Source organism: Giraffa tippelskirchi, chromosome 3 (assembly GCF_054371585.1).
Source record: "Giraffa tippelskirchi isolate mGirTip1 chromosome 3, T2T-mGirTip1v1.2.pri, whole genome shotgun sequence".
In the NCBI taxonomy this organism is placed as follows: Eukaryota; Metazoa; Chordata; class Mammalia; order Artiodactyla; family Giraffidae; genus Giraffa; species Giraffa tippelskirchi.
The window spans coordinates 43,644,216-43,932,573 of NC_137277.1; the positions used below are offsets into that span (position 1 = coordinate 43,644,216).

Consider the following 288,358-nt stretch of genomic DNA (forward strand, 5'->3'; position numbering starts at 1 on the left):
AGTGCCTGTGGAAACGACAATAGAAGGTTTTTTCTGTAACCTCGGGCTTATTGATTATTGACTGTTTGGAATGTAACCTCGGGCTTATTGATTATTGATTGTTTGAACACATAACACATGAATGATAGGGTTATTGTGATTGTATTTACCTTTCCTTTGTTTATGTAAGTCACAAGGAAATTGGGTGGTGGGTTCAGACACGTACACATGGGGTATAAAAGATTTTCACAAATGCTGGTCGGGGTCCTTGGCTAAGAGGAGACTCTGCCTTGGGCCCGCCAGTGTAATAAACTGCACTTCACTATCTGCATCGTCCTTCTGAGTGAGCTTGTTTCCCGGAATGCGTGGCTATAACAAAACCAGTTCCCAACTCAGGCAAATAAATTTACCCTACAAACAAATCAACCAATTTCAACAAGGGTAGGATTATCCCCACAAGAACTAGTTCCCCAGTGAACTGGTTCCAACTCAAGTAGAGTCCAACAATTCCTCTCTCCACAAATTGAGGGGGAATACATTGACTCACAACACGAAAGGACACACAGACTTACCAACAAAATTGAGTCCGTCGACTCAGTTTGTCGGTTCCTTGCTTCAGCTTCCAAGTGCTGGGGCAGCTGGTGCCACTTCAGGGAATCTTGAATGAAATATCTTCAGGACAAATGGTCCCAGCAGCTGCTAGAGCCCTGCTCCAATATTCCCTGACTGGGGCCAGCTAACCATGAGCAGCAAGGCTCCTGGCTGGCTAAGCCAAATTTCTTACCAAGACCAAGCTTGCCGTGCCTGCTGCACAACTGGCCAATGAATCTGAGAGACAGGTGTTGAGGCAAAGAATACTGTTGCAGGGAAAAGCCAATTCTGACTCCATGTTGAAACTGTTTCTTTAACTTGTTTTGCATAGCTTTTGTCTTAATCTTATAGCCTGCCTTGGAGAACCCTGCACCTCTGCCTGACTGTTAAACTAAAGAGCCTTTGTTCAGAACCCTGTCTACCAGTAGAAGATGGCAGGAAGGAAGAAATTAACACATTCCCTGCCTGAGGCTTGCCATTCTAGGAGATATTTGCAAGATTAATGGTCTTTTTACTTTGTTTCCTCACCTCCCCCCACCCCTGATCTATAAAAGAACCTAGCATCCAGACCCCAATAAGATGGTTATTTTGAGACATTAACCTGCCATCTTCTTCAGTCAGCCAGCTCTCCAAACAAAGTTGTATTCCTTGAGTCAATACCTCATCTCCAATTCATTGGTCTGTCAAGTGCAAACAGAACAAACGTGGACTTGGTAACAACAGGACTTAATTCAGGAAGCTAGCTGACTGAGAAGATGGTTGACTAACGTCTCAAAATGACCATCTTGTAGGGGTCTGGATGCCAGGTTCTTTTAAAAATCAGAGAGAAAAGCAGTGAGGATCTAGAGTCAAAAGGCAGAATAGAAAGGAAGTAAATAAAGGAGTAAATAAAGTAAATAAAGCACCAAGGAAGTAAATAAAAAGGGCCATTAGCCTTGCAAAATATCTCTGGGAAGGGCCAGCCTTTGGAAAAGGTGTGTAAATCTCTTCTTTTCTTTGCAGCCATTCACAGGTGGGCAGGGTCAGATTATCCCTCTATGAGCTGAACAAAGGCACTTTGGTGTACAGTCAGGCAGAAGGGCAGTGTCCTTTGAGGAGGGCTATTCAGTTCAGTTCAGTTGCTCAGTCAGATCGACTCTTTGTGACCCCATGAACTGCAGCACACCAGGCCTAGTTGTCCATCAACAACTCCCTGAGCCTACCCAAACTCATGTCCATTGAGTTGGTGATGCCATCCAACCATCTCATCCTTTGTCGTCCCCTTCTCCTCCTTCCCTCAGTCTTTCCCAGCATCAGGGTCTTTTCAAATGAGCCAGCTCTTCGCATCAGGTGACTAAGTATTGGAGTTTCAGCTTCAATATCAGTTCTTCCAATGTACATCCAGGACTGATCTTAGGATGGACTAGTTGGATCTCCTTACAATCCAAGGGACTCTCAAGAGTCTTCTCCAACACCACAGTTCAAAAGCATCAATTCTTCGGCGCTCAGCTTTCTTTATAGTTCAACTCTCACATCCATACATGACTACTGGAAACATTATAGCCTTGACTAGACTGACCTTTGTCAGCAAAGTAATGTCTCCGCTTTTTAATATGCTACCTAGGTTGGTCATAACTTTCCTTCCAAGGAGTAAGCATCTTTTTATTTTATGGCTGCAATCACTATCTGCAGTGATTTTGGAGCCCCCAAAAATAAAGTCAGCCACTGTTTCCACTGTTTCCCCATCTATTTGCCATGAAGTGATGGGACCAGATGCCATGATCTTAGTTTTCTGAATGTTGAGCTTTAAGCCAACTTTTTCACTCTCCACTTTCACTTTCATCAAGAGGCTCTTTAGTTCTTCTCACTTTCTGCCATAAGGGTGGTGTCATCTGCATATCTGAAGTTATTGATATTTCTCCTGGCAATCCTGATTCCACTTTGTGCTTCATCCAGCCCAGCATTTCTCATGATGTACTCTGCATATTATAAGTTAAATAAGTAGGGTGACGATATACAGCCTTGTTGTACTCCTTTTCCTATTTGGAACCAGTCTGTTGTTCCATGTCCAGTTCTAACTGTTGCTTCCTGACCTGCATACAGGTTTCTCAAGAGACAGGTCAGGTGGTCTGGTATTCCCATCTCTTTCAGAATTTTCCACAGTTTATTGTGATCCACACAGTCAACGGCTTTGGCATAGTCAATAAAGCAGAAATAGATGTTTTTCTGGAACTCTCTTGCTTTTTTGTTGATCCAGTGGATGTTGGCAATTTGATCTCTGGTTTCTCGGCCTTTTCTAAAACCAGGTTGAACATCTGGAAGTTCACGGTTCACATATTGTTGAGGTCTCGCTTGGAGAATTTTGAGCATTACTAGCGTGTGAGATGAGTGCAATTGTGCAGTAGTTTGAGCATTCTTTGGCATTGCCTTTCTTTGGGATTGGAATGAAAACTGACCTTTTCCAGTCCTCTGGCCACTGCTGAGTTTTCCAAATTTGCTGGCATATTGAGTGCAGCACTTTCACAGCGTCATCTTTTAAGATTTGAAATAGCTCAACTGGAATTCCATCACCTCCACTAGCTTTGTTCGTACTGATGCTTTCTAAGGCCCACTGGACTTCACATTCCAGGATGTCTGGCTCTAGGTGAGTGATCACACCATCATGATTAACTGGGTCGTGAAGATCTTTTTTGTACAGTTCTTCTGTGTATTCTTGCCACCTCTTCTTAATATCTTCTGCTTCTGTTAGGTCCATACCATTTCTGTCCTTTATTGAGCCCATCTTTGCATGAAATGTTCCCTTGGTACCTCTAATTTTCTTGAAGAGATCTCTAGTCTTTCCCATTCTGTTGTTTTCCTCTATTTCTTTGCATTGATCACTGAGGAAGTCTTTCTTATCTCTCCTCGCTATTCTTTGGAACTCTGCATTCAAATGGGAATATCTTTCCTTTCCTCCTTTGCTTTTCGCTTCCCGTCTTTTCACAGCTAGTTGTAAGGCCTCCTCAGACAGCCGTTTTGCTTTTTTGCATTTCTTTTCCATGGGGATGGTCTTGATCCCTGTCTCCTGTACAGTGTTACGAACCTCTGTCCATAGTTCATCAGGCACTCTATCTATCAGATCTAGTCCCTTAAATCTATTTCTCACTTCCACTGTATAATCATAAGGGATTTGATTTAGGTCATATCGAAATGCTTTAGTGGTTTTCCCTACTTTCTTCAATTTCAATCTGAATTTGGCAATAAGGAGTTCACGATCTGAGCCACAGTCCGCTCCCGGTCTTGTTTTTTGCTGACTGTATAGAGCTTCTCCATCTCTGGGTGCAAAGAATATAATCAACCTGATTTCGGTGTTGGCCATCTGGTGATGTTCGTGTGTAGAGTCTTCTCTTGTGCACGGGGATCTTAATTCCAAAACCAAGGACTAAACCCATGCCCCTTGCAGTGAAAGCTGGGACCTCTGGACCACCAGGGAACTCCCTGTAGGAATGTAGTCTTAATCAGCCAGGCTGGAATTTTCTGGTCTGCACTCTGGTGGTAATCTGTCTCCTGGGCCCTCTCCATCCTTGGGAAGAAGAAGCAATCTACAAGAGTGATAGTTGCCCTGCTTCCAAAAGAAGGTGATTGGGTGTGAAACAGTCCTTTGTTAGCTTTTGTTAATAGCTCCTATTCCCCACCCTCCTACTACCTCTAAAAACCTTTCTTTTTTCTTTTTTTACAAACTTTCAGTTTCTATTTACAACATCAGTTGCTGCCTGATTCATGAATCACTGAATAATAAAGCCAATTAGATCTTCAGATTTACTCAGTGGAATTTTGTTTTTATCAGCTGTCATCTTCATCTTGGCAGCTGGTGGTTCTGTGTCTCCCTTCTTCTCCATGGACCAGCCAAAGCACCTGCCAGCACCATACCCACTCGCCAATATATTCCAGGGAAGTCTTCTCTCCAGTGCCCAAATCTGGAACCATCTACTCCTGCAGAGGACACGCACTTGTGATGCCAAAAGCTCAGTTTCTCTGTACACCGGTGCCAGATCAAATCTCAGAGACAGAGTTTTGAGTGAAGTAGAAAACAGTAGTTTTTTTTCTGTGCCAAGCAAAGGGGGCCACAGTGGGCTAAACGCCCTCAAAACTATGTGTCCCAACTTGGGGAAAATAGTGAGTAATAAAAAAACTTTTATTTTTTTATTACTATAAAAAATTTTATAGTAATAGTTCAAAGAGGGCGTGTTCAGTCCATGGACATTCTTCTGATGGGTTGGTGGTGAGGTGAGTAGACTTCAGGTCCAACTGGTCTGGGGTCTACATGCTTGTGGTCAGCATACCATCATTAATTGTTAACTTCTCCCACCTGGAAGGGGTTTCAGTATCTGCAAAACAGCTCAAAGATATTGTGGTATGTATCCGTTGACGGGGAAACAGGACCTTGTCCCAAGGCTGCTCTTGACTGTTTCTCCTTGGCCTCCAATCCTTTCCCTTCCCTAATTAACAACTGCTTGAATCTGCCTCTTGTGTGGGAAATAAAGCCCACCAGCCCCAACCCAAGGAATAGACTTGGAGACACAAAGTGCAACGAGAAGTAAAGCTTTAATGACAGTCTTGCAAGATCCGGTGTCTGGTGGGAAGGTGTCTGACCCAGAGTCAATGGGGTTTTTATCCTCTCAGCAGGCAAGTCCCTCCCCTGGTTCCTCATTGGCTAAGTACTACAGGGTTAACAATCTTCCCAAGAAAGTCACTTGGATTTATTACTCTCCCTTTGCCTGGATTTTCCTATGCAAGTATCCTAAGGGCTATTACATCAGCAGGCTGTCACTCTAGGCTAGTTGTCCCTGAAAATGGACCATTTTGAGTTTTTATTTCTTACGGTTGGAACTCGGAAGGTCATGGAGGCCAAATGAAGGCTGTTTCCTATAATCAAAGAAACGGGAGACATAGGAAGGCCTTGTGCCTGGGAGCCCATCATCAGGCCCTACATGTATCACCTGCTTGAATAGAATAGCATTTAAAGATGGGTTTCAGGGCATAGAGGTAGCTAGGAGATTTTAGATGTGAAACAGTGGACTGAAGACAGAGCCCTGTTTGCCAAAAGCTCCTTCCCCCTACTGTTTTCGAGTCAGTCTGGAAGCTTCGATGAGCAGAAGGACAGAGGAACTCCCACCAGGACCTCAGTTTGCCCTGGTTAATTGTCAACCTCCCCACCTACACTCAGGCCCTGGGTAAAGAGGTTTCCATTGCGACTGATTAGTGCTTCCTCAAAAGATAAAAATAACCTATTGAGAAAGGGAAAAAGTCCAAAGGCCAGTCAGTTGGTTTAGTCACTAACTCATGTCTGACTCTTTGCAGCCCCATGGACTGTAGCCTTCCAGGCTTCTCTGCCCATGGAATTTTCCAGGCAAGAACACTGGGGTTGGGTGCCATTTCCTCCTCCAGGGGATCTTCTCGACCCAGGGATTGAACCTGCATCTCTTGTGTCTTCTGCAGTGGCAGGTGGATTCTTTACCACTAGCGCCAGTGGGGAAGCCCACCCTCCATGGCAGCTTAAGGGAAAACATATAAATCTTTGCAAACACCTCCTCTGTCCACAGTAACCCCTAAACATTTTAAGTCTCACAAAATGGTTAGATTCAGCAACACATTTTCTTCTCTGAGAATCATTCAAATCATCCTTCATCCAAATGGAGGAATGTGTCCTGTGAAAGCGGAATCGATGCATTTCCAGTGTTGATGATTCAGTTTCCTAGTTCCCACCCTTGCTCATTCATTTCTACAGCCAATACGTCTTGAAGGTTTGCAGCCGGCCAGTGTTTACAAACTCATTAGCCTCTGGCACGCAGATAATCCTGGCATGTGCACTCGGAGCCCCTCTTCACCCCCAGCTTCACAGCTGAACAATCCAGCTCTGCTTGGGGGCAGGGACGCACACTCTCTTCCGCGTGTTTGTTCCTCACAGTCAGTTTCTTCTCCACCTGCCTGGGTGGTGACGACTGCCTCCCTGGCCTGAGTTTCCCCTCCTACCTGGCAAGCAAGAAATGAGGCAGACACATCCAGATAAGCCTCCTGTTCTCTGTGAGATACGCTAAATCTTACAGGGGGAAACCATGAAAAAATTCAAAAGATAAATTGATAACTGGAGTCTTTTCCATCTTTGTTACAGGTGAAAACTTTGGAAGCCTGCATTCTGGCTCAACCTGGGGGCACCTTCTCATGGCAGGTGTCACCTGAGCCTGCTGCACCTCTGCTGAAACTGAGCAAGACCCTGCGAGGCCCTCCCAGGCACAAAAGCCCCTCTGTGTCCCCCATTTCTTTTTTTTTTTAATTTTCTAAACAACCACTTGATTTTATTTCCATCATAAAAAAATGATCCCTTTGGGGGAAACTATAAATTAAGTTCTTGTTCGTTTTAATTTTCTTAACAACCACTTGATTTTATTTATATCACAAAAAGTGATCCCCCATTTCTTGTTTGTAAAAAAAGACTTTAGTCTCCTAGAACTCCCTTTAGTTCCAAAAGGAGACTTAAGCAGTTCCTAACTAGGGAAGTGAAGGAATGCAGAAACAAAGGAGAAGCAGTCAAGAAACAGTAGTTCAGGGACTTCCGTGGTGGTCCAGTGGTTAGGGCTCTATGCTTCCACTGCAGGAGGCCCAGGTTCAATCCATGGATCCCAGGGGTGTCACGTTAAAGCCTAAACTCCTAGCTTGGCACCTACAGAATCCTCTCCAGGTTCCTTCTACTCCCCGGGTTCCATTTCACAATGAAAAGCTGAACGACTTCTGATATCCCAAGCACACTCTGTATTCCTTCCCAGACCTCTAAACCTCTGCTCAAAGTAAAATGGTCTCCTCTTATTTACATGTTGTTGTTTAGTCGATAAGCTATGTCTGACTCTTTGTGATCCCACAGACTGTGGCCCACCAGGCTCCTCGGTCCATGGAATTCTCCAGGCAAGCATACTGGAGTGGGTTGCCATCTCCTCCAAGGGATCTTCCTGACCCAGGGATCAAACTCACATCTCCTGCACTGGCAGGTGGATTCTTTACCATTGAACCACCTGGGAAGCCCTCTTACTTACATGCAACAGGCATATTACTCACCCTTCAAGTTAGCTCCAAGGCCACCTCCTCCATGAAGCCTGCTAGACAGACTGAGGGACTCCTTCCTTGGGTCAGCCACCAGCTGAGGCCAAAGGTTCTACCTCTTTCCTGTGTCCCAGCACTTTGCACCATCTTTTGAACACAGAGGTGCTCAATAAATGTCTGGCCAATAAATTCCCCAGTTTCTGATGAGAGGGAGGTTCTGGAGTCAACCTGTGGCCCAAGTCCTGGACTAGCCACTGACCAGCTGTGTTATCTTGGATAGATATCTTAACTTCTCTGTGCCTCAGGTGAAACATCGCAACAGTTCCTACCCTGGGGGTGCTGCTGTGAGGACTAGATTAAGGTAAGATGATGTGTAGAAAGCACTTCCTTGGCTCAGAGGATGTTGGTTCCCCTTGGCCCCCATCTGTTTTGCTTACCCCAACCTCCTGCTTACCTCTCTCTCTCTTTTCTAAAAAAAATTTTTTAAGATTTTTTTAAAAAACTGGACCATTTTTAGTCTTTTTTAAAATTTATTTTTAATTGGAGGATAATTTCTTTAGATATATTGTGTTGGTTTCTGGCATACATCAACATGAATCAGCCATAGGTATACATATGTCTGCCTGGAAAATCCCATGGACAGAGAAGCCTGGCAGGCTACAGTCCATAGGGTTTCAAAGAGCTGAACACAGCTGAGAATGCTCCCATACATATGTTCCCTCCCTCTGGAACCCCCCTCCCACCTCCCCAGGTTGTCACAGAGCACTGGGCTTGAACTCCCTGCATCATACAACGAATTCCCACTGGCTCTCTGTTTTACATACCGTTAAGGTATATGTTTCTCTGCTACTCTTTCAATTCGTCCCACCCTCTCCTTCCCCTACTGTGTCCACAAGTCCATTCTCTACATCTGCATCTCCATTGCTGCCCTGAAAATAGGTTCATCAGTACCATCTTTCTAGATTTCATATATATGCATTAGTATACAATAATTATTTTTCTCTTTCTTACTTCACTCTGTATAATAGGCTCTAGGTTCATCCACCTCTTTAGAACTGACTCAAATGTGTTCCTTTTTATGGTTGAGTAATATCCCTTTGTATATATGATTCTATACATAGAAAACCCTAAAGATGCCACCAGAAAATTTATAGAGCTAATCGATGAATATAGTAAAGTCTTGACAATATTGTCTCTGTTTTCTGTCTTGGTTTTTTGGCTGCGAGGCACATGGAATCTTAGTTCCCTGACCAGGGGTTGAACCCACACCCCTTACATTGGAAGGTGTAGTCCTAACCACTGAACCACCAGGGAAGTCCCACATTTCTTTATAACTGGCAAGGAGAGGCTCCTAAAAATAATATTTAGATGAATCTTATTTAGACTCCCTCCCCTCAAGGCTTTCATAAGTCAAAGACCCCTCCAGCAGAGGAGACAGTGACAGGTCTGAGTATGTTCCCAGCGTGTCACTGTTGGGGGTAGGATGACCTTCTTCTGTGCATCATGGGCTTTGATGCTCTTATCTCCATTCCTTCATCTTTTTAGAAATATCTGCCTCCAAGGTCCAGGCAAAATTTCTTTTCCTGGAGAGAGCTCCCAGATGGGGGCCAAACACCCTGCCCCCTCCCTTCCTGCTCTCCTATGTGACCCATCCGAGAGCCCCCCACCTCCGCGCCACTCATCTGGAATGGACCCAAGCAGACACAAGCCCCAGACACCTTGGTACAATTTTATTCACAGATTCTAGACACCCAGGCTGGGCCTGGCACAGTGTTCTTGCCAATGGCAAAAAAGCCCCACAAAAACTGATAGCGCACGTCCGTTAATACTAACCATTTTAATTTAAATTAATAGCATTTCTGGAAGACAAATGCAGTTGATAGAAAATATAAAAACTTTTAATATACAAATTTTACATCACATTCAAAAAAGCAAGTGTGTGCCTCATAGCCACAGAAGATGCTGGGTTTGCACACACAGATGAAATCCTGGCTGACACTGCAGCATCGCACAAGCTCCCTAACCAGCTTCACATTTATGTCTCCACCCGGCCCCCAACGCAACACAGACAACCCCCCCCACCCCCACCAGGGGCTTACAGATCACACCACGCCCCTCAGTGATCACAGGAAGAAATGCTGTGAGAGGGCAGAGGGATTCCAGGCTCTGTATGTGTCTTTGATTTGGTGGTTGGTATGAGATGTCATCTTGGCTACATGCCACTCACAACTGGTGGGGAACTCAGGACTCAAGACCTCGGGTTGGATGGGGACCAAGGGTTGTGGCTCTGGTGTTTAAAGGCATCAGGAACAGATCCCAGGGGTTTGGAGGTGAGGCTGGGAAGGGGGGGAGGGGGCTGAAGGTTGAAACTTGGGCTCCATTCTCAGACCCCAGGGAACCTCTGCAGCCCCCGAGATCTTGTCCAGGAGGCCTCCCAGCTTCTCCATCCCTTTCACAGTTGGCTGTGAGGGCTGAATTCACAGTATCTGCCGTCCTTCATGTGTTTCCAAGGCAGACGGGGAGCACACAGAAGGGCAGGCGTGTCTTCCTAACCTCAATTCACAGTCACTAGAGACAGGGTGATGGGGACCACCTGGGGAGCTCCTCAGCTGCTTCTCTTACATGACAGGCAGGGCAGAGGCTCAGGCTGAGGGCAAGAAGGCATCCCGGGGCCTGGGAGAGGAAGGGGGTGGCCCCTAGTCCCACTTGCCAGGTTGCTGGCACATCATCAGTTTCCTAAATGTGGGCGCTGTGACTGCTCCCCTCCTGGGCCCCCAGCACTCAACGAAAGCTTTCTGAACTCCATGAAAGCATCCCCAAGAGTGTGACACCCTCCAAGGGAAAAAATACCCAGACTGACTGTCCGTGGGCCATGAGGTGAGTCCCATTTACTCAGCTGCCATCCCACCCCTCAGGCCGCCTGCTCGACCAAGGGTTCAGAGGGGAAACGTGAGAAGCATGAACAGTGACCTTTGGGAAGGAGTCAATGTGGGGGGAGGAGCCTGATGACCAGAGGAGGCGGAGTCACATACCACGGGGAGTGGGGAGATCAGGGGAGAGGCTGACCTGGAGGTCCAAGGGATGATGGGGAGAAGCCAAGAGTCCCACAGAGGACAAAACACCCCCTAGAGCTGAGTCTAGCTGGTTTACAGCTTCTCCAACTTCCTCCCCACACCCCTAGCAGGCAGGGTTGAGGTGTTGTTGGCCCGGAGGCCCGCGTACCCAGTACAGCTGTTCGGCTGTGTCCTCCCAGCAGGACTGCCAAGGGATGCTCAGCCCAGAGCCAGGAAGGTCGCCCCGCAGTCTCCAGGCCAAGCGGCCCGTTTCATGTGACGATTTGGCCAGACTCCAGTTTCGGAGCCTGGTTAGACAGGTGTACATAAAGCCGGTGGGAGGGCCACGTGCCTTCTCGTCTTGGCTCCGAATGTGGATGTGGGTTCTGGGTCTGAAGACCATCTCCTCTCCACTTTCATCACCCTGGGTCATTTCTGGCTTTGGAGCCCGATACGCCCTAAACTTCACTGAAGGGCTTCTCTGCCATTTGGAACTTTCCTGTTTAGGAGTCAGCTTCTAATGAGGACAGACAGGACCCTCTCATATTCTGGACTTTCCCAAACCTGGTTCAAAGGGACACAAGTAGGAGGCCTGCCTTGGTGCTTGGGAAGACTCTGAAGATGAGGGGCTTGCTAGCTGGGTCTAAACGAAAGGCGGGGCACACACCTCCCACCTTATCTAAGAGCTCTGAACATGGGCAGCGGAGGAGTCAGGAGCAGGCTAACGGGTTTCAACAGGACTCAGGGGTGGGCAGTTACAGAACCTTGGCAAGATCGATGATGGGCTTCTAAAGACCCAGGGCACCCTGTGACTGGGAGAGTGGGCTAGGGGCCCTGCCTGCCTCTTCCCCCGCCTTCTACCTTCCCTGTTTTCATGGATCAAGTTTTCACGGTGTATGCAGCTGCTCAGCTGGGCCTTAGCGCTGGGGTCAAATGTTAGTTAAGGACTGGGATGTATCTAAACAGCTAAAGCCTTTCATCCCATCTCCCAGGTGCCCCCCTGGGGGCTTCATGAAAGAAACACCTCCATAGGCAGTGGAGACCCTGGCTGGGAACCACTGGATCAATCCAGATGTTATCTGTCTCTGCTTTTCCAGCAGGTATGGACTGGATTACAGGGGTCAAAGGTGAACCCAAGCTCTCTGCAAACTCCTGACCCTCTTAATCCAGCTCAGCTCCCGGTCAGGGTCTCTTTGATAGGATGAGGGGTGATGGGATTTAGGGCCAAAGTAGAAGCCTGGTCAAACCCTGTGGTTGCTGCTCCCCTCCAACCTCCACCCGTCCTGCCAGGAGACCAGCCACAATCACGATGCTTTTCTTCCTCTGGCCCAGTGTGGGCGCCTCCAGAGGGGAGGGCCACTTCTGCCATCCCAGCCCATGGTGCCAGCAACCTCTGCACAGACCGGTTTTTTTTTTATTATTACCTATTGTACAACCTTGAGTCCAACTCCGCACGAACATACATGTAAACATTTGCCGCCTGTCAGGACAGATCTGGTTATTGATGATGTCATTTTAAGAAACAGCAGGTGCAGCTCCATCTCTGGACCCAAGTGTTTTTGCAGATGAACGGTCTAAACCGAGGCTTCGTGCTCCTGATTTGCGGCACTTAGGAGGGTGGCTGGCATTTTGAAGAGCATTTTTTTTTTTTGTCCTGGTGGTGGTTCAGATGTTTTAGAGACACATTTAAGAAAGAAATACGTCGTCAGAAAAACTGCACAACTGGCTACATCTTTGGATTACTGGACTCCAGGATGCCCAAGCCAAACCTTTCAAACCGGGGTACAACTTTGCTGCTGTTAATGCTGAAAAGAGGAACAAAAACAAGAGTTATAGCCCTGCAGGTTTTGATCAGAATTTCGGCAACGTTAGCTAATGAGCGGGCCAGTTCCAGAAGCTCCGTAGAGGACCCGGCCGCACCAAGAAGTGGGATTGATGATAAGGCCAGTGGCCTTGGCAGAGCTGCTCCTGGTCACACCTGGCTAGGGGTGGGGGTAAGGGTAGAGGTGCTAAGCCTCAGCTCCCTCCTGGAGGGCAGTGGCCTGTTTGTCTCGAAAGCCCCAGCGCCCTGCATGCCCAGTAACTGCTGCGGGCTCCTTCTCATTGGCAGCTCGTTCTCAAAGCTCTTGCTCCGAGTGGAACTGGGAGGGAAGAGAAACTCAGCCCCTGCCCTGAGAGTGATATTTGCATGCTCCTTCTAGAAATGGTCCTCAAACGTGGGGGTGCATCAGGGCCATCTGGGAAGCGGGTTGAAATACAGGTTCTCAGCTTCTGCCTCCAGACACCCAGATTCAGGTCTTGGTGGGTCAGGAACTTGCGTTTGGTAAGCCATGGAGGACCTGTGCGTGACCTGTCAGCCACAGTCTTGCCAAAGGCCGGCTTGGGGTCTGGTACTTTCTGTTTGCACAGGGCAGGTGGAAGGGGAGTGATGCTGTGGGGGCGGGGGGATGGACCGGAAGTTTTTTCACAGTTGTTTGGAGACAGGCCCCACCCCCTTGCTTCAGGACGACTTTCCCAGGTGTCTGTGCGGACGAGGACACACCCCTTCCAGCTGGTGTCTTTCATGGCAATAGAACTTGTGATGTCACACCAGCAGCCCGCCAGAGGGGACCGCAGGCAGCTCTGAAATCATTCCACTCCTTGTTGGACAAGATCCTCGTGGGTTAAGAGCCAAGCAAAACCCTGCCCCCTGTCCCGGGGACACGCCCTGTGAAGGGCCGGTATGTTGCGGGGTGCGGGAGAAGGGGGATCTCTCTCATTGAGCTGTTAGTAGGGAGACGGGACCGCCCCACAGAAGTGCTAGAGAGAGATGAAGTCGTGTCCAGGGAGGTGGTTCTGGGTGGGGGGTTTGCTGTTAGGAGGACCCTCCGTGGAAAGCTGTTACTCAGGCACACACGGGGCCTCAGGGCGGGGCGAGGGCCAGTTTTAACAAACAAAGCAGAAAGAAGTCTCAGCAGAGAGGCTGGGGCGGCAGGATCGCATCCCCTGGGTTAGTGCCCGCAGCGCTGTTTGAGCTGGAGTAGAATTCGCAGTGCTGAGCGTGGATTAGGAGGAAGAAAGCCCCGAACATGCAAGGCAGCCAGGCCTACAACCTACAGGAGAGACAAGAGGGGAGAGAGCAGAGTCAGAGCCTGAGACTGCGGGGAGGGGGGGGCGAGGAGGGGGTGGCGCACGGCTGAGGCCTGGCCAGGGCACAGGGCAGGGGCCCCTCTTTCCCTGTGGACAGAGGAAAGGACATCCCCACTCTAGTCCAGGCTTGGCAACAAAGCAAGCTTGGAAGGGAGCCTAGCATAGAGAACCTCCCCCAAGCTCTCCCCTGGGACACGGCCACAGAATGCTAAACAGAGGTTGACCAGCAGGCCCACGGCTCCTCATCGAAACTGACATCTTGGAGTTTACTATTTCTGTTCCCTGCATTCTCTTCTTTAAGATCCGGCCAGAGGGGCTCCTGAGGACCCAGGCGAACAATCTGAGTTCTCGCCCACCCTAGAACAAGCCATCATCTGCCACGGTGTGTGGACAAAGGCCCTGCCACATGATGTGGGTCTGCTCTCAGCCCAGGGGAGAAACAGCCTGCAGGGCCCCCGCCCGTGGCCATGTGAGCTGCCAGAGCATCACTGTTGTTTATGGGAATACCACACGCCAAGAAGGGGAAGCTGGATGCAGAGACAGTAGGAAGCAGGATGTGCAAAGTGTTAAACACAAACAGGCAAAGGATCAGGGAAATGGCAGAAGACACACTATTCCTCCAGGACTGGACAGTTGTTCCTAAAGTCAGGATGACCGGAACGTCCTTTCCCGTAGTAGCGGCTCCGCCAGCGCCTGGGAGCACCCGCAACCATTTTGCCAGGCGTGGGAGGAATGCAGTCCAGCAGGTGATGGAGATGGACACCCAGCATAGGTGGGTGGAGGGGGGCCCACAGGAATCAGGATGGCAGGAGAGGGGGGAGATGACAGGATGGGCCAGCACATCCACCACCCCCCAAAAATAAAAATAAGCAACAAGATCAATGGAAAAGAAAAGAGAAAATGAGAATTAGAGGCTTGAGTGTGTGGAAGTAAAAATCATGAACATAAAGCTTTGATGCAAATTTGTTGAGGTACACTGGCATTCTTTCCCTGTAGGGGCTAAAACTGATCACTTTGGGCAGGAAACATCCCTATTTGTAACTCTGTCCCACGTGTGGAAAGAGAAGGTGGGGCTCCATGGCCTTTCGGAAATCTGGAATCATATCCTGAATGTCAGCACCTGCTCAGTGCAGCCTTCGCTTTTGTGGAGGAGAATACCAAGGCCTGGTTTGCTAAACAAGTCACTCAAGGTCTTATAAACCAGATCCTTAAACTTCTTGTGAGTCCAGGAGAGCCCCAAGCTCCCACCCACACCCAGCTCCCATGACTCCTCTCTTCTGGATACCCTTCCTCAAGCTCCCCAGGGTGGGTGCAGCGTGCCCACAGAGGCTGGGTTTTTGCCTGGCACTCAGCATGTTGTCATCATTCCCTCCTTCATCCCCTTACCCACCGAATATTTATTGAGTGATTACTACACCCCCGGGACTGTGCTAGGAGCTGAGAATACAGAGGTGACATGACAGCATCCTGCTTGGAGGGCTTACAGCGCATGTCTGCTTGTCTTTATCCTAATTAGACCATCAGCTCTGTGCTGGTGGAGGCCCAGCCCTGGCATGTGACCTCAGGTGTGGTGCAGCTGCCAGCAATTGCTGGGAAAAACCCACGCCTCTGACGGCAACATCCTGTCACCTGCTATTTGTATTGGACTCTGATCCATCTTAAGTGCAAAATACTGAATCGAATCTTCATTATAAGGTACAGTATTCCCTCACCACATATCATCATTCCTCAGAACGTCCCTACAACGGGCTTCAGTTGCCACATTTCTTCAACAAGTTCTCCTCACAGCTGCTGCTGGGCTGACCCAACCTGGGCCTCTCCTCCCCTTCAACTCAAAGCTTGGTTTGGTTTATTTTCAAAACGACCTGGCAAACTAAGTGTCTGTCAAATCAGGCCACAAAAAGTGATCATTTTAGAGTCGTTAAAAAACAAAGAAGTGTGAAAGAGACCATATCTGGTTCATTCTGGAAGAAGGAGGTACTGACACTACCACATATGTGGGCAGGTGTGAGATCTGGGTACAGTTTCTCCGGGGGCTATGCTCTTGCCCCTGCCCCTACTCCCATCAAGAGAGGCACCACTTGGGACTTCCCTGGTGGTCCATGGCTAAGACACCCAGCTCCCAGTGAAGGGGGTCTGGGTTTGATCAGGAAACTAGATCCCACATGGCACAGCTAAGACCCACTGTTGTTCAGCGGCACAGTCATGTCTGACTCCTTGTGACATGCCAGGCTTCCCCTGTCCTTCACTATCTCCTCGAGTTTGCTCAAACTCATGTCCATTGAACCAGTGATGCCACTGCAGCCAAATAAATAAATATTTTAAAAAGAGAGAGAGGAGAGAAGCCCCACTGTATGTGTTCTATGTCCATGTGCTGGGGCTGTGGGAGATTTCACTTCTAGAAAGCGCCTTTCACCTTAAAAGAAAGTTTAAAGCCATGAATCTGTCCAAGAGTCCAGCCACATGTGACCTGCCACTTGCTTTTGTACAATCCACAAACCAAGAATTTTTTTTCCACCCTCCTAAATGGTTGGGGGGTAAAAATCAAAAGAAGACTATTTCATGGCCTGAAATAACGGGAAATTCAAGTTTCAGCATCCATAAGTAATGTTTTACTAGAAACAGTCAGCCCATGAGTTTATTGGTCTGTGACTGCCCCCACACCAAACAGCTGAGCTGAGTTGCTGTGACACAGATTATATGCAGTTGTGTCACTGCTTTGCACACTTCTGGGCGCACCACAAACCCCACTGACAAGAGCTGTCACTCGAGTTTCCTTCTCGGCCTGCAAAGCTGAACTATTTCCCATGTTTAGGCCATGTCTGCCCACCCCTCCATTCTGTCCAGCTGTGGAGCTGAGGCCAGAACAAGGAAGGACTTCCCCAGATTCTCGCAGAGGCAGGGCAGATGGCTGTTTATGAGGGATCTGGCAGAGAGCCGGGGGATGAAGAAAAAAGGGAAGGAGGCAGAACTCAGAAGAAAGGAGAGGAGACCACCCTGGCACTGAGGGCTGCTGAGGACCATGATTACACAGACAGGAGGATGGGCCTCCAGTGTCTAAGTGGCACTTAAACCCCAGTGATGCAGCTCCAGTAACAGGTGGCTGTTCAGGGGGCTGAAAGCTCTGTCGGGAGACTGCCATTTTAAGCAACAGCAGCTCTGCTGGTCTTGGTGAAGCTCTGTTTGGCCCTTTCCTGGGCAGAAACTTCTTGTTGGGGCCTTAGCCTGGGCCCAGCTTTAGCACTGAGCTGATAACAGTGATATGGAGGTTTTCACAGAGGAGGATGGGAGACACCAGCCTGTGGAAGAGTCTCCAAAATAAATGTGGTGAAGAGCAGACTTAGAGAACGAATTTATGGTTGCTGGGGGGAGGATGGTGGAGGGGGATTTAGGGAGTTTGGGATGGATGTATATACAATGCTATATTTAAAATGGATAACTGATAAGGACCTACTGTATAGCACAGGGAATTCAGCTCAATGTTATGTGGCAGCCTGGATGGGAGGGGTGTTTGGGGGGAGAATGGATACATGTATATGCATGGCTGAGTCGCTCTACTGTGCACCTGAAACTATCACATTGTTTACTGGCTATACTCTAACATAAAATAAAGTTTTTAAAAATGTGGTGAACAGAATCCCAGTACCCCTTGGGCGAGGGAATGAGTCCCCTCTGGCTAACCAGCTCTAGGGGTCCCCTTGGTAGAAGTCTCAGGCAGACAGAGCAGATGGTGCCCCTTCCCCAAGACACCTGGCTGCAGGTCTGGCTCTGAGGGGTACTTACTCAGCAGACTTCCAGAAGTGCCCAGGGTGCGAGAGCCGCCGGTTCAGCTTGGGCAGCTTCTCCAACATGTCCATCAGCAGGGGGAAGCTGGGCCGCTCCTGCAGGTCAAAGGCCCAGCAGGCGGACAGGATCTCCTGCAAGGCGAGACACCATAGGAGGGCATGAGAGCTGGCAGGGAGCAAGAGGGGCGCAGCTGAGGCCTTCTGCCCAGGATCCCTTTGATGCTCCCGGGCACCCCGCCCCTCCACCAAGCTGGTGGTCCCCAGACCCTCCTGCCGACACTAAGGTGGCCAGCCATGGCTGGAATACAGCTGAGAAATAACTAAATTTCAGAAGCACTCTCAGGCTTCCAGTTAAAATGAAAAGCATGGGCCTGCCTCTCCTCCTTCCTTCCTTGACCTCCCTGGAATAACAGTCACAAAGCCAAAAGACAGGTCAGAGGAAAGAGATCACAGACATTTAGAATGGAAAGTAGAAGGTAGCGTGTTGACAGGTGAGACGCAAGATGTTCAGAAGGTGTACAAGGCGGGGCTGCAACAGAGGCAGGAGCCTGGGCATTGCAGGAATGGAGGCTGGGAGTGACAAGACGGACTGGGCATAGGGCAGCAGTGAGTCGGCAGAACAGCTGTCTTGACCACTCCAAGTGAAGGTAAAGCCCTTCTCCTGCCGCCTACTCTCCAGATCCATTCATCCACACTGCACCCCCATCGGCCTTCCAATTCAGGAGAACTTCCTATGAGAAGACAGGCCTGCACACACAGCCAGGCAGAAGGTGCTCACACGACCCAGCGAGGACACTCCCAGCCTACTTAGCACTTCACCTGGACGAGTGCCGGGTGGTCTCCCCAGAGGCTTCCATTGCCATGCTGCCCAGGTACCCCTGCAGCCCCTTATCAACACCCCGCTGGCATCTGTCTGCTCCAGGCCCACCTGACTCACGAGTGCATAGCTAACACTGAAAACCCCGCCCCTGGACTCCTTCACGTATTACGGTGCCAGGCGGGGTGAACTTACATAGTGCGATACAGAGAAACCATTGACAGTATTCAGTCACATGAGGGCAGCAAACCTGTTATGATTTGGCCTCTTGAAAACAAATTTGCTGTGGAAATCTTGACTAGTTCTCGAATAGTCGAGAAAGACATGAAGGGCAAAGATCTGATACTACCAAAACCCCACTGTTTGTACTTTAGGTAGTGAAATTTGTTATTATCTTCTTTCTAGTAAGTAACATACAGGCTTTATTATCTTTCTCATAATTCAACAAAACCATGAGCTTTATTTCCTTTCTATTTCTTTTTTTAAGATAATTGTTTTTTAAAGGTTAGCAGTGGGGTAGTGAAAGATAGAGGCTTCGTGTGTGTGTTTGTACTCAGTCATGTCCGATTCTTTGCAACCCCATGGACTGTATCGTGCCAGGCTCCTCTGTCCATGGGATTTTCCAGGCAAGAATACTTGACTGGGTTGCCATTTCCTACTCCAGGGGATCTTCCCAACCTAGAGATAGAACCCATATCTCCTGCGTCTCATGCATTGGCAGGCAGATTCTTTACGACCGCGCCATCTGGGAAGCTCACAGGCCTCCTAGCCAGCAGCACGGAGGCCAGCCTGACACGCATCCCCCTTGCAGTTCCGCTTCTCAGGTGGGTGAAGGAAGGGCAGCCAGGTACCGGCCCTCTAGCCCCACCGCCCTCTCCCAGCGCAAGGCGGCTGGCTACTCACGGTGACTTCCTTCCCCAGGCTGACGGAAGCCAGGACTCTCTTCATTCCTTCTCCGCTTCCAATCTGCCAGATCAGGGCCTCTGCAGCTTGGTTCTTCAAGGGCCAGTCTCTGGCTTGCAGCTCATACCAAACAGTCCTGCGGAGACCACCCACCCACACGGCGTGAGCTCCTAGACGGCTCCGCTCAGCTCACACTGGGGCGGGGGCGGGGGCCGCCTGATGCCCTGATGCCCGGAGCCCAGCCTGAAGACCCGGGACCCTCGGCCCACCCTCCTCACCCGCCAGGCTTTTGGGACTACCCTGAGTCCACCCGGGGCCCTGTGCTCCCACTGCGGTGAGAAGTCTGAGACACCGCCAGCTCTGGGCAGAGATCCTGGTACAACCATTCAACCTCAGTGGGGTGGGCGCCCACGGCCAAGGTCCTCTGAGGAGTGACAGGAATGCCCAGCCCTGGGCCTGGCACACACAGGTGCTCAGGAAATGACAGTGACAGGTCAGGGCAGGAAGAGACCAGCCATGAGGAAAGGATCCCCCAAGAGATGATGGAATGAGGCCGTCACTCTGACGCTCCAAGTCCCCTAGCCTTTCTTGACTTATCTGCATGGGACCATCTCCATTACACCCACCCTGACCAACACAGCGGGGGTGGGGTGGGGTGGGGGTGGTGGTGTGTGTGAGGATACCGAGTGACTCAAACGTGGGGAGGGGAACTGAGGTGTAAAACACACCAAATTTTTGAAAGCTCTGTGGCATAAAATATCTCCTGAATTTTTTATTTTGATTTCATGCTGAAATGACCATATTTTGGCTATACTGAGTTAAATATCTATTGAAACTGATTTCACCTGTTTCTTTTTTCATGTGGCTCAGAGAAGGTTTTATGCGTCTGGATCATGTTTTATTTCTACATTTCTGTGTGTCTATCTGTCAGCATGCCAGCTCTTCTCAGGGTACAGCTGGAAACTGCCCCCTTCTCCCAGAAAGACAGCTCTTGGTTAGCTCTGGAGACTGTCTTTGGGAAGCAACAGGTGAGAAGGCCACCCAGAGTTAAGCATTTTATGCCTGTGTGCTCAGTTGCTTTGGTTGTGTTTGACTCTTTGTGCTGTAGACCCATGGGCTGTAGCCCGACAGGCTCCTCTGTCCATAGGGATTCTCCAGGCAAGGATACTGGAGTGGGTTGCCATTTCCTCCTCCAGGGGAGCTTCCTGACCCAGGGATTGAACCCACCTCTCATTAGGTTTCCTCCATTGGCAGACAGGTTCTTTACCACTAGTGCCACCCAGGAAGCCCATTAAGTATTTTATACAATTACCTAATTTAGTCCTCATGAAACAGCTCTACCAGGGAGGAGCTCTATTCGTCCCATTTTATGGGTGGAGGAAACAGAAGGTCAAGGACATGGTCACTGGCGCAAACAAGCAGCTGAACCAGCCTCAAAGCACAACCCCCCCTGCACCCCAATAGCCAGCAGGACCCTCTGTTTCAGCCACAGTCGGCCTCAGAGCCCCAGGAAGAGGGACGCCAGGCGCCTCCTCACCCGAATGCATAGACGTCGGCAGCTTTGGAGAAGGGCAGCTGGTCCTCGTCCTTCCCGGGGGTCATCTCCCGCACGATCTCGGGGGCCAGGTAGCACAGCCAGTCATGTGACAGCTTCAGCTGGTTCTCACGCCTGGAGGCCAGAAGCCAGGGCAAGGACAGGGCCTTTAGTGGGCAGCAGTGAGGCCTGCAGGGCACGTGTCTGCCCCAGGGCTGGCACACCACCACGTGTGTGTGTGCTCAGTCGCTCAGTCGTGTCTGACTCTTCGCTACCCCATGCACGACACAGAAAAGCAGCACACCGATGGTGCACTTGCCAAGGCACCCGCGCTTTGGGGGAATGTTACAGAGGAGTGATAAGCGGGTTCGTCTAGAAAAGCAGGCCAAGGACAGTATTGGCTGGGAGCTGCTCCTGAGGGTGCCGATTCTCTACCCTGGGGTAGCAGAGGGAATCTCCGTGCAGGAGACGGGAACTGCCTGTGGGGCTCACAACCTGGCCTGGGGCTGGCTCTCCCTCCTGGGGTCCTGAGGCTGGCGGAGCGGCCTTTCTCCTTCAGGATTCGTGGAACTAGAACCTGACGCTCTTCCGCACGGTGGGGACAGGAACTCTGGTCCCCTGCCTAAGTCAGTGAGCATACAGGGAAAATGGGAGTGAGGGGACCCAGCCTCCTGGGCGGTCAGCCTGAGAATTAAGTGCTAAGAGGGCCCTCAAGGTCACCCAAATCTGATTCTGAACCGGAACCACAAGAGCAGGAGCGGAGCAGACCTGGCCTTTCCTATAGAGAGGGCCGGCCCTCGGCCACCAACAGCAAGAGTGCCCAGGCCTCAGGCCCACCAGCCCTGCCCCAGTCTCTCTGGACGTCCAAGGCCAACTGACCGTCCCTCTCGCACGACGCCCGAGATCCCGAACAGCCCGAAGTCTGTGATGACCACTTTGCCGTTGTCGTAGAAGATGTTCTTGGATTTGAGATCTTTGTGCACGATGCCCTTGGCGTGGAGGTACCCCATGCCCTGGAAGACAGAGAGCCTCACGTCAGGGGCGAAGGGAAGATGGACGATGATGGCTTAGCTTCTACCCTGGGCCAGGCCCTGAGCCAGATGCCTTACCCCAGTCTCCTCATTTAACCTTCACAACCCTATGCAAAGTGACTGTCTCCTTTTACAGAGGAGGAAACCCAGCCTCAGAGACAGGAAGTCCCCTGCCCCGGGTCACACAGCGGTTAAGCAGCACTGCTGAGATCTGGTTCCAGGCCAGTCCCCGCGCTGCCCAACATCCACCCTATACTCAGATAAAGTGCAGAAAGCGGGAATGGGGGTCCTGGGGGAGGGGTGGTCAGGAAGTATATAAAGGTTCACTGTGATGCTACCCTCCGTTTTGTTTTGTTTCTTTTTTAATTTTTTGGCCACGTCGTGAGGCATGTGGGATCTTAGTTCCCCAAAGAGGGATCGATCCCGTGCCCTCTGCATTGGAAGCATGGAGTCTTAACCCCTGGACCTCCAGGGAAGTCTCTACCCTCTGTGTTAAGTCACAAGAGACCCAAGGATTTAAGGTCTCATCAGGCTTTGCACAGCTAGCCTCACCTCTCAGGCTGGGCAAAGGCTTGGGGTGGAGGTGGGGAACAGGGTGGAATTTCCACAGAGGGAGTCCCCGAGCTCAGGTCGTCCACTGCCTGTGCTGCCGTAGAAGTCCTGGACCAAGACTGAAATCCAGCCCAGATTCTAACTCACTGTGTAGCTTTGGACTCCACTTCTGAGCCTCAGTTTCCTCTTCTGCCAAGTGCCAGGTCAGGGCTGGGGGATTTCTAACCAATGCCCTATTTGCACTGAATGCTGACTGGCCAGGCACATGGGATGTGGGTGACCTGACGTAGGCATGATCTCATTCAAGGCCAAACCCAGGACTCCTGGGTACCCTGATGTGCTTGAGAACAGGGAGAGGGGTACAAGATGCCACAATTGAAGTGGGCATCCTTGCCAGGTCAGAAAGAGGCACATGCAAACCTACCTCCCTACCTCCCACATCAAGGGTGCGTCACATGTGAAAAACCTCCCTGCCTTCAAAGGTATCTCGGGATGAGGAGGGGAGAGGTCAACAACAAGCCCCATTGAGGAAAGAGAAGGAATGAGCTGCGAGGCAGAAGCAGACAACTCAGCCGAGCCCAGAGCTTGGACCAAGTGGGGCCAGAGCTCATCAGAAAAGAATGTACACAGGCAGATGCTCTTCTGTAAGAGATGGGAGGCCGTGGGGTTCACTGTGGCCACTTCCCTCAGGCCTACTGAGAGCTATCCCACCACGGAAGCGGGGAGTTTTCAAAAACAGTGCCTTACTCTCTTCCCAAACTCCATCCTGAATGCAAGACAATCCCCCTTAAAATATCTGCCCACTTCCCAAACCAAACCAAGGCACAAGCCTTCCCCAGTGACCGAAGAGAGCCAAAGACCACACCTTGGGTTGAACAGGGACCAGCTGTGTGACTGAGGATAAGTGGCTGCACCTCTCTGAGCCTTGTTAATAAAACAGATGCCACAGCCTCAAACAGCCAGAGACAAGAGAGAAAGTGCCCGGGTCTGGAACACAAACTCTCCTCCCCCTAAACCCTCTAACCAAAGGTCTGCTGTTGCTGCTGCTAAGTCGCTTCAGTCGTGTCCGACTCTGTGCGACCCCATAGACGGCAGCCCACCAGGCTCCGCCGTCCCTGGGATTCTCCAGGCAAGAGCACTGGAGTGGGTTGCCATTGCCTTCTCCAGTGCATGAAAGGGAAAAGTGAAAGTGAAGTCGCTCAGTCGTGTCCGACTCTTAGCGACCCCATGAACCGCAGCTCACCAGGCTCCTCCGTCCATGGGATTTTCCAGGCAAGAGTACTGGTGGTCAAGACCTCATAATTATATTTTGAGCCTTAAAATATCAGAGATGTGTACAAAAGGAAGTGGTTTAGAAGTTCCCAGAAGAAGGGGGATGGTGGAAATAAAGGAGCCAGCAGAGAGCTTGCTTCTGGCTCTGCAGCTCCAAAACTTTTGAGCAACTTCTACCCTGGAATCTTCCAGATGACTCATTCAGCGGAACTCAGCCAAACTCAGCACCCAGACTCCCCCAGAGTCCTGACAATAAGAAGACACAACAGTTTGGGGGAGCCGGGCCCAGCAGGTTTGGGGATATCACAGAGTAGGTATAACACTGCAGCTCCCCCCAATTACTCTGTGATGAGATAGACTACAAGTGAAGGCGTATGTGTGATATTTTGCTTTGGAGGGGCTGCAAAAGTTTAATGTGTTCATTTGTGGTTGTTTAGTCGCTAAGTTGTGTCCAAGTCTTTTTTTGACCCCACGGACTGTAGCCCACCAGGCTTCTCCGTCCATGGGATTTCCCAGGCAAGAATACTGGAGTGGGCTGCCATTTCCTTCTCCAGGGGATCCTCCCGATTCAGGGATTGAACCTGCATTTTTTTCCTGCATTGGCAGGCAGATTCTTTACCACTGAGCTATCAGGGAAGCCCATGCGTTCGTTTTGCTATATGGAAATGTCACGGAGAAATCTTGGTGTTCCTAAATGTCACTGAGATTTTTATCTTTTCCAATGATGCGCACACATGATGGATGGAAGGAGGGAGGGAGAAAAAAAGAAAAAAGCAAAACTGAAGACAGGACAGGGACAAAAACGTGGTGGGAGCTGGTAAGAGAAAGCTTTTCTGCAAAGACAAGAACCAGGAAGAGGAAGCCCATCCAGCCCTGATGGAGTTTTTCTCAGACCCTGTCTGCTGCTAAATAAAGAAACAAATTAGCGTTTCTTTCACTTTTGTTTAATTACTTGGAAAAGATGGAAGCAAAAAAAGAAAAGGCTGCCTGAGTTGAGCCTGAGGGCCTGTCTGCATGAAACTTAGATTCAGAAACTTTAAGGTAGAACAGCTGCCCCAAACCTTAATCAATTCTAACAGACTCTCACCAAGCACTGGTGGCCCTGGGCTCCACGCTCTCTCCACGGATTATCCCAGTTTACCTTTGCACCAATCCAATGCACCTCCCTGTGCACCAGGGAGGTGACACAGGCGGCCCCTTTTACAGGGGAGGAGGCCAGGGCTCAGAGAGGCTAATCGACCTGCCCGAAGTCACACAGCTGTATCACCAAGATTCAAACTCAGGCCATCTGTCTTTAAAGCCCACTGCGTTTCTCCAGCAGGTTTAGCTCCCAGCAGACAAGACAAAGAAAGAAGGAAGGAGATGGGGGTCCCACCCATGAGGCACCCCAGCTAAAGGGAGAGACAGAACAGCCACCCCACCAGCCTGACACCAGCAGACAGGTTGGGGGACAGCTAGGAGCTCTGGAACCTTTACCTTAATGATCTCCTGGGCGATCTGCCTGGTCTTGTTGATGTCCAGGGATGTCTTGGGGTCCCTCACAAACGAGTGCAACGTCCGTCCCTTGCAGAAGCTGTGAAGTGCAGAGAGTCAGGCAGAGATCTGGGGCCCGTGCAGCCTGACCTCAGCCCTTGTGGAGCTGGGGAGAGCTGTGCCCACCAGCTCCATCCCCTGGACCCTGGGTGTCAGAATCCTTCTTGACCAACCTGATGCCATTCCTTCTTTGTTTTATTTTGGTCACACTTCATGGCACATGGGGACCAGGGATTGAACCCTGCCCTGTCATGGAAGCACTGCGTCTTAACCACTGGACCACCAGGGAAGTCCCCTTGATGCTCATTGCTGCTGGGCCCAGCCTGAATGAGCAAGAACACATCCCCTGAGACCTCTAGCCCACCCACCATAGAACAGGAAATAGTTCATTAAGTTTAAGGATTGCTCAGTTGGGTCCAACTCTTTAAGATATACAGTCCATGGAATTCTCCAAGCCAGAATACTGGAGTGGATAGCCTTTCCCTTCTCCAGGGGATCTTCCCAACCCAGGGATCGAACCCAGGTCTCCCACATTGTGGGCAGATTCTTTACCAGCTGAGCCACACATTGAGAGCAGTCCACCAGCTCTCATGGTTCGAGGCAGGAACACACACACTCAAAGTCAACCAGCGAAAAACCTGGCCTTTTCAGGCTATAACCAGGCAGTATCAGGACTCTGGGATCCCATAATGATTTTCACGATTGTGCTGTTTTCTGATCACAGGGTTTTTTATGACAAGGCAGAATGTGCAGTGGAGCAGGGGCAGGGGCGGCTATCAGGGGTGTCAGAGCGATTATTAGATAAGGGGCTTGTCCCTACCTGTAATGACTCTTAAAACCTGGGGCGAGGGAATTCAGTGGTTAAGAATCCGCCTTGCAATGCAGGGGACTCAGGTTCGATCCCTGATCGGGGAACTAATATCCCACATGCCATGAAGCAACTAAGCCGACACACTACAATGAAAGATCCCGAGAGCTGCAACTAAGCCCCGACATAGCCAAATAAATAAATAAATATTTAAAACAAAACCTGGAGTGAGGAAGGACATAGAGAGAATGGGTGGCTTCATTGCTGCTCCAGGGAGAAGTTGACTTAAGCCATCTGAGGAAGGGGCTAGATTTTAGGAACCATCTTTAATGAGATAAGATTCCTTGACCCTCAGGGTCTGGAGTATCAGTTGATGGTTACTTTTCCATGTTCCAGCCCCCTTCAGCATAATCTAAAACACGTTAAATGTTTTGTTAATGTTCTTTTATTCTTTTACTATATGTGCTAAGTAGCTTCACTCGTGTCTGACTCTTTGTGACCCCATGGACTGCAGTCCATCAGGCTCCTCTGTCCATGGGATTCTCCAGGCAAGAATACTGGAGTGGGATGCCATTTCCTCCTCCAGGGGATCTTCCCGACCCAGGAACTGAACCCACGTCTCGTGTCTCCTGCATTGGCAGGCAGGATCTTTACCACTAGTGCCACATTCCCTTTAAGCAGACTCAGATCTCTCATGGGACTGGGTGGATGAGAGAGAGACGGAAGGAGGAATGGTGGACAGTGCTGAGGCTGGGGTCTGAGGGATGCTGAGCATGTCCTGCATTGGCAGGTGAACTCTTTACAACTAGCGCCACCTGAGAAGCCCTTAAAAACATGAGTGTATACAAATTCCTTGATTTGAATGGAAGGTATGATATAAGGAACTGTTTACAGTACCCACCTTTGTTTATAGAAGCACCCAGGTAGGGTGGGAGGAGACTGGTTTTCACTTTACTTTTCCGGAACATTTGAATTTTCTCTGTCTTTAGGTATCCTTTCGTTTATTTATTTATTTAATGTCAATGGGGTTATATGATGGGGAAATTATACTCCATTTCTTGCTTTTCTTCTTTTTTTAAGATTTTTTAAAAATGTGGACCATTTTTAAAGCCTTTATTGGATATGTTACAATGTTGCTTCAGTATTTTAAAATTTATTTTTAATTGGAGGGTCACTGCTTTACAATGTTGTGTTGGTTTCTGCCATAAAACAATGTGCATCAGCTATCAGTATACATATGTCCTCTCCTTCTTGAGCCTCCCTCCTGCCCCCACTCCATCTCATCCCTCTAGGTTGTCACAGAGCACCCGGTTGAGCTCCCCGTGTTGTACAGCGACTTCCCATCAGCTATCTATTTTACATATGGTGATTTATATATGTCAGTGCTGATCCCTCAATTTGTCCCACCCTCTCCTTCCCCGCTGTGTCCACAAGTCTCTTTCCTATGTGTCTCCATTCCTGCCCTGCAAATAGGTTCATCAGAACCATTTTTCTAGTTCCCACATACATGCATTAATATACAATACTTGGTTTTCTCTTTCTGACTTAATTCACTCTGTGTAACAGGCTTTGTCTTTTTGGCCCTGAGGCACGTGGGATCTTAGCTGCCCGACCAGGTATCCACCTGCTGTGCTGGAAGGCAAAGTGCTAACCCCTGGACAGCCAGGGAAGTCCCAGGTTTTTTGTTTGTACCTCTCTACATGAAAACGCCCTCCAGGGGCCTACAAATAACCAGGCCCCCAGGGAGGGGGGGGGCAGGGCCGGGTTACCTGGTGATGATGGCCAGGTGGGGCGGGTTCATGCAGGCCCCCATGAAGAGCACCACGTTCTCGTGCCGTGTCTGCCGGTAGTTCATCACCTCCTTCTTGAACAGCTTCAGGTGGTCCTGATTGTGGCCGTCCATCTCCAGCAGGCGGATGGCCACCTCGCCGTGCCAGCGGCCGCGGTGCACCCGGCCCCAGCGGCCCTGCCCGATGGGCTCGCCCAGCTCCACCTGCTCGAAGGGGATGTCCCACTCCTGCAGGTACACGCTGGTCTGGCTGGCCTTGCGCGAGATGGGGCCCCGCCAGGGCCGGCGGGAGGTCGGCAGGTCGTCCACCTCGTCCTCGTCGTCTTCGGCCTCTGACTTGCCGGCCTCAGCCTCCTCGGCCTGGAAGGAGAGGAGGAGGGAATAGAAGGGGCGGCAGACCTGGGGGCAGGTGACGTCCCTCCCCCAAGACCCCCACCAGGTCGGGGAGCAGAGGGATCTGGGGTCAGGAGGCCTGGGCTCTAGTCACAGCTGTGTGCAGACTTCATGTGTGAAGTGGATGGGTCACTCAGCACCACACAGTCTCAATGTCCTAATCCACAAACTACGGAGCGTGGCCTTCTTCCTGCCAATGTTCCAAGACGCACCTAGGAGCAATACCTAAGCGCTGGGGAAGAATACTAACATTCACCCTTTCTGGATATGCTTTTATTTTTAAAAAAATATTTATTCACTTTATTTGCCTGCACCAGGTCTTAGTTGCAGCATGTGGGATCTTTTTTTCTGTTTTTAGTTACAGCATGCAGGAGTTTTAGTTGTAGCATGTGAACTCTTAGTTGCAGCAAGTGGGATCTAGCCCCCTGATCAGAGATCGAACCCGGGCCCCCTGAGTTGGGAGTGCAGGGTCTTAGCCACTGGACCAGCAGGGAAGTCCTATGCTTTTGTTTAAACACAGAGTTTGAGACTCTTCTCTGTGTGCTGTGTTGTGCTTAGTCGCTCAGTCTTGTCCAACTCTTTGGGACCCCATGGGCTGGGGCCCGCTAGGCTCCTCTGCCCATGGAATTTTCCAGGCATTTCCTACTCCATAAGATCTTCCCGAACCAGGATCAAACCCATGTCTCTTGCATCTCCTGCTTTGGCAGGTGGCGTCTTTACCACTAGTACCACCTGGGAAGCCAGTGACTCCTCTGGGCAAGAGTAAATCAGTCTGCTGAGGCTCCATAAGCCACCACACTTGCCAGGCTCGGGTGACACTGGTTCAAGGGTCAAGGCAGCAGTCCTTGGTCCCAGCTACAATCAAAATCACCCAGGAATCTTTGATAACATCCAAATGCCTGGCCCCACCCCAGAATGACTGAGGGAGAGTCTCCTGGGCTAGGGCCCAGGCCTCTCGGCTGGAGATGGAAACAGCAGGAAGGAAGAGCTTACTTTAGCCTCAAAAAACAGAAAAGCAAAAGGAACCTTGCTTCGTGGCACTCCTCACTGCTCTCGCTGCCTTGCACACTGCCCGCGTCTGCTGCAGCAGGTGGGTACCTGGGATGGCCCCTGCCACAGCCAGGTGCCCACACGCTCCCAGACGCCTCCACCAACTGAGCCAGAGAGGAAAGAGATGCTCCGTCTACGGCTCATGTGTCGCCATCACTCACCTCCACTTCATGATCTTCCGACACATCTGCTTTTGGCTGGTCATCAAGCCTAAGAGGAAAGCAGGGTTTGTCAAGGGATACCCGGAATATGTATGGCTGAGTCCCATTGCTGTCCACCTGAAACTATCGCAACACTATTCATTGCCCATACTCCAATATAAAATAAAATGTTAAAAAAATATTAATAAAGGTAGATGAAGGAGGTGGTCAGGGATGTGGGTCCAGCTTTAACAAGTCCCCGAGGAGAAGAAAGTGCACGATGCCTACCGAGAACTGTCCGCTCCATCGGTGAATGGCGCTGCCTGTGGAAATGCCGAAATGTCTGGAGGAAACGGAAAAAAAAATACGAGGCATGAGACCCGTTCCCACTCCCCCTGGAGACACAGGGCAGAGGTGCTTCCCCAGCGGCCCCTCCCTGGGCTGCACGCGAGCTCTTGGGGCCACTTCCATGTGCTTTTCCTAAAACAGAACGCAGACGAAGCTTCCGCGGCACTTGGTTTTTCCCACATGGCTCTGCCCTGGGCAGGGACTCCAGGCGGGGTGGAGGCTGAGACTTCTCAGTTGCCACCATCACCCTGAGGCCCCTACAAGCAAGTGGTAAAAGCAACTGGGGCCCTATTGACGTGTGGGCTGGACCCTCCTCCTGGCCTCTGAGGCAGGGGCTGCTGGTTGCAACAACCCTTGAAGGTGGAGAGACCCTCTGGCCAGCAGAGGCCAAAGGCCAGACTCGCAGGTGGCACATTAGCGACACCAAGTGCCTGGCACAGATGCCGGGCACTTCGGGTAGGAGTCAGAGGCCCCATCCCCTCCGCTTCCAGCTTTGGTGGCTGGTGGAGCAGCCCTCTGGGGAGACAGAAATGCACAGTCCACACATCAGGGACCCCGGGATCGGGCAGCTGGCACTGACCCTGAGCCAGTGGCTTTCCCAGCTTCAGCACCAGAAGCCCCCCATCCGGGGACACTGGACAGATGGTCACCACAGTGTGGGGCCAGTGTGTCACAGGCCAACTCTGCCCTCCTCCCCATGGCTGCTCCTGCTGCTGGCTTCTTTTGTTCTCTCTGGTTCCTTCTCATCGCACTCGGAGAGGCTGGCAGCCTCAGAGCTGGGTGGGCCCCTCACCCCCTTTTGCAGCAAAAGAAGAGATTGGAGGTGGCGGTGGTTGGAGCTAATCAGGGCATCTCCCTGTCTGCTGTCCCATCAGCCAGCAAACCTCCCTCACCTCCCTCTGGGCTCTCCGCAAGGCTATCCCTGAAGCTTTCTCAACATCTCTGCCTTCGTGTTCAGTCGTGTCTGACTCTTTGCGACCTCATGGACTGAAGCCCACCAGCTCTTCTGTCCATGGGATTTCCCAGGCAAGAATAGTGGAGTGGATTGCTATTTCCTCCTCCAGAGGATCTTCTCGACCCAGGGATCAAACCAGCGTCTCCTGCCTTGGCAGGCAGATTCTTTACCACTAGTACCACCTGGGAAGCCCTCTCAACATTTCGGGAACCTCACAGCCTTGGGAGAGTCTGACAGAGGCTGTGGACCTTCTTATCAGAGAAATGCACACATGCACCCAACATCCTGTGTGCAATTTCTGGGGAATCCTAGACCCCGGAAGTCTCTGCCAAGGTTCCCCCAGACACCACTACATTGTGTCTGCAGACTGTCAAAGGCAGCCTGATATTTCTACCCCCCCAACGCTGCTCAAATGTTTCCATAGAAGAAAAATACATGCACAGAGACAGGTTGACATAGGGTAGATGGGAGTCTGGGGAGAAACAGCACCCCAGGTTGGGGGGAGGTAAAATGCCTCTGAAGCATCACACTTTTCCTTAAGTATTAAGAGTGTCATTTGTATTCTGCTCCAAATGTGTCCATATCTGTTTTAATGGAACTATATTTCCTTCCTCTCCCCCTGACATCTTCAGAGCAAGATGGACCCTTCTAGAAGAAAAGCCACGTTCTCCCAATGCTTTCAAGGGTACTTCCCTGTACGTCACCCTAGAGCAGTAACCAGGCAGGCTCTTGGAGGGGAAACACAGAAAAAAATGAGTGTGAAACCACAGAGGCAGCTCAGGGAGCCTGGCTCTGACCCCAGCCAGCCTGCACAGCCTGAGAAACCACCTATAAGAGCTAATAAATGCTCTTAGTCACTTCCCTAATGGAGCTGGGATGGGGACTAGAAAGGCCTGGAATTACTAAAATACTATGACTTCAAGACAGACCTGTTTAATCCAGGGGAAAACAATTAACTACAGTCTTCATCTAAAACACAGAGAACCTTCATTATGACTAAACTCAGAATTAAAGTCACAGATTACTTATAATATTGCTTGTCACCTCCAATTAGAGAAATAAGTACTAAGGAGTATAAACTCCTTAGGGGCAGGCATATGGTCAAATGCAAGAGCTGGCACATAGTAGGTGTGCAAAACAATTTCTGTGGAAGGAAATTCATGAGAACGTCTGACTAAAAGTTTTCTGTTAACTTTCTGCACGGCAGGCATTTCCAACAATGGCCAGCAGATGGCGATGTGCAGCAAGGCTCTGGAGGGAGAGACCCGCCAAATAAATGAAGTTTCCAGACCTTCCCAAACTGTCATCCCCTTCTTTAAGAAAGGGTAGTAATTTCCTTGCTATTATGTAGAAGATGATATCTTGTCAAGTGCTCATAAGGCATCAGCAAAAGGTCCTCTCCCCTTATTCTGCAAAGTGGGTTTCCGCCACCTCCTGGCTGTGACCCTGGACGAGCTGCCTGCATGCAGCCTCTGTGCAGAGAGGCCGGGGAGGGTGGATGCCAAGGGTTGTCGCGGTAAGGCACTGCCCCTGTGAAGGGCTGGCTTCAAAGCTACTTACTCTGCCCCCTTGCTCAGCCTCAACAGACAGTCAGCTCTCAAAGTAGATGGGTATGAAACATAGGTCCTCAGGGAAAGGGCTGGACAGAGGGGGTCACAGCAAGGGACAGTTAGTGGAACCATGCAAAGGACTCACCTGGGAAGATAAACTGCTGTCTATGATGAATGAAGTAGGCAGCTTTAAACAGAAGAGGAGGTGAGTCACACACAGAATAGCAAATGCAGCATCGGGAGAGGGGCTGGTTATAGGGCTGGGGCACCCCTGCCCACCTGCCCTGTCCCAGGTGGGCCTGGCCAGGATGGGGCACTCCATGCAGGAAGGAGGAAAAGAGCTGGGAGAAAGTGGGTGCCGGCAGGAGCCCCCGGGAGTAAGGGGACTTGCACTGGAGGACTGGGGTTTGGAGACCCAGTCTTGGGGGCCACTCTGCTGCAGAGCCCCGGCCGATTCCGTTCACCTCCCCGGCCCCCTTCTCCTCTGTGAACTGCGCGTGAGCCCAGGAGGGCACAATATAATGGGGAGAAAAACCGAGATTCTGAAAACACTGAACAGTACTGTGTGCAGGAGAAGGGACAATCCACCAGCCCACGTTCACACCTGGAGGTACTGAGGCTTCCGCCACTCAGTATCATCATCCAAAAAAACAACCTTTCTCCAGGGTTAGCCTCAGATATACACAGAAATGCTCCTGCACAGTATGGAGCCGGTGGCCTATAGGAGGAGGTCCCATCCCAGGTTAACTGCCAGCCCAGCCCAGCCCATGACCAGAGAGAGAGGGCTCCGTGCAGGGTACAATGCGGGCCCAGCCCAGGACATCAGGGAAGCTAAGAAGCTCTGGCTGATGTCACACAAAGGACTTTTTCAGTGACTCTTGTTTTTCAAACAGGCCCCTCCTTTCAGAAAAAGCCTTTTCTTTCCTTTCAGACTAGGAGGTTCAGCAAAAGGCCTGGTTTCAGAGCATCACAATGACAGAGCAGAACAGAGGCGTGTAATCACGTGGCCACCGCCGGGTCGCAGGAGGGAGGAGCGGGCTTGGGACGACGCATTAGTGTGGGGAGATAGCTAGCCACACGCATGTTAAGGCAAAAAAGAAGAAAGATTCCTAAAAAATCTCACCATCACCCCCAAAAGAAGTCCCTAGGACCCTGGGGAGATGAGGCTAGAGAGGTTGCCCAGCCGGGGGTCCCTTGGCACAGGAAAAGCCATGCCTCTGTCCTCCTCGGCCTGGAGCCCTGGGGACCGGTGACAGGTGGGGCCAGGCCTGGAGTCCACAAGCTGAAGCTGGCAGCCAGCCTGGCTGAGCCTGGAGCAAACTGGGGCAGCCCAGCTGCCATCCTTCCCTGAGCTTGAAACACGCTGAGGGCCGAGACCGGTTTCGAGGGGCTGCCTGGGAGGCCAGGGCTGGGGCTCAGTCCTGAAGGGGGCCGGTAGGCTTTGTTCTGCTCCTTGGGGAGGTAAGACACGCCAGGCCTGGCCAAGCGGCAGGAACCCTGTCCCTATAGATCCAGGGCAGCCGGGACTGTGGTCAGAGATCAGCTCGGCTCTGGCACACACCCCTGGGTGGAGGCCTGTGTGGGTGGCCTCACCCACACAGTGGAGATAACCTAACTCCAGCTTCACATGGTCTCTTGTTTTATAGAAAAGGGAACAGAAGTGCCCCCTTAAGCAGCTTGTCCAGACCCAGAGCAGGTAAGCCACAGAGCCCCGGATTCCTTCGCCCCGGCCTTCTGGGCTTGCCCCAGGTCTCACTGCCACCTGCCCTGCCTCTCAGGAGCCCAGAAGCCCCGAGTGAGTGAACAATGCCCACAAGAAGCCACCCCACACACAGGAGGGCAGCCTGGGAACTAGGTCAAGAACCCAGGCTTTGCATTAGACAGACTTGGCTTTGATCCCAGCTCTGCTGCTTACATGCTGTACAGCTTGGGGCAAGCCACTTACTCCCTCTGAACCTCAGTGTCCCCATCTGTAAAATGGGTACAATCACAGCAGGTTTAAATATGGTGATACACTCAGTGCCCAGCTACTGCTCTTAGCGGTGGAGACGGTTTGGTCCTGAGTCAGCCAGGATGGGCAGAGAAGGGACATGCAACCCCATCCCTGAGGCCCGAGAAAGCCCCAAAGTGTGGTACCTGGGAAGTTGAATCTGCCATCCCGCTGGCCAGGTGAGGGGTTGGGGGGCGTGGTGGCACTGGATGGGTTGGACGACGTTGGGAAGGGCGCGGGCGAGGAGGGCGTGGAGGACGTAGTAGAGGACGGGTTGCTGCTGGAGTCCAGGTGGTTCATGGCTGGAGGATGCTCCTGCAGGACCAGAGACACAAAGAGTGGCAGGGACCACCCAGCCCAGCCTGTCCACCCACCCTTCCCCACCTAAAAAGGAGGAGGTCAGCCAGGGTGTCCTGGCGTTTTACGGGTGTAATGTTAGAGGGAAGGACGGCACAGGGAGATCTGCACCTCAACACCTGACCCCGAAGGACTCCTCTCATCTTTCTGATTTCAGCTCAAACCTCCTTTCCTCCCAAAAGTCCTCCCCCAGCCCTGGTGGGAGCCAGGCTCCCCCAACCCCACTCAGGGCCCTGAGAACTTTTCATCAGGGCACTTGAACTACGGTTTGCCAGCTGCAGGGGTCTCAGGTGGTTTTCTGAAGACTCTCTCCACCACACTGTGTGTGTCCCAGGAAAGCAAGAGCCACATCTTGTCACACACCCAGGGCCTAGCTCTGGGCTGGCCACAGAGTGGGGTCCTTTAATGAATTAAATTCAGCCTCTGACAAGTATTTATTTAGTGGATGGTTCACAGTGGGTGGGGCTTCCAGATGACTCAGTGGTAAAAGAATCTGCCTGCCAATGTAGGAGATACATTTCGATCCCTGGGTCTGGAAGATCCCCTGGAGTAGGAAATGGCAAGCCACTCCAGTATTCTTGCTTGGAAAATCCCATGGACAGAGGAGCCTTGTGAGCTATATAGTCCATGGGGTTTGCAAAGACATGACTGAGTGACTGGGTGCACACACACAGTGGGTGCCTAATAAGTGCTCCCGCCACTCAGCAGGTGGATCTGCCAGCCGGGCCACTAAGTGGTGTGGACCCTAGCAAGGCCAGAGGATCCCCTGAGGGAGGGTCACGGGGGAACCAAGTCCATGCCTGGGGGACCATGGGCCTGACCAGTGTCTTCCAGACCAAACACCAGTTCCTCAGGGGGTGGGGCAGGCAGTTCTGTTCAAAAACATCGGGGCTAACCTGGGTTAAAAACTAATCTCAACCGGTTTCTCTCTGGCAGGCCCTCAAGGCTCTGGATGCGGGAGGGATTCTGGAAACCACCAAAGCCACGCAGTGGGTCTCTCTGTCCAGTGACGGCCAACACCGCCTCCTGCCAAGCTAAAGGAGGAGGGGGCTGCACCCACTGAGCCTTCACTCTGCCCCCTCACACACCATGTCCCAGACCCCCATCCCGATCAGGCCAGGCCAACAAGGGCAGGGGGTTTGTTTGAGGCAGGTTGAACCCAGCCCAGACTCAGTGGCTGTGTGACCGTGGATGAATCGGCCCACGCTTCTCAGCCACATGGTGTGTTGTCTACATAAGCGGGGCATCAGCTGCTGCTTCAGGGGGTTGCTCAGCATTGAATAGAAACATTTCCCCGCTGCCAAGGCAGGTGTCAGGTGCCCGGCTGGAGCACGACCCCACAGCCCTGCCCTCCACAGCACCCAAGCGCTCCAGGCCTGCCTCTCACCCGCAAGGAACCTCACACAGTTTCTTCATCTCTAAAATGGAAGTGATATAAAATCCCTGGTGGTCCAGTGCTTGGGACTCTGTGCTTTCACTGTCGAGGGCACAGGTTCAATCCCTGGTTGGGGAACAAAGATCCCACAAGTCACACTGTAGCCAAAAAAAATAAACTATTGAAAAAAAAAAGGGCGGTGACATCAGCATGTGACTTTTAGAACCATTGTGGGGATCAGATGAGTTATCAATGGAGAAAGTTCCACTCATGACGCTGAAGTGCTCAGGAAATAGTGGCTCAAAATAGGGGATGGTGCCACAACAACTGAAGCCCCCGAGTCCTAGAGCCCATGCTCTGAAACAAGAGAAGCCACCGCAAGGAGAAGCCGGAGCACGCTCCACGACAGAGTGGCCCTGGCTCGCCGCAACTTGAGATAGTCTTCGCATAGCAACGAAGACCCAGTGCAGCCAAAAATCAATTATTAAAAAACTGGGGGGTGGGGGCGCGGGTATTGTCACATAACTATGATTTGGACACAAATGTGAAACCTATGCAATCGCTAAACATGAGATCTCTGCAGGCTACCCTCTGGTCACGCAACCGGGTTGCAGCATCACACTTCCCTACTGGACCGCCACCCTGGGCGTGTGTCACAGAAAGGAACCCTGGGCGAGGGCTCTCCTGACATGGTACCTTCTTTGTCAGTGCTTTGGGGAGGGTTCCGAAATGGGGTTCAGCGGCTCTGTCCACCGGATTGTTGATGTCCGAGGGCACGGATTCTGTCCTCCGAAGCTTGGGTACTGTTTAAAAAGAGGGAGGGTTGTAACCATCAGCAGGGAACAGGATCAAGAAAGATGCACCCCAAATCCCGAAGGTAGAGGGGAGAAGGGCAGGACACTCACGTGGAAGGAAGGATATTCTACAGGCAGGGGCTTCTTTTGTACACTTGTTATGACACTTCAACCTGGTGGAAAAGGCAGGGTCAGTGGACAGAGGGGCCACATGGGGCCCCAGGATACACACAGGGGCTCGGAAGCACTGCCTGGCAGTTCTGTACAACACTCAACACTGACTGCTGCAATTCCCACAAATGTCTCAAAAAACATTAGCTTTAGAGAGGAGAGCATCTTGTGTTAATAGTACTAGCCGCTAGTATCCATTGAGCATGGCCATGTTCTCACTGTCATCTGCCTCATCGTCACAGCAAAGCAGGGTTTTTCTTTTTTAATTTATTTTTAAATTGGAGGATAATTGCTTTACAATGGTGCATTGGTTTCTGCCATGCATGAACATAAATCAACCATAGGTATACGTATGTTCCCCTCCCTCTTGAATCTCCTTCCTACATCCCACCCCATACCACCCATCTAGGTGCAAACAGGTTTGATTTCACCCATTTTAACTTGCTGCAGGTCATACATCTATTTCTCTTTTCTAAACAAAAGGAGACCCTCTACCCACGTTCGGAAAGCTTGAGACAAATCTGAACTTAAAAGAGATGAATTAGAAGGAAAATATTTCCCTGATCCAAGGATCCCAGGGAGGCCCCTCCTGCTACCTTCCTGCATAGGCCACGTTGTCTGAGGATCAGAGCGAAGGGAATGGAAAGAGCTGGATTGGGATTCTTGGTTTGGTTCTGCCTGCTGAACCCTCTCTCAGGGTTCTCATTGATCAAATGGGTGGACAGTAGGGGTCCTCCAACTTCACACTGCAACTACAGGAGAGCCTGGGGTTCAGAGGTTATCCTGTGCTCTCTGCGTGAAAGGCATTACTTGAACAGGAGCTGGAAGCCCCTGATTTAAAGCCAAATGGCCGGGAGCCACCAAACACCTAGACTGGTGAGAAAGGTCTGACATCCCCTTTGCGTTTTCCTGAGGTTCTCTCCTAACCACAATTTATCCAGCAGACACACATGAGACCTATTTCCTACAGTCTGGCGGGAGCCCAAATGCTTTTACTACACACTCTAGCTCAGATTTTTGGAGTAATCCTGATTGCAGAGAGAGACCTGGAAGACAAAAATAAGGCCCAGAAAGGGCAAGCACCTTGCTCCAAGTCACACAGCAATGCAAGGGCAAAGTGGACTGGCAGTAGGCTTCAGGTCCATCCTCTGTAAAGTGGAAGGAGCTCAATAGCAGGGAACAGACTCTGCTCACCCTACTGTTCACTATCCTTGCCCTTCTTTCCTACCAGAAACCTCAACAGTAGGAAAAAGATTGAATTTATATAGAATCTACTTTCTTCCCTCATTCTCTTCTCTAAATACCACAAGCCATTTCTCTGTATTTACCATTCCCTGGCCCCATTTCCCGATTCCTTGTGTGCTAACCTTAAACTTCAGAACTCCTTACAGTTTCCAGAAAAGTCTTGCCATTCTGCTCTGCCTTTATACAATGTGCTTTCTTGACCCGGAATTCTCTTTCCTCCTTAGTCCACCTGGTAAACTTCTATTCATCCTTCAAAGCCCACCTCAAATAGTCCCTTCTTCTAACAATGCTTTGCCTGATGCTTCCTTATTCTTCCAAGAGAGGGCTGATCACTCCCTGATGTGCTGAGATTACGAATAGGTTTAGGAACTCTCAAATGAGTTCCTATGAACTCTGATTTGACCTGAGGCCAAGAACCAAGTAGCAAGACTTACTAAACTGAAAGTATGGAGTTTGTGCCCCCTCTCCCACCTCTGCCACCCTCCACCCATCACCTGCAATGCTTGCACTTCACTCCAAACATCATGCTCTTCTGGCACACGTGGCAGACCTGTGACAGCCAGGACTTGGTGGAGAACCTGCAGGCGGGGGTGGGGGACACACGAAAATGCTCAGAGAGCCCAGGATGGAGAAGGGTCCCCATAGAGCCACAGGGAAACCAGAAAAATTGGTTCCACCTCAGACCCCCGGGCCCCCTCTCAAGTGGAGGGCAGGGACACCCAGGGCCACTGCTTTCCCTAGGCATTCAGATTTCTCGGCCACAAAGTCTTCATTGCCAAAGCTGGTGTGTTCACCAACGCCAGCTCTCTGGCAGGCAAACTGGCAGAAGCAATCAAAATTACAAGTTCACCCGTGGAGCAATTCCAGTCCCAGGAATTCATCCAACAGATACTCCCACGGGTGTCAAATGATGTACTGACAAGGTTACTCACTGCAGCATGTTTGTAGCAGAAGAGACTAGAAACAAGCTATGTTGTTTAGGTGTATAGGTGACCGACTGTATAATGTATGGTCCATGCACACAACTGAGCACCAAACAGTCAGAAAATGAAGTAAGGAAGCTCTTTTTATGCAAATGGGGAATGACCACTAAATTACAATGTCAGTGAAAAAAGGAAGGTACAATGCTACATGACTCCATTTATTTGAAGTTCAAGTACAGGAAAATCTAATCTATGATGATAGAAGGGAAGAGCATCTCTGGATGGTAGCACTATGGACTAAGAAGAGCCAAAGAGAACTTTCTAGGGTGGAGACGTTCTGAATCTTAGTATGGGTGGTATACGTGGGTGTGTACATATGTTAGGAATTTGTGTACTTAGCTCCATATAAATTATGCCTCAATTTTAAAAAGAAAAAAGCAAAGTATAGAACAGTGTGTATAATATATGCAATATTTTTGTGAAAATAAAAAAGAAGGCGGAAGAATTTACATATGTATGTGATTGCACAAAAATATCTCCAGGGGGACACATAGAAGACTGCCAAGATCTGCGTATGGGGGGGTGGGAGGCTGATGACAGCAGCAGGAGGGGACTTTTCTCATATATATACATCCTCTGGAGGTTTGAATTATAAATGCATTTCAATCCAAACTAAAATTTTAAACAATCCACAAAAGATACACTGAAAAGAAGGATCGGGATGGAGTGGGTGGTTGTCTCCCAGAGAAAAAGTCCAAGGTTTGTCCACAGGATGGGAAGCCTAAGGGCAGAAAGAACTCAGTTTTGGAGGACTAGATTTTTAAAAGCATAGTATATCATAGTAACGACAGAATAAATAGCAACAGGACTTGGGGAACAGTTTGTAATGCATCCATAAACATTAGCTCACTCCTGGGAGTGACCACCCCAGGGAGTTAGGCAGGTCAGGGATTCTTAGGACACAGGCAAGCAAACCAGCTCAGAGAGGTTAGGTAACTTTCCCAAGGTCACACAGTTGGGCTGCTGTGCAGTGGGGGCAGACCCCAGGTCTCTGAACTCAGAGCACAGTCCTGTAAGAGAGACCACTGGGATGGAAAACGAGGGAAAGAGCCTGGGCTTTGGGGTCAGACCACACCAGGTTTGAATCCTCCCAACTGCTGGCTGTGGGATGGGTCCAAGTCTTTGCGAATGAGGCCAACACTCTGCCCTCACAGGGCATGAGGAGAATCACGTGTGCCGTGAAACGTGCAGAGTCTGGACTATGGGTATAAACGTCACTGCTTCTACTAGCCAAGATGGGAGCCTCCAGGCCTAGGAGAAAGGCACCCACTCCCTTGGAATAACTTTTTTTTTTTTTTAATATTTATTCATTTATTTGGCTGTATCATATCAGGTCTTCGTTGCATCATTTGGGTCTTTCATTGCAGCACACAGACTCTCTAGAGTGGCTTTAGTAGTTTCAGGCTTAGTTGCCCCACAGAATGTGGGGTCTGAGTTCTCCAACCAGGGATCGAACTCATGACCACTGCATTGCAAGGTAGATTCTTAACCACTGGACCACCAGGGAAGTCCCTGGAATGCCTTTTAAGGAGCTCTGATCCGGCCTCTCTGGGATCCACACAGTCTCTCCGGCCTTTAATCTCCTGTCAACACGGGGGTTAGGGGAGCAGCTCAGTGGTACTTGAGATGGCCTCCACTAGAAAATCCTGAACACAGGTTGAAATGAGAGTTGGGGGCTCGGCCAGAGAAGGGGCAGGCTCTAGGGAGGTTTGAGGGTGTGGAGTAAGCATCATAAAATATTTTTTCCCCTATGATTAGACCAAAATGCTTCAGAACTTCTTGCTGAGAGAGGCTCGGATCATGAATTTAAAAATCCAAGAGAGTGTGATCATGATGTCCCATACCCAAGCCCAGAGCCTGGGTGGGCAGGGCCATCTGGCGATGCCAGACAGGATGGATACTGGTGCCCAGAGTCCAGCCAGCACGGCCTCAAATCCTCCATGAGATGAGGTGCAGCCAAGACAAAAATGAAACACAGCAACCTGCTGATCCTGGTGCCCCTTACCTAAGTCAGCCTGTCTCGGGCCAGAGCCAGGGGTTAAATACCAAGTGCTTCCCAGTGCTGGATGCACGAGGTTCACACACATGTCACCCCCTTTTATCCTTCTGACGGGACTGGCAGCAACTCCCAATCACAGGGAGGGAAACTGAGCCTGGCAGGGGTTACTGGAAGGGAGGATGGCACTGGGTGTGGTTGAGGGAGGCACTCAAGACCTTCACCCAGACGGCTTCTCCTGGTACCAGGGATTCTCCTCCCCAAGGCTCTTGGGGACGGGCATCCAGGCCCTGCCAAGGCTTGGGACAGAAGTGCCTGGGCGCCAGCCAGCGGTTTCAAGAGTGTCTCAGTGGCCGTGAGACCTCAGGCAAACTATTCAACCCCTCAGAGCCAAGTCTGCCTCTCGGGGCGAGGATTCAGGGCTGGTCTTCCGCACAGGCCAGAGCGCAGCACACACTCCGGGGGAAACCAAAGGCCCGGGCAAGTTTCAAGGCTCTCAATGAACATGCCCGGCCATGTTCACGACTTGTTTAATGGGGTGGCCAGAGGACGGGGATCCCAAAGGACCATTCTGCTGGCCGTCAGTAGGGGAACAAGATGCTGCTCAGACCTGCTGTTGGCAGCACGCGCCAGCCTCACGAGTGTTGAGGCTAAGACCTCTGGGTGGTCCATGTCATGGGACCTCATTGGCCACACCAGCTGCGTGAGCATCAGTCTCCGGAAGTTGCTAGAATCCTGACTGGCAAGCCAAGAACCTTATAGATGGAGCCTGGCATTTCATCAAGCTCCACGGAGCTCTGACGTGTGGCCAGTTATGTCCATGTCAGTGATGTTATGCCAGACCCAGGGGGATGCTCTCTGCTCCTTGTTTCTCCTGGGACCTGTGTTTTCCCTCAGCAGATGGAGAAGGAGACTCGGGGAGGGGCAGGGGAAGGCCAGTGAGTCCAAAAGGGCTGCTGGTGACAGGCAGGGGCTCCAGGTGGGTGCCATGTCCACAGAGGAATGGACAGACAGACCCGTCTGTCTGTGAGACAGAATGGACTGACAGACACACAAAGAGCCCTGAGAGACAGGGTCAGGACAGAGCTCTGGCGATGCAGAGTGACCCCCCCAGCGGGGCTCAGCTTATACAGGTCCCAGCCCAGCTCTGTGCCCCCTCCCCACCCCAGCCCGGCCAGGCCTACCTGTGTGTCACGGAGAGCCCGATGTCCCTTCGTACCATCTGCGGGGATCCATGTGGGAGATCTGTGGGGAAAGAGGCCAGGTCGGCAGCCTGAGGGGGTCCTTCCTGCCTGGACAGTGTGTGCCTGGGACCTGCTGTCTCAGATCACAGGCTGGGGGGTGGGGGTGGGGGTAGAGACCAACCACATGGTTGAGGGGGCGGGCAAGGCAGAGACCAACCACATGGCAGAGGACCATTTTCCTGAATCTGCCTCTAATCAAGACAGGGATGGCCAGGTGAGACCAAAGCCGGGCCAGTGTGGTTACCCCCACCCCCCAACAAATGCTACCGCCTAACTGAACTGAACTGAACTGAGCCTCTGCAGACAGTTCAGTAACAGCCCCTGGGAGATTTCTAGCTTTAGAGGAAGACAGGCTTGTGAGGCAGAAGGCAATGCCAAGGTGAGGACAGCAGCTCAACTCCCCCCATCTCTTGCACTTCCTCGTGGAGGCACCCACAGGGCACCAATTCTTCTTGTTACGCAGGTAGAAGTTGTCTGACCCTTGGTGGAGGGGGTGAGGCTGGCGGCCATGCAGCACACGCAGCTATCCAGGCAGAAGCACCTTGGGCATTTTGCTTTGAGAGCCACCACTTCCGGATCCCAGCAGGTAGAGAGAAGACGAGGTGAAGCTTCACCCGTTCCCGTGTGGTCCAGCCCCAGCCAGGCACTCAGTCTGAGCCTCAGGGGAAGTCTCAGGCCATGAGCTTTGCATGACTTCCAAGAGGGCACCCTGGCCTCTCTCTCCAACCCTGGCTTCCTTATTTGAATGGGCATCCCTGGGGTTGGTGGTATATTAGGTTGGGCAGTAGAGGAGCAGCTGGAAGCAATCTGTCATCCACTAGCAGCCCATACATTTAACTCCCTCTCCCCTCCTTCACCAGAGAGACCCCCACTCCTCCCCACCCTACCTTCTGCCCATACTCAATACTGCCTATCTCCTCCTCTTAGAGCAGGGTTTCTCAAAGGAGCCCATGGATGTGCTGCAGAGGGTCTGGGGCTCCTCTGGACTGGTAAGCAGATGATGTAGGGCAGGGGTCCCCAATCCCTGGGCTGTGGACTGGTACTGGTCCGTGGCCTGTTAGGAACTGGGCCACACAGCAGAAGGTGAGTGACAGATGAGACAGCAAAGCTTCATCTGCCGCTCCCCACTGTTTGCATTATCACTGCTTGACCCATTCCGCCACCCACCCCCACGCCACCACCGTCCATGGAAAAATTGTCTTCCAGGAAACCGGTCCCTGTGCCAAAAAGGTTGGAGATGGTTGATATAGGATTTTCCTTAGAAAGAAGGTCTAGATTTTTATCCAATTATCAAAGAGATCTGTGACTCAGAAAGTTCGGGAACACAGTGCTCTAGGGATCTGTGGCCATCTCACATCCTCTGAGTCAGCCCTCCACCCCATGCTGGCCTGGCACACAGCTGGTGCTCAATAAGTGGTGGTTCACTTAGAGCCATGTACCAGATACCCAACCACAGGAGAAGGGCATGATGGACGTACTGACTTTCCTCCTACAACAAGGGGAGTTTGATGGGGACCTCTGCCACCTGCTGATGGTTGAACTCACAATCTCGCCAGCACATCTGCCATGGGGTTGACTCCTCCCAACTCCCTTGTGGCAGAGGGGGGGTGGCACCCCACCCCAGTCAGTAGCCAAGGCCACGAAAGCACATGGATCTAAAACGGCTTAGGCTGCCATACTAGGAGAAACAGACAATGGGAAAATGAGATTTTAACCATCTATTTCTGAAGACAATCTGTGATTGATTAGTAATGTCTGCCACAGGCCTAGGCTAGGACAGGTGAGATGAGGCGGTCCCCGATTGTGAAAACAACGTACAGTTGATTAGTAATGTCTGCCACAGGCCTGGGATAGGACAGAGGTGAGATAAAGCTGACTCTGATCCTCAAGACAACCTACAATTGATTACTAATGTCTGCCACAGGCCTGGGATAGGAAGGATATGAGATGATGCTATCCCTGATGGAGGTGAAACACTGGTCCTAAAGGCCTCATCCCACCTTCCGGGCAAACTGGGGAAGCAGCCTCACAGTTGTGGTTCCTGTGTCACTATAGCAACCGGGAAGATGGATGTCCTAGGGATGCAGATGCTGGATTCTCCTCCAAGGCTCTGTGAGGGGTCCTGGGAGTTTCCACCTGTGCCCTGGAGACAGGGAAGGGCAGTCTCCCTCCTTCCTTGCCCTTTACCTCCCTGGTGGTCCTGCAGTCAGACCCATTTTGGCAAAGTCACTGCCTGTTACCCCACTCCGCATCTCTCAAACCCTGCTGACAGCCTCATCACCCTATTTAGCCAGTATAGGATAGTACAAAAACAAGCTGCTGTTCTGCTCAGGCAAAAACCAGATGCCTCTGCATCTCCACAGAGACAATTAAAAGCAGACCCCAGAGGCTGTTTCCCTCTGCTTTGACTCTGGAGAGAGATGCCCTGCAGCACAGCCATGTACAAGAATCAGCTCTCAACCCAGATGTAGAAAAGGGACTCAGAGCTTGCCTGGGCATCTTTACCAACCCTCTCCAAGGGGACATCCACACCCTCTGATCTCTCAGGCCTCATTCAGAGCTGACCACATTCCTGCCTCCAGGGATGTCCCTCTCCTGAACAGGGTGGAGGGTCCCAAGATGTCAGCTGGACTTTGCAGATGGCTACTGTCCACCTACACTGGACATAAGGAACTTCTCTCCCAGGAGCATGGCATCACCACAGCAGCCCAGCAGGTAAACAACTCCCTGCCAGAGGTCACCTGTGGGGGTGGCAAGGTGCAAGCTGCCCACCAACTGTGACATTCTCATAGTGCCTGCTTCTCAGGGTAGCTGCAGGCTGCACTGAACCACCTTGTCATCTAAAGGTTCCCTGTCCTAAGAGCTACTTCCTGAGGCGGAGCCCGGCATCTCTGCTTCTGGACCACAGAAAGGCCAGCAGACTAAGAGAGAGAGGGTCGAAGAAATCCACCGCCGAGGGGGACAGCAACAGAAACAGGACTCCTGGGTGGCAGAGGGGATGAAATGAATCACTCTTACCAAACCTGGAGGAGACAAAAAAGAGAGAAAGCGGGATTATGTCACTGTGCTGGCCTGGTGTCCCCTGGAACATCACTTCTTGGGCAAGAGTGGATACAGTGCTTGGATAAGGACTTTGAGCCCCTGTGTGGGGCCAGGCTGGCTGAGTGACTGGGGACTTTCCTCAGTGACAAGAGCAAGAGGTGGCCCCCTCCCAACTCCCCACTGGACAATGGAGCCATACACTGTGCTTTAATACATTAGATTTCCTAGTCCTCTCCAGCTACCTGCGTGGGAATTAGAGTTCATTCTTTTTCACAGCTGAGGAAACAGGCGCACAGTCTCCCAAGATCACATGCCTGTAGGTGAAGGAGCCCTGCCCAAATCTCTGGGAAAAGAGGGCAGGAGGGCATCTCAGGGAGCCAGAGAAGAAGTGGCTGGGGCAGGAGGCGAGGAGGACAGTTGTAAGAGCAGAGAGGCAGCCCCCAAGCAGGGCCTGAGCGACATCTCCTGGGTGTGCTGCTGTCCCAGGGACGAAGACAGCTGGGAGCCCAGGGCACTCAGTCTAGCCTCAGGGCTCATCGAGAGCGGCAGGGTGGCCTGAGTACTCATGTCGGTGCCAGCTTTGGTCTTTGTGGAGACCTGACGCAGAATCCCAGGGTGCAAGGCCCAGCTCACCAGCAGTGGGATCCAAGGAAGTGGTGTCATCTGCCTGAGATTCTGTTCTCCACCCAGAGCCCCCCTAACACTCTTTTCAGGGAAAAAAAATGAGGAAGAGAGGCACAGGGTTTTGCCCACTGAGACGCCCTCTTAATGACCCATGTCCATGTTGTCGACATGGTTGTTATCACTGTGCTTCAGAGAGAAGATCTTGGAGGGGATGGAAGGCTCAGCCCCTTTTGGGGGTTGGGGAGGAGAGAGGCCCCAGGTCCCAGCAGGACAGTCTGATCGGGAGTGGCAGGTAGATCACAGCTAGATTTCTCTCCTTGGGTGACATACACTCAGAACCATCAGTTGTCCAAGGTCCATCCCACAAGGGACCCAAGAGAGCCTGCCCTGGGATGGGGGAACAAGCCCACTTGAGGCCCAGAACCACCATGTCAGGAGAGAGGCACGTTCCCAACCCTCAGAAGCTCAAGAAGGTAAGAGGCACCCAAGGAAAACTACCCCTTCCCTTCTACAAGGGTATATAGACAAGGGCGATTTTTATAATAGAGAAGGACAAAGACCTAAATATCCACCAAGAGGGGAGGAATTAAACTATGCACTGGAAAGAGGCTTTTAAAAGTTTAAAAGATGAAATAGCTTGAATAATTATAGATATATACAAAACTGATAACCTGGTTGGTTCCTGAAAGGAAAAGGAAAAATGGTAGGGGACAGCTTTAACCTCTACAAAGTTCTATGTGAGCGGTACTGGACCACACGACTGTCACTATTTAAAATACATAGATCAAGGGACTTCCCTAGTGGCCCAGTGGTTAAGACACTGCGCTTTCAATGCAAGAGGCATGGATGGGTCTGATCCCTGGTCGGGGAACTAAGATCCCACATGCTGCGGCCATAAAATAAAATAAAATACACAGATAAATTTTTTTATAAATAAGAGAGTAAGGTAGTTCAAGATGAACTGATATTTACTTCTCAGAAATAAAAGTAAGTTGAAAAAACAGGTTATAGCATAGAGTACATAGTATTTCATAATCATTAGCAATTTCAGCAAGATATTCTAGTTCCCCCTTCTGGGCATATAGAAGGATGACATTTCTTGGTTCTTTTGTTTGGGTAGGGCCATAAATGGTGTGTAGAACTTTTGGGAAAGAGCATTTAATCGCTCAGTTGTAACACGTAAAGTTGTTTTTTTTTTCCTCCCCCTCTGCCACAGTGGGATGTTCTAGACAATGTTCTAGCCTTGAATCTGGAATGAGGCTGACCTGTGATGGACAGGTAGCATGAGCAAGAAATAAATCTCTGGTTATTTGAAGACCCAGAGACCTGGGGGTATTTGTTATTGCACCATAACCCAGTCTATTCTGACGTGTCTGTGTGTGTGTACGCAAAAAGAAATCTAATAGAATTCAGCCCAAACAGTTCAGGTAGTCTGGGTAGTGGACTGAGAGATGGGGGCATCTTTCACTTTTTACATTGTGGTTTCTGTGTTGGCCAGTTTTGTCCTTTAAAAGTCGAGCCTGTATTACCTTTACAGAGAGAAAACCGTAGTCAGAACTTTCAGTAGGTGGCAAACGCAGCACCTGCCCGGCAGGAACACTTACCTCATCGGGGAGACCTCGTCAATGCGGTTCCCCAGCTGAGACTCGTGGGACTTGCTCCGGGTAAGCGTGGGGAAGCTGGGCAGCAGTTGGAAGACCTTGCGGCTGGGCGGGGGTGGCGTCCTGGGCGGCTTCAGCTTGGTGTGCCGTCGGAGCTGGGGCGTGGTTGGCGGGGTGATGAAGCTGGGCAGGGCGCGGGGGGTCAACCGGCCACTGGCGTGCAAGGAGATAAAGGGGTCCGACAGGCCCTCACCAGGGCCGGGGTTTGGGGAGTCCGAGGCGGGCAGAGTGGACACGGAGACGGAGCGTGGGCCCTGGGCACTGCTGCCCAGTCTGCCCAGCTGGGAGCTCCCCGGAGGCCAGGGCAGGCTGGCTGGCGAGAGGGTGTCTGCTGGAGGCCCGGAGCCACTTTCCCGCCGCGTGTCAGACGAACTCCAGCCTGAGTCCTCTTTGTGCTCCCCGCCTGTGGGCCAAAGAGTCGAGTCACAGATGAGGTGGCCAGGGCCCGCCCAAGAAGCACCGTCCCTCAACAGAGGCTCCAGCTGCCAGCCATCACCTATTTTATAAAGGCCACTCGAGCACACACACTACCCAGCTGACTGTCAGGACACCAGTGCAGACACTACTATCCTCAACATATAGAGAAGAAAATGGGACCCAGAGAGGAACAGGGCAGGGCTCCTGCTGGCAGGTATGTGGAAACCCGCCCCCAAAGTGAGTGATCTCAGAGAGGGAAGTGGTGAGTGATCTCTATGAGTTAGGCTGTGTAGGGACTTCCCTGGTGGTCCAGAGGTTAGGACTCCGTGCTTCCAATGCAGGGGGTATGGCTTTGATCCCTGGTTGGGGAACTAAGATCCCATATGCCACTAAGCATGGCCAAAAGTAAACAAATAAATATAAAATAAAGGTGCATATTTTAAAAAAAAAGAAGAGTTAGGCTGTAAAGGGTTAACTCTCCTCTGAGAAAATTCAACTGTCAAGAAAAGGGGCTGCACGGACCTTCTGAAAGCAAACTGCCCTGGGAATTTGCTAGAAGAGAGACTCAGCTAGAAAGAAATCAACAGCCACTTCCTTTTGAGAGAAGCCTATGAGTGAGTTTGGGCTGCTCCCATGGTGACACTGTGTCTGAGGCTCCCGAGGTCTTGGGGCTCTGAGGGCTCCAAGTAAATGACATATCTGTCCATTCATGAGAGCACTCACTGGATGCCAGATGTCAGGGCATAAAAAGGCATGTCTGGGGTGCATGACGAGTCCAGTGAGAGTGATGGGCACTCAGTTCGGTGTGCTGTGTGCTGACACAGAGACACATGGAGACTGAGGGGGTACAGAGGAGGAGGACCCTAAATAGCTTGAGGGTCAGGGGCCTTTCTAGAGGAGGTGGCACCTGGGCTGGGCCAGCTAAGGAAGAACTGGAGAAGGTGTACCAGGCAGAGGGAACAGCACACGCAGGGAGCACAGGGCATCTTGCGGCCACTACATAGAGTCTCTTGTGCCTTGAAAAGTCAGGACAAGCCAGGGAGAGGTGAGAGATGAAGCTGGAGGGTCAGTCCACTGGGAATCAGCTCCAGAGGGGCCTTGGATGTCTTGCCAAGGGCTTGAGGCTTGACCTTACAGGAGACGGGGAGATACTGACAGGGTGGAGGCATGGAGAAAGGATGCCAGTCTACAGAGACCCTGTCTGGGAAGAGGACACCTCCCTCATATTTATCAATGAGTAGAAAGCACAGGAGGGGAGATTTTGACTCAAGACAAAATGAACTTCCACCCTATAATTCTACTTTGCCTGTCGAATCCTGTCTCCCTCAATCAACCCAGCATGGCGAGGTTGATGAGATTCAGAGAGGCCATGTATACTGCCCAGTTCACACAGCAAAGTAGGCAGGGGGATGGGAACTGAGCCCTTGATCTCAACCACAGCTCTGGACCTCCTCCCACAAAGCTACCAATTCTGAATAACCTGTAACAACACAGCCTTGGGAGTTGATGAGCTCTCTATCATCAAATATGACCAAGTCTAGCCCACAGAGCCATCTATTAGGGATGGTGGAGTGATATTAACCTCAATTCTTAGAGTTTGTCTATTCCATCCTCTCCTCAAATGCCCTTCCTTCTACCTCACTACACGGTGACTTTCTATTCATGAATCAACTTGGATGAATTAGTCTGTGTATTCCATATGATTGCTCCTTTAGAACTGTGGCCAAGACCTACGCATGCATGGGTGTTCAGTTGTGCCCAACTCTTTGCAACCCTATAGACTAAAGCCTGCCAGGCTCCTCTGTCTATGGGATTTCCCAGGCAAGAATAATGGAGTGGGTTGCCATTTCCTCCTCCAGGAGAACTTCCTGACCCAGGGCTTGAACTCAGGTCTGCATAGGCAGGCAGATTCTTTACCATTGAGCGACCTGGGAAGCCATGGCCAAGACCTACACTTGAACTTAAATATTTCTCTTGTTGAGGGGATGAATGAATGAGTTCCATGGATCTATGGGCAAGTCTGCCACCAAAGGAAACAAGCCCCCAGTTCTTCAAATTGTCTATTTAATCACCATTGCTTTAGCCAGCTCAGGGATGGCAAATGGCTCTGGTTTTGCATGCGGATACTAGTCAATTGGCAGTGGCTGCTTGAGAATGACTCTGGAGTCACTAAGTAGGAAGAGCTCAGGGATTGACTAGTGATGTCTGCTATGGATAAAGGCTGGGGAGAATCAGCAAGCATGATCCTCCCCTGTTCACCAGCCACAGGCATAAAGATACATCCTTCATCACCTTTCTTAAGACCAGAGATATCAACATTTGCCATCACCCCACAGGCCTAATACTGAAAAGAGCACCTAATATGTGCCAGGCTCTAGACTAAGTAGATTAACTTAACTCATTTAATCCTCCAACAATTCCATGAGAGGAAGTCTTGTTAGTACGTCCATTTTACACATAAGGAAACTCAGGCACACTGAGGTTAAGTAACTAGCCTGCCAGGTGCCATGAAGACTCTGACTGCAGGACCTGAGAGACAGGGCGATCACAGGTACCACCCAGTCCCCAGCAGGTACATTTGAAGTGCGACCACTGCTGGGCACGCCCATCTGCCTGCCTACATCCTGGACTTGGGTGTGGTAGGTCCCTCTTGGAGATGTAGGGCACCACAAGCTAAGATGGAATGAGACAGGAGCACCTGGAAAGGACCCTCTGCCCAGGACCTGCTCTGGGGCACTATGGGAAAAGCATCTTCTAAGGAAGAAACCTGAGTGCAAAGTCCAGCTCGACTGAGTATCAGGTGTGGGATCTCAGACAACTCATCTAGAGCCTCTGATGCTTCAGCTACAAAGGGAACATACAACAAATGCTTTGTAAATTAGTGATCTTCCAATCCTGGCATTCAGGATGAACAGACAGCAGCCTTAACACACAGAGGTCACCACCACCCAATGGCAAGAGCCTCCTCAACTCCTTACAACACAAGCATAAGGAAGGAGGACTGACAAGGTCCCCCAGATTCCCAGCTTGGGAGGCAAGTACTTTTTTTTGACGGGTGTCTGAAGGAGACTGACAGCAATGGCTAAATTAATCATGCTGCTAATTTACCTCCAGGGGTTTATTTAGCACATCAGAAGTATCTTTTCTCTTGATATAAAGAAAAAGACAATGAAATGTGCTTGGGTGGCAAGGGCTGAGGTTCGTTCTGCCACCCATTGCTGTGTGTCCTTGGGTAAGCCCCTTCCCCTCTCTGGGCTCAGTCTCCTTCTCTGTAAAATGCAGAGATAAGAATGCTAACTATGTCCCTGTCCTGTTTACTTCCTGGCACTTGCCAGAGGCCTGATGTGTTGAGGTTTTCCAAATCAAGTAAAACTCTGGACTCTGTGCTCAGAGGAAGACTTGATACAATGGGGCCAGGGAAGAAATTAAGCACCATCTTCTCTGGGGAAAAAAAAAATCAAGCTGAATATAAACCTCAGAGCCTTCCTTAAGCTTCAGGCAGCTGGAGATAAGACAAGAGGCTCAGCTAATTAAAACATGGAGCTAATTCCATTCATTAGGTTCATTTTAAAGGCTCATCTGTGTGGTCATGGGAGCGGTAAGTCTGGGCATTTGAAGCTATTTCCAGGGTAAGATTGAGAAAGCCTGCAAATAAGTTCCTGAGGAACACTATTCATAATGTTAGGATTACACACTTCGCCTGAGGCAGCCATGTCCATACTCACAGCTGAAACGTGTACAGTTTCTCTCCGCATGCTTGGCTCAGGCTGAGCCCACACCAGCGCGTGCCTTCTGAGCACACAGCCCAGATGGGGATGGAGAGACAGGGAGCGGGTGGGGAGCAAGCAGGGGGCGGGTGGGGAGCAAGCAGGGGGCGGGTGGGGAGAGGCAGGGAGAGGGTGGGGAGAGGGCTGGGCGGGGAGGGGGCTGGAGACAAGGAAGCTAGGGAAGGGTCACAGAGCCCTACCTACAGAAGTGTTCCACAGAGGGGAAGTCATGCAGCCCCGCCCAGCCTGGGGTTGGTAACAATGGCTAAAGCTTCACACTGGCCAGACCAGTGGGACCTGGGAGCTTTCTGTCTCAGGGAGAGCCTCTACCTCGAGTCAGGTCCATCACGCACTTTCTGAGCGTAGACTCCAGCCATTCCAAGCCGCCCCAGAGACCCTGGTCACACCGGCCCCACCCAGCCCCTCATCCATCCCAGCAAAAGCCCTGGTGCCCCGGGAACCAGGCCAGGCCTGGGAGAGAAATGCAGAGTCCGGGCCAGGGGGGAGGGCGAGGGGGCCGGCGGGACTGGCCCTACCTACCCAGGCCTGTCACCTTCCGCAGGCAGGTGAGGGCGTACTGCAGGCGGCCACACTCCTCGGTGCTGGCCCCGCAGCGCCGAAGCGTCTCCTTCACCTTGGCCTCGTTCATGTCCAGCAGGGCATCTAGCGTGAGCTCACGGAGGATCTCCTGGGGAGGCACAAAACAGGCAGAGAACCGGGTGAGCAGTCATCCTCCTCGCAGCCAGGCCCAGCCTCCCTCTGAGTGGCAGGGGCCAGCTGCTGGGGCCGGCCTCCGACCCAGAGCCACCACTTGTCTGAGGACACCAGCAGCCAACCCCGGCCCCCACTCCCAGCATCCCAGGGACAGCAGCTGAAGCCGAGACGCCAGAACTTGGGGATGGGGGCAGGGGAGAAAAGAAGGAAAAAACCAGAAACGTTCTGATGAGGGCATGTTGCCCCTCTGGTCTCTTTTTATTTATTCCACTGGATGGGAAAATGATGAATCATGACAGCTTTGGAGAATGACAAGTACTTCAGACAAACACGGTTCTTTACAATTTTGCTATATCTGAATCAGACCAGATAGGATTCGAATAAAATTAGCTTCCAAGAAAAGGATTACAAAGAATTAACCCTCACCAAGATCTGTGTTTGGAGAAGGAAATCCAACCCACTCCTGTATTCTTGCCTGGGAAATTCCATGCACCAAGGAGCCTGGTGGGCTACAGTCCATAGGGTCGCAAAGAGTCAGGCAGGACTGAGCGACCGAACAAGAGCAACAAAGATCTGTGTATGTCTTGACTACCGGGCATTATCTGATCCTCAGTTGGACTCTTCCAAGGTTTCAAGGTAGCGAAGAGAAGCAAGATGCTCGAAGCATATAAAGGACTCATTCAAACTCTGAGGATGGAGGGGGCCACACAGAAGGAACAAGATGACCTCGAGGGGACAGAGTGGCCCCCCGCTGTCCAGCAAGAAGGGAACCTTAGGTCTGAGGCTACAAGGAAGTGGATTCTGCTAACGAATGACCTGAAAACACTTGGATGTGATTTCTTCCCAAAGCTTCCTGGTAAGAGGCCCGCCTGGCTGACACCCCGACTTCAGCTGGGCAAGACGCTAAGGAGGGAAACTGGCTGAGTCCTCGGGGACTCTTCCATAAAGTCTTCCTTCTGCAGGACTGTGAGCTAACACATGCAGGATGGTGTAAGCAGCTAAGTTCATGGTAATTCGTTACACAGCAAAGAAAACGAACACAGGGACTTCCCTGGTGGTCCAGCGGTTAAGAATCCTCCTTGCAATGCAGGGGAACATGGGTTCGATCCCTGGTTGGGGAACTCAGATCCCACATGCCACAATTAAGCCTGCATGCCACAACTAGAGAGTCCGTGCACCACAAGGAAAGATCCTGGGTGCCACAATGAGACACGGCGTGGCCAAACAAATAAATAAAAAATAAAATGATTACAGACAGCAAGTATTTAAATCAAGGCCTAACTGACTCCAAAATTTGTGCTCTTTCCTCTTATCGAGGAGAGGGGAAATCCCTCCAGCTCTGAGTACTCTGAGCCACATGGAGCCCGAAGCAGACACACAGAACAATGGGACATGTCCCTGGCCTCAAGTGGCTTATGGAGTGACTGACATGAAAATAAGTCATTACTGGAAATTCCCTAAAGGTCCTGTGGTTAGGACTCTGTGCTTTCATTGCTGAGCCCGGAGTTCGAGCTTTGGTTGGAAAACTACGATCCCACAAGCCACAAAGAGTGGCCCCCCAAAAAAGAGGGAAAGAAGTTATTGCAATGCAATAAGATATGGACCAGCAGAGAAAGCTCAGAGAGTTATGGGAACAGTGGAGATGTGGGGCGGGGGAGAGGAGGGGGGAGAAGTTGTCCCCTTTCTGTTGTTTCTGGATTTTCTATAACGGGGAAAGCCAGACAACCCACATCAAGTGATTCATATAAACTTGCAGTTCTTGAGAATCGACGTTGATTTTCATTGATTTTTATTAGCAAACTGTGTCTAATTTAACACAAGCAATGTTGTGGTCAGTCAATCCATAAATCTTAGACTCAAGTGTCAAAACAGAACCTGATGAAGATACCAACTATGAGTCATTAGGGCAATGGTTTGGGGACTCTGTGATGCCTGGGGGCTGGGGCCACATCTGAAGCCTGGCATGTGGCCTCTGGTGTCTGGTCTTGTCCCCTCTCCCTGTCTTTGGTCTTGTGTGAATATTCTTCCATCTCCAGGGTTGTGGAAAAGAAATCTCATGGCTCTTTAGAATGACTCTAAAAATTAGAAATAAACAGATACCCCCAGAGCACCAAGAAGCTCATCAGTGGTTTGGACAAACCCTTGGTGGTGAGAAATCCTTCCAGATGATAAAATGAGAACGTCACAGGAAACCCTTGATAAGAACAACGCAGAGAGCAGGATGCTTAAATAATAGTCCCAGGACAGAAGCTTTTATTTAATCCATGTGTCTTCTATTGCCTTCAACAATGCTCTTCATCAAAATGCAGTTTTGACATGTTTGCCCCTCATTTCACTGAGAGAAGCCATTTGGCAACATTGTCAGGGAAGACCAAACGGAAGTGGCCTTGCCCTTCACAACACAACCCTCCACCTCTCCCTGGGGTGGCCTCTGTTCTCACCCACGCATTTTCCCAAGGCTGTGATGACTCAGCAGTTCTCCTGAAAGTGGAGATTCCAGTATCTGCTTGATTTGGGGGTGGAGGTGGTGGTGATGATGACAAAGACAAACCTAGGAACCCAATCCCCAATCTGACTACAATGCAAAGGCGGACTTTTTTTTTCTTCTTTTATATACCTTTCCTCCCCACCCACTTCAAGTTTCAGTTTCTCCGGCAGAATAACTACATTTATTATTACAAACTATTTGCTAGTGCTTTACAAGATGTCCAGGGCTTTGTGTACTGACTCCACTCAAAACAATTCAGCAAACAGATGCCGCTAAGCCTATTTTATTGAGGCTCAGTGACCTCACGCTATGCTACTGCTACTGCTAAGTCGCTTCATGTCCGACTCTGTGCGACCCCATAGACGGCAGCCCACCAGGCTCCTTCGTCTCTGGGATTCTCCAGGCAAGCATACTGGAGTGGGTTGCCATTTCCTTCTCCAGTGCATGAAAGTGAAAAGTGAAAGTGAAGTCGCTCAGTCGTGTCTGACTCTTCGCGACCCCATGGGCTGCAGCCTACCAGGCTCCTCCGTCCATGGGATCCTCCAGGCAAGAGTACTGGAGTGGGGTGCCATTGCCTTCACCTCACGCTATGCAGCTTAATAAATGGCAGCGCCACAACCCAAACCCAGGTGTGTTGAGTCCCAAAGAGCCTTCAGTTACCCTCCACTGTCACTCGTGAACTTGGGCAAAGCAGTTACCCAGGGGAAAATGGGTTTTTTTCAAAGTAAATTAAAGGAACTAATTTCTACCTGATTTCTGAAAACAAACAAACAAACCCTATATTGTAAAATGGAAGTCCTTTGTCATTAGCAAGTGAAGTAACCCCCTAAATAAGAGAAATAATAGGCTCAAACTCATGGTCTTATAAAAAAAAGAATGAAAAGAAAAGGCATTCCTTATAGCTTTGAATGAGCTGGAAAGTTTGTCTCATTCCCCTGAAGCTGCAGGGATCAGTTCATCCCGTGGGAATAAGGGAACAAGGTCTGCTTTCCCTTCCCTCCTGTGTGCTCTCTTCATGCTCCAATTCAACCCAGGGGTTGCCTAGACAAATTGAAGAACCCTTTCCTGGGATAGAAGAGTCAACCCCGGGTCCTGCTTATCCAGGAGCTGCCCAGTATCTCCCAGGACAAGCATCACCTTCTGAGGAGTGAACTACGTATGTCTTCAGTGAAACAGGAGTGCTCCGCATACCAGCATTGCTAGGATTTCTAACTGTTTCTTCTGCCTTCTAATTCCTCCTCCCTGCAAAGTTGGATCACTGAAGTGGGGAGGGGGAACCACCCTGTTCTGCCTAAAAGCTGCAGTCAGTGACACTGTTGACCAGTTAGCAGGTTACCTGGTAGAGTTAGGGTCTCAAACACACAAGCCTCAGGACCAGGTTTCAGAAAAAAAATGAGGTATGTGGGCATGTTGCCCCTTGATCTATCTTTCGACGGAGATAAAAGTACTAGAAGGGGCTTCCCAGGTGGTGCTAGGGGCTAAGAAACTGGCTGCCAATGCAGGAGACACAAGAGACATGGGTTTGACCCCTGGGTCACGAAGATTCCCTGGAGGAGGGCATGGCAATACATGCAATACATGGCAATACACTCCAGTATTCTTGCCTGGAGAACTCCAAGGACAGAGGAGCCTGGTGGGCTACATTCCATGGGGTCACACAGACTGAAGCAACTTAGCACACATGCACAAGTACTAGAAATGCTTCTCTTGCCTCTTTACTAGACAACAAGAATCTCAAGGACAGTGCTTATCAGAAACCCACTCTCTGCTCTCTCTCAGTGTCAGGGGGTGAGGAGAGGCTACGAGAGGGGTGCCATATCATCTTATAAGGAAATCGGAATTTTTATTTTAAAACAGTTGATTTTTACATGGTGGCAACTCATGCAAATCTGTGCAGACCAAACAATCATGTCAGAGCCCCCAGATGACAGCACAGGGAGCCCAGCAGCAAGGGGCTTGGGCAACACATCATCAGGTGGCCAGGCCTTCTCAGCCAGGTGCTGCCCTGGCTCTGGGAAAGTGAGCCCTGGCCTTCCAACTCCTACGAGCAATTTCAGAAAGTAGTATTAGTCACTCAGTCATGTCTCTTTGCAACCCCATAGACTGCAATCCACCAGGCTTTTCTGTCCGTGGGATTCTCCAGGCAAGGATACCGGAGTGGGCTGCCATCCCCTTCTCCAGGGGACCTTCCCGACCCAGGGATCGAGCCTCGGTCTCCCACGTTGCAGGCAGATTCTTTACTATCTGAGCAACCAGGGACCCAAAGTTAATCCAATCGAGAAGGGATAGTGCATGAGGCAGGTGTGCTGGAACCAGGCGAGCCAGGATACAAAGAAGATGCATTCCCTGGCCTCTGCTGCACCTCTGGCCAGACAACGGTCAGGCTGGGCTAGTGGCTGTGCCCGCCCCAGGAGGGGCTCTGACATCTCCTCCCATCAAGACTCAGGCAACACTCCCAACAGCAAGCCTTACACATGAAAGTGATCCCCCTGCTCAGACACAAGCACAGCCAAGTCTGGGTTAGGAGGTTATTTCAGACCAGGGTCATTTGTGTACAATCCCTAAACCAAAAGCAAATTAGGGAATGAGTGTTACCACCTGCTGAAGGTGAACTCATAGGCTCACAGACAACCCAGCAGGCGAAGCCGCCTGGAAATGCTCTCCAGTCTCAGAGGCCCCAAGACTGTGGGAGGGTCTCTCACCCACCTGGAGGCATGTGAAGATGCCAAGTTCTCTCAAGCCACGCATCCAGACCCTGGAGTTCTGGAGAAGGGATGAAAGGCTGAGCATCCACACTGCTTCGGGAATTACTGTCCATCCCACCCCAGCTTGTGTGTAAAGAAGAAAATAGGGGAGGGACTTCCTGGTGGTCCAGTGGCTAAGACTCTGTGCTCCCAATGCAGAGGGCCTGGGCTCGATCCCTGGTCAGGGAACTAGATCCCACGTGCCACAACTAAGACCTGGAGCAGCCAAATAATTAAATAAATATTTTGAAGAAAAAAATATGAACTAGAAACCAGGAAGGGAAGACGTGTTGTCCGACCCATTGTTGGAGATGCCCTGGTTCCACCCAGCCCCGGGTCAGCACATGAGCGTGGAGGTGGGCAGCGGGGCCGTGGGACAGGGCACACTGGCTCCCTGCCTCAGCCTGTCCCCTCGAGCCACAACTTACTTCTCCCGTGGGTGACATTAAGTTATGCTTTCTGATAATAATTAGAGGGCAGGGCCAGTGGAGTAGGGAGGTGACTCCCAGTCTGTGATCGTGAAACTGCTGGCTGTGTTCTCTGCAGCAGAAGGCGGGGTCGGGCTGGCCCAAGCACGCTGCCCCTCCCCTCAGCAGCTGGCAGCGACTGGTGTCACAGGCCCGGCTGGGTATCAAATGGTGTCCCAGGACTTACCAGCAGCCACGGGGCTGCCTGGGGTCTATACTTAGCAAACGGTGCCGGCTGACACGGAGAGCTGTCCCCCTGGCCGCGGCCAGTCAGGCGGGCTGTGGAAACGCCAGGGACTTCACAGACTGTGTGTGGACCATGTGCCACAAGAATCTGTGCGGCTCAGGGCCGAACTGGGATGAAGACCTGGCCTGAGGGAAGGCCAAGAGGCAAGCCTACACTTGGGGTCTCCTTCTGGCATTGTGTCTAGCCCTGGAGCATAGCACGGATTGGCCACAGTGGTAACTGCCTCAACCAGTGTGCCCAGCACGCATGATCCATCGACCGAAACTGGATTCCTGGTGGGTGGGCAGAGGAGTCAACTGGCCTGGCTGGGGCTTAATTCACGAGCTGGGATCCTTCATCTCAGATGCTCTCCCAGGAGCTGGTCACAGCAGAGAGGCCACAGGTGGACTCTCAGGGCCCTGTACATCCCTCTGTGGCCGGGGCAGCAGAAACAGGAGCAGGGGGGTCCTCTGGCAGCCCAGGCGGGGAGCCCACATCTCTCCAGTTGGCAAGGGGGCACCTGACAGATGTTCCTTCCTGCCTTCTCACCACCGCTGGTGCCGAGGGAGAAGGGGTGAGACTTGGATAATAATAGCTGGATATTCTGGGAAGCACAGGAGGGGCTGAGGCAGTGAAGGGTCTGGGTCAGGAAGCCTCCTGGGGTTTCCATGGAGATCAGCAAAATAGCTTAGGGATACTGGCTTTGTCTCTGGACAAGGTCTGGACCTAGTCACTGTCTCAGTTCTGAGAAATGAGAAAAAGCCCCTCCTGGGAGAAGTCACCCCTTCCTGGAGGGCTTCTCTCTATTACTTCTCAGTGAAGGAAGGGTCAGATTTGGTCAAAACTCTGCCAACCTTGGGCCAGCCCCTGCCCTTCTCTGGGCTTCAGTTTCATCATTTATAAAATGAGTAGGTTTGGCTAGATCAGGTCAGTGTCTCTCAATCCTGGCAGCAACCTGGAATAACCTAGGAGGCTTTCAAAATGATCCTGGGACTTCCTTGGCAGTGCAGTGGTTAAAACACTTCATTTCCACTATGGGGGGGTGGGCATGAGTTCAATTCCTGGTTAGGGAACTAAGATCCCACATGCCAAGCAGCACGGCCAAAAAAAAAAGGATCCTGATAACCGGGCCCCACCTTATATCAATTGAATCAGAACTTCTGGGGGTGAGAACCATGAGGGCAGACAAGCTGTGGGGCCTTAAGTCTGGCCAAAGTAGTCCAGGGCAGAAAGGTCTAAGAAAGTGGGGCTGGCCAGGGCAGGGCAGCACCCTGGGGGCTTGACCTCTCACGAGGCCCCTGATCCTTCAACTCAACCCCAGCCCAGCCCAAGCTCACAAACATCCCAGGAGATGCTCTCTCCTGTATCCTGGTGCCTCCCTCCTTCCCACAAGGCAGGGTGGGGGCTCGCAGAGCGGGGAGCCTGGCAGACTCTTCAGGGAGTGGCCATCTCTGGCCTACACATCAGTACATCTGGGCCTGAAAGCCTGAGAAAGAGGGTGCAATGGTGGGACAGGGTGTGGAGGTAGAGGGTGCTGGTAAAAGGGGAGGAGGTGAGAAGGGGGTCAAAACAGGGTGAGCAACGAGCAGTTATTACTCAGCTCTTGGGTGCCAGGCACTCTGTTAGATCAACCATAGAGGTAAGCACAGGCGATCCTCATAAAAGCCTGAGATGGGTGACAAGGCTCAGAGAGGCTAGGCAACTGGCTCAAGGTCACACAGCCTGTTTGGTGAGGCTGAGACACGGCCATCTCTACCTCTTCACAGTCAGCTGGCTCTGCCTGCACTGGTGCCCACTTCTTTGCTCTATAAAATGGGGTCCTTTTCCCAGGGCAGGGCCTTCTTGGCATCACAGGTCACATCTGGTTTCCAGGTTCCACACCATGCCCTCCTCCCATGCCAGCTGGGGTGCACTCTGGCTGTGGGCTTAAAAGCAGCTTCAGGAGGCCTCCTGGGGAAGGGGGGTGGTTCTTCTCTCTACATGACTTTTGGACCCTCTTAGCAGTCCTGCCAGGGGCCCTCAGTCCCCCTCCTGCCCTCTAGAGGAGGCGGGTGCTCTCCGAATCTGCCTGAGACCAAATCTCTAGCTTCCGGCAGCATTTGCTCTCACCACGGCCACCACCATCACCCCAGGGGGCTGGCTTCACCCTCCTGGAAGGCGTGTCTTGGGGCTGCCTCCCAAGTCCCATTCTTCCTCCCATAAATCCTAGGTACCTAGTGCAGGAATTGGTACACTTTTTCTGAACAGGCCATAGAGTATTTTCATCTTTACAGGCCATATGACCTCTGTCACAACTAGTCAACTCGGCTATCAGAGCTCCCAAGCAGCCACAGACAATATGGAAACACGTGGGTGTGGCTGTATGCCAGTAAAACTTTAACTATGCACACGGAAACTTGAATTTCATATAATTTTCACACATCACAAAATAGTCTTATTTTGCTTTGTTTTGTTTTTCCTACCAGTTAAAAATGTGAAAACCATACACACTGAGGAAACCAGAATTGGAAGAGACACGTGTACCCCAATGTTCATTGCAGCACTGTTTATAATAGCCAGGACATGGAAGCAGCCTAGATGCCCATCAGCAGATGAATGGATAAGGAAGCTGTGGTACATATACACAATGGAATATTACTCAGCCATTAAAAAGAATACATTCGAATCAGTTCTAACGAGGTGGATGAAACTGGAGCCTATTATACAGAGAGAAGTAAGCCAGAAAGAAAAACACCAATACAGTATACTAACACATATGAAAAGGAGTACGTCAAGGCTGTATATTGTCACCCTGCTTATTTAACTTATATGCAGAGTACATCATGAGAAACGCTGGGCTGGAAGAAACACAAGCTGGAATCAAGATTGCCGGGAGAAATATCAATAACCTCAGATATGCGGATGACACCACCCTTATGGCAGAAAGTGAAGAAGAACTAAAGAGCCTCTTGATGAAGGAAGGTGAAGGAGGAGAGTGAAAAAGTTGGCTTAAAGCTCAACGTTCAGAAAACTAAGATCATGGCATCTGGTCCCATCACTCCATGGGAAATAGATGGGGAAACAGTGGAAACAGTGTCAGACTTTACTTTTTTGGGCTCCAGAATCACTGCTGATGGTGACTGCAGCCATGAAATTAAAAGACGCTTACTCCTTGGAAGGAAGGTTATGGCCAACCTAGATAGCATGTTTAAAAGCAGAGACATTACTTTGCCAACAAAAGTCCGTCTAGTCAAGGCTATGGTTTTTCCAGTGGTCATGTATGGATGTGAGAGTTGGACGGTGAAGAAAGCTGAGCGCCGCAGAATTGATGCTTTTGAACTGTGGTGTTGGAGAAGACTCTTGAGAGTCCCTTGGACTGCAAGGAGATCCAATCAATCCATCCTAAAAGAGATCAGTCCTGGGTGTTCATTGGAAGGTCTGATGTTGAAGCTGAAGCTCCAATACTTTGGCCACCTCATGCGAAGGGTTGACTCATTGGAAAAGACCCTAATGCTGGGTAGGATTGGGGGCAGGAGGAGAAGGGGACGACAGAGGATGAGATGGTTGGATGGCATCACCAACTCGATGAACATGGGTTTGGGTAGACTCCGGGAGTTGGTGATGGACAGGGAGGCCTGGCGTGCTGCGGTTCATGGGGTCGCGGAGAGTCGGACACGACTGAGCGACTGAACTGAACTGAACACATATATATGGAATTTAGTAAACCGGTAAAGATAATGCTGTATGCGAGACAGCAAAAGAGACACAGATATATAGAACAGTATTATGGACTCTATGGGAGAGGGCGAGGGCGGGATGATATGGGAGAATGGCACTGAAGCATGTAAATTATCATATGTGAAACAAATTGCCAGTCCAGGTTTGATGCATGATACAGGGTGCTCGGGGCTAGTGCACCGGGATGACCCGGAGGGATGGGATGGGGAGGGAGACGGGAGGGGGGTTCTGGAACGGGAACACATGTATACCTATACACCCATGGTGGATTCATGTCAACGTATGGCAAAACAAATACAATACTGTAAAGTTAAAAAATAGATAAATAAACTAATTTAAAATAAAATTTAAAAAAAAAATGTGAAAACCATTCACAGCTCAAAAGGCTGTAGAGAAACCAGTAGCAGGATTGGGTCCACAGGCTAAAGTGGGTCATTCAGCCACTCAACAAACACACACCAGCTATGCTGGGCCCAGAGGAGAGACAAGGCAGGCCCACATTTTGTCACCTTTCTCTGTATCTTCCAACACACATTTCCAAAACCAATTCTCCTGGGTGCTGTTTGAAAACGGCCGGATACTTCCAGCATTAGAGAAACACATATACACCCCATAGGTTTGGGGCTGTGTGCTTTCCCCCATACATACTACTCCCAAAATGGAGAGAGGAGATGGGTGGGCTTCTATAGCAGGGGGTTCTCTTCCCCCAGGATGCTCGCTGACTGTCAGGAAGAACAGACTATTGTCCACTAGACTCCACAGTAAAATGCAAGTCAAAAATGGAATACTCTAAAACAAACAAGAAAAAGAACATTCCAAAGTAAGATTGGGGTCAGGGTAGGACAGGGGTAGGGTGTAACAGCAGCCAAAAGACTACACGAGCCCCCTTGGGTAGGGTTTCCCCAGTGGCTCAGTGGTAAAGAATCTACCTGCAATGCAGGAGCTGCAGGGAGATGCAGGTTCGATCCCTGGGTCAGGAAGATGTCCTAGAGAGGGGCAAGGGCATGGCAACCCACTCCAGTATTCTTGCCTGGAAAATCCCATGGACAGAGGAGCCTGGAGGGCTACAGTCCATGGGGTCGAAAAGAATCGGACAACTGAGTGACTAACACTTCCTTAACCCTTGGGTGATGCTTAGGGAACCAGCAGATGGGGGCGAGGGGAGGTCCTCCTGGCACAAGCAGGGCAGTGTGGAGGGGCCACAGCTGGGGCAGCTGAAGGTCAGAGGTCTGTCACCACTGAGCCCCACTCCAGAGCGGCAGCTTCCCCAAGCCTGTAGGCCCTCATGGCACCCCTTGTTGACACAGCAGGTGGACGAGCAGGGTGGCAGTGGAGACAGAGGCCAAGCCAGCAGCTGAGTGAAGAAGAGGGCTTCCAGGGAGAGGGTAGGCATGGGACGGACCATCTCAACAGGGACACTTCTGAGGTGGGAAGGGGGAGATGTGAGACTGCCCAGGACGACAGCTCTGGCAAACTGAGATGCTCCGCGATCCTCAGTAGAGGGTGCAGGGAGCAGAGTCTGGTTAAAAATGCACCTCCCTGTGGGGAGCCCCAGCTCTCCAGGGCATAAAGGCACCAGCAGAAATACAGAGGAGTCAGGCGTGGCCATTGTTTGCGGCCAGCTTATCCTCAATATCTCCCACTTCCAGTTCTATGTGCAAACATACCAGTCAAGAGAGGGTTCCCAGACAAGTCTACTCCATCTCCTCCATACCCGCACTGTGACAGCTCTGAGTGCAGCCAGTGAGCCCCTTACCCAGCCCCATGCCAGACTGGCCAGCAGGCAAACTCAGGACCCAGCGAATTTGCTCAGGGCTCTGGCACATGCCTGGCCCCAGCCGTGGAATCTCACACCCCTCCCTCCACCACAGGGGCACATCCCAGTGTTCAGCATATCCTGTAAGGGCTGGGGTGGGGTAATGGGAGGGAGCAGGGATAAGCCATGCTGCAGGAAGTGAGCACAGAGCTGGAGACCTGAGAGGCAGGCTGCTCCACTGACGACAGAGGCCCATTGTTTCTGAGCTGCCCCACGAGGTCCAAGCAGGAGACTGAGATCTCTTGGGAGACCCTGGAAGGAGGCAGCCCCCTCTCTGTAGTTTTCCAGTAACTCTGTAAACAACTCCTGGCCCATGGCAGTCACAGAGGACTCAAGCCAAGGAGGCCATCACCAGAGCCATCAGGGGCTGAGGGCACGAAGTGGCCAATGTGTATTCATGAGGCTGGGAAGACAGGAGAGAAAGTCTTCTTCTGCCAAGATCAAAGGCAGAGTTCAAAGGATACTTGCAGGCATGCTAAGTCACTTCAGTCTGACTGCTCAGTGTCTGACTCTTGGCGGCACTACGGGCTGTATAGCCCACAAGGCTCCTCTGTCCATGGGATTCTCCAGGCAAGAATACTGGAGTGAGTTGCCATTGCCCTCCTCCAGGGGATCTTCCGGACCCAGGGATCAAACCAGCGTCCCTTTTGTCTTCTGCATCAGCAGGTGGGTTCTTTACCACTAGCACCACCCAGGAACCCCTCAAAGGACCCTTAGAGACATTCTAGTCCAATACTCATTTTACAGAGGAGGAAATCGAGGCCCAGAGAGGGGAGGGGACCTGTCTGGGTCACCCAGAACAACAGGATCAAGGCATTGCCAGTGACTAACACCAGGATGTACCAACCCCTGGTGGGCATTCCTTACCCAGATATAAAGGTTTCATTCCTGCCAACTTTTCTGAGCTGCTTTAAGAAGGTGAGCCAAGAGGAAGACTTCCCTGAGGTCTGCCCTGAGAATCTTTGCCAAAGGTGCTGACCTAAGGGACACCATGCCACGTGCTCACCTCATGGGTCCAAAGCCCCATGGAATCGGAATCGGAAGCAGAGGGGTACTTGGCTCATGGCCTCACCCTGGCAAGTCCCTAAAGTCTTGGTGGCTCAGAAGATGGTGGGTGGGCAGAAATCCTCGACTCCCTGCTCTTGCCAACTCCGATCCATGCCCACTTTGGTGACACACATTTTTCTCCTTTTTGTATAGAAGAAGCAAACCCCACATCACCAGCTACAGCCAAACACCCAGGTTCTGAGCTGAGCTCTAAGACCCACCCAGAGCTGTGGCATGTTGATTCTCACCCAGCTTTTTGACATGCTGCCTCTTTTCACAACCCATCCAATCATCAAATGACAACTCCTTGTACTACAGCCACTAGTGAAGTGGCGTGGACATGATTGCTTCATTGTGAAGGAAAGTGGTGTTCAGAGAGATTAGGTTACTCACCTAAGACACAGCAAGCGAGCTGGAGCCTGGGTTGGACCCTGGTCCATGTACCTCCAAATCTAGCACACATAGTCTCTATATGGCTTGGCCTCCTCTTATCAGGTTGACCAGAAGCACTGAGGCAGGGCTGGGCCTGCCCATACAACCCTGGTTTCCTAAGCTCCCAGAGGAAGAAGCTGACTCAAAACAAATGTGTGCCCTGTTCAAACCAAAAGCACAAATGGGCCCCAAACTGTTCCCTAGGAGAATGGGGAAAAATCTATTTCAGTAAGTGCCCGATGGGTCCCCACCAGCCACTTCACTGAAAAAAAGAAAGTGAATGAAATACTATGAAATGGAAGGCACATTCTACCCCGATATACTCATTTTTTCTGATGTGTTCTATAAGACAGCAAAGAGAGGATCCGGAGCCCAGTCAAACACACTCCCTTCCAGGCTCTCATGGAAAGGCCACTTGATCCCAGACCCCAGTGCCTACCTTGCAACCCTCCGGCCCAGGCTGGTCCAGGCTCCGTGCCTCGCGCAGCACCACGGGTGGTGGGGTCGCTGAGCCCCTCGTAGCCTTGGCCGGCACCCAGCTCCACAGACAATGCATGACGAGGGGCCTGAGCCCAGGGTCCCCGGCAGCCCCGGCCCCTGGTGTGGTGTCCCAGGGAAGGACAAGGTAGGGAGAAGAGTTTCTGTTTTCATGACTGTAGTGAACAGTCACTGCAGCCAAAAATAGTCTGTGCCCGGGCGCTGGGGAGTCAGCACATAGCTCCCGGAGCAGGTGCTGGGTGTAAGACACGCAGGTTCCAGCCAGCCTCACTGCAGGGGGCCGGGTGGCGGGCAGGGGGCCAGGCACCCAGGGTACCTAGGATACCAGGCCGCAGACAGAGAGGTGTTCCCTGCCTCCCAGCCCTCCTCCAAAGAGTCAACAAGGAGCATGATCATCCCCCCTCTTCCAGTGAATCATCTGGGGAACCCCCACCCCTGCGTGAACTCCAACTGCTCCCACTGCCTCTGCAGTTCTCACAGATCTGGGGCTGGGTGGTTTAGATACCAGTGGGAAGAGCTACCAGCTATCAAAACTCAGAACGTATGCCAAAAAGGATGCACTTGACTATGAGTAGATGGGGGAAAAAAAGATCTAAAGTTATATGGCTAGCTAACAGTGGCTGGTGGGGTTGTGGGGGGATTTTTTTTTCTTTTTTGGGTTTCTCTATATCTCCAAATTTTCTTACGATAAACGTGTGTCATTAGATTTAGAAAATGTTACTTTTAAAATGAAATTTTTAAAAAGAAAAGATGTTCAGGATCACAGAGGGAATATACAACATGGGCCTATCCATGAGAATATAAAGTGTGTGTGTGTGTGTGTGTGTGTGTGTGTGTGTTGTGTGTCTGTGTGTGTGTGTTGTGACCTTGGCTTTGGAGCCAGACTTCCCGGATATGAATCCTGGCTCCTCCACTTACCATCTAAGTGACCTGGGATAAGTGACACTGTCCGTTTCTCTATCTCTATCCTATGAATGTGTTAGTCGCTCAGTTCTGTCCAACTCTTTGCAACCCCATGGACTGTAGCCCATCAGGCTCCTCTGTCCATGGGATTTCCCAGCCAAGAATACTGGAGTGGGTTGCCATTCCCTTCTCCAGGGGATCTCTCCGACCCAGGGATCGAACCAGGTCTCCCGCACTGCAGGCAGATTCTTTACCATCTGAGCCACCAGGGAAGCCTATCTCTATCATATTTGGGGGATAAAAGCACTGCCTCTTGCTACAGACTAAGCATGTGTTCTCCTCGAAATTCCTATGTGGAAACTTAATCCCAGTGTGACGGTATTAGTAGGGTCTTTGGGACCTCATGAGTGTAGAGCCCTCAGTTTGGGATTAGTGCCCTTATAAAAAACATCATGTGAAGACACAGCAGAAAATGGTCATCTATGAACCAGGAAGTGGATCCTCACCAGACACCTTATCTACTGGCACCTTGATCTTGGACTTCCTGGTCACCTGAATGGTGAGAAATAAATTTCTGTTGTTTATAAGCTGCCCAGCCCACTCTATGTTATTTTTGTTACAGCAGCCAGAATGCAATATAAGACATCTCCCCAGAAGGTTACTGGGAGGACTGAAAGAGACCCTCCACGTAAAGCTCACAGCTCAGTGCAGGCACATTGGCAACACTTGCTAAACAATCACAGTACAAATTCACAAATAGATGACATTAAAAAAAGAAGAAAAAGAAAAGAAACATCAACCAACAAAGAAGGCCAACTGGAAGGAAATGTACCAAAATGTTTCCAGCATTTCCTCTTGGTTGTAAGATATGATGTAAACCATCAATAAACAGTAGTATTGTTTTCTTTAATTTCTACACTTTTCATACTTTGAAAAGGAATATTTGTGTAAATTATTGGATATTAAGAAAAAACAAAAAACACCCGGAAGAGCCAAGAAGCAATCATTACCTCTGTGTAGGGTTACAGAGGACCTATTTTCTTTGCTTTTGTATACTTCCTAAAATAAGTATTTTTTATTTTCACAGTGAAGAAAATGAGGTGTTATTAAAAACAAAAACTGGGACTTCCCTGGTGATGGAGTAACTAAGCATGTTTGCCACAACTACTGAAGCCCGCATGCCTGGAGCCATACTCCACAATAAGAGAGGCCACTGCAATGAGAAGCTCTCACACACCAGTGAGGAGTAGCCCCCACTGACTGCAACTAGAGAAAGCCCACATAAAGGGATGAAGACCCAGCACAGCCAAAAATAAATATTAATTTTTAAAAAACTGAGGAATAAGCTCACCTATTATATCCTAGATATAAGATGTCTGAGGACCCCCTGCCAGAGTCTAGGCCTTTGATGACCCATCTCTGAGCCTGAGGCCCTTCACCTCCTATACCAACAAAGGAGTTCTACTCACTGTTGGGAAAAGCAGGCACAATGGCACCCTGAGATCTCCCCAGGGGAAAGTCAGGTGACCCAGCCCCATGGAGAACCCTGGTGAGGGTGAGGGTGGGGAGCTGCAGTAGCAACAGTTATTGTTATCTAAGGGAGTGAGCGTGTGCTTGTGCATGTTTCTTCTGTCAGCAGGGTAGTCTTTCCTCCAAGATACATTTCCCAAGTGCAGATGGTGTTGATCCTTCAAGCTCACCATCTATCTGCCAAAGGGCTGAACCTATGACCTAATTTTGGCCAGTGGGAGTGCTCTGCCTTATTAGCTCCGTGATTGGTTCTCATGTGAGCATGTGACTAAAGCCAAGCCAATCAGAGCCTTCCCTGGGGTTTTTTTTACCCACAATTCTAGGGTAAGAAGCTCTTAATAGGCAATACTGCTACTCTGCTGAAAAAAAGTAAGGCTTAGCTCCTGGTGCCCTTCAAGCCTGCCATGTGGAGTGAGCTTATCTGAGAAGTGTGCTCTAATGGCATCATCTGGGCTCCTGCATCCAGACTTCCCTGGACTTTTATTACCTAAGCGGATAAAAGACTGTTTTCTTTAAGCCAACTTGTATTGGAACTTGCTACAGAAAAGTTTTAACTAGTTGTAGGAGAATATAATAGCTTTTACTTAGTAAGGGCTTACTATGTGCTCTGGTATCATGTCATCCTCCACCTATTTATCCATCCATCCATCCACCCATAATCAATAGACAGCTACTGAATAGCAAGGGTGGGCCAGGCACCTTACTCAGCACAGAGGATACAGCAGCAAACAAAATATATAGTCTCTTTCTTTAAGGAGCTTATATTCTATCAGGAAACAATAAAAAAACAAATTCAAAAATAACTAAAATACGTAATCATGATTCGTGAATAAGTGCTAAAAGGAAATAGCATACTGAGACAAAGTGGTGGTTATGGGGGTGGGGGGGTGGGGTGTGCATCTAATTTTAGACAGGATAGCTTCTCTGAAGAGCTGACCTCTAATCTCCCATCAGAGGATGAGAAGGTGCTAGCCACGTCAGTATAGAAATTTCCAGACAGAGGAAGTAAAATACACAGAGGCCCCAGGCTATAACAGGAAAACAACCTGACCTGTCCTAACATGGGGGCTGTCCTCAGCAGCCCCCAAAGACCTCCCCAGAAGCCCCTGCAATTCAACTTTCACTAGCTCAGATCAGAGAGTTCTTGAGACCTAAGAGACCAAAACTCTTGGATAATCTCATGGAAGAGTGAGAAGGGGCAGGAGGAGACACAGCAGGAGGCAGATGTGAATATTCCAGAGTCTTGAACGTCATGGTGAGGGGTCTGGATTGTATGCTGAGTGCAACAAGACACCAGTGAAGCATGGTACTCAGAAAAGTGAGGGGGTCAGATTGAGGCTTTAAGAAGAATCACTCAGGAATTCCCTGGTGGTCCAGTGGTTAAGAATCTGCCTTCCAATGCAAAAGACACAGGTTTGATCCCTGGTTGGGGAACTAAGATCCCATATGCCACAGGGAACCTAAGCCCTCAAGTTGCAACACAACTGAAGGTGGTGAGCCCACACACCACAACTAGAGAGAAGCCTGAGTGCAGCAGTGAAGAGCCTGCATGTTGCAGACCCAACACAGCCGAATAATAAATAAATAAATATTTTAAAAAGAAGACAAAGGTCCATATAGTCAAAGCTATGGTTTTTCCAGTAGTCGTGTATGGATATGAGAGTTGGATCATAAAGAAGGCTGAGCATCAGAGAAGTGATGCTTTCGAATTGTGGTCCTGGAGAAGACTCTTGAGAGTCCCTTGGACAGCAAAGAGATCAAACCAGTCAGTCCTAAAGGAAATCAACCCTGAATATTTATGGGAAGGACTGATGCTAAAGCTGAAGCTCTAATACTTTGGCCAACTGATGCAAAGAGTCTACTCACTGAAAAAAGACCTTGATGCTGGGAAAGATTGAAGGCAAAAGTAGAAGGAGGTGAGATGGTTAAATAGCATCATCGACTCAATGGACATGAATTTGAGCAAACTCTGGGAGATAGTGAAGGACAGAGGAGCCTGGCATGCTGCAGTCCACGGGGTCACAAAGAATCAGACATGACTTAGTGACTGAACAACAACAAAAAAAGACGATGAAGAAGAAAAATCACTCTTGACTCATGAACAATGAAACGGAGGGAAGGGCAAGACTGATTCAAAGAGCAATGTAGGTGCTAATGCACAAGTCCATGAAGTAGCTAGGACTAGGGAGGTGGCAGTGGTGAAAAAGAGACATAGATGGATTGGGGATATATATTTGGAAATAGAGCTAGTGGGATTTGCTAGTCAACTGAATATCAAGGTGGAGGAAGCAGAAGGAATCAGAAATGACTCCTCAGTTTCTAGTTAGAGCAGCTGACAGACTAGTAACAGGCTCAGAAAGGTAAGGGACTTATCCAAGATCACACCATTGGCAAGTGGCAAAGTGAAGCTTATGTCTGCCTCCCAGCACCAGGGGCTAAGCTGTCTAATTCCAGGGGTCATGCCCTTAAGCAATCTTGCTTTCTAATCTTGCTGCCTTAGCAGGAGCCACTGAAACTTATATGCTGATTTTTTTTTTTTTTTTAAGGAAGAGCAATGAGAGAACAGACTTTTTCTTTAAGATAATTAAAACAGTGTGGTGTTGACACAAGAATTTCCCAATATCTAGCTGGGCAGATCTGTTCTAGAGCAATCTTGCCTTTGAGGTAATCCCCAGAGAAGGAAGGCCGACAGCTCAGGAGCCAGTGGCCCTGGAGGAAGCGACGGGCACACGGTCTTGCTCAAGTCTGCCTGTTGCGAACGGAAACCAAGGCAGCTCAGGAAACCCAGGTCTCAGCAGCCCCCAAAGACCTCCCCAGAAGCCCCTGCAATTCAACTTTCACTAGCTCAGATCAGAGAGTTCTTGAGACCTAAGAGACCAAAACTCTTGGATAATCTCATTTTCAGTCATTCATCGAGAACACTTCCCACATGCCAGGCACTGGAGATAGAGCAATGAACAAGAGAGCCAGGTCGTCTGTCCACGTGGTACTTCCAGTCTCATCGGTTTGTGTTGGATTTGGCAGCCCAGAAATCTAAAAGATTGAGGAAATGGGATCACTGTAAAAAATGCCCAACCAATATGGGCTGAGCAGAGCAGTCATCGCATGATTTTTCAGATATCTAGGAACCAGGAGTATCTCCTCACTCAAAGCTTAAAAGAGGGCACTTTGGCTCACGATCAGAAAAATAAATCACTTCATCCATGGGAGAGGGTGATGTCTGCAAGTCTTGTAAGGACAGGAACTCATGGGCAGTGCCTAGAACAGGACCTGACTCACAACAGGAGGTGAGTGCGTGTTCACTGGTCGAGCGCATGCGTGGACAAATAGGCGAAAACGTGAGCAGGCATCCTCTGCCCTGTATCCTGCTGTGTTTCATCCTTTCCTCCCTGGGGACCCATCACCATGGTTATTTGGAGATGAGTACATCCCACCACCCTGTTAGCCCCTCAGGGCAGACTGCACTTTGTTCATCAAGGAATCCCCTATAGTAATGAATCTGGGTACCTGGCACAAGGTAAGTGATCACTGGATGTCGAACAGGCAACTGGAAAGGAGAGAAAGAAGAAGGAGATTGAGGAAAGGAAGAAGCATAGAGGGATGAAAGAAGAGAAAGGAAGAGTGGGGAAGGGGAGAAAGGAAGGCTGGGAAAAAAGAGAAATGAAAGAGACTGAGAGAGAGGAAGAGGGTAGGGGGAGCAGGAAGGGGAGTGGAGAGGGAGGAAGACTGGAAGAAATAAAGATCAATTCAACCACGCAACTACATACAGTAGCCCTCCTAGGCTGGGCTAGTCTGGGTCAGACGTCAGAGGACAAAATCTGTCGGGGGAAGGAAACCCGGCTTTGGAGTCACAAGAATGTGAGTTTGAATCCCGACTCGGTTATCCGCCTGCTGTGTGACGCTAACATGTCACTCAACGTCTCTGAGCCTCAGTTTGCTCAGCTATAAAGTAGGGATCCTAGTGTTTCCCCCAATCCCCATCCCCGGGATTAAAGAAGATGGTATCTATAAAATGCTCCCTTATAGTTTGCCCTCTTCCTTCTATATCTGGCTTTAGGTCTTCTCCTGACTGGTTCGGTGATGCCCACAGGCCAGTCCACTGGCCAGGGCTCCACTTGCCAGCCACACTGAGTTGGTACTGAGATCAGTGCCAGAAATCTCAACTCCTCTGTATGGAGGCAGCCCTGGGCCGGTAGGACTGACAGCCGGCCCAGATCCCTGCAGGCAGCCGGGTGAGGGTGTGGGCCACATTCCAAGGATGCTCCCAGCTGCCAAAGAGCAAGGCAGGCAGGATGGCGGGGACTTGGGCTTCCAGAGGGAGAGGGTAGGGACGGGAAGAGGGTGGGAGGAGAGGCTAGGAGCGAGGGTGGCAGGATTCACGTCTATTAAAGCTGAACCCAGGAGCCAAATACCCACTCACTCTTCTGGTCTAACCTTCCACAGCCTCCCGCTCCACACAGTCTAACTCCTGGTGCCCACGGAGCTGCAGCCACTCCCAGGCAATGGGAAGCCAAGATGGTAGCAGAGGTCAGGCAGCTTTCTTCTCCATCCCCAAGAGAAGACGTGACTTTAGACACAGGGATACATGGAAAGAGGAAAGAGAAACCTGCCCAGCGGTGGCCACCACATAAACCCCTTACCGGACCCGCCTGCATCTTCAATTCAGAACACGCCACCAGCAAGAGCTTATTCAAGGAGCCTATGGACCGTGGCTGCAGCCCTGGAATCCAGCTTCTGCATCCCCCACGCTCCCTGCTAGCACTGGTCCCAGCCAGCGCTTGCCACTTCCTTTAACAACTTCCAACAGGGAAATTGCCGAAGGAAAAAATAAAAAAGGCTCCATGCCAGCAGGCTGTGAAATCATTTCCCCAGCTGCAGCCAGAACATGAAGCTGTGATTTTTAGTTTTTAACCTGTAGATGAGGAAGAAGGTTGGAGGAGGGCGGAAATAATCACAGTGTGTGACTCTAGATGCCCAGAGAAGGGGCCCTGCCTCTACACTCACTCGCCTGCCCACTCCCTCATCTTAATGATCCCCAACCATCCAGATCTGCTCAGGGCAGGTGCTCCTACTCCTCACCAGTCAGGGGTACCATCTCACCTTCCACCCATCCCCCTGATGAACCCAGCCTTCTCACCAGGAGGAGTTCTGTATGTGTGTGTATTAGCCGCTCAGTCGTGTCCGACTCTTTGCAACCCCATGGACTGCAGTTCACCAGGTTCCTCTGTCCATTGGATTCTCCAGGCAAGAATACTGGAGAGGGTTGCCATGCCCTCCTCCAGGGATCCTCCCGACCCAGGGATTGAACTCATGTCTCCTGCATTGTGGGCAGATTCTTTACCGTCTGAGGCACCAGGGAAGCCCAACTACCAAGGGAGCCCAGGAGGATTTCTACTTGTCTTCGAACAACCCTTAAGTTCTCTCTCTTTCTCTCTCACACATACACCCTTCCATGATCTCCCAGGTAAAACCCCAACCCTTACACCCCACTCCTGGAGGTTCCCAAGAACCAACCCTGTTTCCTCACTGATTCCTTCCAGATCTTTGCAAATTCTTCCTGGCGAGGACAGCACAGCTCTGTCAACCCCGAGGTCTTTGCAGTTTCTGTTCCCTTCCTGCCAGTCTAGCTGCCTGCTAGCACCCATGGTGAGTTTGCCCATCGGCTCCCAGAGACCCCAGGCTGGCTTCCATCCAGGCACTCAGCACCGGCTGTTGACCGTGCCTCTCCTCAGCCTGGGAGCTCCTGGCCCTGGGGAGAGAGCAATCAGAGTCCCGGCTCCCAGCACAGGACCCAGACCTGCACTGCCTCATCACAGCAACAGCCAAGTAGCTATTTACATGAAAATCCAACATGACAGGGGCTTCCCTGGTGGCTCAGATGGTAAAGAATCTGCCTACAATGAAGGAGATTCAGGTTTGATCCCTGGGTCAGGAAGATTCCCTGGAGAAGGGAATGGCAACCGACTCTGGTATTCTTGCTGGGAGAATCCCATGGACAGAGGAGCTGGTGGGCTACAGTCCATGGGGTCGCAAAAGTCGGACATGACTGAGCGACTTACATACATAACAACATGACAGAATAAAATTTAAATTACGGTTTCTCAATTGCACTATACATATTTCAAGTGCTTCCTGGCCATGTGTGGCTGGTGGTTACCACGTTGCATAGGGCAGAATGGAATGCTTCTAGCATCACAGAAAGTTCTGTTGGACGGTGTCACTCTAGACAAAGGTGTGATGGTTGGGTGAACAGATGAAGGCATTTCCAGAGCTGCTTGTCTCCAGCATCTGAGGAGAAGGGGTCAGGGTTCACACAGGTCAGAAGGGCCCGCAGCAGGCTCTGGAGCTGGAGAGGGCTGGGGTGTGTCCCTGGTGGGAAAAAAAGGGAGAGTGCAGAGTCCCTTCGTCCACACCAGGACCCCAGAAGAGCCACACTGCCTTGCGGCCACTTCCATATCCAGCCTCTCTCTTCATCCAGCAGAAAGGCGTTCTTTCCTGGAGACTGTATGACCACAAACTGGTGACCGCAATCTTACAGACAAAGCTGAAATAATGTTTAGATAACTCTAGAAGGACAAATGGCTTTCCTGGCGGCAGTAATGGAAAAGAACGTCTGTAAACGCAGGAGACCTAAGAGATGTGGGTTCAATCCCTGAATAAGGAAGATTCCCCTGGAGGAGGGTAGGGCAACCCACTCCAGTATTCTTGCCTGGAGAATCCCATGGACAGAGGAGCTTGGTGGGCTGTGGTCCCTAGGCAAAGAGTTGGACATGATTGAAGTGACTTAGCACATATGCATGGAGAGGGACGGAGCCCAGGAATGAGATTTTGAAAAGGAAGGAGGAGGTTCTACATGGACACAGGCTATACTCACATAAAATGCAGGTATTTTTCTGAGAGAAAAATCAGAGCCCTAGTCACGAAGCCATGAAGGGTCAGGATCAGCAGAAAACCCCAAGAGACTGAAGAGACAAGTCCCGTCACACAAAAACCATTCCCAGAGGCCTCAGGGAGCAGTCCTGGTGAAATTGTCTTGAAGGTGTTGACTGCACCAGTGCACCCCCATAGCTCAGCATAAGCAAATGCCAGACTTCGTAGATTTGGATCCTTTTTCCAAAAAACTGAACAGAAAAAAGACAGAGACCCTGTTTTCAAGTCTGGTACCCCCAGCCTGCATCCCACTGTGACTTTTGCTCATTCTCAGTCACTTTTCACCAGCAAATATCTGCCAGGGCTTCCCGCACACCAGGCACCATGCTGCCTGGCACACAGCTTCTATTGGGCACAAGCTGATACCTTCTGGAGGGCTCTAACACAGCCATTCCTGAGATATTGAGGAGCAACCCAACCTCTTCCTATTATATTGCTAAAGAAGAATGAAGTGGGCTTCCCTGGTGGCTCAGTGGCAAAGAATCCGACTGCAAATGCAGGAGACCGGGGTTTGATCCCTCGTCTGGGAAGATCCCACATGCCCTGGAGCAACTAAGCCCATGTATCACAACTCCTGAGCCTGTGCTGGAGAGCCCAGGAGCGGCAACTACTGAGCCCACGTGCTGCAACTACTGAAGCCTGTGTGCCCTACAGCCCATGTTCCACAACAAGTGAAGCCACCTCAGTGAGAAGCACTGAGAAAGTCTGCACCTAGAGAAGGCCTGCAAGACCCAGCACAGCCAAATAAGTAAATAATTTTAAAAGAAAGAAGAATGAGGTGGGCTTGCATGGACAAACACAGAGATGAAATTCAAACTAAAAACCTCAGGATGATACTATACTATGATCCCATTTTAGCATCTTATAAAAAAAAAAAAAGGAAACAAATTTGTATGTGAATAAAAACAATGTGGTGAGACCTCCCTGGTGGTCCAGTGGCTAAGACTCAGCACTTCTAAAGCAAGGGGTCCAGGTTCAATCTAGATCCCACATGCCACAACTAAATGAATACATTTTTAAAGAAAACAACATGGTACCCTGGATTGGAACCTAGAACAGGAAGAGGACATTAATGGAAAAACTGGTGAAATCCAAATAGAATCTGGAGTGTAATTAGTAGTCATAAACCAATGCCATGTTCTGAGTTTTCACGAATGTACCCTGGTAATATATGATGGTAATGACGGGGGATGCTGGGTGAGGGGTGCAGACGGGAACTCTGCACTGACTCTGCAACTTTCCTGTAAATCTAAAATTATTCCAAAATAAAACATTTATTTAGGAAAATAAACAGTGGTTTCGTTGACATTCAGAAGTCAAAGGATTCTGTCTCTGAGGTCAACTGTGGAAAGGCGCGGGGCTTTCATGCCATTTGGAACTTTGGTTTCTGAAATATGCACCTGCCTATGTAGGCAGCATATCATTTTGTCCGCAAAAGTCCACATAGTCAAAGCTATGGTTTTTCCAGTAGTCATGTACAGATGTGAGAGATGGACCATAAAGAAGGCTGAGCATCAAAGAATCGATGCTTTCAAACTGTGGTGTTGGAGAAGACTCTTAAATGGGATAGCAATGAGATCAAACCAGTCAATTCCAAAGGAAATCAACCCTGAATATTCATTGGAAGCACTGATGCTGAAGCTGAAGCTACAATACTTTGGCCATCTGATGCGAAGAACTGACTCATTGAAAAGACCCTAATGCTGAGCAAGATTGAAGGCAGGAGGAGAAGGGGTGACAGAGGATGAGATGGTCGGATGGCATCATTGACTCAATGCACATGAGTTTGAGCAAACTCTGGGAGATAGCAAAGGGCAGGAAGGCCTGGCATGCTGTAGTCCATGGGGTTGCAAAGAGTCAGACACGACTGAGCGACTAAACAACAACCTATTCTAGAACCAATTCTGAAAGCACACAGGATGCATCAGGGCCTAGCAGAGTGGAGTGGGAGCCAGTCAGAGTCCACACAATTGGTGGGGTTAAGAAACACAGGAGTAACAGCCATTAAAAAGAATGAAATAACGCCATTTGCGGCAACATAGATGGACCTAGAGAATGTCATCCTGGGTGAAGTCAGTCAGACAGACAAGGAGAAATATCAGAAATATTGTATGACATCCCTTGTATGTGAAATCTAAAATGAAATGACACAAGTGAACTTACTTACAAAACAGAAAGAGACTCATAGACTTAAACAACAAACTTATAGTTGCTGGCTAGAAGGGATAGTTAGGGAGTTTAGGATGGCCATGTAACACACTGCTATGTTTAAAATGGACAACCAACAAGGGCCTACTGTATAGCCTGGATGGGAGGGCAGTTTGGAGGAAGAATGGATACATGTATATGTATGGCTGAATCCCTTCGCTTTTCACCTGAAACTATCACAACACTGACAGTTGGCTATACTCCAGTACAAAATAAAAAATTCAAAAAAAACCCAAAAAAACGACATATAAAAGTGATCTTTTGCTCATCAGAGAAGACTGCTCAGAGGAGGTGAAAATAGATCTGACCCTAGAATGATGTCCATGGGATAAGCCTAGGAAAGAGCACTCCAAGGAGCAAGGGAGTGGCTGCAAAAGTCAGACCAGAGGGAGTGAAGGGGAGGGTTAGTGAAATGAGGTCAGAGACAGGCAGAAGTCAAAGTGTGTGAGGCATCTGCTGTTTATTTGGAAAGAAATGGGAAGCCCTGGAAAATGACGTGGCCCAATTTACATTTCTTCATGCTATGTGGAAAATGGAATGAAGCAGGTCAATGATACAGTAGGGAGACAGTTCTGGGGCTGCTGCAGGAGCTCGGACGAGAGAGGATGGGTGCCTGGGCCATGATGCAGGCCAGGGAGGTGGAGGGGGTGAGGGGACATGGAGGGAGGTACACGCGTCTCCACTATGTCTTGAAGCAAAACACCGAGTAACCAGAGACACTTCTGCCATCTCACCCTGACCCCACCGCCCACAGACAGCTCTCTACTCAGACTCTGTCCCAGTGCCCTCCTCCAGGGAGCATCCTGGCTCCCAAACACACCTGGCTCTCGGGCTCTCCAGCCTGCCCAAGCCTGTACACAAGCGAGCTCTCCCCTCATTTACACCCAGCTCTGACTATCACAAATGACTTTGTTTTTTGTTTTTAAAAAATATTAATTTGGCTGTACCAGGCCTTAGTTGCAGCATGTGGGGTCTTTCTTAGTTGCAGCATGTGGGATCTAGTTCCCCAATCAGGAATCGAACCCCGGGTCCCCTGCATTGGGAGCATGGAGTCTTAGCCACTGGACCACCAGCAAGTCCTCACGCATGACTCTGTGATTCAAACACCACTTAACTCAGGATCCAAGACACCTCTGGGCCCAGCTGGGAGACCCCTGTCCTGGCTGCCACCAGAGGGCTCCCCAGAGGCCAAAAAGCTTCTGGAGACGGCCTCCAGGGTCCTGGCTTCTGCCCTGGGCACGGCTGGCTCCTCTCTCGAAGACTGACATGGGTGAGGCTGGGTCTCCAGCGTATTTCACATCTCTGCAGATCTGAGGGAAATCCCTCGAGGAGCAAAGCCATCTGCCAAAGACATCTTAAGCCCAAGAAAGGAAGTTAGAAGGCACAGTTTGGAGTCCAGCAGCCCCAGGTCTGACCCTCAGTTCTGCCCCTGTTACCAGTTCAGGGACCCTCATAGAGTAACTCAGCCACTCTGAACCCGGTGGTCCTCATCATCAGGTAGGGATGACGCTGATGAGATGCTGGCCAACTCACTGCCCATATGGGGCCCCAGCACCTTCAAGCTAGGCTACAGACATGAGCCTGGCAGGCTACAGTCCATGGGGTCACAAAAAATCAGACACGACTGAGCGACTAAGTACCTGGTGGCTACCTTGGTGGCTCAGACGGTAAAGAATCCACCTGCAATGCAGGAGACCCGGGTTCAATAACTGGGTCAGGAAGATCCCCTAGAGAAGGGAATGGCTGCCCACTCCACTATTCTCATCTGGAGAATTCTATGGACAGAAGAGCCTGGTGGGCTACAGACCATGGGGTCACAAAGAGTCAGACATGACTGAGCAACTAACAACATACATATTATGTTCATGTGTGCATGTGTGACTGTTAATAATACACGGGTACCTCCATCTCACAAAGCAGTTTCCTTCAAACTTCTCATGAGCCAATTCTTTTCTGCCAGCTCCTTAAAAGTTGACGTATGTCACAACTATGAGGGCCACTGGGGCCAGGGCCAGGGCTGGGAGCGTGTAAGGTGCCAGAAGTGCCCTTGTGAGTACCCCGCATTCACCCCCATCTTCTCTCACCCACAACCAGAACTTCTTAAGTTCAAGTCACCTCCTGTCCAAGGAATCTCTCCTAGTGAAAATTCTTAAATATACAAGCAGCTTCATAACTAATATTAGCCATCATGTCATATACAATAGTCAACAACTGGAATTAACCTCTGCCTAGTAAATGATAGCACATATATTCAGACATTATGAAGCTCCTGAAAGAAAGTAGGGTGGGAGGTGGTTACCAAGTGTGAAAATACAAGGGAAATATGCTGGTTAGCATGTCCAATGATAAGAGTAAAATATAAAATTGTTTATTCAGGATGGTTTATTTATTTATTTTTTCTTTTTTTCTTTTTTCTTTCTCCATGTCTCCCCATTCACAATACAGACCAGATAAAGGGCCTGCCTGGGCTGAGGTGTATATGGGGTGGGTTTACTCTGCCTCCTCTTTCTATTCAGGATGGTTTAAATCAGTGTTGCCCTAGAGAAATATAATGCAAGCCACATACTTAAATTTTAATTTTTGAGTAGCCACACTTTAAAAAGTAAATATATATGAAATAAATTTTAATCATTTTATTTAGCTTCATATAACCAAAACAGTGTCATCTCAACAGATTAAATATTAAGTTATTACTATTTTCTATTTTCTGGATCACGTCTTCAGAATTCAGCACATCTTTGAATTTATGTATTTGAAATCATAACACATCTCAGTGTGGATTTGCCACATTCCCAGAACATAATATTAGCTACCTGACTAGACAGCACAGGTCTAACCCATCTAGAGATTTTTTTTAAAGACTTAAGTATTAGGGTAAAAAAAAAAGGCTGGAAGGAACTATCAAAATCTTAAGGATCACAGATTTTTCTCTGAGTGGTGGTAATATGTATGTGATTTTCCCCCCTCCTTCTTGTTTTCCAAAGTGTCTAAATAAAATGAATTCATGTTACCTTTACAACAATAGCAAAGTCTGTCTTTAATTTTAGAAGAGAAATGAGGGATTTAAAAGACCTGCCTGGGTGAACCACACCTGTCAAGCATTGATTTATTGATACCCCATGAGAGCTGCCCCTGAACTCTGATCTTCTCCTTGCATTCTGGTTGATTAGTTTAGTGGGTAGGTTGGATGGATGGGAAAAGAGAACAAAGGAAGGAAAACAGTATTATTACCAGAGTTACAGGAGAAAATAAACTCAGACCTTTGCTTCTAAATTCCAAAACTATCATTTATCAGCTGTATGATTTTAAACAAGCTATTTGACCCATTCACACTTTAATTTGTTCAAGTATAAAATGGTGTTTTAATTTTCTCAAGTATAAAACGGCAATCATGATAGTAACTCCTTCACAGGGCTTTTTGGGAATGAAGTGAGATTATTTATACAGAGTATTCAACACAGTGTCTGTTGCACAGTCAGTGTTTCCAGAAACGCCGGCTGTTGTCCTCATGATGAACCTATGAGTGGTGGGGTCAGGCTGTCTGGCTCATAGAGTGATGGCAGCCAGGACGCATGCTAGAGCCACCTGTGCCCTGGGTCCCTCCTGTTGCCGCTGTCCCCTCCACATCCCATTCCTGTCCCATCAGTCGTAGCCACTGTGGAGCCGGTTTGTGTGTGGTCCCTTTGCTCGACACCCCGCCCACATCCCACCCGAAGACCCCAGTCCCCATGGTGCAGGCCCCGTACCTGCACCACCTCTGGCCTCACGTTGAAGGTGTACAGCCAGTCGCTGAAGCGAGGGTAGCTGTCGAGCTCAGAGGTCCTCTCGCCCGGAGCCACGCTCAGCTTGCACTGCCACTGCTTGCAGATGTACCGGAGCAGCTTCGCCTGCGGGGAGCCCAGGAAAGAAAACCAGGTTCACTCAGAGCACGTGGACATGACAGCCCTGGGCGTGCAACAGGGAGCTTCCAGATGTACTGGAGCAGCTTCGCCTGCGGGGAGCCCAGGTCAGAAAAGCGGGTTCACTCGGGGCACGTGGACGTGATGCGGGGAGCTCTGGCAAACACGAGCCGTGAGATAAGGACAGGGGCCTGCCAGGTGCCCCCCTCTGCTGCCATTCAAACAGGGTGAAGCAGGAAACCGAGGAGGCAGGAGGAGAGGAGGAGGGTCTGGGCGAGCCAGAAGGGAAACCTAGAGAACCACCCGCCACCCTCTGTCCCACCCAAGGCCGCTTCCACACCACCCTCCCCACCTCCCACCAAGGACCATGCTCTTCAGGAAGTAATGGGCAAGACTGGGAAGAACAGAGAATGGGGTCACATGGAAGAAGGGCTTCCTGCTTGGGAGAAGGGGAGGGGCAGGAGGAATCAGCGATGGATGATGTGAAAAACGCGGGGGCTTGGGGAGGATGAGTAACCTTTCACTTAGGAGACTTCCAGCCAAGAATCAGATTACCCCGGCTAGGACCTGAGGGCTCACACACACCCGAACCCTGTGACCTTGGACACGCTACAGAACACCCCGCCCCCAGGAAAGTCTCAGTTTCCTGCTCCAGAAAATGGGGGTAATAATAGAACCTCCCTCTCAGGGAGGATGAGAAGAAATGAAGCCCTCAGTAGGAGTGCCCAGCCCACGGCACGCACATCCTCAGGGCTGGCCAGGCTGGTGGGCTGTGGCTCTATTGGCCAAGGATCCACCCAAAGGCTTTCAAGACCCGCTCCCTGAAATGAAATTCAGACACATGAATCTGTGCGTTTTCTAGGCAAAGCCTGTCCACGGGTCTCAAAAGAGTCTCAAAAGGCTAAAGCTGCAAATAATATAAGAGTAAATACTAGTATTCTGTTTGACAAAAGCTGGGCCCAACCGCCCCACACTGTGCTGAGGAATGCGGAGGGGCAAGACCTTCAGGGCAGAGTGCAGCCGGGACTGATTAAGAAGAGGGAGTGGACTCCAACAGAGGGAAATGAGTGAAAACCTAAAGAAAGCAGGTTCCACTGAGACTCAGCAACCTGGGGACTCCACAAAAGCTGCCGAGATGGCGACTTTGAGCTTCCCCTCAAGACAAGCACCACCTTCAAAGTCTTGCATGAAGGAACCCTGCCCTTGGGAGCCACTTCCCAGTACCTGCTGCCCCCTCGCGAGTTTTTGCTGCTGTTAATTCATTCCTTGTTCTTTCATCTGTAAATCTCTCTGGGTGTCCAACTCTTTGGGACCCTATGGACCCTAGCCCGCCAGGCTCCTCTGTCCAAGGGATTCTCCAGGCAAGAATACCGGAATGGGTGGCTGTGCCCTCCTCCAGGGGATATTCCCAACCCAGGGATGGATCGAATTCACGTCTCTTCTGTCTCCTGCATTGGCAGGTGGGTTCTTTATCACTAGCGCCACCTGGGGAGCCCTTCTCCAAGTGTGACCAGAGGCCATTCCAAGTTCAGGGCCTCATCTTTCTTTTCCAGCCTCATCTCCATTCCACCTACCCCTGACCCACCCGGTCCTCCAGGTGAACACTCACCTAGGAGCTGTTCCTCAAATATTAATACTTTCTGTATGTCCGTACTCCTGGGCCTCTGCTCAAATATCTGTAGTGGCTGGACGTTCTTCTCCTCTCCAGCCACAGTGTCCTTGGCCTGGTCAAGACCCCCTGGGCTAATTAGAATCCTCCCCCTTCTCCCCTTCCTAGTGCCCTGTCCACACCCCTCTGGGAGCTGCTATCACAGAGGGCCTCATGTTCAAGCTTCTAACCGGGTCTCCCCCTACAGATGTGAGCTCCCAGGGCAGTGAACACAGCACAGATTTCGGAGTTGAACAGAATCTGGATTCAATACTGCAACTCCAACTGAAAATCTTAATTTATCCACTTAAAAAAAGAACTGTAATATATAGTAGAACTACATGTAACTTTGTTCTGTATTTTGCGATGTCTTGTAACAGAAATGTGTTATCAGACTTTGATAATTTAATGTGTTATATACATGTGTTATCATACTTTCATAATTTAAAAAAAAGAAAAAGAATCTGATTCAGATCTAGTTTCTGTCATTTAACTGTGTGACCTTAGGGAAGTTCATTAATTTTCCTGAGTCTTGGTTCTCTCATCTGTACAACAGCAAGGATGATTCCAGCTCACAGTCAGGTGGGAGGATTGAACTATGGTATGGAAACTCCCCCCCAAAACTAGGTTAGTCCCCCATTATTATACATCAGGGCAGGAACTATGCCCACCTCACTGGACTGTCCCTACAAGCCTATTACTGCACCTGGCACATAATGTGTGCTCAAAGATGCCTGAGAAAGGAAGGAGGGAGGGAAATACAGAGGCCTCATCCCCACATTAAAAGGTTTCTCACAGCCTGCCCTCCACTCCAAACTGCTCTCAAACCACAGTGTCAAACTGCTGACCAAAGACAGGGCAATAAATCAATTAACTGTGCAAAGTCAAAACCATTCTCTTCCGCATGAAGCAACGAGGTTGGGCTGCTGACACTGACATCCATAGCAAAGAGTTCTGTCTGTCCCCAGCCCGAGTGTTTCAATGGCCACACCCATGGGAGCCGATGAATAACCTGTTCATTGTGCTAAAACTTTGGCCAACAGAGGGCAACATCAAGATCAGCCAACCTGGCCTTGGCCATGAGCCAGGATCTAGGGGCTTCTCTCGTTCAGTCCCACAACCAAGTCCAGCCCTTTTCAGCCTCCAGGCCCTCAGCCCTTGTCCCTTTGCCAGGAAGGCTCTTCCCAGGGACCCCTCAGCCTCCACAACTCAGCTTAGATATCCATCCCGCCAGAAAGACTCCCCCAAGCCCTTCAGCCCTCCTCCTCACAGCCCCAGCCCTTCTCCTCCAACAGATCACAGGCCCAGCCCTTGTCCTCTATCAGATCACACATTTAATTTTTTGCTTGTCTGCTTCCTTCTTTAGATGGGAAAATCCCTGAGGCCAGGTGCCTGGTCTATGTTCTTGATCACCTGATCGCCACTAGGTCCCCAGGAGCCAGCATAGCACCTGGCGCGTGGTCTGCTATGGTAAAACCTTTGTTGAATGAATGAACAACTGAACACACATTACATTCTGTAGCCCCAACAGGCACTCATGTTTATTAAAACGAGAGTCAAAAACAAACGTCAGTTGGGCAAGCGATGTCTCGGGAGAGTCTCAAAAATCAGGGTGAGTTCCCCTGAAGCGGAGGGAGCGGTTTCTTTTTTTAAAGGCTGTTAGAGATCCTCACTGGTCTTCCTGGGTGATTCAGATGGTAAAGAATCTGCCTGCGATGCAGGAGACACAGGTTTGATCCCTGGGTGGGGAAGATCCCCTGGAGAAGGGAATGGTAACCCACCCCGGTATTCTTGCCTGGAGAATCCCATGGACAGAGGAGGCTGGTGGGCTACAGTCCATGGGGTTGCAAAGCGTCGGACACAACTGAGCAAGTAACACTTTCATTTTTTTCAAAGTTCCTGGCTAGGCAGCCCAGAGTGACTAGTGCGTAGGACCCAGCAGAACTTAAAGGAATCCCTCATTGTACCCAGCTGACAATCCATAGCCCTGGCAGGCCGTGAAGACCAGGAAGGAGAATGAGTCATGGCCAAGGGGGGCTGGTGTCTTGAAGCTTGTAAAGAAGAAACGACATCTGCAGATTTGTGTTCTGCTGGAGAAGGTGTCCAGCATGCTGTGCGCAGTACCTACCCAAGCAAAATAAGACTGCTCTCACTTTTTGGAAAGTTGGTCACAGTTGTAGAACCACCCAGGGGTTACTTTCCCAGACAAACCACAGTGGGCCAGCCAGCCCAGCCCCAGGGGCCTCCATCAGGGCCTTTCATGGGTAGTGTCACTTTCTCTTAACCACAAAACCGCAAGACAGAAATTCTCCAGACGGGAAGAATACCTGGGGTTTCAGCAATGGGACCCAGCAGCAAGAGGGAAAGAGTCATCAGCACCCTGGCTGCAGGGGAGTACCCGAGGCTGGAATGAAAATCTTCGTCCACCTCTGATACTCTTTCGCTTCATGAGCGTGCATCCTGCCCCTGCCCTGAGGCTCAGTCAGACTTACAGAAGGAGCAAAAGAGCATCAAGTCAGCCCACAAACAGCCGCTGGGTATCACCAAGACATGATGCATGGCAAGTGTTCGCTAAGTGTCCGAGGCTCAAAGATCTTGGCTCTGGTTCCAGTTCTGACATGTAAGATCAAGGCTCTTGGGGAAATCTCCCTTAGCTCAGCTTCAATCTTACCATAAAACAGTATTGTTTTAGAGAAGCTGGAGTCAAAATAACTATATGTGAAAGTGCGTGGAACAACACCACCAACAAAAACACAAGCCCCAGAAAGTTTCCACCAGTTACACCAACCACAACCAAGACGCAGTGTAGCTCCAAGGAAAGAACTCCGGCTCTCGGGACACAGAGACCTGGCCTCCAAGCCCCTCACCATCACCCTCCCTCAGCAGTCAACACAGATGTAACCTGTCAGCCTCAGCTTCCCCTCCTGTAAAATGAGGTTGATCTCCCTCAAAGGACTCTTGTGAAGATTTACATGAAAAATCCGAATGTAAAACATTCGTCAAAATGCCAGGCCCTCTCAGAGTCCCAGGACGTGCCATCTAAAGCAGGGCAGGTGGGTCAGTCTATAAGGACAGAGGTGACAGATGTAAGTGGGCAATGAATCCCAGCACAGGTGGAGAGGGACACCAGACTCCCACGGACAACAGTGAGCTCTCTCAATTATGCAAATCACCTCACCACTCAATCAGCAACCCTGGTAGTAATAATAATCGTATCTATCTATTTTTTCTCCATGTGCGCAGCTTGTAAAAATCCCAGTTCCCTGACCAAGGATCAAACCCGCATCCCCTGCATTGGCAGCTTGGAGTCTTAACCACTGGACCACCAGGCAAGTCTCTCTCTTCTATTTACTTAGTACATTATCCTCTTCTCTCCCTGGGTTCTCAATGAAAATTCCAGGAGGTGAGCATGGTGTCCCAACCTTCACACAACCCCAAAGCCCCTAAGCATAGCATTTTCCCACAGAATAGCTCTGTATAACCAAAGAGGTCACAATCCATTCAGACTCTTGACGGGAGACAAGAAGAGAGATACCAGGATGTGGGTGCTGGGCAGCCTGCCTGGCTCACTCAGGTCCAGTTATGTCCAGACCATCCCAGGCAGTGGGTCCTCTGAATAAAAGCCACAGACTGCCCTACACTGCCCTACACTCTCCACACTCTCCAGCCACAATGGGCCACTGCCTCTGGTCCTCTGTGCAAGAACCTACCCTCTGGGCTACACCTGATCCCTGCTCTGAATTCATTAAAACCAACTACCACCCTGCCCGATGCCAGGGGGCTGCCCCTTTCAAGGAGACCCCACCATGCTTTGCAGAGTGAAGCGAGGCCCCTGGAGGCCCCTGCACACCTCCACCCCTTCCCCCGGCTCACTCATCCCTCCAGCCAGCAGGCACAGTTCACGGACCAGCCTCCAGCTCACCCACACCTTTGGGGCCCTGACTCCTTCCTCCTAGGTGGGCTGCATGAAATATTCTTAAGAGGACGTCCACGGCAGTCTTTGCTAGGGCCAGATTCCTGTCTGTGCTTTCATGCATGCTAAGTCGCTTCAGTCGTGGCCGACTCTTTGCGACCCCCATGGATCTCAGCCCTCCAGATTCCTCTGTCCATGGGATTCTCGAAGCAAGAATAGTGGAGTGGGTTGCCATGCCCTCCTCCAGAGGACCTTCCCAATCCAGGGATCGAAATCATGTCTCTTTTGTCTCCTGCACTGGCAGGCGGGTTCTTTACCACTAGTGCCACCTGGGAAGCCCAGGTCCCTGTCTAGGCCATCCCAAACTTCAGGAAGTCACCAAAGCTCTCAGGACTTACTCCAGCCTTCCCTGGACAGTCCCTGAAGCTGCGGCTCCTTCCTGGGCACCAGCCAGGTCTGCCAGGGCCTCGGGCGGCTCCTCTTACTTCTCTCGTCTCCTCCCCGAAGCTGGAGTGCGCTTCTGGGGACCCCCGGCCAACCCTGCCAGTTAAGCAGTCTGGTCTGGCTGCCACGGCCAACATGTTGCGAAATGATTTCTGAGATAGTAAGGAAGGCTCTGGAGGTCATGACTCGGCTAACAGCTCCCCTGCGGGCGTGACCAGGCGCTTGGCTCCAAGAGTGCCTCGGCCCTGGCACTGCCGAGTCCCATGGAGCTCTCGAGGGTACCCGGTGGGCTGCCGTGAGCAGGCAAGGGGCAGAGCCAGAATGCCAGGGAAAGTGGGGATGAGCAGAGGAGAAAATGACCTCAATTCCCAAACCGGGCATTTCGCAACCAGCCATCCTTTGCTCCCTCCACCCCGCACACCCGTGCTCTCCCTCTGGGAGATGCTGCCAGACACGTGTATTTGTTACAGAGACAATCTCCCTGCCAAGCCTCCCGCCAGCAACCCTGCCCTGACGTCAAACTCAGAGTTGGGGAACTTCAAACACAAACAAACAAGTCTGCCCCAGACCACAAGAGGAGCCGTTCCCAAGGAGGCCGGGGGTGAGAAGGCCACAGCTGGAACAGGGCCTCCCCCACCCTTTCTTGGCTCCACTGGGGCTGCGAACTCTGGGGCCTGACAACCAGCGGCAAATGGGAGCTTCAAACCCCGACCAAGACAAAACAGGATCAGTCTTTGGTTTTGCTGATGGCTGAGAGTACCAGGGGCCAGTACAGCAGAGGGTGCAGGGAAACCCTGCCCAGAGGCACTGATGACTTTGTTAATTTCCTCTGTGCAATTAGCATCCCCATTAGATAGCATCGCCCATTCTAATTGCTCTGGTATTGGGTGTTAAGTAGGCAGGAAAAGAGGGACAGATGAGGCTCAGAAGTACCCTGGGGAAAGAGAGAGCTTGAGCCAGGCTAGGGTGGACAGCCAAGGACCCTTGTTTTCTCAGCAACACCTGCCACTCCACTGAGGTCCTAAGACTCAGAAGGAAAGGTTTCCAAGAGAAAGGCATTCCCTTGACCTACATATCCTAAGACAGCTCCTACCTGAGAGGCCAAGGGTGGGCCAAGTGAATGTGCTCTCTAGAAAGCAACGGTGGCCTTAAAAAGCCAGTGCATGAGCAGTCTCGGGGCTACCATGGCAGGTTTGCTTCCCGCGTCAATTCAGCACTACAAGCACCCGATACCCTCATGGGTTTTTCAGAACCAGCAGTCCTCAGGGGCTGTGGGAACAAACTGAACTAAATCATGGACAGCCAAACACCTGCTTCAACCCCTAACTGCCCTGGGCCTGAAATGATGACACGAGGGAAGGAAGAAGAACCTCTGTACATCATCCATTCATTCAACAAGTCATTGGGAAAGTTGGTCCGGGCTCCCAGCACCGAGAGGCACTGTGACACAGCCATAAGCAGCCTGGCGCATAAGCTTGAAGAACTGATGTGTGAGACACGTCAACTAGTGACAGATGTGTCCACAGACAGATCTGACTAGACTGAGGGAGACAAAGAAAGGGGAGCAGGTATGCCCACCCTCGGAGCATCCCCGACGGCCCCAGCACTCAGCTCATCTGCTGAGCAAACATGGAGAGCAGGTGTCAGGAGACACAGGGGTTGAGGCACCCACAAACCAGACCCCTTAATCGACACAGCCTGTGTCTCAACTCAAACACACTCCACATGCCTGTCTGAAGTTCACCAGCCCACAGAGCACAGCTTAGCTCTCAACCCCTTGATGATAAGAGGAAATCCCAGAGAGTTCCTGACACTGCACACCAGAAGGGACCTGATTGTGAATTATCAAGGAGAGACCTGGAAAAAAGGCAGAGGCTGCACCTAACGACAAAGGTGGGTTTTTGCCAGTGGGCCCACTTCAAACTCTGATCTGAAAGCACCTGCTATGTGTAGGAGGTTGTGTCATATCCTGGGGAGGCAGGTCTTTCTTTCCAGGAACACAACTGTTTGCCGAGCAACTGAGATCACAGAAAAGGATAAAGAACCATGCAGGGGGTGAGGAGCCAGGGCAGGGGAACTCCTCGAATACCTGAGGCTGACAAATGTGATGGCCATCTCCCCTGGCATGATGGGTGCCATGTTAGGTGCTGCTCACTACCCATCTGATAGCCATGCCTGACTGCTCCTGAACTCACAGGCCGATTTTGTTTAGGGCAGCACCGTGCCTGGTGATGAACTGATCCCAGTCAGCAGTTCCCAACCCTGACTTTACATCCACATAATCGACCTAGGATGGGATTCAGCACGGCTCTTGTGTGATCTGGGCCCCACTTGCAGCATCCTTTGAAATTAACTATGTATGACAGGTCCGGTCAATGAGACACGAGGGCATGTCCACTGGAAACGCTGGGAAAGTGTTTCCCTCATAAGTGGAGTAGTCTCTGGGGCTTCTCAAAACCCTGCTTTCTGCTTTGAAGATTAGAACAGCCAAGAGTTGTCCAGGGACACCTCTGTCCAGCTGCTAAACACATGAGCCACCTAACTCCAAACTTCTCATTGTAGGAGAGACATAAGGGTCTATTTATGGGACTCACATTTCCTGTTACTTGCGATCGAAAGCAGTCTTTTCTGCCAACATTTATTAAGTTTCAGTTCAGTTCAGTTCAGTTCAGTCACTCAGTCGTGTCCGACTCTTTGTGACCCCATGAATTGCAGCACGCCAGGCCTCCCTGTTCATCACCAACTCCCGGAGTTTACCCAAACCCATGTCCATTGAGTCAGTGATGCCATCCAACCATTTCATCCTCTGTCGTCCCCTTCTCCTCCTGACCCCAATCCTTCCCAGCATTAGGGTCTTTTCCAATGAGTCAACTCTTCACATGAGGTGGCCAAAGTATTGGAGTTTCAGCTTCAACATCAGTCCTTCAATGAACACCCAGGACTGATCTCCCCCAGGATGGACTGGTTGGATCTCCTTGCAGTCCAAGGGACTCTCAAGAGTCTTCTCCAACACCACAGTTCAAAAGCATCAATTCTTCGGCACTCAGCTTTCTTCACTGTCCAACTTTCACATCCATACATGACCACTGGAAAAACCATAGCCTTGACTAGACGGAACTTTGTTGGCAAAGTAATGTCTCTGCTTTTTAATATGCTATCTAGGTTGGTCATAACCTTCCTTCCAAGGAGTAAGCGTCTTTTAATTTCATGGCTGCAGTCACCATCTGCAGTGATTTTGGAGCCCAAAAAAATAAAGTCTGACAGTGTTTCCACTGCTTCCCCATCTATTTCCCATGAAGTGATGGGACCAGATCCCATGATCTTAGTTTTCTGAATGTTGAGCTTTAAGCCAACTTTTTCACTCTCCTCTTTCACTTTCATCAAGAGGCTCTTTAGTTCTTCTTCACTTTCTGCCATAAGGGTGGTGTCATCTGCATGTCTGAGGTTATTAATATTTCTCCCGGCAATCTTGATTCCAGCTTGTGCTTCTTCCAGCCCAGCGTTTCTCATGATGTACTCTGCATATAAGTTAAATAAGCAGGGTGACAATATACAGCCTTGATGTACTCCTTTTCCTATTTGGAACCAGTCTGTTGTTCCATGTCCAGTTCTAACTGTTGCTTCCTGACCTGCATACAGGTTTCTCAAGAGACAGGTCAGATGGTCTGGTATTCCCATCTCTTTCAGAATTTTCCACAGTTTATTGTGATCCACACAGTCAAAGGCTTTGGCATAGTCAATAAAGCAGAAATAGATGTTTTTCTGGAACTCTTTTGCTTTTTCGATGATCCAGTGGATGTTGGCAATTTGATCTCTGGTTCCTCGGCCTTTTCTAAAACCAGCTTGAACATCTGGAAATTCACGGTTCACGTATTGCTGAAGCCTGGCTTGGAAAATTTTGAGCACTACTTTACTAGCGTGTGAGATGAGTGCAATTGTGCGTTCTTTGGCATTGCCTTTCTTTGGGATTGGAATGAAAACTGACCTTTTCCAGTCCTGTGGCCACCGCTGAGTTTTCCAGATTTGCTGGCATATCAAATGCAGCACTTTCACAGCATCATCTTTCAGGATTTGAAATAGCTCAACTGGAATTCCATCACCTCCACTAGCTTTGTTCATAGTGATGCTTTCTAAGGCCCACTTGACTTCACATTCCAGGATGTCTGGCTCTAAGTGAATGATCATACCATCGTGATTATCTGGGTCATGAAGATCTTTTTTGTACAGTTCTTCTGTGTATTCTTGCCACCTCTTCTTAATATCTTCTGCTTCTATTAGGTCCATACAATTTCTGTCCTTTATCGAGCCCATCTTTGCATGAAATGTTCCCTTAGTATCTCTAATTTTCTTGAAGAGATCTCTAGTCTTTCCCAATCTGTTGTTTTCCTCTATTTCTTTGCATTGATCACTGAGGAAGTCTTTCTCATCTCTCCTCGCTATTCTTTGGAACTCTGCATTCAGATGGGAATATCTTTCCTTTTCTCCTTTGCTTTTCACTTCTCTTCTTTTCCTAGCTATTTGTAAGGCCTCCTCAGACAGCCATTTTGCTTTTTTGCATTTCTTTTCCATGGGGATTGTCTTGATCCCTGTCTCCTGTACAATGTCACGAACCTCTGTCCATAGTTCATCAGGCACTCTGTCTATCAGATCTAGTCCCTCAAATCTATTTGTCACTTCCACTGTATAATCATAAGGGATTTGATTTAGGTCATACCTGAATGGCCTAGTGGTTTTCCCTACTTTCTTCAATTTCAGTCTGAATTTGGCAATAAGGAGTTCATAATCTGAGCCACAGTCTGCTCCCGGTCTTGTTTTTGCTGACTGTATATCAAGTTTGCACTATCTCAAACCTCCTTCTAAAACCTTGTAAGTCTTCCTGTTTGCTTCTAGAAAACCTACAAAAGGAAAAAGAAGGTATCTCTGCATTCTTCTTGGGGCCCCGTGCTATCCACAAGTACTCCTCCGAGCATCTTTGCAAATTTCAAAGAGCAGCTACATTTTTATTAAGCCCAAGTTATCCATTTTTTTTCTTTTCTGGTTTGTACTTTTCATTTTCTTGCCATGACCACTCTGAGGGCGGGACCACATGGAGAGACTCCGAGCCCATACAGAGAGGGAGGGTGGGCCAGCTGAGTCCAGCCACCCAGCCACCCTCGCCGAAGTCCAGATGTGTGGGTGGGGTCTCTCGGACCCTCCAGACGGGGACAAGTGATGCCACATGGCATATGCCACCTGGGTGCTGCCACAGAGGTCTGTGGGATCCCAGGGAGACCGGGTCTGTGGGGTGGGGTGGGGGGCTTAAATCCTAGGAAGGCATCAAAGAGGAGATAACCCCCAAGAAGAGTTCAATAGGTTGGGGTGGGGTGTGGAATGTGACACATGGACAGAGGGTAAGGGGCAGGGACAGCACCCGGCGGGGGGGGGGGGGCGGGCCAGAGCAGAGGAAAGGCCAGAGTCACAAGAAAACCTTTATGAAAAAAAAGGGGGGGGTATATTTATATAGCAAGTAGCTAGAGACTAGAGGGGATGGGGAAGAAGGGAGAGCAAAGTCAGCCACGGGGCAGTGCCAGCTCATGCAGACCCCAGAAGGTTCTAGAAGGTCCAGGAAAGCCACACTAAGGCATCTGCACTCAATCTTGCAGGCGTGGGGAGGAATACAAAGGAAGAAACGTGGTCAGATCTGCATTTTTGAATGATCATTCTGGAAGCCATGTGGAGGACAGACTGAAGTGGGAAGTGGGTGTGGAGAAATTAGAAACAGGGAAGCCAATTAAGGAGCCAAGGCAATTCAGCAAATGAGAACAAAAGGTAATTTAGTCAGTGGCCGTGTGGGTGGAAAGGAAGGAGCAGATTCTAGAGATGTTTTATTAGCATTTTTACTCTAAGACAAGACTTCCCTGCTTGCTCCTCCAGAGAATTTCTGGCATACCAGCACCCTGGAATGCAGGAAGCCCGGGAGCTGAATTTCTCCAGCAAATGAGTCAACACGTGTTTGACTTCTTAGAGCTGGGTGATTCAGGGGGGAGGGGGCCGGCTACCGGTCAGAAGCCTTCAGGCCCGAAGATCTAACTTGGCCCAGGCACCTCAGCCCGGGTGGCTCCCCTCTTGAGGTCTACCCCCTTCTCCACCTCCCAGGGAGAGGGGTGCCCTGCACCCACCAAAAGTAAAAGTCATTCCGCAGAATCTCCATCTTCAGCTCCTCCTGAAACCCCCAGAGATCAGACAGAAAGAGGTTGGAGAGACGCAGAACTTGCCAGAGCGGCCAAGTCCAGGAGGAGCATCACCAGCCTGCCCCCTCCAGGCCACACGCGGAGCACTGCAACCCCTTCAAGGAGAGCAGCCCAGGTGTTCCTGCAAGAGAAAGAGGGAGCTCTCTCCATCTTCAATGGAAAGTTCATGGGGATCAGAGCCAGAGAGAGACTCAAGTTCAAATCTCACCCCCACCTCCTACCAGGTAAAGGACTGCAGGCCATAGACCATGTCCCTGAGCCATCATTTCCTCTGTTGTAAATAAGGGGAAAGATCGGCCTCCAAAGATCACCATGGAGACAAAACGATAAGATGTATCCAGCAGCTGGCATGCCCATATGCAGCTGGTATGCCCGCAGGCACCTGCAAATATCTACTCCCATCTCCCGTCTCTGTGGCCTTAGTCATGGGTAAGGCCGTGGCTTTGATGACTGGCAGGGAGCCCAGGACAGGGGGTGGGTGGAGACCCCAAAAGCTGAGTGTCCAAATGGCCGAGTGGATTACTGATCCACCGAGATATCTGCAGGCTCCCATGGCACAAGGCAAAGATCTGATTGTAGCAACAGTTCTGAGCACAAGGTGCGGGGTGGGGTGGGGTCAGCATTACCCCCACTTTTACAATCCATTCCGTACCATCAAGGTCTAAGCAACACTTGACACTGAACCACCACCTTGAGTTCCAGGTGAGACCAGGATGCCCCACCAGTGATGTGACTGTCTGTTCTAACTTGAAGCGCACCCATGAGATGACGTTGGATCATGTGCGGATCAGGCATCTTGGGCAGATGCCTCACACGTGTCACAGTCTCTAGCCCTCATCCTATCTTACCTTCGCCATGGACCCATGAGGACCATCCTTATCTCCAAGGCTCAGAGGTTAAGTGACATCCCTCAGATCACACAGCCTTTACTGTATTGAGGCACCAACTCCACACCCATGCTTTTAGATATATATATATATATGTATGTATTTTACATACATATGTATTTTATTTATGTATATGTATTTTTATTTATATATGTATATATACACATATATATGTTTTTTATTTATATATATGTATTTTATATACACATATATATATATTTGGAGAAGGGATGGCAACCCACACCAGTATTCCTGCCTGGAGAATCCCATGGACAGAGGAGCCTGGCAGGCTACATGTAGTTCATGGGGTCACAAAAAGTCAGACATGACTGAGGGACTAACACTTATATATACATATTATTTTAGATGTATTCCCATAGAATGACCTATCGGTAGGAATCAGGGTTTTTTCCTTTTTTCTTTGCCCACCCTGCGGCATGCAGGATCTTAATTCCCTGACCAAGAATCGAACCTGTGCTCCCTGCGATGGAAGCTTGGAGTCTTAACCACTGAACCACCAGGGAAGTGCCCACAACCACGATTTTCAGTCTAATTGTCAGTGGTTTCACCCCTCCCCTAAGCCCCCAGAATAGACAAAATGGTTTTTAAGTTAATAGACTAAAAGTGAGCACTCAGCTGAAACAGTGGGACTCCCTGGGGCCACTCCCGGCTGGGACCCCTCAGACATCTCTCAGGGAAGGAAGACCGGGGGTGCTTGGCAAGTGTATCCACACCTCTTTTCACTAGGGACCTGCCAAAGCCATTTGACTACCCACAGCCTTCTCTGTTATAAAAGCTTTCCAGCTCTCTTCTTAAAAGACCATTTTATCTGGGCAGAGCAAGATAAGGACATATGGGGCTTAGGTGACACAAGAAAGAAATCGGACCTGGAACCCAGGAATGGAATTGCAGTGGGGTTGAGGTGACATCAGCTCTGGGACCACCCTCTCCAGCACACAAAGGCCCAAAGATACAGGGTCTCTGTCCCTAAGCCCTTGCAAGTCCCTCAGCTGTAACTGGGCTGACATCACCAACACTATCATTGGTGGAGAGTGAGAAAGGGCTCAGATAGCAGAATGTCACCACTGAGCCATCCCAGGAATGCCAGCCCAGCTCTCCCTAAAAGGAGGGTCAGACCTGGGTTCACATCCCAGCTCTGCTGATGGCTGGTTGCCTTGAGTCAAGTTATTCAGCCATTCTATGCCTTAGTTTCCTTATCTGTAAAATGGAGGAATAACATGACTACCTTCCTGGGCAGGAGATGTACGATGCTCAGCACTAGGCTTCAGTATCAGTAGCATGCATGCTCAGTCGTGTTTGACTCTTTGTGACTCCATGGACCGTAGCCAGGTTCCTCTGTCCATGGAATTTTCCAGGCAAGAATACTGGAGTGGGTTGCTATTTCCTCCTCCAGGGGATCTTCCCGACCCAGGGATCGAACCCTCATCTCTTGCGTCTCCTGCACTGGCAGGCAGGTTCTTTACCACTAGTGCTACCTGGAAAGCCCAACACTAGGCCTGGTAGATGGTTAATACTCACAGTCAGCAATCTTTATCAAGAAAATTCCGGTATCTTGCTATCTTTGAAAATAGTTAAATTTAATTTAAATTCTGACTTGTTGATTCCCTTAAGATTGATGAGCATGTTCCTGAGTGAGTCCATACACATGGCAATTCGCAAGCTTCTGTCATGTGTCCCCCAAAAGGGGCAAATGCAGACAAGGCCAGGGGAGGCTGGAACACAACTCACCCCAGAGCCTTCCTGATCCTACTATTCCTGGCAGGTCAAGAGCAGGTAACTCAAGTGGACCTGTTGTGACAGGCACCCCAGTGAGTTGACCGAGCAGCAGAGTGAGACAAACCAGGACAGCTATTAAGATGCAGGCAACCTGAGGAAGCAAGCCCAGGAGGACCTGGGAGGGGTGGGCACAGTGGCCACCAGGCCTGGCAAGCAGGCTGTCACAGGAGCTGTCCTCCAGGCCCGGGGTAGAGGTGACACAGCTCAAACACACACACACACACACACGAACACACACACACACCTGCCATCCTGGACAAGCTATGGCTGAACAAAGAGGGATCCCATTTCAAAATAAACAGAGCAGGTGGGCTGCCAACTGCCCAAGAAATCAACTAACCACAACTTGTTGAAGAAATTAGATAATAATAGCTAACACTGACAAGGGGTCTATCATGTGCCAAGCATTGGTTTAATTGGTATATATGGGCTTCCCTGGTGGCTCAGACAGTAAAGAATCTGCCTGCAATGCAAGAGACCCAGGTTCAGTCCCTGGGTTGGGAAGATCCCCTGGAGGAGGAAATGGCAACCCACTCCAGTATTCTTGCCGGGAAATCCCATGGACAGAGGAGGCTGGCGGGCTACAATCCATGGGGTTGCAGAGTCAGACACGACTGAGCACACAACACAAATCAAGCACAAGGCGCAGTCTCAAGTCACACAGGTAGGAAGTGGCAGAGCGGGGACTTGAACCCAGGTCCTTTAACTGCTGAGTCCATGATCTGCCCCTGGGCTCTGTTACCTCCATGAGTGACTGGAGCTGTTTGAGGCCCCTACCGGAGTCAGGCCAGCGCTGGCCACCCTGGTAGGAGGATTCTCACTTATACAAGGACCCAGAGACTCAGGAAGCCAACCCAAAGTCACCGAGCTGGTCATGCCAACAGCCGACTTAAACTCGGTGAGCGGGGGATGGAGCTGATGCCCCATGCTGGGTTTGACCTTACAGAACACCCCAGCCCAAACCTACAGTTCAGACAAGGACCTTCCCACCGTGTGGACAGACACATCACCGACACACTGCACACAAACCCAGGCGAGGCTCCGCCACCCGGCCAGCAGGCCTGGGGAATCAGGGGGACCTGGGAGAGAACCCACCAGTCTCCACCCCCTTCCTCGGCACACAGTTCCCTCCCTCCTCTGGGGCCTGGCCAGCCACCTCCTATGCCCTCCTAGCTGTCCACAGAAAGAACCAGACCAAGAGCCTACTGCTGGGTCCCCGAAGGCAGGAGCTCTGCGTATCTGGCTTTCTGATGTAACTGCTCGAGGCAGAGAGACACACACAGGCTCTTGCATAAGGATCGATTTTGTTCACACACAGAACTGGGGCAAGTGGTAAGCTCTGGGGGCCGGGGTGCACCGGGGCCTGACAGAGTAGAGGCAGCGGCGGCCCACACCGCCGGGCAGGACAGCACACGTCTCATACTCCGAGAAGGCTAGTTCTCCCATGGCCCGTTTCCAGGTGACCCAGATACTCTAAATCCCCATCCAGGCGGAGGAGGGCTCCCCTGCACAGAGAACAACCTGGAAAAATCCTAGGGGGCTCTGGACCTTCTGCCCACCAGTCTTTTCAGCCAGCCCCCACTGAGGACCGAGGCGGGGGTCGGCAGGGGGCTCAATTGGCAGAACCGGACCCTTCTTGAAATCTCACGCATCCTTTTAAGTCACAAAATCCAAAAATTTTCTACAATGAGAAGAGCCTTCAAGATGGCCTCGCACGTGGGGACGTCCCTGGTGGTCCAGTGGTTAAGAATCCACCTTGCAATGCAGGGGACATGAGTTTGATCCCTGGTCAGGGAACTAAGATCCCACATGTCGTGGAGCCACTAAGCCTGTGTACCCCAAATAGACCATCTGCTTGGCAAGGAAAGATCCCATGCAATGCAACCAAGACCTGGGGCAGCCAAATTAATTAATTAACATTTTACAAAGATGGATACCCAACAACAACAACAAAAAAAATGAGGTCCAGAGAGGGGCAGTGACTCATCAAAGAAACATAGAAAGTTAGAAGGCAATGCCAGGACAGAACCCAGGCCCCCAGGCTCCTACCCAGGGCTCTTTTCTCCTTACTGGACAATAGAAAGTCTGGGTTCAACCCGCTGTATGAGAGAGATGCTTGGCTGGTTCTCTACTTTTTATTTAGCAAATTAGGGACTATTTAAAGCAGTTTATACATGTTAACTCATTTCATCGGAGGAGCGAGATGTTATTACCATCCTCAGGTGGGGATGAAAGTAAGACACAGAGATAAAGTAACTGTCGGGGGCAGGATGTGAACTCAGACAGTGTTACTCCACCTCCAGGGCCTGGACCGTTGGCCCAGGCTGCCTTTGTGACTGCAGCCTCTCAGAGTAAAGAGTTGGTTAGGACAGTTGTTCTTCAGAGAAGCAGGGCCCCGAAGGTGACTCCAGGACTGTGCGCATCCCAGCAGCCCCACTGGATTTGCCCAGAGAATCCAGGGAACAGACCTGCCACCCAGGATGCAAGTCTGGGACCAGCCAGAGAAGGGATCTAGTGTTCACTGTAAACTCCTGTGTGTGTGTATCTGTGTGTGTGTGTCACTCAGTTGTGTCCAACTCTTTGCGACCCCCACAGACTGTAGCCCACCAGGCTCCCCATGCAATTCTCTAGGCAAGAATACTGGAGTGGGTAGCCATTCCCTTCTCCAGGGGATCTTCCCAACCCAGGGATCAAACCCCGGGTCTCCTGCATTGCAGGCGGATTCTTTACCAACTGAGCCACCGGAAAAGTCCACAAACTCCTGGGGGCCTGGAATGCGGGCACCAGAGTTTACGGCTGGGGAGAGGCACTTAGCCGGGTCTGGGGCCGGTGGCCCCTCCCAAGCCTAGCCACCCCTCCCCTGCACCCCCGGCCTAGGAGGAGAGGAGCAACCGCTGTGCAGCCCCCAGGCCCTGACCCCGGGGGCCATGACTCTGCACTCTTGTGCAGACTCCTCGAGGCTCAAGCACTCGAGTCTTCTTCCTGAAGAAGGAAGCCATTTCTCAACTAGGTTGCTACACGCGGATACTGAGAAACACAAGCCGAGAGGCAAACGGGGCACTGGCCCCAAAGGGAGGAGACTGAGGGGGAGGGGCTGGAGTGGGCTGGTGAGCCCGAAGGTGCCCTCGTGAAACACAAGGAGACAATGTGCCTGATCTTGTCCACTCCTGCTCACCACTGACATGATGGGAACAACCCAAAGATCCAACCGCAGAAGCATGGCTGAGTAGGTTATGATAAAACCACTTAGAGTATTACAAAACCATTGAACGCGTTGACAAGAAACAGGGGAAGTTTTTTGTATCATTCTATTGAGAAGGCAGGAAAAAAGAACTGCACTACAGATGTAGGGGGAAAAAGCACAAAACATTTTTGCCTAGAAAATGCATCTATAAGAAACATCTATCGCCAAGTGAGTTGAGTATGGGGGGCAGGGGGGCAGGGGGGCAGGGGGGTAGGGGGGCGGGGAGGGAGGGCTGTAGGGAATCATTTTCTTCTACTTTTCTGTTTTCCAAATGTTCTATAATGACCATATCCCGATTTTATTAATATAAGGCGATTGACAATAATAATACATTTTGCTTATTTCTTTTTAGTATTTATTTAATTATCTGGCTGCACCGGGTCTTAGTTTCAGCATGCAGGGTCTCTAGTTGTGGCATGCAGGACCTTGTTCTATAGTGGCAGCAAGTGATGTCTTAGTTGCAGCATGTAGGATCTAGTTCCCTGACCAGGGATCAGACCCAGGCCCCCTGCATCAGGAGCTCAGAGTCTTAGCCCCTGGACCACCAGGCAAGTCCCATTAATAATACATTTCAAATTGTCAAAAGAGGGTGGTGGTGATTCTCTTCCAGCAAAAAGAGAAAAAGTCTGGGTAGGCAGCCAACTTTAAGTCCTATCTGAAGCAGAGCCCTGCCCGGGGCCACCACACCCAGCCTTCCCACAAAGGCTGCCACAGCTGGTTACTCCACCTGCCAGGCTGGGTCGCAGATGGAGCGAAAAACTCACTGATTCCGAAGGGAAAGAGGAGGAAGGGAAGAAAACAATTTGATGAGATGGCATTCATTTCACCAAAACTTTTAACTTAATTTTTAAGAACAGTGTGTGTCCATCCATTCATTTAAGAATATGGAGTACCCACTGGGTATCCAGTACTATGCCACGCCCTACGGGTAATACAGAAATGAGTAAGACCCATTTCCCACCTGAAAGACTAGATTCTAACAGGGGCCGAAGACACCAAGTGACAACACAGAGGGGTATTTGACAAGTTGTTCTACGATGTGAGCTGTAGTGAGAATTCAGAGATGAGAAAAGAAAAAATCATTTCCAGCTTCTGAGAAACGACAGGAGGCAGACAAGCGTTCGTGGCCAAGGTGGGCTTTGAAATTGGTCTTAGAGAATGAGCGGGTGTCCAGAAAAGGGTCAGGAAGATAAGCCAGGGAAATATATGCACTTACCTCAAAAGGAAGTTACAGATGGAAGCAATCGTAACAAACCTCTCCACCTTAATAATAAGCAAGGAAGTGCAAGATGAAAACAAATGGCAGGGTGACTACGAAAAGTCGCTGGCTGGGCTGTGGTGGGAGCACTGGGCTGTGGTGGGAGCACCGAGCGGTACAGCCTCGCTGGAGGGCAGCCAAGAAATACGACACTGCAGCAGCAGCTTGCAAATCAGCACCCACGCTTTGAGCCAGCAAGTCCATTTCTAGGAATTTATCCTAAAGAAACAATTAAGCATGAGCCGAAGGCTATTCACGGAAGTGTAACTTAAAATAGCCAACCATAGGGAAGTGGGTAACTAAATTCTGATATGTTTATATAGCAAAAAACTATACAGCAACTAAAAAAAAAAAAAAAAAATCCCATTTTCAAAGAACATTTAATGACATGGACAATGTCCATGATAGAGCAACCTAACAACTCGAGAAAATCTATTTTCAGCATAAATCCCTCCTCAAATTAACTTTTTTAAATTTCAAAGGGTTATTTTTCTTTTTTCACCTTTATAGAAGTCAATTTATATCTTGTAGCAAAATAAATATATCAAAACTTTATAGTCTCTTATGTTGATGTTTTTACTTTTTGGTATTTTTCTTATAATGACATTTATATAATGCTATTCCAAATGAAAGTATAAGATATGTTAGATGGGTTTTCAATGGGACGAGAAGGGGGCATTACAGACTTAGAAAATAGCAGAAAGCAGAAGTTAAGAAATATGGGAATTCCTGTGGAGGAAAAATGGCTGAACTTTAGAGACAGAGCTCAGTTTAAGTGCTGGATCCATTATTTTCTAGTTGTGTGACCTTTGACGAAGTACCAAACTGAACCCCTCTTGAGCTTCGGTCTCCTTCAAAGACATCACCTTAAACAAGAGAAGTTAACTTAAACCAGGGAAGCCCCAACTTAAACAAAGCACCTACTTAATACACTGGCCAGAGGCCCCCATCAACTCTCTCTCAGAAGTTTATAAATTTAGAGCCCTTTCTACCAACCATGAAACAAAATTCATTTTGGTTCTGTTTTTTTTGTTGTGTGTGTTTTATATTTATCAATTTATTTGGTTGTGCCAGGTCTTAGTTGTAGCATGCGGGATCTTCACTCTTCTTTGAGGCATATGGGATCTAGTTCTCTGACCAGAGATCGAACCCGGGCCCCCTGCATTGGGTGTGCAGTCTTAGCCACTGGACTACCAGGAAAGTCTCCAAAATTCATTTTGGATGCACACAGGTAAGGTAGAAATACTCATTTATAAGATACACCATCCATGTAATAAGAGCATTTGGGGAATACAAAGAAGTGCTGTATTAGAAGCCAGTATATAACACATTCCAATTTCAGAAACAGTAAATTCTGACAAGATATTTGTCCTAAAATCAAGAAAATATGAAAATCTCTCTCTTCTAAAGACGATGATGACCAAGATGAAGCCTTTGGTTACAGCTCAAGCATTAATATCATCTGCATGCTACTTAATGGGTCTGAATTGCGTCCAAAATGAGGAAACAGACAAGAAAGTCAGATTCCACTTCCTAAACAGACTGCAAGCGTAAGACCCCACCTTCCACAGAAACAGTCTGGATTAGAAGCACCACTCTCATTCTCTCCGGCATCTGCCTATATTTCCCCAATTCAACACTGAAACAGAATTGAGGCAAAATTCTCTTGCCAGCCTACCTGGGGTACCCTGGTCCCGACCACTCCATCTTTTCAGATGAAAAAAGCACCAAAAATGCCAAGGTTAGCTGCCTTAGGGGTAAGAAGCTACACCCTGGAAAAGCTTAAGATTTGGAAAGAATCCTTTGGAAAGAAATGCAAGCTCAGGGAACAAATTATAAATAAGCCAGAGCCCCAACCCCTCCCAGTGCCAGGCTTTGGCAAATCCAACAAGATAAGACGTTGGAGGAAGAGACCCAGGAGGCTCGGCTCATTCCCAATTATGTATGATCACAGCAGCTAACCCTTACACGGTGGTTACCACATGCCAGGTGCTGTTCTGAGCACTTTACAAGCAGTAACTCATTGATCCTCACAACGGAAGAAGAGACGTGCATACAGAGGATAAGCAACTTAGCCACGGTCGGGGCCAGAACCAGCCCACACAGGGCCTTTGTGCAAGCTGGAAGAGAGTGCCCCTACCTCTAGAGAGACACAGCACAGCCCTGCACAGCGCACATGCCTGGCGATTGGAGACAGTCTGGATTTCAGCACCCTCTCACCTCCTTGCGCAGTGCACAACCTGCTTGACTGTATCAGAAGTCATGCAGTACTTCCCTAATGGCACAGTAGATAAGAATCCACCAGCCAATGCAGGGGACACAGGTTCCATCCCTGGTCCGGGAAGATTCCACATGCCACGGAGCACGTAAGCCCATGCACCACAACTACTGAGCCAGAGTGCTGCAACTACTGAAGCTGCAAGACAAGATACACAGAAGCACTGATTTTGGTGACAAAGTCACAGTTATTTTACTTTGCTGATGTCATTGTGAATGAAGCTTAATTTAACTAATATTCCATCCAAAACAGTCTCCATCAATAATAGCAACATTCATATCTGAGGGCCCCTGGCTGCTTATTTGTCGATTTCCTCCATGAGATTATTAGCAACTAAACGATAGGAACATATCTCTCACTTTTTACATAAAATATTTCAAACATCCCCCCAAAAAGTGCAACATAACATACATTCACCACCAGATTTAACAAATGTTAACATTTTATCACATTTGTTTCAGACATTTTTAGTAAGAAATGAAACATTATAACTGAGGTTTAAATTCCATTATATTCCTTCCTAGAGCCTTTTTCTTTTTTTTGGCTGTGCTACATAGCGCCTTTTTTGTTTTTTGGCTGCACTGAGTCTTAGTTGCTGCATGTGGGATCTAGTTCCCTGACCAGGGATTGAACCCAGGCCACATTGGAAGCTCAGTCTTAACCACTGGACCACCAGGGAAGTCCTCCTAGAGTCTTTTAACTTTCTCTAGTGCCCCTACAGGCAGCCACTAGGATGAAGCTGGTGGGTATTCATCCCGTTGAGGATTTTATAGTTTTGCTCCATCGTTTTGGTTGTTTTAACTTATGAATGGTTATGATGACTACATGTATTCTATAACTTGATTTTCTATCCATCTTTCTCTTAAAGTAGCCAGGCTGATTCATGTTAGGTTTAATCTCTGAATAGTTCCACCATTTACTGATATATTTCCCTCCTGATACGCATTTAGGTTGCTCCCAGCTTTTCATAATAAAAGATGCTACAATGTGCATCCCTATCTATTTCTCCTTGAGCACCGTATGGCAGATTTCCTAATACAGATACTAGAAGTTTCTGGCTGTAGGATGCAGGCATCCTTAACTTTACCATATAGTCAACTTCCTTTTGAGAGTAGCTGTACCAATTCATGGTCCCCCTTGTGTGACAGAGGGGCCTTTCCCCCCAGCCATGCCATATTTATTCCTGAACCACTAGCTCCCACCTAACTCCATGGTGGCAGGAAATACTCTCATTCCCATTCTCATTCATGCCACCCCTTCTCTTGCTTGCGTCCTAATACTTTGAATAGCTACAGCAGAAACACAGGAAGACCCTCAGCCTGAGTTCCTCTTCCCAAAAGGCTGCCTGGCTGCTATGTGAGGATGGGGCACCCTGTCAAAAGCCATCTAGCTGGGCAGCCAACATTCAGAGTGAGGGCACACATTATTCTCCTTGTATCACATCTCCCTGTAAGATGGAATCAGATTCTTTTCCCTCCGGCAGCATTTGGAGTGGGGGGAGTCCTCTCCACACCCTCCCCTACCCCTGCAAAACCATTTCATATCAAGCCCACTTGTTCAAGAAACTGAAAGCGTGAGTCGCTCAGTTGTGTCCAACTCTTTGCGAACCCCTAGACTGTAGCCCACCAGGCTCCCCTGTCCATGGAATTCTCCAGGCAAGAATACTGGAGTGGGTTGCCATTCTCACTTGCTCAAGCCCTCACCAATTACCAACATGAAGACAGAAGAGGACAATTTAGAGGTGTCTGGCCCATCCCAAGTAGTCCCTTTTTTAAAAAAAAAAAATTATTTATATTTGACTGCATTGGGTCCTAATTGCATCCTGTGTGATCTTCGTTGCAGCAGGCAGGATCTTTGGTTGTGGCATCCAAACTCTTAGTGGCATCTAGTTCTCAGACCAGGAGTGGAACCCACACTGTATGCATTGAGAGTGCAGAGGCTTAGCCACTGGACCACCAGGGAAGTCCCCTGGGCCCTCCCTCTTTTCCCCAGAGTTCTCCAGCGGCTGGAAGGAAATCTTTCATCTCTCCGGCAGTGGCTTGTGTTTCCTGATAAAGGAAAGTTCCAGGCAGAGAGAGGGGCCAACTTGTTTATTTCCAAACACAAGCCAGATTCCAGCTGTGACATGTACACTGGATCTGCCACTGCGAAAAGGAGCTGGGCGGGAGGGTTGGGGGAGGGACGAAGGGCTGGGGGAGGGACGACTAAGGCTGCACAGGATGAGAAAGGGCTGTTTATTTTTAGGTAAGCTGGTCCTCCCTGGATCAAGCACACAGCTCCCTCCTAGTCCTGTTTTTCCTGACTCTGCCTGGCGGTGCATTTTTCATCTGGACTTGCCTCAAACACAGAACTTGGTTGTCTCGACCCAGTTAACCTAGGGGCTCATAAGAGCTACAGAAGGCTCCTGGGTGGCTATCCACTCTCTCGCTCCACGAACACCTACTGAGTGCCTCCTCCATCCAGGCACTGGTTTAGAACCATGGCTTTCACTCAGAACCTGCCCCAGGAAGCTCAGGGCCTAGTAAATAAACACTTGTGATGCTAAGTGAAAAGATGCAATGGTAAATACAGTCATCCCTTGGTACCTGTGGGGGATTGGTTCCAGGACACTCCCCACCTCCAGATACCAAAATCAGAGGATATTCAAGTAATCCCTTATATAAAACGATGCGGTTCAGTCGGATGCTGAACCCATGGACACAGAGGGCTGACTACTGAGCGTGAGATAAAGGAAGCTTGGAGAGGGACTTCCCTGGTGGTCCAGTAGTTAAGATTCTTGGAGAGGGACTTCCCTGGTGGTACAGTAGTTAAGATTCTATGATCCCAAAACAGGGGGTCTAGGTTTGATCCTTGGTCAGGGAACTAGATCCTGCATGCCACAACTAAGACCTGGTCAAATAAATAAATAAAAATTTTAAAAATATATATTTTTAAAATATGTGATTAACATTTTAAAAGAAAAAAGAAGCACAGAGAAGGGAAAGATTAAACTTGAATTGGGAGATTCTGGCAAGACTTCCTGGACTCGGTGATGCTTAGCTTGGTCTCCCTATCAGTTTGGGTGATGAGCATATATTTTATTATCAACATCATAATCTCAATCACTGCCTTCCTTTCACATAACCATGGACATGAGGAGTAACTACACAGCAGTCAGTGTTGGAGAAAAGCCCCAGGTCCCACAACAGAAGACCTGGTTCTAACCCAGTCTGCCTCTACCAGCATCGGCTCTGCCAAGTCATCATCCTTCTGGTGGGTAAACTGAAGGGTGGACAAGTGTCTCAGAACAGTCCACTCAGCTCCAACCCTCCCTGTGTGTCATACCCACAGGAAGGAAGTATAGGAATAGACACCCGAGACCCACCCCAAAGATATTAAGTCAATTGGTCTGGGGCTGTGCCCCCAGTATCCATAGGTTTTAAAAAAGCATCCTAGGTGATTCAAATGTGCAGACAGGGTTAAGAACCATGAGGCCAATGATGTTCTGGTGGTGATGCTTAAAGGCTGGGTATCCTGTTTCACAGAAAAACTCAGAACTTGCCCAAGTCAGGGAGCAGACAGAGGCCACAGAGCCCGTAAGTGCCTGTTCTCTTCTCACAGCAATGTAATGATTTAAGGCAGAATTCTCTAAGATCCAGTTAGGAAGACAAGGAAATACGGCATATACCATCTCCAAAGCTCTCTCTCTCTCTCTCTGCTCTCAGCAGGCTGAAGATGCTCAGTCCCGGGGGTGGGTTAGGAAAAAAAGGTCACCTTCACAGGACACAACAGCATCCCCTCCCATCCACTGAACAGAGGGTCACCTCCCCTCAGGGAGCTCCTGGTGTAGAAGAGCAGGAGTTAGAGGCAGCCCGGAGCCCGGGAATCGTGGACGGGCATAGCCCAGCCTCCTGCTTGTGAGTCAGCCTCACAGAGGCTGCTTTCAGACAAAGGGGCAGAAGAACAAAGCTCCATTGTGCACGTTTGGAAAAGCCAGCCGAGACAGGGAGACTTTGGGGCCAAAGGGGGTGGCATTAGCATTTTACTTATTTATTTATTTACCTTCACTGCATCTAATGGACACTTAGTATGTGCCAGGCATAGCCCAAAGCCCTTCCAAATATTACCTGTTTAGTTTCTGATCACACTGTTGGCCACAAATTTAGCAGGTCAAGCTTTCCAAAGGCAATATCCAGAGAGGGGGAAGATCTAATTCTCTCTCCTCCACAGGTACATGAACCATCCAAGGATGATATTTACCCCCTGCATTCTGCCACTGCCTGGCCTGAGATAAGACACACACACCACTTGGATCTGGGACTGCATCCCAGGCTGTGACCTAAATTCCTCTGTTGCTATAATGTAGGGCCATCCTCTGTAGGAACAGAAATTGTGTCGTGGCAAGGTGGAAAGGACTGGGGAGTCAAACTCCACTTGATACGTGAACTCGCACAACAATCATAACTTTTCCGAACCTCACCTTTATGTCTGTACAATAAGAACAGTGTCACCGCTGACCTCAGAGGAGGTGTGGGGGTAAAATGGATTACAGGAAGTCCCTACATATGAACCTTCAAGCTGTGAACTTTCAAAGATGCAAATGTGCATTCCATCAAAGTCAGGCATGAGTGAAATTGCAGCTTGCCCTCCATCTCCTATTCCTGACGGTCCTTCAGCTCTACCATCTCCCACGTCCTCTCCCTCCTCGAGTTAGTAACTCTTCCTTCCTGTTCACTCGATGCCAGCCTCTGTTGGAGGCTGTTATACTTTACTGCTGTACTTTTCAAGATACTGTACTGTACAATTAAAAATGTTTTCTTTATTTTTTGTGTTTATTGTTTTTTACGTATTATTTGTACAGAAACTACTATTACTCAGTCACTCGGTTGTGTCCAACTCTTTGTGACCCCATGGACTGTAACCTGCCAGGCTCCTCTGTCCATGGAATTCTCCAAGCAAAAATACTGGTGTGGGTTGCCATTTCTTCCTCCGGGGGATCTTTACTTCCCAGGGATCAAATCTGCATCTCTTATATCTCCTGCGTTAGCAGGTGGATTCTTTACCACTAGTGCCGCCTGGAAAGCCCCATTACAATACAGTACTATATTACTGTATTACAGTACAGTATTAAATACCCAAATGTGTCCGTTGGGTCCTAGGCTAAGTTTGTTGGATTTACAAACAAATTGGACTTACAAACACGCTCTTGAAATGGAACTCGTTTATACATAGGGGGCTTACTGTAATTAGATGTGACAATCTCGGCAAAGGGCCTGACATCAACTGAGGGCCGTCCCTTCTCCCATCTGCAAAGCGCCATCCCATAATCACTGGACCTCACTCCCTTAATCTCATGGCAGCCCAGTGAAGCTGAGTTACAATCCCCATTTCCAGATGGGGAAACTGTGGCGGCCCTGGAGAAAGAACTTCTGTAGAGCCCAGATTCAAAGCCTGTACCATGGAGTTCCCTATGGCCCTTGCTCTGAGTCCCTCTCCTCTGTCCTTGTACTCCACTCAGGTCTAGAGTTTAAACAATCCTAAAGCTCAGTAGCACTCCTGCTTTTTTGTTCGGTTCAGTTTGGTTCGAACCACGTCAAACCCACCTTCCCCCAACCTGGCCACTCTCACTGCAGTCTCCTCAGGGCAGGAACCTCAGTCCCCACCTGGGTCAGGTGTCCAAGGCAGGGCTGGGCAGAGAAGGGGGGTGGTCTCACTCTGGGGACAATTAGGGTCTTGTGATTTTCCATGTGCCATAGACGGTCACCATCCCACTCACTCATTCTTAGCATCAAAGCTGTCTAGTACAAGAGGAGAGGAAACCGTGCCGACATCAGAGAAGTGCCAAATGCTTGGGGTTAAAAGAGCCTCAGTTTCCTCAGCTGCAACATGGGCGTGGGCTGAATGAAACATCCTTGAAGGGATTTCCTGTCTTCCTGCTTCTAGGAGCCCTAGGGGAGCGGTTGATTCAACCCCAATATTGCCCCACACTTGAGCCACAGGGCAGGCCTGGACTGGCGTTTGGAGAGTGGGAACCAGGGCGCAGAGGAGGACAGAGGCTCCCAGACTCCCATGTCAGAAGGGTGGGGAGCTACTGGGGATTGTTAAGGGATGAGGGCCATCCAGGTAAGTTACAATTTTTTTTTAAACACTTTATTATAGGGACTTCCCTGGTGGTCCAGTGGTTAAGGCTTTGCCTTCCAATGCAGGGGGTGCAGGTCTGATCCCTGGTTGGGGAGCTAAGCTCTCACATGTCTAGCAGTCAAACAACCCAAAACATAAAACAGAAGCAATACTGCAACAAATTCAATAGTGTTTAAAAATGGGCCACAACAAAAAAATCTTTTTTTAAAAAAAAGCAAATTAAAAAAAAAAAAAGGACTTGGCCTTCCCTGGTGGTGGGCTTCCCTTGTGGCTCAGTTGGTAAAGAATCCGCCTGCAATGTGGGAGACCTGGGTTCGATCTCTGGGTTGGGAAGATCCCCTGGAGAAGGGAAAGGCTACCCACTCCAATATTCTGGCCTGGAGAATTCCATGGACTGTATAGCCCATGGGGTCACAAAGAGTCGGACACAACTGAGTGACTTTCACCTTCCCTGGTGGTACAATGGATAAGAATCTGCCTGCCAATGTAAGGGACACAAGTTCGATCCCTGGTCCAAAAACATTCCACATGCCATGGAGCAACTAAACTACTGAAGCCCAAGAGCCTAGAGCCTGTGCTCTGAAACAAGAGAAGCCACCGTGATGAGGAGCCCACATACTGCAACTAGAGAAAGCTCACACGTGGCCAAATAAATAACGAATAAATCAAATAAATAATAAAAAATAAAAATATTTTTTAAAGGACTTTACTATATTTTCTGCATCTAAGTAATTCAAGTATTTGCTGTATCCTGAGTCCACATTTTTTTTTGCTGCTGTTGCACTGGGCGGCATGTGGGATCTTAGTTCCCCAACCAGAGACTGAACCTGTGCCTCCTACAGTGGAAGCATGGAGTCTTAACCACTGAACCACCATGCAAATTCCCAGGTAAGTTACCACTTTGATTGAACAAACACCTCATGTCCGAGTCATCAGGAGTGCCCTCTGCAGTGGAACCCCGGCTGATCTCTACTTGCTGACTACCACAAGTCATTACTGGGAGGAGGCCTCCTCTACTCCCCACTCCCACCCCCAGCAGCAGCTTGCAAGGCCCAGAATCAAGATCGCAGCTCAAGGCTTCAGGGTCAAGTAAGCCCAGGAGAAACGGCAGTCCCACCACTTCTAGGCCATGTGACCCTGGACAAACCACCCAACACCTGAGCCACGGTGTCCTGGCTCTAAAACACCACTCGGGGGAATGATGCATGTGTCCCACCACAGTCCCCACTCAGGGCCAGCTCCAATGACTGGCAGCTCCCTCGAATGGCTGCACAGCTAAGGGACGTGGAAACTCCCCAGCACTACTGGGGACTATCCCTTTTAGAGAGATGGAAGAGGGTCTCAATAACACTTTTCCTCCCCTTTGAACATCACAATCTTAAGGCTGTCCCACTCCTGAAGACAGAATTCTTGGCTGACCTCCTCTCTCCCACATGAACTAGCCCAGAACGTCAATTGTTCACCCAGATGCCTACCTCCCTCTACACCATGTGGGGGCCCAGCAAGGGCAAGCTCTGGTCGCCCAGCACAAGGCCTGGTAGAGAGTAGGCATTCGGGTGATGGATGGATGGGCGGGTGGACTGCAAACACCAGAATTACTAGACATGGCTTCTCTGATTTTCTGGGGGAACATCTGCAATTCTTAGAGAAAGTACAGCAGGAAAACCTTCAGGTTTACAAACCTTTGGGTGTACTTACAAAACAAGTACCTTCGGCCTTTTTTTTTTACTTTAAGAATATTAAAGTTCACGCTGAATTTCACAAGTGGAACTTCCCCACCCAGCATTAAGTGGCTTGAGAAATGAAAAGGTGTATCTATTGCTTCATCTTGTTGCTAACTTAATCCAGTCAAGCTGTTTCACACCTCCAGGGCCTTACTCCCAAGGCTCCCTCACCTGGAATGACCCTCTACATAGACTCTGAGGCTCCAAATCCCATCACCACCACCCTACCCCACCCCCGCCCCCTTAGCAAGACTAACCTCCCCATCCGTGGGGCTCCCTCTGGGGAGAGCATCCCTAACAACTGATTTTCTAAGTCATCCCACAGAGACTAGTCTGACTCTAACACTAGAAGCTCCATGAGGGCTCCTGGCCTCCTCCCCCAACCTTTATTTTTTTTTAATACTTATTTTTATTTATTTGTCTGTACCAGGTCTTAGTTATGGCATGCAGGATCTTTAGTTTCAGCATGTGGGGATCTAGTCCCCCACCCAGGGATCGAACCCAGGCCCCTTGCATTGGGCGTGCAGAGTCTTAGCCACTGAACTTCAGGGAAGATCCAGGTGGGCCCTATCTTGTCTGTTTCTGCATCAAGAACACCTAGCCTGATGTGGCAGCACACAGCAAATCCTCAATAACGACTAAATGAATAAACAGCTTGAATTGTTGGACCGCTTTAGCTTCCTTAAGTATGTTCCTGCCTATATCTGAAACCACTGCAGGCCCCCACATCTTCTACTCACCATCCTAGCTTATAACCCCCACAATAGCAGAATACAGGGTAGTGGTGGTTTAGTTCCTAAGTTGTGTCTGACTCTTGTGATCCCATGGTCTGTAGTCCGCCAGGCTCCTCTGTCCACAGGATTTTCCAGGCAAGAATACTGGAGTGGGTTGCCATTTCCTTCTCCAGGGGATCTTCCCGACCCGGGAATCGGACCCAGGTCTCCTGCATTTCAAGCAGATTCTTTACCGACTGAGCTAGGAGGGAAGCCCCAAACACGGGGACCCAATCATAATCAACTCAGCCCCTTAGCAGGGTTTTCCAGTTTGGAAGTGGGCCAAGGGGGTTTCCTTAAGAATGCCCAGAAGAGTCAGGCAGTCTTCAAATCCAACTCCAGGGATGTCATCCAACTCCAGGTAAAAATCTAGCCAATGGAACCTACACGGCCATACTTAACAGGTGAGCGTTCACCTGTGATTTACTGCACTGGAGAAATGGAAGCACATTACAGAACAGAAGATGAGGTGGTCCCACCTTTTTATTTTGTATTTTTTTTAATATTTATTTTTATTTATCTAGTTGGCTATACTGGGTCTTAGACGCGGCACAAAGGATCTTTAGTTGCAGCATTCAAACTCTTAATCACAGCATGTAAGATGTAGTTCCCTGATGTGGGATCTAGTTCCTTGACCAGGGATCGGACCAGGGTCCCCTGCCTTGGGAGTGCAGAGTCTTAGCCACGGGACCACCAGGGAAGTCCCTTTCTGGAACCATTTAAAATGATGAAAATACATTTTGGTGCTCACAAGAATAAGTTTGTTACCAAGGGAAGTTTTACTCTATGTGCAACTTGTTCCCTACAGTATCTATGAAATTGTGGCATCTGCTGTTAGCTGGCTTCCTATGCCCATTCTCCCCTTTTTTCTGAACTGTGGGGATCCCTGATTTTGTTCAGAGTAACAATGTGCTCAGCTCCCAGACACCACTGAAATCAGCAATTGCCACATGTCTTAGTTCCAGCCAATGAAATGTAAGGGGAAGCCTATTGCTTCGTACTTCCAGGAAGTTAGTTTCCCTCATTAAAATGGATAAGTCAGTTGGAAAAAGCCAGCTTCCCTCTCCCTTTCTTCCTGCCTGGAATGCAGATGTGAAGCCTAGAGATACAGCAGCCATTTTGAGAGCATGAGGAAAAAGGCCATGTGCTGAGGATGATACAGCAAAAAGACATAAGGAATCAACGTGGAGCCCTAGGACTGACTGCCTGCCTCTAGATCTCTTGTGTCATGAGAAAAACACTGATTATTATGTTACCATCATATGGAAAAAACCCAAATGAACTTTTTGGCCAACCCAATAATTCCCTTCCTTGTTCAACACAATGTTATTTGTATTTTCTAAACATGGAGCCAAGTGAACCCTAAGTGACGCATTAATATCAGATTATAATTCCAGTTTGATAAAGATGACCCCTAATATCTTACTGTGTTCTTCCAAGAAGCTGCAAAAGTGTTTTTGTGTCCTTGGGGTACCCCAATAAAACACATGCTGACAAACTGTTACTCACTAGGAGCTTGCCTAGCTGCTGCAAGTGGCAAATGGCCATTAATTGGTATTGTGTCTTTGCTAAGCTGACTTGCTCTTGCAACTTGGAATTTTGTTAGGAAACAAAAAGCGCTTTATGGCAAAGGCGTTAGTGCCACAATGGGACCTTTCTGCTTTGATTATGAAAACACATTAAGAGCTTAGCTGCCCCGCAAGCAGTGGCCAGGAGACTCGGCTGAGGCCTCAGCCTCCCTGACCGTTCTCCACTCAGTATGCTGGAAGGGGGCCCAAGCCACTCAGGAGGAAACGAGGCAGGCAGACACACAAGCTTATGGGGCCAGGCATTCAGGTCCACCTGCAGGACTGTGATGGACTGGCTGTGCCCACAACACTGCCTGCATGCCCCCAACCAGGCTACTACACGCCACTCACATCTCCCACCTGCAGAGTTACCCATGTGCACCACACACAAGATTTAGTGCCCTGATCTATCAACGCCCAAAAAGGTGATATGGCCCCAGTGGGAGCTCAGAGACAAGTCAAGGGGCACAGAGGCCAGACAGTGAGGAAAGCTTCCCATACTGTTGAGCTCAGCCAACCCTCCCCACACACTGACAAGGCCACTGTGAGGACAGACCGCCATGTTGTGATTCCACTGCCAAAATACCCAAGAGAAAACATGTGGACACACACACACGCATGCACACACACACAGGCTTATCAAGAGACAGGTCCAGTGATGATCACAGCAGCATTTTGGGGTGACATTTCCAAATGTCAACAAACCAAATGTGTATCAGCAAAACAGAGACAAAAATTTTGCAAATCATTCAATGAGTGATAACACAACAACGGACATGAATAAATGATACCTACATGCAAAACCACAGGGCTTCCCAGGTGGCGCTAGTGGTAAAGAACCCACCTGCCAATGCAGGAGACCTAAGAGACGTGTGTTCGATCCCTGGGTCAGGAAGATCCCCTGGAGGAGGGCATGGCAGCCCACTCCAGTATTCTTGCCTGGAGAATCCCATGGACAGAGGAGCCTGGCAGGCTACAGCTCAAGGGGTTGCAAAGAGTTGGACACAACTGAAGCAACTTAGCACGCACACACATGCAAAACTGCATGAATTTCACAAATAGCGTTGTGCAAAAAAAGCCAAATACCAAAGAATATGTAATGATTCTCCTTCTAGAAAGCTCAAAAAAAAACAGGCAAAACTAAATCACAGTGCTTAGGGGCGCTTCTGAGTGCTGAGATCATTGGGTTAAGAAGTAATAGGCACATGAAAAGATGCTCAACATCGCTAATCAGCAGAAATGCAAATTAAAGCTATTAATACAATGAGGTATCTCCTCACCCTGGTCAGAATGGCCATCAACAGAAAGTCTACAAATAAATGCTAGAGAGAGTGTGGAGTAAAGGGAACCCTCCCACACTGTTGGTGAGAATGTAAGCTGGTGCAACCACTATGGATAACAGCATGGTGGTTCCTTAAAAAACTAAAAATAGAGCTACCATATGATCCTGCAATCCCATTCCTGGGCATATATCCAGAAAAGACAAAAACTCTAGTTCAAAAATATACATGCAGTCTCATGTTCATAGCAGCACTATTTTTAATAGCCAAGACATGGAAACAACCTAAATGTCCATAGATGAATGGATAAAGAAGATGCAGTACACACACACACACAGGAGTATTACTCAGCCATAAAAAGTAATTTTAAAATGCCATTTGCAGCAACATGGATGGACCTAGAGATTGTCATATAAAGTGAAGTAAGTCAAAAAAAGACCAATAGCGTATGATAGCACTTATATGTGGAATCTAAAAAAAGATACAAATGAACTTATTTACAAAACAAAAATAGTTTCACAAACATAGAAGACAAATTTATGGCTATCAAGGGGAAGAGAGCAGGGAGGGATAAATTAGGAGTATGAGATTAATAGATACACACTACTATGTATGAAATAAGTAAACAACAAGAACCTATTATATAGCACAATATCATGTAATAACGTATAATGGAAAAGAAACTGAAAAAGAATATATATATGTATAATTAATCACTTTTATATGTGCATAATTGAATATGTATGTATAATTGAGTCATCTTGCAGCAGATATTACAACATTGCAAATCAACCATAATTCAATAAAAGTTGTGTTATTTAATAAATTCAATAAAATTTGGAGGAAAAAAAAAGTCAGGCCAGTGTCACTGTGCTGTACTAAGTCACTTCAGCCGTATCTGACTCTTTGAGACCGCATGGACTGTAGCCTGCCAGGCTCCCTTGTCCATGGGATCCTCCAGGCACAAATACTGGAGTGGGTTGCCATGCCCTTCTCCAGAGGATCTTCCCAACCCAGGGATCAAACCCGAGTCTCTTAAGTCTCCTGTGTGACTCTTGGTAGTAAGGGAAGGGATTAGGAGCAGGAGAGTTCTGGGGTGCTGGCAGGGTTCCCTTTCTTGCTTTAGACAGTGGTTACGAGGGTGTTCTGTTTGAGATAACTCCTTGAGTTGTACATTTATGTTTTGTGTACTTTTCTGAATCTGTGTTGTATTGTGCAATAGACAAAGTCAAAAATTAGAAGTGGAAAAGAATGACGTCTAGATAACAAACCCAGCCTTCTCTTCAGAGACGGAGGGGTGCCCACATCAGTACCGAGGCAAAGATCCAGCATTTCCTCCCCCCCCCCCGATGCCTCCAGTATATTCATCTCTATCTTCCCAAACCAGAACTGTAAGCTCCTTGGAGGAACGAAACAGCTTAGGACACATACTTAACTATACAGATTAGTGCGTGTGTGCTAAGTTGCTTCAGTCATGTTCAACTTTGCGATCCTATGGACCGTAGCCCACCAGGCTCCTCTTATCCATGTGATTCTCCAGGCCAGAATACTGGAATGGCTTGCCCTGCCCTCCTCCAGGGGATCTGCTCAACCCAGGGATTGAACCCAGGTCTCCCACATTGCAAGTGGATTCTTTACCAGCTGAGCCATCAGGGAAGCCCAACTAGAACAGAAAACACTAGGAAAGTCACTGCGGGAGGAGGAGATGGACATTTTGCTGGGTCATCAAAGCAAAGGTTAGAGCCCAGTCCATGGTCAGGACCTCGACAAGGAGACAGAGGTCCAAGTTCTGGCCCAGTCCCAGCCCTGAGAGGGGGCCCAACCTAACTGTACACACACAAGATTATTATACACTAGCATAAAACCACTTTATTGTGTTATGGTGAGAAATTGCCACCTTGGGTTCTGCTATCCTAGAAAGTCTGCATAAATCAGTGTATTCTCCTCCTGGTGCACAGGCTTATCACACTTAAGCAGATGTCTGCTAGGTGAGCTTGTCCTTACCTAGCACCTAGTTTGAGAACTGCCATATTTAGTGGCATCAAAGGGAAAAGGCGGGTGGGGGGCGGGCGGTGGAGCACGGAATGCTTGCAGCTAAGCATAGTGATGAAACGCACAGAAGTCTAACAGCCGGGTGCCCGTTCCTCTAAGCAACCTTGTTGGGCACTACCAAGGTTGACTCAGGACCCCTCCCCTTTTCTTAGCTTCCATGGATGACCAAGCCACCTTTATTTTTCTTTTTCTAGTTGTTTTATTTTTTAACTTTTTATTTTATATTGGAGTGTAGCCAATTAACAATGCTGTAATAGTTTCAGGTACACAGCAAAGGGACTCAGCCATACATATACCTGTATCCATTATCCCCCAACCAAGCCACCTTTAAATCATACAGTCTCTGGCAGTCCAGTGGTTAAGACTCAGAGCTATCCCTGAGGGCCTGGGTTCAGTTCCTGGTCAGGGGAACTAGGATCCCACAAGCCTCAAGATGCAGCCAAAACAAAAATCATACATTCTCTCTACTAAGGTATCTAAACTGAGCCACAGCCAAACCCTGCTGGCCCGGGGACCACTCCCCACCCACCATGGGATCCTGCTGGAAACTTTGCCCAGCCATTCACAGGTTCTTCACGAGTGGACTCTGAGAGCTCCAGGGAGCAGGCTATTGAACTTCCTTCCTGAGTTCTAGTCCCAGAGTACATCCTGACCCTCCTACCCATTAATGGTTGTTAAGCTTCTCCCCAGCAGAGTACAGCAGCCTACAGTCCCTGGCATATCCTCCACTACCCTCCACTCCACCCTCCGCCATAGCAAAGCCACTTCGAGGTGTTTACCTACCACCACCCCAGAACCCTCAAAGCACTCAGACTGGGAGGGACATAAAAGCAGAGATCCTTCCTGGCTGAGTTGTCATGACGGCATTGATCCTCAACTGTCAGCTCCATAAAGGTGCTCTACCAATGACAGCTTTCCAGCCCCTGGACTTCCCTGGTGGTCCAGTGGGTACGAATCTGCTTGCCAATACAGGGGACACAGGTTTGACCCCACGTCAGGGAAGATCCCACATGCCATGGGGCTACTAAGCCCACGTGCCACAACGACTAAGCCTGAGCTCTAGAGCCTCTGAGCTGAATCTACCAAAGCCAGTACACAGCAACAAAGACCAAGCGTAGCCAATAAATAAACAAAATTTCCAGCCCCAGCCCGCTGTCCCCACACCATGCTCCTTGTCTATCTCTTCACAGCCAATCCTTCTGCATAAGTAAGATGTATTAATACTAAAATCTCTATCCCATCTTTCTCACTCTTTTTCTAAGACAGAAACCAACAGAAAAGAAGCTGATGGCAAGGGTTTTTTATTTAGAGAATTTCTAGATTATTCTTCCCAGGGCTGTGTGTGCACAGGTATGATCACTGCTACCTTCTGATATCCTGTCCTCTAAGATGGGACAGTGGAGGTCCTGCCCACTGTCAGGACAGCTGTGAACATTGAGGATGTGAAGGCGCTCTGTCATTTAAGAAGCTGCGCAGTTACTGGGGCAGAACAGCTGTCAATATGGAGATCACACTGGCCCAGGAGTGCACCCAGGAGGCACTGCGGGATGCTCAAAGGATTAAAACTCATCTGCGGCTCAGAAATGAACCAGGAAATGGTATTCGTCCACCTTAAAAAGAAGCTAAGCAAGTATTCTCTTGATGGCCTTCAGCTAAGCGGATCCCATCACGCCCAAGCATTCAGGAAAATGGGGACTCTACAGAGCATCCACCATGCACATGCCAGGCACACAGAGTCATGTTCAAGGCCCCTTCAACCAGCCCATTTTACAGACCAGGACATTGAGGCCTGGAAGGTTACCTTAAGCTAAGACCATTCAGCTGTTCTGTGTCAGGACTCAGATACACTCTAGCTCCCATTTTCTTTCCAATTGCATTTTGTCTGGAAGATGTCCATGACACTATAGAAAACGACACTCACATGGCTCTTATACGCTTCACCAAACCCTAGTACATGTTCTCCCTTGTCCCTTACAATGCTCTGGGGTGTGTTTCAGCACCACCAAATTCCCATTTTATACATGAGGAAACTGAGGCTCAAGGAGGTGAAGTGACTTGCACAAGCTCACTGAAATCAAGGAGGGCAGCCCCTGCCACCTTCACAGGCTAATCAGGGGTGGTCTTTCCCCGACTGTTGATTCTGCCATGGCTCACTGCCCTCAGAAGGGAGGGTGGCAAGTCCACAGAAGAGGGAAAACCACAGCGGTTATCTCTGGTCAGGGCGGAGTGGGCAGTGAAGAAGTGGGCCCAGGTGGATTTTTGTGGAGACAGATGGCCCAATTCCCTGGATGCCAGGAGGAAGATGTTGGGGGGTGCTGGCCTCCGTGTTTAGATTACATGACCACCCCTACTCCTAGCCCCTGGACCAGGGGGTAGAGGCCAAGGCTGGATTTTGCCTCTTCTCCCCAGCACACACCTAATAGAGGTCTCTGACCTCTTAGACCAATATTTATTCAGTGTTTAAAAGGTGCTTGACTATGAAGCAGAGCTGTACCCAAGTGCCTGCAACACAGAAACCTGGGCCTTCCCCCCTCACTCTGCAGAAGATGTGTTGGGGCCTCAGGTCTGGCTGTCCAGCCTCTGAGCACCTGGGTTCTCTCAGAGTCTGTTCAAAATTCAGACCCAAACTCAAACTCAGTTAACACAGGAAAGAAGTTTGGGTCAACACAAGCACACATGTCCTCTCTCCGTCCAGGATGGGAACCCTGAATTAAAAGCCTACATTCTACCCCTACCCTTTCTCCACCTCCTGTGAGCAAGCATCTGCCCCTTTGTCTTCATCATGAAACTGAGGGTCAGAGGAATCAGAGGGACTGAGTCCAGAGAGGAGTGGTGTGTGGCAAAGAGCAAGACACTAAGTTAGAACAGGGGGTTCGCTATAAGCTCTGACACTTATCAGACAGCAGGACCCCAGGCCAATATGTTATTACTCAGGCCTTCAGTGATCCTCCTCTGCAAAATGGGCACCATGGCACCTCCCAGCCCAGTGGGAGGATTCAGTGGGAAGATAAAGTGCCCAGCACAGGGCTTGGCATGTCATAAGCAACAAGTCAATGGTAGCCAATATTCTAAGTGCCCAGAATCAGGATTCCAGCCAGGGCTCAAGACATCAATGTCCAGCATGACATCCTGGAGCCCACGTCCATGCCTTCCAAGGTTCACCCTAAGCCATTCAGTCCCACTGAGAAGTTCTCTCACTGAACTGACTTCTATGCCTAACACCCAGAGGTGTTACCAGGGTGGCTGCCACAATGAACTCTCTGCCCCAGGGCACTTGCTCCTTCTCATCCATGTAGGCAGGTCTGGTAGCAAGAGGCACTGGGCACACGGGGACTAGGTGGGTGCCCAGGTGGGTTTCACTTCTGCCCTCTCTAAGCCCTTCATGGGGCAGGACAGCAGCTTCCAGTCTACACTTTAAAACAGTACTGTCCAACCAAAGTATAATACTAGTCCCTAGGGAACTTTATACTTTTTTGTATAAAAATAAGTATAATATTATAGTATAAGTATAAATTTTATACTTTCTACCCACATGAATAGGCTTCCTTGGTAGCTCAGCTTGTAAAGAATCTGCCTGCAATTCAGGAAATCCCTGTTCGATCCCTGGGTTGGGAAGATCCCCTGGAGGAGGGCATGGCAACCAACTCCAATATTCTTGCCTGTGAGAATCCCATGTACAGAGGAGCCTGGCAGGCTACAGTCCGTGGGGTCGCAAAGTGTCAGACATGACTGAGCAACTAAGCACAGCCACATGAATAAAAAGATGGTATCAATTGTAATGACATATTAATTGTATTTCATTTAATCAAACATACTCAACATATCACTTTAATAAAATCATTTTATAAAACATATAAAATATTAAAAATTAACGAAGGACTTCCCTGGTGGCTCAGATGGTAAAAAATCCACCTGCCGGGAGACATGGGTTCAATTCCTAGGTTGGGAAGATCTCCTGGAGAAGGGAATGGCTATCCACTCCAGTATTCTTGCCTAGGAAATTCCATGGACAGAGAAGCCTGGCAGGCTACAGTCCATGGGTCGCAAAGAGGCGGATATGACTGAGCAACTAACACTTTCCCTGGCTGTCCAGTGGTTAAGAATCTGCCTTGTAGTGCAGGGGACATGGGTTTGCTCTCTGGTCAGGAAATCCCACATGCCTGCCCGCCACAACTACCGTAGCCTGAGCGCTACAACTAGAGAGTCCATACACGGGAACAAGAGATCCTACGTGCTGCAACTGAGACCTGACTCAGCCAAATAAATAATTTCTTTTTCAATGAGCTGCAGTCTATTCTTTAGTTTATGCTAAATCTGCCACGTATTAGAACACATGCCATTTAGACTAAGCCCCATTTTAGGGCTCAACAGTCCTACGTGGCTAACAGCTACCATATTGGAAAGAGCAGCAGGAACATTTCCATTATCGGAGAAAGTTCTACTGGACATTGCAGCTGTCCTCCTTCACTTAGTCCTGGGAGTTGCAGGCCCTTGGGGCTGGGGAGTGGCCTGGGTGGGGCTCATTTTTCCGAATTACACAGGGGGCTGGTTTCTCTGACAGCTGGGGGCTGACAGGAAATACCTGTTTGTCTGCCTAAGAAAAAGTTTTCCCCTCCTTCTTCCCCGGGGTTGGGCAGGGCTGGGGGGTTTCCAGGGCACCTGCAGAACCCAAAGCCGTGTCCCCCCAGGGAGCTGAACCCACACCCAGACCCACAGAAGAGAAAAATCCAGCCTAGGGCCTGGGGGTGGGGGTGGAGGGAGCAGGGAGACAGAAGATAAAGGCTGACCCTCAGCAGGGCTCTGGGCTGCATCTTAGCTGGACAAACACCAAGTTACTGACTATAAAGGGGGAGGTCTGACTCCAGAGGCTCCCAGTTGCCAACTCCCAGGACTGCTCCCTTCAGAGGGGACAAATCCACCTCTGTCTAGACGACCACATGTCAGGCAACCATTAAAACTCTAAAAAGTATGCCTTTACCAAGCTAGATCCTTTACCTAGACCATTTCTTCCATGATAGCAGCAATGTCACTCCCCTGCTACCCGAGGGAGTGTGCAAAGTCAGATTAACTTGCCCATGATGGTGTTGGAGAAGACTCTTCAGAGTCCCTTGGACAGCACGGAGATCAAACCAGTCAATCCTAAAGGAAGTCAACCCTGAAGATTCATTGGAAGAACTGAAGCTGAAGCTCCAATACTTTGGCCCCTTGACTCAAAGAGCCAATTCATTGAAAAAGACCTTGATGCTGGGAAAGACTGAGGGCAGGAGGGGAAGAGGGGGACAGAGGATGCGATAGTTGGATGGCATCAATGGACATGAGTTTGAGCAAACTCCAGGTGATGGTGAAGGACAGGGAAGCCTGGGTGCTGCAGTCAATGGAGTCACAAAGAGTCAGACATAACTTAGCGAATGAACAACAACAACAAGATGGCCCGGCCAGCAGGGGCCAAGGTCACACTGAACCAAGGCCCACCAGACCCCAGGCTGCAAATGTATCATGATTCTACTGCTCCCGGTGTATATTAATAGAACAGTTATTTATTGGGCGGAGGGGCAGGGTGTAACATCATCAAAAAGTGTCTTTGCTCTTTAATTTACCATTACTAGATGCCTATCTGCTCCAGACAAGGACAGGGAGAAAACATAGAGATAGAAAAACAGTTTACATTAGGTCAGGGGCAATAAGGCAATTGTTTCCTTTTTAACACTGTTACTTTGTTTATGTAATGCTTTTTTTTTTTAAGGCAGCTATATTCTGGGAAGAGGGTAAAAATGAGAAAAATACCAAGAAAACCATGAAGGTAGCTGTCCTGGTCAGCCCCAGGTCTGGAGTCCCACGTTTCCCACAGCAGGCGGGACTGAGGCTTGAACTATGTTTGCATGATGCTTCCAGTAAGACTGAAAACACAATTGTTTACATCAAAGAACTGGGCAGAGGCATGGTTGATGGCAACCCCTTAGTGACACCAATAGTGAAAGTGAAAATGAAAGTCACTCAGTTGTGTCCAACTCTTTGTGACCTCATGGACTATACAGTCCATGGAATTCTCCACGCCAGAATACTGGAGTGAGTAGCCTTTCCCTTCTCCAGGGGATCTTCCCAACCCAGGGATTGAACCCAGGTCTCCTGCATTGCAGGCGGATTCTTTACCAGCTGAGCCACGAGGGAAGCCCGGTGACACCAACACCTGGCACAAAAACATGAACAGCCAGTACACTTATGGTGTCCTGGGCTTCTCCAGTGGCTCAGTGGTAAAGAATCCGCCTGCAATGCAGGAGACCCCGGTTCAATTCCTGGGTCGGGAAGATCCCCTGGAGAAGGGATAGGCTACCCACTCCTGTATTCTTTGGCTTCCCTTGTGGTTCAGCTGGTAAAGAATCCGCCTGCAATGCAGGAGACCTGGGTTCAATTCCTGGGTTGGGAAGATCCCCTAGAGAAGGGAAAGGCTACCCACTCCAGTATTCTTGCCTGGAGAATCCCATCAACAGAGGAACCTGGTGGGCAACAGTCCACAGGGTTGCAAAGAATCGGACAAGACTGAAGCAACTGAGCACACAGGCAGGCCCTGTTGGAAGCATTTTGCAGGCATTAAATATACTCATTCATCTGAAACTCACAACCCAGTTGAGCTAGGTACTGTGATCACCCAGTTTTATTGATAAGGCAACTGAATCTCGGGAAGATGAATAACTTGCTCAAGACCACGTGGCTAGGGAGTGGCCAGGCTGGGCTTCAAGCCCCAGCAGTTTGGCTCCAAGCAGGACCTCTCAGCCTCTATGTTGTGTATTCAGTCTCTTTTAACAATAATAATAACCCCCTGGCTGTCTGAATCTGCGTGAATCACCCAGCTGAGGTGGAGACTGCTGGTACCTCTGTAGATTTAAGATCCAGTCCCTGCTGGGTTACTGTGGGCAGTGGAGGGGGGAGGGGACTGACTTACAGGAAACACGCCCGTGCACCTGCAGGCACCGTGGGAAAGGCAGTCCGGCCGGGCAAGTGGGCTGCACTGCAGAAGCCACACGGGTTAGGATCAGCCTGTGAGGCTAGGAGCACCCAGAGGGAGAGGCTAGGCCTGCAGGAGGCAGAAAGACAAACCCCTCTGGCCCGCACCCAGAGCAGCCAAATGGACAATCCCACCCACAAGGGTCAGCAGAGCCCGCCGGTGCTGTCAGAGCTGTCCCCAGGCTCCTGTCCCATCCCGCTCCAGGCCCGAGTTCCTTGGAGAGCTGAATTGGGTGGCAAGAGACTGACCTGTGATTCCTCCCTTTTCTCCCTTTCTAAAGCCAGGGAAATGCTTTACAAGGCAGAACCCTGCAGCACGACAACCTTCACCAAAGGCAGATCTGGTGAGCTCCCCCGATGATGCCCCTTTTGTGGACGGGAACACTGAGGTGCCTGGGAGTGTGAGTCAAGCTGACTTTGTTCTGCACTGCTGGGAAGGGCTCTGGCTCTGTGCCAGGATAAGCCAGCTCCTGGCACCAAATGATCATCCCCCAAGCCTCCGACGGGGGAGACGAGCACGACTCATAAGCCTTCAGAGCAATTCCAGGAGGTAACACCCCCTTCCCAGGGTACATGCTACCCAGTAAGGTAGTGGCTACCCAGGCAAAGCCACGGACACCAGAGGCCCTCTCCATGGGTGTGTGCATGCTCAGTCGTTTTCTCATGTCCGACTCTTTGTAGCCCGCCAGGCTCCTCTGTCCATGGGATTCTCCAGGTAAGAATACTGGAGCGGGTTCCCATGCTTTCCTCCAGGGCATCTTCCTGACCCAGGGACCGAACCTGTGTCTCCTGGGTCTCCTGCATTGCAGGTGGGCTCTTTACCCACTGAGACACCTAGGAAGCCAGGAGGCCCTCTCCAAGACCTGCTGAAGGAGGATAACCCACCCTAAAGTCCTCCTTCTTCATGGAGATCCCAGGATTGGGGTGCTTCCTGCACATGTGAAACCCACAGAAAAGTAAGAAATGCCCAGTTCCTCCCTCCTCTCCACTCAGGTTCCATCCTATGTGGTACCCGCCCCAGAAAGCAGGCTCTGTGTCCCCCCTGGCCACTTCCAGTCATCTCTTCCCCCAGAACCCTCAGAGCCCTCAAAGTTGTGCCCCCATCATGGCACTGCTCACTCCTTACCCCATCCCCCAACCCCAACTCAATTCACTCAACAAACACCACTGTGCCAGATGCTACATGAAGCCCTAGGCAGGTAAAGACGGACTTTGTCCTCCAGGCATTCGGAGACCAGTTAACTGATTAAAAGCCGCTCACTGAGTTCGGTAAGCACAGCTTCACAGAGCCACAGTCTGGGTAGGGTTTCTTGATCCCAGTAGGAGACTCAGATGATTGGGTAAGTCACTTAACCTCTTCAGATATCAAAGAGGTCTAGATGGGCCCTGACAGATCTTCTAAACTCCCTCCCATTCCTTCTATGAAGCCACCAATCTGCCAGCATCTCTAAACCTCCCACAGGGCTAAACACAATATCTTCCCGAGAGTAAGCAATTCATAAACACCTGACGCTTGAGCAGCCCACATCAGTATACAGATAGAAACAAAATCACATACCACCTGCCTGATTCAAATCCTAAACTTCTTGTGTGTGAGTGCTAAGTCACTTCAGTCAGTCTTTGTAACCCCATGGACTGTAGTCTACCAGGCTCCTCTGTCCATGGGATTCTCCAGGCAAGAATACTGGAGTGGGTTGCCATGCCCTCTTCTAGGGGATCTTTCCAACCCAGGGATCGAACCCTCATCTCACGTATCCTGCATTTGCAGGTAGGTTCTTTATCACTAGCACCACCTGGGAAGCCCCATAAACTTCTTGGTTTTGTTCTCTTTAGAATACATCAGTCAGGATCTGATAGATTATACCATGGCAATAAAACAACTCCCAAATCTCAGTGGTTTAAATAACTATTTTTCATTCAGTACTTCCACTAGCAGTAGTGGTAAAGAACCTGCCTGCCAATGCAGGAGACATAAGAGATGCGGGTTTGATCCTTGAGTTGCAGAGATCCCTTGGAGGAGGGCATGGCAACCCACTCTAGTATTCTTGCCAGGAGAATCCCATGGAGAGAGGAGCCTGCCGGGGTACAGTCCATAGGGTCGCAAAGAGTCAGACACGACTGAGTGACTTAGCACACACGCACGCATTTCTCATTTATCCTGCACATCCATGTGAGTTAATCGGAAGCTCTCCCCCTGGCCTCCTGACTCCAAGACACAGGCTGATGGAGCCTCTACCAGCTGGAGGCATTGTTGGTTGCCATCGTAAGTGGGAAGGAATGTGGCAAATTACACCTGAGTTCTCGAAGCTTTCAACATTAAAGTGCCATGGTACTTCCTGCTCATAGTTCTTTGGCCAACATAAGTCACATCTCCACCTAAGAGAAGGTAGGGAAGTGCAATCCTCCCACCGGTTTCGTGGGGAAACCAGAAAGAGGTGATGAATAGCACCAACGACCAAAAGCAGGGTTTGAGCAGGAGTTAGTAGGTGACAGGATGAATACGGTTTTTTTCTTCCCTTTAGATCCGAGTTTCTCAACCTGCCATTATTGACACTGGAGATGGATAATTCTTTGTCATGGGGGTGCTGTCCTGCGCGTTACAGGATACGTAGCAGCATCCCTGGCCTCTACCCACGAGATGCCACTACCAAATCCTTTCCAAAACTATGACAACCAAAAATGTCTCCAAGGGAACCTCTCCAATGGCCCAGTGGCTCCCGACACTGGGGTCCCAGGTTTGATCCCTGGTCAGGGAACTAGATCCCGCAAGCTGCAACAAAGACCTGTAGCCAAATAAAATAAATGTATTTTTAAATGTCTCTGGACATTGCTAAATGTCCCCTAGAAGCCAAATGTCTCCCAGATGAAAACCTCTGCTTTAGCCTTACAAGAAGCATAATATCTCTTTAAGTGGAAAATAACATCCTCTTCCGGTAAGATATCCCATTTGGAATTAGCTTAAAAGACAGGTTTCTCATTTGCTAGGAATAATCATCGAACCCACTTTACAGGGTCACTGTGGGGATTAAATCAGCAAATGCTGGTAAAGCCCCCAGCACAGGGCCTGGCACATGGGAAAGGTGAGCCAGCGGTGATGTGATGTGACTATCATCACCAGTGCTCCTGCTAGCATTGCTGCCCACGTGAAGATACGGGAACGGCCAGGCATAGACTTCTTCCCAAGAAAACGGCAGACCACTCACTCACTCAGCCCACGGTCATTCCTACCTCTGGGCAGGAGTCTCACTCGCTCGGCCCAAGGTCATTCTTACCTCCTGGCAGGAGTCTGAGTCTAGGCTGGGAGGCTGCTGCAGAATTCCTGCCATTTGCAATCCGGCCCCCAACGCTCCAAGTCAAACAACATCTGTGTCGTGATTATGCCAGACAGGGGAGGCAGAATGCGCTGACACCCAAGTGTGGGCAAGCACGGAGAGATGATAAACGAGCGTATGCAGCCAGCTACAATGACCATCTGTGAGGCTGCACACAGCTCCAGGCTGGCCCCACCCGACCCAGCCCCCACCAGAGTCAAGTAGCCTTTTCACCCAAGGCTGGAGGGTGGGAGTGGGGAGGGGGAGGGGAGGAGAGGTCGGAGTTGATTTTAAGCCAAAGGAAATAAAAGGCACATGGAGGAGAGATGGCGGATTTGAAGATGTTAAGCTTACACGAACGCCTCATTTGGATCACAAGCTCTCTGAAAATCGGCAGAAGGGCCCTTCATAGTCACTGAGGCCAATGTCCTCCACCTTGACAGATGGCCACCTGTTTCTTGGGAACACTTCCAAAGATGAGCCCAAGGATGGTCCCGTCCAACTGGAAGGCTCTGATGGGCACAAGGTTCTCTCCTGGGCATTGGTTAGGAGCACGAGCTCCCAAATCACAGACGTGGCTTGGGATTCCAGCTCTGGCATCTCCTCCTGTGTGGCTTTCACCAGCTCCTCAGCCTTGCTCATCCTCAGGGTCCTCGCCTACAGCTATGCACTCTGAGCCCTGCACTAAAGGCGCCAGACCAGGGGGCAGGCTGGTGGGAGGAAACCAGCCCACACGACCTCATCAAACCAGGCACCCTGGCCTGGTTCACCTGAGGGACACCCTTTAATTTGCATGAAGTTGATGGCTCAGTGGTAAAAGAATTCACCTGCCAATGCAAGAGATGCAGGTTCAATCCCTGAGTCGGGAAGATCCCCTGGAGAAGGAAATGGCAACCCACTCCAGTATTCTTCCCTGGGAAGTCCCATGGACAGAGAGGCCTGGCAGGCTAGACTCCATGGGGTCACAAGAGAGCTGGACATGACTTAGCGACTAAACAACGAGCATGGATTTGCCATAGGGGCCAAACTGACATTCAGTTCCTCCGCTTCAAGATGGAAATAAAAATCCTTAAATCTCCACTGAGGTGTGATGAAGATGAATGACGCAAAGTGTTCTGCAGTGCCTGGCATATAGAAAGCGCTCAGTGATCACTGCATGAAAATTAATGTAATTCTCAATGATGACAATGATGTATTTTACAACCTTGGTCAGTGCCTTACCTCCAAAGCAACCAGAACAAACCTAAATGCTGCCGTGTGGGGCAGCAATGAGAATTAAATGAAATAATGTACAAGAGTCGCTTAGCATAATAGGAATGGCTCCACAAACATCAGCAATGATTATCAGAGATGTGCACAACCTTGGGTCTGAATTCTGCATCCTGGAGCTCACACAACCGTAATCTTAGCAAAATGCCTGGCACAGAGGAAGGGGTCAGAAAAACATCAGCCACTGTTATTACATAACTTGCATACCCTTTGATTTGAATTCAGAATCCTTGAGGTTCATGTAAGTGTGATCTCTTGGAAAGATTGTGCCAAGGATTCAAAGTGAAGCCGTGTGACCTGGGCTGGACCTGGCAGGGTCAGAACCACGACCAGTGAGCCCCCTTTCCCCTCCTCCTTGCAAAAGGACAATCCAGGCCTTGTCTTCCCATTTCTCATATCTCCATAACCTTAATTACCCTGTCTGTCGACATCCTTCCAAAATGTAGCCTCAATTTTTCCAAACTTTTCTGTTGTTACAATGTTTTTTGCTGCTGTTCAGTCACTAAGCTGTGTCTGACTCTTTGTGACCTCGTGGACTGTAGCATGCCAGGCTCCTCTGTCCTCCACTATCTCCCAGTTTGCTCAAATTCATGTCCATTGAGTCAGTGATGTTATTTAACCATGTAATCATCTTCTGGCCCCTTCTTCTTTTGCCTTCAATCTTTCCCAGCATCAGGGTCTTTTCCATACAATGTTACTACTAGAACTTCAAAATATTCTTTTAAAAACGATTTCTAACTTAATCGAATATTAAAGTGGAGTACCCAAAATAGAACATGAATGTCAGATTAGGCCTGGCTGGTCCATCTGAGCCTGGATGATGAGCCGGGATGATGTCTGAATGCCAGACTTTGATTGTCATGGCCCAAACCCCACCTTCACTTTGCTGGGAGGCAGACAGCCTTGCCTCTGGAGCACAATGGCAACTGAAATCCGTCTTGTTCACACTGTCAAACCTAGACTATTCCATATACACTTGTGCACCTGTCGCTTACTGGCTGGGTGGCTTTGGGAATGTCACTTCACCTTTCCAGCCTCAACTTTCATCATCTCCAGGGCCACTTCTGACTCTAACACTAAAGAGCAGGCTTCAAGGGTACCACCTAGGAGCCTTCTGATCAGGTGCAAAGCTTTACATACAGTACTACAGGAAACCTCCCTCAGGCAGGTCAGCCTACTGACCTTAAACTATTGACCCTCAGGATCCACAGGGGATTGGCTCCAGAACCATCTGTGGGGACCAAAATTCGAGGATGCTCACGTCCCAGACTCAGCCCTCCAAATCCACAGGTTCCACACTCACAGATTCAACCAACCAGGGACAGAAAACACCGTACCTGATCCATGGTTGGTTGAATCCATGGACTGGAACCCACAGATATGAAAGGCCCACTGTACTCTTTATAAGCTGGATGGCTTATAAAGCCACCCTGGGTCAGGACTACCCATTAGGAAACATGCCTTTATCCAAGTGCTGCAAAGATTCTCCAGACTGACTCAGATCCACCAGCAAGAAGAGGGCAGAGGGCAGTACAGACATGACAGATGACTTCAGCCTCTCCCATCATCACCAGTCCTCCCAGACTACCCTCAAATAACAGGTGACTTAAATGAACTTGGATGCTTGCCACACTCTCAAATCCCCTTTGCCCTCCTTCCAGAGAGAAAGCCTGACCAGACCTCTTCTACATCCAATTTCTGCTTTGAGGGGTGGCTGATGAATTGACTCTGAAGCCATACACACAGCTGTATCCCCTCCAGTTCCTATTTCCACATCTCTCCATGAGGATTTTCACTGACCCATTAGACTCGGGCAGCCCATGAAGAAACAGCACAGGTGTTTCACCAAATGCTTAGTCGAGAGGCCCCAGGCACTCCCCGACCTGGCAGTCAGCTACCTACCAGAACAGGAAAGGCCAGCCTAGCATGCCTCATTCTGAAAAAAAAAGAAAGTAGCCATCACCTTGACCCAGACTGGGCTTCATACCTGCTCACAAAACAGCTGCTTAGTCATGTTTTGGGGAAGTTTCTTGGTGAGTCCAAGATCACCAGACTAGGGTTTCTAGAATTCACTATTTCCTAACTTCTTAAAAGCCAGGACAACTTTTGCCTCCTCTCACCGCAGTCTTCAGGAGCCTGGCTCTCCCTTGAAAGCTCCTTAAATTGACCAAAAATGATGGATGACCAGGTTCCCCAGTGCCCAGGATGACCCGGGGGTGGCCTCATTGAAAGCAGCTGGAACAAAACGTGAGGGGAGACAGAATTTGCTGCTAGTCCAGTGATGAGGACTCTCCTTTTATTGCAGGGTCACAAGTTCCATCCCTGGTCTGGGAACTAAGATCTTGCATGCTGCAAGACGCAGCCAAAACACAGCAATGGAGAAACAGACGTAGAGAACAGACTTAGGGACACGGGGTGGGAGGCGGGGAGGAAGGAGAGGGTGGGATGTGTGGAGAGAGTAACATGGAAGCTTACACTCCCCTATGTAAAATAAATAGCCAGTGAGAATTTGCTGTGTGACTCAGGGAACTCAAACTGGGGCTCTGTAACAACCTAGAGGGGTGGGATGGGGAGGGAGGTGGGAAGGAGGTTCAGAGGGCGGGGACATATGTATACCCATGGCTGATTCATGTTGATGTTTGGCAGAAACCAACACCATTCTGTAAAGCAATTACCCTTCAATTTAAAAATATATAATTTTTTTAAAAAAGATGCAGCTTAAACAAAAAGAAAGGAAGGAAGAAAAGGAAAGAAAGCAGCCGGTGTTCTCTGGCTGTCTCCACCTCAGTTCACTTGCTTCTGGGAGGGTCACCTTTGCTGCCCAGGGACCTAACAGAACAGAGGCCACGTGAGCTGTCACCCTGCTCCCCTCCAGCCTCCATCCCCCAAATCTCTCCACCGCGTGGCCTTGACCGAGCTGCAGTCTACTGTGCCCTTGCTCTTCTCACTCTGAACAAACCCTCGAGAACCCTTTAGATGCTTTTCCCATTTTTTGAAGCTGTTGACCCCCAAGACCCGGTTCTAACAGGTTGATGCACGCTCCCTCTCAACCTGGGTTACTTGTTTTCTACCTCCATTTTTTTTTTTCACAGAGGTCTTTCAAAACCTAAACTCAGACCTGTGAGTTTTCTCTGCAGACACACTAATTTCTATAAAGGCCTCACGCATCCCTTAACCTCTTCATTGTGAGCATCCCCAGGTGTGATTAAAGTCAACCCCAAAGTCTCTACCAAGCCAGGGCATCTCCACCACACAGCAGAAGCACCTGGGGAGCATTTAAAAATTCTTTAAGCCAGGCCCCAGCCCCACAGATTGGGGGTGGGCTTCTCTGAGGTGGGATCCAGGCCTCAAATCTTCAACAGCTCTGCAGGTGACTCCCACAGGTAGCCAGAGCTGGGACCCACAGCCTATGATGGGATCATGAGCTGAGACACTGGTGTATATCAGTGGATCACCTGGGGTACACAGAGGCCCTGCTAGGTGGGATAGGGCAGGTCCAGAGTTTTTGTCCCCCATAAAGGTCCCCAAGATTTCTTGGGCTCCAAAATCACTGCAGATGGTGACTGCAGGCATGAAATTAAAAGACGCTTGCTCCTTGGAAGAAAAGCTATGACAAACCTAGACAGTGTATTAAAAAGCAGAGACATTACTTTGCTGACAAATGTCCGTCTAGTCAAAGCTATGTTTTTTCCAGTAGTCATGTATGGATGTGAGAATTGGACCATTAAGAAAGCTGAGTGCTGAAGAATTGATGCTTTTGAACTGTTGGAGAAGACTCTCGAGAGTCCCTTGGACTGAAAGGACATCAAACCAGTCCATCCTAAAGGAAATCAACACTGAATATTCATTGGAAGAAATGATGCTAAAGCTCCAATACTTTGGCCACCTGATGCAAAGAGCTGACTTATTAGAAAAGACCCTGATGCTGGATCGAAAGCAGGAGGAGAAGGGGACGACAGAGGGTGAAATGGTTGGATGGCATCACTGACTCAATGGCCATGAGTTCGAGCAAGCTCCAGGAGTTGGTAATGGACAGAGAAGCCTAGCGTGCTACAGTCCATGGGGTCGCAAAGAGTCGGACACGACTGAGTGACTGAACAACAACAAGGTCCCCAGGTGACACTGGTAATAACTAAAATTTGAGAACCACCAGACTGTCTGGAAAACAGGACATTAGACACTGTTTTAAAATGGGTTTGGGACTTCCCTGGTGGTCCAGTGGTTAAGAATCCACCTGCCAGTGCAGGGGACGAAGGTTCCATCCCTGGTCGAGGAAGATCCCACATGCTGTGGGGCAACTAAGCCCGTTCACCACAACGACTGAGCCAGCGCTCTAGAGCCCATGCTCCATAACAAGAGAAGCCACTGCAAGGAGAAGCTCGCCTATCGCGATTAGACAATAGCCCCCACTCACTGCAACTAGAGAAATACCCAGCACAACCAAAAATAAATAAATAAATAATTTGAAAGGAGGCAGGGCTTGGACAACTGGGCTTCTTCCTTGGAAACTCCTGGGCTGCTTTCCTGTGGTTAAAAATCACTCAAACAGAATGGTCACACCAAGCTGAGTGTAAGTAGAACCAGTCAGTCGGGAAGCATCTATGAAGGCGAAGTAATACTTCTGCTAAAGGGAAAAACAGCACACGCTCCCCTTTTTTTGCAGCAAAACCTGTACAAACCTGTCTGCCCATTCCGGAAAGAAACTGCCACCTTGACAGTAGTGTGTGTGTGTGTGTGTGTGTACGTACGCACACACGTGCAAGCGTGCATCAACTCTGCCTGACTTTCCAGAAAGATACATTCCCTTCTTGGTCACTTGCTGAGTTTCCGCCTGGCATACCTGCTGCTATAGCCAAGCAAGGTTTCTCAAATATTGTTCACTTCTGATGTATACAACCAGTGTTATTATTTATTTAATATTTTTTATTAAATCTATTCACTTTTCAAAAAAATTAATATCACTGCCTTCAAGAGACACCATTATCCATGCCAGACTGAGAGGATTTCCACTCAAAAAAAGTCTTATGGGACTTCCCTAGCAGTCCAATGGTTAAGACTCTGCACTTCCAATGCAGGGGGGTGAGAGTTCAGTCCCTGGTTGGGGAACTAAGATCCCACAAGCCAAAAAAAGAAGAAAAAAAGAGTCTAACTGAAATAAGACAATGTTATTAAATCTAGCAGATCTTGTTGCCCGTGAAAGCCTGGGATTCAAAGGCCCACTGAAGGCTGGGAAGAGGGCTCTACGGAGCCAAGTGCTTTGTTACGGGATTTAATGTAGCTAATGCCACATCTGAGCATCCCCTAAAATCACCTGGGGTGCCCACCCTGCCCTTTGTCCTCAGCCAAGTGTTCTAAGAAGGACAGCCATACTGAGATGTGAGACACTGGGATTGCCGGTCCTGTAATGACAAAGAGACAGATCGCATCCACTGGCTGGAACTCCCCTCTGCCCAACCTGACACTGATTACTCAACCTCTCCCTTCTTCAGTGTTTTGCAGGGGGCTTCTGCTCCTTAGGGGCTTCCCTGGTGGCTCAGCAGTGAAGAATCCGCCTGCAGTGCAGGAGATGTGGGTTCGATGCCTGGGTCAGGAAGATTCCCTGGAGGAAGGCATGGCAACCCACTCCAGTATTCTTGCCTGGGAAATCCCATGGACAGAGGAGCCGGGTGGGCTACGGTCTATGGGGTCACAAAGGAGCTGGACATGACTGCACAACTAAACAACAACAAGATGCTTCTTCATCTCTGTGTAAATACTATGGGATAGAATGGAACTATCAGGAACCCACACAGCGAGCCCCAGGCAGATGTCTGCTGTCCTCATACAAAACAAAGATGGGACTAAAAGAGCTGAAGACCAAATATCTTCTAATCTCCTTCTCCCAAACGGAGGGAAGAAAGGATCACTTATTGCTGCACCACTCCCCACCACCCTCCACAGAAAATGCCAGATCAGTCAGCATCTGATGCTTCCTATACAGAAAAATGAAAATAATGGGCTTTTAAAAATTTCTGAACAGAAGCTGAACTTCAGGGCAGGCCTGGGTGGCCACGTCCTGCACTCTCACCTTCAGAAGACGTCCTGGCATGGCTGTGGCTACCAGGACACTCACCAGCCCCACTGACAGCCACGCTCCCAACCTCCACCTTGCGAGCCCCTCAGTACCCCTCCAAGACACTTTTCATCTTCATTCAGTGGGAAAGATGATCAGAAGTCAAAAGCACTCAAGTTTGACTGGGGGTTGGGAATGCTGAGGGCCACTGACTCATCTGAAATGGCATGAAGGGCTTAATCATTAATCTCAGGTCCCCCAGGCCTTGCTTACTGGTTACCATGACACCCATGAGGTCCCAACCCAAATTCTTGCTCCCGGGCCCTCTCAGCCAGAGGTCCAGCTGGGCAGCACCCATGTCACACCAGGACCCTCCCCTCTGTCCAGGGGGACAAGGAGGGCCAGGAAACCAGGCTGTGACAGATTTACAAGACTTAAATCCAACAGGATCAGCCACAGGGTTCGACAAGACAGAGACAGAAGGCAGCAAATGATCTGGGTTTTTCTAGTCAACTCGTGGATTTCAAGGTTTCTAATTTTAGGAGAAGTTGGAGTTTCATTAACTGGAAGTATCTCTTATGTGTATCCCCCACCCCCACATCTTATTAAACAGAATGGGAGACAAAAGCATTGTGACTGTCTCTTTTCAGGCATATATGGGTGGTTACAGAAGATGAGGCATCCCCTTGGGCAAACACCAAACACCACCCTTGGGCCTCAGCCTCTTGCTCAGAGTAACACCTGCTCACGATGCATTTCCTAAAGAAGAGACAGGCCCATTCTGGGAGCAAAATGCCAAGTCAGACCACTGGCCTCTGAGTCTAGGGCTCCTCTCGGGGCAGTGGGCTGAGTCCAGAAGGTTCCAGAAGCCCACATAAGACCCAGCCATAAATCAGGCTTACAGGCAATGGAATCCCATCCCCGAAAAGGACCCATTTTCTAAACTCTTCCCTCTGAAGTACCAGGGGCAACACAGGGAAACAAAATTTTACCAACCGTAACAGGCAAACACGAGTCCATCTTAAAAAATAAGGCGATCATAGGCTTTGAAGAGAGTATCTGGGCCCAATCAGTGTCAGACCGCTCCAAGAAAACCGAACCGACTGTTGCCTCAACGTCAACTCAGGTTCCACCGGGACTGCATGAGCGGCGAAGCAGTGAGCCCTCATGAAAACTGGCCCTGTTATTCTGAAGACAGAGCGATTAAAATACCCACTCGGCAGTCATGTGTTACCTGGAGGAGGCGGTCTTTCTGGACAACGTCGTACTTAGGATTTCAGAGCTGGAGGGGCATTGGAAAGGATCGCCCAGCCTCCCTCTTCTTCACTGCCCATCTCCACCCTTGAGGGCAGAGAAGTAGGGGGGGTGGTTTCTGTGTGCCAGGGACACCAAGGAAGCAGGCCTACGTCAGCATCGGGACAGACATGGGGCCCCAAGTCCTCGAACTCCTGTCCAGGCTGACCACTGCACCTCACCCACTCTGTGTGAGAGGTGCCCTGGACTCCTGAGTTAGACACACACAGAGACTTGCTTTTCTGCCAGCTGGATGCGGCCAGGGAAGTGAGAGACCCGGGCAGGGCCGGGGGGACTGGGAGGGGAGGTAAAAGAGGAGCGGATCCTGATGACACCCCGTCCCCTCCACCTTCAAGCTGCACATTCTTTTCAAAAGCCCAGAAGTTTCTGCTCTCCTGAGACCAAGTTCCCAGCAGACGCCTTCTCCAAAACCAGCTCAGCTCTTCCAACTTCTTTCCCCTCCCCGCCGCCACCCCGACAGATAAAGGAAACAACCAGCCAACAATCCCAGGCCTCCCCCACTTGGAGGCAACTCACACCTGCCCCCCATGCTCCCAGCCAGCAGCCCGCTAACCCACGGCACCCACCTCGGTCCGCTCTGCCCTCGGCTCCTTCCCTCGCTCCCTCCCGCTGCCGCCTCGTCTGGGCAGGATCACCTGGGGCACCTGCTTATGGGCTGGGCCCAGGGACACTGCCAGGGCCGCCTCCCGGGAGCAGGGAGCCACCCAGCAGGCCACACTGAGTCAGTGGCCAGGGTCCGCCGTCGGCTTCCTGGATGACCCGGAACGGACGCCGCCCGCTGGTGCTCCCGGGAGAGCCTCCACGACGACGGGGCCATCGACTCGGAAACAGCGCCATCGGGATCTGACATCCAGCTGGCTTTCACACAAGCGCAAGCGCCAGAAACCTCCTTCCCGCGCCAGAAACCTCCTTCCCGCTCGTGATGGCTTTTGAATGTAAATTCAAAGGCCGGTTCGTTCACGTCTCCAGAGGATTCCAATCTACACGTCCCTGAACAGGTCTCTGAGAAAACATTAACCCTGAGAGTCGAGACAGGCTGGATGCATGGCGAGTCAGAGGCCCCGCATCCCGGGTCCCCCGGGTCCGGTTACGGCTGCTGACCAGGCACGTGACCCCAGGCTGGTGAAATCTAATCCCTTTCACTAGACTTTTGTTATTATTATTATTACTACTTCTTTATGCAGCGCTGCGCTCCAGGGCACGGTCTTAGGAGTTGTGGCACTCGCTTAGTTGCGACATGTGGGATCTTTGTTCCCCAGCCAGGGATCAAACCAGGGATGGAAGCAAGCTGCCTGACCTAGGAGCAGCATGGAGTCTTATCCCCTGGACCACCAGGAAAGTCCCTTCACTCGCTTTTTCAATACCTGAGATAGAGGCATTCTCTTAACCTCACTCAGAGGCAGGCATCCAAATTACTGCCACCTGCTGTGGCCTTCCCTTCCTCCCTTCCCACAGGCCTGACACCACCTGCTTGGACATCCAGGCAAACGCACTTCCTTCATCCCTCATCCCTACAAGCCTGCCTCCCCAGGAATGATCCTCTATATGTGTGTGTGTGTGTTAGTCACTCAGTGGTGTCCGACTCTTTGCAACCCCCTGGACTGCAGCCCACCAGGCTCCCCTGCCCATGGAACTTTCCAGGTAAGAATACTGGAGTGCCATTTCCTACTCCAGGGGATCTTCCTGACCCAGGGATCAAACCCGGGTCTCCTGCATAGCAGGCAGATTCTTTACCATCTCAGCCACCAGGGACGCCCAAGATCCTCTATACTTCCCACTATATCACTCTCAAAGTTCCCGTCTTTGTTTGAGGGCCTTAAAAATAAAATCCTTGCTTGTTCCTGGTAGCTCTTTGTACTCCCACCCGCCCTCACACCATGGTCATACAGAGGAGGGGGAGAAGGAGCATGGTTTCTAGTCCGCAGAGACCCGAGAGCATTTCCAGACCTCTGCTCCAGACCCTGGCAGACATCAAAGGCCCACAGGGATGGCAGCCACCTCGAATGGTGGGGACAAAGCCAAACCTCCCCAAGAGCCCCAGGTTTCCCTCCAGCCAGGAAGAGACGGGCTCAGCCATGTCCATAGTCCCCAGTATGGGACCCTTGTGTGTCCCAAATTAAAGGGTGTAAACCCAACGGCAACCATCTTGGCTGAAGCAGGGGCTGCTTTGCATTTTAGCTGTACCAGCAGCAGACACAAGCCTTCAACCCCGCTACCAAATGTCACCCTACAACTTAGAATGCTCTGATGATCCCATTATTTCCTATTCCATGCCCCTCCCTCTCCACTGTACCCCATAATTAGAGAGTTGAGGGCTGGGGTTTTTTATGATGCTGCTTTTTAAGTGCATGACAACACAGAAGGAAGGGTTATTTAAATCTGAGTTACAGGGGGAAAAAAATATCAGCATCATGAACAGGGCAAATTAAGAACACATTTCTCTGGGATTTAGGTAATTCAAGGTCACCAGCAAATAAACAAGACAAAACTGAATCACTGGGTCTATGTGGGCCACGGGCTGCACCATCCCAGGGTCTGACAAGCCAGAAGCACTGTACGGGGCTGATCCTTAATGTCTGTGACTTAGAAAAATCTACCACCTTAAGGAATTCAAGGACGTGACTTCCCATCTGACTGTCCAAGAGCTTTTTCTTGATCCCCAAATGCAGCCTCTTTTCTGAAAAGCACACACAATGGTTAAAGACAAGGACTCTAAGATCTGAAAGATACAACTCCAGCCCCTCGTTCACCACTGAACTGACTATGTGACCCTGGGCACGTCACTTAACCTCCCAGAGAGTCAATCTGTTTACTTATAAAATGGGGATAATAGTCCCTATTACTTCACAGGGTTTCATGAGGATTAAAGGCGATCAAAGTCGTCATGAGCATCGCACACAATAGATGCTCAACGTGACCCATAATCAAGAGTGATGAAGGAACACACATTGCTTTGGGAAAGGTTAATGAGGCCAACGCTTTCTATGAAGTGGCATCTATAAAGCAAGATGATGCCCATCCCACCCCCACCCCACCCCAACATGAAATATATTTTCTAGCTAAGAGAAAAAGCAGGGCTGGCAATGCCAAGTACTAAGTGTATAATACCATTTAAACACCCACCACATGCCAGGAATTTAACCACATTTCCACAGATCCTCACCATCCTGCAAGGCAAGGACTGTCAGTTGTATTTTTCAGGTGGGGCACTCAGGCTCAAAACACGTCCCTGCTCCTCTCGATTCCAGGCCAGTCTTGTTGCCCTTGTGACTGCTCATGATCTGCCCGGCTGCAAGCGCCCTCAACTTTCGGGGTCTTTTATCCAGTTCATGACTCCCTGAAAATGGAATGCAGGGCATATCACTCACAGAATGTTCTAGAGCTATGAGAGATGAGAAGAGTGTTAGAAATTCAGTCCAAGGGAGGGGAAGTGGCCTGTCCAAGGTCACATGACAGGTGAGAGGCAGAGCCAGTATTCAGCTTCAGGTCCAGTGACTCTGGAGAAGGATCTGACCAGTGGATGCCAGATGGTTGCCGGGTACTGGGCCAGCACCAGGATCAAGCAGGCAGAGCTCCAAACAGATCTCCGAGTGATGCAAAGGTGAGCTGAGCTGACCCCTCCCTCCCCAGACTCATAGGAAAGCAGAGCTTGCCTGCCGTGTGTCTGGCCAGCTGTCTCCAGCTTGGCTCACCTCTGAACCACAGTCTCGAGACTATCGGTGTTTAAAATTACCTTCCTAGACGCTTCATGAATTTCTATTCTGAGACCACCCACTCCTTGCTATCACACACAAGGAGTCTCTCCTCGCCTCCCAACAACCACGCATCTGCTCGTCTGCACCATCTGTCTGTGGCAAAGGAGATTCATCAGGTGGCTGGCCCCTGTGAATAATTAAAGGGTGATCCCCTAGCCTAGGTGAGGCCCATTGAGAGAAGGGTGTCTTATTAAATTAGGCATAGTAGGGAGGAGCGGCCAACAGCCTCACAACTGCTTCCTCAACAGATGGCGAGCAGACTGGATCAGGAACGCAGCCCACAGAGCCAGCCTGCCAAGGGGAAAAACAAGGCAGGAGCCAGGGCCCCCCTGTTCAGCAGGCCAGCTTTCATAACATCAGAGCCTGCACCTGCAGCCAGGCTCCCCGTGCAAAGACCTGTGTGACGCTGGGCAAACCCATCACCTGGCGTGGAGCTGTTTTCTTACGTCCAAGTTGACCTCTGTCTTTCTAATTTGGAGGAAAACACCAACTAGAAAGCAAACTTACCCAAAGCACTAGTCTTCAGGGGGGCCAGGAAGAACATCATAAAATAAGAAACACCAGCCTAACATCATCGCCTAAACATCAAGTTCACCATTTGGTGTGTACCCTTCCTAGCTGGTTCTTGTACCAGGGAATGATGGGGTCCTCATGCATCTGTGTATATCTGCACCTAAAGGTATAAATACATACGCATATGCTTTCAAAAAAGAGGAATACACCATATATATCACTCTGCATCTGATTTTTTTAACAATATATCATGAAACTCTTTCCAAGACAGTCTACTTTACAGTTATGTAGGATTTCATAATTGATTCACTCTTTCCCTTACTAATAGACTTAGGCATCGCTAACCTTTTATTTGTAGTCACAATGCTACACTGAGCAGCCTGTGCCTATACCAGCACCTGTCAGATTCCCAGGACTTGGAATACTGGAGCCTGAGGAATTTTCAGTTTTAATAAGTACAGTCAAAGTACCAGCCAAAAAGGTAGTACCAACTCGATTATGTCCAAGAGTTGCAAGCTTCTCCCCGGACCACAGAAAGAAGCTCAGGAGCCCAGCAGAAAGGCCCCTTTCAACCAGCGCCACTGCATTTCATCCTCTTATTATATTGGCTTTCCATGGAAAATTTTACCAGGGAAAGAAAGGAGGACTGCTCTGCCTGAAATGTTTGAAAACCACCTAAAAGATATTCATAACTGCTAACACTGATGCAGCATTTACTGTGTGCTGAATGCTTTACAAGGAAAATCTCTCTTCATGCTTCAACAGCCCCATTTTACAGATGTAGAAACTGAGGCATAGAAAATTGACTTTTATAAGTATGCTGACAAGACAGACTTAGGCAACTGCACTTTTATTACCCTCCAGAGAGAGGACTGAACACACAGAGCCACAAATACAAATGTGCTTCCAGAGCTAGGCCTATTGGTTTCTCTGAACCAACTTTATTTGAGAAGCTTCTAGGTCATCAGCTTTCTGCCCAGACTGGTGAACCCAGGGAACACTGTCACTTTGAAAAGATACCCGTACCTCCTCTTCTCCCTGAGGGCCCTGCCACTTCCCATTCCCTTGCCCCTCAAACCCAAAGGCCATCATCATCTGTATTACTGACTCTTCAGGGCCTCCTCCTGTTACAGGGCTTCCCCCTTCCCATTTCACGGCCTCACACCCTGAAGAAGGAAGAAGTAAAGAGACCAGGGGCAGAAGATTGCTCACCAAGAAGCAGCAGGAAGGAGCCAAGGCCCTGCTACCTCCTATTCAGTGTCCATGGGATTCTTTAGGCAAGAATACTAGAGTGGGTTGTCAATTCCTTCGCCAGGGGATCTTCCTGACCCAGGGATCGAACCCACATCTCTCATCTCTCCTGCAGTAGCTAGCAGGTGGATTCTTTACCACTGGTGCCACCTCGGAAGCCCCTGACCTTAGCATCTACCACCCCTCAATTTCTCTCATGGAGCCCATCCACATTCAGAAGGCAAGGAGCCAGAATGTCTGCACGTGTGAATGGCAGCACGAGCCCGAGTCCTAGGAATTTCAGTCCAAACGGGTAGGCGTGGGGATGCAAAAAGGAAAAAGAGCAAACTGGGGAGAGAGAAAAGAGAAAGAAGAAATGAGGAAGGGGCAGATGGACCAGGAAAGGGAACATGAAAAGGATCATCTCAAAAGCACCAGCGGCCTAGTCTTGAACCCCCAAACCAGCTCCCTGCTTCATTCCATCTGCAGGAAGATAAAGAAAAGCAGAAGTGCAGACCCTGGTCCCTCGAAGGGACATTGCATAATCAAAAGAAAAGGAACTTTTCTGCTTGGACAGAAGCTTGCAGCTGAGTTCCCATCAGCGGGGTATCCCGTACTTTCCCAGAGGCCCCAGCCCTGAGGGCTACAGGGAAAGCATAGCATCAGACAGGCATCGCTGGCTCCTGGAAGGTGCAAGGAGAGGAGCGCAGGACATCCAGGTGTGAGGCGGCCAGCGCCATCCATGCAGGGCTTCCCTGGTCTGACTCCATGCTGTTCTCCTGCAAGTGAAGCAGCTGAAGCAACTGGACCTCTTACAGTGTGTTTTGATTACTGTCAGTTCCTGGAAGCCGGAAGAATTACTGCAGCATTGTTGGTAATGGCAAAAGATTGGAAACACCCTGAATATCCATCAAAAGGAATTGTTATGGGGGGTGCCTGGGGTGGAGCCCAGCAACAGATGAGGAGCCTGGGACGATCCCTCAGAACGTGGCTACTGAGTTTGGCCCGTGCTCAGAGGACGAGAACCCAGCGCCTGCTCCTGGCCCCAGGTAGCTCTGGGGAGCCCGACTCGCACATTCAGAACAGTGAGAGCACGGAGCAGGGCAAGGCAGGATGTGGGGGAGCATGGCATTGGCTCCAAAACCCCAGAGTCTCATCGTGGAAAGAGCTGATGGTACAGACCTTTCTAGAGGTCTCCGACTTAGGCGGGCCATACGCCCACCTGGAGTTCTGGGGTATGCCAGCTTCCCCTTGGAACACGAGGGGCAGAGCTGCCCCCATGATGGAACCCAGGTTGGAGAGATTGGGGAATGGTTTCTTGTCTTAGGGGCCCACAAGGAAACAGACCCTATGTAAGGATTTGAGTGTACATTTCTTTGGCTTTGATCCCAAGAACTACTGGCAAAGGAGCAGGGGGAGTGAGTCTGGGAAGGGAATAAAGGGTGTCCTGTCCAAAAAAAAAAAAGGGGGGGGGAGGAATTGTTAAACAAATAAAATAATGGCACATCCACATATAGGGAATGTCATGAGGCTATTAAAAAGAACAAGGTAGCTTGATATGTCCTGATATAAGACAATCCCCCAGATAAAATGAATAAAAAAAGAAAGGGACTTCCCTGGCGGTCCAGTGGCTAAGATGCCAATGCAGCGGGCACAGGTTCGATCCCTGGTGGGAGAACTAAGATCCCACACCCCATGTAGCACAGCCAAAACATTTTTTTTTTTAAAAAAGAAAAAGAAAGTACAGAAGAACATAAAGAGCATGTTCATTTGAGTAAATGACATGAGGAACACAGTAAATGGAATGTGCGATCTCAGTCGCTTTAGTGGTGTCTGACTCTTTACAATCCTATGACTGTAGCCCGCCAGACTCCTCTGTCCATGGCATTTCCCAAACAAGAATACCAGAGACTCCCATCTAAGGTACTGGGAATTCTGCTTCTCAGCCTGAGTGATGGGTACACAGGTATTCATTCTTTAGACTGTACATACATTGCATACATGCTTTTGGATGTGTGCTATTTCACAACTGGGCTTCCCTAGTAGCTCAGTTGGTAAAGAATCCGCCTGCAATGCAATGTATATAGTCCATGGGGTCGCAAAGAGTTGGACAAGACTAAGCGACTTGCACTTTCACTTATTTCACAACTAAAAATTTTAAAGGTGGGAACATGTGTATACATTTATGGGTGCATATGCACAGAAAATCTCTAAAAACTTCAAAGAGTGAATGCCTCTGAGAAGGGAAACTGGGGGTGGGGGAGCCAGTGGGGTAACAGGAGGAAGAGTTACTTTGACTCTATATCCTTTTATAACTTTTCAATATCTTTTACCATAGGCAGGAATTGCCCATCTTAAGAAAAAAAAAAACCCACACCAGTCACTGGCAATTCTCCAGGGTGTTTCAGCATCACAAATCGGGAAAGTACCCACAGGGCCAGTTTCCCCATTTTACAGCTGAGGAAGCCTCAGCTCAGAAGCTCAGCGCTCCAATCCACGGCCATGCAGCGTGTAACTGACAGACTCAGGAAGCTAAGCCACAACTCCAGGTGCAGGCCAGTGGCCTCCACCCTCACTCTCTCAACCAGGGGCTCCCAGGCAGCTCCTACCCAAGGACCACCCGCCTGGCCTGGCCACAGCCTCCGGCACTCCCTTCCCCCAACCTCAGTCACAGATGGGGCAAGGAGAATCAGGGGAGGGGTCCGGGATGGGAGTGAGGGGCAGAGTCAAGGCTAGAGCCACCAGCTCTGGAGCCCTCCCGACCCCGCGTCCCCTGGGCTGCTGCCTCCGGCCTGTGGGCACACAGACGGGCAGTCTCCAGGGGTCCCATCTCCCATCCTGACATGCCAGGCACTGTAATTGCATGGCCTCTCCTATGTCCTCAGCAGGCATCCTCCTGGAAAATGGACCCCACCCCCCTACCCCAGCAAACCCGCTGGAGGAGTTCCACATTCTGGCCACTTTGCAGTCAGAACCACAGCTGGAGAGGAGGGGAAGCACTTACCCTGAGGTCTTCCTGCCAGCAACCAGGCACCAGACCGACCAGCTCAACAGCCTTAGATCCAGACCCAAGCCAGCGGTGGACACCAGGAGCCAAACCAGATGCTGGTTGTAAAATACCACCCTTGTCGGTGTGTTTACATTGAAGGACATGTTAAGGGCAGCGCAGAAGAATCATAAAACCTCAGAGCTGGGGGTGGGGGGAGGGGGGGTTAGGAAAATTGGATCCTAAAATCCACCATGCCTGCTTCATTCATGGAAGGCCAGAAGCGACTCCAACCAAATTTAAATACTTCCTTATTTAACAAATGCTAACAAACCTGAGTTCACATATTCTGTTCAGCAAACAGTACCTCACCACAAGCCAGGCACTGGGAGCACGGATGGCAGTTAGAACAGCTAACATTTGGAAAACATTTACTCTTTAACTTAACTCAGCGGTTCCCAATCTTTTTGGCACCAGGGGCTGGTTTCGCAGAAGACAATTTTTCCACCAACTAGGATGGGGTTGGGGTGAGGGGGGGTAGGTATGGGGATGATTCAAGCGCATTACATTTATGGTGCACTTTATTTCTATTATTATATTGGCTCCACCTCAGATCATCAGGCATTAGATCCCAGAGACTGGGGACCCCTGTCCCCAGTCTTGGCCTCCTAAGCTCTTTGCACACAGGACCTCATTTAGTCCCCAGAGCAGTTCTGTGCGATAATCTCTTGTTATCCCATTTCACAGAGAAGTCAAGGCTTTGGCAGGGGAAGTAACTTGTCCAAGGTCACAGAGCTAGCAAATGGCAAACTGAGGTCTGCCAGGCTCCAAAGCCCATTCCCCACTCATTGAGTGAGACACTGTCCAGGGCACAAGGGCTCTAGAGCAGAGGGGGGTGGAGATGGGGGTGTGGGGCAGGGAGTGAATCTGGGCTTCCTTTAAATCTGCTCTGCCTATAAAGGGCCAATCAGGCCTGTTACTTCCCATTCCCTCCTCAACTCTGGGGTTGGGCAGATTCTCCCCAGGAGTTCCAAACAAATCAAGAGCCCAGAATCCATCCATGAACCTTGCCTCTCTGCCTCAGCTCCAGACCAAGGGCCCTGATGACCTACATGCTGACACCAAGCCAGGGTGACAGCCTGAGCCAGGAGGATTCGTGTGAGAAGGGACTCCACACCCTCACCCCCACTGATGGAGACCCAACTCCACAGGGGCCCACAGAAGTGGGACCCTCTCCCCACTTCCCTTGCTTGCTCTGAAGGCCAGGACAGCCCTTCCAGCAGGCAGGGGGTGGTGCTGCAGGGCTAGGGAACTGGGCTGGCCAGGGAAAGTGAGTTCTAATCTAGGCTCTGCCACTAGCTCTCTTTGGGAAATGTCCCTAAACTCTCTCTCTGGATGTCTCCACACCTGTAAAAGTGGGGTAAACCCCTAAATCCCATGGGGAGGGGAGTGTTGGGTTTTTTTTTTTTAATATTTATTTTATTTATTTATTTGGCTGCTCTGGGTCTTAGTTGCAGCGTACAAACTCTAAATTGTGGCATGTGGGATCTAGCTCCCCCATCAGGGTTCTAACCCAGGTCCCCTACACTGGGAGCATGGAGTCTTAGCCACTGGACCAGCAGGGAAGTCCCAGGGAGGGGAGTATTGTTAAAGAGACTTAGTCATGTAAACTTCTTGAAAGATCTTAAAAACACAAGACATAGTTTACACATGTGAGGTATCACTCCCAGCGCATGCATGTGTGCGTGCACAGTTGCTCACTCATGTCTGACTCTTTGCAACCCTATGGACTGTAGCCCACCAGGCTCCTCTGTCCATGGGACTTCCCAGCCAAGAGTACTGGAGTGAGTTGCCATTTCCTACTCCAGAGGACCTTCCCAACCCAAGGATTGAACCCACTTCTCTTCTGTCCCCTGCATTAGCAAGAAGGTTCTTTACCGCTGCACAACCTGGGAAACGGAGAAGGAAATGGCAACTCACTCCAGTGTTCCTGCCTGGAGAATCCTATGGACAGAGGAGCCTGGTAGGCTGCAGTCCATGGGTTCGCTACAGGTCAGACACGACTGAGCGACTTCCCTTTCACTTTTCACTTTCATGCATTGGAGACGGAAATGGCAACTCACTCCAGTGTTCTTGCCTGGAGAATCCCAGGGACGGGATAGCCTGGTGGGCTGCCGTCTGTGGGGTCGCACAGAGTCGGACACGACTGAAGTGACTTAGCAGCACCTGGGAAAGCCCCACCACTCCCAGTATAGCAAGAGAAACAACTATGGTGTCTGGCATGTATTAGGTGCTCAGTAAATGTTTACTAAATAAATGAGAATTATCAGTATTGTCATTATCACTCCCTGGAATCTGTGAATAGGATAGAACCCTCGAGGCAGGGGAGGGAGGGTGGCTCTCCACAAAGGCTCCAACACTGGGACTGACCAGGACCATCAGAACAGAACACCCAAACTCCCTGCGTTGTCTGCTTTCCAGCAAGTTCTTCTCATACCCACAAACTTCCCTCCATGAAGCAAAGTCCGCCTCATCTGTACCACGCCCTGAGGATGCAGGCAAGACGAAACCTCTGACCCACCCCCTCCCCCAACCCAGGAGCTCCCAATCTAGGAGTTCCATCCTTTCGAGCGTCTATTTTTGTAGATGTATTACTGCCACAGACATTCTATAAGACCAAAGAGTACAGACATATAAGTATTTACTTATTTATTTATTTAGGGCTCGCAGGCTTTCTCTAGTTGCAGGAAGTGGACTTCTCTTTGCAATGGCTTCTCTTGATACAGAGCACAGGCTCTAGAGCCTGCAGACTTCAGTAGTCGCAGCTCATGGGCTCTAGAGTGCTCAGGCTCAGTAGTTGTGACACACAGGCTTAACTGCCTTGCAGCATGTGGAATCTTCCCGGACCAGGGATCAAACCCATGTCCCCTGCAGTGCATGGAGGATTCTTAACCACTGGACCACCAGGGAAGCCCGATATAATTTGTACCTGAAAATGCCTATGTTGGGAACCCATGATCAATATTTCTTTCCTGGTAGGTATGCCAGAGCAAGTCTAGGGACCAGAGAGGTCCAGCCAGGAAATGGGCCACGCCAACATAGCAAGGTAAGGACAGGAGAGAAGTCTCCGGTGTTTCTAGGGCGGGGGTGGTGGGGGGCCACAAAGGAACAAAGACAGGGGAAGTCTCAAAAATGAGCTGCTCAGGGCCTAGAACATTCCTTGCTGGGGAAAGCTAGGGCGGGAAAGAGGAAACAGATGAGAGGGGTCATCAGTGAGACAAGGGGGATTCCAGACATTCCACAGAGAAGAGGCTAGAAGACATGAAACAGCAAAGCACTCAGGGAGATCCCAGTGTGCTCTGAGATTCCAGGGGTGGGGACAGGGAGCAGACAGGAGGCTCGAAAGGCAGGGAGTGTCATGCTGAGGAGGTGGAATTTGGTCCTGCAGGCATGAGGAGTGGCCCCCAACCCAACACGAAGGAAGCAACCATCCTCCATTTGTCCGTCTGCTTATCAACAGGCGGCCACTTGATTGGGTAATGATCTGAGATCTTTGTAGCAGTAAAACTTAGTGCTTGGACGCCTCAGGCAAAGGGTTGCCACAGATGCTGGCCTCAGCAGAAGCACAGATCTGTTCCAGGCACAGGTGGACACCCCTTCAGGTCCAAGCTCTTGGAGGTAGGAATGTGCTGAGCAGCCTGTCTCCAGCAGGCAGCTTGGCCCAGCCTCTGGGGGCAGCCACTGTAAACAGGCCCAGAAGGTGGAGGCGGGGGAGGCACACAGGGAGAGGTAAGAAGATTCACTGCCCCCACCCAGGTCTGCAGCCTTCAGTTTTCATTAGGGACCTTGAGAATCTAAGCCACTTGCTCTGAACGTGGTTAAAGGGTAAGGAGACGCCAGAAGACAATCCTGATGGTAATGCCAACCAGGAGGGCCAGAGTTTGAGAGAGGAGAGTCCCACTTCCTTCCCCACAACCTACTCACTGTAAAATCGGGGCTCTGAGGTAGGGTTTCCCAAGAAGCAGACTGGAATGGATGTCTGTGTGCAGGGAAGCAGGCCTGGCCAGTTGGGCTCTGTATGACTCAGATTCAAAAAAGAGACCGCAACCAGGCCCATGTGGAACTCTGGGACTCTGGAGCTGAACCATCAGAGCTGTCCCAAATGGAGGCAAGGGGTCAGCCCTCTGTACCCCATAGTGGATGGGGGTTTACTTTGAGAGAGGAAGCTCCCTGGGCCTGAAGGTAATTCCTGCAGTGGGACTGGACTCTAAGCAGCCATCACCCATGGCCGCTGGGACGTGGGAGTGAGCTCTGCCTTAAGTCTGGGCAACACAATCTTTTTGATGCATCTCAACCTTTGCAAATGGTTCCCTCAAGAATTTCGCTTAAACCAGATCATCCCAATGATCTCAGAATGAGATGACACGTAAGCTCACAGGGGAAAAGCACTTGTCTGTTATTTTTATGTCACTCATAACTGAGCTGATAGGATCTAATGCTCTTTCCTGGTTTCAGATTCTTTTTAAGAACACATCATTTCACTTCAAAGAACCCATCAACAAGCTGCTCTGTGAATTTTTCCAGTTATCCCTCATCATTCTCAAGTTCTTATTTCACACGTTTGAAAAAAAAAAAAGTCTATTTTTTGATCTGTAGACTCAAGCCACCTCATCTGAGCAAATATTTGCATTACGTTGGGGTGAGGTCTGGGTAATTGAGCAGCTAAAATTTTATAGCGGGGGTAAAAATAAAACATGAAAAATGCTTGTCACATTTTAAAGAACATAAAAATCCACCCAAAATATTTTTATATTTATAACATGATTTCCCCTCCCCTATACATGAGAAACGCATGTTTACTGGAAAAAAAAACAAAACTGGGAAGAAAAGCATCCAGAAAAAATCAGGTTAATTATTATCCCATTATTCAGGGGGAAGCGACCCACCATCAACAAGCATATGCATAGCCTTTTCTTTCCTCCACATATTTCATTCCTAATAATTAATTGGAGTCATATTGTTAAAATTCCATTGACAGAGGAGCCTGGCGGGCTATAGTCCATAGGGTCACACAGAATCAGACACAACTGAGCAAAACAACACAACAAATACTGTTTAGTAACCTGGTTTTTTTTCCCCCATTGCAAATGTCCTTTCAATCAGTAATTCCTCACAGCAGGTGTCTGCTGTTTTTAAAGGCCAAAAGAGCTAAATGTACTCCACTTACACAATATCCCAAGGTTGTATGTTTAGGATGATGGATACTTAAATTATTTGCAATTCTTCATCAGTATAAGTGAGTGTTAGTCGCCCAGTCATGTCCGACTCTTTGGGATCCCAATGACTGTAGCCCGCCAAGCTCCACCGTCCATGGGATTCTTCAGGCAAGAATACTGGCATCAGTATAAATAATGCTGCAATTAACGTAATTGGGGCCAAATACTAATTGGTCCTTAACCCCAAATCCCAGTGCCTACATTCACATACCACTTTTTTGGCTGCACTAAGTCTTCGTTGCGGCTTGAGGGCTTCCTCTAGTTGCAGCGAGCAGGGGCTAGTCTTCGTTGTGGTGCTCGGGCTTCTCATTGCCGTGGCTTCTCTGGTTACGGAGCCCAGGCTCTAGGCACGTGGGCTCAGTAGTTGTCGTGCATGGGCTTAGTTGCCCTGCAGCATGTGGCATCTTAGTTCCCTGACCAGCGATTCAACCTGTGTCCTCTGCATTGGCAGGTGGATTCTTAACCACTGGACCATCAAGGAGGTGGTACACTCATATAACTTTATTGAACTTGCATCTGAGGAATCTAAATAATGGGTTCCTGGTACCTGCAGCCTAGTGCCCGGCTCCATCTCAGCCTCAGCAAGCCAGAGAGACAGACCAGCCTTCTCTTTGCTGATGTTTGAGGGCAAGATCTGCTTCTTCAAACTCAGGAAGAGCTGAGGCACCTGCATACACAAATGAACCCCAGCTTTCCCCAGGCATCCCACCTGACTTTTGACCTACTTTAAGCCAAGCAGCACTAACGTAGTTCTGATTCAAAAAATTAGTGTTGTAGATTACAGATCTCCTAAGCTTGCATTATCTATTTTCAGCTTTTGGAGATAGGCTTTACCCTCACGTCAGAGCAGTACTCCTTTATCATCAGCACCATCAATAATATGTACACTTTTTTCCTAAGCAGTGGAAAAGTATTGTCACATTAAACCCTCCTAACTATTCTGAGAGAAATTACTTATTACCCCAGGACATAAATCAAGAAGATCCGCTGCAGAAGAGAATGGCTACCCACTCCAGTATTCTCGCCTGGAGAATCCCATGGACAGAGGAGCCTAGCAAGTTACAGCCCATGGGGTCACAAAGAGTTGGACACAACTGAGTGACTAACACTTTCAGGACGTGATTAGCCAAAAAGCTTGTTCAAGTTTTGACCAATCCAATGGTATCATACATACCAAGTGCAGCATGCTTTCATTGGCTACAGTGAGGTACATATGTGCTATGAACTTACATTATGATTTCTATTAGTTTCATCCACGAAAGATGGAATTAGAGGTGAAAGTGATCTCAGAGAACATCAGTCAGTGCAAATCTAGGATTCAGTCCAATATCTCTGGTATATTTGACCAGAATAAAACAAAACAAAAAAGCCAATGGATATAATTTCCACAGCACTAACTAAAGGAGTGATGAGAACTGGTTCAGTCAAAGCTTGTCTCATTTTATAAGTGACATCAGGGGATTATTACAACTGGAACCACAGAAGCCTGTGTGGATCACAACAAACTGTGGAAAATTCTTCAAGAGATGGGAATACCAGACCACCTTACCTATCTCCTGAGAAATCTGTATGCAGGACAAAAAGCAACAGTTAGAATCGGACATGGAACAACAGACTGGTTCAAAATTGGGAAAGGAGTACATTGTATATTGTCTGTATATTGTCACCCTGCTTATTTAACTTATATGCAGAATACATCATGCGAAATGCCATGATGACTCATAAGCTGGAATCAATACTGCTGGGAGAAATATCAACAACCTCAGATATGCAGATAATACCACTCTAATGCAGAAAGGGAAGAGTAACTAAAGAGCCTCTTGATGAAGGTGAAAGAGGAGAGTGAAAAAGCTGACTTAAAACTCAACATTCAGAAAACCAAGATCATGGCATCCGGTCCCACCACTTCAAGGCAAAATAAAAAGTGGAAACGGTAGCAGATTTTATTTTCTTGGCTCCAAAACCACTGCAATGGTGACTCCAGCCCTGAAATTAAAAGACATTTACTCCTTGGGAAAAAAGCTATGACAAATCTAGACAGAGTATTAAAAAGCAAAGACATCACTTTGCCAGTGAAGATCTGTATAGTCAAAGCTATGGTTTTTCCAGTAGTTATGTACGAATGAGAGTTGGACCATAAAGAAGGCTCAGCACCAAAGAATTGATGCTTTCAAATTGTGGTGCCAGAGAAGACTCTTGAGACTCCCTTGACTATTAGATCAAACCAGTCAATCCTAAAGGAAACCAACCTTGAATATTCACTGGAAGGACTGATGCTAAAGCTGAAGCTCCAATACTATGGCCACCTGATGTGAAGCGCCAACTCACTGGAAAAGTCCCTGATTCTGGGAAAGACTGAAGGCAGGAAGAGAAAGAGTGACAAAGGATGAGATGGTTGGATGGCATCACTGACTCAATGGACATGAATTTCAGCAAACTCTGGGAGATAGCGAAGGACAGGGAAGCCTAGCGTGCTGCAGTTCATGGGGTCACAAAGAGTTGGACATGACTTAGCAACTGAACAACAATAACAACAATTACAGAAGCCTGGGGCACACCCAGCATTATCCTGGTAGACACAAAAGAACACACACACACACACACACACACACACACACACACACAGACAGTTCTCGCCCTTGACAGGTGGTGTTACAATCACTCCAGTTTTCCCAAACTGGAAAATTACTCAAAGGATCCTACTGTGCTCTGACAGCCAAGCTGCACGAGGCTTTGGCAGTTTCCTTTATAACTTACTTTGTTCATTGTTTCATTCATTTGAATATTATGATTCTAGTCTATTCTATTTAGGTATTGAGGATATATCAGTGAACAAAGCAGATAAAAATCCCTACCCTTCTGGAAATTCCATTCTTGAGAGGGGAGATGGCAGTCAAGAGGTAAAACCACACAGTGTGTGTGAAAGGGGAAAATGAAGTGGGCAGGGGACAGACAGATGGGCGTGTGGTCAGAGAAGACCTCCCTCGCTGGGGGGGTTGAGGGGGTGGGGTTGGGTCCTGTGGGCATCAGGGGAAGGGCATTCCAAGAGAGACAAAGGCTACAGGGTAATGCTGGGGGTGCCTGGCGTGTTCAATAACAGGAAGGAGGCCAGGAGGGTTGGGGCAGAGGGAGCCATGGGGGAAAAGGAAAGAAACCAGGACCCTGACTTTGGCTTCTACACCAAGTGGAATTTGACACTCATTGAGGGTTCTCCGCAGACGGCTGACAAGAGCTGACTAATGTCTTTTAACAGAATCTTCTATCATTTAATCTCTCCCTGAACTTCTTATCAAGATCTTATTTAGGTTGAGATCTAACCCCACACAGGTGCGCGCATGCGCGCGCGCGCACGCGCGCGCACACACACACACACCCCAAAAAAGATGTCACCACACACCGGTGCGCGCATGCGCACACGCACCAAGAAAAGGCAAAGCAGCTCCCTTACTCTGGTTCCTCTCCAGCACACCCCCCACCCGCTGCCTGCATGGCCAGCGGCCGGTAGAGAATGTCGCCTGACCTTGATGCCCCCAGCCGCACAGTTCACCCCGAACGCCCGCATTCGGGCCGCAGCACCCCAAATGCCCCCACGCATCAGGCTGCCGACTGCGCTGTACGGCCGCCCCTCCATCAGCCAGTGACCGGGACACTCTGATGGCGTAGGGGTCTCACCACACCCGTGCTTGCGCAAGGCTCAGGGATCAGGGTTGCCTTTCTCTCCTGCGCTCGCAGTTCACGCCCCACAGAAGCTCTTCCTCTTTTCAAGCAGAACCCACCCACTGGGAACCCAGGAGAAGCCCCTAGCAGAGCCCTTGGGTGACCGCCTTTGCAGGGAAGCCTGAAAGGCGATCATCTTGAGGGGAAGGAGGGGGCTGAGCAGAAAAAGCCAGGGGAGAGCCAGCACACAGTGGTCACAGTGGTCACCTGCACTCAGAGAGCCCCCTTCCGACCTCGCCACCCCCGCCTCAGGACAAGCAGAAGGCAGAACACAGAGAGGTGGGGGGAGGGGGGGTCGACTCAGCTCCAGCTGCTGCAGGTGAAAAGAAACCAGCCATCCACTCCTCCTGTCCCTGCTTATCCAGGCTCCAGGGACCTCAGGCCAGTGTGAAAGGGATCCTTATCCTCTGGGTTGGGGCAGGGCACCTGTTGAGTGCTGCGGTGCCCTGAGTCTTAGGGCATTCATCTGGTCCAGTCATCCCAGGAATGACCCTGCATCGTTCTCACCACCCACGTTAGGAAATGGTTCCGTAAAGGCGAGGGAACCTGTCCAGGGAAACAGTGACAACAGAGCTGGGACTGGGATCTGGCTCTCCCAAGACTCCCCAGTTGTACTATAAAGAAGGCTGAATGCCAAAGAATTGATGCTTTCAAATTGCGGTGCTAGAGAAGACTCTTGAGAGTCCCTTGGACAGCAAGGAGATTAAACCAGTCAATCCTATGGGAAATCAACCCTGAATACTCATGGGAAGGACGGATGCTGAAGCTGAGGTTCCAATACTTTGGCCACCTAATGCGAAGAGCCAACTCATTGGAAAAGACCCTGATGCTAGGAAAGATTGAAGGCAAAAGGAGAAGAGGGTGGCAGAGGATGAGATGGTTGGATGGCATCACCGATTCAATGGACATGAACTTGAGCGAATTCTGGGAGATGGTGAGGGACAGGGAGACCTGGCTTGCTGCAGTCCATGGGGTCACAAAGAGTCAGACACGGCTTAGCGACTGAACAAAGATGCCCCTCCCCCACCTACACCTAACCTTCCTGGTTACCACTCATGCTACTAACAGAGCCCCATGACTGGGCAAAGGAAGGGCATGGAGGTTGGTGGCCTTCAGTTTGGACCTTAAAGCCACAGACAGAGTAAGAACCAAAACCCCCAGCTGCAGGGGGAGTGGCGGTTCACCCTAGAAGTCCAGCTCTACTTATTCTTCTGCATGACAGTAACCCAAGAACAAACAACTTGTATTATCAGGTGCTTACTGTGAGCAAAGCTTGTTCCATGTACTTTATGCACTTACTCATTTAATCCTCACACAGGAGCCCCCACAAGGTCTTCTGATTGTCCCCATTATACAGATGGGAAAACTGACACCCAGAAAAGTAAACTTGCCCAAGGTCAGAAACAGTCCATGGCACAGCCACGAAGAATTCAAACCCAGGCTGTCTGACTCCGGAAGCCACATTTCATCCCCTGCACTGGATGGTCCTTCCCACTGATTCACATTATTTCTGTAGAAATGTCGGGAGGTTCATTTAGCGCCGATCATAATATACCGATCACAATATACCCTCATTGATTCCTCAGTACTTAGTATGTGCCAAGCACTGTACTAGGCCCTGAAGCTTCTGGATAAAGGGGTCAAACACAGTCTCTGTCCTGAAAGAAACAGGAAATCCTTCCTTTAAAACAAAAGTGTGCTAGTCACCCTTTGTGGAGGACCGGAGGCTGTCCCAGAGCATTTGGTGTGGCAAGCAGAGGGGCTGCCAAGCGGAGAGGCTAGAGCACTCCACTCCAGGAGGGAAGAGCAGGGAGGGGGAGGGGAAGGTAGAGGGGCGTCCCGGTTGCAGTTTTCACCACGTAGCCTGATTCAGCACCTCTCCCCCAATGAATGCATGATGCCACAGAAAACACTAAGGTGTGGGCGCTATAACCAGCCAGACTCCAATTTGAATCTCACCTCTGTTCCCATGAGGCTTCCCTGGTGGTTCAGATGGTAAAGAATCTGCCTGCAATGCCAGAAGACCCAGGTTCGATCCCTGGATCAGGAAGATCGTCTGGTGAAGGGAATGGCAATCTGCTCCAGTATTCTTGCCTGGAGAATTCCATGGACAGAAGAGCCTGGCGGGCTACAGTCCATGGGGTCTCAAAGAGTCGGACACAACTAAGCAACTAACATTTCTGTCCCCATGGTTGTGACCTCAGGAGGATAAACCACCTCCACCCACTTCTCTGGGCCTCAGCTCTCCCTTATGCAATGCAGGTGAGACCTACACCAACCCCTGAGGTGCTGGAAGGACTGGTGGTTAGAGTATTCTCTGTGCTAAGAACCTAGAACAGCGAGCACCCGGTAAACGTTTGCTCTGGTCACAAATGTCCTCCTCACCACCACATCACCGTCCAGACAGCCAGAGAGAACTTTGCACAGAGTGTGGCCAGTGAGGCTGTAAGTGGTTGTCAATATCTGCACTCAGGTCTCCCTGAGCCCACTGCCGACTTCCTGGGCAGCATCACCAGCAGTGTTTGTTCCGTGAGTGTAAACACCCACAGCAGTGGTTCTCCTTTCTGGAAGGGTCCCTCACCCAGAGGGCCTCACAGCCAGGACTGGGTGCTCCCTCGAAGACTGGATCTCAACCTGGGGCCGTCAGGTCGGGCGGCCAAGACGTGGGGAGCCCTCTGGGTGCCAGGCAGGCTGCGCCCACAGGGACTGCTTGCTAGAAACAGCACTTCCCTCAGGAAGAGAGGCGGCTCTGGAAACTTCTGTGCTTCTCAGCAGACTCCATGAAGACCCTGAGGGAAAAGCTGTGGGACCGAGAGTCTGATGTTTATTCCAGAAGGTGTGAGTTTTGCGGCACAGCACGTGGCAAGCCTTTGATCCGGGAGCACTGAGAAGGGAGGGGCTGAGCACTCTGAGTGCAGCTAGGGGCTGGGGGAGTGGGGTGGGGTTGCAGGGTTCTCCGGTCAAGTCCACCAGTATCTGTGCCTCTGGTGTGGCAGGAACTCAAATATTCATTACTTTAATAAACAAATGAATGAAAATAACAATGATACAATTGAATTTTTCCAAAAACAGTTCCCCCACACACACAACTCATTTCTCTTCTAGTTTTTTCCATCTGCAGACAGAGTTTTACAATTTACATAACTACAAAGGCTGCATACATGCAGTTCTGTACTCTTTATGTTTTCCCTTAACGCAACACAAATACAGTCATGTTTCTACCCAGTCTTCATAATTAACAGTTGTATGTGTTAACTACCCATGGTATGCTATGTACCACTACCTCCTCGCCACTGGACAGCTACCTTGTTTGTTTTTTTTCTGTATTACGGATAATGCAAATACCCTCATAAATGTTGCTTTTCTCTTCTACTGAATGACTGCCTTAGGAAAGCTCCCTTGGAAGGATGGACCGACTTCAAGAGGAGCTGTTGGCCTGGGGTTACAGATGAGCAGAGTAATACCAGGAGGTGCAGGCATGATCTACCCCCACAGGGATCCAGCAAATGCTGTAGGATGAATGAAAGCAGCTCGCCCGAGTGACGCGTCCTTAGTGGGTGGCAGGGCCACGGGGGGCCCCAGCCAGGACCCCACCACCCACCTACACGGTCAGAAAGTCAATGACAAGACTTTTTATAGGAGGTGAGTGAGGACCAACCCCCAAACTCCATTTTTTAATACGAAATAAGGGTTGACAACAAGGACCTACTGTAAAGCACAGGGAACTCTGCTCAGTGTGATGTGGCAGCCTGAATGGGAGGGAAGTCTAGGGGAGAATGGATACATGGATATACATGGCTGAATCCCTTCACTGTTCACCTGAAACTATCATAGTCGTGTTAATCGGCTATACTCCAAAACAAAATAAAAAATTAAAAAAAAAAAGAAAGGAGGGTTGAGTTGCAAAATTCCTTTGATTCTACTGGATGGAGGGTAGGCCTGCTGAGAAAGAAGCCACATGCCGCCTCGGTACCCTTCACAAACGTCTGTTCTCATCACCCTTTCCCCCTTGCTCCTAGATGCCAGGCTCAAGGTCACCTGAGGGCAGGTGGCACCTGAGGGCTGCACCACTTAGGCATTTCTCAGGGCACCTCGATGCCTCACCCAGCTCCAGCACGCCAGGCCCACTCTCTCTACCTGTGCACTTGTTAGACTCAGCTTCCAAAGCTCCTCCCTAGATACATCCCCAAAAAGGCCCTTTCACCCTGCTGAGATCTTAAATACTACCTTTTCTGCAAAGCCATCCTGACCCTTCATTTAAGTTATACTACTCCTCACCTTGGCCGTCTTCCTGTTTTCATTTTTTTCCATAGTACATCCACCATTTAACAAACAATATATTTCCCTTATTCACTTATTGTGATGTCTCCTTCTAACAGCCAAAACCCAAGTTCCACAGAGCTGACAATTTTGTCCATTTTGTTCACTTACTTCCCTGTTTAGAAGAATGACCAACCTAGAGTGGGTGCCCAGCTCAGAGCGGGTGCTAATTAAATACCTGTTGAAAAAACCAAGAATAATGAAATATATAGAGAGATTCTTTCTCTGTGTCAGGCATTATGCTTTACATGACTCATCTCACTTACTATGAACAATTCTATTATAATCTCCATTTTACAGATGAGGAAACTTGCTCAGACAGGTTAAATAATCTGCCCAAAGACACACAGCTTACCCAGGAAGGGAGAAGAGTGTAAATCCATGCCAAACAACAGAACCTGTGCTCTCACCTACTTCAGGGTGCTGCTCACTCACTCGGCCTTTCCTCCAAATATAGAGGCAGCCCATGAACCAGCAGATCTTTCTAGAATAAGAACAAGTACCATCCTGTGATCGAAATGGGGTAGAGAAGGCAGGAGCCCAGACAGAGGACCACAGGAGGCCACTCACTTGGGCACCACTTCCCCAGGGGAAAAGCATGTCTGAGTTTTGGAAGACAGGTGCTGTCTGGCAGCTACAGGGTAACCAGGGGGGCCAGTTTGCTGTGACAAGTGGAACTGGGGCTTTGACAAGACGGATGCTAAGAAAACAAATCCTGCCAGACCAGGAAACTGCTTAAACCAAACAGCGCTAGAGAGGAAGTTTAGTTTAAGCTGTTAGATGCCTGAGACAAGGTCTGGTCATTTGAGGCCACCTAAGTCTTTTTCTGAGAATAGTCAGAACCCCGCTCCGGCTTAGGGACCACAAAAGGTGGGGGAGGGTACACATGAAGTGGGGCCAACGAGCCAGTTTCCATCAGTCACATGGCAACTCACAGCCCGGCTGGCTGCACACAGGTATGGTGAGTAACGACCTCTTTGGCTTTTGGTTTCTTTTCATTTTTCATTTTTTTTTTTTTTTCAGAGCTACTTCCTAAAACTCTCAAAACTGTCAAAGATGCAGCTGTAAGACTGGGGGTAAAGTAAAGTGCTGGGGGCCCAGCGCTTTGTCTCAAATGCTCACCTCTCCTCCTAAACCACCAGGCCAACCACAACAGAGAAGGTTTCCTGTCCCCTAAAAAGACAAGTTTCCATTCACTGATGGATTCTTCCTTGCTCTGCTCAGTCCCCTCGGCCACAATGAGTCAGGGCCACCAGGGGGAATCTCCCCAGGGATCTGTCACCTTCTTTCTCCTAAGATTCGCCAACATTTAAAATATAACCCTGCCTGCATGTCATCCCCACCAGGCACCAGTGTTGCCCAGTGCTAACAGCTAATGTTATTCTTTCTAACCAGAGTGCTTCAAAACAGAGGCCAAAGGACTCCCCTGCTGATCTAGTGGTTAAGACTCCGAAATGACTGCCAATGCAGGGGGGCACAAGTTCGATACCAGGTCAGGGAACTAAGATCCCACATGCCATGTAGTGTGGCCAAAAGATTTTTTTAAAAAGAGAGAAAAGCCAAGTTCCTCTGAAATGAAATCGGGGAAGAGCCTTCACTCTGAACATGCCTCCCCCTCCCCCAGGATGCTTTTTTCTCCATCTTTGTCCTCAACAAGGAGCACCCAGCTCTGCAAATCTGCTAATCTGGACCCTGATGCCGTGGTCATCTCGTCCTACTTACAGCTTTAAGGTAATCCCATCCAAATGGCGTGGAAAAGGAGAGGTTTTCAGACCCTTTTCCACATGGCATTATAGCTTTCAAAATCCTGAGCATTACCAGAGCTGACCTCTCTCTGTTCCAGACAAGGTCCAAGGTTCAAGCGAGTTTCTAAGGGGTGCAATGAAATGCACACAGGTGAGAAATCAGACAACTCCAGATCTGAACCCCAGCTCCACTGATTACTGTGACCTTGAGCCTTACTTCCCCAGCCACAAAGTTGGCACATGAGTTGCCTCTAAACAAAATGGCAGTTAACATCTTCTACCAGGTTCATTTCCTAGAACTGCCACAGGGTCACAGCTCACTAGGTGTATACAGTCTATGCTGTCCCAAAGTTTGGGATCCCCTTCCCTTTGCCCTGCCCTAAGAGAAGAAAGGGCTTCCCTGGTAGCTCAGCTGGTAAAGAATCCACCTGCAATCCAGAAGACTCCGGTTCGATTCCTTGGTCAGGAAGATCCCCTGGAGAAGGCATAGGCTACCGATTCCAGTGTTTTCGGGCTTCCCTGGTGGTTCAGACAGTAAAGAATCCATCTACAATGCAGGAGACCTGGGTTCGATCTCTGGGTTGGGAAGATCCCCTGGAGAAGGGAACAGCTACCCACTCCAGTATTCTTGCCTGAAGAATCTCCACGGACAGAGGAGCCTGAGTCCATGGGATCACAAAGAGTCAGAACGACTGAGCAACTAAGCATAGCATACAGTACAAGAGAAGAAAACAATGACAAGCACAAAGCTCGCAAGCCTTCATTTCCAGTGAGAGTCACAAATCAGGGAAGACTGGGGCAGGGCAAAGCAGCATGGTAAACAGGGGCTTTCCCACGACTATTTCTCAGGCTTGTTTCCCATAAGTGCTGCCTAGCTACTCATACCTGATACGGGCAGCCCCGCTTCTGAGCTGGCAACCTCAGTCCTCGGGGCCCCTTCCCTGGCAGGCTGAGACTGCCAGGCCTGACAGCAGACAACTGAGTTTCAGTTGCCACGGTGAAGGCTCACAGCCCAGAGCCTGGCTTGGTTCAAATCAAGAAACATTTCCCGAGTCCCTGCACATCTCAGGATGGAGAGATGAGTCAGCCAGGCAGTACAATGGGCCTCCATTCACACCTCGCTGGCACCTTCTATTGGTTTACTCATCTACAAACTCCCCTGCCAAGCTGACTTTCTCATCCACTCTTACATCCTACAACAGTGCCTCGCATATAACTGGAGTGGGCACAACTACTAGATGAATTAGTGCCTTAATTCTTGACCATGGCGCAACTTGAGGAAAATGGCCCAAGGGACCTCTCTGAGGTCATGGCAGACCACAGCCCGCATGGACTTCCACTTCCCACTGTGTCCAGGCAGGCTGGCCTCCTTTCTGGTCCTTGAACACAAGTTCACTTCTGTCTCAGGGCTCTTGCATATGCTAGTCCCTCTGCCTGGAACACTCTTCACCCAAGTTTTCACAAGCCCACTGCCCTCTCATCTTTTAACACTCAGCTCAAACCTTCTCTGGGAAGGAAGCTTTCCTGATGACCCCATCGAAAGCAGCAGCCTTGTAGGAACTTCCCTGGCGGTCCAGTGGTTAAGACTCTGCACTTCCAATGCAGGGGGCCTGGGTCTAATCCCTGGTGGGAGAAATAAGATCCCACATGCTTCAAGGTGCCACCAAAAGATAAAAAATAAACTAGTAATAATAAAGCAGCCTCCTCCCCATCCCATCACTCTAACCCATTCTCAGTGTTCTTTTCCTCAGTCCACCTGTCTCTCTCTATTGACTTTTTATTTTTCTCTTTCCATTAAAGGAACCACTCTTGTCTTCTTCATTTCTCTTTTCCCAGTGCCTAAAACCAAACAGAGTACATGCTCAATAAACAGTCAGTGAATGAATGGGCAGAAGATAGTAGATAGAAATAAATAGCAAATTCAAGACAGGGAATGACTGGCACACTTCAAATGTCTTATATTTTTATTTGGCAATTATAACTCAATAAAGATGCTTTTTAAAAGAGGCAAATGGGAAATGATTTAACAAGGTCCCAAAAAAAGGATCGAGTAGGTAGGAGAAGAAAGGCACAGAGATCAAAAAGGATTGCAAAGGAGAAAAATTAGCTTTTCAACCAAGAATACAAATTTTAAGAGAGCTATCGTACAAAAAGCAGAAACTGGAGGACAGTTTTGCAACTCCCATCACAAAAAATATCCATGCTCTTTGACCCAGCAATTCCATTCCTGGGAATTATCCCAAGGAAATGAATTCAGAATAGGAACAAAAATAAAGAGGTGCTTGTACAAAGATGATTCCAGCCACGGTGTTTATAAGAGCAGGAATCTGGAAACAACCGAAATGTCCCATAACAGGGGAAATGTTTTGGTAAATTACAGCATACCCACTGGATGAAACAGCATGCACTGATTAAAATGATGGAAAGGAAGATAACAGAGACGTGTGGACAAGTGTTTTAGAATAATGCTAAGTGAGAGGAGGTGAAATGAAAATACTGAATCCCTTCTAAGTATCGTCTAGCACACGTTCTGTATCTCAACGACTTCTCCCGAGAGTCTAAAATGAAGCTATTATCTCCTTTTAATTTTTCACTTATGTTTAAAATATTTGTATTTATTTATTTGGCTGCACTGGGTCTTAGTTGCCACACATAGCATCTGCAATCTTAGCTGCAGCTTGTAGGATCTTTTCATTGCAGCAGGCAAATTCTTAGTTGTGGCATGTGGGATCTAGTTCCCTGACCAGGGATTGAACCTGGTCCCCATGTATTGAAAGTGTGAAGTCTTAGCCACTGGAACACCAGGGAAGTCCCTCTTACCCCTTTTAAGGAACAAGAAAACTGAGGTTCATGAGGTACCATTTCACGCCCGTCAGAATGGCTGCTATCCAAAAGACTACAAGCAATAAATGCTGGAGAGGGTGTGAAGAAAAAGGAACCCTCTTACACTGTTGGTGGGAATGCAAACTAGTACAGCCACTATGGAGAACAGTGTGGAGATTCCTCAAAAAACTGGAAATAGAACTGCCATATGACCCAGCAATCCCACTGTTGGGCATACACACTGAGGAAACCAGAACTGAAAGAGACACGTGTACCCCAATGTTCATCGCAGCACTGTTTATAATAGCCAGGACATGGAAGCAGCCTAGATGCCCATCAGCAGATGAATGGATAAGGAAGCTGTGGTATATATACACAATGGAATATTACTCAGCCATTAAAAAGAATACATTCGAATCAGTTCTAATGAGGTGGGTGAAACTGGAGCCTATTATACAGAGTGAAGTAAGCCAGAAAGAAAAACACCAATACAGTATACTAACACATATATATGGTATTTAGTCAATCGGTAAAGATAACCCTGTATGCGAGACATCAAAAGAGACACAGATAAATAGAACAGTATTATGGACTCTATGGGAGAGGGCGAGGGCGGGATGATATGGGAGAATGGCACTGAAGCATGTAAATTATCATATGTGAAACAAATCGCCAGTCCAGGTTCAATGCATGATACAGAGTGCTCAGGGCTGGTGCACCGGGATGACCCGGAGGGATGGGATGGGGAGGGAGGTGGAAGGGGGGTTCTGGAAGGGGAAAATATGTACACCCATGGTGGATTCATGTCAATGTATGGCAAAACAAATACAATATGGTAAAGTTAAAAAACAGAAAATAAAGTAATTTAAAAAAAAGAAAACTGAGGTTCACAGAGCTAAGGAATTTGCCTCAGGTCACAGAGCTAGCAAGGAATTACCAGTTAGGAGGCTACTGGGGCCTTCTCCTCCGGAGCCCAGGCACACCCTGAAGTCCTGAGGCAGCCCTCAATGTCCTACTGTGTGCCCAAGACCATCCTTTCCCACAATAACATCATGACTGCGTTTGGGAGGCCAAACTCAGAGATCTGAAGCAGCTGGCCAAAAGCGACAGGCTGAGAAACACTTGTGAGAATATAGCCCAAACAAAACAAAATGAAACAAACAGAAAGCAACTGAGAAAACCACCTCTGCTGGGGGCAAGAGACCGCAGAGAACAGAAATGTAAGAGTGGCCAGCAAGACCAGGCTTCAGGAGGACTGTACAGAACCATAGGAAGAACCACAAAGGGTAAGGAAGCTCCTCAGTGGGTCCTGGATCTCATTTTTAGGCCAGAACCATAGAGATGTGGATTTGCCAGGATCTCCTTTGAGACGCGAGCTGCCTGTGCTCGCTGACGCTCCTCCCAGGGTGCACACAGTGGCGCTCAGTAAATGTTGGCTGAAATACACTCATCTTATGATGTGCGGATAAAGCAATGAGGAAAAGAAGAAGAGGAGATACTAGGGTACGAAGAAGAGTGGCTGGAAGTTGGGACTGTCGCAGTGTGACTCTGCAGGGTCAGTCTTGGGGGGGCTGTGGAAGTATTCCCACAAGGTCTTGGCCGTTCCCTGACTCTGCAATGTGAGAACAGCTTTCAGTGCATTGGGAGCTTCAGTTTACAGAACGAGATGACCTGCCTGTCATGTGAGGGCCGCCAGGAGCCACACTAAGCTTCAGGGGAAATTTTTAAATGGTTATTTTCTGGGAAAAGGTATAGAGATTCTGCCCAGCCTGCTGGGGTCTGCACAGCACTGCCTGGAGGTAGAAGGCTGGACCGGAAGACCTCTGCTTCCTTGACACCAACTTCCCCGCGCCACCACCATTTTCAACAGGCTTATTAGAGTATAAACACCACAGACATCCAAGACTGGATGAAGCTGGTTATTGCTGTAGTGGGGGTATTCCTGCACAGGGGTTTGTTGGACCATTCTCCAGACTTTTGTACATGTGTGAACATTCCCATAATCAAACTTAAAATATATGTATAAACTTGGGACTTCCCTGGCAGTCCAGCGGATAAGACTCTGTGCTTCTACTGCAGCAGGCACCGGTTCCATCCACTGTTGGGGAACTAAGATCCCACATGGCCACACGGCCATGCCACATGGCCAAAAAGGTAAATAATTATATATATATATATATATAATTTTATATCTATCAAATGCAGGCATTTCACCTAAAGAATCATCAAGGGCCTGACCCAGGTTTGGGGGCAGCCCTCTGGAGCCAAACAAAAGACACAGGTCTTTTAAAAAATGATTCTCTGCTAACAGATTTTCTAGGTGGATGTGGAGTTTGCAAACACAAGTCAGGTAGCACCAGCAGGTAATTAAGACGATCTAGGTTCAAGTCACAGCTTAGTCTCTCCTTGGATCTATGACTCTGGGCAAGTCACTTAACCACTCCGCACCTCAGTTTCTTCATCCGTAAAATGGGAATGGCAGTAGAATCTTCCTCACAAGGTCATTGGGAGGAGTACAGGCCACATAAAACTCCTAAGAAGGGGGCCAGGCCTGGAGTAAGCGTTCAGTAAATGTCAGCTATTGCGACACATCCCTTTTGTAACACGTATAGATATTCATTTTGAAAACCACATATCCATTTGATCAGTTACCTGGAGAAAATGAAAAGGGGCGGACCCAGCCCTCTGGGCCCTCAAGTCGCAGTATGGTAGCCGTGTGTCTGTCTCTCGCACCCAGAGTGGCCCCAGCCGGCCCGGGGCCTCTGCTGGCCAAGGGGTTAGAGAGCTCCTCCTTTCACAGAGTCGGCACCAGAAACAGGAAGCTGCTTCCTTTCCTTTCCATTCTGAGCTAGCATTTCCTTTTTTGTTTTAAAAAGCATTCCTCAGTCTGCAACCCAGCCCTTCCCCTACCCTCTGCAGCCCCAGGCTCAAACACACTCACAGACAACTGCATTTCTCCTGGACTGTTTTCTGCCCACCACGGAGGGGTCAGGAGGTTCCTGGCAGACCCCAAATGAGCACCAGGCTAACTGGCCAGTAGGGCCAGTAGGAGGCAGGACTCGATGACTCCAGACCTACAGACCTCTTTGGGTACATCTTCTTCATCTTGTTGGGAGGATTAAGTGAAATCTGTCTCTATGCAGGTGGTGTGGTGTGCCCAGAACACAACCTGTCTCCCTTCGGAAAGTACCTCCCCACAACAAAAGGCAACTTTGCACGGGTAGGTAAGTGGACGGGGTCACCAGCCTCTCCTCAACCGCCCCAATTTTAGCTGGAACCTCAAATGGGAGTCCAGTATCATAAAACCAACAGTAGGTGAAACTACGCCTACCATTTCTTGTCTCCTTCCCTGCTCCTGCTTCCCCAACTACATTCAAGGAGGTGGCTAATGGGGCCCATTCTCAACTACTTGAAGCTTGCTTTCATGAGAGCATCACATAGAATACAGTATAGGAAAGGCTGCATGAAGCTCTTTCAAGGGTCCCAGACTGGGAGGAAGGGATAGTGCACCATATGTGCCCCATGCGTGAGAACACATAGCTCACTTTTTATACGTTTTGGTTTGCTTTTTTTTTTTTTTTGCAGTGCCATGAGGCTTGTGGGATCTTAGTTCTGGGGTCCATGGTAGAGAAAGCTCTGAGTCCTAATCACTGGACCACCAGAGAACTCTCGGGTCACTTATTTCTGACCAGCAAAACTCTCTGTGCACCATGAGTGAAGCTGCTTCCACTAATCCATATCCAAACCCAATCCAAATGAACGGGCTAAACTGGGACTCAATACCTCCAGGTGCCTTGTCAAAGAAAAGCCCCACCACTCTATAAGCAGCTTATCTCAACAGCTTTCCAGAAAGCAAAACCCTCATGATCAATATATTACAAATTGAGGTCTACAGTTTATGCTGGCTGAAAAGTTCTTTTTCCTAACTATGGCTGGTCTCTTCTATATAATGCATTATGCTTTCTCCCCTGGCTCTGATTTAAATTTTAAACACAATTCTTAATTCATTCTTGCAATTATTCTGAAGGTGGAAAAATGAAAGAGGGGAGAAAAACAGCAAGCAAACAGGATGACTTCAGCTCCATTATTGTCAAAGGCAATCCTCCCTGTTAAAACACACTATTGCCGGCCAAGGCTAGAATGACAGAGAAATACAGATGTATATAAATAGGCAGGTTTTGCATGGGGCAGCAATTTGAATCAAGACTTTATCAATGCAGATGGGAAACAATTATGCCTAGGAATGAATGACAAAGCATTTTTGATCCCAACATCCATCCCCAAGGTATGCTTCTGGAACAGGGGAGAAAGTCAAACAGACACAAAGACACTGGATTCAAAGGCTGTATCTTCCGGAAGCAAAACAGTAAACCCTGTACAATGTATCACGGTACAAAACGCAAAATCATCACAAATTTAGGACATAAACACAACCCTTAGAGGAGAAAAAGTTCACCCACCCAAGTTCTAGAGGATCTTTCAGTGGAAGGATGAGAAGCCTTTGAAAGTACAGTCAGGTCAGGTTCAAAAACTCAAAACAGGCCATCGGGGCTGAGCCAGACCATCGGGCAAGCTGGCTTTCAGAAAAGGTCCCACCTACTGGACACCCCAGACAGGTCCCCAAGAACCTCTCCAGTCCCCAGGGTGCCCAAGATACTGAGATAGGGCTGGGAAAGCAAACCCTTTGGCTTCCTCTCGCAGGAAACTCCTGGAGGTTGAGGATCCCTTCCCATCCCCCCACCCTCAACATAGGAGGGTGGGATGGCAGACTGCTGTTTGTGTTCAGTCAAGGTGGCATAACGTCTCACTTCAGGGCATGAGCTCTCAGGTCTGACTCCGCACTCAGTGCTCCTTCATAACCACCTGTCTCCCCTCTACTCTTTGTTCAGGTTAATAACCTAATATGTGTTCCTAGCAAGTCACTTTCCCTTCGGGCGCTCAGTTTCCTCACCTGCAGATGAGAGGGTTGGACCAGATGGGAATTTCAAGATCCTTAGGAGTCCACAACTCTATTAAATCAACCCCACAACCAAGGCACCCAAATAGCACTGATCAATATTTGTGGCTGGTGATGAAACCGAGCTTACAGTTCCATAAGGTGCCTTTCATGAGCCTCAAGTGATGAAAATCTCTCCATGGGGCCCCGACATCCAGCTCCCGCTCTGCTGCCTGGGAGCAAGGCAAGATCCCTTTTCTAAATGGTCAACCCAGGGCAGCCCTTGCTATGGGAAACCACAAAATGAGAACCCATAATCCTTGACCCAGCACCCAGAACCTCAGCCATGGAGGCCATGTCCTGTCTCCTGTTCACACTCCTTGCCCTCAGGGTGGACACAGATCCAGTGGCAAAGAGGTAAATGCATGAAGGCTGCCATTTTGTAAATCTTAGCACTCCTGCTGGGGAGCAGGGTGGAAGAAACATATTAGGCCCTAAAGATTTTAAAGAATGGGGCTGCTGTTAAATGTGTTCATATACTTTGACCCAGCAAATTCTACCTCTAGGAATGCACTCATGCACTCACTGAAGCAAGGTTTATAACAGCAAGACATGGAAACAGCCCGAATGGCGACAAGTGGGGACCAGTTCAATGCACTGATATGATCACAGGGAGATAGTCACGATTAATGATGGCACATATCTGTGTGGACTGGAACAGACAGAAGACATTTACAAGACAATGAGCATGGTGAGCTCCATGAATACACCTCTGTATATTTGTATACAGATGCAGAGATTAAAAACACTGGAAGAATAAACTGCCAAATGTTAACAAGAATTAACTCGGAGGGACTTCCCTGGTGGTCTAGTGGTTAAGAATCTGCCTACCAATGCAGAGGACATAGGTGTGATCCCTGTTCAGGGACCACGGGGCAACTAAGCCCATGCACCACAACTCCTGAAGCCCACATGCTCCAGAGCTCGGGCTCCACAACAGGAGATGCCCCCGCAATGAGAAGCCCGCTCACCACAACTAGAGAAAGCCCGAGCGCAGCAACAAGGACGCAGAGCAGCCAAAAATAGATGAACAAATAAAATAGGAATTAACTCTGAGAGGTGGCATTATGGGTGGTTTTTATTCTTTTTTTTTCCATCTGTATTTTCTTTTCAATAGTGAGCATATATCACTAGGTATATTTTAAAATACTTTAATACAATTGGAAAGTTAAAGAACGCCGTGCTTACCAGAGGAATTATGCAGTGAGGATAAAGCAGGTATCCATTAAAACAATGACAAGTAAGATGATCTCGAGGCAGCTTCTCATTTCTCAGAATGAGACTAGCACAGAGCGATTGCATCACAGTGCGCTGGTGGGGACCTGTCTTTGAGGATGTGTCGGGCCGCACTTTAGGGAAGCTTGAGCTCAGAGGGTGCACAGCCTGGCGCGGCCACCAGAAGGCCCGGTCATCTGGAACTGGGCCACCAAGTGCCCCTGGGCTGGCCCTTTGCGTTACAGGCCACTTCCTCGGGCTCGGCAGTCACAGCTCTGACCAGAAACCCCACCCCCACCCCCTATGGTTTCTAGAAGTAGTCGTGAAGTTCAGAACATGAGTTCTGAAGACTAGTCAGGCCAAGTTCCACCGCCTACTAACTCCATCTCTCAGTCCCTCTGAACCGCAATGTCCTTATCTGCAGAATGGAGAGAAAACCTTGCAGGGTCCCCGTGAGCCTTAAATGGGGAACACGTGCCAAGAGCCTAGCACAGGGCAGGTGACCGAGAGGGTGTCTCGTTCCACTGCGAGGAAACCCTGCCCCTCACTAGGCTCTAGGGCCCTTCCCATAACTCAGAAGGCACCTGAGCACAGCTTTCCTTTTGAACTGAGTGTAGAAGTTTCCCGTCAGCCTATTCTGAAAGCACATCCTTTTTCAAACGCACAGCTGGGGAAGACATGGCCACAGGCACTGGCCATGTTACTTCCCACCACCGCCACCACCACTGCAGACACTGCCACCAAGCACCACAGCCGGTGCAGTCCCTCTCGAGACCACAGTGGCCCAGCAGGCCCAGAAGAGTGGTGGGGAATGCAGCTTTCCCGGATTGTAAGCTAACCTGTCGGGGAGGGAGGCACTCCCATCACTGTCCCCAGGCAGCAAACCAGAGGCCTCCTGGCACCCGGGCTAACCTGGGCTGCAGATCCAATAGGGCCTCCCTCCAGCACCCCGCAGGCCTCCCCAGTCATGGAAACTGCAGGTCCTTCTCCAGACCACCTCGGAGGATCGCTGGTGGCAAGTTTCACCAGGAAAACAAATTGCCAAGGTGAAAGCAAAGGGTGCCCCAGTTCTGGCTCCCTCCAGGGACTGCTGGAGTTAGAGCCTCCAGCAGGAGGTTAACACTACCAGGTAGGGGCTTCCCAGTTGGCTTAGTGGTAAAGAATCTGTCTGTCAATGCAGAAGACTTGGGTTCGATCCCTGGGTCGAGAAGAGGAAAATGGCAACTAACTCCAGCATTCTTGCCTGGGAAATCCCATGGATAGAGGAGCCTAGCGGGCTATAGTCGGTAGGGTTGCAGAGTTGGCACAACTGAGCACACAACACAACAACAAGGGCACAAGCAGAGAAATGCCACACGCCGAGGCAGGGGCTAGGTGGGGAAACGGAAGCTGTGCCAGGGATGTGTGACGTGGACAAGTCACCACCAAGACTCTGGGAATAATTCCCAGAAAACCAGGAGTTGGACTGGCCAACCGTCCAGTCATATTCCCAATTCCGAAGCGATTTCGGCAGGCTGCAGTAATGGAGTCAGTCCTGCTCACCTGCCTGGCTTCCCCATTAGTCCGAGAGTGTCCCCAAACACCAGGAACACAGCCTACCTACTTCAGAATCCTTGCCGGGGTGGCGGCAGTGAGCAGCTCAGCAGGCAAACCGGTAATAACCGCAGGTTTGTTGAGTGAATGCACATCCATGCACACCCCAAGGACCAGTTCTGTGAGGACCCACGGCGCCCTCTCCTTTCCTGGCCGCTCCCCCAACCAGATGCCCCAGGGGGCTGGGGAGGGGGGCCACAGGGGAGAGCTCAGGCCCTCCACACAGGGTTTTGACCTCTGACCTGTGCCACGGCAGAGCTGAGTGAAGGTCAAGGCCCAGTGGGGACCCCTTTCTCCAGGTCAGCTGGCTTACGAGGGACTTTTCTCCATAAGACCACCAGTTGGGACTCGCCTAGTGGTCCTTCTGTGGTTAAGAACCCACTTGCCAGGGCAGGGGACACGGGTTCCTTCCCTGGTCTGGAAAGATCCCACATGCTGGAGCAACTAACCCTGGGCAGCACAACTACCGAGCCCGCACGCCCTGAAGCCTGTGCTCAGCAACAACAGAAGCCACCGCGACAAGAAGCCCACGCACCACAACCAGGAGTAGCCTCTGCTCGCTGCAACTAAGAAAGCCCATGTGCAGCAACGGGGACCCAGCACCATCAAAACATTTTTTTAAAAAAAAAAAAGAGCAGCAGATGGGAAGACTCCTCAGTGTGGTAAGGCCTGCCTCTGAAAAGAACCAGGAGGCTGGCAGGAAAAGGCAAAGTTACAAGGTCCATAAAACGAGAATCTTCGTGAGACACCCCGCTCTCCCCATGGCCCAGCCCAGACCCGGCCCAAAGAAGGTGCACAAACGAGGAAATGAACTGGTGTGGGCTGCGAGGCCAGCCAGGTGTCCCTTTGTGAGCACGTCTGGGGAACGGGAACATTCTATCTCGCTCAGTTCTCAGCCCCTGAGGAGGGCCTGGTGGAGACAGGGCGCCATGTTCTTCTGGGATCTTCAAAGTCGCCTCCCTACTTCTGTTTACCGATTCAGACTCTCGGTTCAGATTTTATCTCCCTCCTCATTTCACGTCGAGAGAAAAAAAAAAATACATGTGTGATGAAGTCTAATGGATTTCCAGGAAATCTTAAGAGATTGAGAAGGGTCCAGCACACTGACTGACAGGTAGGAGGCAGACATTAAACCTTGGCTCCTTCCACTCGTTTGGATCCAAAGTGAACCACTGCATGGAGGCAGGAAAGGTAGCCAGACAGGCTGAACCTTACACATCATCCGACCTATGATAAGGCACCAGCAGCTGGGCCCTGGGTCAGGACTTACTGGAGTTTCTCATTGAGTGCTTATTTAACAAGGGCCAGGGTGGGCTGGGGCTCCCTGGATTCTGGGAGAAGTCTGGCGTGCTTACATAAGCCAAGCCCTCTTTTCAAAAGCCAGGAATCCAATGTTGCAAGTCCAGTCTCTGGGGGCCCTGGCCTGGTATGTGAGAGGAGCCTGCAGAACAGGAAAGAAAGCCAGAATGGACATCACCACTGCCCCGTGTGACCTCACCATGGGCTTCGGAGCTGTCTCTTGGCCTGTGTCACCCACCTCTAGGGAACAAGAGCCAGCTGTCAAGGGGCCTTCCTCCCAAATGTGGCCTGTGGCATGAATGTACTAGATCCTCTCTAGGAAAATGCATGGGCAGAATCTCTTGGTAGAAAGCATAAGGACTTACAGACACACACGAGGTTGCAGATTTAAGTAGTCTTGGCCCATTTTACAGATGGGGAAGCCTGAGAGTCAGAAGTCATGGGACTTACTACCCACGGTCAGATAGACAGAACCCGGACCTGATTTCCAAGCCTCTGGCTTTCCACCTACCACACTGCCCCCAAAGGTCAGGATTCTTTGAGTAACAAACTTTCCCCCTATTTTATCTGTTTGGTAAATCTGGATTTCAGAACCATTCTTAATCAGGTGTATTCTTACACAAGGGTGTGTATAACAAATGTTTGATTCCACCCAACTGAGGCCCCTTCATAGACCACAGCATTGAGAACTTCAAGAGCCCACAGAGACCTCTTCATCCCCCTGTTCAGATAAGGAGGCGAGGCCTAGGGAGCTAGATCCAGGGGTCAAAAATCCCACCCTCCAAACAGCCCAGATCTCGCCTTTTCAGGGACAAGCGTGGACCCGAATCCACAGCACAGCGGAGAAAACGGGGAGCTGGGTATTTGTTCTAATTCCTGCTACCAATCCCCTTTGGGCCTTGGGATGGGTTTTTGGCTGCCAGAGCTGATCATCCAATAAACACTCAGGAGGCAGGTCACTGAATAAACCAGCGCAGAGACCTAAATATAGGATGTTCTAGGGTGTCCTGATGCCATTCCTTGGTCAAAATGAGTGACTTTGGGAGGCAGGGTACCAAGAAGGCAAGGTGCCATTTCCAGAGAAATCACCCATCATTCTCCTGGGTCCCCTCTTTGAACTAGGAGCATTTCAGAGCAACCTGGGGGGGGGGGGGACCATCCAAGAGAGGCCAACAGAGGACAACCTCTTACCCCAGCAACACAGCGGTCCAACCAGACACATGCTGCTGGACGAGGACCCCTCCTCCCAGAACGGAGCCACACAGGCCCCCTATTGTGTTGGTTTAAAAACTGAACTTTGCTGGGCAAACACACCCGGCTGTGTTCAAGAAACCAGTTTCTCTTCGCCACTTGGAAAACAGCAGCATGCATGCAGGAGGGACAGTTGGGGGGGCAGGGGTGCTGGTCGGTTTGTTTTTTAAGCCAAGCCCTGGTCAGCACTGCTATAGCAACTGAAACAAAAATAATAATAGCCAGCACTGATTATATCCTTCCAATGTCCCTGGTTTTGTAGCTTTTAAGAAAATAAAACTGAAGGAAAGAAGTCTACCCCAAGCATTTTAGATCAAATAGGGCTTCAGGCTTCTGGTGAACATAGAGGATGGGGTCTGGTTATCATGACCACAAATCACCCACCGGCCCTACAGAGGCTGGCAGAGGCAATCAGCAATAAGAGGATGTGGAGGGTTTGGGATGAAGAGTTAAGGTTCTAATAAAACAAAACATCTCCAGATCTGCAGAAGCCAGATGTGATCAAGCAAGGTGGAAAGAGGCCCGTTCTTCAAAACAGGGTAGCTATTAATACCAAGTGGTGCCTGAAATTTCACAGCTTTCCCAGCCTCTGGACAAAAGCAAGTTTCAAACGCACTAGTTTCCCTCTATTGTGTATGATAGGAGAGGGAGAGACGGCCCCCCACCCCCTTCTAAGAACGCAATAACACTTTTAATATTGGACTTTCCAGCTATCACTTGAGAGAGTAGGGACCGCATGTCTTGTTTCTTCTTTACACTGGAGGCTGTCTCCACTAGAACCCCTTAAATAATGTCATCTTCTCATTGAAGGCTTTAGTCCTCAGCATAATCATTCCTAAACCAAAGTTCAATAGGGGGAAGGGTGGGGGCGTCGGTAGGTTATTACATTTTGAGCAGTGAAACGCTGTGGCAGTGCGAAAGAGACGCACTCAAGGCAAAAAATGCAGTTTCAGCAAACACTTTGATAAGCGGCAGACAAGAACCTGGAGGAAAAGAAAGGAAGAGACAAGACACAGTCTGGGGCGTGCGGGGAAGGCAGACAACGAAGGGCCTGCGCTCACACTTCAGGGGGACCTCCTCCCGCCCCGTCACCCCAGCCCACAGCGGCTGGGCTCCGTCACCCAGGGAAAAGTCCACCATGTGACTCAGTGGGAGAATGAGTCCTGCGGCCCGGCGAGCTGGAAATGCGGTGGGGGCGGAGGGCGGCGGAGGGGATGTCCTCGCGCAGCCCACCCAGCCCGCGGGCTCCTCCACCCTCCCTCGCAGGTCCCACCACGCCCTCTCCCCCCTAATCCCGCCCAAGGTGAGGTGCTGGTCCCGGGTTCTCCGGCCGCCGCGCCAGCGAGAGGAAGAGGGAGAGGAAGCCGCCAAAGGAGGTGACCGGGCTCAAGGATGCAACTGGGGAAGGAGTGAACTGGAGCCGCGAAGGAGGTGTTGGGCGCTTCCCGAAGCGCAGACCCCTGCCTCCTCAAACCCAGCGTGGGTCCCCGATTCTCCGGCGCCTTGGCCCCTTACCTCCAGGGTTCGGATCTCCTGCTGGGTGAGGTCGTTGGACACGGAGCACTTGGTGCGCAGCCCGCGCAGGCTGCCGATGGAGATGTCGATGAGCTTCTGGAGCTGCCCGCACTGCTGCAGCGCCCGGCTGGCCGCGGCCCCGGCGCCCCCATCCGCGCCCGCCGCGTCCCCCCCGCCGCCCTCCTTCTTCTCCCCCATCGCCGCCGCGCGCAGTGCCACTCTATCCATGCCTCGGCATCGGGGCCGCGGGGTGGCCGAGGCGGCGGAGCCCGGGGGCGCGGGCGCCTCGAAAGGGAATCCTCGAGCCGCGAGGGCTGGACGAAGAGCGCCCCTCGGCGCTGCGGGAGCTGGGACGCGAGGACCGCCCGGCCGCCGAGTCCGCCCGCCCAGCCGCGGCGGCAAAGCGAAAGCCGCGGCGACCCGACGGCTGAGGCTCCCGGAGCCTTTAAGCGGCAGAGGGGGCCGGGTCAGAGCAGCTGGGCATGCTGGGACTTGTAGTCCCCGCCGCACACCTGCCGCCGCCCGCGCCCTCGGGGTCCTCGCGGGCGCCCGCGCACGGCGGTCCCGGCCTTCCCTTCCGCCGTGGGCACAGGCCGCGCGGGAGCGCCCCGCCTCTGCGCCCCCGGAGGGTCTGCTGAGCGCCGGCTCCTCCCTCGGCGTCGGGATCCCCGGGAGCCTCGTCTCCCCGCCCACCCCCGCCTGCTCCCCATCCTTCCTCCTCGCTGGAGGCTTCCCACGACCCCCCGGATGAGGCGAGGTGGAGCCGAAGGCCCTTGGACGGGAGGAGGGTTCGTATCCTGCAATTCCTCCGCTTCAGCCGTACCCTGGAAGACAGGGACAGTGGAAGTTTTAGAATTTCTGTGTGGGTTTAGGGGCCGCCATCTAGTGGGAAGGGGCCTAAAGTACTTGTCCTGGCGGAGGTTCGCAGAGCCCAGAACTCCCGATTGTCTAGCCAGAGGAAGGGCTCAGGCTTGGAAAGACGCAGGACATTCTTCTAGATGCTATTTACCCACCAATATAAAGGTCCCATCCCTCCATCTCCTCAACCCAGCAGGCCAGTCCAGACCCTGGGGGTGACAGTTGATTTGTCGTGCCTTTGGAAGTGCTCGAGAGCCATGAGACAGAGTTCAAGTAGTGTCTACCACTGCCTTGCCACTGGCTTTGTTGGCTCAGTGGACCTGAGTCTGGGCAAATTTCTGGAGGCAGTGAAGGACAGGGAAGCCTGGCCTGCTGCAGCCCATGGGATCCCGAAGAGTCGAAAGCGACTGAGCCACTGAACAACAAACAACAGCTGCTCAACTGTGACTTTAGGCAGTTAGCCTTTTGAGTGTCTGAGTTTCCCCATCAGTTAAAATGGGGTGATAATAGAGCCTATCTGATAGAGTTCATGGGGCTTCTCAGGTGGCTCAATGGTAAAGAATTCACCTGCCAGTACCAGAAATACCTGTTTAATCCCTGGGTTGGGAAGATCCCCTGGAGAAGGAAATGGCAACCCACTCCAGTATTCCTGCCTGGAGAATCCCGTGGACAGAGGAGTCTGGTGGGCTACAGTCCAAGGGGTCACAAAGAGTCGGACACGACTGAGCACACATGCACAATATGGTTCATATGTTGTTGTTCAGTCGCTCAGTCGTGTCCGACTCTTTGCAGCCCCGTGGACTGAAGCACGCCAGGATTCCCTGTCCCTCACCATCTCCCAGAGCCTGCTCAAACTCATGTCCATTGAGTCGGTGATGCCATCCCATCATCTCATCCTCTGTCATCTCCTCCTCCTCATATGAAGAATGAGTTAATGTGTATACAGAACCTGAATTGATAATTGCCACGTGTGGGCACTAGATAAATGTTATCAATGGTTACTCTTCAACTTCAGGTCTTCTGACCATGGCCCCACACCTGAGCAGTGGGCACAGGCAAAATACTGCTCCTGGACTGGTAGTTGTCTGTTTATGCCTTTCCGTGCCTTCTAACTCAGTATTCAACAGCCCACCATCTTCCCCCACCACCACCCCCCACCTCCTATGAGTTCCTCTGGGCTCTATTATCTGCCTAAACTGAATAGACAAGACTCAGATCAAAGGTCCCACACATCCATACTTTCAACATCTGCCAACCAGAAGAAATCTCTCTCCTAAGCTCCTTGGCTACAGAAGCTACTGGTTAAATATCTTGGTATCCTCTTCACAGAACCAAATCCAGAGCATGGCACACAGCAGGGGATCCATAAAGCTGTGCAATCCACTTCAAGAGTTTTTCACACAGGTCCTAGCCCCTGAAAGAGAAACTGTAACGGTGGTTCTCAAACTTGAGAGTGGATCAGAATCTCCTAGAGGGCTTGTTAATCCACAGAATGATGAAACCCACTCACTGAGATTCTCATTCAGTAGGTCGAGGATGAAGCTGGAGAATTTGCATTCTAACATGTTCTCGTGTGATGCTGATGCCACTGATCTGGGAGCTGAACTTCGAGAATCTTTTTCCCAGAGGAAGGTCATGGACCAGGAGAACTATCTCCAGGGAGGATCCATACCCAGGCTACAGTGGTTGGTTCAGAACCTCTGTTTGTTCAGCAGCCAGAGCTGCCAGGCTTGAGTGACTGGCTCTCTCTAACTCAATTCACAAAAGATTTCCTGATAAATGCCTACTATGCAATTACATCAAGCTTGTAATTGGGGCTGGGTCAACACATTTTTCCATGGGGCCACTTTATGTGGAAGCCATGTCCTGTGAAGGGTCATTGCCAGCCTGTGGCATCCATGCCTATGGGGGAAATGGTGTTAGGGCTGGAGACTGGACAAGCCCCAGATCCCTGGCTACTCTCCCGCCAGGCCATGCAGCGGTCCCTCTTATGTGGACACAGTCTTCCTTCTGGTTTGTGGAGAGCACTCAGTAAGCCATGTGTTCCTACCCAGTTCATTTCAGGCACACTCCAGCCTTCTCAACTGGGTTTACAGAACTGCCTCTTAGAGATACAGAAAGCAAAGATTTTTAAATAATAATCCCTTCGTTCATCCTTTTAACATTCCATAAGTATTCAGTAAACCAGTCAATCCTAAACGAAATCAACCCTGAATATTCATTGGAAGGACTGATGCTGAAGGCTGAAGCTCCAATACTTTGGCCACCTGATGCAAAGAGCCGACTCATTGAAAAAGACTCTGATGCTAGGAAAGGTTGAAGGCAAAAGGAGGAGGGGGCAGCAGAGGATGAGATGGTTAGATAGCATCATTGATTCAACAGACATGAATCTGAGGAAACTGTGGGAGATAGTGAAAGACAGGCGAGTCTGGTGTGCTGAAGTCTATGCGGTTGCAAAGAGTCAGACATGACTTAATGGCTGAACAACAAGTGTCTACTTATGTGGCAGGCCCTGTTTTGGGCTCTGGGAAACAGTAGTGAACAAAAAGATCTTTAGCCTCTGGGAATTTATATTATGGTGATAGAAGACAGAAAATAAATAAGGACAGTGTGTTAGGTGGTAACAAGTGCTGTGCACAGCATAAAGCCTGGAAGGGGACAAGGAGTGTCTTGTTTCAGAGCTGTTTTAGGAACTGGAGTTCTCAGTGTGGTCTCTGAATCGCTGTATGACCTTGGGCAAATCTCTTAACACAGAGCCCTGCTCCTCACTTGCAAGTTGGAGATTCTGTGTTGTGAGGATGAACAGAGATAGTTATGTAAATGATGGTCACAAAGGAAGGGTTCCACATATTTTTATTTATCCAATAAGTAAATTCACAATAAATTCCTTCTTCACTTTCCAGAGTGTGTCTCCTCTAGTGAGATGAATTCATCTATCAGATGTTTGTTTTAATCTTTTAACATTTTTTCAAATTTTTATTTATTTATTTGGCCTCATGGGGTCTTAGGTACAGCTGCGGGATCTTCGCTGGGGCATTCGAACTCTTAATCGTGGCATGTGGGATTTAGTTCCCTGACCTGGGATCAAACCCAGGACTCCTGCATTGGGAGCATAGAGTCGTAGCCACTGGACCACAAGGGAAGTCCCCATCTATCAGGTGTTGATTCTTAGGTTTGGCCTCATCTCTTGAAACTTTTTATGTGACTCCCTCAATACAAAAAGTTCGCCTCATCTCTCCTCCTACCCCTCTGCCACAGGACGCTCTGTTGGCAGCCCTCTAAGTTTCCCCAGCTTGGACTCCCCTACCTGCATCTCAACACCCCAGCAACCATGCAAGCACGTTCCTGAATAGACCAACAAACAAGAAAAACCAAGTCTTTATTCACGTGGAACAAATGTGAGAATGAAGACCGGTAATTAACAAGTCAACAAATATATTGCCAAAATAAATTCACAGAATGATAAGTGCTATGAAGGAAGGAGAAAGCAAACAGTGATAGCAAGTTCCCAGGGGATGAAGTGCTTCATTAGATGAAGTGGTCAAAGTAGTACTATCCGAAGGATCATTGAACTGAGATCTAAATAAAGAAAAGGAACCAGCCAGCTGGAGCTCTGGGAAAGGAGCATTCTAGGCAATGGGAACACCACGTGCAAAGGCCCTGAGGCAGGAACACACTGGCACACTCCAGGAACAGAATGAAGGCCAGTGTGGCTACAGCGTGGTGTGGGAGCAAAACAGGGGTTAGAGATGACGTGGGAATGCTGGAGAGAGGTCAGATAAAGTAGGACATGGGCAGGAAGTTTGGATTTTTCTCTAAGTCTTTGTTAGTCCTAGTGTGGTCCAAGAGTACTGCATCGCCTGGGAGCTTGTTAGCAATGCAGTCTCCCCACCCCAGATCAACTGAATTACAACCTGGATTTTAGCAAGAGCCCGACGTGACTTGAATGGATTTTAAAGTTTTGGAAACATAGCTCTCTAAGTACATGGAAGGAAAACCACATTCCTTGAGAGGTGTTTTAAGAGCTTTCTCTGGGGGTGGAACTTCCCTGGTGGTCCAGTATCTAAGACTCCGTACTCCCAATTCAGAGGGTCTGGGTTCGACCCTTGGTCAAGGAACTACATTCCACATGCAGCAACTAAAGATCCCACACACTGCAGCTAAGACCCTGTGCAGCCTAATAAATATTTTTCTAAAGAAAAAGACTCCTCTGGGGAGTTCCCTGGTGGCCTAGTGGTTAGGATTGTGGGCTTTCACTGCTGTGGCCTAGTTCCAATCCCTGGTCGGGGAACTGAGATCCCAGAAGCCCGAAGCAGGGCCAAATAAAATTTAAATTCCTGTGTCCACCACACAGAGAGTGGATGAGGTCAAGAGGCAGGGGCAAAAGCAGAGATGCTGGGTTTGAGACTGCTGCAACAGTCCAGACGAGATGTGGGAGCAGGAGTAGGGAGGGAAAGGAGGAGATAGAGCAAATAGGATGGAGGACACGTTCTGGGGACAGAGTCAACAGGACAAGCTGATGGGTTCAGTGTTGAAGGAGGAAAGTAATGATTCCTTCCATCCTTTGCTCCTCCAAAGACACTTTAGGGCCATATGGGAGGAGCTGAAGAGCCCTACCCTGGAGTAAGGTGTGAGGTGTGGCCATACCCTCATTGCCGTGCCCACCTACCTCCCCTTCCCACCTCCACCCCAACTCAGGACTCCGTAGTATTGTCTTAGAACCTAGGACAGTGCAGGGAGAACTTTGGCTTCCTGGACTTCACCTGCAGTTACGTTGTCCAGGAAATTCATGGAGTTGCCCTGGAGAGATGAACTCTGTTATTACACACTCTCATGCTCATTCATCCATGTATTCATTCATTCATTCAGCAAATGTTCACTGAGCCCCCAGTATGTGTTCAGTGCTCTGCCAGACTCTGGGAATAGAGCAATAAACAGTATATCCCTTTATCACTTATAAAAGGACTTTGATTTGAGCTCAAAGTCACCTGCATTGTCTTCCTGAGGCCCATCCCATGTTTCTCCCCTTGGGCCTCTGATGACCTCAGAGGGAAGTATGAATTCCTGAAAGAAGGTCTATGAGGTCCTTCATTTCCGGGCCCTATAGATCTCTTCAAGCCCATCTCCTACCCAAGACTTTTTTGAGTCAGTGTCTCGATATAAGGATATAATGAAAATAAAATTATCTTTCCAGAAAAGAGTCATACACGTCTACTCACAAGAACTCCCATCCCAATATGCATTGTGATACAACTTCAGGAGGTTTGTAGGTTCCTCCAAGCATATCCTTGAACTCTGGGGCTGTAGACAAGGTCAGGAACCCCGCTTAACTGCTGATCCTCACTGCCTTTACGCAAGTCTTGGGTCACGCCATATAGTGTCTTGTCACCATGCCTTTGCTCAAGCTGTCACTTCTGCCCACAGTCCTTTCTCACCATCACCCCACATGCGTTTTGTTTTTTCATTGTGTTCATGTAGGACCTTCCCTTGTGTCATGCAGGCTTAGTTGCTCTGTGGAATGTAGGATCTTAGTTCCCCAATCAGGGATTGAACCTGTGTCCCCTGCATTGCAATGTGGATTTTTAACCATTGGACCACCAGAGAAGCCCCATCCTAAAATGCATTTCTATTCATCCTGTAGCTCTAGTTCACATGCCCCACAATCCCCTTTACCATAATAGAAGCGATCACTAACTTCCATATTCCATAGAACTTTGCAGAGATCACATACCTTTGGTTCCTTCCCTGCCTGTTTCCCTGACTAGTGAGTCTTCTTAGATTCAAATAGACTCTGTATGACCCTGGACAAGTTTTTCACCTCTCTGAGCTTTTATCTCCTCCTCTGCAAAAATGAGGATAAATAGTCTTTCCCTCTAGGATGGCTGAGAGGGGTAGAGGAAATAAAGCAGATAGACCTGGCACACAGCAGTGCTTAATGTGTGTTTGAATGAACAAAGGATGGATTGCATTTTACAGGTGAAGAAACCAGGGCTTCTGTTCATGGACACTGAGCCTTGTGGCCTTAAGTGTTCATTCTAGGAGACATCACCACCACCTGCGCCATATGGTCAGAACCAGCTCTAGGTCAGGTCGGTCACAAGAAGGAGCCACAGGTGGCCTTCTCAGCCTGAAACAGAAGACACACAAATTGTCACAGGCTTTTCAGGCCAAATAGCAGGAGAGGACTATTCTGGGAGATGCAGGGAGAAACTAGTCCAAGGAAGGCCAGGAGGTGATGAGAATACACTCCTTGCTCCCAGTAACTTTGTCCAAACCATTTATCCTCTTCTGCTTCCAAGTCCTTACTTGTCCCTCTGAAGCCATTGGAGTCCACCATGTGCTCCCCAACTTTGTGGCTTCTTGTATCAAAATCTCCCCATCACATCAAATCTTCTGTTGTGACTTTCCTCTCCACCTCTGTTGTTGTTTAGTCACGAAGTAGTATCTGACTCTTTGCGACTTCATGGACTATAGCCCGCCAAATTCCTCTGTCCATGGGATTTCCCAGGCAACTATATTGGAGTAGGTTGTCATTTCCTTCTTCAGGGGATCTTTCCGACCCAGAATTGAATCCATGTCTCCTGCCTTGGCTGGCGGATTCTTTTCTACTGAGCCACTTAGGGAGTCCTCTCCACCTCTGTGTTACATTAAAACCCCATCCATTTCCACTAACACCCACTCGTGGCCTTCCTTCCCTTCCTACCCCATGCAGATTCCATGCTCCATCATGACTATCACTCCATTAACCACCCTTCTCTCCCCACCATCTGCACCTGGCCGGGTCCCAGCCCTTGTAAAACCCCACCCTCCACCTTCTCCAGGCCTGTGCCCAAGCAGCTGGGTTCTGGGGAAAGGCATGCAGCCTTGCTGATGGCTGCTCTTTAAATTCATGACCACAAACCTCAAATTGGCACTCTTCATGCCTGGCAAGCCTACCAACCTTTCCTAGAAAGTTGATTTTCCTGTCCTCAGAGATGGCTGTTCCATACTTTCCTCTGTCTCCCCAAACTCCCCTGCACCCCTCAAGAGATGTCCTTGCTTCATCCTTCCTTGAGAAACTAGAAGCCATCAGACCAAATCTACCAGGCCTCCTGCCCTGTGCCTCTGCTCCCTGCCTCTCCTCCTGCAACCAGCCCAAGGCACCACCTACTGCTTGAACTCTGGATCCATCCTCTCCAGCAGCCCTTAGGCCTCCACTCCAGGAAGTATCCTGCTTTTCTCAGCATCGGCACCTTCTCCCTTTCTGCCTTATCGTTCTCTTTTGCACACACACACATGTTCTAGTAACTTCCTTCATGAAAGAGAGAGAGGGAAGGAAGGAGGGAGGAAGGGAAGAGAGGGAGGGAGGAAGGGAGAAAAAGAGTTAAGAAGGAGGGAGGGAGGGAAAGCACACTACTGCATCAGTTAAGGTTCTAGCAGGGAAACAGAGTTCACATAGAGGATTCAACTGACATCCAAGAAAGGGCTACTTACAAAGTTAAAGGAAGAAACAAGGATATCGGGCACCCAAAAACAAGACAAGCTCAGTGAGGGTGATAACTCCTAGCTCAGGAAGAGCCGGAGGAAGAAATAGTGTTCTGAGAGCCAAGGAGGAGGGGCAGCCCAGAAGGACCTGCAGGCATAGAGGACACAACTCCTGCCCAGAGACCAGATGCGCAAGCAGCAAGGGAGGAGTGCAGGGCAGAGCATGGACCTCCCTATCTCCAGCCTTCATTCGACTCTCCTGCCTTTGCCTTCCCTGGGCTGAAGCCGTCTGGTGCATGCTAACAGAAGAGTTCAGGTGATGCCGTGCGGAAGGGTCACCCTCCCAGCCCCTAGAGCAGAACATGAGCAGAGAAGAGGTCTTGGAAGGGAATGTGGCCAGCACATCCCCCCTTGACCCCACACTCCCTTCCTGCTCCGCCCCGTTTCTCTGACAACACTCACAGCAAAACTTCTTGGAGGAGTTATCTTCACTTCTCATGCTTTCTCCAAACCACTAGTCCAACTCTTGTCTCCATTGTACAGCCTGACAACCTTTCCACGGGAATTCCTCTTCTCAAGGTCACCAGTGGCCTCCGCTTTCCCAAGCCTGAGAGACAGCCTCTTGAGCACACTTACCATACGCTCCTTTGTTAAAACAATTCTCTTGGCTTCCTGGTCCCTGATGCCTCATGTTTTCCTTCTCCCGTTGGGCTACTCTTTCCTGGTCTTGCTTGGAGGCCACCCTCACCTTAGGCATTAGCTCCACCCAGAGCCCAGTCCCAGAGACCATCACCTTTGTGTCTGCTCTGTGGTTGACCAGATGCATGGGGCCTTCTTTGTCCTTCAGTTCTCAGCTCAGATGCTGCCTCTCCAGAGGCTGTCTCTGACCAAACTCAGCAGAACAACCACTCCCTGCCCCGTCACTGTGTCATGCTGCCCTATTTGCTTCTTTCATCAACTTTATCACTGTTTGTCCACCTGGTTGGTTTAGGGATTTGTTTCCTTGTTTATACAGGCACTAGTTATCCAGAAGCCTTGCCCGTTGCTGTATCCCTAGGACTTTATACATGGTTGACATTAGTGAAATAGGAGGGAAGGAGGCAGACCACAACCTTTAAAAGAATGACATAGGACATGACAAACATTGGTTAGAACTTAAGAAATCAACCCTGAATATTCATTGGAAGGACTGATGTTAAAGCTCCAGTACTTTGGCCACCCAATGCAAAGAGCCGACTCATTGGAAAAGACCCTGATGCTGGGGAAGATTGAGGGAAGGAGGAGGAGGGGGTGACAGAGAATGAAGTGGTTGGACAGCATCATCAACTCAATGGACCTGAGTTTGAACAAACTCAGGGAGATGGCGAAGGACAGGGAAGCCTGGCCAGATGCAGTCCATGGGACTGCAAAGAGTTGGACACGACTGAGCAATCGAACAACAACAACAAATCCAAGATGGTGGATGATTGGAACTTGAGCCTCATTATGCGCTCATGGTAATATATTAGCATCTAAATGCCATACCCCCCAGTGTCGTGACAGTTCTGAGGCCAACCATAAAAGGCCAAACAGTGGCCCAATTCCTGGAAATCTCTGCCACTTCTCAGAAATAGTTGGAATAATCCTCCCGCTCATTAGCCTGTGAAATTACCCAACCCATAAAAACTAACCACCCTGTATTTTGGGGCCATCTGAGATGGCCCACACTCTGTGGAGTGTGTTTCTCTCTAAATAAATCCACTCCTTACCTATCACTTTGTCTCCCACTGTATTCTTTCTGCAATGAGACTTCAATAACCTGAGTTTCATTAAATGCCAAAATCAGATGTGTGATCTCAGTTAAAAGACTGTGGGGTTCGAGTTCCAGTCTGAGTTGCGTGGTTTCTGCAGGCACTAAATAAACAGCTGTTGAATGAATGGTCAGGAACCTCAGGAATGCCACACAGTAAGATAAAGTCAATAATTTAAGAACACTGTTTTGCTATTGTAAAACTAAATTTCTTGATAGGCACTTAAATATTCTCCTGGGTCTTTTAAAAGAAACCTCCTTTCCTCTTAATTTTATACTCTCATGCATTCCCAGGTGGCACTAGTAGTAAAGAACTCACCTGACAATGCAGGAGACACAAGAGACTCAGGTTCAATTCCTGGGTCAGGAAGATCCCCTGGAGAAGGGAATAGCTACCCACTCCAGTATTCTTCCCTGGCGAATCCCATGGACAGAGGAGCCCGGCGGACTACAGTCCCCAGGGTCGCAAAGAGTGGGACACGACTGAAGTGACTGAGCACGAACACGAGCATGCCTCCTCTACCTCCTCTAACATCATGTATACATGTGAAAGTAACCTGAGCAGAGGATCTGGCCATAGGGATTTGGTGTTGCGTGGTTAATATCAGATAATCCTGTAAAGTGAAGACTCGGGATGAGATCATCTCTCTGCCCTCTTTGGTTCTAGCCTAGGAGGTAGCACAGGGAGTGGTCAAGAGCCATTGCTGTGGAAGAAGACAGACTGGGTTTAAATTCCATTTCTAACCCTCATTCCCAATTGACCTCAACCAAGCCACTTTATCCCTCTGAGCCACAAGGTTCTCCTGCATAAATTGCCCCAGTAAGGCTTTCAAGAGGGATTAAGGAGACAAGACACGGAAAGCCCTCAACCTGTGAGCCTGGCACAGGACACTAATTAGCACAATCATTTCCAGAATTATGATGGGATTCTTTTAATTCCAGAAGCTTCTCATCACCAAAAGGGAGTGATGAACACAGTTAGGGAGTTGAGTTAAGGTTGAGCTGTTTCTGGAAGGTTGTTTGGAAGAGAGTGGGAAATGACTAGAAATGTAAATTACTGTACTATCCTGTCCAGGGTCAAAGCACTGAAAAGATGGCGGTGCCCATTCCCACAACCATGAGTCAAAATCAAAACAAAAATCAGGAACTTACCTGGTGATCCAATGGTTAAGAATCCACTTGCCAATGCAGGGAACACTGGTTCGATCCCTGGTCTGGGAGGATTCCATGTGCCAAGGAGCAACTAACCCGTGTGCCACAACTACTGAAATCCATGTACTCTAGAGCCTATGAGCTGCAGCTACTGAAGCCTGCAAGCCTAGAGACCTTGTGCCACAAAAAGAGAAGCCAGAGCAATGACAAGCCTGCACATGGCAACAAAGAGGAGCCCCTTGCTCACCACTGCTAGAGAAAGTCTGTGCACAGCAGCAAAGACCCAGCACAGCTAAAAATAAAATTAAATTTTAAAAATTAAAAATATAAAAACTGTAAATCACTAAATCTGAATGGATGCTAAAATGAAAACATCTTCTTTTGAGATTCTCTGATTGCATAACTCTAGATACATTCATTGAAGACAAGCTTTTTATTTATCCAGTGCCCCTTCTGTGTTCACTACCTCCAAGTCACCCAGCACCCATTGGATTCCAGGTTCAAAAATTCCTAGGATCTGTGTGCCAAGAGCTATTTCCCTGACCTGTAATATAATTAATGATAATACATTGTATTTCTATTGTCCCATCATTCTGAACTCTTCAGAATTCTTTGATGTATACTAATTTGCTTAAACTCCACATCTCCAGGATGTGGTTAGTAGCTCCATGGGTTTAAATCCGGAGAAATTATGTGGTTGTCAGGGGTCACCCCTTCATTCCCAGAATAATCAGAAAAGTAGCTTTAGTCCCTGAATCTATCAAATCACAAGCCAAATGATCTTCAAATTACCCATTGCCCAGAAACCAACCACTCACCTTTATTCATGCCATCCAACTTACCGTTCTGGACTCAGGTGCTGCCTCCTCCTGGAAGCCCTCCCTCTCCTCCTGACTAGTCCAGTTCACTTCTTCCAAGCTCTGAAAATCCTGAAATCCTCATAACTTGTCCCCAGCATCATAAGACATCCCTGAAACACTTCATTTCTTCATCTCCCTCCTGCACTGGACTGGGCACCATCTTTACTCACAGCCCAGTGCTCCCAAAGGTGTAGGGGTCATTTTTTAATTAAATGAGCCAATTTAATTAATAAATGGATCTTTCTCAAGATGGATTTAATATCCTGGGAGGACTTGTTTTACCAGAAATAGAGGCAACTCTGACCTAGTCCTAGGTAGATGGCAAAGACTTAAAAATGTTCTCTTGTGCCACCTCCATCCCATAAACACAACCCTCACCCTGATAACTGTGGGCCTCAGAATGCCACCTTTTGAGAAGAATTTATCGTCTATTTTTTTATCTGATCTTATTCCCCTGTTAAGTCACTCAGTCGTGTCTGACTCTGCAACCCCATGGACTGTACACCACCAGGCTCCCCTGTCCATGGGATTTTCCAGGCAAGAATACTGGAGTGAGTTGCCATTTCCATCTCTAGGGGAACCTCCTGATCCAGGGATTGAACCCAGGTCTTCTGCATTACAAGTGAATTCTTTACCATCTGAGCCACCAGGGAAAGCCCTAGTTGGGACGAAAGTGAGGCCCATGCATGGTTAAGTGCCTAAGAGGGGAAGGGCTACTGAAAGATACTAGTTCCTACACTTATGACAGACCTGCAACTATTAAGCATTTTATGAAGGCTGAAATGCAGCAAACCTGCCTCTCTTCCCTTTGTCCCCAGGCCTCTGAGAGGGCTTCAGGGCTCAGAAGCATAAAATGAGGTCACATTTCTTTTGAATAGCACAATTATAAAGACTTGAGACACTCACCCTCCTTAATCACAGGCTTCAGCCAGGCCCTGTCCCTGAGGGTGGCCAGGCCTCTGCTCTGGGGGCCAAGCCTGTTGCACAAGCCTGCGGGCTCACGGATGGGCCTCAGGCAGTCCCCAGTGCTAGATGCCTGGTCGAGGAGGGCTCCAACTGTCCCTAAGATGCTCTCATTGCACATCTAAAACCAGAAGGCAGGTTTAGCCTTTCTTTAGATGGGTCAGAGAAAACCTGCTTATCTTTAGCTAACATGTCCTTACATTGTCTTGAGCACTTTCACTGCATCCCCCGGGAGCCTCACCCACACTAGGAGGGAAGGGCAATTAACCACTAATGCCTAGCTACACAAGGAAACCAAAACTGAGGACAAGGACTACATCTCCCTGGCTGCTGCTTCTGGGTCTCCTTACCGGGCCTCCCTCAGGGTCCAGTCTCCATCTGCAGAGGCCTGGGGCAGGCCTTGGTCCTCTGTTCCTCTCTGGGCTCACCTAGCCATCTCATCCAGGAGCTGACCTTGCCCCAACCTCCAGGTTCTCCTCTGAGTATCCCTGTGGATTCTTTTTCTTCCTTTCTTCCTCTCTTCCTTTCTTTTTCTGCTGCACTGCAGCAGTATTTGGGCTTTTATTTCCCCGACCAGGGATCGAACCAGCAGCCCCTGCAATTGGAAGCACAGAGTCCTAACCATGGACCACCAAGGAAGTCCCTCCCTGTGGATTTTTAACAGACAAATTCAAACTCACTGTGTATAAAAAGATCTCCCTGTCTCCCCACCTTCAGCTTGCTGTTCCCACAGTCTTCCCCAACTCAGACGATGGCAACATCATTCTGCTACTTGCTGTGCCAAAAACATTGGAATCATTCTTTTTTTTTTTGCTCTCTTCACTTCACAACATATGGTATGTTAGTTCCCCAACTGGGGATTGAACCTGGGCCCCCACAGTGAAAGTGCCAAGTCCTAACCACTGGACTTTAGGGATGCCCCAAAAACATTGGAATAATTCTTGATTCTTCTGTTTCTTTCGCCCACATCCAATGCAATCCTGTCAGCTACACTTAAAAGACATGTGTGTATATATATGTGTGTGTGTGTGTGTGTGTGTGTGTGTGTGTGTGTGTGTGTGTGTGTGTGTGTGTGTGTGTATCCCCTGCTAGATGGTCAGTTCTGTGAGGTTGAGTCTGTGATCATTTTGTTCACCACCAGACCCTCAGCATGTAACCCACAGCCTGGCACAGGGCACATACTAATGGAATACTAGCCGAAAGAGAAAGAAAGGAAGGAAGGAAGGAGGGAGGAGGAAGAGAAAGTTCCATCCCTGAGGTTCTTAGTAATAGGGAGATGATTGAACATGTAACTTAACTAATTGAATCAGGCACATAAATAGGCCTATATGTCAAGGTTCTGTTTGTTCTGTGACAGCATAAAACCAGCACATTTTTCAAGGTGGAAACAACAAACAAACAAACACAAAACCACAGAGTCTTAACCATGGCAAGACCTTCTGCTCCTTGATCAGAGTGAGACCCTCTGTGAATTCGATCCAGGTAGGAGGAGCGGGCGGGCCCCCAAGTACAAATGGACCTGGTCTGAGTTCAGGAGTTGGGATCCAGCATTCAAGCTAGAGGTCAGGAACCAAAGGCAAGGAGATCAGAGGTAGATTAACTACAAGTTAGTAGTTAACTTGTTTAAACTCCACAGTAAGCCTGTGAAGTTAGGAAATGTTATCCCCATTTTAAAGATGAGAAAATTGAGGCATTTGCTTAGTGTCACACAGTTGCAAACCCAAAATTGGGTATGGTTTTTTTGTTTGTTTATTTGTTTGTCTTTGTTTTCTTTTATTTTGGGTGATGCTACACAGCTACAGGATCTTAGTTCTGTGACCAGAGATTGAACCCAGGCCCTGACAGTGAAAGCGTTGAATCCTAACCACTGAAACACCAGAGAATTCTCACAACTACAGTTTGTATCCAGATCCACCTGACCCCAACAACCGCACTACTATAGCTTCTCTAAACAAGAGGCGTGGGCACCATCTGCAGCTAGGGGAACAGACCTGAGGCTTTGGAAGTCAGAGCATCCTTGGGCATCATCTGCTGAGTTTGTCTGTCCAACAGCCCTCCTCTGGCAACACACCACTCTTTCCTCTTTCCAGGGGGAAATTCATTCTGTGAGGTTCTGGGGAGCTGACCCTGCCCCTCTCTCACCCCAGTTCCCAAAGGAAGACACACACTTCATTAGAATACCCATCCCCACCTGCACACCTAATGCTGCCGAAGCAGGCCTGTGGTCCAGCAGGACCAACCAAAGACCTTCCCTGGAGTTTTGTGCTGAATCTACTGGGGAAGGTGGTCTTTCCCACAGAGGTTCTAAGTGTGTAGGAAACAGAAGTGGAGCTACCATGGGACATCTTTCTTGCTATGTGAACTGGGAACTCAAAGAGGGCAGCAGATAAGACAGTGGGTGCCCTAAAGCCTTGTTTGAGCCTAACCTGCCCTGCCCTTGGGCTACCCAGATACACAAATTATTCAATTCTCCTTTTGACTTAAGCAGGAGAAAAGTAGGCACACAGGAATGGAGAAGATGAGAGGGTAGACCAGGAACTCAGCAAAACCTGGACCGATACAAGCAGGATGGAAGGGGGTGGGGGGGCGGGAGAAGGGAGGGTAAACAGAGTCTCAACTCGATTTGCTGCCATCCCAACACCCCCCCAGAAGACTGCCATGTGACTTTGTACCCGGGGTGTACTTCTTTGATCTCAGGCCAGCCATCTGCAGAGAGATGTACTCGTTTGCTAAATCACAGCAGAGACTGCTTGTTCCTGGGAAACTGCAGCGAAATGGGACATTTTCCAGTGAAATAAATAAAAAGAGATTGTTCCTGATCTGGAGAGGGAGGAGGGACCACACATTTTTTGAGTCCTTCGTGAGCGTCAGATACAGCCACTAGGTGCCTTATCCACTCAACAGTAAGCTACTAAACCGAAGGTGGGGACATCGTGCCTGATACTCAATGGGTATCACTCGCTCAAAAGGGAAATATTTTTGGAATGAATGAAACACTTATCCCAATTGATCCTCACAAGAGTCCAAGGAGAAGAGTATTCAGTTCAGTTCAGTCGCTCAGTCATGTCCGACTCTTTGCGACCCCATGAACCGCAGCACGCCAGGCCTCTCTGTCCATCACCAACTCCTGGAGTCTACCCAAACCCATGTCCATCGAGTCAGTGATGCCATTCCATCCATCTCATCCTCTGTCATCCCCTTCTCCTCCTGCCCCCAATCCTACCCAGCATTAGGGTCTTTTCCAATGAGTCAACTCTTCGCATGAGGTGGCCACAGTATTGGAGTTTCAGCTTCAACATCAGTCCTTCCAATGAACACCCAGGATTGATCTCCTTTAGGATGGATTGATTGGATCTCCTTGCAGTCCAAGGGACTCTCAAGAGTCTTCTCCAACACCACAGTTCAAAAGCATCAATTCTTCGGCGCTCAGCTTTCTTCACCGTCCAACTCTCACATCCATATATGACCACTGGAAAAACCATAGCCTTGACTAGACAGACATTTATTGGCAAAGTAACGTCTCTGCTTTTAAATATGCTATCTAGGTTGGCCATAATCTTCCTTCCAAGGAGTAAGTGTCTTTTAATTTTATGGCTGCAATCACCATCAGCAGTGATTTTGGAGCCCAAAAAAATTAGAGACAAAGAAACTGGGAAATTCCCTGGTGGTTAGGACTCTGGGCTTCTGCTGCAGGGGCCTGGGTTCGATCCCTGGCTGGGGAACTAAGGCAGAGGAAACCGACTGTCCATCAGGGTCGGAAACTCCCTCGAAGTCACAGAGTTGGTGTGACCAAAGCAGAATTCAGTGCTTACTTTTCAGGCCTGAGAACTTACCTTCTTGCCATTACCCTAGACCAAGAGAAAATATCACCTCTATAGGACAGGCCATGTGGGGCCTCCAGGAACTAGAACAGAGCAGTTGGAAAGAGCAGTTGAATTATATGACTTCCATAAATTGGATTGAAAGCATTAGATGATGAAGGCTGTGTAGCTGCTGAGATGGAGAAGAAAGCCACACAGAGGGTGGGGGGTGGGCACAGTGGCATCCAGTCAGGGCCAAGGAGGACTCTGGGAGGAGGTGGAGAGAAGCCAGTGTTGAAACACAAAGTGATAACCGAAAGAGGCTTGGAATGAAGGCTTTATCTGAAACTACTGGCCTTGAGGATAGGATTCTTCTTGCTTGGGGAAGGAGAGAGAAGCCAAAAGATGGCTGTGGTCAGGAGTGCCTGAGACTGCCAGAGGAGTAGGGTCTCTGCGTGGGGAATGGGAAGCAAAGCAAGAGAGACTCAGGGTAGACTAGAGGGAGCTTCCTGCAGGACAAGAGTGAGGGAGCCCTGGGCTGGGTGGGTGAGAAAGCTCAGAGACGGGAGGGGCTCCTGGTTCAAAGAAAGAGCTGGGGTCAGCCAGCCTGGGTTGGAATCACAGCTCAGGCTGTCACTAACTGTGTGACCCCGTGTTACATCCTTCTGAGCCTCCATTGGCATCTAAGAATCAGTTGTTGTTGTTTAATTGCTAAGTCGTGTCTGCCTCTTTGTGACCCCAATGGACTGCAGCCCGCCAAGCTCCTCTGTCCTCCACTGTCTCCTGGAGTTTGCTCAAATTCATGTCCATTGAGTTAGTGATGCTGTCTAACCATCTCATCACCTGCCACCCCTTTTTCCTTTTCCCTTCAATTTCTTTCCCAGCATCATGGTTTTTCCACTGAATCGGCTCTTCACATTGGGTGGCCAAAGTACTAGAGCCTCAGCTTCGGCAACAGTCCTTCCAATGAATATTCATGATTGATTTCCTTTAAGATTGACTGGTTTGATCGCCTTGCAATCAAGGGACTCTTGAGCCTTCTCCAGCACCACAATTTGAAAGCATCAATTCTTCAGTGCTCAGCTTTCTTTATGGTCCAACTCTCATATCCATACATGACTACCAGAAAAACCATAGCTTTGATTATACAGACTTTGTCAGCAAAGTGATGTCTCTGTTTTTTCAACACACTATCTAAACTTGTCATAGCTTTCTTTCCAAGGAGCAAGCATCTTTTAATTTCATGACTGCAGTCACCATCCACAGTGATTTTGGAGCCCGAGAAAATAAAATCTGTTATTGCTTCCACTTTTTCCCCTTCTATTTGCCATGAATCAGTACAATCCTTTTTTTTAAATAATTTTTTTGATGTGGGCCATTTTATTAATTTGTTACCATATTACCTCTGTTTTATGTTTTGGCTTTTTGGTGAGTGGCTTGTGGGATCTTAGTTCCCTGGCCAGGGATAGAACCCACAACCCCTGAAATGAAAAGTGAAGTCTTGTCCTCTGGACCGCCAGAGAAGTCCCTCAGTACAATCCTTTGCCAAGCCTGGCACAGAACTAGGTGTGTCAGGAAAACAACAAATAGAACTTAAATCTTACACCTTGGAGTTTGGGGATCGGGGTGAGGGGAGGGGTGGTCTCGCCTACTCCTCTGCCTTTCCCCCCAAGGGGGCTGGGCTCAGGGATGACTTTCCAAGCCCGAAGATCCCTAGAGGGAAAAGGAGGGGAAGAGGGCCCAAAGTCCAGTGCCTTGCCCTTGAGCCTTGTCTAAAACCCTTATCTGAGACTTCTGAAACTTTTCCTTGGGAGAAAGAAATGTAAACTTCAGAACTTCCTTCTCTGTGTTGGGGGAAAGAAATGTCTTAAATTAACCTTTGGGGCTCAAGCCCTTCTTCTTTGGAAAGAAACACTTCTGTGGGCCTCGGCTGACCGGGGGTTAGACCAGATGTTGTTCTAGAGTGAGTGTGCACAGATGGGGACGTCCTTAAATGTTTGTTGTTTCAGCTGCCCAACCCATGGTCTTTTTGTTAGAGTGACCCAAATGGGCTAAGACACGGCATTGTAAGAAGAGCTTGGTGATTCTTCAGTACCATCTCAAGAGGGTTGGTTGAGTCACTGAAAACCAAAGGAATGTGCAAAATTTTTTTTAATGTTTTATTTATGTATGTATCTGCTGCATCGGGTCTTAGTTGCAACACGCACACAGGATCTTCATGGCTACAGGCAGGATCTTTGTTGCAGCCTGTGGGATCTTTAGTTGAGGTATGCAGGATCTAGTTCCCTGACTGGGGATCGAATTCGGACCCCCTGCATTGGGAGTGCAGAGTCTTAGCTACTGGACCACCAGGAAAGTCCTCAAAATGGTTTTATATTAGATTTTATTTGGTACAAACAAATCTTTACCTTGGACTTGAAAGTCTCTTTGTGCCATAAGAAACTGGGGTTATTTGGGAGGAAATGTCAATGGGGAATACCCCATATGCATTTTTTTCTTTTTTTTTTTTTCACTTGCTTGCAAGTTCCTCAGGAGGGAAGACTGTAGTCATGCAGTGGTCTGATTTCTCATGCAGCAGATGGTTGGGAAGGGCTGGAGCACAGTGGAGATGAGCTGCGATGGAAGGGACAGTGGAAAAAGAGAACCTTTACTCCTTCATTTATGAGCTGAGAAATCTTGAGAAGCTTACTTAACCTCAGGCTGCCCTGGTGGCTCAAACAGCAAAGAATCTGCCTGCAACGCAGGAGACCAGGGTTTAATCCCTGGGTCAGGAAGGTCCCCTAGAGAAGGGAATGGCAACCCCCTCCAATATTCTTGCCTGGAGAATCCCAGGAACAGAGGAGCCTGGAGGGCTCTAGTCCAAGAGGTCACAAAGAGTCGGACACAAGTGAGTGGACTAAGCACACACACACATGCTTAACCTCTTGGATCGTCAGCTTCCTCTTCTGTGAGGAATAAGTATCTTTCTCCTAAGGTGGTGGGACAAATGGGATGAGTGAATAAATGAGATACCATACACAAGCCCCTAGGATGGTGATAACTGTTGCACAGTCAATGCTCAACTAGCATTGGTTCCTCCCACCCACCTTGCCTCTAGATCCCAGGTTGCAATGCTGCAGAGGAGAGTCCAGGCTTGTAGGGGGAAGGGTTGGCCCACAAGGCCACTCACTTGCATTGCACCTCTGAGGTCTCATATTCCCAGGCTCCACAAATCATAGGAGAGAGACAGAGACAGGCTGGGCAGTCCACATTCCTGCTAAAGGCCCCAAAGAACCAGCCATCTTCCAACCCAGCCTGGCTCAGCACTGTGGTACTTTCCCAACCTCTGCTCCTGTGTTTCCTCTCATCCTGCTCCAAACTTGGCTTCCCCTTCACCTCTGTCCTCTTTGGCTCAGGCCATGGGAAGGCAAACACAAATTGGACAAAGGGGAGGCTAAAGGCTGGACAAAATTACAGATGATCAGTTGGAATTTTTTCTGATGTTTCTCTTCTCTGTCTAGGGATTTGTCTCTTTTATCATCACCATTTTATCTTCTAAGCAGGGCTTTACAGGAAGCTGGATAATCAGCTCTGGGAGACAGAGTATATGACAAGCACAACTTACCCAGGACAAATAATGTCTGAGATTCCAACAAATAGAGTCCCATGTTCCACAAATTAATTAGTATCCATAGAGGAAAAAAACTTTTCCCTCTATCTCATATCACATACAAAAATTAATTCAAGATAGATCACAGATGTACATGTAAAAGATAAAACTATAAAGCTTCTAGAAGAAAACATAGGAGGATGAAATGTCAACCCTGTCCAGTATTCTTGCCTGGGAAATCCCATGGACAGGAGAGCCTGGCAGGCTACAGTCCATGGGATCGCAGAGTCGGACACAACTTAGTGACTGAACTCACATACACATACATGCAAGAGTACACTTTGTATGAATACATTCCATTTACACAAAGTTCAAGAACAGGAAAAATTAATCTCTTAGTGATAGAAATCAGAACAATGGTTGCCTCTGGGGAATTGAGTACTGATTGCAAAAGGGCACCAGGCTACTTTCTGGGGTGCTGGAAATGTTCTTACTTTTTTTTTTTTTATGTTCTTACTTTGATTTGCATGATGGTTGCATTGGATGGTACTTTAAAAATCTGTCGTTTTTTCACCATATGAAAAATATGCCTCGATTAAAATATACAAAAGCTTAAAAAGTTGTAAAGCCTCCCTACACAGATAAATGGAGAAATACATTTGTTATGCAGTGTTTGCCTATTTGCAGTACAGGTGACCCTTGAACAATGTGGTTCAAACTGTGTGAGTCCACTTGTATACAGATTTTTTTTCTCAACAAATAGAGTACTCATATTTTCATTTTGGGCTTTCCCAGTGACTCAGTCATAAAGAATCCGCCTTCAATGCAGGAGCCATGGGTTCAATCCCTGGGTCCATGGGTTCAATCCCTGAGGAGGGCATGGCAACCCACTCCAGTATTCTTGCCTGGAGAATCCCATGGACAGAGGAGCCTGGCAGGCTACAGTCCATGGGGCTGCAAAGAGTCAGACACAACTACAGCAACTTAGCATGCACCCATTTTCATTTTACAGATCTTTAAGTTAACTAAGTATAGGGAAAAGTTTGCATTTGATTAGAGATCACAATATGTGGAATCAAAAGAACTATGGTTTGAGACCTGAAAATATCAAACTGTTTCAGTTTCTCGCCTTTGGATAAGTCATTTATCAATTCCTCCCCACCCCGCCATTTTTTTTGAGGCAAAAATAGCAGAACATGGATGTTCAAGCGCATGGGGCAGGGGGAGGGGGTGTTGACACCCCTCACTCCTGAGCGGTTCAAGGGTCAACTGTACATTTTCATATGCACGGTCCTAGTATTCAAAGTCCTGACTGGGGTCTCTATTTTCTCTCCAGTTTTCCCCTCTATCCTTCTCCCCCAGGTCCCTCTGCTCCCGCCCCACCAACACTAGTTCCTTAAAGAAGCCAGACATGTCCCCACCCCAGGCCCTTTGCACTTGCTGTTCTGTCTGGAATCCTCTCCTCCCAGAGTCCGCCTTGCTCCTTCACTTCCTCAGTTTTCTGCTCAAATATCCCCCATCGGCGAACAACCCACACATCCTCCCTTCTCTCTTTCCCCTTTGCTTCGTTTTTCTTCACTACACTTACCACTCCCTGACATTTTGCACATTTATTTGGTTATTGTCTATCTCCTCTGCTAGAATGTCAGCTCCAAGAGGGGGGGGCTTTGTTCTGCTCACTGCTGTTTCCCCAGGACTTGGAATAAAGTGCTCGCTACACATCTGTTAGGTATTTGGTCTCAGCGGGTACTTCCAGCCATCCTGAGAGATTTCTTTAAAGATTGTAACATTTAAAAAGGATAATAATTGTAAGCAGAAGGCCTGACACACAGTATAGTGAATACACGTGAGTTCTTTTAGCTCCCAAATTCTTCTCTAGGGTGTATAGGCAAGGTTTCATCACCTTCCCCCTTTTTTAAGTCAAGAAAATAAAGTTCTGAATGGTGTAGTGACTTCCCAAGGTCACCCTACATATGGCAGTTCTCAATTTGGAGTCTAGCTCTTCTAATGCAAACAGCAACCATCAGTTAAATGGCCAGACTACATAATGGAAGGCAGAGATGTTAGCATAGGAACTAATTTGTTGATTACTAATGGATACTAGGGGCCTTCCCCGGTGGCTCAGTTGTAAAGAATCCGCCTGCTAGTGCAGGAGATGTGGGAGACATGGGTTCAATCCCTGAGTCAGGAAGATCCCCTGGAGGAGGAAATAGCAACCCACTCCAGTATTCTTGCCTGGAAAATCCCATGGACAGAGGAACCTGGCGGGCTATAGTACATAGGGTTGTAAAGAGTCGGAAACGATTGAGCAAACACACACACACACACCACGGATACTAGCCAAATAACTCCCCTCCTCCAATTTCACGCCCTGGAGACATTGGGAGGATACATAGAAGTCTCTATTCACTTCGTGGGGAAGAAAGGAGGCACGGTGGTGCTGTCCATAACCAAACGTTCATTAGCATTTGACACCCGAACGTATCACTTAATCACTTTTATTCTTTTGACAGCAGACTTACCTTCCCAGTTACAAAGGATCTCAGTTACATTCACATGAATTATCATGTCAATGCCATGTGCCTCATGTTTGCTGAACATATGAGTTTAGGGCAGTGAGATTAGGGGACAGGAAGGAGCTCAGCTGATTTAAGGCAGCCACCAAGAGAATAAGCATGTGCCATCAAATCTAAACTATGAGCTCTCCAGGATGGAAAATAGCAAATCGCTGTGAGTAGGATAAATGAAAGTTAACAGACCAACATTCCTTGGCCCTTTAAGTGCTCATGTTGGACCCATCTCAGTGTCTGATTTAGCTGGTAGCACAACCCAGCTGGCCTCTCACATCCTTTTATTACCCTTTTAATTTGGAATCACCAGCCCTGGCCCATCTGACCTACTCCTTAAATTCTGCTGGTGACTTCATTGCCCTCCAGATAGAATGCTCCAGGCCTCTCTCCTCCCATCAGTGCAGTTTCAGCAAACCCAGCCTGATCCAGCTTCTGGGGATTTCACTGCCAGTGCCGATCCCAAGGGGGCATCTAATATCTAATAATGGAAACCCCAAAGCTGAGGAGGACTCTGCCACACAAACACAGGGCGGTCATCTTTTCCTAAATCTGAGATTTGTCATTTTTAGCAGGAGTCACGAAGCCCTTTGGGAATTGGATAAAACCTGCGGACCATTTTCCCAGGGAAAAGCACATTCATCCAAGTATTTAGGGGTGCTATGACCCATGAGGGCTTCCCAGGTAGCCCCAGTGGTGAAGAATCTGCCTGCAACACGGGAGACCTGGGTTCAATCCCTGGGTCGGGAAGATGCCCTAGAGGAGGAAATGGCAACCTACTCCAGTGTTCTTGCCTGGAGAATCCCATGGACAGAGAAGCCTGGTGGGCTACAGTCCACGGGGTCACAAAGAGTTGGACACAACTGAAGCAACTTAGCAGATACACACATAGCCCATGAAGCCCTTCCACAGGAACGGGATTAAGTACCTCTGCTTGAAGTGTAACAGCATCCTATTTTTCAGAGCCTGTGTTTTATTCCTTGAAGCAGTCCAATGATCTGATGTTTCTCAACGTTAGGATGATTGGGGGGGGCTGTTACCTCCCCCACTTAATTACAGAGGAGTTTGTGTTGGGAGAAGGCAGATCTAGTGGTAAATGAAGCTTGGGACTCATCTGGGAGAATGAAGATGAAAAGAATAGCTCAAGTCTCGTGTTTTGCCAGAAGGAGAAGGAACACGGCGTCCTCATGCTCAAGGCTTGTTCTAAACTTAGCCAGCTCCCGTGGTTCCAAAGTTGGCAAAGTGAGCTCCCGCCATCCTAATAAACACGCCATGGGGCAGTGACTCACGAGACAGCAGCCAGGTGTGGGATGTGGCTGCTTCTAGTCAACCAGACAAGGGACACAGTAGATTGAGACATCCTCCCCTCAACACAGCAGGGATTTCCAGTGTAGGGGGGAAGGATGGCCTGGGCACCAGGCTGCCCTGAAGAGCTGAATCAATGCAATTTATCAATGCACAGAGAAGGAAATGAAGGCCTGGGGGGTCTAGGGAGTGAAGGACTAGGCAAGGTCAGACAGCAAGGGAGGGAGCCATCCTGGGGATGTCATCCGATGAGACTTCACACCCATCAGGGCGTAGAACCAGGGAGACAATGGTATCACATGGATACATTTAAGGAGGATGGCATTCCTAGGGACCAAGGGTATTCCCCTCCCTGAGATCTTATGTATCTAGGCATTCATAAAAGTGGGGGACTTCCCTGGTGGTCCATTGGTTAAGAATCCATCTGCCAATGCAGGAGACATGGGTTCAATCCCTGGTTGGGGAAGAACCCACATGCCGCAGAGCAGCTAAGCCTCTGCGCCACAACTACTGAGCCGGCAGCTGCAGCTACTGAAGCCCATGCACCTAGAACCCATGCTCTGCACAAGAGAAGCCACCATAATGAGAAGCCCAGGCACCACAACTTGAGTAGTGCCCTTCTTCCTTGCTTCCAACTAGAGAAAGCCTTTGCACAGCAACGAAGATCTAGCGCAGCCAAATATATACATATATATGTGTGTGTGTGTGTGTGTGTGTATATATATATATATATATATATATATATATATATATAAGAAATAGAAAGTGGGTTCTAGAAGGTGGACAGGTAGTGGTACTCCTGGAGAGGGTGGGCAGTTTGGAGGGGCCGGGTGGACTTGGGGTTTGCCACTGGATGGGAACACAGACACAAACAGGCATGGTCACTATAAAGAGTCCATGGGCTGCCCAGTAGGAGGTCAGACACCCTCTGCAGAGGCTGGGACACCCCCCAGGAATGCCAGCCACAGGCTCAGTGGGATGGGGAGGGGCCTCCCTGGGGCCAAGTCGGTGCTGAGGGTTCCTTGCTGAGGTCGGGAGGAGTGTTCACCTGAGCAGCATGTAGAAGTCACAGCATCACCAGAGAGGTGATGGGAGGCTGGGACAGGCGGCGGGCTGGAATGGTGCAGGACACTGGCCCTGAATGAGCAGGAATGGGTAGAGCTTGCCTCGAAAGGGGAGTGGCCTCCTGACACCAAAGGAAGTCGGAGGACCAGTTATTGAGCAATGAAATTTGAGGTAGTGAGATCCCTGGCACCGGAAGGCTTCAACCAGGTCCACTTTGTGGGAAAAATAGCAGATTCAAGCATCAAATTTCCTTCTAACCTTAACAGTCTTCGGCTTGGATTCCCCCGGAAGATTTGTTGAGGGAAAAGAGAAGAAATTCACTTCTTTTCCAAAGAAGGAAAGTTCAGACCCAAACTGAGCGCTGCACCCAAGGTCACACAGAAAGGCAGCAGGACTGGGAACAAAACCCACATCTGCTCCTTCCCAAGCCCCAGACTTTTCCGTCTGGTTTCCCAACTGGTGTCCCAGCCTGCGCTATTTTGGGCTGATTTCCCCACCGGGACAGAGGGCGAATTCCAACCAGCTCCGGCCCGCCTTCCAGCTCCCAGGTGAGTCTGGTAAACAACCACTGGAGGGCCAGTCCTGTCCACCGGGTCCCAGAGGGGGACGACCAGGCCTGGCTCTGTCCTGCGCCCCAAGGAGGGAATCTAAGGATGCAGATCACTTCCTCTCATTCTGGCTCTCTTCGAAAAGAAAACCATGTTGATTTCGGATGGGGAAGTTCAAGACTCGCAGGTGAAACTTGTCCTCCAAGCCAGCAGGGGGACCCAGATGGCCTGACTTAGGGCTTCCTCTTCCAAGTTCCTTAAAACATCAGTCCTTCAAAAAGCTCCTTGAGGAAAGGTTTTCTTGTTTTTCATGTTGTGTAACATCTTTATTGGGGAGCTCACCAGGTGGCTCAGTGGTATAGAATCTGCCTGCCAAATAGGAGACATGGGTTCAATCCCTGGGTCGGGAAGATCCCCTGGAGAAGGAAATAGCAACCAACTCCTGTATTCTTGCCTGGAAAATCCCACAGACAGAGGAGCCTGGTGGGCTACAGTCCATGAGGTTGCAAAGAGTTGGACACAACTTAGCAACTAAACACCACCACCAACTGCAGCAGTTTTTTTGAGGAATAATGCATATACCATATAATTCACACATTTAAAGAATATAATTCAAAGGTTTTTGTGCAACTATCACACACCATCAATTTTGGAACATTTCATCATGCCTAAAATAAACCCTGCCCTTCACTTACCCTTCAGCTCTCCTTAGAGGGAATGTAAGGATGCAGAGCACTTACTCTTATTCTGGCTATCTTCACAAAGAAAACCATGTTGATTTCCCATGTTGAATGTCGAATCCCATTAGATTTCCCACTAATTCCCCATCTTCCCAAGTCCCAGATAATCACTCTTCGACTTTCTGTCCCCATAGGTTTGCCTATTCCAGGCATTTTATCTAAATGGAATCATGTAACATATGGTATTTTGTGTCTGGCTTCTTTCAGGTGGGGCTTCCTTGATAGCTCAGTTGGTAAAGAATCCACCTGCAATGCAGGAGACCCTGGTTTGATTCCTGGGTCGGGAAGATCCCCTGGAGAAGGGAAAGGCTACCCACTCCAGTATTCTTGGGCTTCCCTGGTGGCTCAGCTGGTAAAGAATCCACCTGCAATACGGGAGACCTGGGCTTGATCCCTGGGTTGGGAAGATCCCCTGGAGAAGGGAAAGGCTACCCACTCCAGTATTCTGGCCTAGAGAATTCCATGGACTATATAGACCATGGGGTCACAAAGAGTCAGACACGACTGAGCGACTTTCACATTCAGTTAATAATGTTTGCAAAGTTCAGCCACGTTGTAGCATGTGTCACTACTTCTTTCCTTTTAACATCTGAATAATATTCCATTGTATGGGTCTCTTACATTTGATTATGTATCCATAGTTGAAGGACATTTGAGTTATTGCCATTTTTGACTAGTACGTTTGATGAAAATTTTGATGTTCACGTAAGTTTAGAGAATGATGTCAGCAGCTCTATGTCCCTCTCTAGATTCACAACGTCCCTTAGCATATTAAAGGCTCTGAGAAGTCCTGCAATAAAGACCACTATTCATCTTTACTTGACCTGGTGAAACCAGACTTCCTTCATAGTTCTTCACACAGAGAAATCCCAAGGATTGGTGTGTCAAGATGTATACTTGGGAAGACAGAGATCTGACTGAAGGGAACCTGCCAACTTGGAGTCTCAGATGAAAGGAAGTGGACGATAGGAGGTGGGCTCTTGCTGCTGCTTCCATGGGAGGGACTGTTCTCTGAGCTGAAATGCCATGAATCCTTAGAAATCCAGCAAACTAGTAGACCTTGCCAGGCCATGGTCACACCATTCATTTGCTCTTTTGATCATTAAACATACACAGTTTGAACACATATGGGGCTAGAGCAGAGGCTTTCAAGCATTTCTGACTATGGGAGAGGGGCTGAGAAGCAGTGAGGGGCACAACAGGACCTAGAGCATCTCATGATTCTGCCTTACCAGCCAGGTGGATGACGGAGCCCTCAGAAAGCAATCGGGATTGGGGAGGAAGAAGATGAGTTCAGGCTGTGACATCTTGAACCTGAGAAGCTGCAAGCCATCCTTCATAAAAAGTGGGGAGATCAGAGTTTTCCTGGGTCCAGAGTTCAGAAGAGCGACATGGGCTGAAGGCAGAATGGTGGGGGTCATGTTAAGTCTTGGGCGTGAATGAGAGACTTGAGGGGTGGGAAGTCAGGTGAGAACACAGACTTGGAGAAGACTGGTACTTAAGAGTGAATACTTGGAGGGAACTCCCTGCTGGTCTAATGGTTGGAACTTGGTGTTTTCACTGCTGTGGCCTGTGTATAATCTCTGGTCAGGGAACTAAGATCCCACAAGCCGTGCAGCACAGTCAGAATAAAAGAAAAGAAAGTGAATATCTGGGGAGGGATGGAGAGAATGCAGCTAGTGAACATCCAAGGAAGACCGAAGGGCGGGGCACTACAATAGCGATGGTGTCGTCAGAAAGGCCAGATGCCACAGAACAGTCACAGGAGCTGAGACCCGAGACAGGAGACAGGAGAGAAGGGACAGGCACTCTACTGCACGAGGTGAAAGGGCAACAATGAGGATGTGAAGGCAGGGTGTGCAGACACCCTTGGGAAAAGCATGACTGACATGGCAGCCTGGTGGGAGAGGAGTTTAGGGGAGAATGGACACACATACATACATCGCAGGGTCGCTTTGCTGTCCACCTGAAACTATCACAACTGTCAATTGGCTATACTCCAATATAAGACAAAACAATTTAAATTTTAAAATTGATTAAAAATAAATTAAAAAAAAAAAGTGTGACTGAGCAAGGGGAGAAGGTGGGGTCTGCTCTTTGAGGAAACAGGAGCAGGACAGGAACCCAGCATCAGAGCAAGGTGGTGGCCTGGCTCTGGTCTCTTAGCACAGGCTTCCCCCACGAACCTTCCTGCTACTTGGAGCAGAAACAGCCTCTTTTTGGCAACCGTTTTGCCCTTACTCATGCTTGGATTAACAGCAAAATTCTAATTTCCTGGCCGACTCATTTCCCACCCTTCAGGGAGCCTGGCAGGAGGCCCCGACTCCTTCCCTGCCCACCCCGAATCCCGACTTCCAAGCAAGAGTGAGGCTGGGGGAGCTGCAGACCATCCATCATGGAAAAGCCCAGGAAACAGAGTAAGACTGGCAAGGCCAGCTGGCCCAATCCCCGCATCTAGGGTGACGAGTCAAAACTGAGACCCCTAGCAGGGTCTCCGGTTTACCCAAAGCCACCAAGTGGTCCCCACAACACTGCACAGACCCTCCGTGGCAGATGTCACAGAGGACTTGGGTGGGAGGAGGTACCCAGCCAGACTCGAGGCCCCAAGGGACCACTCCCCACTCAGCAGGAATGCTGATCCCTCCAGCTGGAAGCTTCTTGAGAGAAGGAAGAGATAATAAAATGACTCTCTCATGACTGGCCGGCCAGTTGCCCTGATTGCTTGTGTGGGAAGGGGCGGCCCAAGCCTGGGCCTCCTGCCAGGCTCCTTGAAGGATGAGAATGGAGTCGAGAAATCAGACTCCACCTTTATCCTAGGAATGAGCAAGGGCACAAGGGTTGCCAAAAAGAAGCTTCTTTTGCTTGGAGTACCAGGAAGGCTGGTTTGTAAAAGATACTTCCCTGGTGGTCCAGTGGTTAAGACTCTGGGCTTCTACTGCAAGGGGCACAGGTTCAATCTCTGGTTGGGGAACTAAGATCCTGCATCCTAAATGTCTCATGTTGCATGGCCTGGCCAAAAAAATAAAAGTTTGTGAAGGAAACCGACCCAAAAGTCCAGAGCCAGGCCCCCTTACCCACTCTGCTGCTGTCTGGCTCTGTGACCTTGAATCTGCTTAACCTCTCAGGGCTTAAAAATTCCACCCATCACCTCTGGTAGACACATGTTCCATTGCTCATTCATTCATTCGTTCACCCAAAAAGCACTTCTCAGCATCTGTTCCCTTAGAAAGGGATGTGTCATGGGGAGAAGGTTTTGGAGTTAAGCAAAGGTTTTGGAGTCAGAGATCCAAATTCAAATCTCTGCCTGCCACTTACTAGCCATGTGAATTTGGGCAAGTTATTTAATCTCTGTGTGCCTCAGTTTCCTCATCTGCAAAATGGAGGTAAGAATACCTATCTCATAAGGTAGATGTAAGAATTAAGTTAAACTAGACAGACAAGAGTCTTTAATAAATGCTGAACACGGCAGCTATAAGTAGAGAATAGTGGCAGCCTGGTGATGGTTTTGATGATGGTGGATGATGGTGGTGGTGGTGATAATCTGTAAAACCGAAACTAGAGCCTGAACCATAAAAGGTGTTCAGGAAATTGTAGGTTCTGTTGATTGTGTTACAATCATAATACAACAATATCATTGTGCATACAGGGCTTAACATGCTTCCTGATTTGGCAGCTATGTCAGAAGTGGCTGTTATTAATGCATTCCCTTCAGCAGTGGCATCATGATATGCCCAGGGCCCAACACCCAGCAGGTATTCAATGCATGTGAGTTTCCTCCTCATCAGCAGAGACCTCAGAGCATCCTCATCCTGGTGAAGGGTCCATGCTTGTCTAGGATGGAGTTAGGCACCTTCGGGTACCCAGAGCAGGGTGCGTGTGAATCGTGGGGTGCTGTGGAGGCTTCCACCCCAGGGCCACCAGGGACCCAGCTCTCTCCTACAGCTGCTGCTAGAGGAGACAGATCCTTCCAACAAACCTCAAGTCTGGATCCAGATCAGCCACTGACCCCTACCCCGACTCTATGTTTCTCAGCTCAGGAGCCAGCTGGACACTTTTCTCCCTGCCCACCATTTCTATTCCCAGCTATTTATAACCCAGGCTTAGAGCAGCTGTGGCTGGGACTGGATGGGCTGTGAATCTGGGCTTCCATCATGTGGGCAGCCCCAGAGGCCCCTGGCACCCATCACAGCATTTCATTTTCCAAACCGTCCCTTTAGCTTTTTTACTCCTCCCTTGGCTCTGGTCCAGCATCTCTGTCGCTTGGGTGACTCGGTTCAAAAAGAGGTCATTTCAGCTCTCCCTACAGCTCTCTTTTGGAGTCACCTGTGCCATGGGATCCTGGCCTGTTTGTGGCCTGAAGGAGCTGTGCTTCTCTTTCAAACCCTCCCCAGCACTACAGAGAAACGCAGCCCTGTTTGCCTGCTGGGCAGTGCAGGAAAAGATGAGAAGCAATGTCTAATAGCTTGGGGGACTGGGAGAGGAGGAGGACACCATGCTGTCTGCATTGCCAGGGAGTGGGCTAGGGGGACCAGAAGCCACTACCATGTGGGGAAGGGGCAGGAACACAGGTGCTGGAATCTCAGGTTTGCTCCTTCCTAGCTGTGTGTCCTTAGACAAGTTAATCAACCTCTCTGAGTCTCCATTTCTTACCTTGTAAAAATAAAAAGTTGGTCCTGCCACAGTCATTATCAGGACTGAGACTGTTTGAAGAGTTTCCACAGCACAGCGCCTGGCATGAAATTGGCGGGTCTGTCTCCCTTTTACCTCCGCAGATGCCTGGACCACTGAAGGCCAGAAAAGCTGCAGCCATCGCCCCTCGTGGTTTCTAAGGTTTGCCACTGAAAAGGACATCGGCTTGAGGAAGAGAGCCTGGGCTCAGGTTCAGCTGACTGGGGACTCCTTGCCCGAAATGCCTGATTTGGAGCTGACCTGTCGATGAGGGGGCAGCAGTCTCTTCAACTCGAGCCTGAGTGACCGCAGACATGCGGACCTGGGAGGAGGAGGGCTGGACGGGGGAGAGGCTGTCTGCATGAGGAACTCTGGAAGCTCATGGGGAAAACCTGACCTCCGCGGATGGCTGGGGCCCAGGCTTGATCCAAGAGCCTCCTCTGTTGGCTTCGCGACAACATCAAGACCTGGCATCATGAAGGCGGGGATAGGTCCTCCCCATGGGGCTGGAGCAGGAGGGGAGAGAAATGGGGGCCCGAGAGGCCAGCAGGTGGGGAGAAATCCCAGAAACCCCTGCGGGGCAGGATGCACAGAGCAGGAGGGGCTGACATCCCGAGGTGGGAGTGGGGTGGGGGGCGCAGCTCCAGCCCGGGAATCCTGCTCACCGCCCTTACACCGCCCCCTGGTGGCTGGGGAGAGATGTGTGGCCCAACCTGAGGGCTAAAGTTAGTATCTCACGACCCTCAAAGGACAGACGGACTTTGTGTGTGTGTGTCTGTGTGTGTGTCTGTGCGTGTGTGTAAGTTCCTAAAATTGATGCTTTTGAACTGTGGTGTTGGAGAAGACTCTTGAGAGTCCCTTGGACTTCAAGGAGATCCAACCAGTCCATCCTAAAGGAAATCAGTCCTGAATATTCATTGGAAAGACTGATGCTGAAGCTGAAACTCCAATCCTTTGGCCACCTGATGCGAAGAACTGACTCATTTGTAAAGACCTTGATGCTGGGAAAGATTGAAGGCAGGAGGAGAAGGGGACGATAGAGGATGAGATGGTTGGATGTCATCACCGACTCAATGGACATGAGTTTGAGTAAGCTCTGGGAGCTGGCGATGGACAGAGAGGCCTGGCATGCTGCAGTCCATGGGGTCGCAAAGAGTTGGACACGACTGAGTGACTGAACTGAACTGAACTGTGTGTAAGTTGGGGTTGAGGAGGCTGGGTTTAAAGTTTACTCTGGGGACTCCCCTGGCAGTCTAATGGTTAAGTCTCCACACTTCCACTGCAGGGGACACAGGCTCGATCCCTAGTTGGAGAACTAAGATCCCACATGTCACACAGCACAGCCAAAACAAATTTTTTTTAATAAAAAAGATGTATACTTATGACATGCATGTTGATGTATGGCAGAAACCAACACAATATTCAATTAAAAATAAATAAATTTTTTAAATAAATAAAATTTACTCCAGATCACTCAGAATTTCCTTTGGGTCCCACAAGCCTGTGAGCTCTGATAGGAGGGGCCACCTCCAGCTTACTCCCCAGGGTCTAGAACTCAGGAGTGATGAATGGATGAGCAAATGATGTGTTTTCAGGGAGACCCTACCAGGTGTGAGCAGAGGAACAAGACCAAGAAAGCCTTGCTCTGTGGTCCCTTCCTACCCCGAGCCAAGCCACAGCTCGGGATGGTAGAGGCGGCTGGTGGAGGCAAGGAGCATCTTGGCTCTATACCAACACCCTGGGTAACTTCAGGCTCCCCCATTTAACCTCTCTGAGCTTCATGATCCCCATCTATTTAATACAAAAAAGAGACCCCAAGTAGCTGTCTGGGTAGAGTTTGGGGGAAAATGAAATAAATTTGATGGATAGGATGGCATAATGTGGTCAGTGCTCAGTACACGGGCATTAAACTAGCAAGGCAGAGATGGGCGAGCAGAGCCCCGTCCTCCACCCCCCCGGTACCCTTCCCTGCCCTCTCTTCCTGTTGCAATGCAGTGCCAGCTCCCCAGGAGGGTCTGGCAGCCCCTGCACTGGCTGCTGCCAGCTGGCCCGAATCCAGGCCCCAACCAGCCCTGGACACAGCCGCTCCCTTTCTTCCTGCCTCCCTCCCTTCCCACTCACCAGCCCCCCACTCCTCCGTCCATGCCTCTCTTTCTTCCTTCAGGGGCTTCCCTGCGTTTCTCTGTGTCCCTTCTAGACACTGTTCCAGCGCCCCCTCTACTGCCGTCCCCCGTCAACCCCCACCACCACCACCAGAGAAGAATAAAGCGGAAACCTCCTCCTCAGACTCTCCAGTGTGTCAGCGCTTGCAGCCCCCTCCTCTTGGCCCCGGGACCCCGAGAAGCCTTACCACCCCGCAGGCCCACCTCTTGCTCCTGAGGCTCAGCTTGGGAGGTGAGGGATCTCTCACTAGAATGAACACATCACTGATATAGGGAGCGGACCTCAGGAGGCTTGCCTCACCTCCCAGCTCTGCTAGGGGCCTCAGGTGGTGGTGAAATCTTCCCAGGTTTAGGTACTTTTCCCCATAAACGTAGCCCAGATCAGCCCCCTCCAGGCTCCTGTGTCACTCAGGCTGAGGTGATGGAAGCCCTGCCCCATCAGGGAGGTCAGCAGTGTCCTGTCAGGGGCCCAGGCTCCCACTGGACCCTCCCTCAGTGAAACACCTTGCGTGGCATCCCACCGTGACCACCACTACCTCAGGGAAGAAGGAAACCCTAGCAGGTGCTCATTCTCTCTCAGGCACTGTTGTTCTCTCGTTCAGTCATGTCCAACTCTTTGCAACCCCATGGACGGCAGCATGCCAGGCTTCCCTGGCCTTCACCATCTCCCAGAGTTTGCTCAAACTCATGTCCATTGTGTTGGTGATGCCATCCAACTATCTTGTCCTTTACCGCTCCCTTCTGCTTTTGCCCTGAATCTCTCTCAACATCAGGGTCTTTTCCAATGAGTCAGCTCTTAGATCAGGCAATATTTTGGCCATACTGCTTCATCTTCAGCAGGTACAGAGCTTTGACCTTTTGTGAACTAGCTCATTTAACCTTCACCACAATCTTTTAAATTTCCTCCAGTTTAATACTGAGGAAACTGACGTGATTGCCCAAGGTCACATGCAAGTTAGGAGCAGGACTCACTTTGATCACCAGTTCTTTCTCTGGTGATCATGTACAGGCCCAAAACAACAACAACCAAAAAACCCAAAATACAAATGAAAAAACCCCTAATGCACATGAATAAAATCTGCTTCTTAACTGGAATGGATTTAACACAAAGGGAAAGACAGAGACTCTGGAAAGCCCCACCATTGTCACCTGAACATTAAGAAGTTCTTGCGGGGGAGGAAAAAAAAGAAGTTCTGGGACTTGGTTGGCAAATAAGGGGTGGAAAATAGATCTGTATAATAAGAGGTGCACACAGGAACTGGAGGGGATTAGCCCAGGGTTGAATGCTGATTCTTCAGCTTGCTGGCTTGGTGGCCTTGAGCTGGGGATCATACCTCTCTATGACTTGGTTTTGGCGTTTTCTAGTGTAACCAAGTGTGATCTTACTGAACTGACCCTCCCACAGATAATGGCTGTTGACAAAACACACACACACACACCCTCAAGGCACCGGAGAGTGAAAATAAAAGCAAATAGACTCTGGAAAAAGGGAACAGCAAGGGGGAAGTTAGCCGTTTTTTATGGCTTTGAACTTGAGAGCAGACATAGCCAGCACAGCACAGATAGACAATCCGCAGCCGTTCTGGCTTGAGGAACCAAAGGACAAATTTCAGATCAACCACAGGCATGGGAAAGTGAGGAAGGCAGCGTCAGCCGAAGGTGGAGAGCCTCAGGTCCTGTGTATAAACTTGGTTCGAATTTCTGGTTGATCCTTGAACTACAAATGCATGGAAATGACTTCAGCTGCGGGTGGAGGGTAGGGGTGGCGGGAATGAACTGAGATCTGGGCTGCCATCCAAAGGGCAGAGTTTGAAGTCAATTGCCTAATAAAATACCAACACATTTTGAGACCATAACAGTATCCAGAGCCCCTACAAGGAATCATGCGCAATGTATCCAGAGCCCCTACAAGGAATCATGCGCAATGTCTAAGATGTTCTGTTGTCCCTGTATAGTTATGTCCTCAGACCACAGTGGAATTAAACTAGAAATCAATAACAGGAAGATAGCTGGAAAACCCCAAGGTATTTGAAGGTTAAACAAGCAACACATAGGTCAAAAGAGAAAGCGTTAGGAGAAATTTTTAAATATTTAAACTATATGAAAATGAAAATACAAAATGGCAGAAGTTTATTGGATGCAGTATAAGTAGTGCTTTGAGGGAAATTTATAGCATTGAATGCATGCATTACCAGGGGGGAAAAAAATCTAAAATCAATAATCAGCTTTCTACCGTAAGAAACCCTCCCATTACCTGAAGAAACTAGAAAATGCTAAAACTTTCTAGTGAAAAGAGTTTCCAGTTGCTAAAGAGTTTAAAGCAAGAAAACAATTCCATTTAAAATTGCATCAAAAAGAATAAAATATCTAGGAATAAAGTTAACCAAGAGGGTGAGACCTATACTTGAAAACTATAAAACGTTAATAAAGGAAATTGAAGATGATCCAAAGAAACAGAAAGATATCCTGTGTTCTTAAATTGGAAGAATTAATATTGTTAAAATGTCCATACCACTCAAAGCCATCTACAGAATTAATGCAGTCCCTATCAAATTATGGTTAGACAGCATCACCAACTCAATGGACCTGAATTTGAGCAAACACTGGGAAATAGTGAAGGACAGGGAAGCCTGGCGCACTGCAGCTCATGGGGTTGCAAAGAGCCAGACACACCTGAGTGACTGAACAACAAAAATCAAATTATATGTATATATAATGGAATATTATTCAGCCACAAAAAAAGAATGAAATTCTGCCATTTACAACAATGTGGATGGCCCTAAAGATATAATGCTTAGTGAAATATCAGACAGAGAAAGGCAAATACTTCATGTTATCACTTAAATAAGGAGTCTAAAACACAAAACAAACAAGTGACTATAACAAAACAGAAACAGACTCACAGATACAGAGAACAAACTAGAGGTTACCAGTAGGGAGAGAGATGGGGAAGGGGCAAGAGCAAAAGGGGATTAAGAGATATAAACTGCTCTGTATAAAATGAATAAGCAACAAGGAGGTATTGTACAACACAGGGAAATATGACCATTATTTTGTAATACCTTTAAAGGGAGTGTAATCTATAAAAATACTGAATCATTATGTTGTACACCTGAAACTAATTTAATACTATAAATCAACTATGCTTCAATAAAAATAAAATAAAGTCCCCTGTAAAGTTTAAAAAAAAAAAACACATGAAGAGTTTTACAAGAAAAAGAAAACTTCAGAGCTAGAAAGGGCCTCAAACACTGACTTTTCACGATATCTCCATTTGTGTGTGTGTGCTCAGTCATCTCCAACTCTTTATGACCCCATGGTCTGTAGCCCACCAGGTTCCTCTGTCCATGGCATTTTCCAGGCAAGACCACTGGAGTGGATTGCCTTTTCCTTCTCCAGGGGATGCTCCTGACTGAGGGATCCAACCCACGTCTCTTGTATCTCATGCATTGGCGGGCGGGTTCTTTACCAGCTGTGCCACCAAGGAAGCCTCTTTAATAGGTAAGAAAGCTGAGGTTAATAGTTAAGAAAACGGGCTTTGAAATCAAGTTGCTCAGGGCTACATCCTAGCTGTGTCATAGCACAGGGTCACTCGGGGTGGTGGGAGGATTTCTCTCTGATGGTCATTCCTTTGGCCTCTTTAGTCACTGGGAGCTCATTGCCTCTCCCAGCAGCCCCTGCCACAGCTGGGCTGGTCTCCTTGAGAGACAGTTCTTCCCTGATTCAGTCCTGCCCTTGCTTGGTTCCACTTCTCCCTTGAGGCTCCTGTCGCACAGAACAGACTGAGTGTCTTGTCCTCATGACAGCCTTCATCTGTGTAAAGGCTGCATCCACCCTCCCCTCCCCACCCTGTCTTTTCTTCTCCCAGCCATGAGCTCTAGCAGCTCCTAAACTTTATTGACCGTCACTATGTAGAAGTCCAGGCTCAGAGAGGTAAAGCAACCTGCCCGAGTTCACACAGCTAGGACGTGAACACACGTGTCTCTGAGCCCGTGACTGTCTAGGTCTCAGACTTCCAAAATCAAAGAGTCGACAGGGCCCTGCTCCCGCTGAAGTCCCTGGGAGACGGCCTGCCAGCCTCTTCCTAGCTTCTGGTGGTAACCAGCAACCCTTGGCGTTCCTTGGCTTTAGATGCACCACTCCAACCCCTGCCCGGTCTTCACATGGCTGCCTCCCTGAGTGTCTGTGTGTTCACGTTGTCTTGCCTCTGTGTATGTCTCTGCAGGCTTTCCTGGTGGCTCAGTGGTAAAGAATCCACCTGCCAATGCAGGAAACACTGGTTCGATCCCTCAGTCAGGAAGATCCCGTGGAGGAGGAAATGGCAACCCACTCCAGTATTCTTGCCTGGAGAATCCCATGGACAGAGAAGCCTGGCGGGCTACAGTCCATGATGTCACAAAGGAGTCAGACACAATTTAGCGACTAAAAAACAACAACATGTCTCTGCACTCAAATTCCTTTTTCTCATAAGGATACCAGTAACTGCATTTAAGATCCAATCCAGGGACTTCCCTGGTGGTCCAGTGGTTAAGAATCTGCCTTGGCAATGCAGGGGACGTGGGTTGGATCCCTGGTTGGGGGACTAAGATCCCACATGCCTCAAAGCAGCGAAGTCTGTGCGCTCTGGAGCCCACCTGCCCCAACTAGAGACCTTACATGATAATGACGCATAATGTAAAGATCCCGGATGCCGCAACTAAGACCTGATGCAGCCAAATAAATAAATAAATATTTCTAAAAGAAGATCCAGTCTAACCCAGTATAACCTCATCTTCATTTGATTATATCAGCAAAGATCCTGTGCACGCATGCTAAGTCGCTTCAGTCTCTTTGCAACCCTTCAGACTCTTTGCGACCCTATGGACAGCAAAGATCCTACTTCCAAATAAAGACAGTAATATATACCACGGGTTAGGACTTGGACGTGTCTTTTGGGAGGACACAATTCAATCCCTCATGCCAAATGTGATAGAAATTCACAATTCAGCAGAGGAAGCGAAACAGAAATTGCCGTGCCTGAGCCATCCCTGCTCAGGGGGGTGATAGAGGACTAGACAGGGCCCCATGGAGAAGGCCTGGCTGCCCCCAGCTCGGAGACAGAGCCCCAGACAGGAGCCTGGCTTGTGCTCGGTCACCAGACTGTCTTGTGCTTTTCCTGGCTGCTCCGTCTGTCTGTTCTCCAGCTGGCAGGAGGGATGGCTGTGCAGGCAGAGGAGGAAGCCCAGGAGGGGAGGCCAGCAGCTCCCAGGCCTGGCCTGATCATTTGCAATGAACCCTGAGCGGGTCACCTCATCACTCTGCAAGACACTCTGGGTCACAGCTTCCGCTGAACTGACCTCATCGATAAAGCAGCTGCTCAGTCTAGAACCAAAGGATCCTTGGCAAGGGGTGGGAGGACTGGGAGGGAGAGGAATTCTTCTTTTTTTTTTTTTTGGTATCAGATTTTTAAAATTTCATTATTTTGTATTCTGGTATAGTTGATTTACAATATTGTGTTAGTTTCAGGTGTACAGCAAAGTGGCTCAGTTATATTAATACATATACATATATCCATTCTTTTTCAGATTTTCCTCCCATATGGGTTATTACAGGATATTGAGCAGCGTTTTCTATGCTATACAGTAGATCCTCATTGATTATCTATTTTATATATAGCACTGGGTATATGTTAACCCCAAATTCCTAGTTTATCCTTCCTGAGGAATTTTTCTTAAAAGAAAAGAGACAGAGGAAGACTCCCAGGGCAAAGAGTGCAGTGCTTCCCTTTTACAGAGTCACCGTTTACAAATCCCAGTTTATAAGGACAGATCCACTCCTTATGATTTAAAAGAAGGGCCTCTGCGTAGAGTCTGCACGGTCCTTCCTGTGTATAAGTCTGTCCCTGGGGCAGTGTGGCTTTGTGCAAAGAGCCACTTGAAGCCAGGCAGACTAGGATTCAAGTTTTAACTCTGCCAGGAACCAGCAGTGTGACCTGGGGTGTCATTTACCTCTCTATATACCTATGTCCCTACTTAGGAAGCCTTTCTGGCTTCCACATCCCCATCTTACAGCAACAGCCCTTGATTTCACTTAAAAGTTCCACTTCTCCCTTGCTCCCATCCATGGGGTTAGGAAGCGTCCCACACCTCATTTAGGTGGTGCCTTTGGATGGGCCTGAAGCTTTTGGTAAGAGCTGCAACCATTGGGACATCACCTTCCTCTAGTTAAAGTGATGGGCCCAGGGGCATATCAGTGACCTGAGATGGTTGTCGCGGTGGGTGGCTGGGCTTTTGCAAGTTGTTCCAAAAAGAGGTTTCTGCTCTCCCAGTGGACTTAGAACACTAGGGATCTGAACCTGCAGCCAGATGGTGGCTGTGAGAGGACCTGGGAGGGTGCTAGAGCAACAACATGGTGCCAACCTCAAGGCGAGAAGAACCAAGAATCAAGGTGACGCAGACAACTCTGTGACAACCTAGAGAAGTGGGATGGGATGGGAGATGGGAGCGGGGTTTAGGAGGAACATGTATATACCTGTGGCTACTTCATGTTGAGGTATGGCAAAAACCAACACAATATTGAAAAGTAATTATCCTCCAATAAAAAAAAAAAAAGTCAGGCATTTATGGTCCAGGAGACATTGCTGAATCTAGATCCAGCCACACCTGAAGCCAAATCCACCCACCTTGACCTTTCAGTCACATCCAGGACGTTCCCTTTATTGCTCAAGCCTCTTTTGTCACTTGGAACAAAAACGTCCTAACCAACTTAAATTAATAATACTCATTTCGGCAGGTAGCTGTAGGATTCAACAGAATTAGATCCTTAGATTATGAACTTTTTCAGGACAAGAACTGTCATATTGATATGTGTGTTCTTAGTAGCTGATCCATAGCAGACGTTCAGATTTGTGTGGGAAGAATAAATGTGCTTAAAGGTCCCTAAAACTTGTAATATTCTTAATAAATGTTAGTTAATATTATTATCCCAGCAAAGTTAGCCTAATCATCTTTTCTTGTTTTTTATTGCCCTTCTTCTATGGCAGTATGAGGAATGGTCATATTCTCCCATAAGAATTAATTGACTCCTCCAAATAATTAAATAATTAAGCTAATATCTGTTGACACCTACTGTATAGCACATGAAACTCTACTCAAAGCTGTGTGGCAGCCTGGATGGGAGGGGAGTTTGGGGGAAAGTGGATACGTGTATAAATATGGCTGAGTCCCTTGGCTGTTCACCTGAAACTATCACAACATAGTTAATCGGCCATACTCTAATACAAAATAAAAGGTTTAAAATAAAAAAGATAAATAAATAAAAGCTTTTTCTCAATTACAGACAAAAAAAAAAGGTATCTGTTGATGACCTAGTACATTCCAGGGTTGGCCAGTAAAAGCCCAGTGATGAACAAAAATAACGTATAGAAACTGGTCTCGTGAAGTCCCAGTAATTTTAAATTGTGTATGACAAGGTTGCCATAGAGATGACTGTAAATGCCCCAGGGACACAGAGCAGGGGCAGTTAACCCTGACTCAGGGGATTGGATAAGCCTTTTCCAAGGAAGTATTGCTGTGGGCTGAAGGCTGAGGACGAGTTACTATGGCAACTGGAGTGGGGTAGGAGAGTGCTCAGAGAAGAGGAACCAGCTAGCACAGAAGCCAGGACGTGTTAGAAGAACTCAGATCAGCCTTATTTAAGAGGGGTGAGCCTGGGCTGTATGGCACTGAAGATGCTGGAAGGAAGAAGCCCCCCCCCCCAACACATTAGCCACGCTTTAGACTTTGGCTATAGGCTTAGAGCAAAGGGAAGGCACTGAAGGGCATAGAATGTTCAGACTTGCCGTGTTGGGACACTCTGCTTGGCTGCAGTGTGAAGGGTGGTGTTAAAGACCAAATGTTGGGATTTCCCTGTTGGTCAAGTGGTTAGGATACTGTGCTTCCACTGCAGAAGGTGTGGGTTCCATCCCTGGTAGGGAAATTAAGATTCTGCATGCCATTTGGCGTGGTCAAAAAAAAAAAAAGACCAAACGTTTGTGTCCCCTACCTCCAGTTCATATATTGAAATCCTAACCTCCAATTTGCCGACAAAGGTCAGTCTAGTCAGAGCTATGGTTTTTCCAGTAGTCATGTATGGATGTGAGAGTTGGACTATAAAGAAAGCTGAGCGCCAAAGAATTGATGCTTTTGAACTGTGGTGTTGGAGAAGACTCTTGAGAGTCCCTTGGACTGCAAGGAGATACAACCAGACCATCCTAAAGGAAATCAGTCCTGAATATTCATTGGAAGGACTGATGCTGAAGCTGAAGCTCCAATACTTTAGCCACCAGATGCAAAGAGCAGACTCACTGGGGAAGACTCTGATGCTTGGAAAAATTGAAGGCGGGAGGAGAAGGGGACAACAGAGGATGAGATGGTTGGATGGCATCACCAATTTGATGGACTTGAATTTGAGCAGGCTCCGGAAGTTGGTGATGGACAGGGAAGCCTGACGTGCTGTCGTCCATGGGGTTGCGAAGAGTCAGACATGACTGAGTGACTGAACTGAACTGAACTGAAACTCCAATGTGATGGTATCAGGAGGTGGGGTCTTTTTCCAAGTGATTAGTTCATGAGAGCAGAGCCCTCATTAATGGGATTTGTTGTTGTTTAGTTGCTCAGTCATGTCCAACTCTTTGGTGACCCCGTGGACTGTAGCCCACCAGGTTCCTCTGTCTACGGGATTTCCCAGGCAAGAATACTAGAGTGGGTTGCCATTTCCTTCTCCGGGGGATCTTCCCCACCCAGAGATCAAACTCATGTCTCCTACACTGACAGGTTGATTCTTAACCTCTGAGCCACCAAGGAAGCCCCATCAATGGGACTGATGCCCTTATAAAAGAGACCCCGGAGAGCTCCCTCATCCCTACTGTTAATACCATGTGAGGACTCAGAATATAGTCTTCCATGAGCCAGGAAGCAGACCCTCACCAGGCACTGAATCTGCCAACCCTTGATTTTGGACTTCCAAAGCTGTGAGAAATGAATTTCTGTTGTTTACAAAGCGCTCAGCCTCTGGTATTTTGTTACAGCAGCCAGAATGGACTGACACAGATGGGCTGAGGGGGCAGTACACCCAGAGTGAGGCAATGGTCCAGGGGAGATGCTAGTGGCCTGAACCCGGGGAGAAGCAAAGGGGTGGAGAGAAGTGGGCTGATTCCACGGGTGTTTGGAAAGCAAAATAGTGATGGAGAGGATGTTGGGAAAGAGGACAGGGAAGAGTCAAAAAACAGCTGGGAGAACCATGTGGCTGTTCCCCGAGAAAAATCTGCACAGGGGAGCAAGGATGGACGTTCACAATTATCAGCTCCTTCCACTGCCAAGGAGAGTTGGCTCTGCCCATATCCCTCCTGGGCTTCAGGGGTAAGCAGGGGAACTGCTGTGTTCCCAGCTGGGATTCCATGGAAAGCGCTGAGGCTGAAAGGGAGGCAGAAGGGAGCCTGGCAGCCCACAACTACACATGCAAGAACAGAAAGAGAGGTGCAGAGAGACACGGACAGAAGGAGAGAAGGAGAGAGAAACCTGTGGAAAACAAGCTTTTAAAAGTTCTGCTGCGGTCAGACAGAGAAAGAGAGATATCGTAGGACATCTCTTATAAGCAGAACCTAAAAAGAGATGATGCAAATGAACTTCTTTACAAGGCAGAAACAAGGACTCACAGACTTAGAGAACAAACTTATGGTTACCAGAGGGGAAGGGATAGTCAGGGAGTTTGGGATGGATATGTACACACTGCTCTATTTAACACAGATAACCAACAAGGACCTATAGTACAGCACAGGGGACTCTGCCCAGTGTTATGCGGCAGCCAGGGTAGGAGTGGGGTATGGGGGAGAATGGATACATGCGTGTGTCTGGCTGAGTCACTCTGCTGCACACCTGAAACTCTCACAACATTATTAACCGACTATACTCTGATGTAAAATTAAAAGCTTAAAAAAAAATCCCCACTGCACTATCACAATAATTCCCCAGATTAGTTTCCCAGGGGTGCCATCACAAACTGCCATAAGCTTGATGGCTCAAAACAACAGAAATCTATTCTTTTATAGTGTTAGAGGCCAGAAGACTGAAATCAAGGTGTGGGTGGGGCTACGTTCCTTCTAAAGGCTCCTGGGATGAGTCCTGCCCTACCTCTACAAGCTTCTGGTGGCTCCAGAAGTCCTTTGGCTGGCGGCTGCATCGCCCTAATCTCTGCTTCCGCCTTCATGGTCTCCTCTTCTCCCTCCCTATCTCTCCTGGTGTGTCTCTTCTAAGGATACTTGTCTTGGATTTAGGTCCCGCCCAGATAATTAAGGATGTCTCAGCTTTAGAGCTTCATTACATCTGCAAAGGCCCTTCTTCCAAATCAGATCACATTCACAGGTGCCAGGGGTTAGGAAGTGGACCTATCTTACGAGAGGGCCGCCGTTTAACCCACCACTTTCCCTGTTAGTCTTTTCTCAAGGGACAACAGTAAAGGTTTCAAATCACTTTTTGATTATTTTTTGTATCAGATTTATTAAGATATAATTCACATAATTCCATGGGGTCGCAAAGAGTTGGACACAGAGTGACTGAACTGAATTCCCATAATATATAATACAACACATCCAAAATGTACAATTCAGTGGTTTTCAGTATATTCACAGAGTTGTTCAATGGTCACCATAATTTAAGAGGGCTTATATCATCCCCCAAATGTGTTTTTTTTTAATATTTATTTATTGTTTTGGCTGCACCAGGTCTTAGTTTCAGTATGTGGGATCAAATCCAGTCCCCCTGCCTTAGGAGTGTGGAGTCTTAGCCACTGGACCACCAGGAAAGTCCCCCTTCAGATGTTTTGATACCCATTAGTACCTCCTCAATTCCTCCCATCTCCCACAGCCCTAGACAACCACTATTCTATTTCCTGTCTCTTAAGATTTGCCTCTTCTGGACATTTTGTATAAATGGAATCATATGTGTTCTTTTGTGACCAGTTTCTTTCACTTAAAGCATAATGTTTGCAAGATTCATCCATGCTGTGGCATATTTCAGTATCTCAGATAGACAGACGGTTTTCCATTGTGTAGACAGACCACATTTTGTTTATGCATTCACTATGGACATCCGTACTATGATAGACATTGCTCATCCTTTCAATGATAGACATTTGAGTTGTTTCAACCTCTTGGCTATTATGAATAACGTTGCTATGAACAGTCATGTACAAGTGTCTGTATGTACATATGTTTACATTTCTCTCGGATATATACTTAGGAGTGAAATTGCTGAATTAAATGGGAACTTTGTGTTCGACTTTTTGACGAACTACCACATTGATTCCCAAATGGCTGCACTACTTTACATTCCCGCTAGAAGTATATTAGGGTTCTGATTTCTCCATTTCTCACTAACACTTGTTATTATTTGTCTTTTCCATTATAGCTGTCCCAGTGGGTGTGGAATGATATCTCATTATGGTTTTGATTTGCATTTCCCTGATGATTAATGAAGTTGAGCATCTTTTTATGTGCTTCTTGGCTGTCTATACAGTTTCCTTGGAGAAATGTTTCTTTAGATCCGTTTCCTATTTTTTAATTGGGTTACTTATCTTTTTATTATTGAGTTCTAAATGTTGTTTATATATTCTAGATATAAGCCCCTTATCAGATAAATGATTTGCAAATATTTTCTCCCATTCTATGGGTTGTCTTTCACTCTCTTATAAGTATCCATTGAAGCACAAAAACTTTTAACCTTAATGAAGTCCAGTTTATCTATTTTTTTCCTTTGGTTACTTGTGCTTTGGGTGTCATATCTAACCATTGCCAAACCCAAGGTCATGATTTACTCCATGTTTTCTTCTAAAAGTGTTATAGTTTTGTCTCTTACATTTAATTATTTTGATGCCTACTCAATGTTTTGAGTATGATAACACCTGAGAAGGATTCATAGGTGGCCACAAAGTAAGCTATGGCTGTGGGAAAGACCCATGCAGGCTCTGAAGGAAAGTTTCCATATGTCTTTCTTTTTCTCTCTTCTTTTTTTGGCTACACTGGGTCTTCATTGCAGCACAAGCTTTCTATAGTTGCAGCACATGGTCTCAGTTGCCCTGCAGCATCTGGGATCTTAGCTTCCTGTCCAGGGATCAAACCCAGATCCCCTGCTTTGGAAGGCAGATTCTCAACCTTTAGACCACCAGGGGAGATCCCATGTGCCTTTCTTCCCCTTTCCCATCCTTATCCCTGGTGCTCACACTCTATGGGGTGCTGCCATCCCAGAGCTCTCATGGAAGGCATTCCTGGAACACGGCTGAGAGCCCTGGAATAGATCTTCAGGGGAGGACAGGAATTATAGGTCAAAAGTGCAGGATGAGAGTGGATGACCAGAGAAGCTGGCTCTCCAGAATCCATCCCCAAACTGAGAAAGCTGGAGCAGACTACCAGTGACATGGAGCCTGTGGTCAAAAGGAAATAATCCACCCATGAAAGGCAGGTAATGCAAAGCATCAGTGAGAATGTGGAGCAACTGGGACTCTCAAACCTTGCTGGTGGCTGTGAAAGTTGTCACCACCCCTTTGGAAAACAGCAAGTCTCTACTAGGACAGAACACACACTTTCCCTATGGCCCAGCTACTCCACACCCAGGTAGATACCCAACATGAAGGTCCACGCATGCTCCCCAAGACATACGAGAATGTTCATAAGGGAATTCCCTGGTAGTCCAGGGTTAGGGGTGGGTGCAGACAGCGGTGGGACCCCACCAAGCAAATGTGTGGAAGGCAAAGGGCAAATTAACTAATAGTTCTCTTCTTTTTTTCCTTCTTTCCCTCCTTCTTTCCTTCATTTATTTTTTTATTTTTATTTTATTTTTTTTTAGTTTAAAAGAATTTTTTATTAACCAGGATTCTTAATTCCTTCCAACTTGTCAGATAACAAATCTTTTTAAGATAACTAAGTCTTTGGTCTGACACATTAATATATAATTGATAATTTAAGTTAATAATAAAAGTTCATTATTTTTTAATCATGTTCCTGAAGAATAAGTTATAAATCTGTGAATAACAGTCCATGAAATTAGCACTTCATTTATACAGAAGAGAAATGGAAACTCCTATCACAGTCAAGGCCAGAGTCCTGCTAAGAGTTGCTAAGTTTTTCACAGACATGTCTAACACACATCCAGACCTTCATAACGAAAGTAACAGAATTTTCACATCTCAACAGCTAAAAGGAGAAGTCCTCTCAAGTACAGCAAGAGACTGTCACTCTTATTGATCACACACTTTTATGGGGAGGAAAAATTAGCATATTCCCCCCACATACAAATATTTATAGATTACTTACGTGTAACATGTATTGAAGTAATAAAATACAAAAGAATATAAAATGAAAAAGGGTGAACTGTGGATAAAATACGGTAATATTTTAAAGTATATTAATAGCAAGATAACATTTATTGAGGGCACACAGGTAAGTGGGTGTGAATGACAGTAATGTGATCCAATGTAATTTAACTTGATTAACAGTATTAGAATGCCATCATTTTAAATTCTATCATGTGGCTGAAGAGCAAATACCATGCCTAGAAGGGCTGTTAGCCTGACGACTTTTTATTGCCTGCCGACAGTTTGCTTCCCCCTCAACTCACAACAAAAGCAGTTCCTAGACAAGGATTTGGATCTTCAGGGAGACAGTCCCATGAGGCACATGAGAGTGGTGAAGTGAGAGGGAAGGATGGGAAGCGAGAAACGGGGATAATGGAGAGATGGTTCCTCCAGGGGCCACTCCAAAAAACACCTCGGTTCTCACTGAGGGGTGAGGAAGAGGGAGTTTCTGAACTACCAAACGCTGACCCTCATTGGTTAAGGACTGCCCTGCTTGGTCCACATGCAGCCCAGCAGGCTCTGCGTCCACAAGACACCTTCAGAAGTCGCTGGGTTTGGGGAACTGTAGGTTCCCCAAAGCTGGAGGAGCTGCAGGTACAGACAGCTTATGCTACATCTGCTATGCCTGCATTATGAAAATGATTTTTTAAGCCCTTACAAAGAAGCTTTGCTGGATAAGAGAACATACAGTTAATTTTAACTAAACAGGTTACATTTAAATGAACACACCCTTGAGAACACCTGTGTCCGTTGTTCTCTCCACTTTTCCTACAGGATACCTCAAAAATACAAGCGACATAAGACAATCTGATATATGGGTTGAATGAGTGATAGGGTCAATCTGAGTATCAACTATTGATATGACTTAATCCTTTCTTAGATTAGAATATATGAATCAAAGTTCTAAATTTTTCTTGCTCCTTCACTGCAGGCTACCTCGTGCGTCCCCGGAGGCACATGCACCCCTTTCTGGCCATGACTGGACCATGGTATGTAAAGACTTGTGCAGCTCTCAGCTGGCAACATTTCGATTCATTTCAGGGTATGTCTGACCTATTCTCAATGGCTAAGAAAACATAAGTAACATGCAGTTATGTTATAGTTTCAGCATTTGCCTATGATTTCACAGACAAAAGCAGGAGGACAAAGAGGTGACAGGTCCAGATGGCTGGATGCCATCAGGGACTCGACGGACACAAGTTTGAGCAAACTCCGGGAGACGGTGAAGGACAGGGAAGCCTGGCGTGCTGCCGTCCACGGGGCCACAAAGAGTTCAACATGACTGAGCGGCTGAACAACAACAAACAACAACAAATTACTTAACAAGAAAGATGAAAATTTCAACCTTCACAGAATTCTGAATGGGTACCTCATTTCCCCGTGATTTAACAGTTATACGGAAACCCAACCAAACGCAGCTGCGTCCTGGGACTCGCTATGACAGATCAGAATGCTCAGGCTTTCTGTAGTCTCGGGTGTGAACGGCAGGTCGGGTAGGCTCCTTGCTTTCATCTCTTTACAGAAATAACAGCTCCATAGACACATTTTCCAAATTCACAGCATGCACAGGTGACTCTTCATCAGCAAACAGATGTGGTTCTATTTCTTTCAAGGAACTTCTACCTTCCAGTCGGGCAAGGAGCTCCGTCCCAGATTCAGCTCTATGGAAGTCACTACACATCTCCCCGGAGGCTCGGCGCACCGGCCACTCAATCTTCCCGCCTGCAGCGCCATTTACCGCCCGGCGTCTTCCCCTCAGCCAGTCAGAGACGCTGACCCTTTGACCCCAGCGTGAGCATGCGCATTGCCCCCGGCTTCGGCCGGGGAGCCGGCGGGCATCTCCTTCATTTATTAATTCACTCTTTTATTTCAATATCAGGACCCGTTTATTTAATAACTACATCAGCTTCGCCCTTGGTACATGAAGCTAAGTCATTTATAGCCCTGGTCATCAAGAAACTCACAGTCTGGGGCTTCCCTGGTGGTCCAGTGGTTAAAAATCCATCTTGCAATGCACAGGACATGGGTTTGATCCCTGGTTGGGAAACAAAGATCCCACACGCTGCAGAGTAACTAAGCCTGTGTGCTGCAACTGCTGAGCTTGTGCCACACCTAGAGAGTCTGTGCCCCTCAATGAAGCATCCCGCATGCTGCAATGAAGATCTCACGTGCTGCCACTAAGACCTGAGGCAGCCAAATAAATAAATAAGCTCACAGCCCAATGAAGGAAGCAGATCCATACAGAAATCAGCACAATGTAGAGGGAAAGGGGCCTTACCAGGCATCTGTCCAGGCACAAACATGGCCAGATCAGGGGACCAGGGAAGGGCAGGGGCACAGTTAAGGAAGGCTTCTCAAAAGGAGGTGATACAGGCGACAGCAGGAGGATGCAAAGTGAGGATGCTCCTGGCAGAGGATGGAGCCAGCTGGGCTCCCCTCTTGTTACACGGAAGTGAACAGGAAGTGAGTGTGAAAATTGGGGGTCAGGTCAAGAACCACAGAGAAGGAGCCTGGGGATGACTCCACGGCTTTAGATGATACAAGCTACCACAATCTTAGCAGGCTTCCCAGGTGGCGCTAGTGGTAAAGAACACAGCTGCCAATGCAGTAGACATAAGAGACTTGGGTTCGATCCCTGGGTCAGAAAGATTCCCTGGAGGAGGGAATGGCAACCCACTCCAGTATTCTTGCCTGGAGAATCCCATGGACAGAGGAGCCTGGCGAACTGTCCTCTGTGGGGTCGCAAAGAGTCGGACATGACTGAGCGACTCACACACACACACACACACACACACACTGTGATCTTAACTGCTGGCTGGATAGGAATCCAAATTATTGTGGTAGCAAGAGGCTGAGAGGATTTCCCAAGAAGTCATCTTCCTGCATTCACACCTGTGAAGCACACAGATGGCTGGCTCAGGGATTCAGGACAACAAAACAAAGATGTACATCTGGCTGAGTGTGCGGCTGTAAGCAGTGATGGGGTCTGTGGATCTTGACTGTCCTGAACTGTCCAGGCATTCCGATTCTGTTGTTTTCAAAATGAGGTGCAGGCCAAATGAACAGTCAGGTCCCTGAATCCTATCCAAAGTGCGGCTGCCAGTTTGCAGCCTCTGGACAAACATCTCCAAGATGTCTCTAGATATAAAGAGTGATTTCAGTAATTTAGTCTATGGGTGATGCAGTCACATGAGGTGAAGCATCCTCTGGGGTCCTTCGTCTGATGATAGCATCCCTCAGTGGACACAGCGACCCCAGGAGCCCGTGTGCCACTTTTTCTGACTCTCAGGGGCAGAACTCAGAGAGACTGGCTTTTTACTGTGGAAAAACACTGACCATAACAACAGATCATGATTCAGGTTCTGGAAAATCCCAGAGGCCCAGAGCCTTGGATGCACAGTTGTCTCAAGGCCAGGGCAGGAAGCCTTTTGGAATTTGTGGGACGGGGTACCTTCCTCTCTGGAAAGACCTACTATATGCCAGATATTGGGCTGGTCCCTAAGCCTGTGTCATCTTTTTTTTATTATTATTATTTATATGTGTTGCTGCACTGAGTCTTAGTTGTGGCACTCGTGATCTTTAGTTGCAACATGCAAACGCTTCATTGAGGCATGAGGGATCTAGTTCCCTGACCAGGGATGGAACCTGGGCCCTCTGCATTGGAAGCTCAGAGTCTTAGCCACTGGACCACCAGGGAAGTCCCTCATGTCATCTTTATAACAATGGCTTAGACTGTTTACTAGGATTATCCTTATTTAACAGAGAGGCAGAGAGGTTCAGCTTCTGCCCAAGGTCTCACCACAGCAAGAGGCAGAACCATTGCAACTAGAACTCCAAACAACCCCAAGCACACTCGAAGACAACCACGTCCTGGAGAATGAGTCTGGGTCTGGTCCGAGGCTCAGAGAGGGGAGGTGACTCATTTAATGTCATACAGCTGGCAAGTAAGTACATTATTCATTATCACGCTCTCTGTATTCTTTCAAAAATTATTCTTGAGGATCTGCTTTACATTCAACAAGTATTTTCCAAGAGCCTGCCAGCCACTGCTCTTGGCTCTGAAGATACAACAGTGAACACAACAGATGATAATCCCTGGTTGTGCTTACATTCTGGAAGGGAAAGAGTGAACAAATGCAAGAAGTAAGTTAGGTAAGAGATGGGGAATACAGCGGGAGGCAGTAAATAAGGGAAGACAGGGAAGGTGTGTAGGAGGTGTGAAGGATGCTGGGTTTAGCAGGGGGAGGGGGTGAAGGTCCCAGCTGAGAAGGCGACCTTTGAGATAAAACTGAGGAAGTGAGGACGTAAGCCGTGGCCGATCCTGAAGGAAGCATTACAGACAGAAAAAGCAGCAGAGACACTAATGTGGAGAGGGCCTTGCGTGTGGAGGTGGCCAGCGTGGCTGGAGCAGGGGGGTGAGGGGCAGAGGGGAAGATGAGGCGGGCGAGTGCATGGAGGTGGGGACCCTCGGGGCCCCAGGGTGCAGGGCCTTGTGGGTACTATGGAGACGGGCTTTTGTTCTGAGTCAGTGGGAGCTGTTGCTGGGGTCTGTGCAGAGGAGTAACATGATCTCACCTGCTTTTCATCTCACCTGCTGCTGCGTGGAGACAGGCTCAATGGGGCAGGAGCAGGGGTGGGAGGGACCAGTCAGAAGACCACCGCAGTGACCTAGACAACAGGAGAGAGGGCTCCATCAGGGCTGCCCCAGCAGAGGAGCTGAGAGCTAGTAGGATCCCAGATATATATATATATTTTTTTTAGCTAGTTATTTGGCTGCGCCGGGTCTCAGTTGTAGCACTCAGGATCTTCCATCTTTGTTGCAACATGCCAGATTTTTAGCTGTGGCATGCAAACTCTTAGTTTTGGCGTGTGAGAGCTAGTTCCCTGATCAGGAATTGAACCTGAGCCCCCTGTATTGGGAATTCCATGTCTTAGCCACTGGACCATCAGAGAAGTCCCTCAATACTTATTCTGAAAGTAGAGCTAAAAGGGTTTGCTGATGGATTGGACATAGCGAATGCAACAAAGAGGGATGATGACACCAAAGTTTTGGGCCGAGAAACTGAAAGGATGGCATTGTCATTTCTGAGACAGATAAAACTATATGAGAAAAGATGGTTTGGGGGGAAGGTCAGAAATTTGGTGCTGGGCATGTTAGTCTGAGACACCTTTTGGATTTCCAAGTACAGATGCTGAGGCAGCATGGTGCTGGGGACTAGGGGGAGAAGTCAGGACATGGGAGGCTGTCTATGAACTGAAAGTGCTCTCTGGACAGTTGAGAAGGCAGGGCACCCTGGTGAACCTCCCTGGGGCCTCTTGATTCCAGCAACATCCTGATGTCCTTCATGGCAGCCAGCCTCCAAGATGGCCCTTGTGGTCCCGACTTCCCTGGGATTCACTTTTACACAGTCCCCTCCCAAACAGAATGGAGCTGAACTGTAATAAATAAGAGAGGGCAGAAATGATGGTTTGTGATGATCAAGATTAGATCATAAAAGAAATCATTGCTTCTGCTTTGCTTTCTCTTGGGTCACTTGCTCTGGGGAAATAAGCTGACATGTAGGATGACAATCAAGTATCCCTATGGAGAGGTCCACATGGCAAGGAACTGAGGCCTCCCTCCAACAACCATGAGAAGGACTCATCTCAGATGTGGGTGTTCCAGCTCCAGTCAAGCCTTCAGTTGACTGCAGGCTTGGGCTGACAGCTTGACTATAACCTCATTAGAGATCCTGAGCAGAACCACCCAGATAAGATGCTGCCAGATTCCTGTGTGAGATAATGAACTTAGATTGTTTTAATGTGCTCAGTTTGGGGGTCATTTGTTACATCCCAGGTGGTGCTAGTGGTAAAGAATTTGCTTGCCAATGCAGGAGATGTGAGAGAAAAGGATTTGACCCCTGAGTCAGGAAGATTCCCTGGAGGAGAAAATGGCAACCCACTCCAGTATTCTTGACTGAAAAATTCCACGGACAAAGGACCCTGGTAGGCTGTCCACAGGGTTGCAAAGAGTCAGACACAACAGAGCAAACACACACACAAACACAATAGATAACTAATACAAAAAAAAAAATCTTTTAACGCCCAGAAGGGTAAAGCAGGCACTTTTGTAAGTTACACGAGTTATCCCTTATTTGTTGGCTGACTCTGATGAGCGAGACAGCTGCCCAGCTTGCCACTGTCCAGCCATCCCAGGATCCTCCTGCAGCTTCTAGGACTCATGGGCCAGAGGTGTTCTTGTGTGTTCAGTCACTAAGTCATCACCAACTTGATGGTGTCTGCTTAGCACTTCCATAAAAAGTGTCAGCTTCTCCTGCAGGAAACCTCTACCACCAAGATCAGAGGCAAGAAAAACTAACATGGATCTCAGTCCATCCTCTGGGGTTCCAGCTTATCCTCACCCTGCCTCAGTTTACATTCATCTTCCCTTCCCAAACGACTGCCCTGCAGACTTAACCTCCAGCAAGCAACAAGAGATGGCAGCTTCACAGAGACTGTTTATGCAATTAGTTATGTAATATCAAAGGCTGTAACAAATCCCTTTACAGAGCTGAAAGTGGTTCTGCTGCTCTGACATGGCCCATCAAGCTTCCCAGGGCTCAGAGGCGGAGCACAGGCAGAATTCAGATTTGGGGAAGGTGAGTGCAAGGGCCCAAGTGGGCCTTGCTCATATTCTTATCCTGATATCTGATTTGAGCTCCACCCAGAAGAAGCTCCAGGCCTTGCTCCTCCATCCCCCAGCAGAGTCCAGCAGCAAGGGCTTTGACGATCTCAGATCTAGATCTGGAATCTCCACTTGACAGTGACTGGGTACATGACCTTGAGTCGCTTTATCCATCTGACTTCAGTTTCCTCAGCTGTAAGATGGGGATTTAATGCTCTGTGTGTGTGTGTTCAGTCACTAAGTCGTGTCCAACTCCTTGCAACACCACGGACTGCAGCACATGGGGCTTCCCTGTCCTTCTCTATCTCCCAGAGTCTGGTCAAATTCATCTCCATTGAGTGGTGATACTATCTACCTATTTCATCCCCTGCCACCCCTTCTCCTTTTGCCTTCAGTCTTTCCCAGCATCAGGATCTTTTCCAATGAGTCAGTTCTTCGCATCACGTGGTCAAAGTATTGGAGCTTCAGCTTCAGCATCAGTCCTTCCAATGAATATTCAGGGTTGATTTCCTTTAGGATTGACTGATTTGATCTCCTTGCCATCCAAGCAATACTCAAGAGCCTTCTCTATCACCACAGTTTGAAAGCATCAATTCTTCAGCACTCAGCCTTCTTTATGGTCCAACTCTCACATCCACACATGACTACTGGAAAAACCATAGCTGTGATTAAATGGACCTTTGTCGGCAAAGTGACGTCTTTGCTTCTTAATATGCTGTCTAGGTTTGTCATAGCTTTCCTTCCAAGGAACAAGCATCTTTTAATTTCACGCCTTAATATGATTATCGACACTAGATAACCTGTGTGGAAAGTGAAAGTGAAAGTGAAGTCACTCAGTCGTGTCCAACTCTTTGTGACCCCATGGACTGTAGCCTACCAGACTCCTTGGTCTATGGGATTTCCCAGGCAAGAGTACTGGAGTGGGTTGCCATTTCCTCCTCCAGGGTATCTTCCCAACCCAGGGATTGAACCCAGGTCTCCTGCATTGTAGGCAGATGCTTTACCGTCTGAGCTACCAGGGAAGCCAACCTGTGTGGGCCACCCATTAAATAGTGTGATTATTATGATTTTGACCTCATGGCTCAAGGCTGACTGGTTGGGGCCTGGACAGGGAAATCTCAGTGATTTTCATGTCCCTCCAGTTCCTTTTGGGAATATCCAGTGACTAATCTTTATCCATACCACCTCTTCTGGGGCTGTTGGGAGAACATAAATAAGAGTTTATGCAATCAATATCTTAAAAGATCTTGTCATAAAACAGGGGTCTCCTATGATGACAAGTGGATGAGTGGTTTAAGCCAGAAGGACCTCTCTTTCAGTATCTTCAACTTCTTTGTGAGTAAGAACTGTCCTTTATAGTATCCAAACCTTGAATTTCACTGGAGTAGCCAGAGGAAGTTGGGGTCAGAACTGGGAGGGGAGGAGGTTGGCAGACAAGTTTTCAGAAGAAGACTGGGAGGTGTAGAAGGGAAAAGTTTGATCTAACTGCTATTTCTTTTTTTAAAATTGGAGAATAATTGCTTTACAATATTGTGTCTGTTTCTGCTGTCTGCTATTTCTGTATCTATTTATGTACCTATCTCTTTACATGTGTCTGTTTTAATCCATCTACATTTCTAACTATTTAGTAAATATTTATACAGCACTTAACTGTGTGCCAGGCAGCACTCTAAGCACTTCATGTAAATATTAATTGCCATTTATTAAGTACCTACTGTAAGTGTGAGCTCCTGGCATAGACATTCCCATTCCCAGCAAAGGAGCCATTATTGTCTTCATTCTGAGGTTAGCAAACTGTGACTCAGAGACTTGCCCAATGTCACAAAGCAAGAAAATAGGGAAGCTAGGATTCTGAGTTTTGTGAGATGCCAAAATCCACACCCTCCTACCACTCCTGGCATGTTAGAGATCCAGGTGGGGAGGAGGCTGCCTGGGTGGAAAGACTCAGCTAGTTTGGAGAACTAAAGAGGAGGTGATTTACAAAACTCTTCCACATCAAAGGATGTCTATAGGATCTACTAGCAGGTGTTTGAGAATCCCTTTCCCACTGTCCTCTTATTAAAAGGGAATAAACTGGGATTGGAGAAGTCAAGGCAGATGCCCAAGGACAGTTGTGTTCCAGTGACATTCACTGTTAAAGAGCTTTCAGATGCAGAAGGAAAAAGTGAAAGGCACCTACATGAAAGTCATCTATTCAACCTTTCAACATTCAACATCCTTCTCAAGAATGTCGCTGTCGCTCCCCAGGAAGGCACAGGCTGGCCCCTGAACTAAAGCAAATCAGAGAGAAGGGATGCTCTTTAAGCTCTTACAGTGTACCACCAGGCACACATCATCTTGCAACAGCTCTAGATAAATATCTTCATTCTCCTTTTACAGCTGGAGAACTTGAGGTTCAGAACAGTAACAGGATTTGCTGAGGAAGTGGTAGATATGGGATCTGAATTCAGATCTCATTGACTCCTCCACTACTACTCACTGTCTCATGAGGGGCAGCTGGGCCACCACATGGGACGGTGGGGTTAGGTCAGAGCTTCCTCTCAGAGGAAGTGCAGACCAGCCAAGAACACGTCCCCAGAAAGCTTCGGAGCAAACTCCATTCCCCTGAGCCTCTGCTCTCAAGACATCATGGTGCCAGATCCAGAAATGGGGGTCTCAGTAATGCACTTAGCTTCGCTGTTTGTCCCTCAGAGCAACAACCTTGAGGTACATTTAGCCCAAACTTGCATCCTGAAGTGTGCATGCGTGCAGGGCCTGTGTGCATGCTCAGTCGTGTCCTACTCTTTAGCTCACCAGGCTCCTCTATCCATGGGCTTTCCCGGATAAGAATACTGGAGCAGGTTGCCATTTCCTTTTCCAAAGGATCTTTCCCCACCCAGGGATCGAACTCATGTCTCCTGCATTGGCAGGTGGATTCTTTACCACTGAGCCACCTGGAAAAGCCCCCATCCTGAGGTAAACCTCTATTATGCCACCCCCTAGGATGGTAGTCCAGTGCCCACTTGAACACTTCCAGGGACAGCAAGCTCACTCCCCACTAGCTGTGTTAGCTCAAGCCCTCCTAGCCTCCATCAGTCCACTGATAGAAACAGGGCCACACACAACAGGAATGGGCTTTTAATGGCTCTGTCCCCAGCAGCTGCTGCAGACTTTCTGGCAATGCCCTGCAGGTGTCTCACAGGTGCTCCACCTTGGGAGGTACGCTTCCCAAAACTCAACCACCCTCTTTAAAAATGCTGACTTTACCTAGCGGTGAAGAATCTGCCTGCCAGTGCAGGAGACACAAGAGACTCAAGTTTGAACTATGGCTCAGGAAGATCCCCAGGCCAGGAACATCCCCAGGCCAGGAACATCCCCTGGAGTAGGAAACGGCAACCCACTCCAGTATTCTTGCCTGGAAAATTCCATGAACAGAGGAGCCTGGTGGGCTACAGTCCAGGGGATCACAAAGAGTCACACACGACCGAGCATACGTGCTTTAAAAACAACAAATCTTCCATATCCATAGGAGATACGAGGCCACCACACTGTCATAAAGCCGCTAATCAACATGCTTCCCAGGTGAAGCCCCAACTGCCCTCAGTTCCTGTTGCTTCCAGAGGTGACCATGTTTCAGGGCCCGCAAATGATCAGAATCTTGGAAATATTACTGTCTGCAAACTTTGCATGGGAAACACCATGGGGTTGGGGTGGGGAACGAAGAGGGTAAAATTAGCACCTGTGGGTCTGTGGGAAAGGAGAAGGCAGGAGAAGGGGACGACACAGGATGAGATAGTTGGATGGCATCACCGACTCAACGTTCATGGGTTTGAGCAAGCTCCAGGGAGATGGTGAAGGACAGGTAAGCCTGGCATGCTGCAGTCCATGGGTTTGCAAACAGTTGGACAAGACTGAGTGACTGAACAAAAACTGTGGGAAAACCACCTGCATGGGGGGCCGAGAGTGCTTGGTTCCAGTCCCTGGCTTCCCAGGATGGGCTGCGATGCGTTGGTAAACGCACAGCCCCACCTCACGCAGGTCCCAGTTTCCCGGTCCAAGCCCGTCAGGGTGGGTCCTGGCTGCCGAGGGACGCTCTGCGGGCTCGGGCGCCCCCTGCTGGCCGAAAAGCGCCGTGCGGCGCCCGGCATCTAAGCGGGCGGGGAGGGGGTCGGCCGCCGGCTGGACCGGCTCAACTGGACTCAGGATTACGTCACTGGGAAGAAAGGAAATGAGTCATCGCTCCCCCGAGCCCTGGGGCGGTCGGGGCGAGAGCGGAGTCACAGCCACAGGAACCCAAGACAATGGCAGGAAGTGAGAGGAATGTGAGCTTGGCTGCAACATCTCGGGCCCCCTCCGCCACCCCTGACCCTGGACCCCGCACGGGGCAGCCGACCGGGAACGGGGGATGGCTGGGAGCCGGAGAGGCCCGATGGAGGCAACCAGGTGGGGTGAGCATGAGTTGCTGGAGGACGGCGGGGGCAGAGCCATACCCAGGGCGCCCCACCCTGAAGAACAGCCCAGGTCATCTTTCATCAGCCTAGCTAGACCCCTCGGTGGCTCCTCACTGACCCTGAAACAGTGCTCAGACTTGACTTTCGGTCCGAGTAATCCCAGGGGCTTCTTAATAGCCAGATCCCCGGTCCCCACCCCAGAGTGGGTCAGAGCTGGGGCAACAGGGTGCATTTTTAACTCCTAGCATGTGATGCTGAGGCAGGGGTCCTGGGACTACTCCTTGAGAAGCTCCCATCTTAGACTAGAGTCCAAGCCATTCGGCTGGGCTATTGTGCAGTGGTTCCTTCAACCTCATCTCTCCCTAATTTCTATTCCCTATGCACATGTTCTAGCAAGACTCCACTACTTATTGCCATTTATATCCTCTGCATGTTTACACGGGCTGTTTCCTTTGACCAAAACACCTTCCTCTCCCTCCACTGCTGCCCAAACTGACAGACTTCTTACCAACCCTTTAAAATCTTCTCCATGGACATCCCTAAGGGTCCAGTGGTTAAGAATCTGCCTGCCAGTGCAGGGGACATGGGTTTGATTCCTGGTCTGGGAAGATTCCACATGCCACAGGGCAACTAAGCCCATGCACCACAACTACTGTAGCCCATGGGTCCTAGAGCCCCTGCTCCATGACAAGAGAAGCCACTACAATGAGAAGCCCGAGCACCGCAGCTAGAGAGTAACCCCCATTCACTGCAACTAGAGAAAGTCTGCACGCAGCAAGTAAGACCCAGTGCAGCCAAAAATAAATTAATTAAACAAAAACTTCCCCATGGTGTATGTACATCAGAGGGCTCAAGTAACAGTGAAAAACTAGCCCACAGAACAGGAGAAAATATTTGCAAACTCGATACGCCATAAGGGGTTGATATCCAGAATATAGCTATCATAAGAATCAACAACCAAAAAACACACAACACCGTTTTAAAATGGGTGAAGGACTTAAATAGAGATTTCCCCAAAGATAAAGGAATGGCCAATAAACACAAGAAAAGTTGCTCTATATCACTAATAATTAAAGAAAGACAAATCAAAACTACAACAAGATACCACTTCATCCATTAGGATGGCTATTCTCAAAAAACAAAAACAAAAAAACAAGAAGCACTGAAAAGGATGTGGAGAAATTGGAACTTGTGCACTGTTGGTGGGAATGTACGATTGATTGTATGGCTGCTGTCAAAAACAAGATGGTGATGTTTGCCACAACATGGATGGGCCTAGAGATCGTCATACTGAGTGAAGTAAGTCAGACAAAGAAAGACAAATATCGTATGATATCCCTTTTTTTTCCCTTTGGCTGCACTGGATCTACATTACTGCAAGCGCTTTCTTTTTTCTAGTTGCGGAGAGTGGGGTGTGGAGGCTTCTCATTGCGGTGGCTTCTCGTCACGGAGCACGGGCTCTAGGGCATGTGGACTCAGTAGTTGTGGTTCCCGGGCCCTAGAGCGTAGGCTCAGTAGTTGTGGCCCACGGGCTTAGTTGCTCCAAGACATGTGGGATCTTCCTGGACCAGGGATTGATCCCCTGCCTCCTGCATTGGCGGGCGGAAGCTTTACCACTGAGCTATACCAGTGAAGCTCCCATATGATATCCTTTATGTGCAGAATATAAAAAGAAATGATACAAATGAATTATTTGCAAAACAGAAACAGACTCACAAACTTAAAGAACAAAATCATGATTGCCGGTAGGGAAGGATGGGGGGAAGAATTAGTTGGGGAGTTTGGGATGGACATGTACACGCTGCTATATTTAAAATGAATAACCAACAAGGAGCTACTGTATTGCACAGAGAACTCTGCTCGATGTTATGTGGCAGCCTGGATGGGCAGGGAGTTGGGGGGAGAACTAACACATGTGTACATATGGCTGAGTCCCTTTGCTGTACACCTGAAAATATCACAGCATTGTTAATCTGCTATACTCCAATATAAAATTAAAAGTTTGAAAAAAGAAAAAACAGTATGGTAGTTTCTCAAAATGAAGAATATGATCCAGCAATTCTGCTTTCTGGGTGTATATCAGAAAGTTTTGAAAGCAAACACTTGAAGAAACACTTGTACCCCATGTTCATAGTAGCATTATTCACAACAGCTAAAAGGTGGACGCATGCCAAGTGTCTGTCGTGCCTGGGTGTGTGTTCAGTCGTGTCTGAGTCTTTACAACTCCATGGACTGTAGCCCACCAAGCTCCTCTGTCTGTGGAAGTTTCCAGGCAAAATATTGGCATCAGTTGCCCTTGCCTCTTCCAGGGGATCTTACCAACCCAGGTATCCAACCCACATGTCCTGCAGTTCCTGCATTGGCAGGCAGATTCTTTACCACTGAACCACCTGAGAAGCCCATCAACAGGTGAATGGATAACAAATGTGGCATATACATACAACAGAATATTATCCAGCCTTAAAAAGGAAGGAAATTCTGTCGCATGCTACAACATGGATGACCCTTGAAGACATTATGCTAAATGAAATAAGCCAGTCACCAAAGGACAAATATATGAGGTACCTGCTGCTGCTGCTGCTAAGTCACTTCAGTTGTGTCCGATTCTGTGCGACCCCATATATGGCAGTCCACCAGGCTCCTCTGTCCCTGGGATTCTCCAGGCAAGAATAGTGGAGTGGGTTGCCATTTCCTTCTCCATATGAGGTGCCTAGAGTAGTCTAAAATTCTTAAAGGTAGAAGAATTGCCAGGGACAGTGTGGGGCCGGAGGGAATGGGGAGTTATTGTTTAATGGGTGTAGAGTTTCAGTTTTACAGGTTCAAGAGTTCTGTGGATGAATACTGGTGATATTTGCACAACAATATGAGTGTACTTAGTGCCACTGAGCTGCACACTTAAAAACAGTTGATAAATTTTAGGTTCTACGTATTTTACCGTAATTAAAATTTAGAAGTAAAGAATCTCTGTGGCAACCTCTTTCCTTCCAGTTGGAGAGAGCCTGCCCTTGAGGCTCCATCCCACTGCACAGAACACAGTCCTTCACTGGGGAACCAGGTTACAAAGGGCCTGTAGGCCACTGTGGGAAGGCCACTGTAGGACTTGGCTTTTGCTCTGAGTGCGACAGGGAGCCCCTGGAGGGTTTGAGCCTAGCAGTGACTTGATCTGATGTGTAAAAGATCCCTCCAACTGCTGTGCTGAGAAGCTTGAAGAAGGGGAGGAGGGAGAGGGCAAAAGAGGGAGCTCTGTTTGGATGACCTGCCTTCTTGGCTTCCTGCTACCATCAGGTGGAACTGACCTCTTCCTCCCTTGTTCCCTGAGCTTGCAGGACCCTTCTCATAGTTTAAACACTTGTGATTTGTTTGTCTGTCTTCCTTCAGGCCGATGTATCCACAACCTCTGACCCAGAACAGTTGCTTGCCAATGGATGTGGTAAGCAAGTTAGATGCAAGTGAAATAATAGCTGTCACCTGGGATGTTGGTCAGGGTTCTTCTGATTGCAAGCAACAAAAACCAAATCTAGCAATCTGAAAAAAAAAAGAATGGACTCCCCTGGTGGTCCACTGGTTAAGAATCTGCCTGCAATGCAGGGGACACAGGTTCGATCCCTGGTAGGGGAACTAAGATCCCACATGCCATGCAGCAACTGAGCCCGTGTGCTGCAACTAGGAGTCTATGAGCCACAACAAAAGATTCTCAAATGACGCAAGGAAGATCCCTCATGCTGCAACTAAGACTCAGATAGATGACAGGAAAGAAGAGCCCATGAGCCTCATCACAGACCCTGTGCAACCAAAATTAAATTTTTTTAAAAAAGGAAAGGAAACTTGGGAGAAGCCCAGAATCCATAGAAAGGCTGGAGAACTAGGCATCGAAAATGTACAGGAAGCACAAGTTCCTTGGCAGAGCTTATACTGATCAGATGAAGAGCCTGTCGCTCCCAACTTTGTTTCAAAGTCCTGGAAGGGGTCTGAATTGCAGGACTTGTGTCGTGTCTCCAGGTTTTGGTCTCATTAGGGCAGAAAGAGGAAGAATTGTGGCTGAGAAAACCTCCAGACACCTCTTTGATTTTCAGAAGGGGAGGGCAAGCTTCCCTGATTCATTGTCTCAGCAAGGCTGTGCTCTTGGGGGGCAGGTCATGGGAAAGGAAACCAGAGAGCTGTTAGGGGAAATGAATGCTGAGTGGCCAAAAGCCAGCAAATGTCCACTACAATTTCCCAGGGCTAGAAAAGCACAGAGGCATGAACTGTGACCTGTGACCTATGACCTGTGGACTGTGAAGGAGATACATCTCCCTCACCTTTGCATCCCTGGTGCTGAACACAGCACCTGCTACTCTGTAGGTGCTCGCCTAATGTTTATTCAGCGAGTGAACGGATGAGATGACCAGCTACGGAACCCCAAGGGCTATTGTGTTTCTGGAAACATTCATTTTATGAATAAAAGGAGATGGAATAGCAATGGCCTCAATGAAGAGAGTTGCCAAAAAGAAAGAAAAAACTGCCTCGGGGGACAAATTGTAGCTCTGTTCCTTGTGGCCCTTCCCAGAGGCCCTGTCAATCTAGCTCTGAGCAGGATTAACATTTATTTAAAGCAATTGGCCCCATCCAGCCTTGGCTGACTGCAGTGGATGCAGTGGTGAGACGGGGCAGCAGGGGGTGGGCCAGCCTCCAAATCCTCTTGGAAGCCCAGGCATCTGGCCCCGAACTGGTGTCCAGCCTCAGGGCCCGGCAGCCTCAAGGGAAGAATCAAGTGGGAGGTTTCCATTGCATGTCCCACAAAATCAATGTCTTCCAGGGAAATCCACTGGGCTGGGCACCAAGAAACATCCCCATCCAGGCCTGAGGGACTAGCTGGAGAGCTGGCCTGGAGGCCACACAGACCAGAGGGCGCTGGGCCTAGGACATCACAGAAGTGCCCCCCAAGTGCCCTCCAGGAGTGAGGGGGAGGAGAAGGCTGCACACAGAACCCTCTGCCAGTCACCTTCAACCAGAACAGAAACACACCTTCAGGTTTCCCATGGAAGTTCTGTCTGAATAAAGAGTTCGTCTGTATACCAACAACAACAAAGTTTAGGATTTAGTTCCCTCAACTCGTGCACCCCTTTTCACAAAGTGATTTGGGTATGCATATTGGAAGGACACGTATCAGTTACCCACATGACTTCCCTGGTGGCTCAGGCGGTAAAGAATCCACCTGCAATGCAAGTGACCTGGGTTCAATCTCTGGGTCAGGAAGATTCCCGTGGAGGAGGAAATAGCAACCTATTTCAGTATTCTTGCCTGGAAAATTCCATGGACAGAGAAGCCTGGCAGGCTACAGTCCATGGGGTCACAAAGAGTCGGACAGGACTGAGCGACTAACACTTTCATTAAGTCTTAGTTTCCTCAAACATAAAATGAGAATAATATCAGGAGATGGTGGTGAAATTAAATGGTGCTTGCTTTCAGCCTTAACCACCCTAGCAACAGATAACATTGTTCCATTTTTGAACTCATGCAAATTTCTAGATCCTGTATGATCTTGGTTAAGACTTTAGAAGCACTAAGCATTAAAACGCTTATGGTGTTCCCTGTATGTACTTATGTATGTGACTCCATGTGAGATATTCAGTGTTCTTTCTTCTCCCTGTATGTTTCCATTTCCTTTCCCACATTCGAGCCGTTTTTGTGGGTCCAAGCAGAGCAGAGAGGAAGAAGAGGGAGGCAGAAGCAACTGAAAAATCTTTTTTAGAAGCCTACCTCTTAAGAGACCTGAGTTAATTTCCAGAGGTGCTAAAAGGGGACACCTTGGCCAGAGCAGTGGGGAGAGAGCCCAGAACAAGGAGGAGGGTCCCCTGGCCTGAAGAATGACAGGCGCCCCGGGAGAGAGAGGAAGCCTGGCAGGGGAGGAGAGGAGATGGTTTGGGGATACCGTTTGGCTGTAGTGACCATGAGGAAGTACCAGGGAAACATCAGACTTGAAGAATGAGGGCCTGTGGGCTGGGCAAGTGCCCATGTCAGAAGTGACATGGGAATTGTTTCATGAGAACCAACATACCATCCTCCTACTATGCATTATTGCACTAAGATCTCAGAAGTAACCTACTGGAAGAAGTGATATTTTTCGCCATGAGCCTGATGGAAAAGGGGCTCCAAAATGAGGCACGTTTATAGAAAACAAAGAAAGTTCTGTGTCTCCCCCCACCCCTCAGGAGTCTGGGCGCTGAAAGAAGACCCAGCCTGTGGATCTGATGCCTGGAGCCCCGAGGACGGGCTGCTCACGCTCTCTCCGCCCCCACTGGCCGCTTGGCGCTGAGCCTCTGCGCATGCTCTCTCCGCCCCTACTGGCCGCTTGGCGCTGAGCCTCTGCGCATGCTCTCTCCGTCCCCACTGGCCGCTTGACGCTGAGCCTCTGCGCATGCTCTCTCCGTCCCCACAGGCTGCTTGGCGCTGGACCTCTGCGCATGCTCTCTCCGTCCCCACTGGCCGCTTGGCGCTGAGCCTCTGCTCATGCTCTCTGAGTCACGCCCGCCGCTTTCCTCTGCGCTTCAGCGCCTAGTGCTGCCCTCTCCGCAGGCCCCATCTGTTCTGTGATTACTTCCCTTCCTTGGCTTTCTCTGCAGGGTGGAGCCTCGTTTTATGACCCCTGTAAAACGTTGTGAGCTGTTGACTTCTTCCTGTGGGTTTCTTAGATACCTGCAGCAGCTGGGAAGAGAGCAGTGAGGAAGGAAAGTGCAGGCCGACCTTTCCAGGTTCCCCCGACCCCTTACCCCAGCCCTCAACAGGGAGATGTGGCCTGATCCCAAGACTTGGCAAGGCAGCCACACACATTTGCAGAGTGACAAAAGGAGAGGAGGGGCCTAAGATGAAAACAGCTTTCACATGTGAAAGTGCCTGGAAAAGTTTTTGGACTCATTATTCTACTCTGGGTGATTTTCAAGAGCAGCAGAGCTTGGGGCCTAAGACTCCAGGAGGTGACTCAAGTGGCCCCGCTGATATGCAGATGCTTCCTTTCTGCAGTGTGTGTGTGTGTGTGTCTGTGGGTTTGTGCATCTGTGTGTCTGTCCATCCCAGGGCAGGACTGTCCCTGGATCTTGAGAGCCTGCACAGCATTTGACCGTCCCCTAAATTCAACCACTTCTTTTGGGGAAGGTAGAAACCAAAGCCTCAGGGACAATGACCCACCTGAGGTCATATCATTCTCCAGAGACAAAGGAGGAAGTGACCGGGGACTCTGAAATGTCTCGCCTGCACCCCAGCACTGGCCCCTCCTGTTTGGTGGAAGTCACTCATGGTAGCACAGCCACTCCGTGAAGGTAGAGTGATTGGCCCACCCAGGACTGGTCCTCACTTGGGGCCAGGCCCTGTGCTTTTTAAGATAGATTATGTTATTCCACGTACTCCTCACCCTCATCATTCAAAAGAAGCATCTTAATCCACATTTCAGATGAGGAAACTGAAGCCAGGTGTGTTTTATTTCTCACAATCTGTGCTGTCCTATTTATATTATCATGCTTGGTATTTTGAGCACATGCTCTGTGCCAGGCACTTTTCTAGATGCTTCACATACATTAGTTCATTTGGTGCTCATCGAGGTAGGCATTTAGGACTAGCTCTATGTTATAAATGGGGTCCCTAAGGCACTGCATTTAAGTAATTTGCTCAAGGTAAATATAAAACAAAATAAACATAGGGAGGAGTCAGAAATCCAACGTGCAGTGAGGAAGGGGAAGTGGAACAGAGGTGGGAAGCCCCTGAAGTCTGCACACATGAGCAAGTGACCAGTGGGGGCAACTGGGATCACTCCCACTGGGACCCTCTGAGGGGCTGCACAGAATACTCATCAAGATTCAGCAGAGGGGTAAGGATGCTCCTCATTGGCTAATAGTCACACCTGGGATATTGGCAACTCCTTGGTACTTCTGAGCTGGCCCTGCGTGGGCTGCACATCCTGGGGCACAGATACAGGAAGCTACCTTCCTAAGGCTACTATCTGCAAGTGACTCCAGGTGGCCAGGGGATACAAGCAGGGCACCTTCTGCTACCATCAATTAAGCCTGACACATCTGTGGTCAACAAATGTGCATTCTCCCCTCTACTCTCTACAGCTGCTTTTCATTGATATCATGAAGTGTATGTCAAAATGTGATTTGCTTTTACAACACCATGAAATTTTCATATTAAAAAAATTCACAGATTAGAAAACCTGCTTTGTCACATTGCTACCCAGTTATTACTCCAAAAAATAATAGTCTGTACGAATGTTCATAGCACTATTCACAATAGCCAAAAAAGTGGAGGCAACCTAAAATCCATCGAGGAGGAATGGATAAGCAAATTGTGGCATAGCCACACAATGGAATATTATTCAGCCATAAAAGGTACTGATACACGCTACAACAGTATGGGTGAGACTCAAAAATATTTTGCTAAGACAAAAAAAGCCAGACACAAAAAGTCACATAAGTGGTCCAGTGGTTAAGAATCCGCCTGACAATGGAGTGGATGTGGGTTCGATCCCTGGTCTGGGGAGATTCCACATGGTGAGGGGCAGCTAAGCCTGTGCGCCACAACTACTGAGGACTGCACACTCTAGAGCCCATGCTCTGCAACAAGAAAAACCACTGCAGTGAGAAGGCTGTGTACTGCAACCAGAGAAAGCCCGTGCAGCAACGAAAACCCAGCACAGCCCAAAATAATTAATATTCTAAAAGGGTCACATAATGTATGATTCCATTTATATAAAATATCTGGAATAGTTAAATCCATAGAGACAGAAAGCATATTTGTGGTTGCCAGGTTATGGGGAGAGAGAAATGGACAATGATTCCTTAATTGCTATGCATCTGCCTTGGGGGTGACGTAAATGTTTTAGAACATGTGATGGTTGCACAACCTTGTGAATGTACTATTAATAAATGCCAATGGTTTGTTCACTTAAATGGTTAATTTAATGCTAGGTGAATTTCACTTCAATAATAAAAAAAAAAATCATGGTCACATTAGCCATAAGGAGTAGAGAGAGGCGGCAAAGGCAGATCTCAGGTGAGCCTCAGATGAGGAAATAGGGTAGTTGCCACCCCTGCGCAGGTGGTCCTGCTGAAAGGGGTTCCCCACCACCAACTAACTGCAGATTAAGACAGAACAATGAAGTGGTATTTTTTGTCTTTGAAATTAGGATCTACTTTTACAAACAATTCTCATCCTTGGCGTGAGTATAGTAAGGGCATTCTCATACTCTTCTGGTGGAAGATAAATTAATCTAGCCCTTCTGGAGGGAGGCTTGGCATTTTGCATTATAAGAATTTAAAATGCCCTTATACTTTTATTTTTTTAATTTGGGTGCACCCCTGGCAGTGAAAGCACAGAGTCCTAACCACTGGACCACCAGGGACTTCCCCAGAATGGTCTTATCCTTTTCAATGAAATATTTCCCACCCAGTTTTCATTCACAGATGTCTCACTCAAGACTGCATTTTTAGCTGGAACTTAAAGAATGTGAATATGTCCTAAATTCATGAGCAGTGGTCTAATGCTTTTTTTTTTTAAGAAGTCTATTCCCTTTGACTTCTTTTTTTGAAGAAATCTATTCCATTTGACTTGTTTCTGCTCAGCCAGAAACAAGCCCAAGCATTTAATTTATAATTGAGGTGGTATTTCAAATCAGTGGTGAAATACTCTACTAAAGGAGAAAGGCTGAATAATAGTATTTTGGAAGTTAGCTAATTATTTGGGGGAAAAAATAAGCTTACATCTTTACTTCACATGCTTGTTATGTCGCTTCAGTACTGTCCAATTCTTTGTGACTCTATGGACCATAACCTGCCAGGCTCCTCTGTCCATGAGATTCTCCAACCAAGAATACTGGAGTCAGTTGCCATGCCCTCCTGCAGGGGATCTTGGCAACCTAGGGATCCACTCCTGCATTGGCAGGCGAGTTCTTTACCACTATCACCGCCTGGGAAGCCCGTTTTCTTCACACTTTATATCAAAAGAAATTCCAGGATCTAAAAGCTAAGTTCCAGGATTTAAAAGGAGGAGGAGGAGCAGGGGGGAGAAAAGGAGGAGGGTGGGAAGGAGAAGAAAAGAAAAAAAAATCGAGATCTAGAAGAAAATTAGGGAACCCTTTGAAACTCAGATGGAACAGTCCTATATACAGAAAGCAACAGGGGAGATAATAAAGCAAAACATCAAAAAGTCAGAGAACATAAAAATGTAACTGGTGTATGTGTCAAATATCACCAAAACCAAAATCGAGGTAAATTCTAAGCTTAGGAAAATATTTGCAACACATGACAGACTTAACATGTTGGAGAATTTCTAAAAATCAGTAAGAGAAAAAAATAGAAAATGGAAAAAAAAAATGGACAAGAGATATGAATAGGCCACTCACAAAAAGGAAACGGCAGATGTTCGCATCTATTTTTAAAATGCAGCAGACACGTGGTCTCGGGGGATGCGGAAAGCCGGAAGCCAAGCCAGGCTTTCTCTAGAGAAGGGCCGTGGCCCCCGCTCGCTCGGCTCTGTGAAAGGGCTCCCGGGGAGAGGAGTCCCTGAAGGCCGAGCTTGCCTTCTCCCCGGGGCGCTGGACGAACAATTCCACCCTTTGTAGAGGCTTCACCCAGAACGCAGCCCCTCCCTCTGCACCGGGGCGGACTGGCTCCGGATCACTGGACTGACCGGATCGCAAGGCCAGCAGGGCCGGAGCTCGGGCAGCATCCCGGGGCGCCGCGGGCGCCGCGGCCACCGGGGGGCGGTGCTGCCCCGGGGACGCGCCAGCCTCGGGCCAGCGCGGGGACCACAAGGGCCCCTTTCTTCTCTCTCCTCCCGGAGATGAGTCACAAGAGTCGTGGCCGAAGCCAAAGTCAGACCGCTCCAAGGAACTGCAGAGAAGGGCCACGGGGCCGCGGGACGGCGCCTGGGAGTCACCCTAGACGCCTGCTCTGGCCTCATCCATGGCTCCTCGGGATCGGCTGGCACACGGGGAAACTGGGTCAGGCCGGTGGCCTGGTTTGCTGCTAAGCAGCGGTGGCCCGGGGCAGGGCGTGAATGGGAAAGGGCATCTATCTCTGTTTCCTTCCTGGCTCACTCATGTGACAGATATCTGAGGAGTCCCTCAAGCGCCAGGTGGGTCAGGAGGCAGGCACCAGCATCTTCCAGGGAACTTCTAAAGCCCTGGCCGTAGGAGTTCAGAACGTGTGATCTCGGACTCCGGAGGCTGGGCTTGCCGGGGTGGGTCACCAAATCACCGGTCTCCCTTTGCATCTCAAGTTCTGCTGCCCAGTTTGGGACACCTCACCCTTACATTGGATTCCTCACCCTTACATTGGATTCCCTTGGGATCCAACTCTGCCTGCTCCAGAAGGTGATCCTGTCCCCTACCACACACACACACACACACACACACACACACACACACACACACACACACACACACACACACACACACACACACACACACACACACACACGTATATCCTACTCACTGGGTCCTGTGTTTGTATCCCAGGCTGCAAAGGCCACCAGTCTCCCATTTCCACCCCACTCCATCCAGTCCTCTGTCTGCTGCTAAATCCACCCTGGGATGTCTGCGGACTACATTTCTTCATCTCTCCAAAATTCTCACTTCTTGCTGATGAAGAGGAACTTTTCATTCCTGGTCCAAAGGTGTGAGCTACACAGTCTCAGGGGAGCTAGAAGCAGCCCACACAGCCCAGGTCTGTTTAGCTGGAGATGGCTGGAGAGGCACAGGAAGACCCGACCTTGGAGAAGGTGGGGTCAGCATCAGGGCGGGAAGCCATGGACCCAAGTGACATGAAGACCTCCTGTACCCACAGGCTGAGTCCAAAAGAAACAGGAGCTCGTCCTCACCCCTGTTTCCTTGTTTCCTTCCTGCCTCCTTCCCCCACCTTGAGCCTGGGTCTAACTCGGAACCCACGCTGCCCTGGCAGTGGAGTTGGACTGCTGCAACTTCTACTTCCCAGAGGCCCCAGAGCATCAGAGGTAGCTCTGAGCTTGAGTTATAGGTGAACACAGTGAGGCTCAGAAGGGCTTAATTATGTGCCAAGAAACATGGTAGAATGCAGAGCAGTTCAACTCCCAGGCCCCTCATGCCCTCCACTCCCTCATATGCTCCCCACCCCCTCACGTTCCCCACCTTAGAGAATGTGGACAGAATAAAGGGGGAAGCGGGTAATTGCTCTGTGCCTTTGCTGGAATGACTTGTTCACAGAACTGAAGGCAGAAATTTGTCTTTAGGAACTTTTAAATTGACTCTTTATATTGAGGCCAAGCCATGTGGCTTATGGGATCTTAGTTCCCCCATCAGAGATTGAACCTGGGCCCTCAGCAGTGAAAGCGTGGAGTCTTAGCTACTGGACCAACAGGAAATTCCCTAAATTGCCTTTTTAAAAATATTTTCTGTAGGGGCTTCCCTGGAAGTGGTTAAGACTCTGTGATTCTAATGCAAGGGAAATGGGTTCCTTCCCTGGTCAGGGAACTTAAGATCCCACACACTGTGCGGAGTGGCCAAAAAAGAAAGTAATGATAAGGAGCTTCCTTGGTGGTCCAGTGGTTAAGAATCCACATTGCAATGCAAGAGATACCAGTTCAATCCCTGATCCAGGAAGACCCCACATGCGACAGAACTAAGCCAGTGCACCACAACTGCTGAACACTCTCGCCCTAGAGCCCATGCTGCACGAGAGAGTAGCGCCTGCTCACCACAACTAGAGAAAGCCCAAGCGTAACGACGAAGACCCAGCACAGCCAAAATATTAAATAAATAAATAAATCTTAAAAGAAGCAGCTATACTCCAATCAAAAATTAACTTTTTAAAAAGACAATTGTATGCCAATAAAAATTAATTTTTAAATGTTTTTTAAAAAGAAGTAAACAGATGGCCTCAACAATTAAAAAACTAAAGCTTGGTGTAAAATGTCCAAACAAGACAGAAGTATATAAACTAGAATCAGAATGAAAGTCCAATTATCCCCTAATTCACATCTCACTGGTATTAATAACAGCTTGGTGTAAATCCTTCCTAGCTTTTTCAACTACTAATATAAATTGAGCATAGTGTTCTAGATCTTGCTCTGTTCTCATCCTGCAGTTTTGTCTCCTTCTTGTAAAGTCTCCTAACATCCTAGAGGATTAGCCCTGCCCTCTCGGAAGGACAGGAGGTTTCCTGGTTTTACCTTTACGGTACACATCCATGGTTCACTGCGGGCACATCTCCAGGGAATAACTTTCTAAAAGTGGGACTGTGAGAGCAAATCTGCTACTCTCCCTACCAGCTTATGATGGCACAGGGCTGACAGGCTAAGGCACGGAGTCAGCCTCCTGGGGTCCCTGCCTCACCACCTGCTCCCCAGCTCCCTGGCCTGCCCCTCATCCCCAGTCAGGAACCAGCCCATCTAAAGCTTCTGCCTTTGTGCACAGACCCTGGGGTCCTTCAGGCACACCTCAAAGTGAAAAAAAAAGTGAAAGTGTTAGTCGCTCAGTCGTGTCCAACTCTTTGGGACCCCATGGACTATAGCCCACCAGGATCCTCTGTCCTTGGGACTCTCCAGGCAAGAATACTGGCGTGGGTAGCCATTCCCTTCTCCAGAGGATCTTCCCAACCCAGGGACCACACCCAGGTCTCCCAATTTGCAGGCAGATTCTTTACCATCCGAGCCACCAGGGAAACTTCCCCCTAGATTCTTTATTTGCCATCAAACACCTCCACCACCCTCTGGCCATCAGAACTGACAACTATGTCTCTGTGGGGGACCACCAGGCACCTACAAAGCCTTCCTTTTGCAGGCTAGTGGCCCTGCTTCCTAGTTTTGGTAATGCAGTTCCTTTTCCCTCCTTTTAAGGCAGAGACAAAGATAAACAGTTTGTCTCCAAATGCAAATCAAGCCCTCCCCACTGCCACAGGGCTCTGCTTATTGTCTTAATACACAGTCCCAAGTCCCATTAGGTGGCTTCAAGTGACCTGTGTGGGTCAGTCACATTGCAGGGTTTCATGGAGCCCCTGTGCCCATTCACCTCTGGGCCAGGCACTGAGGGTGAAAAAAGAGAAACAGAGCATGTGAACCTGGGTCCACTTTCTCCCCAGTACTCTGTGCTCCCAAAAACCTGCCACAACCCAACTTTAAAGAGTTCTGCCTCCCTCTTATCCATCCCGCTCCCCAGTAAAATTGAATGCAGGTGATTCTTCTTCCTCAGAATGACTATACCACAAGAGTTAGCAACCAGCATCCTCGGAGGTGGTGGGGAACGGAGGCGGGGTGTTCAGACCAGTCCACAGAACCTTCTGGGGTCCCTCGAGCCACACACTGTGTGTCACTGTTTACTCCCAGAAACCAGATGGGAAAATGTCCCTGCCCTTAGGTCTAGATTCACAGTCTGACCACTAGACAGAAGCAGAAACAATCACAAACAATGAGACGGATACGAGAGGAGGCTTGGGTAGAGGGAGTGAGATTGGTGACATTAAATGGTGGAGAATATTTATTCTCAGTGAAATGTTATGGGGAGAATGTGACCTCTGTCCATCCACCTTTCTTTTTTCACTTACACATTTTCACTCAAGGTATATGTTCTCTGCCTGTACCTCTTGCTCTTGAAATCCCATTATTGCCTCGAGGAAACATTTTTACATTAGACAACTGAAAGAGAGTAACCTTTCCAGCCTAAAGACAAAACCCCCATGACTCTGGCTGACTTTACCAGTCTGTATGGGTCCTGTCCTGTCCACAGTTTAACACTTCATCCACCTTCCAAGAGTTTTCCCCTTCATTCAGGGACTCTGTTGGGAATATGGACCTTGGGAGGAAGCAGCTACCCATGAACACTCTAGGTACCTTTTTGGACAAAATAACTTTTGTCCAAACTTTTTTTGGACAAAATAACACCCAGTCCTGGTGAGATTGTGGTAAATATTGCTTGTTGTTATTATTATTATCACTGAATAAGCCAAAACATTCTGAAATATCATGTGATGACTATAAATGATAATATAATTCATTCTATGCAGCAAAGTGGGAAAAAAAATGTTAATGATGTCATCGGCTCCTCTCCATTCCCCCTGCCTCTTGCCTTACCCTCTCTGGTACTTCTTTCTCTGCTGTCACATAGCTGATAAGTAGAACTAACACTGTAACTGCACTGCTGGGCTTTTACTGCTTCACTTTCCCTCAAATGCCTAGAAGCTGCGTCACACCTCTACACATTTACCATCCATCTCACCCAGCCTGGTGAAGGCTGATTCATGCTTCAAACTTAGCATTGCATCTAGAACCTTCTTTAAAATGCCTGATTCTTCCTGAATCAAACAATTCGATTGAGAGATGAACAGGCTATTGGCCCTACATCCCCTCTTGGTCGAAGTCTCCAGCCAAGCACACAAATACAGTCTCTGGCTTATATGGTTCCACTTAGGAGTTTTTGATGTTATGATGATGTGAAAGCAATACAAATTCAGTAGAAACTATACTTGGAATTTTTACCTTTCCCAAGCTAGCCATACGTGGTCTGATACTCTCGTGATGCTGGGCAGGGTGGCCATGGCCCTGGTTAGCCACAGGATCATAAAGATAAACAACAGATACACTTAGAACTCTTCTGGACCCAGACGAGCAGTTCACTTTCAGTACAGTTCTCAATAAATTACATGAGATATTCAATACTTTATTAAAAAACAGGCTGTGTGTTAGCTGATTTTGCCCAGCTGTAGGCTAATGTGTTTACAGTATGTTTAAGGAGCACTACTGTGGTAGCTCAGACAGTAAAGAATCTGCCTGCAATGCAAGAGACCTGGGTTCAAGCCCTGGGTCAGAAAGATCCCTTGGAGAAGGATATGGTGACCCATGACAGTATTCTTGCCTAGAGAATCCCATGGACAGAGGAGCCTGGTGGGCTACAGTCCATTGGGTCACAAAGAGTCAGACACAATTGAGCACTTTCACTTTTCTTTCAAGGTGCACTAGGATCAGCCATGGTATTGATAGATTAGGTTCATTAAATGTATTTTCTACTTAGGATATTTTCAATTTATGATACCGTGAGGTAACTTTATTGTAAGTCAAGGAAAGTCTGTACCATCAAAGACTCTCCGACTCCTTGATCTCTCCCTTCCATCCTTCAGTCACTGAAAGGCTGCTGAATCGAGCCTTGTTCTGTCTACAAGCAGGCACTTTTGCTTCCTAAGGAAAGAGCCTATAGAGGCATGCACTGCAGAAGAGGGCCAAAGAGAGTGCTCTGAACTAAGAGGCAGCCAGGTAGAGAGGCCATTGGAAAAATAACAGCACTTTCTCAGGTGGTTTCCCAGCATCTTCCCTGATTTCCCAGCATCCTCTCTGATTTCCCAGGATCCTCTGTGTTTCCCAGAATCCTCCCTGGTTTCTGGCACTCTCCCCCCAAACCCCACCATTTTTAGGATCCCATTTGCTGTGAGGACCACTGGGCAATGGTTCCAACAAAGGGAGTGAAAGGAAACAGCTCCTCACTTTCCTGTTTGGGCTTTGCTGCCAACTTCACCTTGTCTTGATTGAGTTGATTGCTTTTAGTCAGATTAAGGGGGTTGAACCAAATCAATGGTTTTTCAACTGGGAACATACTTCTGTGTGGCCTGTGTTGACTGAAAAAAAGATGCACAAGCTAAAAGCTGACATCTGTGTATGCTAAGTCGCTTTAGTCATGTCTGTCTCTTTGCAACCTTATAGACTGTAGCCCACCAGGCTCCTCTGTGCATGGGATTCTCCAGGCAAGAATACTACAGTGGGTTGCCCTGCCCTTCTCCAGGGGTTCTTCCCAACCCAGGGCTCAAACCCACATCTCCTGTGGCTCCTGCATTGCGGGCAGATTCTTTACCAGTGAGCCACTGGGGAAGCCTCCTAAAAGCTGACAATTCTGTCTTATTTGTTGGACATTCTGAAGACTTCAAGCCCAGAAGACAGAACTCTCAGATGGTGCTGAGGGACTGCTCTGAAGAGGTAAAGAAGCCAGAATATATAGGAGCTTTTGCAACAAAAACCAGGTACCCAGCACCTCAAAAAAAAAAAAATCACTTTTTTTTTTTTTTGCTGCATGGGGCCTTTTTGATGTGGTGCACAGGCTTTTCTCTAGTTGCGGCCAGTAGGGGTTACTTTTCCTTGCGGTGCGGTGTTTCTTTTGTTACGGAGCATGGGCTCTAGGTGCCCAGGCTTCACTAGTCCTGGTGAATGGACATAGTTGCCCCACAGCACATGGAATCTTCCCAGACCAGGAACCAAATCTGTGTTTCCTGCATTGGTAGGTGGATTCTTAACCACTGGACCACCAGGGAAACCCCATTATTCTTGCTTGGAGAATCCCACGGATGGAGCAGCCTGGTAGGCTACAGTCCACAGGGTCACGAACAGTCAGACACAACTGAGTGACTTCACTTCACTTCACTTCAAAGAAAACTCAAAGAATTTAGCACTTTCCTATATATGGGAAGATGCAAGAGTCACAGAAATCATTCCTTTGCTAGCACCTTAGCTCTCTGGGCCCAGTATCCAGAGCTTTCTCTTCCTGAGTCTCCTCAGGCTGCACCACTGAGGGTGACTGCAGCAGCTGACAGCTGGATTGGCAGGCATCTATCCTGAGCTTCTATCCTGTTTCTATCCTGTTCTATCAGGTTTCCGCCTGAGTTTCCTCTGAGGTCACTGTCCGGTTGGCTGTAATGTGATGGCTTGGTGGCTGCAGCATCCTTTGTTTACTAATATGGCAGGCAACATATTTTTCATTGACCCCTGGGTTGTGGTTCCAACTCAAAATGTCCAGGGAAGGGGCCTGGCAGGGAAATTCCACAAGTAACTCTTAGGGTCAACATATTTCATCCATTTTCTTCTTTTTTTTTTTAATTAAAAAAAAATTACTTGTTTATTTATTTTTGACCATGCTGGGTCTTCGTTGCTCTACACCAGCTAGTTGTGGTGAGTTGGGGGCTGCTCTCTAGTTGTGGTGTACGGGATTCTCATTGCGGTGGCTTTTATTGCAGAGCACAGACTGTAGGCATGCAGGCTTCAGTAGTTTCAGTGCATGGGCTCAATTGTGGCGCAGGGGTTTAGTTGCCCCGAAGCAAGTGGGATCTTACTGGATCAGGGATCAAACCTGTGTCTCCTGCGTTAGCAGGCAGATTCTTTACCAGTGAGCCACCATCCATTTTCTGATGAGGGCCATGGGGCACACTTGCTGTGAGCTTGGGTGGGGTGGATGTAAAAGAACTTGCAGCGTCCTAAAACCGACTTAAAGACTTCCACTGTGCTATATATCAGACCCAGTCTTAAGTCCTTTAATCCTCATGACAACCTTATGCGGATGTAACTACTATTATCCCCATAATAGTAATTACTAATCTTCTCTGTAACTAACTATTATTAGTTACAGAGGCAAGTAGAGGCACAGAGAAGCTCAGTTCCTCCTAAGGTCCCACAGGTAGTAAAGACCTGGGATGCTCACCCTGGAAGTTTGGCTACAGACTCTGCTGTCAGCCAACTCTTTGTGTTGTTTCTGTCAGGGAAGTGTGTAATTTCCTTGGTTCTGTCTCGTCGCAGCAAAAATTTGAAATGGCGGACCAACCAGTGTTATAGCTCGATTACAGCTCAGTTTTATTTGGCAAGCAAAGGAAAATACATCCTCGAGGCATGAGGGCAGGATGACCCAAAAGAGATGAGCTGCTCAATTTTGGCTCCTCTTTTTATATGTTTTTTCTCCTCCCCCTGAGCCTGCCCTATATAAATTGGGCTAGCCAGGAGGGCTGTTTGTTTCACCTGAGGTTCTCACTCCAGTCCTCAGACCTTCCTTTGTTCTATTTTCACAAGCTTTTTCCTTTCTTTGTCTTTTAGCCACTGTTATTTTGGCCTCCTTTTTCCTATTCTAACTACCTAACACTTCCAGTGATAAACTCAGCAAATAAGGCCATGAATAGCGATCCAGCCTGTGACCAATTATAGCAATTATGAGGTTGTTTTCCGCCCCCCCCTTTGCTGTTTAGGTTTGCAGGTTTGTTTTCATCATCTTTCAACACTGGGATTCTCAGAGGTCAAGAACTGTCTTGGTATTCCCTGTACCATCAGGATCTGGAATATGGCAAGTGCTCGAGATATGCTGAGTGAATAAATGAATGCATGAAGGAAGGAAGGAAATAATGAATGAGTGCGTGAATAACAGGTGTAGGAATAGAGGGAGGCGCAGGATGCTGAGGAGGGCAGGGTAGGACAGCTACTGCCTGGGCAGAGGCAGGAATCAGGCCAGAGAGGATGAACTGCCCTGACCAGTTCACACCCAAGGGCAGCTAAACAGTATCCTCAGATAGTCTGTACCCACAGCCTGATTGCTGGTTCCAGAAAACCCCTCTGCCACCTGGGGCTGCAGCCTCCCCACTGCCCTCCCCCTCAACCCCCAGACTCTCTGCCTTCCCCTCCAGTGGAAAGAGGCTCCTCCTTGGGCTCTAGGGCTTGTGTCTTGGGAGCAGGCAGCCAAGTTCTGCTTCCCAGTCTCTTGTCCCAGTCCACCCTGATCATCTGACTGTTCACATGAGGCCCTGTGTAGGGTGTGGCTGCTTCTAAGGCCTTTGGCATTTCTTTCAGAAAAAAAAAAAATGCTAAAAACAATGGCTCAACACACTAAAAAAAAAAAAAAATCTCCAATTTGCCTCAATTTGCCTTGGGGAAGGAGATAATCAAAAACACCCATGGTCCTTGCTGCTATGGACTCTTTCAAGCATAAAGCTTGCAAGCATGCTCAGCTGTCTGACTCTGCAACCCCATGGCGGAGAAGGCAATGGCAACCCACTCCAGTACTCTTGCCTGGAAAATCCCATGGATGGAGGAGCCTGGTAGGCTGCAGTCCAAGGGGTTGCAGAGTCAGACACGACTGAGCGACTTCATTTTCACTTTTCACTTTCATGCATTGGAGGAGGAAATGGCAACCCACTCCAGTGTTCTTGCCTGGAGAATCTCACGGACGGTGGAGCCTGGTGGGCTGCCATCTATGGGGTCGCACAGAGTCGGACACGACTGAAGCGACTTAGCAGCAGCAGCAACCCCATGGACTGTAGCCCACTAGGCTCTCCTGTCCATGGAATTTCTTAGGCAAGAATACTGGAATAGGTTGCCACTTCCTCCTCCAGGGATTGAACCTACGCCTCCTGCATTGGCAGGTGGATTCTTTACCACTGCAGATTTCTAGGCATAATGACAGCTTCCTGTCTTAGGCTAGGCCTCAATATGCTTTGGGAACTTGCTTTCATATTAATCCTGATAACCCTGGGCGTTAGGTACTAGGATGATGTGTAATTTCACAAATGTGTAAGAGGAAGTTCAGAAAGGTCAGGAGACTTGCCCAAGATCACACAACTATGAAGAAGTTAGAGCAAAGATTTTAAACCGAGTTACTTCTTGACTCTGAAGCTTATGATCTTATAGGTGTATCATCAAATTCTGTTTTGGCCTTGTCTGAGGATGTGTCAGTGGCCTTTCAGTAATTAGTGTCTAGAAAACAGGTCAAAGTGACCCACTTTCTCCAAAAATTTCCAGATGGATGTTCCACATCTCTATCTACCCTTGCCCTCCCACCCCTCAATCACAAAATGAGATATCAGACATGGAATCTTTTATGTCATTTCTGAGAGAAGGAATAGTATGCAGTTTTTGTCATCTTTGTACTTTCCCATACAGCTTGGCTTAAAGAAATCATGAGAATCTTTCAAAACAATGATGGTATGAAGACAGTACTTTAAAAGTACATGTGTAGATTCATGTTTATTAAGGATTTATTTACTTTTAGATCCTAGTTTGCTCTGCCTGACAGGAAGCTTGAAGTTAAACTTCATGCTCAATTTGCACATTGAGTGTTGCCTTCAAGGGTTTGAAGCCTGACACCACCATTTACAATCAGGTGGCTTTTTGAACAGTTAGTTATCTATCCCCATCTGTGCCTGTTTCTTCATTTATAAAATGGAGGTATGAATATCCTCTTCACTGGGTTGTTGCAAGGATTAGATTATATAGGTTAAGCACTTAGGACAGTGCCTGGATCACAGTAAATGTCTATAAGTGTTAGCTATTGTGTGATTTTAATAGATTTTTTGTTGGATGGATTTCACTGTCAAGCCATTTTTCAGGAAGGGCTAATGGATCCCCCTTCATTTGCCTCATCGAGTCTCACTTTGTTTACCACCTGTTTCTGGTGTCCTCTACTCCTGACATTATCACCTTTAACTTGCATGTAAATAACACTGACTATATTTCATCAAATCCTAGATGCCACCAATTATTATCTGTACCCTCGGCATGTACCACTTAAAAAAATTTAAAGATCGATTTCGAAAATGCATCCCAATTTCAGAAATGTCAGATGTTGAAGGATAAAAGTATAGCTTTCAATCCATGAATGGTGAGAAGGATCTGATCCTGTATTCCAGACTCAGGCCCTCCCTGATTGTGAACTGTCCCTGCTCCTCCGATGGCATCTGTATCAGTTAACCAAGATAACTCGTCCACGTGGCCCAGTGCCATCCCGGGGGTCCTGGTGGTTGGTATTCCCTCTAAGTCAGTCCCAGGCAAGCACGTCTAACCTTGTCCATATAGCTGGTGCAAGGGGCTCAGGCTTCCCCTGGAGGCAATTTGTAAACTGACCTGATGTTGAACTTTAAGGCCTGTGGCTTTAAGGTCAACTGACTTTCTCACCTTTTATGACTGCTTTGCTGCTTCCTGCTTCAGCCTGAGTTGGATTGTCCTCATGGGCAATAAAAATGATTTGTTTGAGATAAATTTCTAAGAAGAACAGTGTGGGGTTAGAACTAACCAATGTCCAGTGTAATTTCCCCAGGTTGTGGGTTAAAGCACAGGACTCAACAATCATTTTATTGTCTGCGTGGGTTTCAATCGCAAAATTTTATTTGGAGTGTTTCCTTCTAGTTTTTTTTTTCTCCTTCCTGATCCAGGGAAAAAAGGAGTGTGTTGGGACTAACCCCAGGGGGATGGCAGCACAGGCAGGGACTAAGGAGTCTGACTGAGTGCGTTCCCTGAAGTCTAGTGCCCATTTTGTAGAGAAACAGGGCTCTGGAGACAGAGTAACTGGAATTTAAACCCTTGATGTCATTTCTTAGCTACATGATCTTATATGAGTCTCTCTGAACCTCCACAGCTGTAAAGTGAGGATAATAATACTTCAGAGTCATTGGGAAGCTCCAGGAATAGCAACGAGCACACAGCCAACGCTCAACAAATGGTAGTAACACATGCTGAATGCTGCCTACCACATACCCGACACTGTGCAGATATGAAATGTTAGCAAAACAACATTCATGGAGAGGAGGCACTCTTACAGCACTTTTGTTACCTGCTGTTAAGCAGTCAAGCTAGCAATCCCCCAAGTCCTTCTTGAGATGCAGCCTCAGCCAGCACTTCTGTGAAGTCTTCTGGGCAGCTGGCCATCTGTGGGGTGAGAAACTGGGCCAACCTACCATATGAACATTCTCCTGATCTGAGGCCAGATGTGGCCAAGCCTAGACTTTTGGGTCCTCACAGGTGCTGAGCATCACGTCCCAGTCTGAGGGAACTGCTTTCTCCACCTAGCACATGCTGGATGAACTGGCGCTATGGCTCTCATCCCAATTCCCCAGCCCAGGCTTCCATGCCTGCTGATCAGGGGTTGGTCTCTCCTTTCCATGGCACCAACAACCTGCCAGTGTGACCCAAATGCCTACCAGGGGCAGAGCCCTGTGGGAGAAAGTTGAGAGGCCCTCCCAAGTGTGAAGCATTTGCCTTCTAAGTGGAGAGCCCCCAAGAAGTAACCAGCAACAGGGCACATTTGAAAGGCCAAGCAAATGGTGTGGAAATTAAGATGATGGAATTCAAGAAAGGGGCAAGACCACTTTCGGCTGGGGCAGCTTGTCTGAGACCACCAAAGAGAGACCATCTAGGTCATAAATTCATATCATCTACACGATTTGGACATGTCATGAAATTGAATGAAACAGGTTTGAGTCATAAAATAGGGGGTGGTGGGAACACTTTCGAATTGGGGGCTGTAGACTCTTACAACACAATTGACCCCACAGTTCCTGTTTCTAAATTCAACTAGTATCATTGAAGAGACAACTTGAAACCTATGTAATTCCTGTGACATCATTTTAGAGGGTCTTAGAGATGGGGAGATGGTTGAGGATTACAAAGAAATGTGTACCTGTGTGTTCATCTAGCACAAAACATGTCTTTATGGTTTCTATTTTATACTAGCCTCATTCCTGGTTCTATTTTGTATCTTTCTCAGGTATCTTTTAATATTCATCTTTTTCTATAAGAACATTTTTATTTAACAATTGGGAAACTTACAAAATTTACTGGAGTTGCTACTTCATCTATCTTCACTCCAAGTCATTCATCTTATTCCTGACCCACACTTAATTTCTATAGTCCACACTGTTTCTGGACAACAATTTTTAAAAATAGCCATTGGTGCTTCAGCCTTATATAAAACAAACAAACAAACAAAAAATCACCATCATCACTGTATTACAGATTTTGCTAAACAAAGTTTAGATTTACTCTGAGACCAGAAGAGCAACTTCTCTGCGGTATTACTGGTGGAAAAAAGTTCCTAGATTTCTATCATATCTCTAAAAAAGAAAGCACAAGGTTGCAGTCTCTAAAACGGAGAATAATTAGAGTTCCTCAAAATTGAATTAAATCCTTTCTCCTTCTCCAATCCTGATTCAATCTTTTTTTTCCTGATTTCTCGATTGTTAAACCTTTAAGACTGCCATATCACAACCACACAAAGCTACCCAAACAGCTGTAAAACAAGTAGGTCATTTTATACCTCATTCATTTTGCTTTTGGCTAAAGGCAAGTTTCATAGGGAAAAGAACACGTTGAGATTGCAAACTGATCTTCATTCCTCCCAAACTTGTTACCATAAACATAAGCCATGGTTATGACCACCATTTTTCTTGAGGCACTTTGTTGTTCACTACCAATAGCTCTCACTTCTCAGGGGAAAAGATTTTAAAACAAAAACCAGTATAACTGATATTTTATCTATAGTAAACCCATGTATTACTCTACTGTAGGTACTGCTTGTGTTCTATCATCTAAACATTCTATGGTGGTGGCTAAGTCATGTCCGACTCTTGTGACCCCATGGACTGTAACCTGCCAGGCTCCTCTGTCCATGGGATTTTCCAGGCAAGAATTCTGGGGTGGGTTGCCATTCCCTTCTCCAGGTGCTTTCTGACCCAGGAATCGAACCTGGGTCTCCTGAATTCTATAGTGAAATGCATTTTCTTAGGCCACAACCTGGTCAGAATTACTTGGACAAACGAAACGTTTATTGCCCACAAACCTTCATTTTAACTGACCTGGAGACTGGACTGTCTCTATGGTTTCTGGCTTGTGAGACAATGTTTTACTTCTCATGGTTTGTATTTCCTTCTCCCTGTGCGGGCTGGCTGACAGCCAAGTCCTCTGCACCCATCAGACGCCGCCTCAACCCAGAAGCATGCTATATTTGCAGTCCAGCTTTTTTTGGTCTTGATGCCCTGAAGGCAGTACAAACCAGTTGAATCCAACTTTACCTCAATCACAAGCAAGCAGGTGATTTCAAGGATCATCGCCTTAAGATATGCCAACCTCAGATCAAGTTACAAGTTTTAAAGTCATTTGAAGTTGTGAGAAAACAGATCACCTACTGAGGGTGAGAGGCATTTTCCTATGTCCACATGCACCCTTAATGGGGTCCTAAAACAGGAAATGAAATCTCAACGTAAAGGCTCTCTTGCCAGTTCTCCAAATGACATGAAAGAAAGCAGCAGTAACCATTTTAAAATCATGTAGCTAGAATCTGACCCATGTTGAGTATCCCAATCACGTCTTCCCTACCTTCCTTTGGTCACTTAGCCTAAAGTATTACCATCCTATTACCTCTTCCTGATAGACAGATATTTCTACTTACATTTGGCAATCTTGTTTTCACCATGCACTATGGTTTTCATGAGATGGCAAGCAATTCTGGCTTTCTCTGAAAATTTGTTGTCCCAAATGCTATTTTTACTTAATTGGATACGCTGGTTGGAAAGTAAGTAATTTAGTGGTGTGAAGGGTAATGGTACCTTATTACTTGATAAAGCAGAAGTTGTATGAAACAAAATGAAAACAAAAATCACAAGAGATTTAAAGATAAGCCTATTAGCACCCCTGTATGTTAGTTGCTCAGTCTTGTCTGACTCTGAAACCTCATGGACTGTAGCCTGCCAGGCTCCTTTACCCAAGGAATTCTCCAGGCAAAATTATTGGAGTGGGTAGCCATTCCCTTCTCCAGGGGATCTTCCCGACCCAGGGATCGAACCTGGGTCCACAGGTAGATTGCAGGTAGATTCTTTACTGTCTGAGCCACCAGGGAAGCCCATTAGTTCCCCTAAAAGATCATAATTTTCTATTGCTCAGTAATCATCTCAAAGTAAGCATTTCTACAATGGTTCTCCAAGAACAAACCAAGTAAAACTGGCTGTATTCATGAAGCATTAGTTCTCAAGTAGTGCCCTATTAAAGGGAGTGAAAAAGTTGGCTTAAAACTCAACATTCAGAAAACTAAGATCATGGCATCTGGTCCCATCACTTCATGGCAAATAGATGGAGAAGCAATTGAAACAATGAGAGACTTTGGGGGGGCTCCAAAATCACTGCAGATGGTGATTGCAGCCATGAAAAGACGCTTGCTCCTTGGAAGAAGAGCTATGACCAACCTAGACAGCATATTAAAAAGCAGAGACATTACTTTACCAATAAAGGTCCATCTAGTCAAAACTATGGTTTTTCCAGTAGCCATGTATGGATGTGAGAGCTGGACTATAAAGAAAGCTGAGAGCCGAAGAATTGATGCTTTTCAAATGTGGTTTTGGAGAAGACTCTTGAGAGTCCCTTGGATTGCAAGGAGATCCAGCCAGTCCATCCTAAAAGAGATCAGTCCTGGGTGTTCACTGGAAGGACTGATGTTGAAGCTGAAACTCTTGATACTTTGGCTACCTGATGCAAAGAGCTGACTCACTGGAAAAGACCCTGATACTGGGAAAGATTGAAGGCGGGAGAAGAAGGGGACAGAGGATGAGATGGTTGGATGGCATCACCGACTCAATGGACAAGAATTTGAGCAAGCTCCGGGAGTTGGTGATGGACAGGGAAGCCTGGCGTGCTGCAGTCCATGCGGTCACAAAGAGTAGGACACAACTGAGTGGCTGAACTGAGTGCCCTATAGTTGTGCAATTTCTTCATTATTCTTGTTAAATTTGCTTGTGGTGCTGTTTCCAACATATTTAAGAAATATTTGCAATAGTTTTTTTTTAAGTCTTTAATTAGAAAACTCAACAAAAATATATATTTTACATAACACATACATTCTTAATATCTGCAGGTAAGATAAATAACAGAAGGCCAAAGCAGATATACTGTATTGCTTCTCTTTGGCAAATCACCAGTATTATCCTCTGCAGAAACACAGGATATGTGTATAAAATAAACAAAACAAAACAAATCCCCATCAGTCTTAACTGTCCCTTAGTACAAACAACAAAATATTTAGCAGTAATACAGTAGATGGATTTTTCATATTGACTAAAATTTATAGTACTTTATTTATACCACAGGGGTTAAAGTAGCAAGCTGCTTTCCAAAATTAAGGCCTGCAGCAATAGTTGGGAAAAAAAAAAAAGATACCCCTTTTTCCTGGTTATATCCTATTTTTAATTTAATAATGTCACATTCAAACTCTACCTCTCAGATGCCACTCCTAACAAAAACAAAATCCTTCCCTAGACAGAAGCTGTGTTCTACTTGCAGGTCAGTTGTCTGACCACCCCCAACCAAATACACATTTTGTATGGTGCAATTCAGCCTTCTTAAGTTAGTATTTACCATCTAACTCAGTGTTACAGAATAAAAAAAAGTTACTTCCACTTTATAGCAAAGATATATATTGCGGCTCTACTGAAGCAACATATACATGCTGGAACTAATTAGAAAAGCAAAAGGGTCCATTCAACACATAGCAGCTTATATCTAAATATATACATGAATGTATATGTTTTCACAGTTAAATTTTAGAAAAAAATTTACATTTGATATGTTCAGAAAAATTTCTAAGGTCTATAAATAATATTTTAAAAGCTCAACTGATCAAAATGCAATACAAGAATGTATCAAATTAAATAAATCTCCTAAACCTTGAAATCAGTAAAGCTTGAGGTTTGTGTAAAGTGTGCTCAGTCCCTAATACTAGGGAAGGCAGCATCCTCTAAACACGGTAGGAGAGAAACTCTAAAACTTTGGAAGGAACTGGCAGCTCCTGGACTTCTTGGGTGGGCATCACTCTCCGGATTGACATGCGACATAAATGTTGAAGGCTAGGGACTTGCCTTGGAGTTGCCCAAAAATACACACTTCCATCATGTGTCCTAAACAGATACAAACAAAAACCACAGGCTCAGTCACACAAATCCACGTATTTCATCATCCCACAGTTCAAACAATTACCACCAAGGCTGTAAGTTAGAGCCACAAATTGCACATTAAAACCTGATTAAGGAGACCTGCAATAGTATTATAAAGAGCCCTTATGGAATTTACTGAGTAACATACAGGCTGCTTTGACTAAAACCAACTTAAATTGCCTCTTAAAAGAGAAAAATCACTTACCCAGCAGCTAAAACACTGCCATCAGTAGAAAAGGCACAGCAAAGACCATTGCTCAAAGGTGCAACTTGCACAGGATAATCCTCATCAATTCTCCAGAACCTCACCATTCTAGAAAGGAAATAAATTGTCCAATAATTATCTAGTTGGAAATCTAAGGTAAAAGCAACTTTTGAAATTCAGAAAGAAATGCCACTCTGTGCTAAGTCAGAACCCTAAACAAAAACAATGATTATTGGCAAATAACTCTCCCCATGTTTCTTAACATTCTAGAAAGATCGTAATGAGTCACTTTCTAAATCGATGTGACCAAACGGCTCAGTGCCATATCCAGGCATACTGATAAAAGTATGTGAAAATGGAATGGCTGCATCTAGTTTCTGATTCTTGACCAAAAGCAGCACATTTCAGACACATGACGTTTCATCTTTACAGTCTCAATTTCAGCAGGTACTAATGACTGTTTTTACCATTTATTTCACTTTGAAAATGTCCTTGTTTCAACCATTATAAGATATTACTAAAAACAAAAGAAAAACCCTGTCAGCTGCGCTAAAAAGCTAATTTGAAACTGCACCTAGTTTGCCTGAACTAGTTAATAAAGAACACAGGAAAAGGCACTCGTTATTGTCTGTTTACACAAATACTACTCAGGCCAATATACTTTAACACACGCCAACATCTCCCAAAGTCTTGTCTAGATAAAAAGCCATTAAAACTCAAACTGTAGAAAGATTTTTTCATCCTTAAGTATGTTTTTTATTAAATAGAAGAATGAAAGGACATCTTTAAAAGACAATAATAAATATGTCAAGCTGTAATTTACACACTTACTTATCATCAGCAAGGCTTGCAACGTGCAGTCCATCATGACTAAAAGATACAGATCGTACCCATCGGTCATTTGCTCCTCCAGCAAATATTGGAGTGGGTGGGGGAAACAGGTGCCTGAAGTAAAAGACATGTTTTCAGGGCAAGTGAGAGTCACCTCAAGAAACAAAACTACCTTGTACATCAGTCTTTGAATAGTTTAGAGTGGCCTTCATGAACACAATTGAGAAGACAGAGCAGAGTTGATTTACCTATTTTAAACGAAGTAATTAAACCTAATTACTAATCTCCTTTTTAGAGTGGTTTAAGACTCTTAAGACTAAGTTTACGGTTCCCCCAACACAAAACTCTAAATATAATTACCACTTCCACGAGTCATGTCCTGTTAAGTAACAAGATCTGTATCAAGACAGTCAAGTTTATTGGTAGAATTTAAATGCATTATTAAAGGGCATAAATGATACCCAAATTTCAAATTATAATAGACTGTAAGTTTAGACATCATATGTTAATGATTCTGATCATCTCTGGAACTTCTTAAACTACACTGATAGTAGAGATGAATTACAGACTGAAATAATGCATGCTGTACCCACCCAAATTCCATCAGAATGGCTCCAATGTGTGGATCCCAGATATACACTCGAGTATCATAAGATGCCGTAGCCAGCAATGCTCCATCAGGAGAAAAGTCACAAGCTACAACATCATGGTGATGCCCTTCTAGTTTCCGTATCATGGTGTATTTATCCATATTCCAAAGGAAAACCTGCAAGAAAAGGCACATGTTATAGCTTCATTCGGACATGCAGAGGACAAAATCGCACATCTTAAACTAAAACAGCTAAATTTAATTAAGATTATATTAAATTAAACAGTATAAATTATGAATAATTAAAAGAATATGCTCAGTGTCATAGTCAGATTAAAATCAGTTTTTAAGTTAATTAAGGTAGACATGCAAATTCTATTTCAAATGTTTCTGTTAAATGTTAATTTAAAAATAAGCCTAAACACAAAAAAGGCAATGTAATTTAACCACAAAATTATACTGAAATCCATTTATTCCAAAAACTAATTAACTAAAATATACAAAAATAAATAGGGTTAAGTACTACAAACCCCCTTTTTTTTATTTCCAGAAACTACCAAATTTTTAAAAAATATACAGACAGAAAATATAAGGTTAACAAATTGTTACTCCATTGGCATCTCCCTTTGAGATAATCACTTGTTTACAATAGGCTTGGGTCACCAACGTGAGCCTAGGAAGAGAAACAGATACTGCAAGCAAAGAGAATTTTTCACAGCCAAAAGAAATTTCTTTGGCAAACAACAAGGATGTTAAACCACATTACAAAATGAAAATGCTAACTTACAAAAATAATACAATTAACATTTCTGTGAATCAAGATTTGCCAATCTTATTTTTCCCAAACCAACCACAATCATTAGTCATTTTAAGTATAAAACATTTAAGTTACTTTAATACTAGTTCACACATTTAGATTCTAAAGATCAGTAGTTAGACTGTGCAGAATAGCTCTAAACAGGATTCTAATGTTTACTTCAGTCTATTATATTAAACATCAGCTTAGAGGTTTGTAATAATCCTAATAAGATAAACGCTCCTCCTCTTGGAGTAAAGCAAACCTTTTTGCTACTTTTTTTCTGCACAGACACAATATATTACTTCCAAAGAAAATAAATACAAACTTTCAGTTGGATCAAAGACTTAAGGTATCTTTAGTATCACAATGAATTCCAAAAAACAGCACAGAGAAACCATTTGAAAGCCAATTACATTACACTAAATTGGTTTCACATGTTAAGACTCCCAATTCCACCAGACTGGAAGATCAATTACATCGGAGGAGTCAGTTGGTTTCACTGCGGGGGGGAATTATTTTTAATTATTTTTAAAAAGAAAAAAAGAAAGAAAGAAAAGCAGAAAGTGGACATCGACCAGCACCTGTGTACGTACAGTACACCTTGCAGCCGAATGCAAGGTTACTTCATCCTATGGTAAAGGTCGCCCCCAGCCCGGTAGCCAGAGATGCCACTCTTTCTGCCCAGCTAACACCATTGTGCGCCTGTGTGCGAGTGGTGCCAGCATAACCTCAATCACACCAATATTGCTGCCACCACCTGTGACAGGGAAAGCAAGAAGCATATGGAAAACACACAGCCTAAAATAGCAATGTCAACATCTAGCTTTGCTCTTCTTATGATTTTTAAAGAACTAAATATTTTTTTCCTCAACTGTCAACATTTGCATCTATCATTTTAACACACTTCTTGGCTAAATAAAATCCATTTTAACCAGACTCCCACCCCCATTAATTCAAAGTGTACTGTGATCATCACATTTATTTGGACTTCAACCATTTTCATAAATACCTGAAGCTAGTAAGATCTCTTTAACTATACTAACACAGAGCTAGTAGATAACTAACTAAAGGAGGGTCCATCAATAAGGATAACTCTCTTAAGAGTCACTTTATACTTAATCTGTCTACAGGTATGCTATGCAAGACAGACCATATAAAATTTAGATGAAATTCACTCTAGGACATACATGACTGTTATTTTTATTCTTATTAGATTTTTAAGTTACTTTTTTTCAGTTAAATGTCCAGGACCAGCTGGGACTCAAAACTTTTTAAACAGCAAACTGGACCAAAAAAAAAAAAATAGAACAACAGAGAAGAAAATAATTAGCAAAGGAATGTTTTAACATTTGGACTAGATCTCTTCTACAGAATATATACTTTCCTAGATCTTATAAAAAATAAAATTGCCATACCCCATATTTTACAAATATCATCTCTAACTAAAGCAACCCAATTTCTCACTTTATAATATAATCAATAACTATATTTAATTTCCCTCATGCAAATTCTCCCCCATCATGAAATAACACATTTAAGATATTTAAGACACCGAGCACAGACTTAATGGGTTACCAGATTTAAAATGATTTTGCATATATTATTACAATCCAATTCACAATAAATATACAGGAACTTTGACACGTACTGCTTTACTGGCCCCCACTGAACACAGCATAGAAGAGTCAGGAGAGAATGCACAGCTGTACACCCAGTTCTGATGGCCCCGCAATACTTTCATCATGTTTCCTGAACAAAAAGAAAACATCGGTGTTAATCCTGGAATCTAATTCAAATGACTAGCATTTCAAAAATGGCAGAATCACAAACTTCTAAGGGGCAGTGATCTATAACACTACAGATCTACAACAGGGGTTGGCAATATACACCCGCTGCTTATTTTTGCGCCTAAGTTTTACTGAAACACAAGCACGCCCATTGTTGTGGCAGCAGAGTAGAGTACTACTACTGCAGAGATAGTGTGGTCTACAAGCCTAGATATTCACCATCTGGCCCTTTAAGAAAAGGTCAGCTGACTTTTTTTTTTTTTTTTTTTAACTTTTGGGATCCCTTAACAGCTGAGCAATTAGAGAATCATAAATGTAGAAGAGGTGCCACATAGTTTGGTAATAGTGTATTGTTCTATCAGGTAATGGTTACTACCCATAAGCTGGAATAAGTCTCCAAATCTGAGGAACTTGTTTCCTACTACACTCAATTTAAGCCACACTTGTCTAAACAAGCCTGTCAACTTCCAGCTTGAGGCTGGTGGAGCACCAATGGATCTTTATATAAGGTTTTAGTTAAAACTGTAAATTCTTTCACTGGAGGTTAAGAAGGAGGTAGAAATGCTCATCTCAGGTCCTCTCAAACAAGGTAGATTCCCCAAAACTTTGTAAAAGTACCACAATTACCAATGTTTCCAAAAAAGCTACAACTTGACACTGACATTCCTTTTACTATATTGCAGGGTAAATCTCTTATTTTTGTAACTTCTTACTTAACCCATCCAAGTTATGTTTAGTATTTACATATTATAAATTCTGGTGTATAAATCATGTTTGAATTTACATTTTATTAATTACTAAGGAGTATCTTTCATTACATCAAGATCTTAAATTTTCATTAAGCAAATAGGAAGTTAATAATATTCCCCAATTTAAAGGAAATAAACCAACACAAACCAGCTCGAATAAAACCTTAAAACTGATATAGATTTTGTCCTTAAATAGTTGATACAGATCTGTGTAGTTAGTTTCTGAGTAATAGCAGATTGTTTACTTAGAGTAACTGCTGGCTCCTATTCCAGGTCACATTTATGGTTTTGTTTGATCTGCACAGGGAAAGGGGCCAAAGGACTAAGCAGGGAAAAAGGAAACTATGATCATGTCATTTTTAACGTCAAGTGTTTGTAATACCTCTCAGTAATAATATCCAGAAACTAATTCTTTTCCACAGCCTAGAAAGACAGACATACCATCATCTTTCAGGTCCCACACTCTCAGAGTTTTGTCTCTTGAAGCTGACACCAGGATCAAGCTCCCATCTGGAGCAAAAGTTAAATCTCTGACCACTTCAGTATGATCTACCAAGTTAAGGAGGAGTTTTCCTAAATGCAATGGAAGGTCAGAAAGAGACAATGTTAATAATTTTTACCAGCTTTCATATTTTAAAAAATTAGATTTCTCATCATTAAAAAAAGAAAAGGTAGAAATATATGGGTACCTCCTTTGTAAAATGACTTATTTATTAGTGTGCTTTTACTATTTAGATTCACTATTTATAATGTTTTAAAATGAATTATTTCCAAGATACCAAAGCCTAAATTTATTAGAAAAATTAAAAGGGAATTTCTGAAATGTGAACAAACTCTTGGACCAAGTCAACTTAGTATCAAGAAAATCTGTATCATTTAAAATCTTTGTGGGACTTCCCTGGTAGCCCAGTGGCTAAGACTCCACACTCCAAATGCAGGGGGCCTGGGTCTGATCCCCGGTCAGGGAACAAGATGTGGCAGGCCACAACTTAAGACCCCATGCAGCCAAATACTCTTTTAAAAAAAGATCTTTGTATAGTAACAGCCTAAATTTTCAAACATAATCTCAATGAAAAAAAGTATTTATTCATCTACTACGTGAGTTTTGTTTTTCTATGAAAAGCGATGTGCTTATCTTTTAACCTTTTTTCCAGAATTCAATCAAATTTACTGACTCATTATCCCCACTCAATGTTAATATTGCTTGCTGTATTCTAATGTACATACTGTTAACCCATGCCCCTTGCAGGGAAGCACCCGCCAAGTCCTAACTACTGGACTGGCAGTGAATTCCCAGGACATATTCACTTTTAACTGCCAAAAGAATTTAACTTCTCAACCTATCTGGTTAAACTTTAGATAAAATGTCACTAAAGCCTTCCAGAGGCTAGATAATGATTGCTGAAAACCAGATTTACCTTGAATGCCTCTAAGCTATTATATATTGAAAAAGTATATAAGAAAACATCTTGCAGTTTGAGTCATAAAGTAAATTACTAGTTTATAAGTGATAATTAACTAAATGTTCCTCAGACATGCCCTTCCTACTATAATATTCTCTGAAGAGTGATCAAGCAATATGAACTCTATTTTCCTAAATTAAAACTATAAGCTGCAGATGCTATTTAGGGCAATAAAGATATACGTATAAAGACACATTCAGAGGATCAATTCTTGCTTCTCCGTAAGTTAAAATCCTCAAATCGTATTCTTATAGTGTCTACAAGCTATGCTTACATCATTAAATAATCGAGTTTGCTTTCAAGACTTCATACCTGTATATACATCCCATATTTTGATACGTCCATTGTTTAACCCTGTGGCAAGGAGTAGCTGATCTTGTCCAAATCTGAATCGATGCCATTCTATATTTACACAGCGACTCTGTTTCTCTGGAACTGATGATCCAAAAGCAAGACTCCAGACTATATCACCACAGTCTATAATATGTTCACGAGGCTTATTTTTCTGACCACCATCACTGTTTTGTCTTGATAATCTTAAACTACTTGAATTGGTGATATTCTTGGTGCCATGCAAGAGACTGGTGAAAAAAAGCCAGATTGACATCTAGTTATTATTTATTCTGAACTCCTGTGGATACTAAATAATAAGTGTTTGCTAAAATAACTTCCATATTATTATAGTAATACTGAGTAACAACAGTATAGATGGGAAAGGGAAAATCTGCTCTCAGCTATGTGGGCATGACCAAATAAATTCAGACTAAAATCCTCAGTGTCTAAGAAAAAGTTCAACGATAAACAGCAATTTGTAATTTGGTCATTTCAAATGTGTTTCAATAAATCCTTATTGATGTAGAACCCTATATTAATTAGGATTCTTTTCATTAACCCAAAAGTATAAACAAGCAGAAAACAAAAAACTCCGAGAACATAGATATTGTGAAGCTGACAGCAGAAAACTGTCTAAATCCCGTAATAATCAGTAGTAATAAAGTAATAAAGACATTAATGAATAAAACCATGAAGGTGAACTAGACACAAAAAGAAGGGAACGATTTTAAACTCAGTGCACACATTTTAGAAACTACACTGTGTGCGTGTGCTGGTTACTCAGTGGTGTCCGACTCTTTTCGACCCCATGGACTGCAGCCCGCTAGGGTCCTCTGTCCATGGAATTCTCCAGGCAAGAATACTGGGGTGGGTTGCCATTCCTTTCTCCAAGGGATCTTCCCGACCCAGGGATTGAACTCAGCTCTTCTGCACTGCATGCAGATTCTTTACTGCCTGAGCCACCAGGCAGGGGCTTCTCTGGTGGCTCACACACATTTTAGAAACTACACTATCAAGGCACAATTAATCTGCCTTTTAATATATGGAAAAGAAAAACACCAAACTAACTGAGAAAATATTCTGTAATATATAATTAGGGCTAGATAATTCTTTCCACAAATTTTCTAACAAATATATTCAGCTTATGATCAAAACACATTTGAAACAGTCTTCAAAAGAAATAACATAAAACAACAAAATAATTTTATTAATCCACACAGAAAAAAATAAATTCTACAGATAGATACAAAATACAAAAAAGAAGAGTCTTACAAGTTCTTAAGGCACTGGGACCACGGAACAAGCTTTACTGTGCGATGTCCTTGTGACCAGGCAAAGTACGAACCATCTGGGGCAAAAGCAACAGTCCAATTTTCACGACCACATTTCTTGTCAAAAGGAGCTGCTGGAGCTAAAAGTTCACCTATAGTACGTGATCTCACTAAAAGAAAAAAGAAAAAATACAAGACATTGCATACAACAACAATGAATTTGAGACTGCATCCATATTACTTTGGTATTCACTCAACTCCACTGACTTTTCCCCTTTTGTTATGCACGAAGTTCTGCATTCTATTCTTTGAGGGGAGATAGGCTGCGTGAACACCCCTTGATGATAATAAACATCTTTATAAGTTCTGGCGAAGTGATTGTCCTAAATTTCCCAAATCAAGAACTTTTAAAGAAAGTTTCAATTAAGGAAAAAAAAACAGTCAAATAAAAATAATGTAATCATCTCTCAGGGCTAGCAATTAGTAAGTCCTGACTTTCATAAAGCCTTATGTTTTTTCTTTGATTTGGCTGTACCAGATCTTAGTTGTAGCATGTGAGATCTCCCATATTTGTTGAGACACACGGAATCTAGTTCCCAGATTGAACCCGGGCCCCCTGCATTGGGAGGACAGTTTTAGCCACTGGACCACCAGGGAAGCCCCTGCCTTATGTTTTCTTCAAATTACTAACATTTAAAATGCAAGAAACCAAAGTTGCTCTACAGGAAAAGTATCTTCTCCAAACAGCAGCTTTCAAAAACCATAATCCACTATAAAATATAGTATTATATCACTACTCAAAGGAAGCACTATTAAATGAATGGTCTAGTCAGACAAGAATATTCTTATCTTTTTCAGGTCACAAAAATCGAAAAATCCTCCGAACTAAAAGGGACTTAATTTAGTCCAGCCTCCCCAACCTGTACTTTAAAATGCATTATAGGGATTTCACTGGTGATACAGTGGCTAGGACTCCACACTTCCACTGCAGGGGGGCAGGTTCCCCTGGTTGGGGAACTAAGAGCTCACATGATAAGTGGCACAGCCAAACAAGCAAAAAGTAAAATAAAATAAAATGCATTGTATTTGTGATTCTCAAATAGTGGTCCTCAAGCATCTTCCTAATGGGCCACCAAACTGATCCCCAAACGAAGTAATTCTTTTGGTTTTTAAGGACAAAAAAGTAGGACGATTTCATGTATTTTTATTTTTGTGCACATGCAAATGTGGCTGCCATTTCCTCAATTCTGGGAAAGGATCCTCTTAAGTCTATCACCACTGCTGTCTTGGGTTTGTCTTGATTTCAAATTTTGCTTCTCTCCCTTTTCAGTTTTAAGTTACCTTCAGTTTAGTTTTCCCTGTTATCTATTTTGTGGTTTGCTTTGTGGTCAACTCTGTAATCTATTTTTATGTTTTGGGCTTAAACTTGCCAACAACATAGTCTACGTATTGCAATTCAATTGAGAGCCACTGATACTCTTACTGCAAGAGCAGATACACTTACGCAAATCCCTAAAATGTACTCATTCAGTGACATATCCAGTCTCAATGTATGCTTCGCCAACAGGGAACGTAGCATCTGGCATGAGACAGGGGCTCAGCACATATTTATTGAACAAATATGAAAGCATATGTATAAATTCCCATTCTTAAGTGATATAAATATTTCCTTGCCCAATTCTTTGCCACATTAAACAAATGAGATATGGTTTAAAAAGTAAAACAAAACTGAAATCTGTTTTCCTGTGATATTCATAAATATAAATATGCACCTATACTGGCATAGCTGAGATTATCAGAACATTTCCTTTTAATGACTCAAAATCTTCCTTCTTGCCACTCCACCCACTCAGTCTTGTGTCTGATCAAAGAGAATAAGAGATCCTGTGCTCACATGACATTCATATATTGAAGACAGCCATGACATCAGTAACTAAATCTTTTCACCATGATAAAATCTGGTGAGTTTTCAATCATCCCTTAGATTGCATTGTTTCAAGTCCATTCTCTACCTTCACCTTCATACTGTTCTGGATAAATTCCAGTTAATAATGGCCTTTAAAACAGTGGAACTTTTTCAACTAAACATTATTGCAGGTGTGATTTAATCAAAGCAGATCTCCGCCCCACCCCAACCCGCCAAATACCCCCGCCCCACTTGTATCAAAACAGCAACAATTTCACTGGCAGGAACATGACTTTAATATACAATTCACAAACCAGTGACCCTCTTGATGCCTGCAGAATGATTTTTTAAGCATACAAATGACAGCGTTCCCTGGTAGCCTAGTGGTTAAGATTCTGGGCTTTCACTGCCATGGCCAGGGTTCAATCCCTGGTCAGGGACTAAGATCCCAAAAGCTGTGCAGCAAGTCAGACAACAACACACACACAAATGATTTTAGAAAAGGTTTACTGCTTCATGTCCCCCTGCATGCCTCAAAGCCCACAGTCTTATATCATCATTTCATTTATGTGCCTGGCCCTCAATCTGCAACCTCTGCCTATTTTTTTTAAGGAGGCGGGGGGGGGGGGCTTCTCTTTAACCACATCTATCTTTCAGAATCCACAAATTTTAGGAGAAAAAAAAAAATCAAAATTCACAAATAAGGGACACAAGTTCTAAAGTTCAACTGAAAAAAATGCAAGCATTTTCTTAAAAAGAGAAAGCCTCTAACTAAACTAGATGAATGTACTTATATTAACACCTGTCTCAAGAGGACTGGCCCTTGCAGCCAACTTCAAAAACATCTGGTAAGTTAGACTAGAACTCATTTCTCCTTTAGCAAGCATAAGCAGGACTAACTTTCCTACAAAAGACTCATTTTTTAAAAAATATGTATTTTAGGATCACTCTGTATTTTCCTTTTTTACCTTTCACCACAATCACAAAACTCCTCTTGCATAAAGGGTGATAATAAATTAACTAAAAAACTGGTTTAGACAGCCAAGACCATGAAATAATAAGCCAATCTACTCTTGAAAACTGAAAATATTTTCAATACATAAATACACTTTTTTTTAAAGAAGTAGGGCCACCCTCAACAAATACTGCCAAATAAATACACTAAATACTCAAATAAATTACTGAGTTAATAATAATTACTTTGTGTTTCTTTGCTTATTAACAAGACATATAAAATGACCGTTGCATTTAACCAAATAATTTAAATACTTACTGGTACAATATTATACACTAGCACAAACTTACCATGAAGAAAAAAGATTACTGAAACTTTTATATATGACCTGAAACTGCTGAATGTTAGTATCCTAAGATACTATGATTTAACAACCTTGTGTAAGGGAAAGGCTGCCTGCCACGGGAACCTGGCCATAAGATTCAACACTAGACACATCATCTGAGTCACTGCTCAACGAAGCAATCCAGATTCAGCTCCTTCTTCACATTCCTCCCTGCAATTTCATAACCATAAAGGGAGGATCTGTGGCACAGCCTTGTGAAAGAGGGCTGTAGCTCTAGGCAGTAACTGCCTGTCATATAGACTGCTTTCATCAATCATGGAATCTTGCCTCCTCTTTCAGTCCTTACTTGAGAAACCAGAAACAGAGGTCCTTACTGACAGATACAAAGCTACAGAGGTTTTAACTTTGTATCCAAATGTTATTTTTTAAAAAGAAACAAAGAAACAAAAACCCAGACTTAAAGTTTTCGAAATGATTCAAGATGAAGTAAAATACAGACATAAGAAAGGCAAATCACTCATCCTCAGTGTCACTGTGAGTAGGAAAACAAAAATAAAAACAACTCACTGGACTGAGAATAAGAACTTTTGAGTTCTACATTCCACAGTTTAACAACGGGACATGAATTTTGTCTTCTCCGTATGTTTAAAATAGTTATTAAAACCAGGGGTAAAGTCCTTTCCTAACCTGCCATTCAACCTTATCCATAAGAGAACAAAAGACCAGAATTCTAATTTCACCCACATACAGGATAGAGGGCCTTTTGCCTACTTTAGCTTCTCCCTTTCTCTAGAAAACCTCCTCCAAGTATTCAACAAAGGCACCAATCTAGTCGAACAGCAAGGAAATGCAAACGCTCTCTGCTCAGTAGCTACCTCCAATTTTCATTAAACACAGTGGTGGGAGATGCTAAATCTATTTCATTTTTTAAAGTAAAAACTGTGTATCTGTAGATAAATGTATTATGATTATATATTACATGTATAGAGACATACATATATATATTTGGCTGCCCTGCGGTGCTTGCCGGATCTTTAGTTCCCGACCAGGAATCCAACCCAGAGCTCGCAGTGAAACCGCCCTGTCCTAGCCACAGGACCGCCAGGGAATTCCGCAAACTGCATATATTTAAATAACGTATATAATACGATAAGTTCAATGTTTACTAAACAGTCAACCCTCAACTCCCCTTTAAGTGGTTCCACTTTAAGGTATTTTACCTTAAGAGAGGATTTAGATAATGTAAGGTGCTTTCAAGTGAGTCATTGGGGTAGGTCCTAACGCAGGACCTTCAACATCTACTGGCCTGTCTTCAGCTTGGCCACTAAGCCAGTTTCTAGACAGCCTTTTCAAGAGTTCGCTCTTCTGTAAATCAGCTTTTCTCCGGTCACTCCACCCAACCACCCTGCTCCTCCGTATATGAAAGATAACTGAGTCTCTTCCCCTGAGCTTGCTGCCTTTCTGAACACCATACCATTTTTTAAAACATTTTTTCCAGGCTGATAGCTGCATTCCTCTTTATAGTTGTTCGTATACACTCACCCTTTAATAATAGCTCAGAACAGACAAGTATACTTTCCTTCATCGGAAACTTTTTAAGAGCCCTGGATCTTTGCCTAGTCCTCCCCTCCCCACTCGACGCCCCAGCCCCTTAACCAAGAGAAATCCAGGAGAACGGCCCTGCGCAAACCGCCGGTGAAAGTAACTAGGGTGGGGGGAACATGTCCGCCCCCCGGCCACACGATCCCTGCAGCTCTCGCCACTCGGCTCTCTGGTCCTCTTTGCCTCCTCCGCGCGCCGCCTCCCTCCGTGCCAAGCGCACAGTAGGCGCCGCTTCAATTCTGATCCCATTTACCCTCGGCGACACCCACCCGCAGGGTAGCTTCCTTCCTCTTAGCTCCAGGGCTCGAGCCCGGCTCACTGTTCTTCCTCAGACTCACCCTCCTTGGGGGAGTCCCTGCCTCTCCGCCGCCCCCGCGCGCTCGCCAGCACCCCTCACCCACCGTCCCATTCCTCACCGATCTCTTTCTCGTTGACCCTCGGGGGAAAGCTGGCCATCTATGGGATACCGTCTGATTCCGGGGGCGCGATGCGGACGCAACGACAGAGAAGCTAAAGGCGAGAGCCGAGGGGCGTGACGCGGGCTGGGTCCCTCCCGGTCCCGGGGACAGAGGGGAGGGGCGGGACGGTCGCGGAGGCTCCTGCCGACTGCCCCGAGAAAGCTCTGTGAGGCCTCTGACCGAACTACGGAGTCAAACACAGACAATAGATGCTGGTCCCTTCCTCCCGCCTACGAAGGAAGACACTCCCCTGCACGCTGTCGAGAGCAAACGAGACACTGGAGACAAAATGGCGGGCGGCGCGGGGGATATCTGGAAGACGGAGGCGGGGCTCGTGACGTCATAGCGCTATACCCCCGCCTCTCGACGTTCGGGACGTGACGGCCTCGGCTCCGCGCCCCGCCCTCCCTCCGGGTGAGCGCGGGCGTTGTCCTCGGGACCCGACCGGTAGCCGGAAGAGCGCGGGGGCGGAGGAGGGGGAGCGGTCGCTGCACCAGCCGAGGCCCCAAAAGCTACGCTGGAAGCTACCGACTGTGCGTTTAACTCGGCCTGGATTTCCTGGCCCGGGTCCCAGCATGATATTTATAAATTGAAGCACCTTTGAAAAGGCAAACCGAGATTTGTATAATACATACTAGTCCACAGCTTAAAGATTGCATGAAATTTAAACTGACTGTACTGTAAGGAACAAAAAAGACATTTCAGGTTTCAACCCAGTTTGGCCACCTCCCGGGCCTTCATGCGCTGGGGAACTGGAGGTTTCACGGCTAAAAACAATGAGAAGACAAGGAACATCGCTATGCACCACTCGTCCAGCCGCCAGCGTTCTGACGTGAGCCAGCCGGTTTTTGGAAGGGCCGAGGTGACCCGACTTGAGGAACAAGGAGACACGGGCAGAAAGGCGTCCCGCCCCACCGGGAGACCTCCCGGGCTGCTTTTGTCCTGCCTGCTCCCTGCGGCCGGGCCTTCCTCGGGGCTGCAGCGAGGCTGGCAGTGAGCAGTGTCGTGGCCACTGGCCAAGGCAGACCCCACTGAATCTGCCCAGAGGCAGCTCCTCCTTCACCCAAGGCCTAGGCCTCTGGGAGGCAGCTAACCATTCCCACAGCAGGGATGATGCAAGTGTCAGTGAGCCAAGTTGGTTCCGGTTTTCGGAAGATGTATTTGCACTTTAATGGGCTCTTCTGTGGACTCTGAAGCTAGAGAGTCTTCTTTCTCAAAACTGTTTCATCTTTTGTGTTCCCTACCCTAGTGAACACGTCCAACCAGTCACCTAAGCCAGAAGCTGGAGTGTTTTTAGACTCCGGCCATTCCCCGTGTGGCATTAGTTAGTCCTCAAGCCCTGCCAGTATTTTCTCTTAAACTGTTCTGGAGTCTGTCTTCTCTGTTTTTAAACAACTGCCAGTGTCTTAATTCAAGAGCTGTTTTTGCCGTCTCTCTTAACCACTTTTTATAACTCCATACCCTAAGAAATCGTCATCAATACCTTGATACATTTCCTCCTAGTCTTTTAAAGATTTACTAGCTGTGTGTTCTTGGGCAAATTTATCTTCCTATGCCTCAATCTTCTCATCTATAAAATGGAAATAATAATATTACCAACTTTACAGTTTAGAGAATTGAATTCATTAAATTATGAATTGAATAACTGAGTTAAGAAAAAACATTTAGAACGGGGTCTGGCAACAAAGTGTCAGATACTAACTATAACATAAATGTTAGGTACTTTTTTTTTTACATAGTAATCCTAACTGACTGCAAAATTGAAAGATCAAAATCTCTTAGAAAATAAGGAATTGGCAAAGAACCATAAAAAACAACATTAAGAGTGTGTATACCACCACCACCACCACCACCACCACCACCCACCCCACCACTCCACACCACCACCACCCACCACCCCACCACCACCCCACCACCACACCACCACCACACCACCACCCCACCACCGCCCACCACCACCACCACCACCACCACCACCACCACCACCACAAAAAAAAAAAAAAAAAAATGTGTATAATCAAAATCATAAAGAATAGTTCTGGAAAGCACTGACTTCCAAAACAAAGCTGATCCAACACTAAAAAGAATGACTCATTCTTGAGTTATTTAGAAAACATTGCTGCTGCGTGGTTATCTACTAAGGCTGATTTAGTCATAATTTTTTATTTGGATGTCATTTCTTTTGAAATTTTTGAACCAACTTTTACTATCTTGAAATATAATCTTTTAAAAGTTTACATCCTCTCTTATTCCATTTTCTTACATCTCAGCAAAATGTTATATTGAACAGTCTGGCATTTTCATGTAGTTATCTCTCTCAAGGGTGTTTTTCTACTCCATTTTCTTGTACTGCAGGGAAATACATTAGCATAAGAGAGGGGAAGCAAAATTATGACATTCTTTTGTTCAAGGAGAGTAACCATTTTCTATGTAAAGAATTAGAATTTTGGACTAGACTACAATATAAAATTTGCATCTTGCCTTTTTTCCTCCTTATGATAAAATAATATTTTCCTATGTAGATTAAACAAAACTATTCACCACATCACTTTGTAGGTAGTTTTAACTTCATTTGGAGGTGGGTTTTTTTCCTTTCCTCTTTCAGAATATGTAATACTTGATAGTGCAGAACGGTGGGCTGCTTCTGTAATTAGTCTTTCATTACTCATATGGATATTATAGGTATATTTCCCTTGATATCATGAATGTGTCCAGTTCAAAATTGTGGCCTGTTTTGGGAAAATCCATACTCACCAAAAGCTATCATTTCAGGTGGATTGCTGTTAAGCTATGTATCTACACAGGTCTCTGAAGTTACAAACATCTAAATTAGCTTTAAATTAGGAAGGTTTCTTGCAGGATCTTATTTCTGAATGTATACCTTGATGGGAGTAGAAAGTAAGTGTCCCCTTCCTATAACTAAAGGGAAGCAATATTAACTTAAAATAACAAACATGACTTAAAACAAAAAACAACAACGCTAATTGTACAACAGAAGTTTGAAGCCTATCACTACCAGACAAACAAAACAACAAACCAACATCCAAAACACCAAATATTTTATTGTTCCCTAGTATTTTTTATTGTTCCCTAGTATGGTTAAATCTCAAAGATGAAAAAAATTGCCACAGTCTTTGACTCCTTTGACCAAAACCAAACAAACAAAAAAGTTAAGAACAGCCTCATTGTTTATGCAATAGGAGACCTACTTGTGTGCCTGTTTGTTTTTGCTTTTGGGACCTTTGTATTATTGTTGCTGTAACTCCCCCAAGCTAAGCCTAAAACTTCATCCAAAGTTATTCAGTGCTTGAGTGTGAGAGCAGGAGTTTCAAATCTTGAGATTGTGGAGTGAAGTCTGGGATCCTGGATTTGAAGAGTATGGAATTTACTCAAATTTTAGCTGGAGAAGCATAATTTATACACATAAACATGGGCTCTAATAAACAGTAAAAGATACCTTGATAATTGTAGAACATACAGGAAAAATAATAGAGCCCAGAGGAAAAGTCTGGAGGCAACCCTTTTGGCTGTGGTAGTCTTGCTGGAGATGAAATGTCACACTTTACCCTGCTGTCTTAATTTTTCACTATTCTTCCTGATTTTACATTTTTGGGGTGGGGTGGGGGGGTGGGGTGTATGACAGTGTGGTATGAGCAGAATGTTAGTATCAGGTATTCAAAGATGTATAATTTGATCTTAGTTTACATCTATACTCAAAATGACTCAAAGTGTGGAAAATGGTGTAGCCAGTCTAGATGTTTCTCCATCTCTTTCTGAGCGAGAATTCTCCCAGCAGTTTATGGGAAATTATTATTTATGCAAAAGGATAAGCAGAGGTCCCAGTGTTCTGTAGGGTTCTCAGAGCTTGTTGCTGAGCTTGTAACAGGAGGGAAAGGGGCAGGGCACAACTTTTGAGAGAATGTCATAGCCCAAGGACACAGCATAAACCAGTTAGAATCAAATGGGTCCAAGATGGCAGAGGAAGTCGACTTCTAGCCCTTGATCTCTCAGCAAGCTACCATGACAGTTCCAAGGCACCATCAAAAGACCAAAAAGTGGCCCAACTCCTAGAAATCTCCAGCCCTTCCCCAAAATAGTTGGAATAATCCTCCCACTCATTAGCCCATGAAATTACCCAGCCCGTAAAAGCTAACAAAGCCACATTTCAAGGCCACACTCACCCTCTGTGATGGGTGACACTCTGTGGAGTGTGCTTCTCTCTGAATCTGAATAAATCCTCTTCTTACCTATCACTTTGTCTCTCACTGAGTTTTTTCTGTGATGAGACATCAAGAACCTGAACTTCATGAGGTCCTGAAACCGGGTACCATGGGTTTTGGCTGGGTTCGAGTCCCAGTCACATGGGTTCAAGTCCCAATCTGAGGTAAACAGTTTCAAGTTGACCCACCTCCATCCCCCTCCACTCCATACCACCAGACTCAAGGCACTCACACACTGTCCTTTAGCTCAGTCCTGGACCTTTAGGAGAAATCAGTATAAAATGGAATATGCCATGCTGCGATGGAGATTTTCCTCATATCATTCCTTTTTATCTTCCTGATAGAACTTAGCATTTTCATTTTTCTAAATGTCCCTGCCTGTGACCATTTACTAGAGATTATAAGGAGGAAGAAAATTGTCTTTCACTGACTGCATGAAAGGCAAGGGTTTCTCTTGTCCTCCCCTCTATTCTTTGTTTGGGAAATGCTTCTGTAGTCTCGTCTCCAGTTGCCTGATTTCTGGACAACTTTTTTTTTTGGTTGTGCCACACAACATATGGGATATTAGTTCCCCCACCAGGGATCAAACCTATGCCCCATACATTAGAAGTCTTAACCATGGATTAAGACTGGGGAAGTCCCTGAGACAGTTTTTTTAAGTCAACTGTTCTTCTCCCTTCTTGTGGAGGGTGCCAGCATTGGCTGGGATTTGAATCTTTCTCCTCAGAGAGTCCTGTGGACAGAACGTAAGCTGTCTGTACTTGAGCTGCGGGCCGAGTCAGTCTTGCCCTGATGGAATGGATTTGAAAGCAAGATCTTACAATTGATAACATTACTTGCTAACATGTGGGTCATCGTTTTGTTTAGCCTGAAGAATTTCTGACTGATTTCCAACCCTTCTCCATATAATTTCTTTCTTTTTTTAAAAAATAATTTTATTTATTTATCAGCTGTGTTGGGTCTTCACTGCTCTCGACCTCTTCTCTAGTTGCAGAGAGCAGGGGCTACTTTCTAGTGGCGCGTGGCTTTCTCATTGTGGTGGATTCTCTTGTTGCAGAGCACAGGCTCTAGAGCACAGGTTCTCTAGCTGCGGCACACAGGCTTAGCTGTTCTGAGGCATGTGGGATCTTCCTGACCCAGGGATTGAACCTGTGTTTACTGCATTGGCAGGTGGATTATTTACCGCTGAATCACAGGGAAGCCCTCATTTCTTTTTAAGTTCATTTTTATCTTCCATACTGTTTTACTTTCTGAGTTTGTTTTTTTCCTTTCTTTGAAATGAATTCTGTTGTTATAATGATAATGCTGCACTTTTATCTACTTGGTTTTAGATTCTTTGAGGGCTATGACCTTTCTTTATCTTGGTGTCATTTTTAGGATTTTGCACGTAATTAATATTCAATAGATGTTTGCTGAATGGAATTGAGTCTTTCATCTAACTTTCCACTAGGGTATTTGAGGTAAATTTAGAAAGCAAGTGTTATTACTGCTGTCTTTACAAAAATCAAGAGAAATCAAATTCAAAAGTTTGGCTAGTAGGAAAGTTCAAAGATTGAGGCAATTGTGATTGTAGCCAATTAAAAAAAAATATTATGTGACTTTGTTTGTTAGTTTTACCTGCAAAAATAAGTGTGTTGAAGAAATCATCTCCATGTATAGTTAGGAGTCTGTGAGATTAGCATTTAATTTCTCTGAAGCATAAAATCATTTTCAGACTCATAGCTGCAAGAGACCTTAGAGATGATACAATGTAACCTTATTTTATAGGTGATGAAACAAATATTCTACTGTACAAATGAGTTTCTCACATTCATACAACTAGTTAGTAATAAGAATGAAGATGGGGCACAACTCTGCTCGTGAGGAGTCAGGCACTTTTCATATTGCACACTAGTTCTTTTAGCATCGTGTAATTATTTGTATACATTCCATCTCCCTTCAGAGTGCCGCTCATTAGCAGAAGACAGAAGTTATGTCTTTTTAAAAATATTTATCTTCTTTCCTTTCAAATTTGAGTCTATATTAAAATATTATTATGGGGTGTTAAATATCTCAATTAGAAAGGAAAGGAAGTGAATTCTCAGCTGATCTATTTCCTTTGTATAGACTCACTTGAATTTCATAGAATTTTATTGCTAATTTGGCTCAGACAGTAAAGAATCCACCTGCAGTGCAGGAGACTGGGGTTTGATCCCTGGCTTGGGAAGATCCCCTGGAGAAGGGAATGCCAACCCACTGCAGTATTCTTGCCTGGGAAATCCCATGGACAGAGAAGCCTGGTGGGCTAGAGTCCATGGGGTTGCAAAGAGTCGGGCATGACTGAGAAACTAACACACTTTCAAAGGGACCTTAAGGTCACCTAAGATCACATTATCAGTAAGTGGTGAAGTTGAGGACCAGAACAAATGTCATTTCCCTCAAAATTCATTGCAAAGAATTTCTTTCCATTGCAAAGAATTTTATTCTTTCCATTATGAAGAATTTCTTCCTTTTTTTTTTTTTACATTTTTGGATCATGTGCATTAGTTCAATTTGTGAGTGTTAATAAAACGGAGATCCATATTTCTTTTGAATTAGATATCAAATGCCTGAAGGGGGATGTGGAGAGAAAATAAAGTAAGAAGACAGAGCAATTGGTTGTTTTTGCTTTTTTAAAAAAATAATTTTATTTTTTAACATTTTTAAAAAATTTATTTTATATTGGAGTATGTGCTGAGTCACTCAGTCATGTTGGACCCTTTGTGACCCCATGGACTGTAGCCTGACAGGCTCCACTGTCCATAGAATTCTCCAGGCAAGAATACTGGAGTGGGTTTCCATTTCCTTCTCCAATATTATAGTATAGTTGGTTTACAATGTGTTAGTTTCAGGTGAACAGAAAAGTGATTCAGTTATATATGTAAGAGCAATTGATTCTTAACCAAAGATAGAAAACATCCTAATCATCTGCTTCAAATACTAGGATATTAGAGCAGGAGGGATCCTTAGAGACTACAAGAGCAAGCCCTGTTCCAGATGAAGATGTTGAGGCTCAGCTTCACCAAAGTCGCACAGTAGGTTACTACCAGAGGCAGGACAAGAATCTAGGTCCCTGGATTCCCCATGCAGGAGGCCAGTGTTTCCCAAAGGTCAATCATTTGAAAACTACCTTTCCAATTTGTCCAAATCCACTTAACATTTGTGTTAGTATTTACTTAATATTTTTATATGAATCAAGTTATTTTTAAAATTAAATAATATGCAATATATTTGAAAACTTCCATTTACTCTTAAGAAAAAAAATGTGGCTATTATCATTAACGGAAATCCAGTGCTGTTTGCTATATCAGAAGACAAATATAAACAGTAAAACTTTGGCTGTATTTCTAAATTCTGCTTAATTTCTCCTCTTGCTGAATGCATGTCTCCTGAGGTTTACTCTCTTTTTTAAAGAGAGAAACAAGACGTGTTAGAGACCCCAAATGAGAATTACTTCTTGATGTAATTAAAGGCAATTGAAAGGAAATCGCTTTCATCTTGCTACATACTTTTTGTCACTTATGTGGCAGCTAAAAAATGTTTTGTATGCCACCAGCAACTCATACTCCACATTCTGGGCAACACTTCCCTGACCGCTATGATAGCATGTATTGAAAATGCATTTTGACCCTGTGCTTTCATCCTTGGGTTACACTGTATTTTATAAACATTGATTGACTCTTATCTAATCTGTGTCTTAAGGGCATGGATGGTTGTTTCTTCATCTACAAGAGGAATGAACTGAGTTCCAGAGAGGTTTGGAGAATTATCCCTGCAGGGCGATAAGCTTGAAGGAGCCCAGGGCAAATAAGCTAAGCTTAAATTCCTGATAAGGATTTGGCCTGCTTCCTCCCCTTGATGTGATCTGGGAACCTAGGAGTTGTGCAATCTTTATGGTTTGCTCCAGCTGTCAAGCAAAGGGTTGAGGAGGGTCGGGCAGAGGCTAGCCTTTAAACTGACTCTGGCCCTTGCCAAGTTAGCTGATTTAATCCTCCCAGTGCTCATATCCCATTTCACAATTTCAAAGAGACTAAGTAATTTTGCAAATTCACATAGTGGTTAGAGGCAGAGCCAGGATATGAACTCCCCTTCGGACTTCTTAAGCTCATGTGCTTCACTGACACCATGAAATTATACATTCAGAGACCTGGGTTCTAGGCTTTTTGTGCCATTTGAAATGTATTACTATTCAAAAGATCAAAGGATCCTGAGTCATTATCAACCCTATCTGCTTTGTCCAGTCATGGGCTTCCTTAGTTTTCTCACTACCTCCTCCAGGAACACAAGTGGATTGATGTAGTAGCCCCCTAACTCCATCTCTCTTCCCTGCATAAGTACCATTTGGCCCTTATCTTATTTTACATCACATGTGCTTAGTCACTGAGTCGTGTCTGACTCTTTTTGACCCCATGGGCTGCAGCCCACCAGGCTCTTCTGTCCATGGGATTCTCCAGGCAAGAATACTGGAGTGGGTTGCCATGCCCTCCTCCAGGGGATCTTCCCGACCCAGGGATTGAACGCAGGTCTCCCGCATTGCAGGTGTCTGAGCCACCAGGGAAGCCCATTTTGCATCATGCTGTGATGTTATTAGAGCAATGGCAAAATTTGAGAAATTGGTTTAAAAAATTGAAATTTCAAAATTAAACGCTGTTAAGAATCAACACAAACCAGATTAATATTTTTCATATTTAGAAATAATCTATATGAGAGATAATTTATAAATTGACTTGGCTATCTCCTAAACCTCACCAGGAAGACCTTTGCTGAGGAGTGGGGAGGCAAGTGTAGGCTGAGAGGAACCTGCTTAGAGGGAGGCGGTTAAGTGGGATATTGAAAGGGCCTAAAATGAGGGGAGACATCTTAATAACCAGGAGTTCAGGGACTTCTCTGGTAGTTCAGACATGAAGACTCTGAGCTTCCCTTGTGGTGTGGGAGGGTGTGGGGGGGTGAGTTCCAGCCCTGGTTGGTAAACTAAGATCCCACATGCCTCGAGGTACAAACAAAAACAAACAAAACAAAACAAAAACAGGAATTTAAAAGGACTTGGAATGAGGAACAGAGTGTGAGGGGAGAGAAAAAGATGGCAGGGAGTGGGGGGGACAGGAGATGACAAGGGGGGAAGGACAGAGACAGTTTTCTCCTTTCTGCAGCTCCTTAGCCTGGTTGCTCTGCCTGTAGCAGCTCCTGCATGTATCCCAGTGTCTTCTCCCATCCCTTGAGTTGACAGTGCCCTCAGCCAAGTAGAAGACAGAGACTTAATGCTCCTTTTTGCTCCTTTTGGACAGCAGCTCCCCCAGCAGCCTACTGCCCTGGAGAATATCATCATCTTCTTTTCCCAATTCAGCAGGTCCTTCATAAACACTTTCTCCTTCAACCCCCATGGATGCCCTGCCCTCCGGTGCTCACACTGCCTAAGCCATGGTGCCACCATCTCCATGGTCCATTTATCATATATTTTAATGCACAAGTTTTGTAAAGTATCTGAGGAATAACTTCAAATGGGGAGATAAATGTTCCTCCATCTTGCAGTGTTACTTATTGAAATATGGCCCAAAGGTAATGGACCCATATCATATGAGGAGCTAGCAAGTGACACATCCTTCTCAATGGCTTGTCTGATGACATCATTGATTTTGGATAATTCATTTACCATTTATTTCACCCCCAACACAGCCTGTTACGCACACATACATACAAATTCTAATCATTTTCCTTTTTTGTCAATAAATGTAAGGATTGTGGGTGGCAAATGGTGTTTAAGAAGTTGGGACACCCTCTGATATTAGTGCTTTAAACTAGTAATTTTCACTGGAGTGATTTCAGTTTTATTGACAGACAATTTGAAAGCACAAAGAAAGTGTATTCAACATAGCAGAGCAAGGAATAGTGAAAGTCCTTGAGTAAGTGACTAAGCCAACAAATAAATCCTCTCATTGTTTGCCAAGCTTTCGATTTGTTCTCTTGGAAAAAATAAAGTGATTTCAAACCCAAAGTGATTTCAGACAAACCTCTCTTAAAAGGAATTAAAACTTGAGGAAGGTGAGAAGGAATTGAGTGTATGTAGTTTGAGAAACGGAGAAGGCAATGGCACCCCACTCCAGTACTCTTGCCTGGAAAATCCCATGGACGGAGGAGCCTGGTAGGCTACAGTCCATGGGGTCGCTGAGAGTCGGACACGACTGAGCGACTTCACTTTCACTTTTCCCTTTCATGCACTGGAGAAGGAAATGGCAACCCACTCCAGTGTTCTTGCCTGGAGAATCCCAGGGACAGCGGAGCCTGGTGGCCTGCCATCTATGGGGTCACACAGAGTCGGACACGACTGAAGCGAAGTAGCATCAGGAGCAGCAGCAGTCTGAGAAAGGAGCTTATCTTCAGGTGCAGACAATTTCCATCAAAGGAAAGAACCTGCAAATGTGACCATGAAATCAAAGTTTCTTCTCTTTGAGGAGAAGTTCCAGACATTAACTGAATTTGTAACTAGTGGAGGATTTGTGCCCAAAGAAGTTGATAACAGAATGAAATTGACCTTTAAAAAAGGTCTCTAGGAGGGATCCCTTGGGGAATTAGAAATCAGGAAGATGACCAGCCATCAATCAGAAGGAACCATCGTCTGAAAAGTACATCATTTGGGTCTGGAGAAGTAGGAAAAGTCTGAAACTTGAAGTCTGGAATTTGAGTCTCTCTTACTGATGATTCACATGACTTAGGATATGCAGCCTTCTGTTTCAGCCTTAGAAATCCCTGCTGACTAAAAGAGAAAGTATGTGTGAAATGCTTTATGCCTCTATATGGAAAAACTATGTATAAAGGCAGGCTAGTAATGTAATACTTTTTGTTCACCTCTCAGGCTTCACTGAACTCCTTAGAAGTTTGTGCAGCTGGAATTACCAAATGATTTGAGGAAGAGACTCTGAATGATGGAGGAGCAGGCAGTTATAAAACAGATATAAGTGAATTAGTAATATAATACCTAATATTTTATTTCTTTGAAATAGGACCAATAAGGCTTCTGAATACACAATTTGTTTTTCTTCTGGCAAAGTAGAACCATTTTCCCTGAAATTTTCCTTATGTCTTTCTTGTTGTTTTCCTCCCAACCTTATCTTACTTTCTCTTTTTAAAAACCTCTCTTGCATTTACTCCGTTGGGGGAAGGTATTGTAAAAGGGTTAACTACCTAACTCCTCTCACCAATGCCTTAACTTAAATTTGTCCTGATATTTCTAAATTATGTTTCTATATACGGACTTGGGTGGAAAATAATAAATGTTAAGAGAAAGGCCAAACTGAGGAGGTAGAAGGATTGGCAAGAAGTTGAAATCCAACGATTTGAGTCATGAAAAGGAAATGATTGGGGTTAAAATATAATCAAGCTGTGAGAGGAATCAGAAGTTTTTCCTTAAGTGAAAATTATTGTTTATGGCCATCACTGTACCAGTCCCAGGACTTAAGGCTCCTCAAGTCCATGAAACATGGCTCTGGAAGGAGATGCTTCAATGTGTTATCTTATTTCAATAACTTCTTAAGTTTCCATTCATTCAGTTCAGAAGATACAGAAAAGAGAAGGCAGAGAGCTGGGGAGGAGAAATTTGTTGCCAAGATTTTCTTTCTGTAGCAAAGGACTCTTAAAGAAGGAAGAGCTCATCCTCTTATCCCTTGAAATCTTATTGTTTCATATTCCTCCCCAGATTTGACCTTCCTTTCAACTTGTATTGGAATCTCTCCAGAACTGAACTCTGTTGTCGAACTCAAATGATAACCTTTCCTATTTCCTTTCCTCTTGCCTGCCCTATTGCAAGTAGATGGCATGGACTTGGCTTTTTATTAAAACTTTCTTGTAATCAGAGTTTATTTTTTATCAAAATGCCTCATGCAACTAGTTTAGGGAGTCAAATGATGCTAAAAAGACTTCTACCAAAAGCACTATCTCCTTAATGGCCTTGGCTCCCACTCATCATCATTTCCGGCCACCCAGAGGCAACCACTCATCTGGTTAAAATGATCTCTTCTGATGCTTACTCCTATATTTCTAAGAAGAATGCGTATATCATCTCTTTATTTTGTTCCAGAGCAATTTTTATAAGCTAGGAAAGAGTGAAAAGCTTAAAGAGGTGAACAAGCCGGTTTATTTGATCAAAGTTATGATTCTTCAAAATTCAAGTATTGAGTTTAATTGATTAGTCTTCCAAGTACAAAATGTACAAACCAATCTACAATACACTATTCTGAATGATAAAGGTTTTCTTGCACAAATCCCCCAAAATAATGCATTTACCCAACTATAAAATCAGTGTGTATAATACAATCATCCAGGATTCAATCACAGACTCAGAACCCACAGAAGCAGAACCCACTAGGAGCTGTGTGTGTGTATGTGTATTCTATATGCATCATATAGAATCTTACACGATTGTGTGGCTTAAGGAGTCTCTGTAAAGCTGTCACACCTAATCCCGGAGCTTGAAGACTTTAGGGAAGGCAGCTTGGAAGAGGAAGTAGATATAAAGTAAGGAGGATTTCCCTGGTGGTGTAATGGATAAGAATCTGCCTGCCAATGCAGGGGACACAGGTTCAATCCCTGGTCTGGAAGGATTCTACATGCCTTGGAACAACTAAGCCCCTGTGGAACAACTACTGAGCTTGTGTTCTTGAGCCCAGGGGCCACAACTGCTGAGCCCACATGCTGTAGCTACTGAAGCCTGTGTGCCTAGAGCCCATGCTCTGCAACAAGAGAAGCCATGACAATGAGAAGCCCCTGCATGGCAAGGAAGATTAGCCCCTGCTCGTGGCAAATAGAGAAAGCCCACGTGCAGCAACAAAGACTCAGCACAGCCACAAATAGAACAATAAGTCTTTTTAAAAACAGACATAAAGTAAAGAAAACCAAGTACAACCTGGAACTTACAAGCTTGAGCTAAAAGCCCAGGAGGACAGACTGAAACCATGTCAGGTCCCACTGCCTCTGTCTGACCTTGATAGTATAGATCAAGGAAAAGCTGTCCCCCTCAGTATGCATCTAGTTCAGGAACTGCAAAAGCTGGAGAATGATTCAGGGGAAGGTGGAGCAGTTGTAGGTCCAGCCACTGTCCCATGCCAGCAAGGTAAGCCAGCAGATAAGCAACAGCGTGAGCTACGAAGTGGCTACTTTTTGCTTCCAAACCCCAAATCTATGTAAGAATGTCTTTTGTGGTTCACCCTATCCAGAAACACATAGAGAGGGAATTTTGAGTAATTATTGTTATCATAATAAGTAAATAGTTCAGGATTCAAATATGTATCCTGCCCCCTTACCAAGAGAACAATGGAAAAATCAGCTAACAATCCTGGGACCGTGTGTACTCTGGGAAAAATGACTTGTAAGAGGGAAAAAAGAATAGTGGTATTTAATTTTTGGAAATTACCTAGAGGTCCATCATCAGGGATGTTTGTCCAGCTCCTTTCTACTGCCCAAATTAAGATAACTGTTGGATAAGCCGAGGTTTCTGAAATTGTATTCCATAAATTTTTGATAAAATGTAGCAGAGCTAGGCTTTGGATTCAGAGCCTTTTCATTTTCAATCAGCATCTTATTAAAAGAAAACAAAAGGCCTCCAAATGAATCATCTCTGTAGTAATCTGATTTATTTTCCTACTTCTTGGCATTTAAGCGAATTTTGGTTTTACTTTTTTTTTTTAAGTAGGTAGACTTAAGTTTCTCTCTTATCATCACAGTGGAATCTAAGAATTTCTATTTACACTGTTTAACAGTGAGAACAAGACATGCCATTCAATAGAGGGTAGGTAATGCTGGAATCATTGAATTTTGAGTATTAAGAAAAGCACTCGTACCAAAACTGGAGAGTAACCCTCACTCACCACAGCTAGAGAAAACCCCATGCAGCCACGAAGATCCAGCGCAGCCAAAAAAATTTTTTTAAACATTTTTTTTTAATTATAAAACAAGTGCCATGATGGAGCCAAGAAAGTTAATGATTTTAGATGAACAAACCATTTCTATTTAGTATAACTTTTTTTTCCTTTAGGGAGTCATATAAAAGGAAGGACTATTATATTTTAATATAATATATATATTTAAAATTTTTAATTATAAATTAAGTTTAGGTCTCCCTTTTTTCTCCTAAGCCATTCACAGATGAAGTTCATCATTCTTTCTATTGTATGACATGGGATATAAACAACAGAACAAAAAAAGCGCCTCCAAACCAAAACCACTGTATCTCTTCCTCCCCAGCCTTCTCCATGTCAACAAAAGTTAGGAAACAAAAGATAGTCATAACAATCTCCTCTAAAGGAAAATCCATTGAAAACAATCTCTTCATAAAAATGAACTTGGTAAAAGTTGACCATATCAAATACAAAAATCAAGCAAAACTGTAAACTGTGTAAAGAAAATCAACCTAACTTGTAACCTAACTTGTGGCATTCTCCCAGTCCAATACTTCGTATAAAAATTGGATAACTTAAAGGAAAACAGTGATTCTGTCACAAAGGCAGAGGTTTGTTGTTGTTTTTGTTAGTCTGTATTGTTGTTGCTGTTTAGTTGCTAAGTTGTGCCCAACTACGATCCCATGTAGCCCACCAGACTCCTCTGTTCGTGGGATTTCCCAGGCAAGAATATTTGAGTGAGTTGTCATTTCCTTCTCCAGGGGATCTTCCAGACCCAGGAATCAAATCCACATCTCCTGCATTAGCAGGCGGCTTCTTTGTAGCTGAGCCACTTGGAAGACCCCAAAATTATTTTTAAGTATTTCTGCTGTGAGCAAACAGAATCATCAGACCCCTGTCACAGACCTTTTTCTCTGCATCCTTAGATATGCCCCATTTTTCTTGCCCTCTGGGTTTTTGAGGGGTTCTGGCAGAGCTTAGCCACATGTCTCAATTTCTCAGTGAGTTCATCTTTCTGTGTTATGGTATTGCTTTTGTCATTCTATGCCTCAACCATTCTGCAGACCTCACATCTCTGAGAGTGTTTCTACTTTTTACAATGACTGCCATAGGGCGTATATCTTTGGTTGGTTGGGGTGTAGTGATAGAGATTTCCTCCACTATTTCTTTACTATATAGGTGTTCTCGTTTCAGCAAGATTGTCACAAGAAACAATGTCTTCATTTATCCATTCACTATGCACCTTATGGACTTACGAGGACCATTAACTGCAAAGACTTCTATAGACCCATAGATTTATTAATAACGAACTCACCTTCCAAAGGTACTGTATGTGTCCCTATTTGTTTTGCTAAAAGTGGTTGAAAATTAGAATTAGTGTTTCTGTGACTTTTTCAATTTGCATTGCCTCAAAGAGTGCATACACGCGTGTGCATGTGTTCAGTTGTGTCCGACTCTTTGTGACCCCATGGGCTATAGCCTGCCAGGCTTTTTCCTCTATCCATGAAATTGTCCAGGCA

General features: G+C 47.8%; 2 protein-coding genes, 1 long non-coding RNA gene and 2 other non-coding genes across 12 annotated transcripts; 1 reads left to right on the top strand and 4 right to left on the bottom strand.

Moving 5' to 3' along the window:
• Positions 1-12,070: 12,070 nt before the first annotated feature.
• KSR1 (kinase suppressor of ras 1) lies at positions 12,071-174,370 on the bottom strand. Of its 2 annotated transcripts, XM_081584329.1 has the most exons (21): positions 173,949-174,370; positions 81,398-81,538; positions 52,472-52,619; positions 47,691-48,150; positions 45,439-45,443; positions 42,361-42,421; positions 38,692-38,775; positions 36,893-36,954; positions 36,684-36,790; positions 34,402-34,570; positions 32,411-32,452; positions 29,701-29,755; positions 29,434-29,482; positions 27,810-28,189; positions 25,176-25,272; positions 21,724-21,857; positions 20,848-20,979; positions 19,311-19,446; positions 17,589-17,722; positions 14,418-14,498; positions 12,071-12,481 (listed from the first exon to the last, which is right to left on the bottom strand). In XM_081584329.1, the coding sequence occupies exons 1-21, from the start codon at positions 174,174-174,176 to the stop codon at positions 12,403-12,405; spliced, it is 2,784 nt and encodes a 927-aa protein (XP_081440455.1). In that variant the 5' UTR covers positions 174,177-174,370; the 3' UTR covers positions 12,071-12,402. The 2 variants fall into 2 exon arrangements, with proteins under 2 accessions (XP_081440455.1, XP_081440456.1); XM_081584330.1 differs by lacking the exon at positions 14,418-14,498.
• LOC145543284 (uncharacterized) lies at positions 13,249-14,706 on the top strand. Its single transcript, XR_014080610.1, has 2 exons — positions 13,249-13,396; positions 14,107-14,706. It is a non-coding gene; the product is annotated as an uncharacterized LOC145543284 (long non-coding RNA).
• LOC145544002 (small nucleolar RNA SNORA19) lies at positions 51,218-51,345 on the bottom strand. The gene has a single exon (XR_014081228.1). It is a non-coding gene; the product is annotated as a small nucleolar RNA SNORA19 (small nucleolar RNA).
• Positions 80,072-80,211, bottom strand: LOC145544013 (small nucleolar RNA SNORA51). Its single transcript, XR_014081238.1, has one exon. It is a non-coding gene; the product is annotated as a small nucleolar RNA SNORA51 (small nucleolar RNA).
• Positions 174,371-258,527: 84,157 nt separating the features above from the next.
• WSB1 (WD repeat and SOCS box containing 1) lies at positions 258,528-272,999 on the bottom strand. Of its 7 annotated transcripts, XR_014079422.1 has the most exons (10): positions 272,672-272,999; positions 267,448-267,616; positions 266,155-266,423; positions 264,821-264,952; positions 263,492-263,592; positions 262,425-262,600; positions 261,049-261,221; positions 260,456-260,569; positions 259,625-259,732; positions 258,528-259,383 (listed from the first exon to the last, which is right to left on the bottom strand). XR_014079422.1 is itself a non-coding variant. In XM_081579685.1 (9 exons), exons 1-9 carry the CDS (start codon positions 272,709-272,711, stop codon positions 259,224-259,226), a joined length of 1,173 nt encoding a protein of 390 aa, XP_081435811.1. In that variant the 5' UTR covers positions 272,712-272,999; the 3' UTR covers positions 258,528-259,223. The 7 variants fall into 7 exon arrangements, 5 of the variants coding, with proteins under 5 accessions (XP_081435811.1, XP_081435810.1, XP_081435812.1 ...); XR_014079421.1 differs by having other exon boundaries at positions 261,049-262,600; XM_081579685.1 differs by lacking the exon at positions 262,425-262,600 and having other exon boundaries at positions 267,448-267,523.
• Between the last annotated feature and the right edge of the window lie 15,359 nt (positions 273,000-288,358).

Bases quoted from the DNA above. Each gene is read 5' to 3' on its own strand.
- WSB1 (XM_081579684.1), bottom strand. From the start codon at position 272,711: ATGGCCAGCTTTCCCCCGAGGGTCAACGAGAAAGAGATCG. The intron at 264,953-266,154 runs GTATGAAGTCTT...CATTGCATTTAG, and splicing joins AATATGGGATGTATATACAG to GAAAACTCCTCCTTAACTTG. The intron at 260,570-261,048 runs GTGGGTACAGCA...CTTTTACTTCAG, and splicing joins GCCATTCTGATGGAATTTGG to GCACCTGTTTCCCCCACCCA.
- KSR1 (XM_081584329.1), bottom strand. From the start codon at position 174,176: ATGGATAGAGTGGCACTGCGCGCGGCGGCGATGGGGGAGAAGAAGGAG. The intron at 36,791-36,892 runs GTGAGTGTCCTG...CTTTTTAAACAG, and splicing joins TAGAATATCCTTCCTTCCAC to TACCCAAGCTTCGGAGGACA. The intron at 32,453-34,401 runs GTACCACACTTT...TTCTGTTTAAAG, and splicing joins TGGCAGATTCAACTTCCCAG to CTGCCTACTTCATTCATCAT.